The sequence below is a fragment of the Babylonia areolata genome, chromosome 5 (assembly GCF_041734735.1).
Source record: "Babylonia areolata isolate BAREFJ2019XMU chromosome 5, ASM4173473v1, whole genome shotgun sequence".
Classification (NCBI taxonomy): domain Eukaryota; kingdom Metazoa; phylum Mollusca; class Gastropoda; order Neogastropoda; family Buccinidae; genus Babylonia; species Babylonia areolata.
Window position 1 is genome coordinate 33127887 of NC_134880.1, and position 203414 is coordinate 33331300.

General features: G+C 41.3%; 3 protein-coding genes across 3 annotated transcripts; 2 read left to right on the forward strand and 1 right to left on the reverse strand.

Moving 5' to 3' along the window:
• Window positions 1-35649: 35649 nt before the first annotated feature.
• LOC143282034 (tyrosine-protein phosphatase non-receptor type 2-like) lies at window positions 35650-129557 on the forward strand. The gene is made up of 8 exons (XM_076587458.1): window positions 35650-35696; window positions 56915-56996; window positions 62627-62703; window positions 77204-77341; window positions 87975-88112; window positions 104819-104964; window positions 106371-106530; window positions 128389-129557. Exons 4-8 carry the CDS (start codon window positions 77279-77281, stop codon window positions 128473-128475), a joined length of 594 nt encoding a protein of 197 aa, XP_076443573.1. The 5' UTR covers window positions 35650-35696; window positions 56915-56996; window positions 62627-62703; window positions 77204-77278; the 3' UTR covers window positions 128476-129557.
• Window positions 129558-131664: 2107 nt separating this feature from the next.
• On the forward strand, window positions 131665-140215 carry LOC143282251 (uncharacterized). The gene is made up of 3 exons (XM_076587850.1): window positions 131665-131701; window positions 134331-134999; window positions 140211-140215. The coding sequence occupies exons 1-3, from the start codon at window positions 131665-131667 to the stop codon at window positions 140213-140215; spliced, it is 711 nt and encodes a 236-aa protein (XP_076443965.1).
• Window positions 140216-160833: 20618 nt separating this feature from the next.
• Window positions 160834-193576, reverse strand: LOC143282450 (uncharacterized). The gene is made up of 2 exons (XM_076588092.1): window positions 193447-193576; window positions 160834-161769 (listed from the first exon to the last, which is right to left on the reverse strand). Exon 2 carries the CDS (start codon window positions 161761-161763, stop codon window positions 161158-161160), a length of 606 nt encoding a protein of 201 aa, XP_076444207.1. The 5' UTR covers window positions 161764-161769; window positions 193447-193576; the 3' UTR covers window positions 160834-161157.
• Between the last annotated feature and the right edge of the window lie 9838 nt (window positions 193577-203414).

Genomic DNA, 203414 nt, shown 5'->3' on the forward strand with positions numbered 1-203414 from the left:
CAGTTATGCCCTCTGGCCATGGGGCCGAGAACAGGTGGATTTCAATAGGTGTTTGAAAAGTTCAGGTTATTTCTTTCCTTCACCTTTTCAGGTCTTGTAGTCGCATTCACGCTGATTTTATCGTCAGATTGTCCATCACGATCTTTCCGCTTCTATTATAACTTACCGTTTGGTCCTTCATGCATATGCAGTGGGTTTTGTGGGTATCTTATGTTCTGAATAGGCTTTAACCTTTTCTAACTTGTTTCTGGTGTGCATTGAAGGCAAGTTAAGAGGTATCACATGGGTCGGCATGTGTGTCATTCGATGTTTACGAGGATCAGTTTTCATAGCTTCATTTTTGAATTATTTTCTAACTTTAGCGTGGCTGCTTTTTGCGAAGTGTGTTGTTAGCCCATAGTCCATAAAAGTGAAAAAAATCACAATGAAAGTTTATGATTTAACTGGAGAGGTCACTGTTCTTTGGTGCATTACCTTTAAGACTTAAAAGACCATTTTTGCATTTCAGACAGTTGCTTTCAGTTGTGTTTTTTGAGGGTCAGCCATTGTCGAAATGTATTCTAGTTCGAGTTGATGTCAGTTGTTTGATCTGAATTCCGTCGATGAGACAGCTGGTTGTGATTTGCACGTGTTTTTGTTGTTGAGAGTGCACAACAAGTTTGTGGCTTTCGCTAGGTGTTGGATAGATCTGTATCCTTGCACCATGGGATGTTCCATTCAGTTGTTTTGATCCGGCTGAGTTCTTTCTTGTGAACTTCTTTCCAAGTGTTAAGGGACTAGGCATCGTTTTCAAGAGTAAAGACACGCCAGCTATTCCGCCCGTTGCTTTGGGATGCAAGCCCCGTTGCTAACTGAATTGTCATCTCTCGGAATTGTCGCTGGACGACAGTTTGGCGGAGCTCAGTTTAACCGTTGAATAATTGTCGCCGGGGTTTTGACAATTGGCGGAGCACAGTTAAACTGTGAATTGTCGGCCGTAGCTTATAGTCGGTCTTATGTGCCTCTTTATGTCTTTGTTCCCCAAATTTTCTTTTCGCCAGGCCTAATTCGCCCCAGGTGATGTTCCCTAGATTATGTTCCACCAATTGTACGTTTTTGGCTCTTTGTTACAGGTTCTAGATACCACGGTGTTATGTTACCCAGGTCTGGATCCACTGTGGATGCTATATCTGATAAAATGATAGTTCATTGTTCACCAGTTTTTGAACCTCACCACTTCTATCCACTACTGAACTGCTGCACCGATATTCACAACACCACTGACCACTGCTGACTACTTACCACTTCTGACCACTACTGACGTTGCACAACCAACCTCTCTGGCACTGACCACTGCTCTGACTACGATTACTACTGACCATATTGAACACTGACACGCGATGCTATATGTCCACTGGTCATTGCTGTCATTGTGATCATGACCTATTGACCCACTGATCTCTGCTGAGCACTGACCTGCCTCACTGATGGACGCTGTCCATCTATGACCATTTCTGACCACTGAACCAATACTGACCCCGACTACAAACTGACCCACAGACCATCACTGACACTACAGACCATGACACTGCTTACCTCTGACGCCTACTGACCATAACTTTTCTTATTGAACGCTACTTGATTGATTGCTTGATTGATATGGATACTTATTATAGCGGGCCATCCTCGGTCGGAGACCAAGTCTGAGCGCTTTACAATCACGGGTTCATTTGCATAGAGGATGCCAACCTGGGTAGAGCCAACTGACGGCTGCCACTAGGGTCATCATTCGTTTCTGTGTCATTCAAATCAGATAGCAGGCACGCACACAGCAACACTAAGACATGTAACATTTCACGTGTATGACCTTTTTTTTTTTATTTACCCGCCATGTAGGTATGGGCGGGCCCCATACTACGTTTTCGGGGTTGTGGATGATGGGTATGTTTTGTTTCCATTAACCACCGAACGTCTGACATGGATTATAGGATCTTTAACGTGAAGTATTTGATTGGGGTGTACATACACAACAAAGGGGTTTAGGAACAAGCAGTCTGCACTTATGTTGACCTGGAAGATCGGAAAAATCTCACTTTACCCCCAGGCGCCGTCACCGAGATTCGAAACCGGGACCCTTAGATTGAAGTCAAGCTTTAACCATTCGGCTATGCTTACTGCTGATCTCTACTGACCATGACCATTAGTGGACTTGTGCATATCTACTGCCACGGCCACTGACCACTATGACCACCAGTGATTCTTTCTATTACTGACCGTTGCTGACCACTATGACTACTGGTCATGCTTGACAGTCACTAACATTGTTACCACTGCTGACAGACCATGCTGACGCTTACCACTACTGGACCACACAAACTACTACTGACCACTAGTACTGCTGAACATTTGGCCACTGACCAACTTGGTGATCACTGATCCAAGACTTCCACTGACCACTGCTGGCTGCCACAGACCACTGCTGACCACATTGACCATGGTGACTGGGGGAATATTGGGAATTAGAGAAAAACATATACCTGGGGATAGTCTCGAATAACTGACATAGACTGCTCCCCAGCTTAGCCACGCAAATACACTGAATACCCCGCCACCAACTCCCGAAAGAAAACAAACGTTGGACTGCTAATGATTTTCAATACATTAATTTTTTATGGCGCGATAATATCCTGCACCAGTACTGCTCAAAGCGCCTTACATTATCTAGTTGACCAATAAACCATGCCTTAACAAAACACAGAAACATATATGACAATGGAAACATCCAGTGTGTTTCTATGAATGAAAAAGCACACTTATGAGATGAATCAAATTTATATAAAGCTTGAAGTAAATAAGGCTTAGATTAAAACAAAATGCATTTAATAGAACACACACACACACTCACACACACACACAAACGCTCACGCACACACACAACACTGATGTCCCTCCCTCTGAGACGCCACACACATACACACACATCACCACTCAAAACTGACGCACACACGAACAGAAACACACACACACTACCACACACACACACACACACACACACACACACACACACACACTCACAACACACACACACACATGACATTTACTATAATGACACCAAAACAGAATTCATAAGCATTAAAATTAATTATTTCCAACATAGAATTGTGTTCGGACGTACTGACATGCCTAATACTTAACACGCTTTCGGAGCACTGTACCCTCACAAAACATGGACGCACGCACGCACGCAGCACGCACGCACAACACACACTACACACACACCACACACATCAACACACACACGCCCATTAAAAAATAACCACAAATAGAAAAAGTAAACATCGCATCTAAGGACCAAACCTATAAAATACACATTGCACTAAAAAGGATAAAAAAAATACTGTACCAAAGATTTCTTGGTAACAAACAATCTTTGGTTTGCCGTTCTGCCCAGAATAAAAAATGCTTACGAATAGGTAAGTTTTCAGATCTGGTTAAAAGGAATTAGATCAGAGGCATTTCAAGAGATGAAGGTTAGAGAATTCCACGTATTAGTTATCATATATCATCCAATCATCATCTTGCAAACAAGCCTAGTCGTTTACAAATAGATACATATGTAAATATTCAAAAGGAAAAAATTGAACAAAAACGATACCAAACATCATTAAGAATATATTCATCCCCCCCCCCAACCTCACACCCATCCACAATACACACAAGCACATGCGGCCCACGCACACACAATTGCACACGATCGTAATTAATACACAACAAAAATACTACCAACAAATTCTGAAATATCAATGCTCACCAGTCACCAAATAGTCATTTTAGTTCATACTGGAAAGGGATGAGCTGTTGAGAATCAGTCAGGAGGGTGGGTCTTGAAAAGGATTCGGAAAGATTGCAGCGAAGATGAGCGACGGAGAGGCTGATGAAGTTGATTAATAGAAAGGGGGCTTGGAATGAAAAATCTGCGTTGGCCATACGCTTTTGGTTCGAGCAGGAGGGGGATCCTAAACATACGGGGGTCAGGAGATGAGAGCGGGTTTGTTGGTGAGGGTATGTAAGGATGAATGAGATCAGAAAGGTACTGTGGACCAAAAGCCTCAATGGACTTGAAACAAAGTGAGGACGACTTTTGTAAATAATTCTTTCTGTAATGGGAACCAGTGTTGTAAAAGCATGAAGGAGAGGAGAGACGTGAATCAAGTTTACAGGGAACGAAAGACATTGGGAACCTGACTCGGAAAGTCCATTTTCAGCACATTTCAGATTAGTACTTGGGACTTTAAGAGCTTTCAGAACTGATTCTTTAATGTTCTGTGCGGTTTCTTAAGTTTCCAGACAGAGGGGAGATACAATGGAAGAGACTTGTCTAATGGTGGTGGCGTGTTGTTGTGTCCATCGAGATCGATGATGACCATCGTTGTCATTCCAGCTGGGGGATGGGGGGAGGGTGGTGGTGGGGGGGAGGCTAGGATGTCCATGAATCTATTGGTGAATGCGCAGATGGCTGATTAGTCCAATCTGCCACGAAATGTTTCGCTGGACAATTGGGAGCAGAAAAGACAGGCATACCCTTTTATAGGGAAACTGGTAGTGAAGGGTAACGACGATGACAAATCAGGGTTTACTAGTAAACGCTGAAATGCTGCAAGTCCACTGAAATGTCGCCAACGATGATATGTCGCTGCCAGCGAGAATTCTGCGGTAAAATGAGCTCGCCAAATTGGTCGCAGCGCAATTCAACGGAGGCGTCAATTTGCGTTTAAACCCTTACGTGTAGACGTTGTAGAATGCCCATAGAAATTTATAAGTGTAGACATTGGAATCTCTGGACGTTGGGGCGACAGTTCTTCCCTGAAGTGTGCGTCTATCCAATTTGTAAAACTTACTCATAATTTTTAACAGCAAACTCCAGGGAGGTGTGCAAGTTTGGTAATGTCACTAACATTAGTTTGTCTTACTGAATGTGAACTTTTTCATGCTTGTATCTTTTTAAACTAACACTATCAAAAAAAAAGTTGTATTTTAGTATAACCCCGAAAAGGAGTATGGCTGCCACATGCGGGATAAAAAACGTATACACGTAAAAGCCCATTCAAGTACATACGATGAATTGTCGGATTTTGCGCTCACGAACGAAGAAGAAAGTAAATCTATTATTCTCATGATTGGTATATTCTATTGTTGCGACAGATTAATTGCATTATACACAAACTTGGCATTGTGTTTTAAACATATCGGGAATTTTTTTGTGATGTGAGTATCTATTGACTTATTGTGTTGGTTCTAATTTGTTAAATTGCAAGTAGCCTTCGAAACGATGTGTAGAATCGAAAAATTGTTCGGTTTGATTTGGTTATTTCATGTAAGTCGGTTTGGCATTATAATAATTCTGGAATTAACACTTTCATTGATGCATTAAATTGATTTTTTAAACGTTCTTCGTTCAAGAGTATCCCACAATCAAATCAGCTGTCTTAGTGAGTGTGCATATCAGTATCAAAGTCATCTCTCATAAACCCAGAAGTTTGGACAGATGCAATTATAAGAGATATTCAAAGGTGTAGTGCGAAAAATAAGAAAGAATATTCAAAGTTTTGGCTGCAGAAAACTAAGTCCAATTTAAATAATTATTTAAAAGTGCAGTGAAATAAAACAATTTGATAGCAAATAAACAAAATTGAATATGCAGTAATATTTTGATACTCTATATTATTCACATGGTCAAGAACATAATGATCTTTTCCGGGATCTCTTGCAGGTTTCTTTTTCGGCGGCCATAGCCAATGTAATCATTAAGAGATACCAATACTGATTTTTTTATTTTTTTCAGATAAAAAAAAAGAGGATATGGACATGCCACCATAAACCGACATGACAAGGCAACCAAGGTGTAGCCTTCAGTGCTTCAATAAGTAGTCGGCAAGTTTTGAAGAGTAAACTTTGTCTTGATGCATTACAAACTAAATCTGAAAGTAAATGGAAATATAAAAAATCTATTATTAAATATAAATATAAAAAAATATTATATCTTTATGATATTTTGGTTGAAAACAATCATGTTGAAGGTCACTAAAAGCAGGGCAATATAACAGAAATGAATTCATTTTGCATGCCCAGGTTGCACAATCGACAGGTGGTGTACAGATTCTCTCCTATATCTGAACCTGTAAAAAGCTATATATTGAAATAGCAAATCTTAATTTTGTTAGTGCACCTCTTTAACATCTGTTCATTGCCATATTTATATATGGTTCAGTCCCCTGCGATGTTTTTAAAGAGTATAAACTAGGCAAATATTCTACTAGTTTCCATATGATCATGCACTGTTTGCCGCCTACAGTCAGCTCGTGGAGTCTCCCGTGGACCGACGGGTGAGAAGGCAGCATGGCTTATCTGTCGGTGTGTATCCTCACATGCGAGATGAGGCGGATTCTGGGATGCGCAGCATTTCCGAATGAGTTGGCACGGAGAAACGTCTCCAGAAGTTGTGCCCTGCTTCCTTCGCTCACTGCTTTCCTTAATTTGGGCTGGTTCTTGTTTTTTTCAAACGTCTTTATTGCCACGAGAGCCAGACCCTCAGCGAGAGCGGTCAAGGGCATCAGTTTCAGGAAGCAGATGTCTATGTACAGGCCTTGAGGGGTGGTTTGTCTTCAAGGTGTCCTTGAAGCGCTTATAAGGGTCTTCCAAGTTCGCGGTTGGCCTTTCCTTCAGTGGCCATACAATACTCTTTGTTTTCCCGGGATCCTGCTGTCTGTCATGCGGAATGCGTGTCCTGTCCAGTGTAGTGGCACTGGATCAGCAGGCTTTGAGTGTGAGCAGGCCGCTCCTTCTAGGACTGGAGGTTGGGACCCTGTCATGCACTTTATGCGAGGATCTTTCGTAGGATCTCTGGTGAAACTCCCTCAAGTGAGTTGGAATGTGACGGCGATACGTAGTCCATGTTTCAAGCAGGACAAAAAGGTGTCAGACAACAGCTCTGTAGGTTTTGATTTTGGTGCTGTGCCGATGCCTTAGTTGTTTCCACAGCCTGTTGTTTAGTCTGCCAAAGCGGAGCTGGCCTTCGCGATCCGCGTCACTTCTTTTTTACATAAGGGTCCGTTGCTGCTAGGGTGCTTGCCCGGTTAGGAAAAACTTGTCGACTGACTTGATCTCTGTGTCATCGATTTGATTGCAGGTGGGGGGAGAAGGCATGGCTGCTGTGATCTAGAGGTCGGGGGGATGGGACTCGGTCTTGCGGGGTTGATGGTGAGTCAATGCGCCTGCAGGAGGTTGGAACTTGTTCATAAGGAATGTATGTCTCATGGGTGTACTGTGTGCAGTCAGCGACATTCATCAGCGAAGGAGGAACTATCTCAAAGTTCCAAACACCTGGACCTAGGTGGGAAAACTGAATGTAGGATGCCGGTACAGTCTTGGAAGCGTCAATCAGCATGCAGAGATGAGATTGGAGAACAGTGTGGGTGCCAGGACGCAGCCCTGCTTCCTCCTTTTTCCACCAGGGAAAACGGATCCGACTGTCTGTATTTTCTTTATCCTGCTGCATGCCAGTGGAATGAGCTAATCAGCTGGATTAGGCTTTGGGCAGCCGAAAACTCTTAGGAGGATCTTCACAGACCACAAGCGGTTCACCATGTCGAAGCCTTAGTCAGGTCTACAAAGACATGTGGAGTCTTTGTTATGCTCACGGCATTTCTTGCTTCTGGCATATGGAAACACCATTGTCACATGTTTCCTGCTGGGCGGAAGCTGCACTGTGCTTAGGGTGACAGTGTTGGAGACATGGTCACCAGTCTGATCAGTATGATGCAGGCGAAAGATCTTGCCGGCGATCGCAGAGGAGAGAGATTCCAGGTGGTTATCGCAGGATGTTTGTCTCCTTCATTTGTAAATGTAGATATTGAAGCATCCTTGGAAATCCTGGGGTCCTACACTCTTCCCAGATAGGATGGAACAGGGTGGTCGTTATATGTCAAGCACCTCGCGTCCATACTTGTAGATGGGGCTGGATTTCCACTGCTCTGGTTGCTTTTCAGATGTTGTCGGTTCAGGGCCTACCGGGTCTCAGGTCTTGGTAGGAGGGGCAGCTAGCGAGTCATTGACTGGTAGCTGTTGAGAGGCCTGCAATTTCCTCGTCAGATACAGTCGATTCCCTGTTTGAGAAAGTGTGTTGAAGTGCTCTGCAGTGGGCAAGGATGTCTTTTCTGTTCAGGAGTGTGGTCTGGGTCAAGGTCGTACAGGGTGTTGATTCCTGAGACCTCTCGGCCATTAACGTTGGAGACCATCATGGAAGGTTCTTTCATGTCGTTGGCATCAGCGCGGACTGAAGCTCTCAGACTTTCTCTCCACAGGTTGTTCTTCATCTCACGCAGCCTTTCTGTACGTGTTGCTGGTTTGACGTACTGGTTCTTTTTCCTCTGGCAGTCTTTATCGGAAATGTGATCCAGATGTCATTTATGCAGTGTGTTCAGGAGCTTGGAGATCTCAGGAGTCGTTCTCATCAACCAGTCTTTGTGGCTTCTCTGTTACCAAAGCCGAGTGTGTCAGCTGCTGCCTAAAGGTGCCTCCATACCTCTTCTACATCAGTTGATGCCAGGAATTTCTTGGAGAGCGTGCTTGGATTTGCTGCTGCAGCACGTCCGTGGTGATAGGGAGGCGGTGGATGTACAGCTTCCTAGGGGATTTCTGCCTGGCTGGTTGGAGCTTGCGTGCAAGTCTGATGTTCATCTTGCTGCATACCAGGCGATGGTCCGACCAACAGACTGCCTGCTCTCATGACAGCGTGAAATGGAAACATCACCTCTGTCCCTCTGCCGGACAATCACATTGTCCAGCATGTGCCACTGCTTGGAGCGGGGGTGCATCCATGTGTTCTTGTACTTGTCCGCTTGTTGGAAGAGGGTGTTGTTGATGGTCATTACCGTGCTGCGCGCAGAGTGAGAGGCAAAAGCAGTCCGTTGGAGTTGCGCTTGCCAGTGCCGTGCTGTCCTAGGACTTTTGGCCACGAAGAGAAGTTCACGCCGACGCGGGCATTGAAATCCCCAAGGATGATCAGCCTGTCCTTTCTGTCTACCGCTGAAATGGTGCGGCTGAGCTCCTCGTAGAAAGCTTCTTTGATGTCATCAGGGTTGGTCATCGTCGGGGCATAGCAGCTAATGACTGAGGAGAAGTGATCCTCGGACAGCTTCAGATGCATGATCATCAGCTAGTGGAAGGCTGTCAAGCTGTCGTGCAACTTTGGTGTGTACGGCAAAGACCACGCCTAAGGTTCTTGGGGTGCATCTGGATTCCCAGTGCAGTAGAAGGTGTAGCACTCTCCAACTTCCTCCAGCTTGGTTTCATCGGCAAGCCTGGTTTCGCTCAGGACTGCTATGTCCACCTGATAGCGATCAAGCATTCTAGCAATGAGCGCTGTGCGTCTTTCTGGTCTGTCATCTCGGTCTAAGAGGGTGTGAACATTTCAGGCACCCAGAGTCGGTGACTCCTTGTTCTTTTCTTCTGTTGTTTTCGACCGCTAGTGTTGGATGTCCAAGTAGGTGCAGTTTCCTACTTGGTACTAGGTGAGGCAGGCTTTGTTTAGGGATCCTTTTATTTCCCGTTCCCCATGTGGGGAGAGCAGTGCTGTCCCTAAAAAGGGCTGCTCTGACGCTGTGGGAGGATACGGGCGCCGCACCTGCCCCAGTCTACGGCGGACGACCATCACTCTACAGCCGTCTGCATGCAAAGTCGTGACTAGGAACTGTTAGCAGCATCCTCTGCCTGTCCCTGTTACCACTTCTCCATCGCCGCAGGGCTTGGGAAAGCTGGGTGTTGAAGGGCTAACTCGTCGTTCCGACCTTAGCCTGATTGCCTGACCAGCACAGGTGACTTTTTTTTTTTTTTTAGTGAGGAGGAGTTGTGCAGTCCCTTCCCCACTCTCTCGCATACCGACGCTCACAGTCCCATAGGTGCAGATACTGCCACGTGTAGGACGGCCTCGGCAGGTGCAGGTTTTGTCTTCGGAGCTCCGTCTCCAAGGAGGACTTACAGCCAAGGTTAAGAGCCCCCCCTGCCCTTTGGTCACCCTCTTCCGCCTTCACAGCCGTTGGGAAAGATTTCCTCCTCCGCCTGGTCCGTCGTTGGGAGACTTCACATGCAGCAGTTAGTACTGGGTTACATGGTACCAGTAGCAAGGGCTATGCCCCTGACCTGAACATACAATCAACTATTCGTTGTCTAAAACACTTTTTAAAAATGTAATATCTAATCATCCAGGATAAATGTAAAACCATATGAATTTAAGTACCGACGAACACACATTAATAATAATGATAATAATAATACATAGTTTTTCTATGGCGCGATATCCAGCACCAATGCTGCTCAAAGCGCCTTTATAAACATGCCTGAAAAAAAACAAACCCATATCAACTGCTATCTGACAATGGAAAACATCCAGAATTAAAAAGCACACTTAAGAGATGAATCAGATTATAAAAGCTATGAAGTAAATAAGGCTTAGATTAAAAACAAAATGCATTTCATAGAACACACACACACACACACGCACACGCACACACACACACACACACACACACATATATATATATATATAGATAGATAGATAGATAGATAGATAGATACTTAAGAGATGAATCAGATTATAAAAGCTATGAAGTAAATAAGGCTTAGATTAAAAACAAAATGCATTTCATGGAACACACACACACGCACACACACACACACATATATATATATATATAGAGAGATATATAGATATATAGATAGATAGATGTCCCTCCCTTACAGACACACAAGATAGATAGATAGATAGATAAATAGATAGATGTCCCTCCCTTACAGACACACACACACACAAACACACACACAGACACACACACGCTGACACTAAATATCAACTGCACTAAAAACAAAATTGCATAACCATTAAGATATTTCTTATTTTCTAACATACAATTCTGTTCGGACACACTAACATGCCTACACACTTACACGTACAGAGCCCTGTACCCTCACAAACACATACACGCACGCACGCACGCACGCACGCACGCACGCACACACACACACACACACACACACACACACACACACACACACATCAAAAGTAACCAGATAGAAAAAAATGCCATCATATCTGAGACCAAAACTACATAAAATACACAATGCATTAAAACAGGATTACAAAAATACTAATACAAAGATACTTGTTAACAGGCATACCTTGGTTTAACCGTTTCGCCCAGAACAAAAATGCTTACGGAAAAGGTAAGTCTTCAAATCTGACTTAAAGTAATGTAGATCAGAGGCATTTCTAAGGGATGAAGGTAGAGAGTTCCACACTTGGGGAACCTGAGCTCTGAAAGACCTATTTCCAGTGCATTTGAGATTAGTTCTTGGAACTTCAAGCAGCTTTTCAGAACTGGATTTTAACGTTCTGTGCGGTTCATATGTTTCCAATACAGAGGAGAGATACAATGGAAGAGACTTGTCAAAATGTTTGAAGGCGAGTGTTGCTAACTTATAGTGAATGCGGGACTCAGTCGGAAGCTAGTGTAACCGATTCAGCAGAGGTGTAACATGATCAGATTTCTTTTTGGCGAGAACCAGTCGTGCAGCATTGTTCTGAATTTTCTGTAATCTGTTGATGGAGGAGGATGATAAACTTGCAAGAGTGGAATTGCAGTAATCCAGTCTGGGAAGGACAAAAGAGGAAACCAACTGAGCCATATTTTTCTTTGTTATGTAGGGTCTGACTGAGGCTAGCCTTCGGAGATGAAAATTACATGAGCGACACAAGAATGAAATTTGGTCGTTCATAGTCAAGGTTTGATCGAGATATACACCCAGGTATTTGGCTGATGTTTGAAATGCTACTGAAGCAGGGCCAAACGTAGTTAACTGGGTCCTTTTCTGCTGCCTTAAGACGAGTTAGGTCTCCAACGGCTAAGAGTTCAGTTTTGTCTTCATTGAGCTTTAGCTTGTTTTTGTCTCTCCATGTTTTTACATCAGCTACACAAGCTTCCAGTTCAGTAATGACTGTTTTAAAATCAGATGGTGGAGCGGCTTTTTGTAATTCTGTGTCATCTGCATATTTATGGTAACCAAATGAGTGCCTTTTGAAGATGTCAGACAAAGGCTGAGTGTACAAAGTGAACAAGACTGATCCCTGAGGGACACCAAACAGAAGAGGAATGACTTTAGAGGTGCTATGTTTTACTTTAACCTTGAGTTGACGATTTCAAAGATATGAAGAAAACCATTTTGAAGCAGTAGATTTAATGCCAAAGGTAGTGCTAAGACGATTGATAAGAATTTGGTGGTCAACTGTATCAAATGCCGCTGACAGATCTAAAAATGACACTACAGATGTAAGTCTTTTGTCTGTGTTTGAGAGGAGTCTATCTGTTACCGAAAGAAGGGCTGTTTCTGTGCTATGGCTTTTTTCCAGTAAGCTGACTGACAAGTTTCAAGCAAGCCGTTTTCATCAAGATATTCATGGAGCTGATGTGACACATTTTCAATGATTTTAGAAATGAAAGAAAGATTAGAAACAGGTCTATAGTTCTTTAGCTGATTTGTGTCCAAATTGTGCTCTTTTTTTTTTCAAAAGAGGGGTGACAATGGCCAATTTAAGGCAATAATCAACAATTCCTGACTCTAGAGAATGATTAATAATTCTGGTGATCAAAGGGAGAAGGTCATCAAGACATAATTTCAAAAGGTTAGTGGGCAATGGATCAAGGTCACAGTTCTTACTTGGAGATTTAAGAATAAAATTTCTTACAGCTTTTTCAGAGACATGTCTAAAACATGTCATTAAATTTCTTTTAAAATCATTAAATCGGTCCTCTGGTGGGCTAGCATCCAGTTCTTGTCGAATGTTTACAATGTTGTCATTAAAACAGTTACTAAAAGCATCAGGGAGACCCTGAGGAGGAATGGTTTTTGGCAGCAACAGTTCTCTACTTTTGCCAGTGAGCTGGTTTGATACAGCATAGAGCTGTTTGGACGTGGAACACTGACTGATGGAGGCGCTGAAATGTTGACGCTTTGCAGCTGTCTGCATGTCATTCAGTTTTTTACGCTCCTTGACATAAATCTGTCTGGAGACAGTCAGTTTGTTGGAGCGCCAGACGTGCTCGGCCTGTCGTTCTCGACGCTTGGCGGTCCTCAGTTCCTCAGTCATCCAGGGAGCAGAGGGACGGTCAGTAACAAGGCGAGTGGAGAGAGGGGCATGCCTGACCAGTATCTGATGGAGGCCAGTGTTGTATATTGCCAATGTCTTGCCATTATTAGCTATGGAATACAACATCCAATAAGCTTTGAACAGTAGCATTTTTTTTCGTCCATTCTTGTAAGTTTCAACGATTATTTCATACATTTAATGTACGAGCTTAGATAAACTGGATATCTCCCTAGCTCACCATACACAAGATCATTTGGCGTTCGGATGTCCACATTCAGAAACCGTTTCCAAACAAGTGTACTTTTTCTATTTCCACACTATTTTCCTATGCCCATACTTCTCACCATACTTCAGTATTGGCTGAACTTCAGAATCGAATAATCGAAGAAAAACACTAAACGAGCGACACTCTAGCTAAAACAAATTCGTTTTATTAGCTGTATCTTGACATGTGAAGCTGAAACTAGATTTTGTTGAAAAATGTATTAAAAAAATTAAATACATTTACGTTAGAGTGATTATTTCGTTTCTATGTGGCAATCTTTCATTTCTTGCCAAATACCCTCACTTACGGAACACAGCAATATTTGTTTGGTTCATATTTACTTTCAACTGTGAATTACTTGCTGCAGTATAGAACCTGTTGTTGTAGATAAAATCATATCAGCGAAAAGTAGAAGAAATCGAAAGTAATACCGGCCATGTTATCATTCTACATTATTTCCAAAGCAAGTTCGTCAACAAAGAGTGAAAACAAGACTGGTCTACAAACATCTCCTTGTTAAACCCGTTGATACAATTAACACAGTCATGTTGCACCAGGTCTCTCTCTTACTTTCATTGCATTGTATAGGCTTTTGACACAACGATGCAACTTACTACTGATCCCATTCTTCAAAAGAATAGACCATAAACATTTTCTAGAAATATAATCAAAAGCTATTCAAAGTCCGCAAAGCAACATACTTGTATGCTTTTTATTCTTTGCAAACTGTTTCTGTACTGCAGCCATTACAGTAATATTCAATTGTTGAATAGCCCTTTTTATATCCTGCTTGATGTTCTCCAATTATGTTATTCTGGATTTCCCATTCTTGTGGTGGTGTGTCCATCGAGATCGATGATGACCATCGTTGTCATCCAGATGGGGGATGGGGGATGGGGGGAGGGTGGTGGTGGGGTGGGGGGAAGGATGCTCATGAATCTATCTGTGAGTGCGCAGATGGCTGAATAGTCCAATCTGCGCACGAAATGTTCGCTGACAGTTGGGGCAGACAAAGACAGGCATATCATTGTCAGGGAGCTTGTTTGCCCGTGACTTTCTGGCCTGCCTCTTCTGAACAGCTGCAGCAGTCCTGTTGGCCTCGCACAACCTGGCGCCTTTGTGCACAGCAGCGCGCCATTTGTCACGGTCCACTGCAGATTCCTCCCAGGAGTCAGGGTTGATATCAAACGCTTTCAGAGAGACTTTCAGAGTATCTCTGAAGCGCTTCTTCTGACCTCCGTGTGATCTCTTCCCTTGTTGCAGCTCGCCATAGAAGAGCCTTTTGGGCAGCCGATGGTCTGGCATACGCGCCACGTGTCCAGCCCAGCGAAGCTGGGACTGCATCAGGATGGTGAAGATGCTGGGAAGGGTGGCTTTTGCGAGCACCTCTGTGTCTGGGGTCTTGTCTTGCCACTTGATGTTCAGTAGCTTCCTGAGGCATGTTGTGTGGAAGTGGTTCAGCTTCTTGGCATGTCGTTGGTACACTGTCCAAGTTTCGCAGGCGTACAGTAGTGTGGGGAGAACTACTGCTCTGTAGACCTTTAGCTTGGTCTCAAGACTAATGCCTCTTCTGTTCCAGACATTTGCATTGAGTCTACCAAAAGTTGCGCTTGCTCTTGCAATCCTGACGTTCACTTCATCGTCGATGGTCGCATTTCGTGACAGTGTGCTGCCAAGGTATGTGAACCGCTCCACCGCACCGAGTCTCTGACCGTTGACTGTGATGTTGGGCTCAACGTAGGGTTTCCCTGGGGCTGGCTGATGGAGAACTTCAGTTTTCCTCGTGCTGATGGTAAGGCCGAAGTTCCTGCTGGCAGTGGCAAACTTGTCGACGCTGAGTTGCATGTCAGCTTCAGATCCAGCGTTGAGGGCACAATCATCAGCAAACAAAAAGTCTCTGATGATGTCTGTCATGACCTTCGTTTTTGCTTGAAGCCTTCTGAGGTTAAACAGCTTGCCATCTGTTCGGTACTTTAGGCCGATTCCAACATCGCCATCTCTGAAGGCATCAGTAAGCATTGCAGAGAACATGAGGCTGAACAGCGTTGGAGCCAGGACGCAGCCTTGCTTGACACCATTTGTGACAGCAAAAGGAGCAGATGTTTCACCATTTTCCTGGACTCGAGCCTGCATGCCTTCATGGAATTGGCTGACCAAGGAAATAAATTTCCGAGGGCATCCGTACTTGGCCATGATCTTCCACAGTCCCTCTCTACTCACGGTGTCGAAGGCCTTAGTGAGGTCGACATAGGTGGAGAACAGATCAGCATTTTGCTCCTGACATTTCTCTTGCAGCTGCCTTGCAGCAAACACCATGTCAGTGGTTCCGCGCTCTTTCCGGAATCCACATTGGCTCTCAGGCAAATGACCTTGGTCAAGGTGTGCTGTGAGGCGGTTAAGTAGGATCCTGGCAAGTATCTTGCCTGCGATGGAGAGCAAGGAAATGCCCCGATGGTTATCACAGGCTTGCCGGTTCCCCTTTCGCTTGTACAAGTGAATGATACATGCATCTTTGAAATCCTGGGGGATCGTCTCTTCTTTCCACATGAGTGAGTACAGCTGATGAAGCTTCTCAGTCAGCACAGTGCCTCCATCCTTGTAGACCTCTGCTGGTATGGAGTCTGAGCCAGGTGCTTTGCCACTGGATAACAGACGGATTGCTTTCTGGGTCTCAAGAAGTGTTGGCGGATCGTCCAGTGCTTCGTTGATGGGGACTTGTGGGAGACGGTCTATGGCTTCATCATTTATGGAGGAAGGGCGATTTAAGACACTGTTGAAGTGCTCAGCCCATCGTTCGAGAATGTTCTCCTTCTCGGTGATCAAGGTATTCCCATCTGCACTGAGGAGGGGGGATGATCCTGAGGATGTGGGGCCGTAGACTTCTTTTAAGGCATCATAGAACCTCTTCATATCGTGCCTGTCAGCATATCCCTGGATCTCATCAGCTTTGTCACTCAGCCACTTATCCTGCATCTGGCGTAACTTTTGCTGAACAGTCCTGCGGATGGCATCATACGCATCCTTTTTTGATGTGGACTTTGGGTTGCTCAGGTGGGCTTGATGCAGACGGCGTTTCTCATCCAGAAGCTGCTTGATTTCATCACAGTTTTCATCAAACCAGTCTTTGTGCTTTCTGGTCATGGGTCCCAGGGTCTCTGAAGCTGTACTATAGATCAGCTCACGCAGGGTCCTCCAGTCAGACTCCACATTCTGGTTGTCCAGAGAGGCGGATTCCAGACGATCTTCCAGCAGCTCCACAAAGGACTGTTTGATGGTGATGCTTTTCAGCTTAGCGATGTTGAGCCGTTTTGGAGCCTTCTGGCCTTGGGGGCGTCTCTTGGGTTGGATTCGAATATTCAACTTCGAGACTACAAGACGATGGTCTGTCCAACACTCGGCGCCGCACATGGTCTTTGTTACACGTACATCTTGCCTATCCCTTTTCCTGACGATGACATAATCGATGAGATGCCAATGCTTTGAGCGAGGGTGCATCCATGACGTCCTGTTACGGGTGGGGAGGCAGAAAACTGTGTTGGTTATCAGCAGTTCGTGCTCTGCACAGGTCTGAAGCAAAAGCAATCCATTTGGGTTGCAGTGGCCCACACCGTGCTTTCCAATCACTCCATCCCAGGAGATGTAGTCAGAGCCAACTCTAGCATTGAAGTCCCCAAGAATGATGAGCTTGTCTGCTTTAGGGATGGCAGCAATGACAGAGTGAAGGTCCTCGTAGAACTTCGCCTTCACTTCATCCGGGTTGGTCATGGTTGGGGCGTAGGCACTGACAATGGTGAGGTGCTTCTGGCCAGATGCCAGTGGGAGTTTCATGGTCATAAGCCTATCGTTGACTCCCTTTGGGATTCCAGCTAGCTTGCTGACAAGTGCTGTTTTTACTGCAAAACCAACGCCAGCCTCACGTCGCTCTTCGCTTCCTCGTCCACTCCAGAAGAAGGTGTAACCAGATCCCCGTTCACAGAGCTCGCCTTCGCCTGCAAGCCGAGTCTCACTCAAGGCTGCGATGTCGATGTTGTATCTGGCGAGTTCGGATGCAACTAGTGCTGTTCTCCTTTGGGGTCTGTCCGCATTATCTCTGTCCAGGAGAGTCCTTATGTTCCAAGCACCAATGGTGAGAGGAACGATCCTTGTTTTTTTCTTTTCTTTCTCTTTGTTTCGACCGCTGATGTAGGGTCCCCGCCAGCCGCGGTATGCTGGCCAGGGTGATATGGAGCAGGCAATTTTTAGGGCACCTTTTCTAGCCCCTTCCTCATGCCAGGGAGGTGAGCAGTGCATTCCTAAAGAGGGCTGCTCAGACGCTCAGACGGCTGCCGAGCTCCATCGCTGCTCCTGTCGACGAAGAACGACCCTATGGCCTGAGCCGCCTGCGTGCAGGTCTGCGGCTGCGACTGCCAGTGTACCCACACCTGTCGTTTCGTCGCTCGCCTGTCGCCACAGGACTTGGGGGTGATGAAATGAAGGATGAAAGGTCATTTTGGATGACTGATGACTTGCGCGATGAGTTTGTTTAAAGTGAAGAGGAGTTGCGCAACGTCAACCTCACTCTCTCGTCCGGGTCCACCAATTTCCAGTGGCAAGACTAAGTCGAGACGACTGGAGGATGAGCACGGATGCAGTGGATGACCAAGATATCCTTTCGGTGTCTCATCTTGCTCTCTGCACTCCACAGTGCGTTGCTGTAATCGCCTTCCTCTCCGTTGAACCGATAGGTTTCTTCCGCAGAAGACCTTCTTTCAGGTCAGGTCATTAGATCTGCTACTGGTAACCTGTAATCCAGTACAACCTGTTCAGGGTCGGGTTGCCGACGACTAAACCGGCACTTCCACCGCTCCCTTCTGGGACTGGTGAGGCGGGTGGCTAGACACCCTTATGGAGATCCATAAAAGGGCGTCGGCTCGGGAGAGCCACCGACGGCCATCTAGCTCCACTGTGCTGTGTGCATGCCACACGCAGTTGGCCTCCGGGGTGTGTCTACCCATGTATGCGAAGTCTGGATCCCATTCTTGTAGCCTATTATTGATAACAGAACTATATACTCTACTACCTATATCGCACGATGAAATACCTCTGTAATCATTCACAATGTTAAAATCACATTTCATAAGTAATGGCAAGATTATGGATTCTATCCTATTGCTTGGATAAACCCCAGTATCAAACAAAAAATAGAAAGCTTACTAAAAGTTAACAATACCCCATCCATTTTTGAAAAACTCATCAATCATCTCATCTGGACTTGCAGGCTTAACATTTTTTAAATTTTCTAATAGCAAGAACTACTTCTTGAGACATGGGTCTGTCCAGTACAATATTTTCTGTCATTTTCCACATTCATATTTTCAGTAACGACCTCTTCCTCCTCTTCCTCATTGTTTCCTTTTTTGAAACTTTATGCATTGTGTCCCATAATTCCTTCTGATTTTTAACAGAATTGAAAAGTTCTGTTCCTATTGGGTTATTACATTCTTTCTTTTTCTCTTGTTTAGTGTCCCATAATTAGAAGAGTTCAAAATGAAGCTATGAGGCTGATCCTTGGAACAACAAAAGACACGCCTACAGAGACCATACCTGATTAACCTTCCTTCAATGCAGGCCAGAAACAGGTTAGAACAGGTGAAGGCCTACTAAATAGCATTAGAAAACACTCAAAACCCATTGCATGATGCAATTAAGGAACCAAAAAGCAGCCATCTAGGACGTGGAAGATCATGGATGGGGCAAGCAGAAGACACAATCTAGCGTGTATGCCAGCTACAAGACCTGAAAGAAACAAAAGAATGGGAGGAAAACCCCGAAAACCTCAATCATCTATTCAACACAGCTATTTCACCCACACTAGGAAGACAGTGTCGGGAATGGCCAGAGGGCAAGACTGATGCAGAAGTGAAGCTACTGATAGAAGAAAACAGCAAAGGAGAGGACATCATCATATACAAAGATGGCTCAGTCACCTAAGACCAGTCTGGTTGGGGATTAACTGCCAAGCGAAACGGGAAAAACTAACATGCCATGATTATAACGGACTAAATGAACCTCATATAAAAAATTGAAAGTGGAATGGGAAGCCCAGAGTGGCATGAGGTAATGCGCAACTTTCAGATTCAAAAACTTACATGGTCATACTGCCCGGGACATGCAGATGTTAAGGGAAACGCGCGAGCTGACAGGCTTGCTGGTTACACAACAACAACGAACGGTCTACATCTTGGAAAATCGGAAATTCTCAGAAGTAAAAGATTAACAAAAAACCGTGCAAGGCCATCACAACATCGATCGCCTCACAGAAGAAAGGTAGAGAGAGGGAGCGGCCGTCGATCTAACATAAAGGTAGAGCACGATCCTTTGCAAATCAAACGAATATTGGCATCATTTCCAAACCAACATTGCGCGGGGAAAAAACAACAAAAAAAACAACAAAAAAACAAAACGGAACAGAGTTTCTGTGGGCTTTTCCAAATACAGTTGACTGAGCAACACGTTAGACGCCACACAGAGATATTTTCCCACCCCTCTAGCGGAAAGTCAGTGGCAGCATGTGTGTGTGTGTGTGTGTGTGTGTGCCGTGGAACTTGCAAGACGTTGGAATGTGTGTGGAGGGAGAGAGAGTGCAGGGTAATGTGCGGGATGGTGTGTGTGTGTGTGTGTGTGTGTGTGTGTGTGTGTGTGTGTGTTTGTCTAGAAAATTATATTCATCTTCTAATACACCACATGTTTTGCATTTTCTTGCATGCTTTTCTGTGCCTGTGTATCTGCTTTCTATTTGGAGATTATGTGCGCTTATGCGAAGTCTGCACATGGCGGTTCTGTGTTCAGTTTTTCTTGAATTGATCAAATATGGTTCAAGTCTGTATTCTTTAGAAACATTATTGTGGAGTGTTAAAGTAGATTCTTTTTTTCTTTTTTTTTTTTTTTTCTTTTTTGCTTTCTTCAGAAATTTATGTACCGACACTCAAATTTCTTTTATTAAGAGTGCAAACTTCAATCTTGACATTAAGTGTACCCTGGTTCAGCCATATCTTTAGAGTTTCGCTTTTCAATCATATTACCATAACAATGTTTTATATACGAACTCTCACGTGACTCTGTGTGTGTGTGTGTGTGTGTGTGTGTGTGTGTGTGTTTTATCTTCAGTTTAACGTCTATTCACTATAAGTGTTTTTAGACGGAAAGGAGTAAAGAAGTGAATAAAGGAAAGGGAATGCATGTGAATATTAGTGTAAAAAAGTATTCATGTTATATATCAGAGGAAAAGTATATTATAAGAAAAAGATCTAAAGAGATTGTGGTGTGTATTGAATGAGGTGTCATGGGAAGGAGAATATCTATATGCATATCAACAAGTATTAACCTACAACAATGTAAATATAAATAACAACATTAATCATAACACATCAAAGGAGGATACCAACTGGACTGGAGTTTAAAATTTCCGAAAACATTCTAAGCAATGAATAATCATTCAAAATCTTTTCAGTGGCTAATGAAATATTGGAAGAAAAGTCATCAACTACATCTTTAGGAATTAAATGTCTTATGCTCGGACAATGAATGAGTAGATGACTTACACTTATTTGCTTACCGCATATACATTTTATATTTTTAGAAAATTTTGTACGAAAGGCATTTAAACGAATTCTATACATTGGACTTGTAATTTGTCTTGAATGTGCTGCTGGTGTCAAATTTAGAAAATGTTTAGGATTAGCTGCATTCTTTGTGTTTACACAACATTGGTAATATTGATTATTTGAATCTAAAAGTAATTTCTTAAATCGATTTCTAGATACATTTTCTATACAACTGGTGGTGGTGTGGTGGTGGTGTGTCCATCGAGATCGATGATGACCATCGTTGTCATCCAGATGGGGGATGGGGGATGGGGGGAGGGTGGTGGTGGGGTGGGGGGGAAGGATGCTCATGAATCTATCTGTGTGCGCAGATGGCTGAATAGTCCAATCTGCGCACGAAATGTTCGCTGACAGTTGGGGCAGGCAAAGACAGGCATATCATTGTCAGGGAGCTTGTTTGCCCGTGACTTTCTGGCCTGCCTCTTCTGAACAGCTGCAGCAGTCCTGTTGGCCTCGCACAACTTGGCGCCTTTGTGCACAGCAGCGCGCCATTTGTTACGGTCCACTGCAGATTCCTCCCAGGAGTCAGGGTTGATATCAAACGCTTTCAGAGAGACTTTCAGAGTATCTCTGAAGCGCTTCTTCTGACCTCCGTGTGATCTCTTCCATTGTTGCAGCTCGCCATAGAAGAGCCTTTTGGGCAGCCGATGGTCTGGCATGCGCGCCACGTGTCCAGCCCAGCGAAGCTGGGACTGCATCAGGATGGTGAAGATGCTGGGAAGGGTGGCTTTTGCGAGCACCTCTGTGTCTGGGGTCCTGTCTTGCCACTTGATGTTCAGTAGCTTCCTGAGGCATGTTGTTTGGAAGTGGTTCAGCTTCTTGGCATGTCGTTGGTACACTGTCCAAGTTTCGCAGCCGTACAGTAGTGTGGGGAGAACTGGTGGTGTGTCCATCGAGATCGATGATGACCATCGTTGTCATCCAGATGGGGGATGGGGGATGGGGGGAGGGTGGTGGTGGGGTGGGGGGAAGGATGCTCATGAATCTATCTGTGAGTGCGCAGATGGCTGAATAGTCCAATCTGCGCACGAAATGTTCGCTGACAGTTGGGGCAGACAAAGACAGGCATGTCATTGTCAGGGAGCTTGTTTGCCCGTGACTTTCTGGCCTGCCTCTTCTCAACAGCTGTAGCAGTCCTGTTGGCCTCGCACAACCTGGCGCCTTTGTGCACAGCAGCGCGCCATTTGTCACGGTCCACTGCAGATTCCTCCCAGGAGTCAGGGTTGATATCAAACGCTTTCAGAGAGACTTTCAGAGTATCTCTGAAGCGCTTCTTCTGACCTCCGTGTGATCTCTTCCCTTGTTGCAGCTCGCCATAGAAGAGCCTTTTGGGCAGCCGATGGTCTGGCATGCGCGCCACGTGTCCAGCCCAGCGAAGCTGGGACTGCATCAGGATGGTGAAGATGCTGGGAAGGGTGGCTTTTGCGAGCACCTCTGTGTCTGGGGTCTTGTCTTGCCACTTGATGTTCAGTAGCTTCCTTAGGCATGTTGTGTGGAAGTGGTTCAGCTTCTTGGCATGTCGTTGGTACACTGTCCAAGTTTCGCAGGCGTACAGTAGTGTGGGGAGAACTACTGCTCTGTAGACCTTTAGCTTGGTCTCAAGACTAATGCCTCTTCTGTTCCAGACATTTGCATTGAGTCTACCAAAAGTTGCGCTTGCTCTTGCAATCCTGACGTTCACTTCATCGTCGATGGTCGCATTTCGTGACAGTGTGCTGCCAAGGTATGTGAACCGCTCCACCGCACTGAGTCTCTGACCGTTGACTGTGATGTTGGGCTCAACGTAGGGTTTCCCTGGGGCTGGCTGATGGAGAACTTCAGTTTTCCTCGTGCTGATGGTAAGGCCGAAGTTCCTGCTGGCAGTGGCAAACTTGTCGACGCTGAGTTGCATGTCAGCTTCAGATCCAGCGTTGAGGGCACAATCATCAGCAAACAAAAAGTCTCTGATGATGTCTGTCATGACCTTCGTTTTTGCTTGAAGCCTTCTGAGGTTAAACAGCTTGCCATCTGTTCGGTACTTTAGGCCGATTCCAACATCGCCATCTCTGAAGGCATCAGTAAGCATTGCAGAGAACATGAGGCTGAACAGCGTTGGAGCCAGGATGCAGCCTTGCTTGACACCATTTGTGACAGCAAAAGGAGCAGATGTTTCACCACTGTCCTGGACTCGAGCCTGCATGCCTTCATGGAATTGGCTGACCAAGGAAATAAATTTCCGAGGGCATCCGTACTTGGCCATGATCTTCCACAGTCCCTCTCTACTCACGGTGTCGAAGGCCTTAGTGAGGTCGACATAGGTGGAGAACAGATCAGCATTTTGCTCCTGACATTTCTCTTGCAGCTGCCTTGCAGCAAACACCATGTCAGTGGTTCCGCGCTCTTTCCGGAATCCACATTGGCTCTCAGGCAAATGACCTTGGTCAAGGTGTGCTGTGAGGCGGTTAAGTAGGATCCTGGCAAGTATCTTGCCTGCGATGGAGAGCAAGGAAATGCCCCGATGGTTATCACAGGCTTGCCGGTTCCCCTTTCGCTTGTACAAGTGAATGATAGATGCATCTTTGAAATCCTGGGGGATCGTCTCTTCTTTCCACATGAGTGAGTACAGCTGATGAAGCTTCTCAGTCAGCACAGTGCCTCCATCCTTGTAGACCTCTGCTGGTATGGAGTCTGAGCCAGGTGCTTTGCCACTGGATAGCAGACGGATTGCTTTCTGGGTCTCAAGAAGTGTTGGCGGATCGTCCAGTGCTACGTTGGTGGGGACTTGTGGGAGACGGTCTATGGCTTCATCATTTATGGAGGAAGGGCGATTTAAGACACTGTTGAAGTGCTCAGCCCACCGTTCGAGAATGTTCTCCTTCTCGGTGATCAAGGTATTCCCATCTGCACTGAGGAGGGGGGATGATCCTGAGGATGTGGGGCCGTAGACTTCTTTTAAGGCATCATAGAACCTCTTCATATCGTGCCTGTCAGCATATCCCTGGATCTCATCAGCTTTGTCACTCAGCCACTTATCCTGCATCTGGCGTAACTTTTGCTGTACAGTCCTGCGGATGGCATTGTATGCATCCTTTTTTGATGTGGACTTTGGGTTGCTCAGGTGGGCTTGATGCAGACGGCGTTTCTCATCCAGAAGCTGCTTGATTTCATCACAGTTTTCATCAAACCAGTCTTTGTGCTTTCTGGTCATGGGTCCAAGGGTCTCTGAAGCTGTACTATAGATCAGCTCACGCAGGGTCCTCCAGTCAGACTCCACATTCTGGTTGTCCAGAGAGGCGGATTCCAGACGATCTTCCAGCAGCTCCACAAAGGACTGTTTGATGGTGTTGCTTTTCAGCTTAGCGATGTTGAGCCGTTTTGGAGCCTTCTGGCCTTGGGGGCGTCTCTTGGGTTGGATTCGAATATTCAGCTTCGAGACTACAAGGCGATGGTCTGTCCAACACTCGGCGCCGCACATGGTCTTTGTTACACGTACGTCTTGCCTATCCCTTTTCCTGACGATGACATAATCGATGAGATGCCAATGCTTTGAGCGAGGGTGCATCCATGACGTCCTGTTACGGGTAGGGAGGCAGAAAACTGTGTTGGTTATCAGCAGTTCGTGCTCTGCACAGGTCTGAAGCAAAAGCAATCCATTTGGGTTGCAGTGGCCCACACCGTGCTTTCCAATCACTCCATCCCAGGAGATGTAGTCAGAGCCAACTCTAGCATTGAAGTCCCCAAGAATGATGAGCTTGTCTGCTTTAGGGATGGCAGCAATGACAGAGTGAAGGTCCTCGTAGAACTTCGCCTTCACTTCATCCGGGTTGGTCATGGTTGGGGCGTAGGCACTGACAATGGTGAGGTGCTTCTGGCCAGATGCCAGTGGGAGTTTCATGGTCATAAGCCTATCGTTGACTCCCTTTGGGATTCCAGCTAGCTTGCTGACAAGTGCTGTTTTTACTGCAAAACCAACGCCAGCCTCACGTCGCTCTTTGCTTCCTCGTCCACTCCAGAAGAAGGTGTAACCAGATCCCCGTTCACAGAGCTCGCCTTCGCCTGCAAGCCGAGTCTCACTCAAGGCTGCGATGTCGATGTTGTATCTGGCGAGTTCGGATGCAACTAGTGCTGTTCTCCTTTGGGGTCTGTCTGCGTTATCTCTGTCCAGGAGAGTCCTTATGTTCCAAGCACCAATGGTGAGAGGAACGATCCTTGTTTTTTTCTTTTCTTTCTCTTTGTTTCGACCGCTGATGTAGGGTCCCCGCCAGCCGCGGTATGCTGGCCAGGGTGATATGGAGCAGGCAATTTTTAGGGCACCTTTTCTAGCCCCTTCCTCATGCCAGGGAGGTGAGCAGTGCATTCCTAAAGAGGGCTGCTCAGACGCTCAGACGGCTGCCGAGCTCCATCGCTGCTCCTGTCGACGAAGAACGACCCTATGGCCTGAGCCGCCTGCGTGCAGGTCTGCGGCTGCGACTGCCAGTGTACCCACACCTGTCGTTTCGTCGCTCGCCTGTCGCCACAGGACTTGGGGGTGATGAAATGATGAAGGATGAAAGGTCATTTTGGATGACTGATGACTTGCGCGATGAGTTTGTTTAAAGTGAAGAGGAGTTGCGCAACGTCGACCTCACTCTCTCGTCCGGGTCCACCAATTTCCAGTGGCAAGACTAAGTCGAGACGACTGGAGGATGAGCACGGATGCAGTGGATGACCAAGATATCCTTTCGGTGTCTCATCTTGCTCTCTGCACTCCACAGTGCGTTGCTGTAACCGCCTTCCTCTCCGTTGAACCGGTAGGTTTCTTCCGCAGATTCTGCCGGATCCAGACTTCGCATACATGGGTAGACACACCCCGGGGGCCAACTGCGTGTGGCATGTACACAGCACAGTGGAGCTAGATGGCCGTCGGTGGCTCTCCTGAGCCGACGCCCTTTTATGGATCTCCATAAGGGTGTCTAGCCACCCGCCTCACCAGTCCCAGAAGGGAGCGGTGGAAGGGAGCGGTGGAAGTGCCGGTTTAGTCGTCGGCAACCCGACCCTGAACAGGTTGTACTGGATTACAGGTTACCAGTAGCAGATCTAATGACCTGACCTGACTGCTCTGTAGACCTTTAGCTTGGTCTCAAGACTAATGCCTCTTCTGTTCCAGACATTTGCATTGAGTCTACCAAAAGTTGCACTTGCTCTTGCAATCCTGACATTCACTTCATCGTCGATGGTCGCATTTCGTGACAGTGTGCTGCCAAGGTATGTGAACCGCTCCACCGCACTGTGTCTCTGACCGTTGACTGTGATGTTGGGCTCAACGTAGGGTTTCCCTGGGGCTGGCTGATGGAGAACTTCAGTTTTCCTCGTGCTGATGGTAAGGCCGAAGTTCCTGCTGGCAGTGGCAAACTTGTCGACGCTGAGTTGCATGTCAGCTTCAGATCCAGCGTTGAGGGCACAGTCATCAGCAAACAAAAAGTCTCTGATGATGTCTGTCATGACCTTCGTTTTTGCTTGAAGCCTTCTGAGGTTAAACAGCTTCCCATCTGTTCGGTACTTTAGGCTGATTCCAACATCGCCATCTCTGAAGGCATCAGTAAGCATTGCAGAGAACATGAGGCTGAACAGCGTTGGAGCCAGGACGCAGCCTTGCTTGACACCATTTGTGACAGCAAAAGGAGCAGATGTTTCGCCATTGTCCTGGACTCGAGCCTGCATGCCTTCATGGAATTGGCTGACCAAGGAAATAAATTTCCTAGGGCATCCGTACTTGGCCATGATCTTCCACAGTCCCTCTCTACTCACGGTGTCGAAGGCCTTAGTGAGGTCGACATAGGTGGAGAACAGATCAGCATTTTGCTCCTGACATTTCTCTTGCAGCTGCCTTGCAGCAAACACCATGTCGGTGGTTCCGCGCTCTTTCCGGAATCCACACTGGCTCTCAGGCAAATGACCTTGGTCAAGGTGTGCTGTGAGGCGGTTTAGTAGGATCCTGGCAAGTATCTTGCCTGCGATGGAGAGCAAGGAAATGCCCCGATGGTTATCACAGGCTTGCCGGTTTCCCTTTCGCTTGTACAAGTGAATGATAGATGCATCTTTGAAATCCTGGGGGATCGTCTCTTCTTTCCACATGAGTGAGTACAGCTGATGAAGCTTCTCAGTCAGCACAGTGCCTCCATCCTTGTAGACCTCTGCTGGTATGGAGTCTGAGCCAGGTGCTTTGCCACTGGATAGCAGACGGATTGCTTTCTGGGTCTCAAGAAGTGTTGGTGGATCGTCCAGTGCTTCGTTGGTGGGGACTTGTGGGAGACGGTCTATGGGTTCATCATTTATGGAGGAAGGGCGATTTAAGACACTGTTGAAGTGCTCAGCCCATCGTTCGAGAATGTTCTCCTTCTCTGTGATCAAGGTATTCCCATCTGCACTGAGGAGGGGGGATGATCCTGAGGATGTGGGGCCGTAGACTTCTTTTAAGGCATCATAGACCCTCTTCATATCGTGCCTGTCAGCATATCCCTGGATCTCATCAGCTTTGTCACTCAGCCACTTATCCTGCATCTGGCGTAACTTTTGCTGAACAGTCCTGCGGATGGCATTGTACGCATCCTTTTTTGATGTGGACTTTGGGTTGCTCAGGTGGGCTTGATGCAGACGGCGTTTCTCATCCAGAAGCTGCTTGATTTCATCACAGTTTTCATCAAAGCAATCTTTGTGCTTTCTGGTCATGGGTCCCAGGGTCTCTGAAGCTGTACTATAGATCAGCTCACGCAGGGTCAGACTCCACATTATGGTTGTCCAGAGAGGCGGATTCCAGACGATCTTCCAGCAGCTCCACAAAGGACTGTTTGATGGTGATGTTTTTCAGCTTAGCGATGTTGAGCCGTTTTGGAGCCTTCTGGCCTTGGGGGCGTCTCTTGGGCTGGATTCGAATATTCAGCTTCGAGACTACAAGGCGATGGTCTGTCCAACACTCGGCGCCGCACATGGTCTTTGTTACACGTACATCTTGCCTATCCCTTTTCCTGACGATGACATAATCGATGAGATGTCAATGCTTTGAGCGAGGGTGCATCCATGACGTCCTGTTACGGGTAGGGAGGCAGAAAACTGTGTTGGTTATCAGCAGTTCGTGCTCTGCACAGGTCTGAAGCAAAAGCAATCCATTTGGGTTGCAGTGGCCCACACCGTGCTTTCCAATCACTCCATCCCAGGAGATGTAGTCAGAGCCAACTCTAGCATTGAAGTCCCCAAGAATGATGAGCTTGTCTGCTTTAGGGATGGCAGCAATGACAGAGTGAAGGTCCTCGTAGAACTTCGCCTTCACTTCATCCAGGTTGGTCATGGTTGGGGCGTAGGCACTGACAATGGTGAGGTGCTTCTGGCCAGATGCCAGTGGGAGTTTCATGGTCATAAGCCTATCGTTGACTCCCTTTGGGATTCCAGCTAGCTTGCTGACAAGTGCTGTTTTTACTGCAAAACCAACACCAGCCTCACGTCGCTCTTCGCTTCCTCGTCCACTCCAGAAGAAGGTGTAACCAGATCCCCGTTCACAGAGCTCGCCTTCGCCTGCAAGCCGAGTCTCACTCAAGGCTGCGATGTCGATATTGTATCTGGCGAGTTCGGATGCAACTAGTGCTGTTCTCCTTTGGGGTCTGTCCGCGTTATCTCTGTCCAGGAGAGTCCTTATGTTCCAAGCACCAATGGTGAGAGGAACGATCCTTGTTTTTTTCTTTTCTTTCTCTTTGTTTCGACCGCTGATGTAGGGTCCCCGCCAGCCGCGGTATGCTGGCCAGGGTGATATGGAGCAGGCAATTTTTAGGGCACCTTTTCTAGCCCCTTCCTCATGCCAGGGAGGTGAGCAGTGCATTCCTAAAGAGGGCTGCTCAGACGCTCAGACGGCTGCCGAGCTCCATCGCTGCTCCTGTCGACGAAGAACGACCCTATGGCCTGAGCCGCCTGTGTGCAGGTCTGCGGCTGCGACTGCCAGTGTACCCACACCTGTCGTTTCGTCGCTCGCCTGTCGCCACAGGACTTGGGGGTGATGAAATGATGAAGGATGAAAGGTCATTTAGGATGACTGATGACTTGCGCGATGAGTTTGTTTAAAGTGAAGAGGAGTTGCGCAACGTCGACCTCACTCTCTCGTCCGGGTCCACCAATTTCCAGTGGCAAGACTAAGTCGAGACGACTGGAGGATGAGCACGGATGCAGTGGATGACCAAGATATCCTTTCGGTGTCTCATCTTGCTCTCTGCACTCCACAGTGCGTTGCTGTAACCGCCTTCCTCTCCGTTGAACCGATAGGTTTCTTCCGCAGATTCTGCCGGATCCAGACTTCGCATACATGGGTAGACACACCCCGGGGGCAAACTGCGTGTGGCATGCACACAGCACGGTGGAGCTAGATGGCCGTCGGTGGCTCTCCTGAGCCGACGCCCTTTTATGGATCTCCATAAGGGTGTCTAGCCACCCGCCTCACCAGTCCCAGAAGGGAGTGGTGGGAGTGCCGGTTTAGTCGTCGGCAACCCGACCCTGAACAGGTTGTACTGGATTACAGGTTACCAGTAGCAGATCTAATGACCTGACCTAATGTAAACTAATGTATTCATGTAGATCTAACTGGATGTCAAGTTGTATTGTGCCTTCGAAATTACGTGCTGCTCTTCTAGCTGCTTGGTCTACCCACTCATTTGAAGATATTCCACAGTGTGAAGGTACCCAACAGAAAGTTATTTTAATGCCCTGTTTTGTCAGTTGGTGAATAATATGTTTTATTTCCATTGTCATCTCAGTTCGCTTCTTTGAATTTGGAGATTCTATAGCTTGTAATACTGACTTCGAGTCTACACATAATAGAATTTCACTGACAGTTTTCGGAATGTCTGAAATATAATTTAAGGCCAAAAGTATGGCTATAAGTTCAGCTGTGAAAATGGAATATTGTCTACCAATATAGTATAATTTTTCTATTCTAAATGAAGGAATTACAAAAGCCGCTCCTGAATTACCATCTTCTAGAACAGATCCGTCTGTGTATATTTTTAGATAATTACAATATTGATTTTCTGTATGGGAGATTGCTTCAGGTTTTAACAAAAATGGTGACTGGTTCTTGGATAAATCTGTATAATCCATGTCAAAGGTAGCTTTACACTGCTCCCATTCAGGGACTGGTGAAAAAGTAGGTATCTTTGCAATTTGCTTGTCTTTTGATTCCGTAGCACTAATGATATCTGATGCAAATGTATTAATGGATGTCACAGACTGTATCGTCTTAGCTCTTTTAGCAAAATCTTTTGTGAACTTAAATTGGCTTCTTCTTTTGAAAAGGTTTCATATGCGAAAGATTTGATAACGAATTTCGCGGCTGAAGCTTTCCTTTGTTCATCAAGAGATAAAACACCTGCTTCTCTGTAGGTCCCTAAATTTGATGTAAGAATGGGCACACCTAGAGCAAGGTTATAAGCCTTACAATCGATGCTTTGCAGCTTCTTTAACAAATGCAGTGGAGCACTGAAAAATACCTTTTGAGCGTATGTCAAGCCTGAACGTACGAGAGAGGTTGCGAGAGATATCAACGCTTTGTATCTTGCCCCCAGTGCTGTTTACAAATTATTTTAAGGAAATTTAGACCTTTTCTTGCTTTGTTTAGTATATAGTCAATATGATAATTCCACGAAAGCTTTGAAGAAAGATAGACTCCCAAAAATTTAACATATTGTGTATATCTGATGATAGAACCATTTATTGTAAACACGGGGAGTTTTTCTGGGTCTGATCCTGTATTAGCTCACTCAGTACGGCCAGTCCTCTCTTCTCCTCTACACAGACCCCTCGGATGTCCAGTGGTCTGAATGACCCAACCTTCAGCTTCCGTCGTCAGAATTGTGGTATCTTTGTCAACATTCACGTCTTCAGTATAAGAGCCTTCCGCTTGCAATATTTTGATGATGGTAATTGGGGTGAAACGCTGTTAACGTCGTCTCTTTCGCCGTTCGTATGGAAAGAGTTAAATAGCATCATATTTGTTTTTTTCTAAGGCCAATGATAGGCCATTTTCTGTCATAAAGTTGCTGATTTTATCAAGTTCCCGCTGGTATATTTTCTTTATATAATTCAACGTCCTAGTAGGCGTTTTATTTTTCATTGTCACCTTCATCCATAAACAAATGTCATCAGCAAATTGAACCAAGACTGTATCTTTAGTTAGCTTGTTAGGTAGATCTGCTAATAATATATTGAATAAAATCGGCGAAATTACTGATCCTTGTGGTAACCCCATATGTAATTGTCTGGGGTTTGAGTAGGTATTTCCTATTCTTACTTGTATAAATCTATCTGATAAGAAACTTCTAATATAATCATACATGTTGCCTGTGATACCGATATTTTTCAGTTTATATAAAAGTCGAGCGTTCCACACTTGGTCGTATGCTTTTTTCACATAAAAAAAAGTCGCTAGTACGTTTTTTCGCCTTGCAAACTGTTGCTTTACCTGTGTAGTCAGTTTGACTAGATGTTCTGTGGAGAATCTACCTTTTCTAAAGCCAGCTTGGTCTATAGGAATTACACTATGCCTCTCACAATAATGAACAAGTCTTTTTAGAACAATTTTTTCCATTAGTTTGCATACATGCGATGTTAAGGCAATTGGTCGATAACTGTTTTTATCTGTTCTGCGTTTGCCCTGTTTGTGTATTGGGACAACAATTGATTGTTTCCATACAAGAGGAATGTCACCATCAGACTAACATTTCTTTAAAATTAAGTGTAAGAAATCAGTCAAATTTCCAGGCAAATGTCTCAACATTTCGTTTGAAATTGCGTCTAAATCAACTGCTGTTTCTTTGCTGCCGAGATTTGAAAGATGTGGCGTGACCGAACATGTTGGTAGACACTACAACAACACACAAACACAAGAATGGTTGCTTTTGTGATCCAGTGTATTCAACAAGTGACCTGTGTTCTTGAGCGCCAGCGGAAGAGTGCGAGCCGAGGCTGTGCGCATGCGCGATACATCAAAATATCGAACCGGAGCGACTATCCGCCCGGCACAAGAGACATTCCTTTATTTCAACTGGTGTTATTTCACTATTTATATATAGGTAATTTACGCTCTCTGAATCTTGGTATATTTCATTTTTCTCTTGGCTTTCTCTGAACTTTCTATTTTCTTCTGACAAACCAGTGTTTCTACTATGATTACCAAACATGTCAGCAAAAACCTCTGCCTTTTCAATATTTGAAGGTAGATCTGTATGGTCCAGTTTAATTGGGCATTGTGCTAATTATATTCCATTTTTCATTGTTTTTAGTTTTTCCCATACCTTTTGCATATCTTTGTGATTGAAAACTTCATTTGTGCAGAAAGACGACCAGTACCGCCTTTTCGGTTGTGCGTTAACACTATTTGCTTTATTTTTAGCCTTTTTCATCTCTAAATGATTTGGGAGGGATTGTACTTTTCAGTATATTTTGAATTTTGACTTCTTTTCTTTCTTTGCTGCTTCACAAGCCTCATTCCACCAGATATTACCAGAGTGCTCATGATCTTTAACAGATTTGTACTTGGGTATAGATTCATTTGCAGCGGTGATGACTACATTTGTAAATGTTGACGTCTGTATCGTTTATGTTGCTAATTTGAAACGATGAAAGTAAACTTGTGAATGTATCCCAGTTCGCATGTCGGTAATTATATTTTGGGATCTTATCCTCGGTTGGATCTATTGACTGAGGCATTTTAGATTCAAGTCTTATTATAATAGGCAAATGATCACTATTAAGAGTGTCATCCAGTGTATTCCAGTCACATATTGGTGCCAGATCTGGTGAGATTAAAGTGAGATCTATGGCAGTTGCTCTATGACTTGGATTGTCTGGTATCCGTGTTATTCTGCCATCGTTAAGTAGGTATAAAGTGTGTGTGTGTGTGTGTGTGTGTGTGTGTTTGTCGGGGCTCATGTGATTTTATGTGTAGTGTTGGGCCTGTGCACGCGTGTCTGTGTTTTCATGTCTGTGAAACTGTATATTTGCTGCATACCAGTTATGTGTGTGTGTGTGTGTGTGTGTGTGTGTGTGTGTGTGCGCGCGCGCGTGAGTGCATCCGTGTCTGTATGTTTATTTACATTTATTTGCTCTATTAGTTTATTATTTTTATTATCAGTATTGTCTTTTTATTTTAGCTATTTCTTTTATTTTTTCTCTTACCGCATTTATTTTATTTTACTATTTACCTGCTTTGAAAAAAAAAATGTTATCCGTTTGTTTATTCATTTATTTATGTATTTATTCATGGTTTATTTATTTGTTTGTTTGCTTATTTATTCATCTATTTATCCATTAATTTAATGATGTATCCATTATGCACTTTTTTCCATCTTATCCCCCCTCAAGGCCCGACAAAGCGCGTTGGGCTACGCTGCTGGTCAGGCATCTGCTTAGCTATAGCAGATGTTGTGAAGCATATGTGAATTCGTCCGAACGCAGTGACACCTCCATGAGTAACTGAACTGAACTGATCTCTTGTTTATAATTTTATACAAACGTCTAGAAATGCAATGTAAAACGCGATCATCTTTTTCAGTGTTTCCCTACATACCCCCAATAATCTACGTACCCGGCGTCTCTCATTTTACACTCGTGATCAAACCAGTTATTAATTACAACTTTTTCATTAATTCGGCTTGTTCTCTAACAGTCTGATTAAACATGTCTCAAGCTTCTTTTACGTCAGCGTGAATAAGATTTTCTGCAGCATGAAACTTCTCTTGTGCTTCATCTGGTTTCATAGAAAAGGTTAAACGTTGAGAATAAACAGATTTCCAGTAATATTGAATTATAGACTGATTCATATCATACTTAGAATTATCATCACATTGCCTTGGAGACTGATTTTTAACATACAAAATGCAAGAGGTAAGTAATCAGATTGAAATATTTCTGTTACTCGTAGTGTTACCTTCTGAAATAAGGATTCAAAAAGATTTACAGATGCTATGAAGTAATCATTGACACTGGTTCCTGAATCAGAAATGTACGTGAAACGACCTGCAAGGTCACCATTACATACACCGTTGAGAATGCTCAGTCCAAATACTGTCCGCATACTAAGCGATTTTTTTTTCATTCGATCTTGTACTTTATCTTCGAATTGTTTGTCCATTACACTACTGGCATTTTTGTGACAGGTGTCTCATTCACTTTCATGTATTATTTCAGGGGATAAATCAGAAGTTCTAGAATTAATATCTCAACACAATAATAAATCGACATCATCTAAAGATAACAACTCCTACAAAATACTCTCTTCCAACATATCAGTTCCATTTTCGAAAGCACACATACTACAATACGGTGCATTTCAGGAGGCACACATGCATATACAAGTAGAACATTTTGTTATAAAAAAATACCATAGATGTTACACAATAATCGCTCTCACAATAAATATATTGGACATAAGGAAACGAAGACAAGACACATTATACCGTCTGAGCATCTCCCTTGTTGTATCATTTTAACTGCAGATTTAACTTATACTATATGGTCTGTTGAAATACAAGACTCAGACTTTTCACCAAAACGTTTCTACAAGTCAAACAAAATCAGACCATGAAACATATTGACACAGCTTGGATCATCCAGTTTTGGAAAACAATTCAGAAATATACTAATAAAGAAATGAAATATATTTACAGAAGGCTTCAAGTTTCCCAACTTTTGATTGATGAAAGTATCCCGTCCAGTCTCATTCACCCACTCGCAATCACCTTCTTCCCTACATTCATTAAACTATTTTTGCTATCCAGTTGTAAAGAATCAATTTCATTTTTATTGTCATGAACTCCATCCACCCTCAATGTCTTGTTACCATCAACATTTTCACAATCAATAACATCACCAGTCACACAATCACCATTATTGTTTTATTTGCTCAGGTTCTAACATCACCACCGATACCATTCATGGGTTTGAATATGTTCCGTGTGGACGACATACATTGACGTCATGCTCTGATTCGACATTGCACATGACTCTGTGAGTGGCACAGTTCACAGCGCCACTGAATTTTTCGCCACGTAAGCCTTCAACACGGCACTCACACGGTGACTGGTTAAATGTGCTACCCATTGAATTATCAATTTGGTAGTTATTCAAAGTACAGGGCGGGCAGGACCTCTGTGAGTGTTGGACAAGTCTGTCGCAGCAATCCAGACCATACTTTCTCCGTCCATCACCAAATGATCATAAACCATTGAATCTCTTGTTTTCATTTCTGTCAGTTTTAAATGGGGTTACAGTTTCTTCCCTATTTCCCTCATCCGTAAGGAAAAACCTTCCCCCAAAAGAATCTTTCTTCCTTTCAACTTGGTTTTCAAGCAGGATTCTGTCTTTATCTTTGAAGAACGTACAAGGTGCAACTATGAGGGAGTTTGGTTTTGAGTTAACCCTGTGCACACGATCAAACAGTACATCATCTCTAATTTCTAATGTGTCACAGAGAGAGAGAGAGAGAGAGAGAGAGAGTTCAGTTTTGCCTAAGAGTGATGTTAACTTTTTGTTGCAGAGAGAGCACAGTCATCTTCTTAACTTCACAGGCTTGTCCAGCTTTGCTTTAAACTTGGAAGGCATCTATGAAGAGTTCCAGGTAAGAATAAGTTATAATGTTGTAGTCTTTTTGTTGGTATTGTTGTGCTGGTGGTAATGTCTTCCCTTTTCTTTTCTTTATTGAGGATGGTTGCGATATTGCAGTTTTTTTAATCCTCTGTATTGTTGCATTTGTTTATTGTGCATCTCTGTGTTGTGCATCATGAAAAGTGTGTGTGTGTGTGTGTGTGTGTGTGTGTGTGTACGGTGTTGTGCAGATATACTGTCCTGTGTTCGGTGTATTGTGCTGTGGTGCACTTTGCTGTACATTGCTGTAATGTAGTAGACTGTAGACTGAACTGTACTATGATATGCTGTATTGTGTATTGTGTGTTGTGGTTTACTGTATAGTGCCGCGTAGAGCTTTGCTGTTATTGGCTTCATTTGTTTGGTGATGTATAGTGTGACACAGTAATGTGTGTTGTTATGTGGTTTGTGTTGTGATTCGTGTCAGGTCAGGGGCATAGCCCTTGCTACTGGTACCATGTAACCCAGTACTACCTGCCGCATGTGAAGTCTCCCAACGACGGACCAGGCGGAGGAGGAAACTTTTCCCAACGGCTGTGAAGGCGGAAGAGGATGACCAAAGGGCAGGGGGAGCTCTTATCCTTGGCTGGAAGTCCTCCTAGGAGACGGAGCTCCGAAGAAAAAAACCTGCACCTGCCGAGGCCGTTCTACACGTGACAGTATCTGCACATGTGGGACTGTGAGCGTCGGTAGGCGAGAGAGTGGGGAAGGGACTGCACAACTCCTCATCACTAAAAAAACGTCACCTGTGCTGGTCAGGCAACCAGGCTAATGCCGGAACGACAAGCTAGCCCTACAACACGCAGTCTTCCCAAGCCCTGCGGCGATGGAGAAGTGGTAACGGGGACAGGCAGAGGATGCTGCTGGCAGTTCCTAGTCACGACTCTGTATGCAGGCGGCTGTGGGGTGATGGCATTGCTCTCCCCACATGGGGAAGGGGAGATAAAAGGATCTCTAAAAAAAAAAAAAGCCTGCCTCGCCTAGTATCTAGCAGGAAACCGCACCTACTCGGACATCCAACACTAGCGGTCGAAAACAACAGAAGAAAAGAACCAGGAGTCATGCCCTGACTCTGGGTGCCTGGAATGTTCGCACCTTTTAAGACAGAGACGACAGACCAGAAAGGCGCACAGCGCTCATTGCTAGAATGCTTGATTGCTACCAGGTGGACATAGCAGCTCTGAGTGAAACCAGGTTTGCCGGTGAAACCCAGCTGGAGGAAGTTGGAGGGGGCTACACATTCTATTGCATTGGGAAGCCAGATGGCACTCCAAGAACCTCAGGTGTGGGCTTTACCATATGAACCAAACTTGTGTGACAGCTTGACAGCCTTCCATGTAGGATAAACGATAGGTTGATGACCCTGCGTCTGAAGCTGTCCAAGGATTGCTTTTCCACAGTCATCAGCAGCTATACCCGACGATGACCTACCCTGATGACATCAAAGAAGCCGCACCATTTCAGCGGTAGACAGAAAGGACAGGCTGATCATCCTTGGAGATGTCAATGCCCGCGTCGGCGTGCAGCATGGACTGACCATCACCAACACCCTCTTCCAACAAGCAGATAAGTACAAGAACACATGGATGCACCCCCGCTCCAAGCAATGGCACATGCTGGACTATGTGATTGTCCGACAAAGGGACAGAGGTGATGTTTCCATTACACACTGCATGAGAGGAGCAGTCTGTTGGTCGGACAATCGCCTGGTGCTCAGTAAAATGAACATCAGACTTGCACACAACCTCCAACCAGCCAGGCAGAAACCCCCTAGGAAGCTGAACATCCACTGCCTCCCTATCACCAAGGACGTGCTGCAGCAGCAAATCCAAGCAGCTCTCCAAGACATTCCTGCATCTACTGATGTAGAAGAGGTATGGAGCACTTTTGGAGATGCTGTGTACACAGCAGCAGCTGACACACTCGGCTTTGTACAGAGGAGCCACAACAACTGGTTTGACGAGAACGACTCTGGAATCTCCAAGCTCCTGAACTCACTGCATATACGGCATCAGGATCACATTTTCGATAAAGACTGCCAGAGGAAGGAGAACCTAGTGGGAGAGAAAGTCTGAAGAGCTTCAATCCGCTGCTGATGCTCACGACATGAAGACTTTCCATGATGGTCTCCAAGCTGTGTATGGGCCGAGAGTCACAGGATCAACCCCTGTACGAAACTTGGACCAGACCACCCTCCTGACAGACAAGAAAGACATCCTTGCCTGCTGGGCAGAGCACCAACACCATCCTCAACAGGGACTCGTCTGTATCTGACGAGGCAATTGCTGCCCTCCCACAGCTACCAGTCAGTGACTCGCTAGCTGCCCCTCCGACCAAGGCCGAGACCCGGAAGGCCCTGAAGCTGACAACGTCAGGAAAAGCACCAGGAGCAGGTGGAATCCAGGCCAACATCTACTAGTATGGAGGCAAGGTGCTGACAGACAAGCTGACCGCCCTGTTCCAGTCTATCTGGAAGAGAGGGGAGGTCCCCCAGGATTTCAAGGATGCTTCAATTGTCCACATTTACAAACGGAAGGGAGACAAAACATCCTGCGATAACCACAGTGGAATCTCTCTCCTTTGCATAGCGGGCAAGATCTTCGCCCGCATCATACTGAACAGACTGGTTGACCATGTCTCCAACACAGTCATCCCTGAAGCACAGTGCAGCTTCTGCTCAGGCAGGGGGACACGTGACATGGTGTTTGCCGTACGCCAGATGCAAGAGAAGTGCCGTGAGCAGAACAAGGAGCTCCACATGGCCTTTGTAGACCTGACTAAGGCCTTCGACACGGTGAGCCGCCATGGTCTGTGGAAGATCCTCCTAAAGTTCGGCTGCCCAGAGAGCCTAATCCAGCTGATTGCGTCATCCCACGATGGCATGCAGGCGAGAGAACAGGAAAATACTGACATGTCGGATCTGTTCCCTGTGGTAAATGGAGTGAAGCAGGGCTGCGACCTGGCACCCACACTGTTCTCCATTCTCTTCTCTGCCATGCTGATTGACGCCTTCCAAGACTGTGACCGGGGCATCTACATTCAGTTTCGCACAGATGGCAAATTTTTCAATTGCGTCGACTCCAGGCCAGGTCCACAGTGTTTGAGGCACTGTTGAGAGAGTTCCTCTTCACTGATGACTGTGCGCTTGCTGCACACACCCATGAGGACATGTAGTTCATTATGGACAGGTTCTCAACCTCCTGCAGGTGCTTTGGACTCACTATCAGCCTCAGCAAGACCGAGTCCATGTACCAACCAGCTAGGTCACAGAACGCCAGTGCCTCCCCACACCTACAATCACACATTCAACCACTTGAGGAGTTTCACCAGAGATGCCTTCGAAAGATCCTCGGCATAAAGTGGCAAGACAGGGTCTCCAACCTCCAGGTCCTAGAGAGGAGCGGCCTGCCCGGCATCAATAGCCTGCTGATCCAGTGCCAGCTACGGTGGACAGGACACGTCGTCCTCATGACAGACAGCAGGATCCCGAAGATCCTTTTGTGTGGCCAGCTGAAAGAAGGTCACCGCGAACTTGGAAGACCCTGCAAGCGCTTCAAGGACACCTTGAAGACAAACCTCAAAGCCTGTGACATAGAAATCGCTTCGTGGGAAACTGATGCCTTTGACCGCTCTCGCTGGAGAATGTTGTGCTCTAGTGGCATAAAGACGTTTGAAAACAAGAGAACGCTGGTCATTAAGGAGAAGCGTGAGCGAAGGAAGCAGGGCTCAACTTCTGGAGACGTCTTCCCTTGCAACACCTGTGGGAAGTGCTGCGCAACCAGAATCGGCCTCGTCTCCCATATGAGGACACACACTGACAGATAAGCCCGCCTGCCTACTCATTCGTCGGACCGACGGGAGACTCCATCATGTTGTGATTCGTTGTGCTATGGAGTGCTGTGCTTGATACTGTATTTCATTTTGCTTTTTTATTGTTTTGTCACAGTAAGTTTGTGTGGGTTTCGGGCTGTGGAATTGGGGAGACCGCGTCGCCACAGAACAGAGCCACTCTTAATTTTCATGTCTGCAAGTTGAATACTTACTGTACTATCTTACTTTCTTTCGTTTGTCTAACTGATTCTGCCGTCCGGGAAGGTTTGATAAAGTTGGCGATCTTCGGCAAGACGGCAGCCCCGGATTAGCGTCATGCTGTGGGTATGGAACCCATCAAAGACAACAATTCCTCTGATGTACATCCGAATGAAAAGTTTTATGTAGATGAACCAGTTCATCAAATGTGGATCCTCGAGGAGATTAAATGATGCAATAAAGAACCACAATTTATGACATGGAATACATTTTGTGGAAACACAAAATCAGACTGCTTACTTGTAGTCTAGATGTGGTGTGCAATGCCGCTTTGTTTGCTGCGCAGCGCTGCTTTGTTTGCTTTCCTTGTCTTCAAAATTGCATACTGGGATATTACTAAACTCAAAGCTGAAAAATGATGCCATCTTAATTAATCTGGACTAGCCTCCAATCTCTGAAACAAGAGGGCTGGATCAATAGGAACTGCATCATGATACAGTTTGACAGCATGCTCAATGGCCATCGGTACAGCCTGATCTTTCTTTTTCTAAAGCAGTTTTTCCAAAGCATTATTGCCAGTCATGTCAGTTGTATTGTACATTGCTGAACTGATTTCAAAACACGCTGATATGCCCAGGAGCCACACATTGACATTTAGACTTTCCACGCGGACCTATTCAATAATCAGATCATGTGAAAGGCCTCAACAAAAACGGACACTTCTGATGACATGCTGTCAAACGCGTTAAGATGAACCATTTTTTACTCTTCAGTTTGCTTTCAATGCCTTTTGGATTGGTGTATTGACCACAACATACTCGATGAACCAAATCACCTTCCTCTGCGCTGCGTGAATATCATTTTTCATCTGTTGACTAATACGATTTATACTGCCACTCCTCTTTTCTCCGAGAGTCACCATATCCGTCTTTAGAATCCGGAAATCCTTGTAAACAGATGATGCACATTTCATCGGATGCACCTGTCACTGATAAAAGGTATTAGTTTGCAATAACTGCCATATTTTAGTTTGTTTTTGTATGAAATTCTTGTTAATAGGTGATGCAGATTCATTCGGACACACATGCCAATGAAAAAGGGTATCAGTTTGCCACTAATACCACTTTTTTCATGTTTTGCATATGCAGGATTTCAATCCTTGGAGCTACCCAAATATACGCATATAAATTCTCAACAAATTTGTCTACCTAATCTCGGGGGCGGATTTTTTGCGTGTACAACCGTTTATTTCCTTTATTGAAAATCCCACCTTAATCGCTGTTTTTTCTGGGTCTTCGAGAAGATTCCAAGACAATGTTGTAAAAAAAATAAAATAAATTTTTTTAAAAAAAAGTATGTCTGATGGATAACTGGGACAGCGATAAGAAAAGAAGCTTGAGAAAACGAAAGTACAGGAGGAAAAAGGACATACTTCTTAGGTTCCCCCCCCCCCCCCCCCCCCAAAAAAAAAGAAAAAGATCTTTTGACATTGATACCTCAATCCATACATATTATATTCTCTCGCAGGCTCTGTCTGTCTGCCTGCCTCTCTTTCACACACACACACACACACACACACACACACACACACACACACACACACAAATAAATATGTGTGTGTGTGTGTGTGTGTGTGTGTGTGTGTGTGTGTAGAGGAACGCAGAAAATCATTGCTCTCAAGCACACATTGTGACAGAACTGGGTTGCCATAGAAATTCAACTCTGCCGCGCGCTCAAACTGAGTGACAAGTAGGGCAAGTCACGCTGCAGACACTGTGCGTGCAGAAAACTTTGTCATCCGTTCGGCACTGTTGTTTTCGACAAACTGTATCTCCATGAATGTCACAAATACATGTTTTATCTTTACAGTAGCCATTCTATCACATAATGTGATATTATATGATATAGTATAATATTATATATTTCATCGTATTATGATATACGATACTATATCATATCATTCTATATCATTTCATACTATACTATATTAAACTCTGTTGCAGCTTATCACAATTCGAAAACTTTCCTGTAGAACTCCGCAAGATGTGACCAGCCTTTCATTTGGTGACAGCCACTGATCTGTTCTAGACCAGTGGTTACATGCCTCTCGTCCGCCGTTCACGGCCACAGCTCGCTGGCGGTAATATCTGGCATGGTCGTTCCATCGTGTCAAAAGTAGCGCGCGAAAATACCCGCATCATATTTCGGAGGACTGTATAAAATCAAATTATGCATGCAGAAAACTATGTGATCGCGCACGCAAAACAACAACACCACCCCAAAACACACAAACAAACAAACTTAGAAAGGAAATACTTTACACACATGCCGATTTTTTCACTAATAATTTCTGTTAGGGTATACTGGACTATATTTCCTTCATACTTTGGGCAGTCGATTGTTCTGTGTGGGCTTCTACAATGGAAACATCCTGAAGTGTTTTGTCTCAGGAATCTTGGTAGTCTTGTGAATAGCTTATTGAAAGTTTGTTCTTGTCTTAAATATGTATGCTTCCGGACCCTGATTTCATAAATGGTTGTGCCGTCGCGGTGGTTCTAGATCTTGTGAACGTGGTCTGTTCTGTCTGGTGTCTCTGACTGCTTTCTGCCTGACGTGCTCCTCAAACAGGTCTGCTGTTCTAATTGCTTCTTGTCTATTTTGTTAGTTTGGTTCACGTATTAACCTGGCTTCGTCCACTGACTGCGCTTCTATGAAACGAATGTTTGAATTATTAGTAAATTATTGAGAGGGCTCAAAACTTGTCATCCCATTGCTGTTTAGTTGTTGAATTGTTAGTGAAGGACAGAGGGCCTACAGGCGGTGCAGCACCGGCTGGGAGTGCGCGCAGTTTGACCGTTGTAGTTATGTAACGCTTGGCGGACCCCTCACGACAGAGGTGTGTGTGGGCAGTATTTGAAATTGTGTATGGGGCCGAAACTGCCAGGTGTTAAAACCACTGTGGCCAGTATGTATGTGAAAGACAGCCTACAAGCGTCAAAGCAAAGATAAGTGATTTTTCTGTGAAGTTGATTAATAATTTGTTATCGCGTTATTGTTTAATGTTTGAATTATTAGTAAATTATTGAGAGGGCTCAAAACTTGTCATCCCATTGCTGTTTAGTTGTTGAATTGTTAGTGAAGGACAGACTGAATTGAATTATTAGTAAATTATTGAGAAGGACCTGTATTTTTCTGCAAAATAAAATCTGCTACTCAAAAACACCGAGATGCACCTTTCCACTGGCTAAGAGGAGACAACCTGACAAAATCCCCAATCCCACGGCTTTCATACAGTACCAATGGGATGAATGGCTGTTGGGTTTAAACAGTCACTAACTGTATGCAGTCTGGCCTTAGGGCGACACCAGGCTGACGGACTCCACACAGATGGACATCCATTGCCCTTCCCTGATAAGAGGCTCTGTCAGGGCGACCGAATTTTTTCCCTCACCACATAGAACACCCTTCTATGGATACCAACAAAACCCTGTCTCACGTGCTCATCGGGGATCAGCTGCATAGCACGAGACATAAATTCAGATCCCCAAAACCCCAAAACAGGCGTGGCAAAAGAGGTGGGAAAAGATTGTGCTTAGGTAGCAGAATGACAAAAGCAGAGCGGCTGTCAAAGAAATTCTTTAGAATCGGCAGTTGGAATTGTTCCAGCGCGAGAATGAGAATTTCAACAATTGAGAAATTGGCATATGATTTTGACATTTTATGTCTCCAAGGGACCAGGACAAATGCAGACAGACCAATACATTTTGAAAATTTCACAGTCTTTCAAAGGAATGAAGGAAGAGGAGTAGCAATCATACTGAACAAAAACCTAAAAAACAAAGTTTCCACAATAAATCTAGAGAAATGGTGTAGCAACTCATGTGAACTAGTGGGGGTGCGTCTTGAAAAACCTGACGGAATTCACAAAAGCATCATGCTCATCAATGCCTATGTTCACCCAGGAACCTGCACAAAAAAAGAGGATTGGGCATTTTTAGAGGAAATAGAGAACGAACTTGGAGACTCAGTCATTATCTGTGGAGACCTCAATGCAAGATCGAAGCTATGGGACCAGCGGAACACCAACCCACAAGGACTCGCACTTGAAGGAATGATAGGGGAAATTCTTCTTAGCCCATTAACAACCACATCCCCAACTGGACTTGGAACAAGACGAGGGGACAGTGACAGTGTGATTGACATCGCTCTAACATCTCCAAAATTCAGAGCAGAAATGAATGCAGAGACGCTTCCACACCAACGCAGTGACCACCTCCCGGTAGTTTTCAGTCTACAGAAACTGTCAGATAAACCCTGTATGAAACCGCGTGATCCATTTCAGTATGAAACCAAAGAGACAACCGTCATCGAAAAATTAAGACGCAGAAGAAACAAAAGAACGGCACCCAACAGGATGCAAACTATCCAGCCCCCATGGTGGAATACCGACACAGAGAGAGCCTGGATAGAAAAACATGCGGCTGTCAAACTTTGGCAAAAAGAAAGAACAAAACCATCTCCGGACAAAGATATTGAAACAAAAATGAAAGAAAATAAACAGTTTGAAACCATTGCTCAAGAGGCCAAAAATGACAAGTGGAAACAGTTTTGCGAGGCACTCAGTTATGACTCAACATTGACAGAGTTCTGGCAATTTTATCGTCGCATGGAAGGGAAAACGTGCACAACAACAACCCCAGACATGGTAGACACTGACGGAACCAAGCTTAAGACAAACGAAGAAAAAGGATCCGCCCTGCTCAAACGTTTCATACAACAGAGCGATCAAAGAAACTTAGATGAGAAAAAGAAATATGTTGAGGAGTTAAACCAAACCCTTATGCAGACTGGACCTGATGATGACTTGACAATAGATGATCTAAACGAAGCAATAGCTAAATGCAAGAAAGAATCAGCTCCTGGCCCAGACAAAGTTCGCTACTCAGACATCAAGGAACTATCGGAAGAAGACAGAAGCAACCTTTTCAATCTATATCAAAACAGTTTCCACAATGGACATGTGCCGGAGGACTGGACACACAGCTTCTTAAAACCCACACCAAAACCAGGAAAGGACCATCATCAGGTAAGCGGCTACCGGATCCTAACCATGCAAAACATTGCCGGAAAGCTCATGGAACGCATGATAGCCAGGAAACTTGCAAGGGATCTTGAACACAGGCACATTCTCCCTTCAAATCAAGGTGGTTACAGAACAGGCAAGTCCACATGGGAAAACGCAGCTGCTTTTGCATATGAGGTGTATGAAGGATTTCAAAGAAAAGAAGAAACACTAGCAGTAGTCGATCTTGAAGATGCCTACAATAAGGTCCAGTTTGCGCACCTCATGGAGCTGCTACTAAGGTATGGAGTAAGTTTGACACTGACAAGATGGATAGCAGCAGCACTTCAGGAAAGAACCGTCGTCCTACGCCTCGGACATTGGATGTCTGCACCTTCTAAACTATCCATGGGACTGCCACAAGGGTCTCCGCTTTCTCCTGTCCTCTACAATGTCTACACGAAGGGTCTTGCGGACTTAAACAACAATGGAATAGCTCGGGTGCTTACTCTTGCGGATGATGGCCTGGTCTTCAAAACTTCTAAAGCCGTCCAGAAACAACTAAACAATATTGCTCAATGATGCAAAGACACAGGATCTTCCATCAATCCAGCGAAAGCCCAAACATTGCTGTGCACCCTCAACAACAGAACCGCGAGCAAATCACCACCTTCTGTGTCACTCGATGGGATTCAGATTGAGAAAACTGAATGCCTACGCTACCTAGGAATACACTTCAACAGGATGCTGACCTTCAGAAAACATACGGAAAATACTGTTCTCAAATGCAAAAAGGGCCTTTCAGTCTTAAAAGCAATGGCAACCAAAGGTATTGAACAACGCCACCTCTTCCTGCTATACCAATCACTCGTCCTCAGTGTGATCGACTACGGACTTGGGCTAACAACACCGTCTCAAAGCAACCTCCTAAAATTAGAAAGAGTCCAAAATGAAGCTATGAGGCTGATCCTTGGAACAACAAAAGACACGCCCACAGAAACCATGCGATACCTGCTTGACCTTCCTTCAGTGCAGGCCAGAAACAAGCTGGAACAGGTCAAGACCTACTTCAAAGCATTAGAAAACCCTCAAAACCCACTGCATGACGCAGTCAAAGAACCAAAAGGCAGCCGCCTAGGATGAGGAAGATCATGGATGGGGCAAGCAGAAGACACAATCCAGCTAGTATGCCGACTACAAGACCTGAAAGAAACAAAAGAATGGGAGAAAAAAACCCAAAACCTCAACCATCTATTCAACACAGCCATTTCACCCACTTTAGGAAGACATTGTCGGGAATGGCCAGAGGGCAAAACTGATGCGGAAGTGAAACTACTCATAAAAGAAAACAGTAAAGAAGAGGACATCATCATATACACAGATGGCTCAGTCACCAAAGACCAATCCGGTTGGGGATTCACTGCGAAACAAAATGGAAAAACAGTTAGGGAAGAGAATGCTGCCTGCAAAGTCACAACCTCCAGCCTAACGATGGAAGTTGAAGCTGTGACACATGCCCTCCAGTGGCTATCGTCCATCCATACGCCCGGAAACCAACATGCCATGATTCTAACCGACTCAATGAACCTCATACAGAAAATTGAAAACGGAATGGGAAGCCCAGAGTGGCATAAGGCAATGCGCAACTTTCAGATTAAAAAACTCACATGGTCATACTGCCCGGGACATGCAGGTGTTAAGGGAAATGAGCGAGCTGACAGACTTGCTGGTAACGCAACACCAACGAGCGGCCTACATCTAGGAAAATCGGAAATCCTCAGAAAAGTCAAAGAATATCAAAAAGAACAGGTACAAGGCCATCACACCATCGATCGCCTCAAAGAAATAAAAGCAGAGAGAGGGAGTGGCCGTAAGTCTAACATGAAAGGTAGAGCACGATGCTTTGCTAATCAAACAAATATCGGTATCATTTCCAAACCAGCATTGCGCAAATTTCTTCAAAACGGAACAGAGTCTCTGTGGGCTTTTCCAAATACAATAGACTGAGCAACACACTAGACGCCACTTTCTTGGCATCAGAGATCTTTTCCCATCCCTCTTGCGGCCAATCAGTGGCAGCCTCTGTGCGTGTGTGTATGTGTGTGTTTGTGTGCATGTGTGGGTCTGTATTTTTGAGTGCGTTTGTGCATGCGCGAGAGTGTAAGTGTACACAAGTGTCAGTAGAGTTCTGTGCACGTGCGTGTGTGTGTGTGTGTGTGTGTGTGTGTGTGTGAGGGGGAGGTGGGGGTGCGGAGGGAGGTGGGGTAGAGGATGAGGTATGTGAGTGTATGCATGCCTACACTGTGGGAGCAACAGGATATTGGAACGTATATATATATATATATCTTTGTACATATGTGTGTGGAAATATTGGCATATGTGTGTGCGCTTGTACAAGTAAGTGTTCATCTCTGTGTGTGTGTGTGTGTGTGTGTGTGTGTGTCGTGGAAGCTGTGATATGTAGACTAGAAATGAGTGTGTGGAGGAGGGGGATAGAGGAGGTGCAGGGTAATGTGTGTGGTGTGTGTGTGTGTGTTGGAGCTCATGTACGTTTATATGTATTTGACTGTGCTTTCATATCTGTGAAAGTGCATGTTCGGTGCATATCTGTTATGCATGTGTGGGTGTATATGTGAATGTGTGGCTTCATGTTTTACATCTATTTGCTTTTATTTATTTATTTATTTATTTATTTATTTTTTTTTTTACATGATAGTTATTATTTATTATTTATTTATTTATTTGTGTAAGCTTATCTATCATTTATTCACCTTCCCCCCCCCCCCCCCCTCAAGGCCTGACTAAGCCCGTTGGGTTACGCTGCTGGTCAGGCATCTGCTTGGCAGATGTGGTGTAGCGTATATGGATTTGTCCGAACGCAGTGACGCCTCCTTGAGCTACTGAAACTGAAACTGAAACTATGAAACGTTCCATCCCTGGCATGTCTGATAAGTCTGTTTCCCTTTCACTTGACAGTTCGATCCAGAGGACCAGAATTCTTTTACTGCTTGTGAAGACATTGAGTTCGTACGGGTGCAAAAATGACGTTGCTTACAGATCGGTGAATGAACGCGTCTCTGGCTTTTTCCTTTCAGCAGTGGTGTACATTTTTGAAAAAAAAAAGATGACTTCCCGAGCTTTCTCACACACCACGCAATTGCGAGAAGACGTGGGAGGGGAACGACTACGCTTTTTCGCAGTCCCACGTTTTCTCTTAAAGTGAGAGAAATCGTGGGATTGCGAGAAATCGTGGGCAAACAGTTCGTGTCTAGGTCGCATAGCCTTCACATTCTTGAAGAACTCCTACGGTTTTACTATCAAAGTTGATGTTTGTACAGAATTTTGCCAGGGCAACCTATTGCTGCTGTGGTTATTCCATTTACGCTAAATAGGGTACATGCTGCACAGGGAACCTCGATTTATCATCACATCCAAATTAATATTGAAGAAAGAGAGTTCGAAACAGACATTGAAGCGACTGCTGTGTTCCGAGAAAAAGCCAGAGCTGTTAGGCTGAAGGCAATGAAGACTCTTTCAAAGAACAACTCAAGATCTAGGTCCAATTAAACGGACAGTGTGAGGCAAATTTACCGAAGTTAGAATTGCCTTCTCCAGGTAGTGATATTAGAGGATGGACGTCGTTCTGGGAACAGTTTGAAGCCGCAGTAGACCGGAGTAAGTTGCCAGACATTACTAAGTTTTCCTACTTGCGCTCTCTTCTTTAGGGTGAAGCAAAGTCGGCCATTTTTGGACTCTCGCTGAATGCTGCTGATTATAAAAGTGCTTGTGAGCTCATGAAGCAAAGCTACGGTCACCTCGAACGAATCATTTTCTCCCACATTCAAGAATTATCTCTGGAGGTGCCACAGAAACCAACGGTCGAAGAACTATGGAAAACGTACAACTGTCTTCATGCATACATTGATTGATATGGATACTTATATAGCGCCAGTCCTTTGTCGGAGTCGAAGCTCTAAGCACAAACACGGGGCCATTTGCACAACAGGCTGCCTACCTGGGTAGAGCCGACTGACTGCTGCCACTGGGCTCATCATTCGTTTCCTGTGTCATTCAGTCAGATTTCAGGCACGCACCCATACACACTCAGACAGACATGCAACATTTTATGACCGTTTTGTCTATTTACCCCGCCATGTAGGCAGCCATACTCCATAGTCTTGAACACTAGATATTTCGGGCGAGCAGTACGGTTTTATCCTCACCCCTCTCATCTTGTCGGGCCTACCCTTGGAGCTTCGCCTTGAATGGGTAAGAGACGGCGAGTCGCATGAGCGAGATTTGCCATTCCTCATGGACTTCCCGAAGAGGGAGATAGAAAGAAGGGAACGCTCGCAGACTTTCGTCAATGATGAGTCCCTGAACTCTGGCAGGTCAACACCCACCACTTTGACTCTGCATACGGCTTCAGACCGGCTGGCCTGTGGGCTGTGCGGATGGCAAGGACATTCCATGGCCCGCTGCTGCGTTCTTACACGGGCCCCAATTTGTGACCGCAAACAAAAACTCAAGAGCACAGTACAGAATCATTCCTACAAAAAATGTCAGGCAAAGTGTGCTAAGTGTAAAGGCAAGCACCATGCATTGCTGTGTGCTCCAAAAGAAACAAACAACACAGACACATCAGAACCCTGCCGTGTTAAACGCAGGTATGTCTAGTGTCAAATTCAATGTGTCAAGTGTCAATACAGTCAGTGAAGGTCAAACCCATGCGGACAATGCACGTGTCTGCCAAAGGTAAATGTGGGGTCACTCGGGCTGTCGTTTTCTTTGACACCAGTTCTGATAAATCTTATATTTCCAAAGATATGGTGGACAAAACAGAGGCGGTGTGGGTGGAGTCACAAAGTCTTACCTATGCAGCCTTTGGTACTGATCGGGAAAGCAGTGTGAAAGAAAGAAATACTTATAACGTTCAGCTGCAAGGCAATGGATATGATGTGATGTTGAAGCTGACTGAAATTCCCACTATTTGTGTTCCTGTGTATCAGCTCTCTGTTCCCAGGATGTTTGGTGCATATCTGTTATGCATATGTGGGTGTATGTGTGAATGTGTGTCTCCATGTTTTACATTTATTTGCTTATTTATCATCATTGTTGTCTTATTTATTTATTTATTTATTTATTATTATTATTACTACTACTACTACTACTTTTTTATATTATAATTATTATTTATTTATTTATTTATGTACGCTTATAATTGACTTCATCAAGTTTTTGCGCCTTATACATATTATTAGTAGTGGTAGTAGTTATTTTTTTGTATGTACTTATCTATTATTTATTCACACACCCCCACCCCCCTTTTTTTTTCTCAAGGCCTGACTAAGCGCAATGGGTTACGCTGCAGGTCAGGCATCTGCTTGGCAGATGTGGTGTAGCGTATATGGATTTTTCCGAACGCAGTGACGCCTCCTTGAGCTATTGAAACTGAAACTGAAACTGTTCCCAGGAGAGTGTTGTCCTCCTTTGGCGGTGATCTAGGATTTGTTTCAATTCCAGAAGGCCAGAAGGTGAAAGTCAACATTATTGTGGGTCTTAATGCATACAGAAGTTGATGACAAGTGAGATGAAATTTCTGTCACAGAGTTTGGTTGCTCAAAAGTCTGTGTTTGGCTGGATTCTGTAGGGATGCTTGCCGGTTGCAAGTAAAGTGCTAAACCAAGTAAGCGTCACTCATCAGCTGTTCTGCACTGAAGTTTTGGAGGCAAGTCTGAAAAAAAAGGAATTTGGAGTCTGTGGGTATTTGTGAGAAACAGCCTCCGGTGGCCAGTCCTGCGCTGGTGGAGTTCATCTTTGGTCATGTCTTGTGCAAAGGTAGCTCTTCTGAAAAGAATCACTTTGCCTCGTCTGGAGCTTCTGGGTACTGTACTCTGTGCAAGACTGCTGGTTTACGTCAGACAAGCGCTGACATTGACTGATGACGTTGGGTGTCATTCTTGGACGGATTCTGCTGTTGCTCTTGCATGGATTCAGAGAGATCCATACAAGTGAAAGGCCTTTGTTGGCAACAGAGTTGCCGAAATTCAGGATCTTGTCAGTCCGACCCAGTGGCATTTTTGTCCTGGAAAGGAAAATCGAGCGGATTTGGTCACGCATGGCGTTGCAGCTGAGGAGCTGTTGAAGTCCATGCTGTGGCTTCATGGCCCGACGTTCCTATGGTGACTTTTGTGGTGAGTTTTGTTCGGAACAGAGCAAATGAAAGGACACTCCACACATGCTGATAACCCTGGCGGAGGAAGAGGCTGAGACTCGAACGTCTGTAGTAATGTCTGCAGGAACTGTCTCACGTACAGTCATTGGCATTGAAAGGTATAGCAGTTTGAGAAAAACCATGAGAGCAATGGGCTATGTCATGCGATTTATTAATAATCAAAGAGTTTCAAGCGATCAAAGGAGGCAAGGTGATCTGTCTTACAAAGAGCTTTCTGAGGCTGAAGTTCAGTTGTTGGAGCAAGCGAAACGGAGAGTCGGTTTTCCGCAGTTCTTACATCTTCAAACTTTCCCCATTTCTGGGACAGGATGGTCTGCTCCTTATTCAGGGAAGGTTTCTTTTTGCGGGTTTGTCAAATGAAGCTCAGTATTTTATCATAGTGCCTTAAGGTCATATGGGTTTGCTGTCTGCTCGGAACATGCAAGCCTGAAGCAAGCTGGTGTGAATAGCATGTTGGTACAGCTCAGGAATCAGTATTGGATTGTGGGTGCTCGACGCATCTCCAAAAGAGTAAAGAATGTCTTGTCAGCTTTTAGACGCTTCTCCTGGTACCCTTGCCTGAGCTGAGAGTAGACAGGCTCTGTCCTTCTCTGTGACAGGGTTAGATCATGCAGGATCATTGTACTGCTGTGATTTTCCGGGAAGGAAATTCTATGTTCTCTTGTTGACTTGTGCAGTTACCAGAGCGGTACATTTGGAACTGGTGGATTCCATGGTTTGTGAAGTGACTGATGGCGTTGTGTTGTTTCTTCACACATAGAGGTAGGCCTATGTCATCTGTGTTGATGTCGGACTATGCAAATGGATTAAAGCAGCAAGAGCTCAAATGATAACCAGTCTGGGTTGGTTATCATTTGAGCTCTTGCTGCTTTAAACCATTTGCCCCAGATTGGAGACAGCCCCTCGCGCTCCATGGTGGGGATGCTGGTGGGAGAGGTTGATTGCCTCGATGAAATCGGCACTGAAAAGGTCCCTGGGTAGGAGGTCTCTATCCAGGCAAGAGCTGGAAACCTATCTGCATGAGATTGAGGCTTGTATCAGTTCCAGACCTCTGACTTTTGTGGGGGATAAGCTAGATTAAGGGACCCCCTTGACCCTTTCTCATTTAATAATAGTAATAATAATAATTCATAACTTTTGTGTGGCGCGATATCTAGTACTAATGCTGTTCAAAGCGCCTTACATCATCGAGCCAGATACAAACATAACATAAACATTACAACAGCTCAATCCAATGCGTTCACAGAATGAATAAAAAAGCATGATCCACCAAACAATAAAAATATCAAGTAAATAATGCTTAGATTAAAAAGAAATACATTCCTTAAAAACACTCATTTTTTAGACACACGCATACATGAGCGCGCACACTCACACTCGCACACACACGCACACACACACACACACACACACACACACATGCACGCGCGCCCAGACTCATTAAATATATCAACAGCACTAAAACAGGATTACGTGAGTATAAATATCTCTAGCAAAAAACACCATGTGGCGAACAGACTTTGGACTATCCATCGTGCTGAGTACAAAAATGTTTGCGGAAAAGGTGCGTTTTCAGATCTGACTCGAAGGTCTGGAGATCAGGAACATTTCTGAGGGACGATGGCAAAGAATTCAAAATTTGGGGTACTTGAGCCTTAAAAGACCTTTCCCCTGCACATTTTAAGTTAGTTCTTGGGACTTTAAGTAACAGTTCAGAATTGGATCTTAGCGTACGTTTCCAGCACAGAGGAGAGATATGGGGGAAGAGGTACATCAAAATGTCGGAAGGCAAGTGCCGCTAGTTTATAGTGAATGTGGGACTCTATAGGAAGCCAGTGTAATTGATGCAAAAGAGGTGTGACATGATCAGATTTCTTTTTTGCCAGGACACGTCGTGCAGCATTGTTCTGTACTTTCTGTAGTCTAATAAGAGAGGAAGATGGTAAACCTGCTAAGGTAGAATTGCAGTAATCTAGTCTGGACAGGACAAAAGAGGAAACCAACTGAGCCATATTTTTCTCCGTTAAGTATGGTCTGACTGAGGCTAGTCTGCGAAGATGAAAATTACATGAGCGACACAGGGATGAAATGTGGTCAGCCATGGTCATGGTCATTCCTTGTCAGGCCGATCTCCATACTCTGGCAGTTAACACAGAGGGTTTGTCTGTCAGTTCACAGGATCTTGTGGAGAGGCAAGAGTTGAGACATCAGCTGTTTAATCAGTTTTGGTTCTGTTGTGTGAATGAGTACATCCGCAATCTCCATTCTTGTAAGGATGGACCAGTCAAAAGCAGTGTCACAGTGGGATCTGTGGTTCTGGTTAGAGGTGAGGAAAAGAGTAGACTGGGGATGGTGCAGGCAGTACATACAGGAAGGAATGGTTTGGTAAAGGCAGTTGATGTGAAAACTGCGAAGGGTGTTCTCATCATCCCAGTGCAGAAAAATCATAATCTTGAGTTAACTGAGCCCATGATTGAACCCTCACTAACCCCTTCTCCAATATCAGAAAAAGAAAGTCCAAAGAAGTTCTTAGATGATACTAAGTTTGGCACAGCCAGGGCAGATTCACTCACAAACACCACAGACACTGACACAAACACACACAGTAGTGATGCTGGTGAAAGCTCAACCAGGCGAAAAGACATCGTTCGGAGCAATTAGTATGTATCGCACCATGGACATTCAGTGAAAGGCCTGTGAAATTAGACTTGTGAACATGAGCAATCAATTGCAATTTAAGTGTTTTTGTGTTCAGAGACTGTGAAAGTGTGCTATAGTATTAATATACAGATACTCAAACTAAAAGTAGAAAGAAAGACATTCACAACTTCACGCAAAATATGCACAAAAAGAATAGATGTGAACCTTCTGGGTAATTTCAATCAGGCTTTACGAGACATACTTGATTGCCATGCACCTATGCGTACTAGATACGTAACTGACCGTCCCTCAGCCCCTTGGATAACAGGAGATATCGAAGCTGCCAAACGGAAGGTGAGGCAGTCAGAAAGAAGGTGGCGATCCACTCACCTCACTGTTCACTTCCAAATGTTCACCAAGCAACGCTTCCTTCTTAAATCACTCCAAGACAATGCCAAAAGTGAGCATTTTTGTGTTCGCTTTTCTGAATGTAAATCCACAAATATTCTCTTTCAAGTCACTGATCAACTTTTTGGTACTTGTAAACATCCTGTTCTCCCTTCAACAATCTCTCCTTCTGATCTTCTTGATAAATTCTGCGAATTCTTTGATCAGAAAATTGTTGCCATTCGCAACTCCTTATGTTCACTCCGATACTTTCAGTGGCATCCCATCGACTGCATATGAATGTTTCTCTGAGAACACAATCTATATTTTACTTATTCAGATCCCCATCAGACGTTATAGTCAGGATCCTCTGCCTGCAGATCTGTTTAAACTGTACTCAAATGGGCTTCTTTCAGTTGTCACAAAGATTGTCTCTCTGTCAACAGGCTCCTTTCCTGAAGATTTCAAACACGCCCTAGCTACACCTTTACTCAAGAAACCTCGTCTTGACAAAGAAAACATGAAAAACTACAGACCTATTTCAAATTTACCGTTTCTATCAAAATTACTCTAAAGAGTAGTTTTACGTCAACTCCTTGATCGTTTGTCCTCCATTGACCTTCTTGAGGTGTTCCAATCTCTTTTAGACAGAACCACAGTACCGAGACAGCCCTCTTACACATGTTTAACACATAATTGTCCTGTGCAGACAAGAAAGAAGTCTCAATTCTGTGTCTGCTCGATCTCTCGGCAGCTTTCTACACGGTAGATCACGATATTTTTCTCGACCGTCTTCATCACACTTTTGGAATCTCTGGTACAGCCTTCACTTGGTTCAAATCTTATCCTTGCAATCGCACTCACAGAGTGTTCATCTCAAGTTCTCATTCTGAATGCAGACCTCTTCCTGTTCGATACGGTGTTCCCCAAGGATTTGTTCTTGGTCCAGTGCTATTTAGTCTGTACACTCAGCTCCTGTCCGACATCATCATTGAACATCGATGTGATTTTCACAAGTTTGCAGATGACACTCAACTCTCTAAAGCTTCTTCCCCAAGTTCTTTTGCTACCCTTCGCAAAAAAATAGAAATGTGCATTGTTGCAGTGAAGGAATGGATGCTGACCAACAAGCTCAGACTCAATAATGTCAAGACAGAAGCCATGCTGGTAGGCTCTAGGTCTGTGCTTAGTCATGTCTCGGACCATTCCTTGGCTGTCTGCAATGCTTTTGTCAACTTTCGAACTTCTGTCAGAACCCTGGGTGCATACTTTGATTCAGCTCTGTCCATGCATGACCATGTCAGTAATTTATGCAAAACTGCAAACTTCCAACCGAGAAAAATCCGTACTATTTGACCATATCTGACTGTTGAAGCAACCTGTCAATTTGTCTGTTCCTTGATTCTCAGTCTCATTGAATACTGCAGTTCACTACTCGCTGGTTTGCCCTCTGATATGTTATCACGCCTTCAGATGATCTTGAACAAATGCTACCAGAGTCGTTCTTAAAAAGTCAACAAAAACAACAAAAAAAGATCATGTTACTCCTCTTTTCGTTGGTTGCCCATCCAGTACTGAATTCAGTACAAAATTGGCATATTGGCTTATCGCCACTTCGAAGGTTCCCTCCCATCTTACTTATCTTCTGTACTTCATATTTACACTCCATCCCGTTCTCTGAGGTCTTCTGGAGAAAAGCTCCTTCGAGTCCACAAAATCTCTTCAAAGACATTTGGTTAAAGGGCTTTTCAGCATCAAGCACCTTCTGTTTGGAATTATCTTCCCCTCGATCTCTGGCACTCACCAACTCTGTACTCTTTCAAAAATAAACTGAAAACCCACTTGTTCAAAATGGCCTTTGGATGTGACGAAATATAGTCGGTCTCCTCCCACCCTCTGCACTCCCATTGTGTCCCCACGCCATTGTACTATTCCTGTGGTGTGTGCGCTTGTGGTTTGGTCCTTGAGCGCGTGCGCGCGCGCATGCGTGCGTGCGCGCGCGCGCGCGCGTGTGTGTGCTCTTGCGTGCATGCGTACGTGCGTGCGTGTGTGTGTGTGTGTGTGTGTGTGTGTGTGTGTGTGTGTGTGTGTGTGTGTGTGTTGTGCCTTTTTCCTGCGATTATTTATATATCTGCATTTTGTTATATTGGTGATCTTGTTTTCCACTTCTATGTCTTCATGTGCTCTTGTGTTGTACAAGGCATTAATATATATGTACTGTTTCATGCGAGGCGCTTTGAGCCTATCTTTGGGGAGTTTGCGCCATATAAGTACAATTTATTATCATTATTATTATTAACATTACTATTCTTTATTTCTGGCTACAAAGGCATCATTTGAAGAAATTCAGTTCATAATTAAAGGTTTGTGCTATGTTATGACATTGAATTGGTTTCATTTAGTCCCTATCACAGAATACCTATTATCTTTCAATGAGGCTAATACGACAGATTTACAGTATTCATCCATTTGATGATTAATTAATTTGCATGTTTTTCATTAGGATTCTTAGTAGTTAGATATATGGATATAGTAGTTAGATACATGGGTGAGAGACCCCAACGTGGGGAGAATGTTCTAGATGGCCGATATTGGCCTACGTATTTGGTTGTTTTCGTTTAAAAGATGTTTTTGTTTGTTTGGGGTTTTTTTTCGGGTCAGAAGGGTTGTGTGTTGCCTGGATGGAAATGACATCACACTTTTGTCCGTTGAAAATGATATCAGTAAAAAGAAAATGAACTGTCAACTTAACCTGATTCGTGTGCTTTTTATTTGGTTGAATGTCGCACAGAGAGAGAGAGAGAGAGAGAGTTTGTACACTGTTTATACCATGTTTCAGCTGATTCCAAACAAGACCCCTCGTCTGTCAGTTGTACCTGCTGGAGCAGAGGATAAGAACAGATTTGCCAACATCCTGCCCAGTGAGCAAGAACCCCCCCCCCCCCCCAGCCCCCACCCACCCCCAACAGACCTCCAACGGGACGCGAAATAGAAGCTGCTTTTGACGTCATAAAAAGTGGGAAGGCAGAGGGAATGGATGACATCTGTTCGGCCTACACTTACTGTTATACTGTGAACTGTTTGATGAACCCAGTTATACTGTAAACTGCTTTATGAACTTTTCGATACAAGAATTGTGCCAGATGTCTGGATGACGGGTCTCATAAAGGTGAAAGGAGACACATATGACTGATAATTACAGAGGTACTCTTGTTCTGTATTGGGAAGCTATAGACTTCTGTACTGAATGATACAATGTAAACTTTCTCGAAACAAATGAAATAACTGTGGAAAATCAAACCAGTTTCAGGAAGCATCACTTTACAAATGATAATTCTTTATTTTGAAATTTCTTTCGCAGTCAGAACAAAAGATTGATTTGTGCTTCCGTTGATGAGAGGAAAAAAGCTTTCGACTCCATCGGGCATAGTGTTTGTACTTAAACTTCCCAAGAAAAACGTGAATGGAAAAGTATGTGCTCGAGTGATATGTTTGTTCGGCCATGTCATATTCTCTCTCAGGTATTATCCTCAATATTTTTGAATGACCTGGAACAGTGTCTTGCACATAAAAATTGTAAGCCCTTGGATATTCAGCTTGTACATGACGAAGACATGTTAAATAGTTGCGTTATATATATTATATTATATGCAGATAGTACAGTTATTTTTTCAGCCATGAATAGAATTGCAGAAAGCTGTTAGCAGTTTGCATGCGTATTGTTGTAAATGGAAACGTGCAGTAAACCCGACGAAAACAAAAAAATATGACATTTCCTCAAAGCAGATCAAAACATATTTTCAAATATGGAGGAGAAGCTCCTAGAATTGTTAATAGTTTTAAGTATTTGTGAATTTATTTTGCTAAAACGGTAGCTTTGAAAAGAAGCAAGAAAACTGCCTGTGGTAAAGCCATCAAAGACATGTATGGCTTAAATCGAATATCAAGGAAAAAAAGATTTACTATTGATGTAACATTAAATTTATTTGATAAAATTATTTTTACTGTGTGGATGTGGAATTTTGGGGTACGAAAACTCTACTCCACTTGATACATTTCAACTGAACTTTTGAAAGTACAAGTTAAAGCCTAATGCTTTGAATTGCTTAGTTTATAACGAAATAGGAATATTTCAACAATTTTAGTTTGTTCGAATGGTTCAGTTTTGAATGCCGTCCCCAATCAGAAAATTGTCATTCTTGGTTTAACAAACCTTGACAAGTTTACGTGATCCGATCAGTTTGGCTTAAATAGATTCAAGAAATTCGTGCACGCGGTGGATTTTACTCTGTGAGAGGGAATTTTCTTCAATTATTAACACGACATATAACCTTATTCGAGGTGACTTAGTAAATTAATTTGTTATCAGATCAGCTGGAAGAACTAACTCTTTGCCTCTAACAGATGCATAGTTGTTGCTTTTTGGTGCTGGTTTTTAGATCAAAGCTGAGTTTACAACATAGAAATATATGTCTTGTTTACCTGATGTTCACGCACTTCCAAAAGTCCTTTGCAATCTGCCGATTGAAATTATACGTCATCATGAGATATACCCCATCACGTGATGAAAGAGTATGCCGTAAATGTGTTTCGTCAGTGATCAGAGATTTGTAAAGATGGCAAATATCTGTCGGAAAGTTTATCACTTAAACGTTGAAATAATAAGCCCGGCTTCATAACTATTCTACTTTCGGAGAATGTAGCCTTATAAGAGGTGGTTTTTATCATTCATTTAGTCGCGATATTCACTGCCAATTTTATAGATTATTTTGATATGCGTGAACATGTATGTGCAATTTGAGAACTTTTCGTTGTATTCGATACATGAGTGATGTTAACACAGTTGAATTATTATTTGCTTTTCATGTTCATTGTGTTCTTTTGTATATGTTTATATTCCTCCATGCACCAAAAGGGTGAAAGGAAAGCTTGACCCTTGAACCTTGCACTTTGGAATCAACATGTCTTTAAACACATTTAGTGTAGGTGACAGGGATTCTGGTCCGTTAATTACAAACGAACTCAAAAGGACATAAGGCCCACACCTGTGTTTGAGACATAGATACTGACTGGACGTAGGCCTGTTCATCGTATTCAGAACAAAGGATCACGTATATAAAAGAAATATGCTGCATGTGAAAAACGTTAGAGGTAAAAATTAGAAAAGAAAACGATGATAATAGAGGTAGATAGAACTGACTTGGAAGATAGTAAAACAGAGTTAATTTCATTATATGAAAAGAAGATGGAGGGGTCTTGTTCCGTTCACGAACAGGGTAGTTTTACAGAAGGGGAAAAGATTGCAAACTATTTTTGCTCTTAGAAAAAAGAAATTACGTCAGTAAGCAGATTATGAAAATTGTCAAAAAGGTACAATAGTTACAGACGAAGAAGAGAAAGAAAGTAAACAGTTTTTACAAGACGCTGTAATCAGAAAAAAGTGAAGGATATTGATGTTAGAGATTCAGTTGATCAGTTACCAGCCTTGTCTGAACAGTAGGTTATTCATCACTAGAAGAAGCAAACTGGGCATTTAGAAAACACAAGAAATAAGAAAAGTCCTGGAAGTGACGGTTTTACATGGGAATTCTTTGCATTCTTTTGGCGTAACCATGGAGTTTTTGTAATTAGATCGCCGGATAAAAGATTTCAGAAGAAAGAATTGTCGTTTACTCAGAAAGAAGGGATGATTATTTGTATTCCTAAGGGAGGCAAACCGCGTGAATTTGTGAAATATTGAAGACCAATTTCCCTGTTAAACAATGTCTATAATATAGGCTCACCATGCATTGCTAACAGACTCCGGGTATGTTACCATCATTCATTGATGAGGATCAGACATGATTGATCAGAAACAGGTTCATAGTGGACAACATATATTTAATATACAACTTAATAGATCATCCGGAAACTTAAAAACAAAACAAAAAACATGGCTTGTTGATTCCTTTAGATTTCGAAAAAGGCATTTGATTCACTTAGTTGGTCATTCATGCTGAAATTGCTTAAGGCTTTGAATTTGTCCCTTATATATATATATATATGTGTGTGTGTGTGTGTGTGTGTGTGTGTGTGTGTGTGTGTGTGTGTGTAGTAGGCCTCCTTCGGTCATGGCTGACCATGGATAAAGTATATCCTACGTAATGTCTAATTGGGCTGTCTGCTTGGACCAAGCAGCGTCACCAGTGACTGTACAGACCGATGTGAGAGAGACAGTCTCTGTCGCAGCGGTCACATGTTTAAGGCGATGCTGGTCTGTCGGCTGCCGTCCCTTTTCTACGAGCTCGCTTTTCTGCTGCAGCAGCTGACAGTTCATCCTCACCAATCCGTAGCTGATTCTTGATATATATATATATATATATATATATATATATATATATATATATATATATATATATATATATATATATATGTGTGTGTGTGTGTGTGTGTGTGTAAGTGAATCAAGACCTTGCATAACAATATCAAGGCTACAGTTACTGTAAACAGAAATACCATGGGAATGTAGACAGAGAGATCCAGTTTCACTTAGCTCGTGTTGAAATATTAGCCTTTGTGATTAATCAGAATAAAATGATAAAAACAAGTATAAATATTGGAGGGTCAGAGAACAAAATCTCCCAGTCAGTGCAATACAATCCAAGAAGGTAACAGAGAATCCTCTGAAAAAGCAGCAAGAATTGTTGGAGTTACTGGAATTGTTTTTGATTTAAAATTAAATGCAGAAAAAGGCAATGCATTTTGATTTGAATGTAGAAAGAAAGTAAGATAATTTATGTATCCCACTTGCGCATGGAATGGAACCACAAACGATTTAGAATGTTGTGTATTTTGTTCACAGTTAATTTAGAGGAATGTGTTAGAATTCAATTTTGAGAAAAAACAATAAAGAAATATAAATGCCATGTGGTTAAAGAGGCAGCTGACGCCCATATGACGTGTTCCGATTCTAAAGTAATTGATTTTGTCAAAACCGTTTTCTTGTGGATGCTGCTGCCTAAGCCTCCTGAAGAACACGTGAATGTCATACAGTAATGAATTTTTCAGTTCGTTTGGAATAAAAAAAATGATCGAATAAGCAGAAAAAATATCATATAAAAATCAAGGTGGCACATGTATTCCTTATGTTCGTAAGTGTGTGAATGCAATAAAAATACATGGATTAAAGAACTACACGTGAAAGTGCTTAAATGGACTGATAAGTGTTAAAAGTAAGTCTTCATTTGGAGAAAGTTGGTACAAGTATGTTTGTTGTTGTTGTTGCTGTTGTTGTTTAAAAAAAAAAAAAATTATACTAGAAATGAAAATAAGTTTTGTTCTGATGTGCTCAAGCCATACGAGAAACTAGGGAAGCAGATTCCGGCTCTGAACCTCTGTTTTGCAACCTAAATACATGTATTTTAATCGCTAAAAATCCACCATTTTTAGAGTATTTACTGCGAAAGGTGTATATCACAATTTGTCATTTGTTGGATGAAAACGAGTGCTTTTTAAGGTGTTTTTTGAAAAGATGTGACATTCACGTAAACTTAACGCTGTTAGAAAGTATATCCACAGGGGCGGAATACAGGTGAATAACGGTAATTGTAGCATACATGAGACAGATAAAACATTTATAATATTGTGTTCGATCCCAAGAGGTGCAAGAAAGTTTTATGATTACCTAATCAGAAATATATTTGGCCAAATCATTGCCAAAATTGGGATAGAAGACTTGCAAGAAATTAACAATGGAGTGTTGTTCTTAGAAACATTCACAAGATTAAAAGAGGTTAAACTCGTGTGCCTTTCCATTTGGATAGTTCATATGATTTTAAAGACAAGTGCAATGTTAATGAAAAGCAAGATGGATCCGATAGGTGTTGTTTTTGTAAGGTACAAAAAGAAAACATTCAACTCATATTTTTGAATTGCCATTTGTTCAGTCTTTTGGATTGATTTTCAGAATGCTCTCACTCAAAAGTGGATGTTGGCTTGTGCATTCCACTTCAGTGAACATCTTGTTTTATTTGGCTGTGATGGGAATATTAAAACTGATGATATCATTGATATGATTATTAGACTGCAAAATATATATTTTGCAGAACATACGTAAAACGGTAAAAAGCATTGCAAGTAGCACTTTGAAACAAAAATATGAAATAGAAATTAAGTATATTGCCAGTTTCCATATGTAACATGACAAATTTGTTCAGTCCTGACACACCAATATTTATCTAGAAAGCGTTGTCGTTCTCATACCAGCATTTATTGTTACACTGATGCAGCTGTTTTCCGAATATTATACCTAATGCTGATGTGCTATGACACACATAGTGTATTTTCTCTGTTGTAACTTTTTATTTATATATATATCTCTCTCTCCACTACCAACTAAAAAATAAATGAAATGATGTGTGTTGAGAAGTTAGAAACCGTGTTATGATGGTTGTACACATTTTGTGAATGTAAAATGTTGAAGAAAAAGGACCACGTATATACCCCACTTGGTGTATCAATGCTGAGGATGTGAGCACACCCCATACTGTTTTAATGACAGATGAACTGACAGTTCCAGGTTCAAGGGTTCGTTTGGACAGCCGTGGTGGGGATGATGTATCTTCCTTCATCAACGCCAGTTATGTGTCTGTGAGTCATGTTTTCTTTCTTGACTTGCGTAAGCGTTTATTTCTTCCGAACAATAAATGATAGAAAATCAAGACAGAAAGCAAGTAAATGAATGATTATGTTGTAAAACTTTGCATTTTAAACAGGAAACATCGATACAATCAGCAGGTATACTGCATGGACAGTCCATCAGATCACAGACAACACGATAAAGAGATTTGACTCAGCTACATGTGTAATATTCTGTTTTAGATCATATGCTGATGGGTAACAGAAGTGACAACAATGGGATAAAACAACAAAGTCTGACCTTCATTGTCGGTCACCGTGCTCACGGACCCCATTCTTGTTTAACTCATTGATACAGATATGAAAACCTATGATGGCAGACACAGTCGTTTTATTATCACAATAATGAACAAGAATATTAAGTACGGTGGTTCTTAAAAGATCAAACGGTAATAGAATCACTGACAGCAGAAGCAATAATAATTAGATATGGTGGTGGTGTGTCCATCGAGATCGATGATGACCATCGTTGTCATCCAGATGGGGGATGGGGGATGGGGGGAGGGTGGTGGTGGGGTGGGGGGAAGGATGCTCATGAATCTATCTGTGAGTACGCAGATGGCTGAATAGTCCAATCTGCGCACGAAATGTCCGCTGACAGTTGGGGCAGACAAAGACAGGCATATCATTGTCAGGAAGCTTGTTTGCCCGTGACTTTCTGGCCTGCCTCTTCTGAACAGCTGCAGCAGTCTTGTTGGCCTCGCACAACCTGGCGCCTTTGTGCACAGCAGCGCGCCATTTGTCACGGTCCACTGCAGATTCCTCCCAGGAGTCAGGGTTGATATCAAACGCTTTCAGAGAGACTTTCAGAGTATCTCTGAAGCGCTTCTTCTGACCTCCGTGTGATCTCTTCCCTTGTTGCAGCTCGCCATAGAAGAGCCTTTTGGGCAGCCGATGGTCTGGCATGCGCGCCACGTGTCCAGCCCAGCGAAGCTGGGACTGCATCAGGATGGTGAAGATGCTGGGAAGGGTGGCTTTTGCGAGCATCTCTGTGTCAGGGGTCTTGTCTTGCCACTTGATGTTCAGCAGCTTCCTGAGGCATGTAGTGTGGAAGTGGTTCAGCTTCTTGGCATGTCGTTGGTACACTGTCCAAGTTTCGCAGGCGTACAGTAGTGTGGGGAGAACTACTGCTCTGTAGACCGTTAGCTTGGTCTCAAGACTAATGCCTCTTCTGTTCCAGACATTTGCATTGAGTCTACCAAAAGCTGCGCTTGCTCTTGCAATCCTGACGTTCACTTCATCGTCGATTGTCACATTTCGTGACAGTGTGCTGCCAAGGTATGTGAACCGCTCCACCGCACTGAGTCTCTTACCGTTGACTGTGATGTTGGGCTCAACGTAGGGTTTCCCTGGGGCTGGCTGATGGAGAACTTCAGTTTTCCTCGTGCTGATGGTAAGGCCGAAGTTCCTGCTGGCAGTGGCAAACTTGTCGACGCTGAGTTGCATGTCAGCTTCAGATCCAGCGTTGAGGGCACAATCATCAGCAAACAAAAAGTCTCTGATGATGTCTGTCATGACCTTCGTTTTTGCTTGAAGCCTTCTGAGGTTAAACAGCTTGCCATCTGTTCGGTACTTTAGGCCGATTCCAACATCGCCATCTCTGAAGGCATCAGTAAGCATTGCAGAGAACATGAGGCTGAACAGTGTTGGAGCCAGGACGCAGCCTTGCTTGACACCATTTGTGACAGCAAAAGGAGCAGATGTTTCACCATTGTCCTGGACTCGAGCCTGCATGCCTTCATGGAATTGGCTGACCAAGGAAATAAATTTCCGAGGGCATCCGTACTTGGCCATGATCTTCCACAGTCCCTCTCTACTCACGGTGTCGAAGGCCTTAGTGAGGTCGATATAGGTGGAGAACAGATCAGCATTTTGCTCCTGACATTTCTCTTGCAGCTGCCTTGCAGCAAACACCATGTCAGTGGTTCCGCGCTCTTTCCGGAATCCACATTGGCTCTCAGGCAAATGACCTTGGTCAAGGTGTGCTGTGAGGTGGTTAAGTAGGATCCTGGCAAGTATCTTGCCTGCGATGGAGAGCAAGGAAATGCCCCGATGGTTATCACAGGCTTGCCGGTTCCCCTTTCGCTTGTACAAGTGAATGATAGATGCATCTTTGAAATCCTGGGGGATCGTCTCTTCTTTCCACATGAGTGAGTACAGCTGATGAAGCTTCTCAGTCAGCACAGTGCCTCCATCCTTGTAGACCTCTGCTGGTATGGAGTCTGAGCCAGGTGCTTTGCCACTGGATAGCAGACGGATTGCTTTCTGGGTCTCAAGAAGTGTTGGCGGATCGTCCAGTGCTTCGTTGGTGGGGACTTGTGGGAGACGGTCTATGGCTTCATCATTTATGGAGGAAGGGCGATTTAAGACACTGTTGAAGTGCTCAGCCCATCGTTCGAGAATGTTCTCCTTCTCGGTGATCAAGGTATTCCCATCTGCACTGAGGAGGGGGGATGATCCTGAGGATGTGGGGCCGTAGACTTCTTTTAAGGCATCATAGAACCTCTTCATATCGTGCCTGTCAGCATATCCCTGGATCTCATCAGCTTTGTCACTCAGCCACTTATCCTGCATCTGGTGTAACTTTTGCTGAACAGTCCTGCGGATGTCATTGTATGCATCCTTTTTTGATGTGGACTTTGGGTTGCTCAGGTGGGCTTGATGCAGACGGCGTTTCTCATCCAGAAGCTGCTTGATTTCATCACAGTTTTCATCAAAGCAGTCTTTGTGCTTTCTGGTCATGGGTCCCAGGGTCTCTGAAGCTGTACTATAGATCAGCTCACGCAGGGTCCTCCAGTCAGACTCCACATTCTGGTTGTCCAGAGAGGCGGATTCCAGACGATCTTCCAGCAGCTCCACAAAGGACTGTTTGATGGTGATGCTTTTCAGCTTAGCGATGTTGAGCCGTTTTGGAGCCTTCTGGCCTTGGGGGCGTCTCTTGGGTTGGATTCGAATATTCAGCTTCGAGACTACAAGGCGATGGTCTGTCCAACACTCGGCGCCGCACATGGTCTTTGTTACACGTACATCTTGCCTATCCCTTTTCCTGACGATGACATAATCGATGAGATGCCAATGCTTTGAGCGAGGGTGCATCCATGACGTCCTGTTACGGGTAGGGAGGCAGAAAACTGTGTTGGTTATCAGCAGTTCGTGCTCTGCACAGGTCTGAAGCAAAAGCAATCCATTTGGGTTGCAGTGGCCCACACCGTGCTTTCCAATCACTCCATCCCAGGAGATGTAGTCAGAGCCAACTCTAGCATTGAAGTCCCCAAGAATGATGAGCTTGTCTGCTTTAGGGATGGCAGCAATGACAGAGTGAAGGTCCTCGTAGAACTTCGCCTTCACTTCATCCGGGTTGGTCATGGTTGGGGCGTAGGCACTGACAATGGTGAGGTGCTTCTGGCCAGATGCCAGTGGGAGTTTCATGGTCATAAGCCTATCGTTGACTCCCTTTGGGATTCCAGCTAGCTTGCTGACAAGTGCTGTTTTTACTGCAAAACCAACGCCAGCCTCACGTCGCTCTTCGCTTCCTCGTCCACTCCAGAAGAAGGTGTAACCAGATCCCCGTTCACAGAGCTCGCCTTCGCCTGCAAGCCGAGTCTCACTCAAGGCTGCGATGTCGATGTTGTATCTGGCGAGTTCGGATGCAACTAGTGCTGTTCTCCTTTGGGGTCTGTCCGCGTTATCTCTGTCCAGGAGAGTCCTTATGTTCCAAGCACCAATGGTGAGAGGAACGATCCTTGTTTTTTTCTTTTCTTTCTCTTTGTTTCGACCGCTGATGTAGGGTCCCCGCCAGCCGCGGTATGCTGGCCAGGGTGATATGGAGCAGGCAATTCTTAGGGCACCTTTTCTAGCCCCTTCCTCATGCCAGGGAGGTGAGCAGTGCATTCCTAAAGAGGGCTGCTCAGACGCTCAGACGGCTGCCGAGCTCCATCGCTGCTCCTGTCGACGAAGAACGACCCTATGGCCTGAGCCGCCTGCGTGCAGGTCTGCGGCTGCGACTGCCAGTGTACCCACACCTGTCGTTTCGTCGCTCGCCTGTCGCCACAGGACTTGGGGGTGATGAAATGATGAAGGATGAAAGGTCATTTTGGATGACTGATGACTTGCGCGATGAGTTTGTTTAAAGTGAAGAGGAGTTGCGCAACGTCATCCTCACTCTCTCGTCCGGGTCCACCAATTTCCAGTGGCAAGACTAAGTCGAGACGACTGGAGGATGAGCACGGATGCAGTGGATGACCAAGATATCCTTTCGGTGTCTCATCTTGCTCTCTGCACTCCACAGTGCGTTGCTGTAACCGCCTTCCTCTCCGTTGAACCGATAGGTTTCTTCCGCAGATTCTGCCGGATCCAGACTTCGCATACATGGGTAGACACACCCCGGGGGCCAACTGCGTGTGGCATGCACACAGCACAGTGGAGCTAGATGGCCATCGGTGGCTCTCCTGAGCCGACGCCCTTTTAATTAGATATAATAACGGTAGCAAACCACCGCCTGCTCCTCACATGGAGAAGCAGAGGTAATAGAATCACTGACAGCAGAAGCAATAATAATTAGATATAATAACGGTAGCAAACCACCGCCTGCTCCTCACATGGAGAAGCAGAGTAGCTGTTGGCATTCGGTTACAGAATACAAAAAAGAAGTATAGGCTTAGTTGTTTTTATGTTCGCGTGTATTTCACAGAACCTGAGTCTTAGTAATAACCATACGCTTCTGTTGTTCGTGTATGTTTGTATACATACATCTGTGTGTGTGTGTGTGTGTGTGTGTGTGTGTGTGTGTGTGTGTGTGTGTGATACTTATCAATACAGTCTTGTTATCTTGAAATACTTTTCCTGTGATCACCGAAATTGGTTTGAAAGTAGACAGAATCAGTTCATTCCACAGATTTTAGTTTTTAATGACAGTGCACTTTTTGGAAAATCAAGGCAACAAGACCTGTAAAGAAACAAAATACATGTTTCCATTTTATTTTCTAACAAAACTTATGACATTAACCATACACATTGACACAATAATAGACTGCAGTCATTTTGTCATTGGCTCTGTATAATTAGCCTGTATTTCGGTTGTCCGCGTGCCTGCGTGTGTGTGTGGGGGGGGGGGGGGGGGGGGGGGAGGGGGGGGGGGGGGGTAAACTTCTACAAATTCATTTTCTCTAAACACACTTTGTCTGTCGATGCCAAATTTGGTTTAAAATGAATATTAAAGAAAATTAAAACAGAAAACCACAGTTCATTCCATACATTATACTGACAGTGTAATTCTAGGAAGAATTGTAATTTCTCTCTCCGTCTTTCTCTCATACACATCTAATTTAGTAAATGCATACCAATTTGAATCTATTTTGTGATCAAAACATGTGTACACAAACTACATAATATTACAAACTGTATTACAGTAATGTCACTATACTGGAACAAATCCCACTTCTCTCCCACCCCACACTAGCACGTACTAAACCAAAGTATCTGCACGATACTGAACATTTTCAAGGCAATTAATATTACTGCCAATGGTTCAAACCCCTGGACTGGATCAATCAAGCCAAGGTCTGTTTCCCAGCAGTCTAAAATCATTTATGTAGACTGCTATCAGTCATACTATACCATTGTCACAGAGCCTAAAACACACACACACACACATCATCACAACAAACAACATTCATTTATCATATATCTATTATCCTAATGAATAAAGAATTTTCTCTTGTTATCTCTATCTCTCTCTCTGCCGTACACATCTAATTTAGTAAATACATTCCACATTTGAATCTATTTTGTGCTCAAAACATGTGCACACAAACAACATAATTATTATAACAAATTGTATTACTGTATTGTCACTATAGACTCCCTGTTTGTGTGTGTGTGTGTGTGTGTGTGAGCGACTTTGAAGAAATTCGATATCAAAGTTCAAATTCACAAGACTTGTCATAGTATTCAGATCTATATTAAATTGTATGATATGAATAATATTGATTCAACCCACACATGTTCTGATCTTGATTATAAAGATGATATCAAGTTGACAGGATCTGTTGTTCTGGGTGGCTGTGTTTCAAAGGCGTGTGACACTGTTGTCTAGCCTGGTGTACAGGGGGTAGTCTGCCGCTGATGCAGAAGCTGAGCCAGCGGGGAGTTGTCAGACTGGTCAGTTTTGAGGGTGGATGGCTGACTGACTTCATCAGTGGTTGCTGTCAATGTTGTTCTTTTTCTTCTTCTTCATCTTTCCCTTCTCTACCGCCTTCATGTGTTGTCGAACACAGTGTGTAACAAGCATCGTCTGCTACAAGCATGTCTTACATCAGTCTCGGGTTAATGACGCCCAATTTTACCATCTAATTTTATAGTTTTAAAGTTGATATGAAAACTGAGTATTTTTTAAACTAATAACATGTAGAATCAAGTACGAGTACTTCTAAACGTCATATGAAGTGAAAGGGACTTAATTTTGAGAAAAGTGAAGACTGGATATTTTCACGTTTCATCAAGGGTATTAACTCTCGTGGTTTATTGTTTTTAACTGACAAAGAATAGTGGTGATTCCAATTGATTTTGTTGATATTTTTATGGCAGTTTGGGGCATAATCCAGTAAGTGATCAGGCGTTCACAAATCTTTCTCTGAATAAACATTTAACGGTCTCCTTCTTCAACGTTCCATCACATGTTATCATGTATTGTCGATTGAATATTGGATTGAACAGGCAGGTCAACTACTTGAAACAAAATGTCGCCCTTCGCAGTGCAAGGAATATGAGCACGCGCTTTGAATATGTATAAATATGTGTACGCAATTTATTGATTTTTGCCCATGACCTTCAGGGCTCAGTCAATAGATCTATAAAGTCCACTCAAAGTATTGATTTTAGTATTTTCCAAAAAGACCACTTGGGCGAATGACCACTTGGGCGAATGAACATAGTGAAAGCCCTGTACACTGAGAGTAAAACACACAAGCTTTTTATGTACTGAGTATAATTTCAAAATGTAATGTTTAAGATGAGAAAGATCAGTTTAAAGCAAATTAACCCCCCTAGCATTAATTCCCTTTTTTACTATCTGCAGCAAAGACATGCACCAGAAATATAAGTCCATGCTTAGCAAAAGAAGTTCCTGTTTGAACAAAAAATAAAAATGACTGCTCTTGTTGTTTTGTCAGAATATGAGATCAAAGTTTAGAGAATAAAAGATACATAAATATAACAGTAAATTCAGTTTGCGTATAATTTGGCTTCTTTTAAAAACAATTTTTGTGCCCATCCCAGAGGCGCAATATTGTTTTAAACAAGATAAGATAAGATAAGAATAACTTTATTATCTCCAACTGGAGAAATTTGGTCAGGTGCATTATCACAACATAGACAAGTAAACAACATGGTGACCATAGCTGTAAAAGCCAACAACAGCCCCTACAAATATTACGAAGATAGAAATGTAAAAAATATCACATACATCGTTTCATACATACATCCACACACTGCAGGTAATAACTAGTATTCTTAATGTAAAAACAGAAAGAATTAAGAAACATTATTTGAATATAATTATAAACATAGCTTACTATACTACACATTGGATATAATAGACAGATAAGATAAGAATAAAGATGAATTGCGGAAAACCACAACCAGATAATCAGCACACACCCGCACCGCACGCCCCCCCACCCCCACCCACCCCTCCCCCCACCACTCAGCCCACACACGCGGATAACTTGATTAAACAAGAGTAATAAACGTATGTTCTCAAATAAAAGCATTTCACATATTCGCTTTTAAAAACATTGCAATTAATTATTACATCGCAATTATTAAACAGAAATATATTTAGAATATGGACGTTAGCATTAGACATATTCATTGTACATTCATCCTGCATATTGCACATTATTCTTCCTACATATTGCACATTCATTATAACCAATTGTCACGTTTTAAGCTCAGTAAACACACACACACACACACACACACACACACACACACCACAACTAGAACAAGGTACAGCCTATCATGCACGGACTTTCACACGTCTCACATGAGAGTGCGCGCGCGCACACACACACACACACACACACACACACAGTTCTCAAGAATTTAAAAGGTGGATTGAACGTGGAATAAAAGTCTTCAGAGCTCTGGATTTCAACTTTAAAGTTCTGTAGCGTCGTCCTGATGGCAACAGCTCGTAATACTTTGCTAAAATATGGGTGTCGTCAGTTGCTATCTGCCTGCTTTTTTTAACCACTCGACTTTCATACAGCTCTTGCATACTAGCTTGTTTCACTCCCACAATTTTACTGGATACACTCATGACATCGTTCAAAACACGCTTACTCCTCACTCCCAAACTTCCATACCAGCACATAAATGAAACTGTAAGCACGGACTCGATACAACATCGATAATAACTTTGAAGAATATTTGAATTTATACCAACATTTCTAAGCTTCTGTAAACAAAAAATTCTAGATTGACATTTCTTATGAATGGAATCAACATTTCTGTCAAAAGTCAGCTTATTGTCTAAGATGGTCCCTAAATATTTATATTCATTGACCCTCTCCACTGTTTGACCATCAATAACAAGGTCAGCTACAGGCAAGGGGTCTTTCCGAAAATCTATTAACATTTCTTTTGTTTTCAATACGTTGAGATTCAGATAGTTTTTCTCACACCAGGAACAGAACTTTTTAATTTCACTGAAATAAATAGCATCAGAGTTGGACAGATCTTCAATTGCTGAGTCATCGGAATATTTTATGACAGGAGTTTCCTCCGTGCCTCTGCAGTCATTTGTGTACAGTGTAAAAAGAACAGGGGACAGCACTGTACCTTGGGGTGCACCAGTAGAAGTAGATTTTAGAGAAGAGTGGGCAGAATGAAAGCGGACGGACTGAGTTCTATTGAGAAGAAAACTTACTATCCAAAGAGTAAGCTTCGGATCAACATCCATGCCTAGCAGTTTGAGGGCAAGGAGATGAGGTTGTATTGTGTTAAAAGCAGAAGAGAAGTCAACAAAAAGGATACGAACGAAAGATCCCGTGTTATTCAAATGAAGGAAAGCATTATGAAGGAGAGTTAGGATAGTATCGTCAGTACTTCTGTGTGCGTTATAAGCAAACTGACGAGAGTCAAGCTGCTGTTCAGTGAAAGAAAGAAGATGTCGGAGAATAATTTTTTCAAAGCATTTCATCACTACTGAAGTCAGGGCAACAGGACGGTAATCATTTAGTGCGGCTGGGTTCTTTTTCTTGGGGATAGGACAGATAGTAGATTTTTTCCAGATGCTGGGGACAGAGCAGTCCTTCAGAGACCAGTTGAAAATTTTACAGAACACGTCACACAACTGGGAAGCACATGTTTTCAGTAATTTTCCGCAGATATTGTCGGGGCCAATTGCCTTCGTGACATTCAGATGACCGGAAAGAACTGAATTTTTCCTATTTTCATGCCAAATTTGGTGTCAACTGACAAAGTATTTGCAGAGAAAATGGCAATGTTAAAGTTAACCACACACACACACACACACACACAACCGAACACCGGGTTAAAACATAGACTCACGTTGTTTACACAAGTGAGTCAAAAATGCAGGCTTATATAGCGCAGTACCCCCATCTCAGTTGGGGCTCACCACGCTTTACAATATAACATACATAGTAAAAATAAGCACCAAGGAACCAGGAATCACAAAAAACACACCAAAATCATCACAAATGCATACAAATCACCAGCAAGCATATGCAGATGTAAAAGTTTCAGTGAGAAAAGTACAGTTTGAAAAATATGCTTTGAGTGCTTACTTGAATGTGGGTGTTGGGGGGTACGGACGGTACAAAAGAACTAACTAAATGATTATTTACTGTATTAAAAGGATAGATACGAATTCCCGCACACAGGCCAGGAACATATAGAGGCCAGTCACAAATGGGTTTTCTATTGTTTTATTTACAATAGTTCTTAAATGAGAAGAAGAGCTAAGAAGACGATATAAGAAGAAAACATAAAAAGAGAAGAAGACATAAAAAGAGAAGACCTAAGAGGAGAAGACAGTGCCTGGAATGACATAAACAAATGTCATTAGCACAACATGTTGGCACAAGTGAATAATAAAGCACATGTATACATATTACATGGAAAGACTACCACTTGGAAATGGATATGTTTGAAAACCAAACACTGACATCAAATGACATTTCTAATACATTTAAAATAGTGCAGTTAAAGTAATTGAAGTTAAACTGAAGTTAAACTGATTTACTAGAGGTACACTGACAGTATAGATTAGGTAAAGCTTATACTGTATACAAGTGACTCAAATGAATCAGTTTATCATGTAGCACTATACTGGAGTAAGCTGTATAAGAGAGAGCATGATAACTAAATTACAATTAACAGACTGATACATATCAGGTGGCTTCAACCAATAACTGATATTAATCCAACAGAATGCTACACACATCTTAGAGTACTGAGCACACTATAGCAGTACAACTGATATCAGCATGTAAAATAATACATGACTAATAAACACGATAATAGAATCAGTGGCTCTGATATTATACTGGCAAACTGATAGACCAGGTAGTAAGTGAAGAACCATCATGACTTAACCATTAAGTAGTGAATGAACTTACACCAACACAAGTTATCCGTTGCATCAAAGCCAAAAATGACCTTAGCTAAGCTTGTACTCAACATATAAATCGCCTCTGCTGAAGCGGGATAGTAACCTAACCTTCATCAGTGACAGTAGATGAGAAAGAATGCATCATCCACTAGAACATTCTGGAACAAACTATCTGTAAGCTTAACCCAGACGTCATTGACTGACGTTAAGAAGAATTAATGGAATACTGCTATGAACATATGACGACATGGCAATTATTTAGATCAATCATAGCTGAGCTGTGACTACATGTCAACGCAATAACTGAACAAAGAATTAACTGAACATACTCATATGAACACAAGTACTGTGTCGAAAAATACAATTAACAAATCATCACATTCTACACACTAGTACTTACAGCAATACGTAGCGAGATGTCAGCGTAGCGAGATGTCAGCCGTTGTGAGAACACACACTCACACTGCCCGCGACACAGCAAGAGAGAGAGAGAGAGAAAGCAGCTCTGGTCAGATGACTGACCAGGTATGAAATGACCACTCATCACTCACTGTGCCAATTTATACAGGTTAAGTGAACTACAAAGACAGTCACGTGTGCTGCGAACAGATCGACGCTAATCTGGCCAAATCTGACAACTAGGTGTTCAGTGACAGATTTCTAAATGATTCCTGAACCGATTTACGTCGGATAAGTTGCAAAAGAAAGAGCTCAACGACTACTTTATAATGAGTATAAAATGAAGTGTTGATTATTTACTATGAATTTATAATCTTAATTTAAGTCACCTGAATAGGGTCAGTTTTAACGAGCTCATCACGGAAAATTACAAACTGAGTTAAATCAGTTTAACGTAGGCAAACATAAATGGAATAGACTTAAAGATGGAATCACGACGATTCTGCCAGTATATAATACTTGTAGTTTACTGATCCGACAAAAGATATATTAATTAAATACAGTGGTGCAGAAACACAGATTCCAGCTCAGCCAATAGCGTACCACGATGCTACACTGGTCGAGCCGTGAGTAGGTTGTCTGGCGAGGAGGACAAAATGATGTAAGCAGCTTTGCATTCAAACTGGGAGTGACGTCACACATATTCTGCACGTGGGTTAGTTGCGAAAACTGTCATCTGCTAATACAGTTTGTGCGTGAGGCGAGCTAATACAGCTTGTGCGTGAGGCAAATTTTGGAGCAAGCATAGCGCTTGGTCATATCAAAATCGGAAAAAAAACATGTTTTCAAAAAGCCAGGAATGCAAATGCTAAGTACAGTAATAGGCCCTGTCATGACGAAGTGTTCGAAATTGCCTACAACCATGCCTTGTTTAGCTCGTTTTGTGCCCCTTTGTTTCTCTCTGATACTTCCCCACCACCCTTTCCTTTGGATTTCTTCATGTGCGATGTGATTTCTCTCTCTCTCTCTCTGTGTGGTGTGTGTGTGTGTGTGTGTGTGTGTGTGTGTGTCTCGTTGTTGTTGTTCAAATGTGTGTGTCTTTTTTTTTTGCATAACCATATGTGTGGCATCCTCGTCATTGTTTTTCACCAGAGTCCTAATCCTTAAAAAAGAGGAAAAAAGCAGCTTATTTCTTGTTGCCTGTTTTACCAGCTCTTGGCCCTTGCTATCCTCATTATTCATCGCCCTTTTGTAATTTTCTTTGCCTGGTTTAATCTAGTTTTTTTTTCTCCCAACCACCTTTCCCTTTCTCCACTTTTTTTTTTTTACCCTTTCATCCCTATTCTCCTTTTTGTTTTTTAAATCGTCATTGCCTTTCTTTTTCGTTATCTTGTATTTCTTCTTTCTACGTTTACAAGGATTTTGGCCACCTGTTTCTTCGCGCCTTTGCAGCTGACCATGGGAGCGAGATTACAGACCACAATACAGTTAACTGATCAGGGGAAAATATGTGAAGCTTTAAGTCATCTAGTGATCTTTTCCATGGCAACTGTGACGTGTCCGTTCCACATAAAGGGATCAGCTGTAGAATACTGCGTTCTGATACTCTGTAATAGTAGTAATGATTGTGGTGGTGACATTAATGGTTATATCGATATTTTGCTTTTGTCACCAGTCATTAGCCGTGACAACAACAATCTTGTTATCAGAAAAAGAAGTTACAGGCAGATTTGGGGGAGCATGGTATTTTAACTGACAATAATGATTGTAGCTTTCTGAGACATCGGGGTAGAATGTTTGGGGAGAGATGGAACATATCTTCCTTTCTTATCCGTTTCAGTTATCATATATTTTACTCTCTCTCTCTCTCTCTCTCTCTCTCTCTCTCTCTCTCTCTCTCTCTGTGTGTGTGTGTGTGTGTGTGCAATACTCCCTGTACACAAACAAACGGGGCATAGCAGCTGATGACTGTGGAGAAGCGATCCTCAGACAGCTTCAGACGCAGGGTCATCAGCATATCGTTTATCCCACGTGGAAGGCTGTCAAGCTGTCGTGCAAGTTTGTTCGTATGGCAAAGCCCACGCCTGAGGTTCTTGGGGTGCTATCTGGCTTCCCAATGCAGTAGGTGTAGCCCCCTCCAACTTCCTCCAGCTGGGTTTCACCGGCAAACCTGGTTTCGCTCAGGGATGCTATGTCCACCTGGTAGCGATCAAGCATTCTAGCAATGAGCGCTGTGCGCCTTTCTGGTCTGTCGTCTCTGTCTTAAAGGGTGCGAACATTCCAGGCACCCAGAGTCAGGGCATGACTCCTGGTTCTTTTCTTCTGTTGTTTTCGACCGCTAGTGTTGGATGTCCAAGTAGGTGCGGTTTCCTACTTGGTACTAGGCGAGGCAGGCTTTGTTTAGGGATCCTTTTATCTCCCCTTCCCCATGTGGGGAGAGCAATGCCATCACCCCACAGCCGCCTGCATACAGTCGTGACTAAGAACTGCCAGCAGCATCCTCTGCCTGTCCCCGTTACCACTTCTCCATCGCCGCAGGGCTTGGAAAGCTGGGTGTTGAAGGGCTAGCTCGTCGTTCCGACATTAGCCTGGTTGCCTGACCTGCACAGGTGACTTTTTTTTTTTTTTTTTTTTTAGTGAAGAGGAGTTGGCAGGCAGGCTCATCTGTCGGTGTGTGTCCTCATATGGGAGAAGAGGCCGATTCTGGATGCGCAGCACTTCCCACAGGTGTTGCAAGGGAAAACGTCTCCAGAAGTTGATCCCTGCTTCCTTCGCTCACGCTTCTCCTTAATGACCATCCGACATTAGCCTGATTGCCTGACCAGCACAGGTGACATTTTTTAGTGAGGAGGAGTTGTGCAGTCCCTTCCCCACTCTCTCACCTACCGACGCTCACAATCCCACAGGTGCAGATACGGCAGGTGCAGGTTTTTTCTTCGGAGTTCCGTCTCCTAGGAGGACTTCCAGCCAAGGCTAAGAGCTCCCCCTGCCCTTTGGTCATCCTCTTCCGCCTTCGCAAATGTTGGGAAATGTTTCCTCCTCCGCCTGGTCCGTTGTTTTGTACTCCACAACTAATCTATGTTTCTCCGTGTGTACCCACACAACTAATGTATGTCTCTCTGCACTCCACAATTAACGTATGTCTCTCTGTACTCCACAATTAAAGTCTGTTTTTTCAATACGCCACAGCTAATTTATCTCTGTGTATTCCCCACAACTAGTGTATATGTGTACCCCACAACTACTGTGGTGTTACAGCGGTACTGAGTAGAGTCCCATACAGTGGTGTTACATGGGTACAGAGTAGAGTTCCTTATATACAGTGGTGTTACACGGGTACAAAGTAGAGTTCCACAGATACAGTGGTGTTACACGGATACAGAGGAGAGCCCCACATATATATTGGTGTTACAGGGGTACAGAAGAGAGCCTCATACCTACATCGCCACCCAGGCTCCACTGGACAGTACTGTGGAGGACCTTTGGAGCATGGTGTGGCAACATCAGTCCTCCACTATCGTCATGCTCATCAACCCTGTGGAGGATGGCCACGTGAGTTTGTTGACCGAACTACATCCCTTTAGGATGAAGATCTCGATAGATAAAAATGTACAGCTAGCTTGTTGAAGAAAAATTCTGCCTTTATCATAAAGATATTTGATTCATACTCTCTCTATCTCTTTAGATTATGTGGTCTGATATAAAGTGACACGATACCATTTTTTGAGCTACTGTAAAATATTAGATTTTCTACCTCAAAATGCCAATTAATGCAGACAGTTCTGACCGGCATGTTGACGAACAACGGAAATAGTGGAAAATCGAGAACACTTTGTTTGCTAAATCTCTTCATGTAGTCGTGAAACTAAGCATACTTGAAATGTAAATCCCGAAGTACTCGTATTTTTAAAAATGTTTACAACTGGCTGTATATGTCCATTGTATGTCCAGTGTTCTCCCGAGCAAGAACAACAGTAGAAAGGCATTCCAAGTCGTGAAAGATATGTCAAAGTAAATGCAGTCCAGAGTCACCACGATACACGACAAAGAAGAACAAGTATACCTACCTCACAGAAGAAAAATACATTGTGAATATATGGACAGTTTATTCTCAAACGAAGAGTCAACAATGATAACTTTCGAATACTACGCGAAGAAGTGGAGGAAGCCATAAGATTACTGAAGAATGGAAAAGAAACAAGCATCGACAACACACCAACTGAAGTGATAAAACACATAGGAGAGGCAGTGACATGTGTCCTTGTCAGAATCTGCAACAAAATACTGTAGACTGGAGAAAGGCCAACAACATGGACAAAGTTTCTAATTATCCTGTTCCCAAGAAAGGCTACGTACAACTACACCAGAATTACAGAACTGTCAACATGATCAGCCATGCAAGTAAAGTGATGCTCAAAGTAATCCTGAACAGACTTATAACACAGGTAGAGGAAGCCATTGTACAAGAACAAGCTGGGTTCCGCAGTGGAAAGAAGCACCACAGAACCGTGTCTTCATCGACGTTGAGAAGACATTTGATCAAGTGTGGAATGTTGCACTGTGGGCAACAACCAAGAGGTTCAACATGGGCCAGAAGCTGATCAACACTGTTCAACAGCTGTAAGCAAAATCTAATAGTGCATTTCTCCTTAGAGAAACTGTCGGTGACTGATTCCATACGTCAGTTGGCTCTGTCAAGGCTGTCTTCTATCTCCTGCACTCTTCAGCATCTTCCTCCAATGTATATAGACTGATGCCCTGGAAGAACAATATAGCTCTATCAACATTGGAGGACGTACCATCAGAGGACATACCATCACAAGTCTCCGATTTCGCTGATGGTATTGATGGGCTGGGAGGCAGTGAGGATATTGTGAACTGCTTGGTCGAAACATCAACCAAGTACGGAGATCAGCGCCGAGCAAACGAAACTCTGACGAACAGCAAGGACCCAATTATTACTAAGACCGAGCGGACAACAGCTTGAGACAGTGAAGCAGTTTGATAAGTACCCTGGCGCTATCATCAGTGAAGAAGGGTCCAAGATCGAAGTACTGACAAACGTTGTGCAGAATGCAACAGCACTAGCAAGACTGAAGCCCTTGTGCATGCACTGGTTCTCTCTATTTCCTTGTAAGTATGCGAGCTGGACGCTTACAGTTGAGCTCCAGAAAAAGGATTCAAGCAGTTGAAATGAAATACTTCTGGAGACTCCTTGGCATCTTTTACAAGGACCACATAACAAATATTTCATCTCGTTGGTCGGTATGAATACCTACTGACGACAGTCGAAAAAGGAAAATTAGATGATATGGTCACCGGACAAGATCTGATGGGGCTCTCCAAGACCGGGAACAGTGCGGGGGAAAAGGAGAGGAGAAAGACTGTGAAAGAAAAGGGCAAAGTCACTTACATCATTCAGGGAACAGTGCAGAGGAAAATAAAACTAGGCAGGCAGCGAAAGAAGTGGGCAGACAACATCACTTTGTGGATAGAAAGGAGCTTTGCCGAAATTCACGCCCTATCTCATAAACGCCACAAATGGAGAATTCCACGGCCCGACGACCAAACCATGTTTTGGGACCAGTGACAATCTGCCCATTTCTATGTGTTGATGTCTGCCAGTTTCTTTGTCACTGTCTCTATATCTTTCTTTGACACAGTATGAAGTAACCTCCGTCAAAGTCCTGACATTTTCTCTCTCTCTCTCTCTCTCTCTCTCTGACGTGAAGGCCGTGACCCTGTAGTCAGTGACAGTGTAAATCAGTCCTCAGGTGAGCTGACTTCACTGGCATGGAACGTGGAAGGTCTTGCCTCCAAACTAAATGATCCTTCTTTCCTGTCCTATGTTTCGGATTATGACTTTATTTGTTTCACTGAAACGTTTATGCATAGCTTTTGTTCAACAGCATTCCCTTCGCACACCCCTCATATTGCACCAGCTCAAAAATTTTCAAAGCAGGGAAGAAACAGTGGAGGAGTGGTTGTTCTCGTTAGGAATGAATTGATGAAATTTGTTAGAAAAGTGTCAACACAATATAACAATATAATAATTCTACAGTTAGCCATCGAACTGTTTGGAACTGATACAGATGTTTTCATGATTTGCGTATACCTGAACCCCACTGACAGCCCATTTTATACTAACAGTGAATTCGCGGATGGTATTTCTATGCTGGAGCGTACCTTACTAGATATTTTAGAATGTAATATTGATGCACAGTTCATCATATGTGGAGACTTAAATGCCAGAATTGCAAACAAAATTCCTTGGCATTTTGACGTTGATCTCTTCCGCTCTGTACAGGGTGGATGCGATAATGATAATGTAAATGATAATCACCTTTGGACGGAATCAAATAACAGCTTTCGTAGGTTTTCTCATGATCATTATCTCAATAGCAACGGAAAAAATCTGCTATGATTGTGTGCAGGTTTCGACCTACACATTTTAAATGGTACGACTGAAGGTGACAAAGACGGTTGCTATACTTTCTTGTCTTCTACTGGCAACAGCGTTATAGATTACTTTTTGTTTTCACATTCAGTCTGTACATTACCTCGTGAGATGTATGTTGGGGAACGTATTGAGTCCAAGCATATGCCGATAATCTGTCATGTTTTTTGTACAGAAAATTTTGAACATGGGGAAGAAACCTTTTCTTGTTTCGACAAACGTATATGGTCAGAAGACAAAGAGTACGTCTTGTTATATAATCTTGAACGGCCTGAGAATGTACAAAAATTAGTTGAAGCAGATCGTCTGCTACACCAAGATATAAATGAAGCCGTCAATATTTTTACAGACATGTTAACTTCTGCCGCCTCGTGCTTTAAAAAAGCAGTGCGAGGAAATATGAGAAAGGGGAGTGCGTGGTTTGACGCAGAGTGTAAACAAATGAGGAGGACCACTCGGTCCGCTCTCCGAACTTGTCGGCGTACCCAGTCTTCACCCGACAGAAGGTCGTATTGTGACACACACAAAAATTATAAAAAGTTGTTGGTCGATAAAGAAAAGGAATTCAAAAGAAAAGCCAGAGACGAACTTACAAACAATGTTAATGATTCTGGGAAATTTTGGCGCTGTGTTAAGAAATTTTCACATAAAACGACACAAATGGGGAAAATTGCACTGGAAATCTGGGTTCAACATTTTAAAGATGTTTTTGGTAGTGGAGAAGGTGGGCGGGAAGATGAGGAGTCTGAAATCAATGCTTTTCCGGCTGATGCTACTGATTGTGACGATGATGTTACACGGTTAAACGCCGAGATAACTGCAGAGGAGGTAACTGAGGCCATTCACCACCTTAGGAATAATAAAGCAGCAGGTATTGATGGTATTATCCCCGAAATCTTTAAGACCGCAATCACACGTGGCAGAGTAACAGATTTTCTCGTCCATTTATTTAATAGTATCTTTTCATCTGGACATTATCCAGAAGCTTGGAGAGAAGCCCTGATCCACCCAATACACAAGAAAGGAAATATACACGATCCTGATAACTACAGAGGTATTTCCTTATTAAATATTTGTAGCAAAATTTTTAGTTACATCTTAAATAAACGATTGTCAGCTTTTGTAGAAGAGAAAAATATTCTTGGTGAGATACAAGCAGGCTTTCGAAAGGATCACTCTACAATTGACCACATTTTCACGCTTTTTGCTATGATTCAAAAACATTTATTGAAAAACAAAAAAATATATGTTGCGTTCATTGATTTTAAGAAAGCCTTTGATCTTATTTCTCATTGCAAATTGTGGCCCAGTTTACACAAATTAGGAGTAAAAGGGAATATACTGAACACACTAAAGAGTATGTACACAACTGTTAAGGCCCGCATTCGTATTGGAAGTCAGATTTCAGAAGCTTTTCATTGCCTTAAGGGTTTAAAACAAGGTGAAATAACAAGTCCCATTTTGTTCTCCTTATTCATTAACGAACTGGCTCAGGACATCATTAAGAATGGAAAACATGGTATACAACTTTCCCCCGATGTGCTTGAACTTTTTATTTTACTGTTTGCAGATGATATTATTTTACTATCAGACACGGTTACAGGCTTACAAAACCAGTTAAATGTACTTGCATGCAAATCAGATGAGCTAGGACTTCATGTAAATCTTCACAAATCTAACATTGTTATTTTCAGAAAGGGGGGTTACGTGGCAAAGAAAGAAATGTGGTTCTATAAAGGGCAGGTAATGTCAGTGGTAAATTCCTATAACTATCTAGGTATGATTTTTTCAACAAAATTAGCATTTAGTAAAGCCGTCAGTGGCTTAACTTGTAAAGCGAGAAAAGGGGTCATTGATATTTTTAGAACCCTTTGGAGATTAGGAGATTGTTCAGCAACCATTTTTGTAAAACTTTTTGACACACAAATTAAGCCAATGTTATTATATGGTGCAGAAATATGGGGTTTAACACAACAGAAAGCGGTGGAAAATGTTCACACCTTTGCATTGAAGAAATTGCTAAATGTCAGCCCCCGAACCCCAAACGACATGGTGTACGGCGAAACTGGACGTTGCCCTTTATATGTTTTTACCTATGTCGCTTGCATCAAATACTGGTTACGTTTAACAACACTAGATGATTCCAGACTTCCACGTAAAGCATAAAACATGCTCCTATCATTTCATAATGATGGTAAGATTTGGTGGGTAACACAGGTTTATAAAACTTTATACGAGATAGGTTTTGGCTTTGTATGGGAAAATCAGGGGGTGGCAAATCAAAATATATTCCTGGGATCTTTCAAACAGAGACTGATAGATTGTTACTACCAAAAGTGGACTGAACATACCAGCACCAGCACTAGATTTAGTGTTTACCAAACGTTCAAAACATCAGTATCCTTGGAAGCTTACTTCACTACAGTTACGAACAAACATATCCGTGACATCCTGATAAGATTTAGATAAGGTATATCCGAACTACAGACACACAAAAAACGTTACACTGCTGTATCAGAGAAAGATCTCACATGTTCATTCTGCCGCAATGCTATAGAAACGGAACTGCATTTTCTTTTCCACTGCACAGAACTGAATGACTTACGACAGAAGTATATTCCCCCAAAATACACGCTTTATCCGTCGATGACTAGGTTTCAGCATTTGATGCAAGACAAGCATTGCCTTCATGACCTTGGAAGATACATTTACTATGCAAACCGACGTCGTTAATGCTTTTTTATTTTTTTTTATTTTTTTATGTTCATAGTCTACTATAACAAAGGTTCACTCTGTCATTGTCCGCACGATCTGTTGTAACGGGTCATATGGCCTATACAATAAAATTCTTGCGTTCTTGCGTTCTCTCTCTCTCTCTCTCTCTCTCTCTCTGTTGTATAGATGAATTGTAAACCCAATATGAATTCCTTTGTTAGATCACTAGCGACTGAGGAATCTGAGATGTGTTCGATCACAGACAGACAGATGTGCAGAAAGTAAAAAATATGGTGAGGGTAACAAAGTACAAAGAGTCTAGAGCATCAACTGCTTGTGGCAACAAAGAAAGCTGGGTTGTGCTGTGAGCAGGTCAAGGAGCAGGTCAGTTTTGCACATTGCTTATGTTGATGTCAGCCACCACCACTCCTCTGGTATTTTTTGTTTTTGTTTTTCACTTTCTAAAGCCATACGTTTAGTTGTGGTAGGTCCACTCCTTTGCGTGTTGTGTGTGTGTGTGAAGGGGGTGGGTGGGGGGGTGGGGGGGGTGGGGGTGGGGGCGGCTGCTCTGTATGTATGCAAAGCGTCAGCATTTCAGCGCCTCCATCAGTCAGTGTTTCACGTCCAAACAGCTCTATGCTGTATCAATCCAGCTCACTGGCAAAAGCAGAGAACTCTTGCTGCCAAAAACCATTCCTCCTCAGGATCTCCCTGATGCTTTTAGTAATTATTTTAATGACAAAATTGGAAACATCCGACAAGAACTGGATGCTAGCCCACCAAAGGACCAATTTAATGATTTTAAAGGAAATTTAATGACATGTTTTAGACCTGTCTCTGAAAAAGTTGTAAGATATTTTGTTCTTAAATCTCCAAGTAAGAACTGTGACCTTGATCCATTGCCCACTAACCTTTTGAAATTATGTCTTGATGACCTTCTCCCTTTGATCACCAGAATTATTAATCATTCTCTAGAGTCAGGCATTGTTAATGATTGTCTTAGATTGGCCATTGTCACCCCTCTTTTGAAAAAAGCACAATTTGGACACAAGTCAGCTAAGGAACTATAGACCTATCTCTAATCTTTCTTTCATTTCTAAAATCATTGAAAATGTTGTGTCAAATCAGCTCCAGGAACATCTTGATGAAAACGGCCTGCTTGAAACTTGTCAGTCAGCTTATCGGAAAAGCCATAGCACAGAAACAGCCCTTCTTTCCGTCACAGATAGTCTCCTTTCAAACACAGACAAAAGACTTACATCTGTAGTGGCATTTTTAGATCTGTCAGCGGCATTTGATACAGCTGACCACCAAATTCTTATCAATCGTCTTAGCACTACCTTTGGCATTAAATCTACTGCTTTAAAATGGTTTTCTTCATATCTTTGAAATCGTCAACTCAAGGTTAAAGAAAAACATAGCACCTCTAAAGTCATTCCTCTTCTGTTTGGTGTCCCTCAGGGATCAGTCTTAGGGCTTATCTTGTTCACTTTGTACACTCAACCTTTGTCTGACATCTTCAAAAGGCACCCATTTGGTTACCATAAATATGCAGATGACACGGAATTACAAAAAGCCGCTCCACTATCTGATTTTAAACAGTCATTACTGAATTGGAAGCTTGTGTAGCTGATGTAAAAACATGGATGGACAAAAATAAAGCTCAATGAAGACAAAACTGAACTTTTAGCCATTGGAGACCTAACTCGTCTTAAGGCAGCATAAAAGGACCCAGTTACGTTTGGCCCTGCTTAAACAGCATTGCAAACATCTGGGTGTATATTTCGATCAAACCTTGACTATGACGATCAAATTTAATTCTTGTGTCCCTCATGCAGTTTTCATCTCAGAAGGCTAGCCTCAGCCAGACCCTACATAACAGAAAAATATGGCTCAGTTGGTTTCCTCTTTTGTCCTGTCCAAGCTGGATTACTGCAATTCCACTCTTGCAGGTTTACCATCTTTCTCCATCAACAGATTACAGAAAATTCAGAAGAATGCTGTACGACTGGTTCTCGCCAAAAAGAAATCTGATCATGTTACACCTCTGCTGAATCGGTTACACTGGCTTCCGATTGAGTCCCGCATTCACTATAAGTTAGCAACACTCGCCTTCAAACATTTTGACAAGTCTCTTCCATTGTATCTCTCCTCTGTATTGGAAACATATGAACCGCACAGAACATTAAGATCCAGTTATGAAAAGTTGCATAAAATTCCAAGGACTTATCTGAAATGTGCTGGAAATAGGTCTTTCAGAGCTCAGATTCCCCATGAGTGGAACTCTCTACCTTCATCCCTTAAAAATGCCTCTTATCTACATTCCTTTAAGTCAGATCTGAAATCTTACCTTTTCTGTAAGCATTTTGTTCTGGGCGGAACGGTTAAACCAAGGTATGCCTGTTAAGAAATATCTTTGTACTAGTATTTTTGTAGTCCTGTTTTAATGCATTGTGTATTCTATGTAGTTTTGGTCGTAGATGTGATGGCATTTTTTCTATCTGGTTATTTTTAATGGGCATGTGTGTGTGTGTGTGTGTGTGTGGGGGGGGGGGGGTGCGTGCATGTGTGCGTGCGTGCATGTGTTTGTGAGGGTGCAGTGCTCTGGTACGCGTGTGTAAATGTGTAGGCATGTTAGTATGTCCGAACAGAATTCTATGTTAGAAAATAAGAAATAGCTTAATGCTTATGAAATTTTGTTTTTAGTGCAGTTGATATTTAATGTCAGCGTGTGTGTGTCTGTGTGAGTGTGTGTGTGTCTGTAAGGGAGGGACATCTATCTATCTATCTATCTATCTATATATATATATATATATATATATATACATATATATATATATGTGTGTGTGTGTGTGTGTGTGTGTGTGTGCGTGCGTGTGTATGTGTGTGTGTGTGTGTTCTATGAAATGCATTTTGTTTTAATCTAAGCCTTATTTACTTCATAGCTTTTATAATCTGATTCAACTCTTAAGTGTGCTTTTTCATTCATATGAACACTGGATGTTTTCCATTGTCAGATAGCGGTTGATGTGTTTTTTAAGGCATGTTTATAGTCAACTGGATGATGTAAGGCGCTTTGAGCAGCATTGGTGCTGGATATCGCGCCATAGAAAAACTATGTATTATTATTATTATTATTATTATGTATGTTGTGTGTGTGTGTGTGTGTGTGTGTGTGTGTGTGTGTTTGTGTGTCCATGGTACATATTTATGAAATCATTTCATCTCGAAACACTTTTTCTGTGATCACCAAAATTGGCTTGAAAAGAGAAAAAAATCAGTTCATTCCACACATTTAATTTTTACTGGAAGGTGAAGGAAACAAGACATGTAAAGAAGCGAAATATATGTTTCCACAGTCATTTTACTGGTAGATTTTAATTTTAGTTTTTGTTCACAAAACTTATCACATTTACCGTACACATTGACACAATAATCAACTGCAGTCATTTTAATATTGACTCTGTAATTACCCTGTTTTAAATTGTATGCGCGCGCGTGTGTGTGTGTGTTTCTGTGGAAAATTTCTACAAATTCATTTTCTCTGAATATACATTGTCTGTCGATGCGAAATTTGGTTTGAAATAAACAGTTAAGAAAACTAAAACAGAAAACAAAAGTTCTTTTTATACATTATAGCGACAACGCATTTCTGGGAAGGGCGTAAATGTACATATGTATGTTAAAATGTATGTATGCAGTGTGTGTGTGTGTGTGTGTGTGTGTGTGTGTGTGTGTGTGTGTGTGTGTTTTGCTAGTCACATTTTGGTGTGTGTACGTAATATTGATGTAATGTGTTACGCGAAAAAATGTGTTTTGTAAAGCACCTAGTGTAGATTTCTGGATAGCGTGCTATATATAGTGTGCTAGTGGAGTGATGGCTTAGAGGTAACGCGTCCGCTTAGGAAGCGAGAGAATCTGAGCGCGCTGGTTCGAATCGTCGCTCAGCCACCGAATTTTTCTCCCCCTCCACTAGACCTTGAGTGGTGGTCTGGACGCTAGTCATTCTGATGAGACGATAAACCGAGGTCCCGTGTGCAGCATGCACTTAACGCACGAAAAGAACCAACGGCAACAAAAGGGTTGTTCCTGGCAAAATTCTGTAAAAAAATCCACTTCAATAGGAAAAACAAACAAAACTGCACGCAGGAAAAAAATACAAAAAATGGGTGGCGCTGTAGTGTAGCGACGCGCTCTCCCTGGGGAGAGCAGCCCGAATTTCACACAGAGAAGTATGTTGTGATAAAAAGAAATACAAATATACGTATCCATTATTATTATTATTATTATTATTATTATTATTATTATTATCTTTTTACACCCCATTGCTTTGCCACCAGCTCCCCCCTTCCACGTTAGTCTTTCTCTCATTACCTCGTTCTTTTCTTCTAAACCTGGACAGGTCCCACCATTCTGTCATATTTCTCCACTTCTCAACTTCACTTCCTGACGTATATATCCCCTCCCTCCCCACTCTCAGTCTTTCCTTCCCACACACCACTTTCCTCGTTACATCTCCACATTACACGTTACGTGGTAACGGCGTTGCCCATGTTATCCTCATGAAGCAGTTTGCGCGTGTCTGAGGTTTTGATCAGCGACGATGTTTATCATCCTAATTACCGCTTTTTTTTCTTTTACTTTTTAGCTACTTCGGTCCGTTGTTGATTAAAGGGAAGATTCGTTTCTTCTGCTTCTGTCCGACGCGAAGATCGTGCAGTCACATGGCGGTGCTTGTAGAGGTGGTCTTGGTTGTTTTGTCTCAGCACTTCGTCGGTTTTTCATTCTTTCATATTAATGTCTTTTCTCATCTGCGTTTTTGAATGGACTGCAGAATCATTTCGTATTTTCTGATAATAAACGAATAAATGACATACACGTGACAGAGATGAACTATGACATAGATGTGACAGTGATGAACCATGGCATACACGTACAATGTAGACGGCGAGTTCTCAGACATTTACATTACCAACATTTTTTTTTTACCATTGACAATGTTGATTTTTCCAGAAGAAGTGCGCCACATACTTCCCAGACTCCGCTGGGCCGGAAAGCGCTGTGAGCTGTGGAAAGTTCATCGTCAGCATGACCAGACGTGATGTCCACCAGGAGTACATTACCTCATGGCTACAGGTCCAGAAAATTACAGTGAGTACTTGGTTCCCTTGTTCTGTTTCACATACTACACATCCTCATTCACACACGCGCGCTCGTACAGGAGAATGCGAATGCGAATACTTTATTCTTTATTAGACCATAGCCCTCAAGCACATCATAGCTATACCAAAATATCATTTATACATATCAACGGTCATGTCAAGCAAAACTGATCATCAAGACAACATATTATCTCTAAATCTAAATGCATAATGCACAAAAAAAAGGGGGGGGGGGAGGTGGGGGGCAGGGTGTTGGAGGGGGGGGGGGGCAAATTCTGAACACCACTCTCTCTTATGGATGATTCCAACAAACTAAATTCAAAGACACATAGATTTTGGTAATATTTTGAAGGAATAAACTTTTGTCTGATATAACTAGGAGTTGAACAACTCAAGACGAAGTGCAACTGATCTTACAGGGATTATTTATTTAACTGTCAAATATTTCATGTGGATTATTTACATAATTGTCAAATATTTTACTCTCTTAAATCTGTCACTGGTCTGAATATGTTCGTGCCATTTATCCATTTGCAATAGATATAGCCGTGTACGGACGGTACAAAAGACCTAAACTAAATGATGATTGACTGAATTAAAGGATAGACAAGATCCCACGCACAGGCCAGGAACACATAGAGGCCAGTCACAAACGGGTTTTTCTATTGTTTTATTTACAATAGTTGTTAGATGAGAAGAAAACCTAAGAGAAGAGAATAGAAGAGAAGACAACTAGGAGAAGAAGATAAGAAGAGAGATAATGAGAAGAAGACAGTGCCTGAAATGACACAAACAAATGTCAAAAGCACAACATGTCGGCACAAGTGAATAGTAAAGCTCATGTATACATATCACATGGAAAGACTATCACTCGGGTTTGGGATACGCAACGACATAATGCATATGTGTGAAGACCAAACGCTGACATCAAATGACATTTCTAATACATTTAAATAGTGCAGTTAAAGTGATTGAAGCTATGCTGACTTGGTGAAAGTACACTGACAGTATAGATTAGGTAAAGCTTATACCGTGTCAAAGTGACTCAAATGAATCAGTTTATCATGTTGCACTATACTGGAGTAAGCCGTATAGGAGAGAGCATGACAACTAAATTACAATTAACAGACCGATACATACCAGGTGGTTTTAACCAATAACTGATATTAATCCAACACTATCTTGTAATCACAACAGAATACTACACACATCTTAGAGTACTGAGCACACTGTAGCAGTACAACTGATATCAGCATGTAAAATAATACATGAATAATAAACAAGATATTAGAATCAGTGGCTTTGATATTATACTGGCAAACTGATAGACCAGATAGTAAGTGAAGAACCATCATGGCTTAACCATTAAGTGGTGAATGAACTTTATGCACACACTAGAACATTCTGGAACAAACTATCTGTGTCCAGAGACGTCATTGACTGTGACGTTACGAAGACTCAAATGGAATACTGCTACAAGCATATGACGACATGGCAATAATTTAGATCAATCATAGCCGAGCTGTGACTAACATGTCAAAGCAATAACTGAACAAATAATTAACTGAACAAAGCAATAACTGAACATACTCATATGAACACAAGTAATGTGTCAAACAATACAATTTACAAGTCAAAACATTCTACACAGTAATACTTACAGTGATACGTAGCTAGGTGTCAGCCGTTGTGGGGACACACACGACACAACACACACTGCCCGCGATGCAGCAAGAGAGAGAGAGAGAGAGAGAGAGAGCAGGCTCTGGTCAGATGACTGACCAGGTATGAAATGACCACTTATCACTCACTGTGCCAATTTATGCAAGTTAAGCGGACCGCAAAGGCCGTCACGTGCGCTGCAAGCCAGATCGTCACTAATCTGGAGAAATCTGACAACAAATGTGCTTCTTACAAGGTGTTCAGTGACAGATTTCTAGATGATTTCTGAACCGATTTACGTCGGATAAGCTGCAAACGAAAGAGCTCGACACCTACTTTATAATGAGTATAAAATGAAGTGTTGATTATTTAAGATGAATTTATAATCTTAATTTAAGTCACCTGAACAGGGTCAGTTTTAACGAGCTCGTCGCTGAAAATTACAAACTGCGTTAAATCAGTTTAACGTAGGCAAACATAAATGGAATAGACTTAAAGATGGAATTGCGACGATTCTGCCAGCATATAATACTTGTAGTTTACTGATCTGATAAAAGAGAAATTAATTAATTATGGTGGAACAGAAACACAAGTTTCCATTCAGCCTACTACTACCTTTTTCTATATTATAATTATTATTTTATTTATTTATGTAAGCTTATCTATTATTCATTCCCCCCCCCCCCCCCCCCTTTTCTTTTTCTCAAGGCCTGACTAAGCGCGTTGGGTTACACTGCTGGTCAGGCATCTGCTTGGCAGATGTGGTGTAGCATATATGGTTTTGTCCGAACGCAGTGACGCCTCCTTGAGTTACTGAAACTGAAACTGAAGCCATTCAGCCAATGACGTACGGCGATGCGACACTGGGCGAGCCTTGAGTAGGCTGTTTGGCGAGGACAAAATGATGTAAGCGGAGTGACGTCACACATTTTGTGGGCGGGTAAGGAGGGAAAACTGTCGTCTGCTAATACAGCTTGTGTGTGAGGCAAGCTAATACAGCTTGTGCTTGAGGCAAGTATTGGAGCAAGCATAGCGCTTGGTCACATAGATTTCACGCTTACGAAAAAACAGTAATAAATGCATTTACAGAACCAACACCCTGATTTACCCATACATTACCAAATCCATATTCAAACAAACAATTTCACACATCAGAAACCCAATTCTTCTTTCCTCTAGTGTACTATTCTTGTACCATTTTGTAGGCTTCACGAGGGAACTGAAACTCCTTCATTTGTAACAATTCAAACCAATAGGAAATACAACGAACAGCAGAATTTATATATTTTGCGTATCTGTCAGTTTCACAGTATCAGATCATTACATGTACAAATATCAACCCAGATAAATTTCTTTAACGCAAATAAATGTGCAGATTAACAATCCACAATAGCTTTAACCATCATATTTCTGAACCATACTGTACGACAGTCTGCACTCGTGAGTCAAATGTTTTCATTTAATAAAATTAAAGGATATTTTACTAAAGTATGATAGGTTTTTCAGGAAACATGATACAAGCGAGCTAGAGAGAGAGAGAGAGAGAGAGAGAGAGAGAGAGAGAGAGATTCAAATTCAGCTTGTTTAATTGTATTTGGGCCACAGGCCTATATATGACCAATAAATAAGTGAAAGTAGATAATGGCGAGGAGATTGTCAGGGCAACGAATCCAGATGCACACATATGCATACTAAATGTATCAAATGTGAACACTACAGTTAGTACAAGGATAATCGATTACACGTGGCAAACGTTAAACAAATGAGTGGTTCATTTAGAAAGTGATGCATGTCAGTCTTCTTAATATGATAATATGATTTTATTCTCTTGATTGCATGAAAAGCAAACTCGGAGACACGACACTTTTGGCTATTTTTCCAGGACAATAAAGTGGAGACAGATGGTGTACACATAACAGGCAAAAATCGTGTTCAGTATATATAGTACGGACATATGAAAAGGAAACGATGCTCGTCCTCTATGACATTTTTACAAAATGAACAGTGTCTGCTTTAGGATCAGTGGTAAATCTCTGCAGGTTCTTGTTTATTGGGAGAACGCCTAGTTGTGTCAAGGCAACCCTAAAGCAATAGATGTCAATTGTACTGAAAAATAATTCTTTTCCCAAAATGTTCTTGAATGAGCAGTCCTTGCCCTGAGTGATTCAGCCCACTCCTGTCTATACATGTCAAGCAGTTTTTCTTTAAATATGCGTATGAAAATGGGAACTTCCTCGACTCCTTGTTGTAACCATACAAAATAGAACCCACTCACAGAGAAATTTCCGGATTCCTTAGGCCCCATATTCTGTACCGTTTCTAAAGTTAACAACATTTCATATGCTTGCTTAGGTAGTTTGCTTTGAGACATTTTAAGTAGTCTAAACAAATATCTTATGCTTCTTATTGTAGAGATTATCAATAGTGGGTACCTACCTATTTCGCCGTTTATCAGTTTATTTGGATATTTCGTTGGTACTCCCAAATAATGTTTGCAAGCACCAAGATGAATTCTTTCGGTGGTATCAAGTCTGGACAAACCCCGAATTTCTGATGAATACAGAATTGACTGAATTTTTGGCGTAATTTTTTTTTTTTTTTAAAGAATGTTTCTTGGGACATTCCTTTTAAGGTAACGAAAGTTTCGTATAAATCATATACTACCTTCGTCGCTTTGCTAACAAGATCATTAGTTCCCTTCTTTTAACTTAAAAGTAAACTTAAATCCTAGGTAGCGGTTTAACCACCATGCTTCATTTTTTGATAGATAGCCACCCTTTCTAAAGACACTAATCTTGGTTTAGTCCACATTAACTTCTAATTTCAACTTTATGCAGCAGTTCTGAAGGCAGTCCAGTTGATTTGGGGATGGTGCTAGAAGTGTGACGTCATCAGCGAATAACAGTATGAACAACTCCATCAAATCAGGTAGCATTTGAATTCCATGTTTACCAACTTCGGTAATACGTAATGCAAGTTGATTAATAAATAACGAGAATAATGTAGGGTTTAAGACACAACTTTGGCGTATGTCTCTCGGGCATTTAAAAAAATCGGAGAATTCGTTGTTTGTTCTGACACATGATAATGAAGTGTTGTACATAGCATAAATATCACCACAAAAATTTCCTTCAATGCCTTCTTTTTTTAACTTGCCAAGTAATTTCTCCATGATGTACTGAGTCGAATGCCTTTTTGAAATCTACAAAGGCAATGTGAAGTTTGTGACCTTTCCTACTAAGGTATTTTTGTGCAATGGCAGAAAGCGTAAAGTTGTGGTCTACTGTGGAGCAGTTTTCTCTGAAACATGCCTGCCTGTTCTTCGGCAATTTTGCCGTTCTTTTCTAACCATTTATACAATTTATGAATTAGATTGGATGTGTAACACTTGCTAACAACGCTGAGTAAGGATATGCCTCTGTAATCATCGGTATTTCCCGCGTCGCCTTTCTTAAAAAAAAAGAAGAAAAAAGGCATTATGATTGCTTTCACCCTTTCCATTGGATAGTAACCTTTACTGAAAATGGTATTAAATAGTTCCGTTAGAAAGCAAATGACTTCATTCCCTCCAGCTTTCAACATCTCGGCTAAAATACCGTCTGTTCCACATGCCTTTCCAGATTTTAAACCTTTAAGAGCTTTCACCACTTCGTCATCAGTAATGCTTTACTCATGGCTACTTTCTTCTGTTGTGACATTATCATGTACTGCTTCTGTACAGCTCTCAATATCACCACCTAATATGTCTTTAAAGTGTCTGTACCATTCGTTAATGTCAATGTTGTCATTGGAGATAGGCTTGTTCCATCTGTCATGCCTTTCAGTTCCAGGCTTGTTCCATCTGTCATGCCTTTCAGCTCCCTCCAGAACACCGACGAGTTATTTCTATTTGCTTCTAGAAAAGCTGCCTTGTTTCTTTTGAACTCTTTTTTTCTTATTCCTTTTTAAAGTTTCATATTTTTGTTTAGACTTTATATAGTCTGTTCTGTCCGTGCCCTCATGGTACTCTGTCCCGATTTGAAATATATGTACAACTGGGATCAAAATAATATCCAGAAAGCCCATTCAAAATTAAGCATTCAAACATTGCACATAGTTTCAGTACCTGTTCACCAAATATGTTGACGGCCTTGAAATAAGGGCAAATGCCTGACCTGTATATAGACCCAAATGCGCTGATCAGACCTTCATCTGGCCTGGCTTGGATACATAAACAAAAGACAGAGTGAATTAATAAATAAACACACAAATAAATAATGAGAGACAAGTCAGACTGATTTGAATGGAAAAGAAAACAAAAAAGTCAGATGTGGTCAGTACGTCTCTCTGCCTACGTACGGACACAGCCACACACACACAGAGACAGACGCACACACACAGACGCGCGCGCGCGCGCACACACACATATGTATATATATATATATATATATATATATATATATATATATATATATATATATATATATATGAGGGCCTTTCAATAAGTTTTGCAATACAGCAATTCTAGGAAAATTACAAATCTGCTTTCTCCACTTTTTCGAAGAACACTCCCTCAGCTTGTATGCATTTTGTCATCCGCTCAAATCCTGTTGTCATGACGCCGGTCGGCGTGCCCTTGGGTATGTTCGTAATGAGACCCTTGAAGAAGGCTCGAGCATCTTCTGCACACTGAACCTTTTTCCGCTTCAACTGCTGCTCCACCTCGGGGAACAAAAACCAACAACAAGTGGCTAAGTCAGGAGAATACTGGGGATGAGTAACCAGTAGTACACCGTTCCCTTTCAGAAAGTCTCAATTTGCAGCAGCTATGTGAGCTCGGGTATTGTCATGATGCAGTAGTAGCCCTTCTGTTCCACTTCTTGGACGGCGTACACACCATGCTTCAAACACATTTGGGAGGCAGACAGTGATGTACCACCCAGAGTTTACTGTCTTTCTTTCTTGGAACGGTACAGTCGCAACACGGCCTGATTTTGCAAAGAAATATGCAACCAGACTCATGGAACGACGAAAATTGTGGGTGCACTTTCATCTGGAACGCCTCAAACGGCTGATTTTTTTTGTTTCTGAATCGCACTGGTACACCCATGTTTCATCCACCTGTTAGATGACCCAAACACGATCTGATCGTCCACCATCGAATTTTCGCAACATGTATGTACACCATTCAACCCTACTCTGTTTCTCCTCTTGTCAAGTTGGTGATATACCCAACGGGCATATCGCTTCCTTACACTGATATGTTTAAGAAGGATGGTGCTAAATGCTCCCTGGTGAATTCTTCATCTTCTCCTTCATTTCGTCAATGCTGACACGAGAGTCATAATGGATTACAGACTACTGACCTCATCTGGGGCCACTTTCTTGGCCGTTTACCACTGTTACAGGTCGGCCAGGTTTAGGGAGGGACATACAACAGTAAAGCTCTAACCCAATTCCCCCCGATCATGCCCAGCTCTCGGGAACAGAGAGGGTTACCTCAGTTAGCTTCTAAACTGCCAGTCTTGACCCAGCCTCAAACAGGGGTAGCCAATTGACACACACAGGCCAATGTGTGCCGCTTGTCTTAGGAGAGGTCCGAGCCAAAGGGATGTGTTGAGAGCAGCATGCTCTCTCTCAAGCCCCAGGATCTCATTCCCCTCCGTCACAGGTTGCGCCGCACGGTAAGCACGGCGGGCCTGAAGAAGGCCGCAGAGAAAAAAAAATGTGGAAAAGACAGAAAAGAAGGCAGTAAAAAGAAGAGAGAATAGCAAAATGGGACAGTGGGTCACTTTTTAGTTTGGGTCTCACTCACGGCCTGTTCGGCATGGGAAGCCCTATCAGGAGCATCAGCTCAAAAACCTCCACGTGTTAGCCTGAACAGCTACAATGACTATATAGGCTGTCAAATAAGACCGGGGACTAGAGTAGTAAACCCTTTAGAAGCACTGATGCCCCCCACAGACATAGTTTGCTCGATCACTTGCTACTGAGCCTCCCGACCACAACAAAGTAGTGACCTCGGGTGGGGATAACAAAAGACGTGTTGGGAAGGGCAGTAGTTTGTGAGTGTGTGTGTGTGTGTGTGTATATATATATATATATATATATATTAAATTCAGGCCCAGATGTCTTTGTTTTTTTCATAACGTGATGTAGAACACACCAAAAAACAGTCTTGGTTAATCTTTTAACCTTTAAAACTGTAGTAGTGTTTGGGGTTGGGTGGTGGTATGAAAAGCTCCCATTTATGTCCATGTTGGTTCAGTGTACCTCCAAAAGGAAAGTTTCGTTTACACAACAAGCGACGGGCGCAATAGCAGAGTGGTTAAAGCGTTGGACTGTCAATCTGAGGGTCTTGGGTTCAAATCATGGTGACGGCGCCCTGGTGGATAAAGGTTGGAGATTTTTACGATCTCCCAGGTCAACATATGTGCAGACCTGCTAGTGCCTGAACCCCCTTCGTGTGTACATGCAAGCAGAAGATCAAATACGCACGTTAAAGATCCTGTAATCCATGTCAGCGTTCGGTGGGTTATGGAAACAAGAACATACCCAGCATGCACACCCCCAAAAACGGAGTATAGCTGAATACATGGTGAGGTAAAAACGGTTATACACGTAAAAAGCCCACTCGTGTGCATACGAGTGAACGCAGAAGAAGAAGAAGAGTTTACACAAGCAACAGCCATTTCGCATTTATGAAGTGATCATCAGACTTGCTACCTGTTCTTGTCTGCCAACCACAGAGAAATCACTATTCAAGCAAGGAGAATTTTCCAATTGCTCGGCAGCGACTATTTTTCCATAAAGAAAATGTCTCTCAATAACCAACTTGAGCAGAACACGGAAAGTATAAACCAGGCATATAAATATAACAAACGTTCTAAAATTGTCTTAAAACCTGCTCATAGAAACGACAAGATACGGTCTAAGGGTGCCAGTTACAAGGGATAAAAAATCCACAGGGGACTAAAATAAACAAGAGAGGCAAGGCCTTCAAGACTCACTTGTGGCAAATTAAGTCCCCTAGCATTAATTTTTACCCTCTGCACCAAAACGTTTGCAAAATAAATAAAACTTCCATGCTTAGCAAAAGAAGTTCCTGTTTGAACAAAAAATGATAATAATGACTGCTCTTGTTGTTGGGTCAGAATATCAGATCAAAGTGCCAAGTTTAGAGAATACAAAAAATATAAATATAACAGTAAATGCAGTTTGCATATAATTAGGCTTCATTTTTTTTTTTTTTTTTTTTTTTTTTTTTTTTGTGCTCATCCCAGAGGTGCAATATTGTTTTAAACAAGGTGACTGGAAAGAACTGAATTTTTCCTATTTTTATGCCTAATTTGGTGTCAACTGACAAAGTATTTGCAGAGAAAATGTCAATGTTAAAGTTTACCACGGACAGTGGGAGAAAATGGTGGGAAACAATGGGAAAATAGGACACAGGTATCTTGTGGTCAGTTAATCCAGTCTTCTGTCCTAGATGCTGTTTGCATAGAAGACAAAATAAATCCGAGGCCTAAACGGCCAAAGTTAGAACATTGCAAAACTGATTTATCATATATTATCCTCATGAATAAAGAATTTTATCTTGTAATCTTTCTGTCTCTTTCTCATACACATCTAATTCAGTAAATACATTCCACATTTGAAACTATTTTGTGCCCAATTATTGTTACAGAACCTCTCTCTCACACACACACACACACACACAGAGAGAGAGAATGAATGAATGAATGAATGGTTTATTCATATAGGCCATTGCCCCTCATGAAAGGGTGTCAGACAAAAACATATGTGAGAAGAAAAAATAAAATAAAATAAGCAAGACAAATATCATACGTTGTCATGCAGTATACACTTAACTAAGTAGTACACAGCAGATAAATAACAACACGCCTATTTAACTGAACTCAATAAAGTAATCGTGTCATCAGAAGTGGCACAAGCTTAATAAATGAATTTTACGACGTAAGAGTGGATCGAAGCTTAAACGCTTTGTACAGATAAATTGAGAAATTTCTGATAGTTTGTTCGTGTGTAGATGCCATAAGTAGCGATAATCTAAACTGACTAGGGAACTTAAAAAATTTCAACGGTATGTATTGCATTCTTAAGTCATACATAACAGGACAGGATAGAACAAAGTGCACTTCATTTTCCTTCCCCTTCTTACACAGTGGACATAATAAATCAGACTCATCATGTACTTTATAACGGTGACTATGTTCTGCAATTTCCGAAATACCAAGTCTAAATCTAGTCATTATATACTTTAAATGTTTATCTATATTCATCAATAAATAGGTTTTGACATCGGGTATAGTACAAAAGGTTTTATAGGCATTAAATCTTTCACTGTTGTTAACATGGAAATCCCATTCTTGCCATCTACAAGCAATAAGTCTTTCTTTAAAAGTCCGAAGAAACTCATCAATCCCCTCTACACCTTGATTAAGCCATACATACCCAAATCCAAACATAAACAGTTTACAGCGTATACTTGTAGCCCAGTTTCTTTTGCCACGCGCATCAAAATCAAATAACATTTTATAGGCTTTGTGAGGCAGTCTAGATTCATGCATTCTCAGTAACTTTAACCAATACTTAATGCATTTTATAACTGAATTTATATAGATAGGATATCTGTTTGTTTCCCCGTATATCAAATCATTGGGAGTTCGCTCTTCTACGCCTAAGAACTTCTTAAGTGCAAATAAATGTATCTTTTCACACTGAAATGCAGCTTTATCGAGTCCCCATAATTCGGCACCATATTGGACTATTGGTTGAATCTGTGAGTCAAACAGCTTTAAATATATGTTTAAAGAATTACATTTCAGTTTCGATAATTTCTGTAAAATATACAATAAAGCGTTTTTTCCCCTACTGTTAAGATCGCTACAGGCTGCCCCAAAACTCAACTTTGTGGAAAAGTAAATTCCTAAGTATTTATATGCATTAATAACTGGCATTACAACGCCATTATAAAACCATCTTTCCCTGGCAGCTAAATACCCTCCTTTCCTGAATACAACGATATTGCTTTTATTCATGTTTACTTTTAAACGTAGAGCTGAAGCCGCATGATATAAATTGTTAAGCTGTGTTTGTAAACCTATCACAGTTTCGGATAATAAAGCAACATCATCAGCTAATAACAGTATAAATAATTCAAAATAATTAGGCATAAATGTTGCTCCATGTCTACCTTCTCTGATTACTTCTAATGCTATCTCATTAATAAATAAGGAAAACAGAACAGGACTGCAAACATCACCTTGCTTTACACCACGGGTACAATTAATGTAATCTGTTAATCTGGCACCACATCTAATTCTGGCTTTAACATTAGTATACATACTATAGATACAACGAAAAATCTTACCCTTAATACCGCTTTTCAAAAGAATAGGCCATAATAAATTTCTCTCTATGGAATCAAAAGCTTTTTCAAAATCAATAAAGGCCACATACAATTTACGATTAAAAGAAAATTGTTTTTGTATCAGTGCCAATAACGTGAACATGTGATCAACAGTTGAATAACCTCTTTTAAATCCTGCTTGATGTTCACCTGTCAAATTATGTTCATTTATCAGTTCTTGGAGTCTATTATTTATAACTGCACTATAAAACTTGCTACTTACATCACATAATGTTATACCTCTATAATTACCTGGATTATTTATATCACCTTTTTTAAACAAAGGGAGTACAATAGAGTCTGTCCAATTTTCCGGAAAAGTACCTTCATCAAATAAGACATTAAAAAGCTTTACGAAAAAGTCAGCCACTCTATCCCCAGCATATTTTAACATTTCCCCAATTACCCCATCTGGTCCAGCAGCTTTACTATTTTTTAAATTTCTAATAACAAGTAATACCTCTTCTTTTGATATTGGCCGGTTCATGTAATCAATGTCCCCTTCATTATCATCATTGTGGTTTTCATCAATACCATCTTCAGTTATAAAAGATACATCTGCAGATGTCTCTAATTCAAGTAAACTTTTAAAATGCATAAACCAGTCGTCGACTGTTAAATTATTCCTAACCTGTTTCTTTTTAAATGAAATTTTATGTACAGCATCCCAAAATTCTCTTTGATTATTTACCGCACTGATAAGCTTATCCAGTAACAAATCATTGTATTCCTTTTCTTTTCTTTTTATCAAATTTTTATACTCTCTTCTTGCCACGCAATAGGCATCACTATCATCTTTATCTTTAGTCCGATTAAATATCCTTAGCAATTTTTTCGCTTTTAACTTGCTAGTTTTACATTCATTGTCGTACCAGTCGCTGTGTTTATCATGCATTGCCAGATTATTTTTTCTTTTCATACATTCCGCGTGCACTTTAAGACAGTCATTAAGCATGTTCAAAGCAGCATCACAATCAAAGTCAATCAATTCAATTGCACGATCAAGTAACAGTAGTGTTTCATCAGAGTTCATTGCCTGTGTAAAAGTATATTGTAAATCAGTGTTCCATACAAATTTTTCTATAATATGTTTTTCATCTGGTATGTGCACATGTGTTTCATTTCTTGTGTCTGCAAAACTTAAATACAATTCAATGGGTTGATGATCCGACTCAATTCTTTCTGATACTATCAATTTACAAGAGGAAAAAACACTGATAAACAAATCCATAGATAACAAAAAATAATCATTAACACTGCTACCTGTGTCTGATATATATGTATACTTACCCTCAGTGTCCCCATTACATATACCATTCATTATACACAAACCAAGTGCAGTACACATACTTAGCAGATATTTGCCATAGTTATTAACAACACAGTCAGCTGATTTTCTACGGCTGCTAATGAATGCATGACTATTTTTAAATTGATTACAATGGACATCAATGCCATTTAAAAAATCCTGAGAAAGGTTGGAAATTCTACTGTTTAAATCGCCAGACAAAATAACATGTGCATCATTAAACTCAAGCATACAGTCAAAAAGACAGTCTTCAAGTGCGCTTATACCATTTTCAATATCGAAGTAAGTATAATACGGTGAGCCCTCAGGTGGAACATAAGAACACACATATATGACATCTTCCGGTAAACCAAACAATTTTTTATCAATTAGAAACACTAGACTATTAGGAGATTTCATCTTAATTTCTTTAACGTAAGGAATAAATCTGTTTCTGATAAGACATAGTATACCACCTGAGCGCCTTCCCTGTTTGGTAAATTTAACAGCTGGTTTACCAAAGACAGTATAATCGTCAAATGCAATACATCGAAAGTCTTCTATAAAGGTTTCAACCATGCATATGAAATCAAATTCTAACACAAATGATAGAAAATCTTTGTCACTTATTTTGGAGAAAAGTCCATTTACATTCCAGTGCAGGAACGAAAAACAAAGTCCGTGCTCTCTAGAGCCGCCACAGTCATCAACACGTAGCTCTCTGTCACTCACACACTCTCTTCCTTTTCGCCTCGCTTGTGCACTTTTTTCAACTCGTTCATTCATCATGCCACAAATCACACTGTTCTCACTCTCCTTGTTAACAGTTTCGTTTTGAAATGACCCCTCAGCAAGACTAACAACGTCAACTTCTCTCAGTGGTGGACATTTTTGTACTTGGGAAATATGATCAACATCACTTTCTGCATAACCATTACATATAGTTCTCATCACATCTCCACCGGAAACATCATTATAAACAACATCATTACAAACAACAACAGGCTCACCAATCGTAACGTTCAGATTGTCAGAATTAAACACATTTCTTTCATCATGATTCACATCGGTCACCCACCCCTGAGCCCTCGTGGATTCAATGTTTACATTGTCAACCGGTTCATAACTCACTGTGCTCTTGTCACTGACCTCGTTCCTGTCCACTGGTTTTGCACAGCTATCTCGTGCACGGTTTTCAGTTGTCACCGGTGTCGAATTGGGCCGGCCACCCCCCTAGTCAGTCCCCCTAAGAGAATCTCCTTCACCAAGATAAAACCTTTTCCCATCAATAAGGAGATGATCGAAGATCATAGTCGCTCGCTTCCCCTCACTCCTGGCCTTCTTCAGGTGTGGCGACAGCTTCTTCCTCACCTCCCTGACTCGCAGCGAAAAGTCCTCTCCAATGAAGATGTCGCTGCCCTTCAGTTTGGACTTGGCCTTGAGGATTGACTGCTTGTCCTTAAAAAAGGTGCAGCATGCGATGATCGGAGAGTTGGGCCGGGAGTTCAAGCGGTGTACTCTGTCCAACTGAATGTCACCAGACAGCTCCAGCGTGTCCACCAAAAGATCGTTGATTCTTCCCTCGCAGTCAGCCTGCGTTTCGTTTTCATTCCTTTTAAGACCATAGAAGATAACATTGTTACGTTTAGAGCGCCCTTCAAGGTCGTCCGTCTTACTTTCCATTTCCTGCATCCTCTTCTTCAGGTCTTCGTTTTCTCGGCGGAGATCAGTAACTTCTTCCTTCAGGGACTGAACCTCTTCCTGCAGGGCGGTTTGAATATCCCGAATGTCCTTGATGTCTTCTTGCATGGCATCAAATTTCTCATGTAGTGACTGGAGTACGGACATCAGGTCAGTCCGAGATGGTTCATCAGCAGGCTGAGAAGTCGTGGGGGAAGAAGTGGTCTTCTCTGTGCTGGCTCTGCGACCTCCACCCGTCAGACAGGTCTGTCGCAAGCTGTCCTTTCGTGGTCCCGGGTTCTGTTCCACATCACCGCACTGTAGCAATAAACTGCCCCAGAACAAGTACGTGAGGAGACAACCTACCACGACACCGCCTGTCACCGTCTTCACGTTCAATGTCTTCTGTCGCAAGGCGATACATTTCTTTGCTCTCTTGAACATAAACGCCATGAAAACTGGGTGGAAACAACCACACCTGACTCGGAAATCCAGCCGAGAGGAAGGCATAGTACTTACGGAGGTACATGCAAGGTTTTAAAACCAGACACTCCTGAAGTCTCCAGCAATCAATGAATTTAGCAGAGCTAAATAACTCACGCGTGTCACCATTGACTGCAGCTCAGACACCCCTCCACAGAGAGAGAGAGAGAGAGAGAGAGAGAGAGAGAGAGAGAGATACACACATGTGAGCAGAACAAACAATTTCATTTAATAATTATTTATGTATCCTCATATATAAAGATTTTTTTCTTGTTATCCTCTCTCTCTCTCTCTCTCACACACAGAGACACGCACATGTAAACACAACAAACAACTCTTTCATTTAATAAATATCTATGTATCCTCCTTATCGTGTGTGTGTGTGTGTGTGTGTGTGTGTGTGTGTGTGTGTGTGTGTGTGTGTTTGAAGAAATTCAATATCAAAGTTCAAATTCACAAGACATTTCATAGTATTCAGATCTATATTAGATTTTATGATATGAATAACATTGATTCAACCCCCACATGTTCTGATCTTGATTATAAAGATGATATCAAGTCGACAGGATCTGTTGTTCTGGATGGCTGCGTTTCAAAGGCGTGTGACATTGTGTTGTCTAGCCTGGTGTCGTTTTCATAGTGCAGGCCTGGGGTAGTCTGCTGCTGATACAGAAACTGAGCCAGTGGGGAGTTGTCAGACTGGCCAGTTTTGAGGGTGGATGGCTGACTGACTTCATCAGTGGTTGCTGTCAAGTACGAGTACTTCTAAACGTCGTATGAAGTAAAAAGGAGAAAAGTCGACTGGAATTTTTTTACGTTTCATCAGTCAAGGGTATTAACTCTCATTGTTTAATATTTTAAACTGTGAATTCCGATTGATCTTGTTGATATTTTTATGGCAGTTTGGGGCATAATCCAGTAAGTGATGAGGCGTTTACAAATCTTTCTCAGAATAAATATTAATGGTCTCCTTCTCCAACTTTCCATCACATGTTATCATGTATTGTCGATTGAATATTGGATTGAACAGGCAGGTCAACAACTTGAAACAAAATGTCGCTCTTGGAGGTTGCGAGCACGCGCTTTGGATATGTATGAATATGTGTACACAATTGATTTTTGCTCATGACCTTCAAGGCTCAGTCAATAAATCTGTAAAGTCCATTCGTAGTATTGATTTTAGTATTTTCCGAAAAAGACCACTTGGGTGAATGAACACAGGGAAAGCCCTGTACACTTCGAGTAAAACACACAAGCTTTTCACGTATTGAGTATAATTTCAAAATGTAATGTTTAAGATGAAAAAGATCAGTTTAAAGTAAATTACCCCCCCCCCCTCCACCCCCTAGCATTAGTTTTTTTACAGATTAATTTCCCTTTTTCTACTATCTGCACCAAAGACATGCAAAATAAATATAACTTCCATGCTTAGCAAAAGAAGTTCCTGTTTGAACAAAAAATGATAAAAATGACTGCTCTTGTTGTTGTGTCAGAATATCAGATCAAAGCGCCAAGTTCAGAGAATAATAAATAAATAAATAAATAAATATAACAGTAAATTCAGTGTGCATATAATTTTTGACTTCTTAAAAAATATAAAAAATAAAAAAATTGTGCCCATCCCAGAGGTGCAATATTGTTTTAAACAAGATGACTGGAAACAACTGAATTTTTCCTATTTTTATTCCAATTTGGTGTCAACTGACAAACTATTTGCAGAGAAAATGGCAATGTTAAAGTTCACCACGGCCACACACACAGACAACCAAATACCGGGTTAAAACATAGCCTCACTTTGTTTACACAAGTGAGTCAAAAATGACTGGGTCCCAATGATGGCAACACACCCTGAACAACCGGTAGTTTACACATGTGGATTTTTCTTACCATCTGCCGAACCCGTTCAAAGGGCAACACGACACCTGGCATAGGTCGCTAACATTCGAACCGGTTGAAAATATTTGCGCTTCCGCCCACATGATTATATACACAGCGGCCAACAAAAATATCTACACAGGGAAAGAAAACGCTTCTTAGGTGTATTAAAAAAACACACCAAACAAACAAGAATGAATGTTTTCCGCGACAGATATTTATATATATATATCCCCTACCCTTTCCAAGCTGGTTTATATGACTGTCAGATGTGTGTGTGTGTATTTGACGTCAGACAGGAGAGTGTCGGAGTGTACGTCACTTCTGGCTGACGTGTTGGCCTGTGCTGGGAAAGCTGGAGCCCATTTCTCTCGTTCGTTTCGTGCTGGACACACGGCCTCTGTATGAGGACAGCGGGGCGCCGCTCATCGTGCACTGCAGGTATGTTGTTCGTTTGTTCATTCAGTTGTTTTCTTTCGATCCCTGCACGTGCATCGCGTCGGTTGAGTATGCAGGGCTTTGGTTCAATTATGTGCAGAAGCTTCAATCATGAACACGACCCTTCCGTTTAGAAAATATACCAAGCTTTAAGGTGTATGTTGGTATGACTCTAAAAGCCTTTCATGTGTGTATGGCACATTGGATTAGTGACGTACACGTAAGTATCACAGTGACACATATTTTCAGTTATGTGCTGACATGACTTGTTATAATAGTTATGTGTACATAGACCCATTTCGTCAGTTGTATATTTAGATGATCCATTGTTTCAGCACTATATACATACAACCCATTAGTTCATTAGTGTATATTCATTCATTATGTTATATTGCAACCCATTAGTTCTGTTATTTATGATTACGAACCATTAGCTCAGGAAGGTATGTATGCGACCAACAAGATTGAAAAAAACAAAAAAAACAAACAAAACAAAACAAACAAACAAACAAACAACAACAACAACCCCCCCCCCCCCAAACAAACAAACAAACAAACAAAAGAAAACAACATGAGACAAGAAATCTACATGAGGTCAGGACAGTTCAACAATGACTTGCTCTTTGAAGGAACACAGCCCAAGCCAGTGCTGCTTTGTGTTCCCGTCAGCACAGGCACATGCATGGCACAAGAAAATGGAGCAAAAAGGAAGTTCCAGCCTGTTCATATACTGTTCACTTGGCAGTGTACATGCAGCAACAACAGAAGAAGAAATTTCCAAATACAGACTAGCATCAATTTCATCACTGACAATATCTTTTGGTCTTAAAAAAATGTCACCCACAGACGTTTCGTGAACATGGAAAGATATATCTATATCACTATTACTCAGGACCGATTAGTTCATCAGTGTATTATAGATAGAACACATTAATTAGGTCACAGAAAGGTTAAAACGTTTATCTGCAGTACAGTGTTCGTGGAGGTCTGGGTTCGATTCCCGCTCTCGCACTTCCTTCCAAGTTTGAATGGAAAATCAAACTGAGCGTCTAGTCATTCGGATGAGATGATAAACCAAGGTTCCTTGTGCAGCACTGAAATAGAACCCATGGCAACACAAGTGTTGTTTTCTGGTAAAATTCTTCAGAAGAAATCAACTCTGATACACAAATACCTATGCACACACTCAAGGCCTAAGTGCGTTGGGTTATGCTGCTGGTCAGGCGTCTGTCTAGATTTGGTGAAGCGCATGTGGATTCGTCCGAATGCAATGACGACTCCTTGAGAAGCAGAAATTGAAATTCAATCATGCGTGAACATTGCGACGATGACAACGACGATGACAATAGCATACTCACAATAATAATAATGCTGACAACAATGACAACCTGCCCCTGTCCCCTGTGCAGTAATGGCACATCCCGCACCGGCACGTTCCTGGCCCTGGACCTGTGCATGCGCCAGTACGAGGAGTGTCGGACGGTAGACGTGATGCGCTGTGTCCACGCCATGCGACAGGAGCGGGCAGGCTGCGTGCAGACCAGCCAGCAGTACGCTCTGCTGTATCAGGTTAGCTGGTGGTCGCACAGTCACACTCACACATAGTCGCATTAAAGACAATACCAGTATGTTGTTTCACATGAGCAACAAGCACTGATCCCTTCGTTGTCACGATACATCCCTGCACACACACACGTACACACACACACACACACACACACACACACACACACACACACACACATCATGGGTGCACAGACACATACACACACATATGCACATACATACATATATGCTCATTGTATAACGTGATGTGTGGACGGAAAATGCGTATTGTGTTATGTAGTCAACGTATGCATAATTCAGAGGGGAAAATGTCATCATCTCGATCGTCTTTAAGAGAGAGAGAGAGAGAGAGAGAGAGAGAGAGACTGCAAGAGCAAATTACAAAAGACTTTTTGTTTTTGTTGTGAAAATGGGTCCACCTCATTTATTTTCAGTCAGAACACATGAACTGACCCTCGAGTATCAACCACAATCTGGCGACAACAGCACTGACTTTTTCACTTCTATTTCCGCTGTGAAACAACGCCACGTCTAATTCTTTCATACACACTTTACGAGAAAGTGTTGGATTGCGAGAAAACGTGGTCGTTTACACACCCTCATGACTAATCTGAAATGCGCTGGAAATAGGTCTTTCAGAGCTCAGGTTCCCCAAGTGTTGAACTCTCTACCTTCATCTCTTAGAAATGCCTCTGATCTACATTCCTTTAAGTCAGATCAGAAAACTTACCTTTTCCGTAAGCATTTATGTTCTAGGCAGAACGGATAAAGCAAGGTATGCCTGTTAACAAGTATTTTTGTACTAGTATCTTTGTAGTCCTGTTTTAATGCATTGTGTATTTTATGTAGTTTTGGTCTTAGATGTGATGGCATTTTTTCTATCTGGTTATTTTTAGTGTGTGTGTGTGTGTGCGCGTGTGTGCGTGCGTGCGTACGTGCGTGCATGTTTTTGTGAGGGTACAGCGCTCTGGTACGCATCCGAACATAATTCTATGTTGGAAAATAAGAAATATCTTAATGCTTATGCAATTTTGTTTTTAGTGCAGTTGATATTTAATGTCAGCGTCTGTGTGTCTGTATGTGTGTGTGTGTCTGTAAGGGAAGGACAGCTATATATATATATATATATATATATATATATATATATATATATATATATGTGTGTGTGTGTGTGCACGTGTGTGTGTGTGTGTGTGGGTATGTGGCTCTAGCCAGTGACTGGCCAGGTGGAGAGTGAACACCCACTCCATCAATTTGTGCAAGTTTAGCGAACTGCACTGACTGATGCCCGTGTGTGCTGCAAAGCAGATCGGCTCAAATCCGCCTAAATTTGATGAGCATTGTGTTTATTACAAGGTGTTCAGTGATAGATTTCTAAATGATTCCTGAACTGATTTACGTCAGGTAGGTCACAAAAGAAAGAGCTCAATACCTACTTTCTAATGAGTATAAAATGAAGTGTTGATTATTTACGATGAATTTATAAGCTTAATTCAAGTCACCTGAAGAGGGTCAGTTTTAGCAAGCTTGTCACTAAAAATTACAAACTGGGTGAAATCAGTTTAATGTAGGCAGACACAAATGGAAAAGATTTAAAGATGAAATTGTGACGATTCTGCCAGTATTTAATACTTGCAGTTTACTGATCTGGCAAAAGAGATATTTGATTAAATACAGGTTGTCAGAAGCACAAGTTTCAGCTCACCCTTGTACTGTGAGTTGAACTACATCTCATGTAAGATATATATATATGAAGCACCTACTTCATATACCTTTTTTTTCTTCTTTTTTTTTTGTTTTTTTGCTGCAACTTGCAATATTTGCGAAAACTCTGATATGACTGTATTTATAGTAGACTTTTTTTTTTCTTTTTTTTCCATTTCTGGTAACGTGAGGATCATTCATAGTTTTATTTTGGAGTTTCCATCACAAGAAAAAATAATATCCTTAAAGGGACTGTAAGCATGATTATCCACCTTCTTCTGTTGGAACATATGTTCTATTTCGTAATTTATTGTATGCTTCTCTGTGGATAAGGTGATTGATCTTCAATGACTGGGGGCAGTAATCGGAACAGGAATAAGACCTGTACCTTGGTTTCAATAACATGTATTAAAATATTTTGAGAACATATGAAGTAACCAACCACCTACTTCCCTGTAGTGTAAATCCCCGAGAAGTCTGCATATGTTGGTATCTCTACAATCAGAACTAAGTTTTTCTCACATTTTTGGACCGTGCAATCATCGAGCATCTGTATGTTACAGGGTAAAACAAATAATCACCAGGCAGTGAATACATAATTATCAACCTCATCCCTTTGGATGTAGTCAGATATTGTACCACACCTGACATTAAAATCTCCACATAAAAGTGCATTTACTTGAACATAAAAGCACAAAAAGCATCAGGAGGCATATCAATTTTCATTGAAAATGATGTGAGAAAACTAGTAAAAAAGTTACCACAAAGACTTCCGGTTTGGCCTCCGATGTCGGCAGGCCACAGTCTTCTGTGCTCTTTTCTTTTTTTTTCTTTTTTTTTGCAAAAAGATAGTGGCTTCAATATGTCGAAAGATTTAGCTCCAGGTTTGTAAGTGAGAAAAGCGAGGTGGTATACTTTGTATTTGTACTGTGCTCCTTTCGCCAACACCCGTGTGCGGAACGAGAGAAAAAGACCATGAGAAAGCAGTTTCCAGTGTTGGAGCCACCATGGCGGCGGCCACGCCAGCCCCGCCGGCCGTGGAACCAGTATACGTAACTGCCAGGGCACTCCTTACATATGAGACGCTGTCTACAGTATATGACATTTGTGTTGCCGTGGAGGCTGCGTACGGTCGAGGAACAATTCGGGGGGCGCAGCGGATTCGCGGTCTGTGGCGGATATATCCGCGTAATGAAGAAGTAAGAGACCAGTTGTTACTGGAAGGGTTCCTGTTCAGGGGAGCACGAGTGTTTCTTCTGGACAAGGAACAAAGACAAAAGCCAAAGAAGTGCAATAAATGCCTGCAGGAGGGACATGTGGCAGCTAGCTGTGAAGGGGAAGTGGTCTGCAAAGGTTGCCTGCAGCAGGGGCATAAAAAATGGACTGCCCCTCTTCGGTGCCCCTCAGTGCCGAGGAAGAAAAAGTAAGGGAAGAAACACCAGCAGCATGCGAGCCACAGGGCAGCAGTCAACCAGCACTGACACTGCCAGGCGAGCAAGCGCCAGTGTGCGGCAGAGGTGATGCGAGCAACACGCAGGGCCAGAAAGCAGCCAGTCCTGTGAAGCCAGCGCACACACACACACCGCAACAACGAGCCTTGCTGGAAGAAAGGAAAAAAAGGAGGGGAGTGAATCTCCCACAACGCCAGTGCCGGACAGCAAACGGCCGACTGTAGTGGCCCCAGACAAAGCAAGAGGAGAGGAAGAGACAGCAGACAGCATGGAGGAAGGGGCCGACACCTAGCACGTGTTCTCTCCCCACCGGTCTGACATCTCCCTCACAACCTTAGGCTTCGTTTTATGGACTTATGATTTATGATTAATGATTTTGGTTATCTGCTACAGAAATTTGAAGAAATTTTATCCCCATACCAGTTATGAACCACGATATATGTATTAGTACTTTAAATGTGCGAGGTCTGAGAAATAAGCTAAAAAGAAAAGTTGTATTTGACTTCCTCAGAAAACAAAAGTTAGACATAGAATGTTTGCAGGAGACATACGTTACAGATGATGTGATGCACGAAATCGATAGACAATGGTCGGGAAGCATATTCTATAGTGTAGGAACTAACAGAAGCAATGGACTCATTATCCTCATTTCCAAACTTAAGCAGATGCAGGCAGAATTAATTCATGCAGCAGAGAGAATACTACTAATTAGAGTCATGCATGACAACAAAATAACCATCATCGCTAATTGCTATGCACCAAACTCGACCCATAGATAAATTAGAATTCATAAACCAACTGGCCAGCCTCAGTACTGCTAAAGCAAGACTGCGACCATTTGTGGGTACTGGGTGATTTCAGCACAACAATAAGCCATCAAGATAACATCGCGGGCAAACCACCCTCACCACGAGAAAATGAAGCTCTCATGGAAATATTATCTTCTCTAGACCTGGAAGACACATGGAGATCTATCCACCCAGACGTCAAAGAATCAGTATACTTGGTCAAGATCCACTCCATTCACAGCAAGGAGAATTGATTATATTTTCTGTGACACTATCTCCCAAGCACTCGTGCAGAAAACAGACATTGAGTTATTTCCCCGCTCAGATTCGCATTCTCGATAAAAAAAAACACATGATAATGAAAGCGCAACAACTAAAAACAACTAAAAACAACAACAACAACAACAACAACAACAACAAAAACACAAAAAAAACCAAACAAAAACAACAACAAAACTACAGGAACTAACAGAAGCAAGAGTTGCTCAGATTCGTTCAAGAGTCAAGTGGATAGAGGACGGGGAAAAAACTCAAAATACTTTCTCCGCCTTGAAAGGGCCCAAGGAGCCGCGAACGTAATATCATCTCTACGCATAAACCAAAACACGACAGACAATCCACAGACAATATTGAACCAGATCGAGAAATTTTATACAGAGCTATACAAGAAAGACTTATCCGTAGATAAAGGTAGAAACATAAGAGGCCATTTCCCGAGCAACGAAGATTATCCAGTACTTACAGAAGAAGAAAAAGACCTCTGTGACAAAGAAATAACTCTGGACGAGCTAACAGTAGCACTCACTTAAACAAAGACTCTGCGCCTGGTAGTGACGGCCTCACATGAGCATTTTATAAAACGTTCTGGAAAAAAAAAAACAACTAAAAACGCCATTCCTTCTCTGTATTACAGAAACCATCAAGGAAGGAGAATTACCTTTCTCAATGAAGAAAGGAATTGTTACATTAATCCATAAAGGCAAGGACCTGGACAGAAATAACCAAACAAATTTTAGACCTATTACTCTCACAAATACAGACTATAAGATAGTCACGAAAGCGCTTGCCACGAGACTCCAAAATGTCATCAGAACAGTTGTAAATGAAGACCAAGTAGGTTTTATAAAGGGAAGGAATATAGCAGTTCACTTGAGTTTCTTTGATGACCTAACTAAGCACCTCAATACAACGAATTAAACAGGTGCTCTAGTTGCTCTAGATTTCTCTAAAGCCTTTGACACAATATCAAAAGATTGTATCATCGAAGCACTAGATATTATCAACTTTGGCCCAATATTTAAGAATGTTGTTTCTACTGTAATGAAAAACACACAAAGTTGTGTTCACAATGGTAGATGGCTATCAGATTGGTTTCCAACAGAACGAGGAATCAGACAGGGATGCCCACTAAGTCCCCTTCTTTTCGTACTAGCAGTAGAAATACTGGCGATTAGAATTAGAAACGATAAAGAGATTCGAAGAATTGAATTGACGCCATTAGGAGGTATGTACAACGAAAGCAACACCTCTAAAATAAAACAGTTTGCAGATGATACAACATTAACTCTAAAAAATGAACAAGACATTCGGATAGCTACAGACATTGTATTACAGCTTGAAGAATACTCAGGTCTGAAATTAAATAAAAGTAAATAGGGCATGTGGCTGGGGTCAAGAAAGCATGAAACAGTCGACATAAATAGCATTCCCATGAGACCTGACAGGCTGAAAATTCTGGGGATATATTTCTCAGCAGACAAAGAAATTTCGGAACTGGAAATCTAAAATCGAAAAAAAATAACTATGGTGATTAAACGATGGGAACGAAGAAACCCATCACTATACGGTAAGGTTATTTTGGCAAAGACGTTTTTGTTGTCACAGTTCTCACACGTCCTGCAGGTATCGGCTTTACCAGTCAAAGTCCTCAGCACCATTAACACACTTATGTACAGGTTACTGTGGGAAAAAAATTAATGATAAAAAGCTTTTGAAAAAATAAAAAGAGGCGTCCTCAGCCTTGACAAAGAAGATGGTGGCTTGAATATGATCAACATCGAACACCAGCAGCAAATGTTCCTGGTCAAATGGGCAGCTAGACTCCTCAGAGAGACAAAAGCGCATTGGAGCATTCTTGCAAGACAAAATATCTCACCTTTGAAGGACAGGTATTGCAGTTTTAGCTGTAATATTTTACCTAAAGACATTAAAAAGCTGGAAAATGTTAAGTCATTCTTCTGGAGAGAGGTAATAAAAGCAGTAGCTGTTCTTAACAAAGACAGACCGATAGAAAATATAAAAACGGAACCGCTATGGAACAACAAAAATGTAAAATACAAAGGTAATGTGTTACACTTTCCCAAATGGAGCAAAAAAGGTATTCTTCTCGTGCAGGACCTTTGGCAGCATGGAAATGTAATGACATACGAAGAAGTAGAACGCAAACTGGGCACTGACCGGGGCCTTCTTTTCGAATACAATACCATCATAAACGCAATACCACAACAATGGAAACAGCATTTATCCAACGATGCCCACAAAGAGGATACCCCCAAAGACATTGGAACAACAGAGGGATACCTCACTACGTTATCTAACAAATAAATCCGGAAACATTTTGCCCTCAAACAAAACCATGAAATATGTGCAACACAGTTTTGGAAGCGCAAACTAGACATCAATATCAAAGACTATTTCAACCTAGCTTATGAATGCACAAATGAATCCCGTCTGAGAATACCCCACTTCAGATTTATCCATAACATTTACCCAACGAATATTCTGCTTGCAAAAATGGGGGTGTCAAACACAAACACGTGCAACTGGTGTCAAGAAACTGATTACATTGAACACGCCTTTTACTCTTGCCCCAAACTATCCGACTTTTGGAAACATGTGAAACAGTTAATTCTCTCCCGTTACAATACGCGGATCCCTGTGAATGAAAAAGTAGCGTTGTTTGGTACAACGAAAATGGATATCCCAGATCATGAAAAAAAACCCCAAAAAAACAACAACAAAAACCAACAAACAAACACACACAAAAACAAAACAACACCCCCCCCCCCCCAAAACACGACTCTGTTGATAGAAAAACTGTCCATTTCTAAATTCAGATATGGTAAGTGTAAGAATCTGTAGACGGGCGCAATAGCCGAGTGGTTAAAGCTTGGACTGTCAATCTGAGGGTCCCGGGTTCGAATCACGGTGACGCCGCCTGGTGGGTAAAGGGTGGAGATTTTTACGATCTCCCAGGTCAACATATGTGCAGACCTGCTAGTGCCTGAACCCCCTTCGTGTGTATATGCAAGCAGAAGATCAAATACGCACGTTAAAGATCCTGTAATCCATGTCAGCGTTCGGTGGGTTATGGAAACAAGAACATACTCAGCATGCACACCCCCGAAAACGGAGTATGGCTGCCTACATGGCGGGGTAAAAACGGTTATACACGTAGAAGCCCACTCGCGTGCATACGAGTGAACGCAGAAGAAGAATCTGTATGCTATCTTTGAAACCGAGCTCAAATTACGTAAGATGTGACCTATGTCTACCAAGATACCCGAGCACTTATACGGATCACACACACACACACAAATCAAGTGGTCAATTTAAATGTGTGCATTTAAAGAAGTTTCGTAAAGCTAATGCCTCCAGAGAGAGAGAGAGAATGAGATCGTGTCTCCCTCGCCTCTTTCAGACATTGTGCATGAAACTGCCATGTATATGATTTATATGTTGCATGGCCTTGAAAATGTGACAGTGAATGGTAAAAAGACAGATTACAGGGGGAAGAAAGAGAACAAGAACAAGAACAAAACTTTCATCTCCAGGCCTCCGGCCCTTAGAAAGAGGTCAAAAGTACACAATATGGTGATCACTCAGCCACAACAAAATGTAAAATACGTACTAACTTAACCTGTAGAACAAAAGTGCTTCTCGTGCATGGTAAATTAATTCTAACTTTCATCATTGTTGTCACAGAATTCCTGTCGTATCTTCAGGGCATTAAATATATAAATGCATAGTTTACGAATACTGTAAACAGAACCATTCTTCATCAAGTGAACATACGATTGACCTTCAGAGTTCAGATGTTTTTGCCGAAGGTTATTGAAAAGGACACAATTGTTTACAAAATGGTTTTCATCTTCGATTACATTACAACGTTTACATGCGTAATTTGAATTACATTTGAATGTTCTTCTAAAAAAATGATCCATTTATTGGGAGCAAACCAAGCCGTAATTTTACTAAACAGTCTCTAAAACATTTTTTATCCACATATTCAAAATATTGCTCACACTGAAAACCAGTTTTAAACAGTCTGTAGTTATGATATATATCTTTAGACATTACTGACTCGTCCCACTCCTGCATAAATATATCTTTCATTCTTTGCTTAAATAATGACAAAAATGTTTGCTCACAACCAACGCCTTGTTGCAACCAGACATATCCAAACCCAAGTCTAAATAAAGTATTTTTTTTACTAAAGACACCCAGCATTTTTTTCCCCTTTCATCTAAGTTAAACAACATCAAATATGCCTGTCTGGGTAATCGGTGCACATTCATATTCAGCAACCTTAACCAGTACTTGATACACCTTGTTGCACTATTTATACTGTGGATAACGTCCTAATTCGCCGTATGCAAACTTGTTTGGTACTCTAAGTGTTATGTTCAAAAAACGTTTACATGCAAAGGAATGAACTTTCTCAATATTATCAAGTCTGTTAAGACCCCACATCTCACAAGCGTACAAAAGAATGGGTTGTACCTGAGCATCGAATATTTTGAAAAAACATCCTTTGGAAATATCATTCAGCTTCGTTATATATTTTATACAGTCAATGCATGCATGTTTGCCTTTTGCTGCTAAAATCCCTACTCCTTTGTTTATACTCATTTTTGTTGTAAAAACAAACCCTAGATAATTATATTCATTCACTACTTCTAGAGCATTTCCATCGAGATTCCACTTTTCATATCTTACCAAAAAGCCACCTTTTCGAAAAACCATCATTTAGTCTTGTCAGTATTTACATTCAAGAAGAGTGTTTTACATGCATCAGTCAGAATATTAACTTGATTTTGCAGACCAATCGCAGTGTTAGATAGCAGTACAATATCATCCGCGAACAGAAGAATGAACAACTCTAATAAATTAGGCAAAAACTGAATTCCATGAATACCACTGATTTCAACTGCTGAAGCAATTTCGTTAACAAATAACGAAAACAATATAGGGCTTAACATACAACCTTGCCTTAAGCCAACGGGACAATCAAAAAAACTCAGTTAACTTATCTTCAATACGTACACAAGACGTAACACATTTATACATAGCAATGATAGCATTAATAAATTTCCCCTTTATACCTTTCTGAATCAAAATATCAAACAAAGGCTGACGTTGCACAGTCAAATGCTTTTCTCAGATCGACAAAACAGGCGTAAAGCTTGCCTCCCTTCTTTGATAAAGATTTCTCAATAACCGCGTTCAGAGTAAAAATATGATCTGTTGTGGCATAACCACGCCTGAATCCAGCCTGTGACTCTGTTAGCATATCATTTTCTTCAGCCCATTTGACAAGTCTTCCGTTTAGCACTGATGTATAACATTTGCTAATAAGACTGAGCAAAGACACGCCCCTATAGTTGTCTGTTGAACTACTATCTCCCTTTTTAAAAATTGGAACAATTATTGCCTTCGCCCATTCATCTGGATAAGTGCCCTTATCAAACAGAATGTTAAACAGTTTTGTTAAAAAATGTACAGCAATATTATCAGCTGATTTTACCATTTCTGTCAAAATACTGTCTACACCACAAGCCTTGCCTTTTTTTAATTTCCGAATAGCATCTGCAACTTCTTGTTCTGAAATATCATGACTTAGTTCATCAGATATATTTGATTCCTCTGGTTGCACTTCACTAATGACTCTGTTATCAGTAGTGATAACCTCGTTCTGAGTAAATAAATTCCGAAAGTGTTCAAACCATTCATTTTCTTTAATGTCTTTACATACTCCTATTTTCCTTCTTCCAGAAACTTGCTTTGCTTCTTTCCAAAACTGTTTGCTGTCTTTGCTCAGTGATGCTAGACGTCTGGCTTTATCACGTCTATAGCTGACTTTCTTTACCTTACATAAATCCTTATATTCCTTCCGAGCTTTCACATAGGGTAATCGGTGCTTATCATCCTTGGTTTGTCTTAACATTGTTAACAATTATCTGGCTTTGTGTTTTGCATCTTTACATTCAGCATCAAACCATGGGGCATCTCGCTGATCACTCCCAACACACACACGCTTCCTCATACATTCACTCGCTCTCAGCAGTACATTACTGAATAGTTCCAAAGCCTCATTTACACTGTAATCCAAAGGAGAAAACGCATGTACACACATAGTCTGTAAATCGTCTGAATAAAGATTTTCTCTGAAACTGTTCTCCTTTGTTTGATCCCAAGCTAATCTATCAATCCATTTAATATCATTTACTTTCTCAGTACAAGCAGTGTCTTCACTTTTAGCAATTGTAAACGATACAGGGAAATGCGGTGAGTCAATAAATGAAACAACCTTCAATGAGCGTACAAAATTCATAACACGAGAGAGAGAGAGAGAGAAGGAAAAAAAAAGAAAGAGAAAGAAAAGACAACAGAAAGGAGAAAAATGATGATGGAAGGAACAAAAAGAAACAACAACCAAAATGGAAAAAAACAAGAGAGAGAGAACAACAACAACAACAACAACAAAGCGAGAAAGAGCCTTCCATTGATGCTGAGACTATCCTGCTCATTTGCAGAAATTTTACGCATCCACTGATTTCTCAACAACAACAAAAACAAGTTACCACAAAATATTGCTTTGTAAAATATACATGGTGAAAATACATTGGCTGTCTCTTTATACCACCATCGCACTCATCATTTGGTAGAAATAAATTGCGAATAGTTTATGGGGCAGAATAAAATCTGACCTCGTAAAAGAGACATTGATTCTCTGAAACCTTTAAGATTCCACGAAATTATGTTTATAATATCTCGTTTCATTTCTGTGGTCACAATCGTCGTTGATTCGTCTGAAGCTGTTTAACTGGTTTGTTGTTTCATTATACATATTATTATATTTCTGGATCTTGGTAACGTTTGCTGTAACTGTCCTAATTCCCGAAGATATCATCACCATGGTGTCCGTGTCACCACGTATGTGTGTGTGCGCGCGCGCAGCGTTTTTCATTCCATTGGATATTACTTTTATTTAACACACTTCTTGCATTTGCTTTGGGGGTGGTTTCCACTCCGTTCTCCGAGATAGAGAGAGAGAGAGAGAGGGGTTTGATAAATAGGTCACAGGCCTGTGTCACCGACGGTGCTTACAAATTCATAGTCACAACAGAGGAATAATTTCCTGCATGGATGCTTAAGTTATGTTAAAAAAATTGCTATATATATAAAAACTTGTAACATACATATCCATGCACGTATACATGTGCGTTCATAGTATGTTGTTTGTCCTTTGCATTCGAAGATGACCATGGCTTCAAGAATCAGATGGAAGGTCTGTGGCTGTGGGTCCAGAGGTGACTGAAGAGGCTAATCCGGGCCCTGAAATCTCGCCCACATCTGGGACACAAGTGAGTGGGTGCTGTCGTGGCAGTGGATATTGCTCGGGCTGTGCTCACAGCACGCTTTCGTTGCGCCTCGGTGGTGTGCTTGGCTTCAGCTGCACGGGCTTCTGTGGTGATCTTGCTGCGCCAAGCTGGACTGTCCAGAGAAAGCTTCTCCCACGTGTTGATGTCGATGCCCAGGTCTTTGAAGGACGCTTGTAGGCAGTCTGTAGCGTTTCTTCTGCCCTCCCACTGAGCGTTTGCCCTGACAGAGTTCTCCGTGCAGCAGCTGCTTCGGTAGTCGACTGTCTGGCATTCTGACCATATGTCCATCCCACCTGGCTTTGGCTTTCTGCGGGAGGGTGTAGATGCTGCAGAAACCAGCTCGTTCCAGGACTTCCGTGTTGGGGACTTTGTCCTGCCACCTGATGTGGAGGAGTTTGCGGAGACAGCTCAGGTGGAAGCGATTGAGCTGTTTGGCGTGTCTGCTGTAGAGAGTCCAGGTCTCGCTGGCGTAAAGGAGGGTGATAAGGACCACTGCACAGTACAGCTTCATCTTGGTGGTAGCGCTGAGTCGTCACTGCTCCCAGACCTTCTCACGGATCCTCCCAAAGGCGGCGCTGGCTTTGGCGATCCTGTTTGACGATCAACGTCTATGTTTACTGTGCGAGAGATCGTGCTGCCCAGGTAGGTTGAATTGTTGACTGCCTGGAGGTTCTGCGCCTTCACTGCGATGCGTGGCTCCTGGTATGGCTTTCCTGTGGCAGGCTAGTTCATAACGTCGGTCTTTTTGGTGCTGATGGCGAGACCGAAGTTGTTGCAGGCTTGTGAGAAGCAGTCCATTTCACATTGCATCTTCTGCTCTGTGCTGGCGTTGAGTGTGCAGTCATCAGCAAACAAGAAGTCTTTGATGACCGTCTCTTTCGTGGCGTGGCGAGAACGCTCCTCTCATACACCCTCACATTACTGCTCCTCTCTCTCTACCCCTCTCTCCATTTCACGTTTACCGTTATGGTATAAAATGCACTATTATGTTTTTGTCTCAGCACTCACACACTTGTCACCACCATCAACATAACTCCTCACACATTCGTCATTTGTAATGCGTTTTTTGTGTAAAAAAAAAAAAAAAAAAAAAAAATTACAACAATTATGAAATATATTTCTAATAATAATGATAAAAAATTAATAATGTAATAATAATGATATTGATAACTGGACATTTATCAGCAGTTTCCTTATTGCCCAAAGTACTTTACAATCCACACACACACGCTTACACAATTATGCGCAATAAACATATATATATATATATATATATATATATATATATATATATCCGCGCACAAACTCGTACATACAATAGATACACAGTCATGGAGAGTTTGAATAAGACGTTCATAATTTGGAGGGGAATCAGATTGCTTAATTTGAGTATCATCAGCATACAGCTCACGACGGATGGAATAAGTGTCGATGAAAGGTGTGAGTGGAGTGGTGTAGATTATGAAAAGCACTGGGCCGAGCACAGAGCCTTGGGGAACGCCGAAATTAAAGAGTGGATTTAGAAGATCTATTTCCGTTTACAGTGACTTGCTTTCTGTCAGAGATAAGATCGAAACCAGATGAGGGCAGTGCTTGTAATTCCAAAAGTTTGATTCAAATGTGAAAGAAGAATATCGTGATCTATCGTATTGAAGGCTGCAGAAAGGTCCTAAAGTAGAAGGACAGAAATTTTGTCTTGTTCTAGAGAATGTAACAGATCATTTACAATGACTAGAAGAACGGTCTCTGTGCAGTACCCAGGCCTGTAAGCAGATTGGTGATCACTGAGTAGTGAGTGACAGGTCAAATGAAGAAAAGTTTATGGAGCACGAGTTGTTCATGAAGTTTGGAGAGGTGTGGCAAGTTAGAGATGGGTCTGTACTTTTTCAAGTCTTTGGGGTCCAGATTTGTTTTTCTTCAGTTGAGGTTTCAGTATGGCTGTTTTGAATTCAGTAGGAAAGACACCGGAAATTAGAGATTCAGTCATGATATGAGTAAGGGCAGACACAACAAGTTCCAAGTGTTGGAACAGAAATTTGGTGGGCATTGGATCTAGTTCACATGTTTTTGGAGCAGTCTGCAAAATAGTTGTTCTCACAAAGTCTTCAGTAACAGGATCAAACTCAAAGAGAGGGGTACTAGAGAAAGGTGGAGACACGTTGTGTGACCGTGAGGCTGAGTGGAAACTGTTTCTAATGGTCAAAATTTTGTTGAGAAGTCTGCAAACATGTTCTGAAGGACCTTTATATCCAAGACCGACGGTAGCGAAACTGGTTTGAACACAACAAATCTAAACGTACCGGAGAGAACATAACATCAGCTGTAAAACATATACCTTTATGGTCAAGAACACGTGGTTTTTCACTCACAGCACACACGTCATTATCAACACAATTTTCTTCATCGGGTAATCCGGAAAGTGTCCATCATGCCGTGGAGTTTCATTCGGCCTGTTGTGATTCACGTGCTCCTTGAAAGTTTTAACACACAGAGTACTGTCACTGGCCTGGTCACCACGATCCCCACCCTCCCTGTTTGCGCAAAGTTCACTGTCATCTGACACAGGTGCCATTGTTGGCCTGTTGTTAATCACTGCTCGGTCCCCAGATTCACACACATAGTCTGTACCTGATGCTAAACTTAAATTTGCCCCCGTTTTAGATATGCCTTGCATCAAAACTAGCATTTTCACAAAAAAGGTCTGCATCATTGTAGGACAAAATATTGAATGATTCATTGGGCCAGCCGAAGTCCTATGTGGCTTCTTTCAGTTTGTCTTGCGTCTAGACAGTACTTTTCCCACTCGATCACTGATCGTACTCCATGGTAACTTTCTTTCACTGATTTCTGGCTGCCTTAGGATGAGGGGTCAATTTCCTCCTGATTTCTCTGAATTTTGCAAAGACTTCACCGATGAATATGCTACTTCCCTTTATCTTACTTTTTTCTTTCAAAATCTTCTCCTTATCGTTATAGAAACTACAGCAAGCAACGACGGGGAACTTGGGATTGGCACTCACACGGTGTACTCTGTCAAATTGTGCTGTGTCTGACATATCTGATTTATCTACAAACATTGACCAATTCCTCACAGTCTTACCACGTTTCGTCTTTGTCTCTCGGTATCCCGTGGATAGTAAGTTCCTGCACTTTCAACGACCTTCCGAAAATCAACTTTTTATCTCCAGACTATCGACTTTCTGTTGTCAAAGCACAGCTTTCTCCTCCCAGAACACCATTTTCTTCCCTCAAACTCTTAACATTATTTGCTATGTCGTGCACCTCTTGTTTAAGGTCAGAATACGACTCCTTCAAATCTGTTATGTCGTTTTTCAGATGATCAAATCTTGCATTATAGCCTAGCAACATTGCCATAACATCTGTAATAGTGGGTTCATCAGTCAGCTTTTCACTTGTCATTTGGTCAGTATTGGTTCGTCTTTGTCCGCCACTCATCGTGTCGTGTCTGTTTGAGAGAGAGAGAGAAGGGGAGAGGGTGGGGGAGGGGGGGGGGGCGAGGGGGACGAAACGAAACGAATTCTACTTCAAGAGGGGTAGTGCAATAAGTATAACTACTTTTTCTTCGCATCCAGCTGTCTGGGAAGAAAATAAAAGGAGAGTCATACATTGGTAATATTTCAGAAACAGGAAGAGGAGAAAGAGAGAGAGAGAGAGAGATGGGATAAGAGAGCTTCCCTGTTAATACTGAATTATCATCATTACATTTTTGGACACATGGCGTCAAATTGGAACGATTCCTCAGAAAGTAATGAAAGTTCTCTTTAAATTCTTGAAAATTCAGTTCACTTTTTAAATTTCGGGAATATGATTCCATCACCAACCCCCTGAATTACATAAAGTAATGAATGGTTGTGAAGAGGAGATTGATTTCATGCGAGTGTCAATGATCAATGAAAGTGAACATATTTACTAAAGAAGATGGAGCAGTACCATGGAATATTTCATGCATGAAGATGTCTCTATCATAGAAGTCTAGCCTTGATAGGGAGGTTGTCTGCTTGTTTACGTCAGAATATGTCAGAGAGGTTGATTTGTTAATAGTTAATCTAACAGCTTTTTGTGGTTGTTTATGAATGGTTTAGGTAGATTATGATTTGTTAATAATCTAACAGCTTTTATGGTTGTTTATGAATGGTTTAGGTAGATTATGGTTGGCCGAATCACAAAGTGCATAGTCTAAAAGATATTGAATAAACAAATGAAAAAAGTTTCATTGCTTGTAAGTTTATGTTTCTTAACTGGTATAATTTGCAGCAATATTTTAGGACATAATTTGTAGGTGTTTAGACGAAGATTATTATCGATAATAATCTTGTTAATCTTAAGCTTTTATGACACTCAATCAGTCCCTTTCCTTAGCTGAAATTGATGTATTGGTGACTCAAACACGCGAGTGCATTGCTGAACTAAAGGACCGGATGACTCTCAATAAGCTGCAACTAAACGACGATAAGACTGAATTTATGATAGTCTGTCCAAAAAAAGTTTTGTCAACACCCTTCCTTTCCTGACTCTTTTCTGATCAGTAGCACACCTGTTTTACTTTCTCCTTCTGTTTGCAGTCTAGGTGTAACCCTAGACCAGTCACTTTCCTTCCAACAGCGCATTTCGAATATCTGTAAAGTTCCCAATCTGGAACTGCGTAGAATCAGCTCTATCCACCACTGTCTCTCAACTGATGCAACCAAGACACTTGTATGCACTTTGGTTCTCTCAAGATTGGATTACTGCAATTCTATTTTGGCCAGACTAACCAAATATTTTGGCCAGACTAACCAAATATCTGTTAGACTTCAACGAATTCAGAATAATGCTGCCAGACTCACTTGCGGAGCTTCTAAATTTGACCGTGTTTCTCCTCTCCAGTCTCTCCACTGGTTGCCCGTTTCTGATCGAATAGACTATAAGCTATCCACTCTGACCATTTCTGCTGTCAGCGGATCTGGCCCAAAGTATCTTTCTGAACTCCTCCATATCTATACCCTGTCTCGCCAGCTCCGTTCTTCCTCTGATACTCGACTTCTCAGGATACGTCACGTCAGAAGTAAGACCTATGGACACAGATCGTTTTCTTTTCAATCGCCAAAGACGTGGAACAAGCTCCCTGATCACCTCCTTCATTCGGACTCCCTTGCATCTTTCAGATCTGGTCTCAAAACTCACCTCTTCCCTAAGCAGTATGTGGCAGGTCCACTTCCTTTGCATGAGCTGTGCTGGACTATAATGCGTATACATATGTATTTGTGCATAAATATATGCATATGTATAAATGTGTATGAATGTGTGTGTGTGTATGTGTGTGTGTGTGTGTGTGTGTGTGTGTGTGTGTTTGTCACATTTTGGTGTTTGTATGTAACATTGATGTAATGTGTTATGTAAAAAAACGTTTTTGTAAACCACCTAGAGCAGATTTCTGGATAGATATCCATTATTATTAATATTATTGTGATTATTATTGACTACTTCATTTATTTTTTCGTCAGCGTATATATGGTGTTGAATTCTGGGAAAGGTTTTGTCGTTTTTGTTCTGTGGTTATCATTATGAAATTGATTTTAAGGGGCGGGAGAGTCATGTGATTCAAACGTGTCCATTAGACAAGGATGCTGATATTTTCTTGCGTGGTATGATGGACCCTCTAAGAACCAACCTTACTTATATATAAAGAAGTATCATCAGCAAACATGCCACATTGTATCTTTTAGAGATAATGGTAGATCGTTATTTCTTGTAGAAATATTTCTTGTAGAGAAAATTTGATATATACGGGATAAAAGATACAGAGTTACTGTTTGTTGGCTGTTGGAAACGATTAAATCAATTAAAGTTTTTAAGGAGATGATTTGTAAATTGCTAATTTTTTTAATGAGCAGTTCATGGTTTAATACATAATACAAGCGAGCTCGTGAGAGAGAGAGAGAGAGAGAGAGAGAGAGAGAGAGAGCAATTTAAATTATATCAATTTATTTTTATCATCATTATTATCATTGTTGTTGTTAATGTTGTTATGTGCTTCTTATTCTTCTTATTGTTGCTGTTGTTAGATATATTGTTACCACTCCTGCTGTTGGTACTGTTACTATTACTACCATTTGAAGCAGTAACAGAAGCAATTGTAGTAGTTGTAGTATGTTGGTGAATGCAATACAGCATTTGAAAATCAGCCCAGGAGCGTAGCAGGAAATGGTAATGAAAAAGTAACAGATACCAGTAAAAGGGCATAGAGCACGCACGCACACACACACACACACACACACACACACACACACACACACACACACACACACACACACGCTAGCATATGCGAAGGGGTTACAGCTTTATTAATGCACAGGAATGTGTCTTTTGGCTCGAATACAAAAAGCATTAAACACACCAAGCACAATCACTTTTTGAACATGAACATTAATGAAAATATGCAACATAATAGCTAAAGTAATAAAAGTGGTGTTGACTAGGTAAGAAAAAACACATATTGACACTTGCTAAACACGTTTGCGCAATCACTCAAAAACATTTATGAAGATAATTATGCGTAACAACAACTTTATGAATAGGCTATAGACCTTATGAGAAATATGTCATATAACACATTGATTAAATATTAGATAACGAATAAATAGATAAATGACGGGCGCAATAGCTGAATGGTTAAAGCGTTGGACTTTTCAAACTGAGAGTCCCCGAGTTCGAGTCTCGGTGACGGCGCCTGGTGGGAAAAGGGTGGAGATTTTTCCGATCTCCCTGGTCAGCATACGTTCAGACTTGCTAGTGCCTGAACCCCCTTCGTGTGTATACGCACGCAGAAGATCAAATACGCATGTTAAAGATCCTGTATTCCATGTCAGCCTTCGGTGGGTTATGGAAAGAAGAACATACCCAGCATGCACACCCCCGAAAACGGAGTATGGTTGCTTACATGGCGGGGTAAATAAACAAACGGTCATACACGTAAAATGCTACACGTCTGTCTGAGTGTGTATGTGTGCGTGCCTGAAATCTGATAGAATGAAACAGGAAACGAATGGTGAGCACCCAATGGCAGCCGTCAGTCGGCTCTACACAGGTAGGAATCCTGTTGTGCAAATGATCCCGAGTTTGTAAAGTGCTTAGAGCTTGGTCTCAAACCGAGGACAGGCGTTATATAAGTATCAATATGTCAGATGTCATAGTGGAACTGGCACTTTAGTTGACTGATACGACAGACATAATGTAAGTGACACTTTAGTTGACTGATACGACAGACATAATGTAAGTGACACTTTAGTTGATTGATTCAACAGACATATGGATGTGACACTAGCTGACTGATCCGTCAGACATAATGTAAGTGACACTTTAGTTGACTGATACGACAGACATATGGAAGTGACGCTTTAGTTGACAGATGCAACAGACATAATGGAAGTGACACTTTAGTTGATTAATACGACAGACAAAATGGAAGTGATACTTTAGTTGACTGATACAACAGACATAATGGAAATGACAGTTTAGTTGACTGATACGACAGAAATATAGAAGTGACACATTAGTTGATTGATACGACAATCGTAATGGAAGTGACAATTTAGTTGATTATCGAAGGAGGTGATATTTTAGTTGACTTTCAATCAGTCAGTCAGTCAATCGAACTATCAATCAGTGAAATACACACAGTAAGGCAAATTCATGCAAATGACCCCGTGTTTGTAAAGCGCTTAGAGCTTGGTCTCCGACCGAGGATAGGCGCTATATAAGTATCCGTATCAATCAATCAGTCAATAAATAACTCTACTTACATACACATCTGAAGTCAACGCACCTGCCCCGCGACACTCTCCTCCACATTCATACACATCAGGACACACTGGTAACAACAGTGCATAAGCCATTATCACATTTCATTGTGAAAGTGTGAGTATACAAGAATGAATAAGAACTAAATTAAACAGTGAAATAAATTTTGAACAAAAAAAAAATGGCAATGGCGAATGAAAAGATAAGATTTAACTTTGTCAGTAAATTTACTGAAATTTGTCTAAAGAATCAGAAATATGCAACACGATAACTAATGTTGATTAGATAAGAAAACAACTACGAAAAAACTCGTCATTGATACTGAAATGTAAGACAAGCTATGCAAGTGTACATCGCAATCACTCAAAACATTTATAAAAGTAATTATGCATTACATTCGCTATAATTATGAATACGATTAATGCAGACCACATTCATAAGAAAACATGTTCTATGACACATGAAATAATGAATAAATAAGTAAATAAATAAATAAATAAATGAATAAATAAATAACTCGCCCACTCACATACACACTCAGTCAACGCGCCTACCCCGGCCTCAACACAACCCTCCAAACACATGCACATTTGGACACACCGGTAACAACAGTGCACCAGCCACTGTCTCATCAATACATGCATTAGTATTAGAGAGTAAATGATATCTTTAAAGAAATGAAATAAAATAAACTGTAGAATAATGAAATTTGAATACAACACCATAATAAAATAGTGAATAAATAAAAAGGAGATCAATCCTTTTACACTTAGTTTAAAATGAAAATTGCACTTAATAAGATAAAATGCAACTTTGTTGTGTATAAATTAAGTAAAAGATATCTTTTGTCTCGAGTCACGAGTACATGTAACATTAAACATGGTTTTAAAGCACAGTCACTTTTAGAACATGAACATTCATTAAAATCAACCTGAATAAAATCTACCTGAATATCTAGTCATCAGCCCGATCCACATGTAATATGCAGCTTCTGTTCAATTGTACGTGTGTGTGTGTGTGTGTGTGTGTGTGTGTGTGTGTGTGTGCAGTGCGTACATGCGTGAGTATGCACAAGTTTTTATATTTATATGCACTTGTATGTGTCTTATTTCTACTGTATCTGTGTTTGTGTATGATTTTCGATTTATGTTCGTATCTTGTTATGTCCTATACCCCCCCACCCCACCCCCACCCCAATATTCCTTGTGACCCCGGTACACTTGGTAATAAAGACATATTCTATATTCTATTCTATATTCAATACAGTAACTTAAGTAATCAAATTAATGTTAACCAGGTAAGAAAAAACATGTCATTGGACTTACATACAAAATAAGCTAAGCACATGGACAGCGCAATCACTCAAATACATTCAAGAAGATAATAGAAGATAATTGTTGATTTAAGTAGCTTTATGAATACAAGTGGTGTAGACCACATAAAAAACCATTTTCTATAGCATATTAAATAGATGAATAAGCATATTTGATTTTTAAGAATAGGATAGATCAGTGAATAGATAACTCACATAAACACGGATGAATGAATAATTGAAATGAGAAAACATGATGGGTAAAAATATGAACAACTCAATATACACACCTAGTCAATGCACATACCCTTAAATACTCCCCGCCACATACATGCACATCAGGACACACTGGTAACAACAGTGCACCAGACTCTGTCATAAATATTATGAAGTTGTGATTTAAAAAATAGATAAAGAATAAAATATGATAAAGGTTATAGTAATAAATTTTGAATACAGTACCATAATAAAGTTATGAATTCGTAAAAAGGGAAATCCTTTTACACTGAATCTAAAATGGAAATGGCACTTGATAAGATAGATAAATACAACTTTAATGTTTGTAAATTCACTGAAATTTGTCTTTTGACTCGAGTACATGTAAGACTAAACACAAAGCATTGTCACTTTAAGTAATATTTTTAAAATACCCAACACAATAAGTTAAGTGATAAAATTAATGTTGACCAGGTAAGAAAAACCATGTCACTGGCACAGAAATATAAGATAAACTCAATATGTGCACAATAAAATCGCTCAAAAACATTTATAATGATAATTTAATGTATACATTGCAATTGTTTTAGGAATGAAATTAATGTAGACCACATAAGAAACATGTTCTATGGCAGATTAAATAATTAGATAGTAAAATAGAATAGATTTTAAAAAATGAATTATGTTGTTACTTGTCTCTCTGAATGTTCGGGTTATTGTCCTCCTGGACAATGCATGAACACATTATCCCCGTCTGCGTAGACTTCTCCAGCCTGTCCCCATCTGTTTTGTTCCAATCAGTTACAAATATTTCACCACGGTAAAGGATGCTGTCTCTGCTTTTTCACACCCCACGCCTCCCCCAACCCCCTTTCTTTGTGATTTATTTCGTGCGGACAATAACGACGTGCACGTGGTTCTTTCAGGCGCTGAGCGATTACGCCGCCATCCTGAGCAGCCCCGGAGTCAGTTCAGCGTCGTCCGCTACCACACTGCACCCCATGTTATTATAGTTACTGTCGCCAAGGGAGGACTCCTGTACAGCATGAACTGTGGACCGCCACACACCTCGCTGATTTGGTCTGTGTGTCGAGGTGTTGGTCACTGTTGGAGAGCTATCGCATCCTCTTCTGCCGTCTTGAATTACTGATTAAGGGAAAAGGTGTCAGGAATGTGGAGGGCAGAGGGAGAGAGAGACAGAGAGCAATGACTTAATGTTTTATTCAGCTAGTATGGAGGGGATGGGGGCAGAATAGATAAACGATAATTCAAACTGACAGGTAAATGCCAGAGGAAAACATTTGACACACTTTACTGTAGACGAACCTCAGTGTGAAAACGAAGCAAACCCGCAATCCCTATCAACCCGAAATGGAACCGAAACAAATTCAGCAGTAGCAAAAGACACCGTCATAAACTCAGGTTGTTTATACTGGTAACACAGAGCGAAAAAGGAAACTTCCATTTCAGTATTTAAAATGGCTTGTGAAGTGTATTATTTTGCGACAGACACATGGAAGTGACATTAATAGATGACTACTGTGACAAACGTATGGAAGTGACATTTTAGATGACTACTATGACAGACATATGGAGTGGCTTAAGATGGCTGCTATGACAGACATGATGGAAGTGACACTTTAGTTGACTGATACGACAAACATAATGGAAGTGACATTTTAGTTGACTATCAGTCAATCATTCAGTCATTCGAACTATCAATCAGTGAAATACATACAGTACTTTAATGAATCAGGCAGAATTCATGCCTTATCGAACAGGATAAAGCTGAATGCTTTTGTAACTAAGTTAAGCACTGATGTCAAATGCATATGTGGAGAAACTGATCTTAGCAAACACTTACTATTTGAATATCAGTGTCTAAAATGTTTTTTTTTTTTTTTTTTTAATCAAACTTCACCGAAGTTCTTGTGAATGTTTTTTTTTTGTTTTTGTTTTTTTTCCCCAATTTCAAGATGCTATTTGTTATTGGAGAAAGTTTGCTGCGTAGTCCAATAGGACATTTGTTTTAGTTGTTATAGTTGTTTGATGTTAGTGTTTCCTTCCATTTTATTTCCAGGGTTGTCTCACTATCCCCCCCCCCCCACACACACACACACACATACACACATTCTCGCATGCGTACACAGTAACCCCCCCCCCCCCCCCGCCCCCTCCACCCACTCGATTTTTTTTTCCTACCCTCGTCTAATATCACATACAGTGAAAAGACGTTATCGAAAGAACGAACGAACACACACACACACACACACACACACACACACACACACACACACACACACACACACACACACACACACACACACACACACACTTCTTCCCCCCTCCCCCTCCCATAAAGCCCCCCACCCACCCCTCATCCCTTCTTTCTCTCGTATGATATCACTTAAAGTGGGAAGAAGTTAAACTGAAGACTGCTACTACTACTTTAGTTGACTGATACGACCGACGCATGGAAGTGACACTTTAGTTGACTCTTACGACAGACATAAGGTAAGTGACACTTTAATCGACTGATATAGCAGACATAATAGAAGTGATGCATTAGTTGACTGATACAGCAGACATAATGGAAGTGACACTTTAGTTGACTGATACGACGGACATAATGGAAGTGACTGATCCGTCAGACATAATGGAAGTGACACTTTCATTGACTGATACAGAAGACATAATGTAAATGACACTTTAGTTGACTGATACAGCAGACAAAATGGAAGTGACACTTTAGTTGACTGACGGACATAATGGAAGTGATACTTTAGTTGACTGACGGACATAATGGAAGTGATACTTTAGTTGACTGATACAGCAGACAAAATGGAAATGACACTTTAGTTGACTGACGGACATAATGGAAGTGATACTTTAGTTGACTGGTACGACAGACATAATGGAAGTGACATTTTAAATGACTGATACAGCAGACAAAATGGAAGTGACATTTTAAATGACTGATAGGTGCCGCTGCCCAGTGACGCCATGCATGGTCTGTGTAGTGTGTGGGAGGTGGGGAGGGGTCCCAAAATATGAACTTGAAACAGAATAGAGAGTTGGAGAGACAGAGAGAAATCTCTTTCACACAGAGAAATCTGTTGTGACAAAAAGAAATACAAATACGAATGCAAATTGTCAGACCACAGATCCATGAAAATGGAGTTCACAAAGACAAAAGGTGTTAACACAAGGAAGTGAATACAGAGACGACCCCTGGACTACATGGACAACGATAACGATTCCAGGGCATTTGCTTATAATGAAAACGCCTTGAACATAAACATGCACATACTGGCACTAAATCTCTCACTCGCACAAGGTAACAACATGAACATCTTAACAGCACTTGGATATTTGTGAAAATTAACAGGAAAAAATTGAGAACGTAAAGAACAGTACTTTGGACAGATCACAAGAAAATGCATTTCAGTTTACGGAGTATCATCCAAAAAGGGCAATTCCAGCTTGCTAATCGTAACTGAAATGCAAAAAGTGTGAGCGCAAGTTGCACATTCTAGGTCTAAACCGCGAAAAAAACACGGTGGATACTCACACATTTAACATTGTTCAAATAAGGTTTTAGTGAAAGGGACTGATATGGTTATTGTTTCAAAATGCTTTTTTGTAATGTCGCGAAAGTGCGTGATCAACAAAAATGGTTAGTTGTAAACGACTGTTTACCCACCTAATCACATTCTTGAAAATCATAATTATCATTATCATTATGAGCATTTACGCCTAATCTTGAAAACAAGCTCTAGGCGTATACAAATAGAACACATGCGTAAATATCAGAAAGGAAAAATTGAACACAAGATATCAAACATGAAAGATTATTCATCCCCCCCACACACACACACACAACACACACGAGCACGCACGCACACAAGTCATAGCACACAATCATACAGTAAAATAGTACACGATCAAAAATACAACCATCAAAATCCTGAAACTATCAAAACTCACATACTCACTAATAGTCATTTTAGTTCATACTGGAAAGGGATTAGCTGTTGAGAATTATTCAGGAGGGGAAAAGGTTGGCCTTTAGACTGGATTTGAAAGATTGCAGCGAAGATAAGTGACGGAGAGGCTGAGGAAGTTGATTCCTAAGAATGGGAACTTGGTATGAAAAACTGTGTTGGCCATACGTTTTGGTTCGAGGAGGGGGGGTCCTAAGCATGCGGGTGTCAGAAGAAGAGCGGAGTTGGCATGAGGGTATGTAAGGACGAATGAGATTAGAAAGATACTGCGGACCAATAGCCTCGATGGACTTGAAACAAAGAGAGCCGACTTTGTAAATAATTCCTTCTTGCACTAAGAGCCAGTGCATAATGAATGCTCGACAGACGGTGCATCACTGAGTCATCATGCCTACGTTGTTGTTTTTTCACTCGCTTCTGACATGTATACATTGTACAATGCTGTATCTCTTGTATATTACTTTTTTCTGCTTTTCTTTTCTTCCTCAAGATATATGTCTTATGTATGTCTAAACCGAACAGTCGGTGTAGCCATTCTAAACTGTCGTAAATAAGCACACTACCAAATGTTATTCATATGTCTATAAGTTACATGAAATATTCTACATTTTCATGTGCCCCCACGGGGTTTCCTGAAATAAACACGTCTTGTGCTATTTGACTAAGGTTATGTTTTTAGAGCTTCATGTATATTACTCCTCCTTTTACTATCAAGAACAGACCTTCTAAAATGAACTGAGCACTACAGACTCAATTACTAATCCACACCCTACGATTTTCAAGTACTGTGTCACCGAAATTTGCAGCAACGTTTCATTTGGAAAACAAAGCATCGTCATAAATGATTCAGTTGTCCATACACCCCACTCACATCAGCAGGTGTTTTTTTTGTGTTTTTGTTTACAATACCTGCTACATAGTAGCAGCAGTTTTCTGCCCTTGATTACCTGTCCATAATTACTGGTCTCAAGTAACGTCAGTTGTGGCTCGAAGAATTCAGACAACATTGTTATAAAGGTTGGTAAAAAAACAACAACAACAACAACAACAAAAACACCCCCCCCCCCTTCCAAAAAAACCCCCCAAAAAACAACAACACAAAAACATCCCTTCTTACACAGGTGCGAAAGGGTGTGGCCTACATAAATATCGACAGTATATAATTAACTGCAAAATTTGACTCAATCATACCTCTCGAATTATAGAACCGATTGCTGAGTTGTTATGTGCACGTCTTCCCTTTCTCGCCATCAAGAACCTCTTTCTTCTACTTTGGATACTGATTGCAGAGTCGGCCTTTTATTAGGGGGGGGGGGGGGGGGGGGGGGGGGATGGCTGGCTTCAAGATATTCACTTGCGTCCTCGATAGTTCCTTTGCACTTTGGTAAGACTTTGAGAAACTGTCCCAGAAGAAGTCTTGACAGTTTCAATCACTGACGTGTGGTCTGATGGTAAGGTTGTTGTGTTTGCCGGCTACGGCACAGATGCTCAATTATACGATGCTTCCAACTGTTCCACTGATGAGTTTTCCATGAGTACCAAGGAAAAGCAAGTTAAGTGAAACACACGAAGACGCATAGCATTCTTCTGGGACTATTCGTTTTGCCAAATAGTCATCAGTATTTTCTTTGCAACTGCAAGGTCAAACATGACTCTTCTTCTTCGTTCGTGGGCTGCAACCCCCACGTTCACTCGTATGCACACGAGTGGGCTTTTACGTGTATGACCGTTTTTACCCCGCCATGCAGGCAGCCATACTCCGCTTTCGGGGGTGTGCATGCTGGGTATGTTCTTGTTTCCATAACCCACCGAACGCTGACATGGATTACAGTATCTTTAACGTGCGCATTTGATCTTCTGCTTGCATATACACACGAAGGGGGTTCAGGCACTAGCAGGTCTGCACATGTGTTGACCTGGGAGATTGTAAAAATCTCCACCCTTTACCCACCAGGCGCCGTCACTGTGATTCGAACCCGGGACCCTCAAACTGAAAGTCCAACGCTTTAACCACTCGGCTATTGCGCCCGTCGGTCAAACATGAAGCTCCTGACCCAGGTGTCTTTAACGCCCAGTGGCATCTGCATACTGTGTTGCACAGTTACACTATGACACTGACAGTATTAAGCACAGGTTGTATACGGTCAGCTGTTGATCACTCCAGCACATTGGCCAGATTCGTTCCAGTATGTGACACCCAACATGTCCACCCTGAAATGCGTTGCTTACAGGAAACTGTATCTGGTCAAAATCTACATGAAGTGGGACACTTCTCCTTGGTATATTTTCTTGATATAGTTTAAAGCCCTTTTGGGTGTATTCTGTTTCATAGTTACATTCATCCACATGCATATATCGTCTGCGTATTGCACTAGGATCACATCTTTTGATAAGTGTTTGCGTAAGTCAATCAACAAGATATCACATAGAACAGGAGCAATACCAGAACCTTGGGGTAATCCCATGTGAATAGTTTTAGGATTTGAGTACGTATTCCCGACCCGAACCTGTGTACTTTTACTCAAGAAATCTTTGATATAATCATAGAGATGTCCTGAAAGGCCAACAGATTTCAGTTTAAAGAGTGACTTTGTATGACAAACTTAATCATAGGCTTTCTTTACATTAAAAAAAAAAAAAGTTGCAAGAACGTTTTTCCTTCTAGCGAATTGTCGTTTTACACGTGTTGTAAGTTTTACCAAATTATCAATTGCAGATGCTACCTCCCTGTAACTGGGTTAATCTTATTTTTATGACAATAGTACATCAGACTTCTCAAAATTGTTCTTTCCATTATGTGGTGTTAGTGCAATTAGCCTGTAGCTGTTGTTTCCTGGTATCGTAATAGACTGTTTCCATTCCAGGAGCTGATATCGGCAGCGATCATGATCTTGTCTTGGCAACCTTCAAGCTCAAGCTGAAGTGCAAGCGTTGTCCAAGGAATCCCCGTATCCGCTTTGACCTAGAAAAGCTGAAGGACCCCGAAATCGCGGATGTGTTCCAGGCTCAAGTAGGCAGGAAGTTCGCAGCCCTCAACTTAATGGACATCGACGTAGACACCCTTTCTAACAACATCAAAGAGGTGCTAACTACAACAGCTGAACAAGTTGTGGGAAAAAAGCGGAAAAGGATCCAACCATGGGTGACAAATGAGGTCCTAGATCTGTGCGACAAGCGGCGAGAACTGAGGAAAAAGAAACACCCTAGTAATGAAGCCAGGACGAAACACCAACAGGTGAACAGAGAAGTCAGGACGAAGATGAAGGCAGCCAAAGAAAACTGGATAGAGGAGCAGTGCGAAGAAGTTGAGAAAGGCATGGAAGCAGGGAACAGCAAAAGGGCCTATAGCACCCTCAAGACCCTCACCAAGACTAGCCAGCCAAGATCAGCTGTCATCGAAGATAAGGATGGCAAGCTACTGACAGATAGCGAAGAAGTCCTGAAGAGGTGGACAGAATACTGTGACGGCCTCTACAACTACCAGCTCAATCCAGACTCATCTATATTGCAGGACAACCCACGATCCACAGACTGTGAGGAAAATCTCCAAGTATTGAAGGAGGAGGTTGAGGCTGCAATACAGAGTCTGAAGCCAGAGAAATCCCCAGGAGTGGACAACGTCCCATCTGAGCTTTTGAAGTACGGAGGAAAGGAGACCACAGAAGCACTAACAATGCTATGTCAGAAGATCTGGACAGAAAAGAAGTGGCCAACAGAATGGACCCAATCGCTGGTGATTCCTCTACCCAAGAAGGGCAACCTCAAGCAGTGTCAAAATTACAGGACTATAAGTCTAATTAGCCACCCAAGCAAAGTCATGCTCCGCATAATCCTCAACCGATTGAAATCCAAGGCTGAGGAGCTGCTATCAGAAGAACAAGCAGGCTTTAGAAAAGGGAGGAGCACTGTCGAACAAATATTCAACTGTCGAGTCCTCATTGAAAAACATCTACAACACCAAAAGGACATCTTTCACAACTTCATCGACTTCAAGAAGGCATTCGATCGGGTGTGGCACAGCGGCCTCTGGCAAGTACTGAGAGGCTTCAACATTGATGAAGGGCTCATTCAAGTCATCCAGGCCCTCTACGAACATTCCAGCAGCGCAGTGCTCCTCAACAACCAACAAGGACAGTTCTTTCGGACCACAGTCGGAGTCAGGCAAGGATGCCTATTATCCCCAATACTTTTCAACATCTTTCTGGAGAGAATTATGCAGGAGGCCCTTGAAGACCACCACACCTCCATCACCATTGGCGGTAGGCCAGTCTGCAATCTGCGATTCGCAGACGACATCGACCTCATGGGGGGCACTAACATCGAGCTCCAGGATCTAACAAACAGACTTACTACAAGAGCAAATGCTTACGGCATGGAGGTCAGCACAGAGAAGTCAAAGGTCATGGTCAACAGCACAACGAACATCAGTGCCAACATAACCATGAATGGTGAGCCCTTAGAAGAAGTGACAAGCTTCAAGTACCTGGGAGCAACCCTGTCCAAAGTCGGCACCTGCACAGCAGAAATCCGAAATAAGATTAATTCTGCAACGGCAGCGATGGCCAGACTGAACAGGGTATGGAAGAGTAACATCAGATTCCACACAAAATTCCTGCTCTACAAGTCACTGGTGGTCTCCATCCTCTTATATGGATGTGAGACATGGACACTGATGGCAGAAACAGAAAGAAGAATCCAAGCATTCGAAACCAAGTGCTTGAGGAGACTACTACACATCTCCTACAAGGAGCACAAGACCAATGACTATGTGCGGAACCTGGTCAGTAACCTTGTTGGGCCCCAAGAACCACTGCTGGCGACTGTCAAACGACGGAAGATGGCATGGTTTGGTCACGTCATACGACATAACACCCTCTCCAAAACCATCCTGCAAGGGACTGTAGAGGGAGGGCGCAGACGGGGGCGGCAGAAAAAAAGCTGGTCTGACAACGTCAAAGAATGGACCAAAATGACGATGCCAGATTTCCTCACGACAGCTGCCAACAGAACGGCGTGGCGAGCTATGACATCTTCCTCATGTCCCCCCAACGACCCCAGCGGTCAAGGGAATGAGTGAGTGAGTGATTGTGTTGGCATTAAACCATAAATCCAGCACTTTTGAAAAAGCTCAAACAATAAAACAAACTTTTCTGGTAAATGTCTCAACATCTCATTTGAGACTGTGTCAAGTCCTACAGTTTTCTTTCTAGGGATGGATACTAATGCTTCTTTAACCTTGTTGAGTGTGAGTGGAGCATTGATGTATTGACTTTTATCAGGACTTGGATCTGTATAATCACTTCCGTTCTTTTCTTCGGTTCTGTGTTTTCTTTTTTAAGACCTTCCAATGGCACAGACTCCAAGAACATTTCCACAAATGTCTTTGCCTTCTCTACATTTAACGGGAAACCTTTGTCTTCTATCTTAATAGGACAAGATGGCAAATCTATACCTTCTTTCACTTCATTAAATTTTTCCATACCTTTTTAGTATCTTTATGATCAGAAATCTCCCCATTACAGAAGGAAGACCAATATTGTCTTTTTGCCTGTGCAATGACCATGTTGCTATGATGGTTTGCCTTTTTCTTTTCAATAAGATTCTCTGGTGACTTCATGTTCAGATAAGTTATGAATTTTTATTTTTTTAAATTTTTATTTTTATTATCTACTGCTGTTTCACAGGCTGGTGTCTACCAAATATTTCCCGAATGCTTGCTTGATTTAAGTGAATTGTATTTTGGAATTGCTATGTCGGCAGCTTGTAAAATGGTGTCAGTAAAGAAGGAATATAATGTATCTATATCCGCGGTGAAATCTGTTATAGCTAGCAAGCATACCTTCGAATTTCTCCGAGTTAGCATCTTTATAGTTATAAGTTGGGACTTTGTCTTTTTGAAATTCTGAAGGTCATTGAGTTTCATTAAAAGTCATGATGATTGGTAAGGGATCACTTCCCAATGTATCTTTATATGTAGTCCATTTATTCTGGATACAACGTAGGGGATATGAAGGACAGATCTATGTCAGTGAGTGACAATATCAGGGATTCTGGTAACGCTGCCATCATTTAAAACGCTCTCAACATTTTCTACAAAGCGGTTACAAGTAACTGATACACAATCTTTGTCGCAAAAAGGTGAATGGGCGTTAAAATATCCCCCAATCAACCATTTTTCATATCATGTAACCATTCCGTATTTACTTCGTTAGGACCTCCAGGTAATACACATAGACGATACGTAGAGTAAGATGATCACTGAACTTAACACGTGCCGCGCATGAATGAAAATCTGGAGTGGTGTTAGGTGCTGGTGGAGAGCATACACTGTACTCTATTCCTTCTTGAATATATAGTGCGGCACTGATGTTTGTGGCAGTATCTGGTGCACAAGTGGATAATAATAGCCTGGCAGCTTGGATAATTAAGTGATTGTAATATAAGGGTTTGGTAGTTATTATTTGCCAAATGTTAGATGAGATGTGGTAAATTTGTCGAGATAGATCTAGCATTCCATTGCATAACCTGAATTGCATGTTTGCGAATGGGGGCATTATGGAGGAGGGTGTATGTATGGAGGGTATAAGGAAAAAGAAAGAAAGAAAAAGGAAATTCTAAATAAAAGAAAAAAATGCAATTAAAAAAAATAAAATAACAATAATACAATTTGTGATTGAGTCAACTACTTATACGACTGATCACAGTTGCAAATCGAAAATTAAACAGAAATTTTAGTCATTTTTACATCAATCTTCGTAACTGCACTTAGCGCTCAAGTTCAGCTGCTGCTTACCATGTTGATGATATGTTCCAACTGTTAGACATGCAAAGGCCAAAGCGCTGACACATCTAGCTTTTCCTTTTAGATGGCGGATTGCAGTGCCCAGAACGATGTGCTTTGGCATTTTCACTTTCCATCTGTGAAAGCATAACACGTGTTTTGCTAGGTGGGAAAAGTGATCACGTATTTCTTTTCAGAAGCAGTTTTATTTCCAGTCAGATCATGATCTGGCACAGCAAATTCAAGACACTAGAAACATAAGTTCTGGGATTATATCCGCGTTGAACGCTTGTGGGGAAACATTCAAACGACTTTAAACATGATTATTTTGATGGTAATTTAGCCATGCCATTCAGTCTGTCTGTGATTTCATTTAACAGTGACAAGCATATTAAATCTAGTAGAGTTCTTCAACTTCTTGACTATACTTTCCTCATTGCGTAAGTTAAACCAAGTGCTCCCAAACTTCTTCTTCTTTTGCGTTCCCCGTGATCATGGTCTCAGACTTGCAGTCCTATGCTGGAAATGAAGGTGGTGGTCTTGATGAGGTTTTCTTTGGTGCCCCAGAGCTTTTCTGCCAGTGTGGCTCCATAGGGCCACTGCTGCGTCCGTGCATCTTGATACAGGGGGCAGGACTGCAGGATGTGCTCCGGAGTTTGTGGGCCTGTCTTACACGGGCAGTCAGGAGTGTGTGACAGCTTCATTCGGTACATGTGGTCTCGCAGGCGGCAGTGCCCCGTGCGTAGTCGGAATATGATGGTCTGCTGGAATCGCTGCAGGTGAGGCATCTGGTCATCAGGTGGATGGCTGTGTTGTTGTTGGAATGTGTGTTTGAATTTTCGTTTGACCAGAGTTTTTGCCTCCCTGTATGAGACTGGCTGGTTTGTCTGCTCCAGTCTGCTGCCAGACTTGGCCAGTCTGTCCGCCTCATCGTTTCCTGCCAGACCACAGTGGGCAGGGATCCACTGGACAGCGATGTGTGTGTAGCGAGAGATCGCCAAGCAGGCGCTGTGTGTCTCTTTCCAACTGCTCACTGGGTGACTGCAATTAATGGATGGCTGATCTGCAGTCTGTCAGAAAGACGGCGTGTTCAGGCGGGTGTTGGTCTGCTTTGATCAGTCTGGCAGCTTCTCTCAGAGCAAACAAAAATAGTTTTAGAACTTGGGTATAAAACTGAAAATATATTTCTATGAACATTACATGTAATAGGATTCTGGCTGACTTGTTTTTATTACGAACAATCTAAAAAGAAATGTACAACATGCTTAAAAGATGCCAGTCAATTCGTCTGTACATCTTTCCAATTTTAACAGAGGTTCTCCATTAGTTCTTCTTCTTTTCGCTATTCCTTATTTGACACAATGTACAGTTGGATTCAAAAATGAACTGGACTCCGAATTTTTTTTAAAATTTTTTTTTGTACAATGTGTTTCTCACTTTTACGAAACAGTATGATGATTGTGTTGGTCTTCCTCTGTTATTTTTTTATTTATTTAATCCACAGCCCATTGTCGTGCAGAATGCACAACGCACTAGATAAGAACGCCTTTAAAACTAAAAGATGCCCCATAGAAATCGCACCAGTAATCTTCGAGTCACACTCGTACAGCGTAATACGATTGTAGCCAATTGAAACGATAGAAATTAGAACGACAGGCCTTCATTTCAGCCGCTATTGCCTTGGCAGCTGCCACGGACTTACTATTTGCCGTTCCGGAGACTATTCATGTGCAATGTATCAGAACTGTCCTTCCCGTCCATCATTTGCACCCTGGAAAATAAGTGACAATTACGTTAAAATGATACCTTCTGCGACGCGAAAGACCTTTGATTTGAATCCTGTGTGATCTTGGATGATGGTTTTGATGTTGGTCTTTCAATGAGAGGCAAAGCTGAAGATATCAGTCTAGCATACACTTGGAGTGTAAAAGGATACCCTCACCAATACAGCTTTTGTCCGCAGGCTGAGTTCCGAAAGAAGATCCAGTGCAATACTCCAAAATCCTTGAAAAAATGTGCTCTTCATCAAACAGGGAAAAGACATGGTAAATGAAAATTGAAGCCTTCATGGACTTTTTTTTTAATGATCAATTTTGATTACATATATATAATTTATATTTAACATAAGTATTAAGATGAATATATACATAAATTAAATACATAAATAGGATAAGAAAGAGTACATAATAAATCAAACATAAAAAGGTGAATAAACACATGACGACATACATAATAGTGAGAATAGGTACAGTAATTCCAGTATATAGGTCATTTGAATATATCCTCAAAAAACACCACCAACACCACACACAAAAACAATAACAACCTCCCGTCCCCCCCCCCCCCCCCCCCCCCCTAAAAAAACAAAAAACCCAAAAAAACAACAACAACCAACCAAACAAACAGTCCATTCACCCCTAAGTAAACCATTTCCATATAACATTGCACAATGCTTCCTTTCTTCACCCAACAACAAAACATTTGAAAAATGCACTGTTAATTCACACAAAAGCATCATGGAGATTTACATATGTGAGTATCTTAACTGTTAATAAACATGTCTCATATATTGTTCCCAAACAAAGGTAAATATGGTAGACATTTTGTCTTGAAACTGTGTATTTTACATGTGCATTATATTCTTCTATTTTGTATCTTGAGGTAATATAATTTTGAAATAAGTGAATATATGGTAGGCATTTATCTGATTTACATTTATATATATACATCTTCCCCAGGAGGATTATCAAATCAAGAACTTGGTCTGTAACTATATCCATATGGAAACCAAAAAGTATCGTTAAACTTTAAATTTGCACACATTGTACATTTTGTTTTCAGTAAATCTTCTAAATTTACCCAATTTTTTTTTTTTTTAGAGTGATCGCATCACCAGAAAATATGCCCAATACTGTCTTCAGCTTCTAAGCAAAAGTCACAATTATTACTATTAACTATTCCCATTTCTTTTGAAATTATATTTGTTCCAATGATTCTGTGTATTAAGCGAAGTTGTAGCCATTTCAATTTTCTTTCTCATATTTCATGAATTTTGATAAAAACCTTTTCCCAACATATATTTGTTCCCAGTTTCTCAGACCATTTGTTAAAAGCATTTGGAAGTGTATTATCAGATGTCAAAACATCGTAGTATGCCCGTGATCCCTTAAATACTGAGTAGATTACTTTTAATCCCCATGGTATATCCTGTGTACTTTGGTTTGTGGATTAACTCCCCGGGAGGGGGTCTGTTCTGGGGCGGGTCCAGTTTGTAAAAGAGTAAAATTCAGCTCCAAACCCATCTGTGCCAGGACTCCTTCCATTTTTCATATTCTTTAATGCTAAGTTCGCTTCTTCTAAATTTATTTCTCCTAATGAAACATGTTCATCGTTTGATAGTTCTGACAAATTCACTAACTAAATCTCTTATTTCACAAGTATCAAATTTTTTTTTGTGTGTGTATGAATTGTTTTATATTTTCTAGTTCGTCTGTTAATGTTCCATTATGGTCTGACAATCTAGTCATGCTCTTATTCACATAAGGTCTTTTTTCTAGGTTACAAAAGTAATTTGTGACTTTTTCTCCTTCGGCTATCCATTTTGCTCTCGATCTTAATCTTGACACCTTGTATTTTCTTTTCCCAACTAACTTTTCATTTTTCTCTTTTAACGTTTTCATATCCTCATCTGTTTTCTTTTCTTTTTTCTTTTTTTTTCTAATAAATATATTCCTTTTATCAGTTCTTCCTCTTTTTCTGTTGCATCCTTTTTCTTCATTGTAGCATAAGCTGTTTTAGATTGTATTTTCATGAGAAGAAAGTATATAAATACTTTATCTGAAATTTGAAAATCATACTGTTCTATTGCATATTCACAGATAGTTTTGTCTATTAATATGTTAACTTCATCTGCAAATTGCTTATCTCTAAGTAAAGTACAGTTAAATTTCCAAAATGTGCCATGTTTTGTAGTTTTACCAAACTTTGATTTCAAAGTAATTATTGAGTGATCTGTTCGATACCCTGGTATAATATCTGTATCATCAAAATTCCACGTAAGATTTTCTGACACAAGAAAAAAAAAAATCTAATCTACTTTGTTTTAAAGGTGAACTTCTTCGCCATATAAAACGTTTAACGAGGGGATTATTTTCACGCCATACGTCTGTCAAACTGAATTCTGTCATCATGTTTTCAACAATTTCCTTTGCATTTGGATTATTAATGTTACGAAAGTTATCATAATCTAAGTATGAGTCAAGAACGAGATTCCAGTCACCTGCTAATAAGAGAGCATGATTATCATACTTCTTTGTTCTTTCATTCAAAGTTTAGTAAAATTCGGTATTATCTTTGTTTGGACCATACACATTTATCAACAGGATGTCTTTTTCCACAGCTCTTAAAGATATGATAATAAACTTTCCATTTGTATCCCTTTCTACCTTATGTATTTTACATTCAAAATTATTGTTAAACAATATTGCCACTCCCCTTGCATTAGACTTATATGAGGCGAAAAAACACCCAGAACCCCATTCTGACGTGACATATGTTTAAAGTTTGGCAGTAAAATGTGTCTTGTAGAAAATAAATATTATATGATTTTTAACGGAGAAAATGAAACACGTCTCTTCTTTTCTTGAGGTCTCCTAATCCCTGACAGTTCAGGGACGATATTGTCAAACTAGTCATGTTAAACTGTTATGGAAAGTATAACATGTTTACATGCATACCTTCATGGACATTTATCTGCAGCTGCATCTGGCCACCAGAACTCGAAAACATTTTGTGTGAGACCAACAACAAAAAAGTGAGATAGCACGAGATAGGTAGTGTTTCCAGGCTAATTAAAAGTAATTATCTATTTGTTTTTTCTGATTATTGTGTGAAAATGCATATGACGTGTTTGTTTTTCTGATCATTGTGTGAAGATGGATATGACGTGTGTGAAAATGGATATGACGTGTTTGTTTTTTCTGATCATTGTGTGAAAATGGATATGACGTGTGTGAAAATGGATATGACGTATTTGTTTTTCTGATCATTGTGTGAAAATGGATATGACGTGTGAAAATGGAGATGACGTGTGTGAAAATGGATATGACGTGTGTGAAGATGGACATGACGTGCGTGGAAGATGTCAGCAGTCATGTCAGAATGGAAGGGAATGAAGAGATGGGAGACAAGTTAATTCTGGACATTATTTCAGGTGGTCATAATTAAACCACCCACTGGCTCCTCGGGAGTAATTTTTGGATACCATGTGGGGGTGGGGGTTGTATGTCTGACAGACTTCACCGGAGTGCAGGGTGAAAGCCCGAGGGAAGGAATGAACTGAAAATGGAAGAAAGAGCATTAATCAGATCACGTTCTGTTGCACAGGCCTTGGGCAGTGATGTTTTTATGCTTCCGAAATTCTAATCTTGAAAAATAAAGACGACATTCTTTTCTACTTTGTCTCTCTCTCTTTCTCTCTCTGTCTCGGTCACAGAAAAATCACTTATCTTTGTTCTGAAGCTTGTAGACTGTCTGTTACACTGACCAGTGTGATTTTAACACCTGGTAAACGTCTGACTCACTCCAATACACAGTTTACAACAATTATTAGTAAATTATTGAGAGGGCTCAATGATAGATTGTCCGTCAAATGCACAGAAAAATCGCTTATCTTTGTTGTGGACAGAGTGATTTTTCTGTGTAATTGACTGATAATTTGACATCGCGTTATTGTTTAATTATTGAATTATTAGTGAATTACAGAGAGGGCCCAGAATCAGTATAGCACCGGGCGAAACCACGCCAAGATGACCATTGAACTTACGCAAGGCTTAGCGGACCCATCACGCCGGAGTGAGGGCTGTGTAGACAGTATTTGTAATTGTGTAGCTGAAACTGTGTATTGGAGTGAGTCAGACGTTTACCAGGTGTTAAAATCTGTAGGACCTGTAAAAGGACCTGTAGTTTTCTGCAAAATACAATCTGCTACGCAACAATACCCAGATGCACCCTTCCACCGGCTAAGAGGAGACAACCTGACAAAAATCCCCAATCCCACGGCTCTCATACAGTACCAATGGGATGAATGGCTGTTGGGTTAAACAGTCACTAACTGTATGCAATCTGGCCTTTGGGCGACACCAGGCTGAGGACTCCACACAGATGGACATCCATTGCCCTTCCCTGATAAGAGGCTCTGTCAGGGCGACCGAATTTTTTCCCTCACCACATAGAACACCCTTCTATGGATACTAACAAAACCCTGTCTCGCATGCACCTCGGGGATCAGCTGCATAGCACGAGACATAAATTCAGATCCCCAAACCCCCAAAACAGGCGTGGCAAAAGAGGTGGGAAAAGATTGTGCTTAGGTAGCAGAAAGACAAAAGCAGAGCGGATGTCAAAGAAATTCTTTAGAATCGGCAGTTGGAATTGTTCCAGCGCGAGAATGAGAATCTCAACAATGGAGAAATTGGCATATGATTTTGACATTTTATGTCTCCAAGAGACCAGGACAAGTGCAGACAAATACATTTTGAGAATTTCACAGTCTCAAAGGAATGAAGGAAGAGGAGTAGCAATCATACTGAACAAAAACCTACAAAACAAAGTTTCCACAGTAAATCTAGAGAAATGGTGTAGCAACACATGTTAACTAGTGGGTGTGCGTCGTGAAAAACCTGACGGAATTCACAAAAGCATCATGCTCATCAATGCCTATGTTCACCCAGGAACGTGCACAACAAAAGAGGATTGGGCCTTTTTGGAGGAAATAGAGAACGAACTTGGAGACTCAGTCATTATCTGTGGAGACCTTAATGTAAGATCGAAGTTATGGGACCAGTGGAACACCAACCCACAAAGACTCCCACTTGAAGCAATGATAGGGGAAATTCTTCTTAGCCCATTAACAACCACATCCCCAACTCGCCTTGGAACAAGACAAGGGAACAGTGACAGTGTGATCGACATCGCTCTAACATCTCCAAAATCCAGAGCAGAAATGAATGCATAGACGCTTCCACACCAAGGCAGTGACCACCTCCCGGTAGTTTTCATCTACAGAAACTGTCAGATAAACCCTGTATGAAACCGCGTGATCCATTTCAGTATGAAACCAAAGAGACAACCGTCATCGAAAAATTAAGACGCAGAAGAAACAAAAGAACGGCACCCAACAGGATGCAAACTATACAGCCCCCATGGTGGAATACTGACACAGAGAGAGCCTGGATAGAAAAACATGCGTCTGTCAAACCTCAATCATCTATTCAACACAGCCATTGCACCCACTCTAGGAAGACATTGTCGGGAATGGTCAGAGGGCAAAACTGATGCGGAAGTGAAGCTACTCATAGAAGAAAACAGTAAAGAAGAGGACATCATCATATACACAGATGGCTCAGTCACCAAAGACCAATCCGGTTGGGGATTCACTGCAAAACAAAATGGAAAAAAAAAATTAGGGAAGAGAATGCTGCCTACAAAGTCACAACCTCCAGCCTAACGATGGAAGTTGAAGTTGAAGCTGTGACACATGCCCTCCAGTGGCTATCGTCCATCCATATGCCCGGAAACCAACATGCCATGATTCTAACTGACTCATTGAACCTCATACAGAAAATTGAAAACGGAATGGGAAGCCCAGAGTGGCATAAGGCAATGCGCAACCTTCAGATTAAAAAACTCACATGGGCATACTGCCCGGGACATGCAGGTGTTAAGGGAAATGAGCGAGCTGACAGACTTGCTGGTAACGCAACACCAACGAGTGGCCAACATCTAGGAAAATCGGAAATCCTCAGAAAAGTCAAAGAATATCAAAAAGAACAGGTACAAGGCCATCACACCATTGATCGCCTCAAAGAAATAAAAGCAGAGAGAGGGAGCGGCCGTAAGTCTAACATGAAAGGTAGAGCACGATGCTTTGCAAATAAAACAAATATCGGCATCATTTCCAAACCAACATCGCGCAAATTTCTTCAAAACGGAACAGAGTCTCTGTGGGCCTTTCCAAATACAATAGACTGAGCAACACACTAGACGCCACGTTCTTGGCATCAGAGATCTTTTCCCATCCCTCTTGCGGCCAATCAGTGGCAGCCTCTGTGCGTGTGTGTGTTTATGTGTATGTGTGGGTCTGTGTTTTTGAGTGCGTTTGTGCATGTTCGATGGTGTGAGTGTAGACAAGCGTCAGGAGAGTTCTGTGCACGTGCATATGTGTGTGTGTGTGAGGGGGAGGTGAGGGTGCAGGGGGGAGGTGGGGTAGAGGATGAGGTATGTGAGTGTATGCATGCCTACACTGTGGGAGCAACAGGATATTGGAACATGCGGGTGTGTATATATATATCTTTGTATATATGTGTTTGGGGGTGGGGGATATGGGCGTATGTGTGTGTGCTTGTACAAGTAAGTGTTCATTTGTGTGTGTGTGTGTTCCGTGGAAGCTGCGATACGTAGCCTAGAAATGAGTGTGTGGAGGAGGGGGGTAGAGGAGGTGCAGGGTCATGTGTGTGGCGTGTGTTTGTGTGTGTTGGGGCTCATGTACGTTTATGTGTATTTGACTGTGCTTTCATATCTGTGAAACTGCATGTTTGGTGCATATCTGTTATGCATGTGTGGGTGTATGTGTGAATGTGTGTCTTAATGTTTTACATTTATTTGCTTATTTATCATCATTGTTGTCTTATTTATTTATTTATTATTATTATTACTACTACTACTACTACCTTTTTTATATTATAATTATTATTTATTTATTTATGTACGCTTATGTATTATTTATTCACCCTTTTTTTTTCTTTTTTTTTAATTTTCTCAAGGCCTGACTAAGCGCGTTGGTTTACGCTGCTGGTCAGGCATCTGCTTGACAAATGTGGTGTAGCGTATGTGGATTTGTCCGAACGCAGTGACGCCTCCTTGAGCTACTGAAACTGAAACTGTCTCGGTCTCTCTCTCTCTCTCTCTCTCTCCTCTCTCTGTGCGCTCGCGCCCATATATGTGTGAATGTATATTCGCGAGCGTGCACGAGCGCGTATTGCGCGCATATGCGTTCTTTGAAACTAAGGGAGGAAAATCAGAGAATGTTTTTATTTTTTTTCAAAAACCTTCACTTCTCAATACAATACACAAACCACATACTTTTTTTTCTATACATGGGGACAGAGCTTTGCATTTTGGCACCAGCACGTGTCCAACATAAAAACAAACAAAATATATGAAAAATGAAAGAGATAAATTGGATGGCACCAAACAGAAATAGCTATATACAAATATACAGATTATTGAATTCACATGCACTTCTACTGCAGTCAACTAAACCGCACTGCACATCTTCCAATGCCACACACATACAACACACGCGCACTCTCTCTCTCTCTCTCTCTCTCTCTCTCTCTCTCACACACACACACACACACACACACACACACACACACACACAGAGTATGCAACTACTAAGAAACATAGTTCATTAAAAATTCACAAATTACATATCATCAAGCTAACAATATCAAATCACAAAGCAGCTCTTCCATAGATCACCAGATAAAGATACATGATATTATTGATAAACAAACAAACAAACAAAAAACCAGCAACCTTGATTCATTCATACTAAATCAAAGACCTCCAACGCCCCTTCCAGCCACCCCTCCCCCCCCCCACCCACCCCTAGAAAAATACCCACAGGCCAAAGCTTATTCAAACCCCACCTTACTTCCTTCCCTTGCACACAAATACAGTCTGTAAATACAAAGGTAATCCATAATTCACATTTTCAATAATACAAATTACCTGGTTTAACAATGTCCAAACTTTCAAGGCACCACCTGAATTCTGTAACATAACTAGCAGCCAGTCATAGTGGCACCACAAATTTCAGAATTATCAAATACATCTCAGTAATGGATGCGGTAGTTAAAAATAAATGAATGTAAATAAATGAGTATATAGATATAGAAGTTAAATCAACAATAAACAAAAGTAAAAGAGCACACACACACACACACACTATGTCGGTCAGTGGAAAGAATGGGGGTCGGTACCCATCACTTGTTCAGCCACTTGAGCAGAGCGTCCTACGCGTGATTGCTTGTCTTTCTGCGGTCGGGATGAACGAGTTGTAGCACCTTTGGTCCTGGTCCTCACTCTCTGACCTTGCCGAGGCCTTGCGCCCCAGCTCCTCAGAGATTAAATGCAACTCTTCATCACGGATCTCCCGCAAGCGCTTTACAGCCTTGGCCTCGAACAGCGACTGGAGATCAGCATCTGGGGCACCAATCACCCTGCCGGCTGTCCTGGGAATCCTCGTCAGCCTGATGCTCCTTCATCTCACCAAAGAAGTACAGGCTATTGAAAGTCAGGATGGATTCCATCGTGGTCCTGTAGAAGACCTCCAGGAGCTCAGGACACACGTGGAATGCCTTCATCTTCATCATAAACAAGAGACCCTGGTTCCTTCGCTTCAGGAAGGCATTGGCCTGCTCCGTCCAGTCCAGCCTGTCATCCAGGATAGCACCCAGGTACGTAAGGGGGTTGGGGTGATTCTGGTATTATGCCCGTTTACCTTCCTCCACCCCCCTCCCTCCCTCCCCCGCCAAGTTCATCATCATCACTGTAGAAGCCCCCCACCCCCACCCCACTAAGTTCATATGAGAGGGGAGGGTAGTGATTCAACCACTTTGCCCGTTTTGACACCTCCATTTTTTTTCTCTATAACTTGGGTCAGAGAAGAGGAGTGAGGTACCTCTGGCTGTATGCCTATATAAACTCTCCTCCCAATATCAAGTTCGTTTTAGGTGTGAGTGTGTGGGGATATTTTACTCTTATGCCCGTTTACCCCCACCCCTACCCCCGAAGTTCACATAGGGGTTGGGAGCGTGTAATCAGAGAATTCCCCCTCCCCCCCCCGCCCCCCATACCTCCCTCAAGTTCACATGAGGAGGGGGTGGGGGGTAATTCAGACACTCTTTCCCTTTTCACACACACATCCACCAATTTTTTCAACGACGTGTACCTCTGGCCTTATGCCTTATATTAACTCTCCTCCCAATATCAAGTTCGTATAAAGGTTGGGGGAGGGGGGGGGGGGGTAGGATTCTGGCCCTGAGCCTGTTTAGACCCCCTTCCACCTCCACCATTCTCGTAATACTGATCAGAGAAGAGGAAGGAAGAAATTTTGGCCTCATACTCATATACACTCTACCCCCAATGTTAAGTTCATACAGGAGAGGGGGAGTGGTTCTGGCCTCATGCCCATTGAGGAACCCCCACCCCGACAGACGAGACAGACTTCTTCTTCTTCTGCGTTCTCTCGTATGCACACGAGTGGGCTTTTACGTGTATGACCGTTTTTACCCCGCCATGTATGCAGCCATACTCCGTTTTCGGGGTGTGCATGCTGGGTATGTTCTTGTTTCCACAACCCACCGAACGCTGACATGGATTACAGGATCTTTAACGTGCGTATTTGATCTTTTGCTTGCATATACACACGAAGGGGGTTCAGGCACTAGCAGGTCTGCACGTATGTTGACCTGGGAGATCGTAAAAATCTCTACCCTTTACTCACCAGGCGCCGTCACCGTGATTCGAACCCGGGACCCTCAGATTGACAGTCCAACGCTTTAACCACTCGTGATTCTGATCTTATGCCCGTTTAGACCCCACCCCCCACCCCTACGAGTTTATATAAGTTGTGTTGGGGTTGATTCTGGCCTTTGCTCGCTTAGAACACCCCCACCCCCTACATTTTTTATTCTCTATTACTAGGATCAAGAAGAGGAGGGAAGTAACTGACCTTATAACCATGTACACTCTCTTCCCAATGTTAAGTTAACATGAGGGTGTGTGTGTGGAGGGCGTGATTCTGGCCTTATGCCCGTTTTGACCCCCCACCCTATCCCCCATTCTATTACTAAGATCAGAGAAGAGAGGGGAAGAAATTCTGGCTTCATACTCATACACAATCTCCTCCCAGTGTTAAGTTTACTTAAAGGGGTGGGGAATAAGTTCTTGCCCAAAGCCCTTATAGACCCTCATCCCATTCTACTGATGATATGATCAGATAATAGGAATGAAGTGATTTTGGCCTTATATCTACATAACCTCTAAAAATCAACATAGTCACCTGAACAGATTGAAATAAACCGAAATTTGGTGCGTTTTAAACACGGTAAATTATACTGTCATTAAAGTAGAAACAGTGTTTAAAAACAATTTATTTTCCAACATCGTAGCATTGGATTAAATTCGGGAGGGGGTTGGGGGGGTATACCAGCTGGCAAGCTTGTTTTCAATTAATGGCAGTTTAGATATCACACACAGACACACACACAGGCACAGACTCACACACAGACACACACACACTTGCGCGCGTGCGCGTGCACGCACGCAAGCATTGACACTTGCCCACTTCCACAATCACCATCGTCGCAACTCATCCCCGCCTGTTTTCTTGTTGCAAAACGAAGATTTTTCACAGTGAAACGACAGAAGTTTGTGAATATCACGAATCTGCTGCTCTTTAAGCAGTCAGTGAGTAAAGCTCTGGTTATGTTGGGAATTGCTGAAAACGGAATGCTTGAACATAGCAGACAGCCTGCCGTGTCTACAAAGTCTGCTTTTGGTTGTGTATACTGTGTTCAGGCCTATCCTGTGATCATGCTTTCTGGATCATCAGCCATGGAGTATGCGACTGCGAATGACAACGCGACAAAGCGCGTGCAGGCCGAGTGGAGGAAATTAATGTCGGACCCTGTCGAGGGCTTTCCGTTGTTAAAAATGGATGAGCAGAACATGTTCATCTGGTATTTCGCCATGTTTGGACCACCTGGGACGATTTACGAGGGCGCTTATTTCAAGGTACTCATGTTTTTCACTTCATTCCTTCATTTTGTGTCTTTCTCAAACGAATTCTGTGCATTTTACACACTCAGTAAAATGTTTAATTGTGTGCAAAGAGGACAGATTCCCCCTCCCTCACCCACCCCCGTTTTTCCTCGATCATTTGATATGATAAACAAGTACAGCTCGACAAGTAGTGTCGTATTCTAGTGTCCTGAATTCTGGGATCTGTTCAAACGAAAACTTTCGTGTGTTCTTCAATGGAGGCATATGAGAAATGACGTGTTGCGTGTAATGAAGAATTATGCATAATACGACGCGAAATGACATATAACATGAACCAGAACCGAAACTTGTCGCCTCAAGCCGCCATGTTTTTTGTTTACCCATTTACCTGAAAAAAACAAACAAACAACCCAAACAAACAAACTGAAAAACAACGAAGGGAAGGGAGGCTGTCTTGGGAAGAGGTGGGTTTTAAGGCCAGACTTGAAAGAGCTGAGTGCGGAGACCTGACGAAGCGAAGGGGGGGAGCTCATTCCAAATGCAAGGTCCAGAGACAAAGAGCGGTAGGCTTTCATTGTATTCATGTTATTTTCGGGCCGCTATAAAGATAAATTCCATATGTCAAGGAGTTAAGACATTCCTCGATACATTCACAACAGAAGACAGACTTCCAACTCCCGTGTGAACAGGAATGACAAACTGGGAAAAGATATGGAAAAAAAGTATTCGGCAAAATACAAAAAATACATGTTAATCTGAATTGGCTTTAATTACGTATTATACATAGAATTCTCGGAACAAATATTGTTCCAAAAGAAATGGGAATCACGATGATAATCACTGATTTCTTAATGGAAGACAAAGACAGTATTGAACATTATATTCTAGGGGTGCAGCAACTCTTAACGTTTCTGGAAAGAAACATCGAAGAATTACTGATAGCAATAAATGTGTTTAAACACGAAAATAAACGAACATGTTGTATTATTTGGAATTGAAAATGCACATACAGACCATGTATTTGACTTATTAATGCTCCTTGGAAAAATGTATATTTATAAATGTAAAATTGGAAATAGCACACCGGATTTGACTGCATTTGAATGGTATCTTTCTTTGCGTTATACTCAAATGTGTTCAAATCCATAACGGTATAATGTGTTTCAGTCTGCCTATCGTGCTGACCACAGTGCCGAAACCACTCTCCTCCACATCCTGAATAACCTGCTGCTAGCGTCCGACTCAGGACAGAGCTCCCTTCTCACTCTTCCCGACTTGTCAGCCGCATTTGACACGATAGACCATTCAATCCTTCTTTCCTGTCTTCATTTTACACTTGGTATCAACGGCACTGTTCTAAACTGGTTCAAATCTCATCTCACTGATCGATTCCAGTCTGTCATTGTTGATAATTTCCAATCTGAACCCGTTAAAATCGAACATGGAGTCCCACAGGGATCTGTTTTAGGCCCAGTGCTCTTCACACTGCACATTGCTCCTCTCGCTGAAATTATCAACCGCCATAATGTCAATCATCGTTCTTCTGCTGATGACACTCGACTCCAGAAGACTGATACCCCCAATAAACTGTCGTCGCTCTTGCAAGAAACATCCAACTGTTTCTTGGACATTCAAAACTGGATGACTCTAAGTAAGTTACAATTGAACGCGGACAAAACTGAAGCAATGATCATGGGAACAAAACAAAAACTGTCTTCCATCACAACTGACACAATCAAACTTGGCAGCACTTCCATCCCTCTTTCCAGTTCAGTCAGGAACCTCGGCGTTGTCCTTGACAACACACTGTCCATGCAAAAGATTATTAGTCAGACATGTCAATCCTGCTACTGTCAATTGCGGCGCATCAGTTCCATCCAGAAATATCTGTCCATTGGTGCAACATCTAGACTTGTCGTTTCTCTCATTTTCTCTCGCCTTGACTACTGTAATTCTCTGTTGTCTGGTTTGCCCTTCCTATGTCTGCGGCTGCCTTCACCTCTACACTCCATCTCGCTCACTACGATCGGCGTCGGATCCACTCTGTTTACGCATACCCAGATTCAAACACTCAACTGTTGGCCGCCGTTCTTTCTCTGTCTCTGGACTTTGCAATTGGAATGAACTTCCTCTTTCGCTTCGTCAAGTCTCCACACTCAGCTCTTTCAATTCTGGCCTTTAAAATCACCTCTTCCCAAAATAGCCTCCCTTCCCTGCCTCTTCCTTGTCTTCAGTTTCTCCAGTTTTAGAGTTATGCATGCGTGTAAATGACTGGTGCGAAAGCGCTTTGATTTGTCTCTACACAAGATTCAGCGCAATATAAATACCATTATTATTCTTTATTATTATTATTTCATGGTGTGGATGTATCATGGTGTCGAGGTGCTTGGTGTCAAAGTGTGGAGGTGTGTTCACACATTAGAAACACAGCTGTTTTTGTTGTTATGGAGAGAGAGAGAGAGAGAGAGAGAGAGAGAGAGAGAGAGAGAGAGAGAGAGAGAGATTTCATTAAAAAAAACAACGAATGGTTTGTTCTTACCATAGGTGGAGCAGTCAACTCTGGTTGACAGAACTGTTCTGCTCAGCCTACTGTCCATGCTGGTTGAGCCAAATATCAACTCCCCGGCCAATGTTGACGAATCTAAGCAGTACCGAGAGTGGAGAAACAACACCGATGGAGCTTATTTATCTTGTGTAAAGTACGTGATTATGCATAATGGGGTATGTGCGCTCTCTCTCTCTCTCTCTCTCTCTCTCTCTCTCTCTCTCACACACACACATTCGCACCAATGTATGAAATACTTTTTTTTTTTTTTTTTTGCTGATGTTTGAAGTGAGTGAGTGAGTAAGTGAATGAGCGAGAAAGAGTGTGCGTGTGCGTGTGTGTTCTGTGGATATGATTCATAATGCAAACTTACAGGATTCTGGCTGGGTTTTTATCAGCAAGATGTCATGATGTGGAGGTGCTAGGTGTCATTGTGTGGATGTGTCATGGTGTGGAGGTACACTGTGTCAAGATGTGGAGGTGTCATAGTGTGGAGGTACACTGTCTCAAGATGTGGAGGTATACTGTGTCAAGATGTGGAAGTACAATGTGTCAAGATGTGGAAGTCATAGTGTGGAGGTACAATGTGTCAAGATGTGGAGGTACAATGTGTCAAGATGTGGAGGTATCATAGTGTGGAGGTACAATGTGTCAAGATGTGGAGGTACAATGTGTCAAGATGTGGAGGTATCATAGTGTGGAGGTACAATGTGTCAAGATGTGGAGGTGTTATAATGTGGAGGTACAATGTGTCAAGATGTGGAGGTGTCATTGTGTGGAGGTACAATGTGTCATAGTGTGGAGGTACAATGTGTCAAGATGTGGAGGTACTAGGTGTCATGGTGTGCATGTGTCAGTGTGGCGGTGACGTGTGTGTGTGTGTGTGTGTGTGTGTGTGTGTGTGTGTGTGTGTGTGTGTGTGTGTGTATAATAGTCTGACCAACTGAACGATGTGTCCAGCAGGGTTAGGTTTGTGTATCACCCAAGATGAAGTGTGAAATGTCAAAGCCTGTGCTGAAGCTGTAAATCCATATTTTTCATTTTCTAAAGGCTTTGTTTCTTTACTTTAAATGTGTACATTGAATACTGTGGAGTACGGAAACATGGAACAAACGATTCGACGATAAACAAATTGTGGTCATAATCACGATGTTTCAGCATTAAGGGCCAGTGCGGTGATTTTATCGTTTTAACGGACTGGTTTTCGTTATTCACAAATGCTATTTGTTCCGATTGGTGCATCGCACAAAACTGACTCAATGTACTCAACTTGAGATGACCGGAAAGTTTGTTTTAGTTCCATGTGAAAAATCAGTTCCATATTAAAAAAAAAAAAAAAAAAGAAAAGAAAAGAAGAAGAAAAAGCGTATTTTTGTTGCAAAGGAAATATAGCATATCAACTCATAAACTCAAAACTGGCAAGTGGATCCAATTCTGATATGAATGCTTAATTTACTCTGTTGCAATCCAGAGATTGTATGCCCATGCATCAGTATTTTCATCCTACGGCCCGTGTCTGTTTAAGCTTCCATTTATGCCCTTCACTTTTATGTCGCAGTTACACATGTCCGTTTGTAAGCAATACAGGCACCGACATAGACACGTTAGACTGCATTCAGACACACACACACATAGATACAGGCCATCAACTACGCAATAAATTATACGTTCCTGTGGAAGAAAGTGATACATATGCTAACAATCCCTTTAAGGATGTTGCTTTTTCAATTAGGATAATCCTAGTATCACCGGAAATGACCTCCCAGGCCCCCAATAAATTTTCTTAAAGAAAGCTATTGATAATGTTTTAAATACAATTTTCCTAACAGTCCAGATTCTACAATTGATAGCCACAGAAGTGTTTACGCAAAATGTTGCAAAACGCAACAAAACAAATCTTACACGCAGAGTTTGAAAGCCTCAGAAGAATGTGTTTCATTATGTAGAGAAATAAAATCAGTAATAAATGTTTAAACAGATTACCGTTTAACAAAAGTCTATGTAAGAAACTTAAAAATAAAATAATTAAGAGAAAAGGGGAATATTTGAACCAAACAAGCTGACTGGCTAAACAAAGATCTAGAATATGATATAAAAAAAACCATGGAACCAATTGAAATAACTAAAAAGAATGGAAATGCATCAAAACACACAATCTGTGTCAGTTAAAAGATGGATAATCCACTTTCATGAACTTATTTGGAAGAACACGGAAGTAGAGAGGGAATACCAAAATACAGTCGAGAAAGAAACGAAACACGGTTTTAACCAACTTGAATAATGATATATATGAAACAGAAATAATAAAAGCTTGCAAAAAATTGAAGCGAGAAATCACCGGGTATAGACAGGATCAGAAATGAGATAACTAAGATTTACTTCCCACAATTAAAGCCATATTCAATCATATTTTGAAATGTAGATGTCACCCGGATTTATGGAAAAATGATGTATCTATCCAATTTCATAGAGAGGGCGATATATGAAACCTATACAGATACGGAGGAATAACTATCAGTATCTCTTTTAGTAATGTACTTTGTCTAATCCTTAACAACAGACTGAAAAAGTATTTAGTTTACACTGAATAAATATTTTGTTTACTTGCAAAAGAACAAATCGGTTTAAGAATAAGTTTGAGAATTATGGACCATATTTTGTGTCATGACAAAAATCGGAAAAACAAAAATAAATAAAACCCCGATTATATGCATGTTTCATCGATTTCTAAAAAACACTTTCGGTAACATTTCGCATGTAGGTATGTTCACAAAACTACAAACTCAGCTAAACGAGGTAGGTGCTTCACTTTGATGAAAAAAACAACAAACCATATATACAAACACTGAAGTCTGCGCTCATAAACAAAATGGATTTCCCCCTTCATTACCTGTCCGAAGAGGAATACTACAGAGAAATACACTAAGACCCACATTATTCAGTATGTTCATAAATGATATTATTGATTGGTTCCCAGATACCGATTCACCAACAGTAAGTTTGTCTAAAAATAAAGCATTTCTTGTCTTTTATATGCTACTGACTTTCAATTACTTAAAAAAAAAAAAAAAACCCAACTAAACATGGCTTACAGCTAAAACTAAACCAATTAAACTTGTAAATAGTAGGTATTCAAATCGGCACAGACAAAAGAAAAGTAGTCAAAGTGATATTTCCAAAATCAGAAATCAGCTCAAGTACATTTTAAATGTAGACCAGAAGTCACAGAAAGAAGTGAACACTGTCAATACCTAGAATAAAATTCCATTACTCAGGAAATTTCGGAAAGGCTACAGAACACCTGGCAAAACAAGGGAGTAAAGCATCTCATAGTCTAAAAAGAATTTTCAAGAATGAATACAAACCTACATATGATTTCGAAATTATTTATTCACAGCACTGTGAAGATGCGTACTGTGGAACATGGCTTCAATTAGACGGGAAGATCGTCACTCCACAACAACCTGATGATAAAGAAAGGCAACAAAAAATGAGACTAAAATCAAAACAAAATAAAAAAATAAATAAACAAAAACGAAAACAAAGCACACATAGCAGTGCACGTGCAAGTTTAATTGTCATATACCAAGTATAATTAGAACATAAACTGAAAGTTGAATTTTTGAATGAACATGAAAAGCATTTGGTGTTTACTTTAATCCTGCTTTCTCTCCTTTGGTGCATGGGCAGATAACTGAAACGTTTCTCTCAGATTTTTTTAGAACATGCAGACATCCTTCAGAAAACGTAAACTTAATTATTGTGTCCGTTTGAGACAGTTTCAACGCTTGATTAGCCAGCAACCGGTTACAATTGCGCCGTTCTTTGAACACTGTTTTTAAAGCATGCCGACGTGCCTAACTTGTAGTCCGATGTGTACATTTTACCTATTAATTATCAACTTGTGATCAATTGTGCGTGTTTTAGAATCTGACATCTATTGATTATAGGTGAACTTTTCGAAGGTTGATATTCTAATAAACATTTCGAGCATTTGTTTAGATTCATCTTGGTTTATTTCTTACAGTGCCTCATTGAAACTTTTCTTTCTCCCTTTCTGTCTTCCGTTGTGTCATTTTGTGTGTGTATGCGTAGGAACTCGGTGTGTCTGTGTGTGTCTGCGCGCGCGCGAAACTGCATGCATCCTCACTATAAGTTTTTGTAAAAAAAAAAAAAAGACGGTAGGATTTCTGAAACAGTGCAAACTACACCCAGTGAACCAGAATTTTTATCACTTATCGCAAGTGTCCCAGACACTGCTGCACCAAGACTTGTTCTGTCGCAGCCTGAAGTTGGAACCATCGGGACATCATTCGTCCACCCGTCTGAAGGGGGACCTCGCACGACAGCTGGGTCACTATGGGGGATGAGAGAGAGAGAGAGAGAGAGAGAGGAGAGAGAGAGAGAGAGAGAGAGAGAGGAGAGAGCGGAGGTGACAGATTTAAAGCATCTGAGACAGACATACAGATTGTCAGACAGATATAGAAAGTGACAGAGTTAAGGCAGCACACATTTATTCTCAGTCGGGTGTGATTAGAAAGGAAACGGGCATAGTGCTGGTGATCCAGACGGGCAGACTGTCTGTGGTGAGAACCCTAACTGCCGCCAACCTCACGGCCTGGTGAAGCGACCTGTCTGCTGCATAGGTGCTGTCCCTCCTGCACTTCTTTGCAGGCGAGACTGGGATTTTGATCGTGACACACATTTTGTACACCCTCCCTTTTTTTTAAAAAAAAAGAAAGATGAAATATAACTGAACTATTACCTAGAGCGCTTCATTTCAATACGACGACGACAACAATAACAACTATGACATAGCAACGATGATAATGATAATAGTAATAACGATAATGGCAGTAGTAGTAGCAGCAGCAGTCGAGATAGTAGTTTAGTAACAATAACTTCACTCAAAAATAATGTTGAAAATTTTGTTAGGATCGTGATGGTCATGATAATGATGTCAGCATCATTATCACAGGATGAAAAACAAAGTAACAATCTGCCAAAATGTTGATCAATATAACAAAGGGGTTGCGACAAAACCGTACATAAAACAGAAGCGTGCCCTTTACATTATTCCCAAGAACTCGTCTTCGGCGACAATCTGTCCCAACACTTGATCCCCGAGCGTGAACCTTTTACGGAATGTCAAATTCTTCCGAGAGAAGTAGGGAAATTATTTCATTTCCCACAGGGTAATTTATTTGTATTCAATTGGTTGTGTTTAAAATGACTGTTGTCAATTCGTATGTGCGAGCACACACGCACGCACGCACGCACGCACGCACGCACACACACACATAAGGGCGCACGCAAGCGAGCAAGAAGCAAAACCCAGAGCGAGAGAGAGAGAGAGAGAGAGAGAGACGGAGACAGCCAGCTAGCAAGAGAACACTGAACACTGAAATGTTTAGTGTCGTTAGCTGTAAAACTCTAGTGACATAGTAGGTACAAATCAGAACAAAAATGGTGCAAAGCACATAAAATGGAACAGAAAGGAAAAACATAATTGAAGCAAAAGAAACTATTAAGGGATAAGCGACACTTTGTTACTTCGTCATTAGCTTTGTAAACCCAGTGGCATGGGAGTACTGTGCCTTTTTTCCCAGCCGTTCGTCTCCAAGGTTCGGGCAGTACACAGGAAACAAAGTACATAATTATAATCCATATAATGATTATTTAAGCATGTGACATCAACACACATAATTATCAATACGGAGCTAGCGAGAGAGAGAGAGAGAGAGAGAGAGGGGGGGGGGGGGCAGGGGGGGGGGGGGAGAGTTCGATTTCGAATTCGATTGTTTTATTGTGGGTATATGATAAGCTACGAAGTGAAGAAAAGAACAAGAAGAAATGGAGAATGAGGGAAAGGAGGGGGACAAGAATACAAGAATAAGAGAAAAAGAAAGGAAGAATGAAAAAAAGAAAGAAAAAGAAGAACACCATCAGCATGAATAGATGATTTCGGAGAGAGAGGAGCGGAGGAGACAGGGAGATAGGAGGCGGCGAATGAGGAAAAGGGATCAAGTGGGAAGAAAACATCGTGAATTTAAAATGCGCTGTGAAAAGGTCTTTTAGAGCTCGTCCCGGAATTCTTAAGGATCGTTACTCAGAAATGATCCTGATCTTCAGTCCTTTTTGTCAGAACTGAAAACGCACCTTTTCCGCTAACATTTCTGTACTCAGCACAATGGACAGTCAAAAGCCTGTTCGCCTAATGGAAATCTATGCTAGAGATATTCTAATGCTAATGGAATCCTGTTTTAGTGCAGTTGATATATATGTACACACACACACACACACACACATATATATATATATATATATATAATATATATATATATATATATATATTGGTCTTTTTCTTTGTTTTATGGCTGTTAATTCTCAACTGTGAACGCTACACCAAAAGAAGACATGAACACAGAACTATTAACAAGATAGATATCAACGACAAAAATCCACTGAAAATCGCTAATAACTAGAAACTAATGAAAAAGACTACTGCAAAGCAACGAACTATTCTCTATCCCAACCCCTACCCGGGTCTCCTTCCCTCCAACCCCATGCACATAGTGAGACCATCAGATTTTAACATTCAGACGTAAATATGATTATAATCAAAGATATTGAAATTTAAGATGATAGATGACTTTTTTTGGTTTCCAATGACATTGGTCAACGTGAAAAAAAAATGAACAAAGCATCTAACGAGATAATTAAAACGTTCTCTGCATTGAAGTTTTTATTTCCTGAAATAGGAACGTTTTGTGAGCTGATTTAAAGGAACAAATACTGCTTTTATTGTTGATAATCGTAGGTTAAAAATCCCAAAGTGTTCCCTCCTGAGTAAACAAGGCTAGTTTTAAAGTCAATTCTTGATTTTCGGATGACTGTATCATCTGTGTACATTGGCTGGTTTTGTTGAAATCTTACAGTTAGTGTTAGAGGTCCTTATACGAAACATCATCACTGTTTTTTTTATACTGTAATTTGTACGTTAGTGGAAGAATGTCCATGGTTAAATAGTCTCCAGGTGTTAAACTAGTAGATTTTGACAGTACATTCTTAAGAGCTCGTTTATGGAATCTAGATGATTTCAATGTACTGGCACTGTACGTGTCATAAAGACTTGAGGCATAACAAAGAAACAAAAACCAACAAAAAACACACACACACACACAAAAAAAAAAAAAATAAAAAAAAAAAAAAAACGTGCGTGGCGTAATAGTGAAACTTCGAAGTTTGTGCAAAATAAACCGCCCCACAGTGTGTGTGTGTGTGTGTGTGTGTGTGTGTGTGTGTGTTTTCTCACGAGCTTTACACGCACAACAGACCGATCCTGGGGTCGGTTGCATGAACGAACTTAGCAGCGTTAAGTTTTCTCATCGCTGAGAATTTTTTTTTCTTCCGAAACTCCACGGTAAATTCCATATACTTTGGAACACCTTAACTATCAAACTTCGCGCTACAAAGACCGCCTCATGCAACCCCTCCCAGTTTATCCGTTCCACTAATATCGTCCAAACCCATCGTAGTAGAGTTCTTTGTAGGACCGTCCTTGTGGCAAGTGGCGGTGCTGTGACTGTAGACAGCAGGCCGTGGAGTGCAGTTGTCCACTGCTAACCTCAGCGGACTGTCGCTTCGTCAGACTGCCATTGTCACGTGGTGAAGTGCTGCTATCTCGTGTTTCCACCGTTCCCGCTTTGAAGGATGCGTTTCCATTTTTAGCCATGGAATAAGCTTTTCCGGTGTCTCCAATCTGGGGCAAACTTTCAGATTTGAATGGTGAGCTTTCTTCAGCCTCATCTAAAGCGTTCTCATTTTCCTCTGTCTTTACAATATCGTCCATTACGCCCGCTGTGTCGGGTTTGAGCGGTTCTGTTCTCACTTGGGAGTCATCTTCAAGTGATTCTATCCTGATTTTCGCTCGTTTACTTCTGATGGTGGTGGTGGTGGTACTTATAGTGACCACCTTGTCATGGCCAAGTCGTGATGTGGTGGTGACGCAACGTGTGGTGACGCGTGTGGTGTCTGAAAACGTTTTGGTCATGAGTGACGTGCTGTGTGGGGGGAGGACAGTCAGGATGTCCTCATTCCGCTTCACCACTGACGTCATGGCTGCCTGCACACCCAATGAAATCAACTGCAACACACTGACTTCATTATATTTGCTACAAAAAGAAAAAAAAGGAAGAGAACGAACAATAATTCTGTTTGAAAACATTTGGCGGCTTTTTTTTAAATGTGTTTTTAACTTCCATTTTTATGACGTAGACAATTGACACAAATACGTGTAAAAGACAGGGGGGAAATGACGAAACGGATGAAAAACACAGTTTCAGTTTCAGTAGCTCAAGGAGGCGTCACTGCGTTCGGACAAATCCATATACGCTACACCACATCTGCCAAGCAGATGCCTGACCAGCAGCGTAACCCAAGGCCTTGAGGAAAGAAAAAAAACACAAAAAAACACAATGAAAGCAAACTATGACACATGTCAAGTATTCCAGGCAATACAAATGTAAGTGTATATATAGATATGTCATGTTTATACGTCATCAAATATGAGATAGGATATCCATGCCACTCAAAATGTCTCATTTGTATATATCTTAATATGTGTACTAATGCTAGAAATAGGGGGGAAAAGAAGAAAAAACAAACAAACAACAACAACAACAAAAAAACACACACAAAAAAACAAACAAAACAAAACAAAAACAAACAAACAACAACAAAAAACATCGTGTCACAACACACACACACACACACACACACACACACACACACACACACACACACACAGAGAGAGAGAGAGAGAGAGAGAGAGAAAAGACAGTCAAGTGAAAACAAAAATGCCAACGACAGGTGGTTATTTCACCCGTACAGACAACCGTCAAAATATTCAACACATTTCCTGATCGGGTTTATATACATTTTTACTTTAATTGTGGTAGTTATGGGTAGATTCTTGAATTATTGTCATTTAGGGTAACCATTTTATTTTTAAGTCATTTAATGTCCATGCCATTCTTGCGTTATGTTCTTCAATTTTGTATCGCGAAAATAGGTAGCTTTTAAAAGAAGGCATGTTCGGTGTGCTCTTTTCCATCTTGCACCTGTAAATATACATTTTACCAATGAGTATTGAAAAGTCAAACACGGACTCTGTGCGCATATTTTCGGTTATACCAAACAATATTATATTTTCTGTTATTCTTATGTTTGTATATACTGTACTTTTTTTTCTTTTAACCGCTTTTCGAAGTTTTGCCAAAAATTGTTTTGTGCTATTACATCTCCAGAAAATGTGTTCAGTATCATCCTTTGCTTCCATACAGAAGTCACAGTGATTGTCATTTACTAGTCCCATTTCTTTCAGGATAACTTTCGTTCCAAGAATTATGTGTACTATACGTAATTGTAACCATTTCAGCTTCATGTCATCTATTTTCTGTATTTTATCAAACACTTTTTTCCACGAAATATCTACTCCTAGTTTTTTGACCACTTTAGACAGCCGTTGGGAAGCTTATTGTCAGCTCCGTAGTATGGCCTTGTTCCTTTAGGTACAGAGTATATAATTTTTTAACGCTGAGGGAATATCGTGCGTTGTGTTTTCTTATATGTTTAATTCTGTTTCCTGTATATACTTCTTAATGGCTAGTAAACATCCATTGAAACTTTAAAAAATGTGCATTAATTCCATATTTTCTGTAAAATTCATTTTCCCCAAGAAAATTCCCATCATTGTTTACAAAGTGTGCAATGCAATATATTCCCTTGTTCATCCAATTTCTATACTTAATAGTGTTGTTTTCTATTCTAATGTTTTCATTATAAAATATTGGTTCCGAAAACAACTCAGTTATTGATGTCGGTTTTACACGTTTACAAAAGTGGTTGTATGCCATGAATACATGTCTCCAGAAAGGATTATTATCAACTTTATTCAAAGTCTAGCTAGAGTCTAAATTTTTCGAATTCAGCAAAAAAAAAAAAAAAAAAAAAAAAAAAAAAAAAAAAGGATATAATTCTATAGTGATATTCTTCCATTCATGTTTTGTTTTTGTAAATTTTCTAATCCATGCAAGTTTAACTGCTTCTATATATGTTCTAATATCTGGAATATTCAAACCCCCATTTCTAATATTTTCGTTGCTGTCTTTCTACCGATTTTATCTCGTTTACCATTCCATATAAATTTAAAACACATTATCTGAAGATTGTTCATAAAATCGTCTGGTGGGTTTGGCAGTAGAATCCAAAGATGTATCAATTTAGACAGGATTAGTGATTTTAATACTGCAACTCTACCAAGAGGAGTTATACTTTTCTTCATCCAAATATTGAAAAGCACATTTATTTCTGTTATTTTTTCTGCACAATTGACTTTTTCACAATCTTTAATGTTATTTGTGAACCATACTCATAATATCTGAAAATTTTCTGGATTCCATTTTATGTTTAAATGCTGCATATATCTTATTTTAGAATTCGTTTTACATCCTAGCCATACTGCTTGTGATTTGCCTGCATTTATGAATAACCCTGAAACTTTTCCAAATTTATCAACCAGATTACATTAAATAACATTCTACCTCCGTTGTTCATTAACTGTGCATCATCTGCGAACCGAGAAATGTATGCTCGTTATTGTTTATTATTATGCCTTTTATATCATTATCTTCTCTAATCATGATTGCTAATATTTTGACACATAAAATGAATAAGTAAGGAGAAAGTGGGTTTCCCTGTCTACATCCTCTTTCTAATGAAAACCAGTCGGATATTTGTCCATTGACTACCGCTGCTAACTTTATATTTTCATAAAATGTTTTTATCCACTTTTGTATGTTTTGCCCAAACCCGTATGCTTTTGAAACCTTGAACAAAAATTGCCAATCTAAAGAGTTGAACGCTTTTTCAAAATCTAAGCAGAGTAAGAGACCTGGTTGATGTTTCGTGTCTAGATAGCAGATCAGATCATATATTAATCTTATGTTATCGCCAATGTACCTGCTTGCTATGAATCCCGTCTGATCCTCACTAATTAATTTTGGAAGAATCTGTTTAACCCTATTTGCTGTGCATGCTGCTCCTATCTTATATAAAACATTTAATGAGGTAGGTCTCCAACTAGTTATGTGCTCTTTTGATTTATCAGGCTTCGGGATGCAGGTAATAAGACCTTCCTTCTGAGTGGCTCAGAGTTCTCCTTCTCTTAATGAGTGATTCAAAGCTCTTACAACAAAAGGACCTATTTTTTTTCCAAACACATTTGTAGAACTCAGCTCCAAATCCATCTGTTCCAGAGCTTTTTCCATTTTTCATATTTTTTTTTTATGCCAGGCCTGCTTCCTCTAATGTTATTTCTCCCTCTAATGAGTTGCTCTCTTCTTGAGATAAAGTGGGACATTCCTTTACCAGCTCATGAATTTCACATTCTTCTAATGCTCTCTTTGTGTATAGCCTTTTATAGAATGCATATTCTTCCTGTTTTATCTTCTGTGAATCCTCTGTCATTATTCCATTTTGATCTACCAATCTATTTATACGTTTAACAAAATGCCGTTTCTCTAAGTTACAAAAATAACTTATCTTTTCACCTTCTGCTATCCATGTGGCTCTGGATCTTAACATAACTCCTTTAATTTTGTGCTCCCTTATTGAGACTAATTCCTGGTTACCATCTTTTAATGTCTCTTTATCTTCTTCTGTTTTATCCTCTTTCTTTTCTAGTTGCTCGATTTTTGCATTCAATCTCTCTTCTTTTTCCTTTGATTTCTTTTTCTTCACAGTAGCGTACGCTATTGGTTGTTGTTTGTTTGTTTGTTTGTTTTGTTTTTTAATCTTATTTTTATAAGTAAAAAATCTTTGAATGACTTATCTGAAACGCTAATGTCTATTTCCAACAATGGTAATTTATTCACTAGTGAAAGCTGCATCATAATGTTCAGTGGAGTACTCAGATATTACATCATCTGTGATCTTATCTATCTCATCCACATACCGTTTATCCCTTGATAACGTAGTGTTAAATTTCCAAAATGTGTTGCGTTTTATAACTTTGCCAAATTTGAATTTCAGAGTTATCATTGAATGATCCGATCTGTATCCTGGAATAATATCTGTGTTTTTGTAATTTAACATAAGACTTACAGATAACAGAAAAAAAATCCAACCTACTCTGCTTTAAAGGTGTAGTTCTTCTCCATGTATATCGTTTAATTAATGGGTTGTTTTCTCTCCAAACATCTGCTAAGTTAAGTTCGTGCATCATATTTTCTACAGCCTCTCTAGCTCGTGGGTTATTTACGTTGTTGTAATTGTGGTAGTCTAAATATGGATCCAGAATTAAATTCCAGTCACCTACTACTATAATTTCATGGTTTTGATAGTTTGTTATATAATGCTGCAAGTTATTATAAAAGTCTGAGTTATCTGCGTTTGGACCATAAATACTAACTAGCAAAAAAATCTTTGTCCATACATTTCAAAGATATGATAATGTAATTACCATTGGTGTCTCTTTCTACGTTGTTATTTCAAACTCAAAATTGTTGTTAAATAAGATTGCCACTCCTCTTGCGTTAGACCTGTAGGACGCAAAGAAACATGTGTATCCCCATTTCGCGGTCACACATGTTTCACGTTTGGGGGTAAAGTGGGTATCCTGTAAACAATAGATACAAAAGCACTTTTTTCTTAAATAATGAAACACATCTCTTCTTTTTTTCATGTCTCCAAGTCCCTGACAATTCAGGGATGCTATCGTTATATCTGACATATTTAAGTATGTGAGCTAATTTCTTTGATACATCATACAGCTGCTGAATTTGAAACATTCCGACATTATAATACATGACCCTACAACACAGTTTATGAAATTTACCATAAAAAGCCACATTAGAACAGATGGAAGAATAAAAAGACTGTCTGCACAAGGTGAAATTGACACAAGACAAAAAGGTAAATGTTAGGACGATAACAACACTTAACATATTTATCAAAACATCACGCCAAAAACGCAACATAAAAATAAATTTTTAGGTTTCAAAAACTATCGTTCGCGAGCAAAAGGTATTAAAGACTGTGCATTGCGTAAATCATAGTTCATCATAAGTTAAATCCCGCTAACTATTAACACCGAATCACTGATATATAAAGTACCGGAAATATTAATGTTGGTAAACAGCAACAAAATGAAGATGATCAAGATTTGTTTTCAAAGCATACTCCACGGGTACCATGAATGCTTAATTACCAAACAACCCCCCCCCCCCCCCCCGCCCCCCCAAAAAAAAATCACATCACATAATAACACCTTTCAGTCAATCTCGTTGTACAGTTGAGAGTCTGATTCTCCAGAGTGCACAACTTTCCGGCAACAGTGGACACAAAATGCTCTCGCGAAAGAGCGTTCACACAGCAAAAGGGAGAAAGGGGAAGTGTGTCACATTGTGTCATGAACGAACACGGTTCATGGAGACATGCATGAATGGCATGTCGAGTTTAGAACTGTACTGTACACGTGCCTTCTGAGTGCTCGGTGTGTGCGGCACGGGAGTCAAAACACACACACACACACACACACACACACACACACCGCCACAAGCATTGGTAATAATCTTACATGATTCCCAAGTCAAGATCCGCGCCAAACACTGAAAAGTAAAGACACTGTACATAAATACCAGTTAATGGCCCACACATATATCATAATCGTCACACCAATCTTAATATACGAAGCTGTCAACCAAGGTCATCTCTTTCCCAGTGTCGGGTGAAAAAAAAGTATATATTACTCTCCAAATGCCAGAGTTACTACAAACCTTTTGTAAGTATAATCAGTCTATGTACACAAGGCGCAAAGCGGGACGGGAATTTGCCGACGACCATTCCATCTAAACCACACACACACACACACACACACACACACACACAGAGCGTTACACAGAACTGTAAACAGAATCCCTCATTATACAGTGCGTAAAGCGAGACATGTCTCTGACGTTGACCATTCCAGATTGTAAACACAATCAATCAGTACACAACGCGCAGGGCGGGATATGTTTCTGACAATGACCACTCCATGTGTTCCAACACACACACACACACACACACACACACACACACACACACACACACATGTAAGCACAATTAGTATACAGCGCGCGCAGCGAGACATGTCCGATGTTGACCATTCCATAAAGTTCACAAAAAGAATTCAATGTAAACACAATCAATCAGTGCACAGCAAGCAAAGCCGGATATGTTTCAATATCCATCAGTATTTAGCGCGCAAAGCGGGATATGTCTCTGCCGTTGACCATGCCATGTAGTCCATACACACACACACACACACACACACACACACACACACACACACACAGACGAGCACAAATTTCCAAAAGGAAAGGACACCCACCCCAATCCTCCACACACATGGGTTGCTTGGAAACTTATCACACTAAAACATCTCCACTGTACTGATCTCGGAGCTCATATGTGGAAGACAAATGTACTCTTGGAGGGGGAGGAGTTAGTTAAACATAAATTTGCACAAACCATAATAAACAAGAGAGGCAAGGCCTTTAAGACTCACTTATGATACACTTTAAAAAAAATTCTAATCGTTAAAATGTGTTCTGTATTTGTTATTATAAAGCTTCAGATTAAAAAAATAAGTCCTAACCAGATTCGAACCCCGCGTGTTCGGGTGAGAAAAAAAAAATCTTACCCATTACACTATCGTGGCTCCTCAACTGACGTTCTAAAATTTAATATTTGAACATACTTTTTTAAAGGGCGATAAATCAATTGCGGTATTCGCAGTGAGAACGCTGTTTAAATCATATTATTCTGGTGTATCTTCGACATTAAAAAAATCTTTAAGGGCAATAAAAAATTCTTTTAAAGTCCGCGGTAAAGGAGACGTGGCTATCGCCGCAATCACACTGCAACATTTAGCCGTTTTCTCTAGATCTAGATAGATGTACAAGTTTAGTTACACTCCCCGGGAATGTAGTACGACAGGGTCGATTCAGTTTCTCTTTTATGTTCATTCTAGTTTTATAGTTTTAAAGTTGATATGAAAATTGAGTATTTTGTTAAACTAATAACATGTAGAGCCAAGTAAAAGTACTTCTAAACGTCGTATGAAGTGAAAAGGACTTCATTTGGAGAAAAGTCAAGACTGGAAATTGTTTCGTTTCATCAGTTCAAAGGTATTAACTCGCATGGTTTACAATTTTTAACTGTGAATTCCGACTGATTCTGTGGATATTTTTATGGCAGTTTGGGGCATAATCCAGTAATCAATCAATCAAATCAAAAACACTTTATTAATCCACATGGAAATTAAGTTGTGCAATCACAGGCTCATTGTAAACACTGGCATAAAATCATGCGCAACATAAGAAGAGATTAAAACTAGTCAAATAAGAATTCCCAATAGCTGACGATATACTAACCCCCCCACCCCCCACCCCCCCACACACATACTCATGTTAAGACAATAGGGTATTGCACAACAATATTAACAAATGAAAACATCCAACAAAAAAAGGGTATAAGATTACTAAAAATGACATGCGCGCACGCACGCACACACACCCACACACACATACACACACATGCACACACACACACACACACACACACACACACACACACATACACACACACGTTAAGACCATAAGGTATTGTACAACAATACATAAATAAAAACATCAAGGGAATAAATCGTATATATAAGTAAAATGCACACACACACACACACACACACACACACACACACACTCACTCACACACACACAAACAACGTATGCATGCACATAACATATGTCACGCCAATAAGATTAGAACATTAACATTAAGATACAAGAAATCCAAGTAAAATAAGAAAATATTTTAAAATCACTTCCGATCACACACACACAAAAATGCTTGCTTGCCCGTGCTCACCCGCTCAGTCCCACATGCACGCATAATGTCTGCTCCCATACACTCGTCTGCTGGTGAAGTTCAGGTGTTGCTGTGGCGAGGGGGCTTGGGGGGTGGGGGGGTTCACTTAGTGTATTGGATGTTTTGATTGTGTGCGCGAATGGCTGTAGGAATAAATGAATTAATGTATCGAGATGTTCTTGCGCGTGGAGCTCTAAACCTACCACTTATGTCTGACCTTCTGCTATTAATGTCATCATGTAGTGGGTGTCTTACGTCGGTCAAAATTGTTATTAGTCTGTCAGTCAGTTTTCTATTGTGCATGTCGCTAAAGGTGTCTTGTCTTATACCCACCACCCCACCCGCTTTCCTAATGACTTTTTCCAACCTGTCTTTGTCATGTTTGGTCAGGTTTCCCCCCCAGCACACGGCTCCGTATGTTAAAACACTACAGACAACAGATGTGTAAAACATTTGGAGCATCTGCTTGCATACATTAAAAGATTTCATTTTTCTAAGACAGTACATGCGACTGTTGCTCTTTTTAATGAGTGCAGTTGAGTTTTCATTCCAAGACAGCTTATTGTCGATTATCACACCGAGATATTTGTATGAGTCTACTTGTTCGACCACTTCATTTTTTGTGATGATTTTACTTAAAGTTGATTTCTTTTTTCTGAAGTCGATTACAAGCTCTTTGGTTTTGCCAACATTCAGCTCAAGGAAATGTTCTTCACACCAGTTCACAAACCTGTCAATTTCTCTTCGGTAGTCAGTGTCATCGTCATCAGTAATAAGTCCTGTCAGTGCGGAGTCATCTGCAAACTTAACGAGGGGACACGAATTGGTCAGGCTTCTGCATTCAGCCGTATACAAGGTAAAAAGAAAAGGCGAGAGGACTGTACCTTGTGGTGCACCTGTGTTTGTGAAAGAGACAGTAGACATAAAATCATTTAATTTTACAAACTGAGGCCTTTTAGTAAGATAGTCTAAAACCCATAAAATCGTCGGAAAAGCGAGTCCCATGTGCATCACCTTTTTTGCTAAGAGGTGAGGTTGAATTGTATTAAAAGCACTAGAAAAATCAAAGAACATCAAGCGGACACAGGTATTTGATTTGTCTAGGTGTTCATAGATTTTGTTCAAGACAAACAGTATTGCATCATCCGTACATCTGTTTCTCCTGTATGCAAATTGCAAGGGATCTAAAAATGGTTTGACAGACTCCTGCAAATAGACAAGTATCACTCTCTCAAAAACTTTCATCACAGCAGATGTCAGTGTTACAGGACGGAGGTCATTCATACATGAAACATGTGTTTTCTTAGGTACAGGTATAATGCAGGAAGTTTTCCAGATAGATGGTATTTTGCATTCACTAAGAGACTGATTAAAAATAATTGTTAAAATCTGGTAGAGCTGAGCTGCACAGTATTTCAGTGTATTTGATCGGATCATATCAGGACCAGGTGCTTTGTTTGGTTTCACTCGTTTTAATTGTGAAAGCACTTCCTCTTCAGACACAACAATGCATTCGTCCTTCTTAACATTTAAAATATCACTTAAATCTTGTCTTTCTGCGCTAAAATCGTGACAATCAAAACGAGCAAAAAAGTCATTCAGTTTGTTTGCTTCTTCTTCTGATGATGATAAAACCGTTTCTTTCCCCCCCTTTCTACCTTTGTATCCACTCATTAGTTTCATCCCTTCCCACACCCCTTTCATGTTGTTGCTGAGTAATTTGTTTTCTATTTTCCGCTGATAGTTTTCTCTGCCCTCTTGCAAGTCTTTCTTAACCTGTCTTTGTGCTTCCCTAATCTCTTCTTTTACCCCGCCCTTAAAAGCATTTTTCTTAGCATTAAGAGTACCTTTGATCCGTTTCGAAATCCAGGGTTTGTTATTGGCAAAAATTTTAACATCTCTAGCTGGAACAACACAATCTTCACAAAACTTAATGTAATCTGTAACTGTATCTGCTAATTCACATACATTGTCCGTGGCCTCAACAAACACATTCCAGTCTGTGCACTCAAAACAGCCTCTTAAGGTGTCAATGGAGTCAGCTGACCAGTCACGCACTGACACTTTCACAGGCGGCTGACGTTTCACTAAAGGTCTGTAACGTGGCAACAGATAGGTTAGGCTGTGGTCAGAACGTCCAAGGGGTGGCAGCTGTACAGAAGAATAAGAATCCGGTACATTAGAATAAAACAAATCAATTGTCTTGTTCTCGCGGGTTGGGACAGTAACATGCTGGTAAAAATTTGGAAGTGTCTTTTTAAGAGAACAGTGATTAAAATCCCCGGTTAAAAGTTTCAAAGAGTCAGGTGCCTTTGCCTCAAGATCGTGCATGTGGCTGGCAATTGCGTTCTCGGCTTCACTCGCACTGGCTTTGGGGTGAATATACACAACTGTCAGTTGCACGTGCGAAAATTCCCGTGGCAAGTAGTATGGCCTGATTCCAAGTGATGAGGCGTTCACAAATCTTTCTTTGAATAAATATTTAACGGTCTCCTTCTCCAACTTTCCATCACATGTTATCGTGTATTGTCCATTGAATGTAGGATTGAACGGGCAGGTCAACAACTTGAAACCAAATGGCGTCGTTCGCGTTCGCGAAGAATATGAGCACGCGGTTTGAATGTGTATAAATATGTGTAGCAATTGATTTTTGCCCATGACCTTCAGGGCTCAGCCAATAGATCTATAAAGTCCACTGGTCGTATTGATTTTAGTATTTTCCGAAAAAGACCACTTGGGCGAATGAACATAGTGAAAGCCCTGTACACTGAGAGTAAAACAGACAAGCTTTTTATGTATTGAGTATAATTTCAAAATGTAATGTTTAAGATGAGAAAGATCAGTTTAAAGCAAATTTAGTCCCCTAGCATTAATTACAGATTAATTTCCCTTTTTTACTATCTGCCCAAAATAAATAAAACTTCCATGCTTAGCAAAAGAAGTTCCTGTTTGAACAAAAAATGATAATAATGACTGCTCTTGTTGTTGTGTCGAATATCAGATCAAAGTGCCAAGTTTAGAGAATTAAAAAAATAATAATAATAAATAAATAAATAAATAAATAAATATATATATATATATATATATATATATATATATATATATAACAGTAAATGCAGTTTGCATATAATTTGGCTTCTTTTTTATTTTTTTGTGCCCATCCCAGAGGTGCAATATTGTTTTAAACAAGATGATTGGAAAGAACTGAATTTTTCCTATTTTTATGCCTAATTTGGTGTCAACTGACTAAGGTATTTGCAGAGAAAATGTCAATGTTAAAGTTTACCACGGACACACACACACACACACACACACACAGACAACCGAACACTGGGTTAAAACATAGACTCACTTTGTTTACACAAGTGAGTCAAAAAGGAAGTCTTTTTTATGGTGCATTCACACAAACCATTTCATTCAGAAAGTTCGGAGAATGTGCTCACAGTCCTTATAAAGAAAACACATAGTATGATTTGTTGGGGTGAAGAAAGAAAGCAATACAACCCATGAACATTGACACGAATCCCCTCCGCACTTGGCCGTCATCTTATTCGTTTTTTCATCTTATTTTCCGTCTTTTTCTCTCTCTCCCCCCCCCCCCCCCCCCCCCCCCCCAAGAAGGTTGGGCTCCAGCGGTTTCTGCGCGAAAATGCGATCGATGTATGTTGCATCCAAGAGACTCACCTCAAGAACACTCACCGCTTTTTCATAAGAGGTTACGAGTTGTTCAGACAAGACCAAGAGAACAGACCAGAGGGAGGCCTCATCACCCTGGTAAAAAACAACATCCCAGCGGCAGAGACCCAGAGTTCTGGTCAAGCTGATCTCAACACAGAATTTCTGGGAGTCAAGTTGGTGTTGCCATGCACGTCAGTGACAGTCCTCAATGTCTATTCACCTACAAACCAAATACAGCTTGACTCTATCCTCGTTGACTCCCACAGCTGGATCATCACAGGAGACTTTAACAGCCACTGACCCAGCTGGGGCTACCAAGATCTCAACAAGAAGGGAGAAGATGTGGAAAACTGGGCAATCAGTAACCAGCTGATCATCATCAACAGTCCAGGAGATCCACCTACGTGCTACTCACGAGCATGGAGGACCGCAAGCACTCCTGACCTGGCCTTCGTGACAGACGACATCCATAGCATTGCCCAAAGGGAGGTGTCGCCCCAGCTTGGAGGCAGCGACCACAGGCCAGTGATCATTACAGTACAGAGACATTTTGAAACCCATCCCACCAGGCTCCCAGCAAGCTGGAATTACAAGAAGGCAAACTGGGACCTGTTCAAGCACGAGGCAGACAACAGGACTTCTGCGCTGACACTGTTGCACCACGACATCAACGAAAACGCCAAGATTGTTAACAAGGCTACTTAGACGCGGCGCAGGCAGCTATCCCACGAGGCAAACGCAGGAACTACCGTCACTACTGGACACCTGAGCTCGACACCCTGCACAAGACCCTCAGTGAAGCCAGGGACACAATGGAGAGCTTCCCCACTGATGAGAATGTAGAGGCACACAACAGAGCGAAAGCTGCGTTCATAAAGGAAAAGCTGCAAGCAACACGCAAGAGTTGACAAGACAAGACATCCTCCCTGAACATGGAGGCAGACATGCAGGGGCTCTGGAAGCTGACAAAGAAACTGAACGATGACAACCCCAGCAGAGGCAAGGCCGTCATCGAGCAGGACAACCAGCTGAAAACATAAAAGGCCGCAGCCAATACCTTTGCGGAGCTGTACCGAGAGTACGATCCACATGCCGAGACAGCGCATCAAGCAGGTACGAGAGGAAACCACGAAAATTATGACATCAGACCCACATGGCATAGATGACAGCTGTACGAGCGAACATTTAACAATGATGGAGCTGAAACAAGGCATTCACAAGCTGAAGCCCAAGAAAGCTCCGGGGCCTGATGGTGTCACTGGCGACATGCTGAAGCACCTGGGACCAGCATCCAGAACAGTGTTGCTTCAGATCTTCAATCACAGCTGGACAGCAGGAGTTGTGCCTTCCATCTGGAAAGAGGCAGAGATCATCCTGATCCCAAAGAAGGGAAAGAACAAGAAGGACCCCCACAGCTACAGACCAATCAGCCTTCTGAGCTGTATCGGCAAGCTGCTGGAAAGGATGGTCAACCGCCACCTCACCTTCCTCCTGGAAACACAGAACATCCTTTCATCCTTTCACCTACCCAGACCGACTACAGAAAATTCCGCAACACAGAAGACCAACTAGCCCTCCTTGTCCAGGACACCGAAAACTCTTTTCGGGAGAAGAAGACACTGGCCGTGTTTTTGACCTGTCGAGAGCGTTTGACAAAGTGTGGAAGGAGGGCCTCATCCTGAAACTTCTCCGAGCTGGCGTACGTAGCAAGATATACATATGGATCCACCACTACCTCTTCGGCAGGACCGCAAGGGTCAAACTAGACGGCTTCCACAGCAGAAAGGTCAAGCTGCGTGAGGGTGTCCCCCAGGGAGGAGTGCTTTCCCCAACATTGTTTCTGTTGTATATCACCAACATCGGAGACAACATCACGAAGCACGTCTCCAACAGTCTGCACGCAGACGACCTGGCAGTATGGACATCCGCTGAATACACCAGCACGGCCTCCTACCGGCTTCAGGAAGTCGTCAGCAATATCGCTGCATGGACAGACGACTGGGGTCTGAGCTCAACACCACAAAAACCAACGAAACACTCTTCTCTCTCTCCACCGCCAACGAGCAAGTCAAGCTGAAGCTCCAGGGACAAGTCTTGCCCCAGACGGATACACCAACATTCCTTGGCGTCAAGTTGGACACCCGCCTGACATGTGGTCCCAGATTGAAGAGATGGAGAAGAGAGGCATCCGCAAGCTAGCCCTGCTGAAGAAGCTGGCTGGGACGACTTGGGGAGCAGACAGCAGGCTTCTCGCCAGGGTCTACATGGGAGCGGTCAGACCCACCATGGAGTACGCCTCAACCTCGTGGGGCACAGCCTCCAAGACCAACAAGAGCCGGCTCGACAAAGTCCAAAATATGGGACTACGCCTCATACTTGGAGCCATGAGGTCCACGCCGATCCATGACATGGAGAAAACTGCTAACGTCGAGCCCCTGGAGGGAAGACGCGACCTGAAAGTCCTGATGCAAGGAGAGAAGCTCAGAAGACTGCCCCCACACCACCTACACCACAGACTGGAGCAACCCACCAAGGACCGTCTCAAACGTCAGAGCCTCAGCCACCAGTATATAGCACTCAGAGCACAACACAGAGATGTTCTGGCGGAAAAAGGGGAGTCTTGCACTGACCTTGCCTTGCCTGACTGGAGGCTCGACCAAGAGATAGAGGCCACCATCTGCCTCAGAGTTCCTGGCATCACCACCAAAGACCAGCAACCAGCTACTCTCAAGATCCTGACTCTGGCCATGATAGAGGAGTCCTACCCAGCCAGCTCCTGGACGCATGTATACACGGACAGATCAGCGGAGGAAGCCACACACAACGGAGGCAGTGGTGTCTACGTCAGATTTCCCGATGGAGAGCACATCAGCATCGCACTCCCTGGAGGAAAGCTCTCTTCCAATTTCATAGCTGAAGTCCTGGCCATTAAAACGGCAGCAGAATTCCTCTCCTCCTGTGGAAGGCCCCTTGGCAGCATCTCCATCTTCACTGACTCCATGTCCACACTCAAGGCCCTTGACTCCTCTGATCCTGGTCCACTGATTCAGTCCCTTAAGGCCTTCCTCGCAACCCTTACCCAAACAGCCCCAACAACCCTCCAGTGGGTGCCTGCCCATGTAGGCCTCCCAGGCAACGAGCGTGCAGACCACCTTGCTAAGGAAGGAAGCCAGCTCATACAGCCAACCATTCCTGCCACGTATGAGGAAGCAAAAACTCTCCTCCGCAGCAGATTCCGAAGAGGCTGGGTCACCCTGAACGGAGGCTACCAGGCCCACCAGGATCCCATCAGGACACTGGAGAGGAGACACCAGACAACCATCTACCGCCTTCGCACAGGACACTGCGGCCTCCGAGCACACCTGAAGAGGATTGGAGTGGCAGCCACATCCCTTTGTGATTGCGGTCAGGCTGACCAGACCCCACCCCATATTCTCCAAGACTGCCCCCTGTATGAGAAGATGCGGCAGCAGTCCTGGCCTGGGGGTGCGGACCTCAACACCAAGCTCTGGGGGATGGTAGCCGATCTTCATCGGACGTCCGAGTTTGTGGCATCCCTCGGACTTCGACCCTGACTGCGTAGCTGTCGAACGCGAAAGAAAGAAAATGTCGGTCACAACTTACCGGTGCCTGGCCTGCCGGAACGATGGGCGATCTCGATGTCGTCAGACTTGATTGGCACGCCGACCTGCTTGGTGAAGATTTCCGTGCACTTTTGTACACAGTCTCCACCTTTCCCTGCTGTTCCTCCTTCACACCGTACACCTGGAGGTTCCAGAGTCGTCCATGCTCCTCATGGTCATTCTCCGCAAACTTAAGTGATTTCGTCTCTTTGTGCTGTTGGCCTCGTTGGTTTTTCAGGTCCACATTCTCTTTCTTCAGAGTTTTGATTTCACAGTTCAATTTGTATTTTTCTGTTTGAAGTTCAAACACATCACTCTCTAGTTTACCTATTTTTTCCTTTAAATTTTCGTTCAGTTTGTGCAGTTCAGCTCTGATTTGTTTAACGTCTACCTGAGTAGTCGCTAAAATTTCAGTTTTTTCTTTTGTTTTTGTTTGTTTGTTTGTTTGTTTATCTCCTCCAGTTTCTCTTCAACAGCCATTGCATCAATCAATATGTTTCTGTTTTTTCTTTTCTTGTTTGGGTTTTGAGGTTTCGGGACTGACACAAGTATCACCTGTTGAAGAACTTGGTTGTTTTCTTTTAGCACTTTGTTTCGCAAAATAATTCAAGACTGAGCTAGTTACTCATACTGCACAGTAAAGAAAACTACAAATACTTGCGCCACAACATGTTACATCTATTTAATTTGCGATTCTATTGTCACAGGCACAGTAAACAACAACGTTACCCTTTTGCTCGCCTACCTGCAGGCTTCAGCAGTGAAAATGGTCCATCACTGTAAATCACTGTTAACAGATTATCACTGAAGTTGCACTTCGTTCTTGGTCAGCTTTCCTAAGTGGAAAGTTCTTGATATAAAACGGATCTCACCAAATGAACGCTGATACTTTCAGATAGAATGAACCAGCCGGGGAATAAGATGTCAATGTGTGTGTGTGTGTGTGTGTGTGTGAGAGAGAGAGAGAGAGAGAGAGAGAGAGAGAGAGAGGGGGGGAAGAAAAGACGAAGTGACAACTATCCTGCTAGATTCCCCAGGTGAAAAAAGGGAAGAAGTTCGAACAGAACGTGCTGGTGCGGAGAGCGGCCAAAACACGTCCGTTCGGTCCGGTGAGCGATAGTTTTCTCCTCACTTTTGGCGGCTTTGGGCAGCGGTGGAATGGACATCCTCAAGAAAGCAATGATTTTATTATCCTTGTACAGTAATAGTCAGGTTACTGTAACATTTAGTTGTTAATGGTTGTTTTTGTTGTTTTTTTGTTTGTTTGGGGGTTTTTTTAGTGTAAAATTATTGCTTAAAATTGAGAAGAAAAGCACGAATATCTGCTGAATTATTTATTTCAGTTCTTTTGGACACGTCTGTATTACCTGATACATAGGCGTAAAAGAGGTCTTTGGTATATCTACGAAAGAGAGAGAACGAAAGAAAAAGATGGGAAGGGGTGGGAATCTACGATAGATATAAGAGAGAGAGAAAGAGAGAGAGGGAGGGAGAGACAGAGACAGAGGGAGAATCAAACTCAAAACGCGTTTTACCAAAGGATTAAGATTTTAAGCATGGCCTATTCTTCCAATCTGTCTTTGCTAATGTGTATTCATTACAAATTCATGAAGAAAAGGGGGGGGGGGGGAAGGAAGAACATACATGATGAAACACACACACACACACACACACACAAATCAATAGATGGATCGGAACATAAGAGAGAGAGATAGAGAGAGAGAGAGAGAGAGAGAGAGAGTTCTTCCGATCTGTCCTTGAGAGAGAGAGGGGAAAGAGACGATGAGAGAGAGAATAAATGAATGAATTAATGAATGAATAATTTATTGTGTAAGGTTACAAGCCCATTCACAAAAGAAACAAAGGGGTTAGGGACATTGTTCAAACTATAAAACACAGAAATATATTCTTTACATAGCAGTATAACATTGTGAATGGATTCATATTCGCACTAATTCTAATAGTGGAGAGTTCTTCTCAAAATGAATATTACAAACATTAGAATATATGAACTGCACAAACACTGATACTGAACAACAAACAATTTGCAACTGATGTCGAATAAAGCCTGTGACGTAACGTGGGTTAACGAGAAAAATGTCCATTCAGCCCAGACACAGATCTGAGCAGTTTCAATCTGGCTGCTACATCCTTTTCAAAACGATCAAAGAGTTCGTTTATTTTCTGTGATGATATTTGGAAACACAGTTCTAAACTGTCCATGTATTTTACATCTGAATCATCAAAATGTTGTTGTTGTTGTTTTTTGCAAAGTACGAGTATCGCCGAAGTCAGAGTCAATGCAGAAGTTCCGATTATCTTCAGGATCTATCGTGTTTACTGTTAGTGAACGAGTTTCATTTTTCAGACCGTCAGACACGTTGTCTGCAATATAAACAGAAACAGTTTTCTTCTTTTTCACCATGCTGTACTGGTTTACTACCTGTATCACTGTCATTGACGTCACCTTCGTTGCTCACTGTCAATGAAAAAAGGGCTGCTTCGTTCTCTGTGTCCGGCTGACGACAGTCGTTTTCAGCGGTGGCTGTTTCATGCACAGAGTGTGACGTTCACTGCCTGGAGACGTGGCGCAGACTGGACACGCCCGCGTCATAAGTTAAACTTGGTGAAGTCACACTTTCAATTGCCATTTGTTCGTTTGCTTGTCTGTGCGCCTCCGCTCTTTTTTCCTGTCTCGGTCGATGTGCGAGGGACATTAACTCTCTCCATACGAACGGCGAAAGAGACGACGTTAACAGCGTTTCACCCCAGTTACCATCATCAAAATATTGCAAGCGGAAGGCTCTTATACTGAAGAGGTGAATGTTGACAAATAATACCACAATTCTGACGACGGAAGCTAAAGGTTGGGTCATTCAGACACCCACTGGACATCCGAGGGGTCTGTGTAGAGGAGAAGAGAGGACTGGCCGTACTGAGTGTGTTAACGGCGATACACAGCACAGTAGTTTTCAGTGTCAGTGAAAGCGCAGGCAGGCTTAAACTGAATCAGTAGTCAGTCGAAGAACAACTCCAGTATGTTTGCCCATTCTCTCGATTTTACACGAAGACAAAGAATGTACTTCTAGTAAGTTGTTTTGCACACACTCTGCTGAATGTGGTAGTCATTACACGGGCACTATGACTAAAGGTTGTCTAAAATTTCACTTACTTTAGATCAAAAGGAACTTAGCTTGGTTCATTCTTCTGTGTGCTTGAAAATGCATTCGGTGTATTTCATTTCATAAAAAAAATTATTGCGTGCAGGTTCTATGTGATTATATATATATATATATATATTTTTTTTTTTTTTTTTTTTTCAAAATTTTGTTAGGCAGGAAGGACGCAAAGAAATGAACCGAAAAATTACCCGTCACGTACAAGACGTGTAGTCTCTATCCTAGCCGTCGTGGTGTGCAGCTGGTGAAAGACATAAGCTTTGTATCATTCAATGTTTGTGGGTTGCGAAGTAGGTTAAAACATAGTGAGTTTGTTACACACATTAGTCAGTTTGATGTTATCTTATTCACAGAAACAAAAACAGACAAGCAAGATCACTCATTCCTTGAAAATGTTTTCTATGAACTTGGGTATACAATACATGTTTTCAGTCGAAAATGTTCATCGTACCAACGTTCAGGTGGTGTTGCTTTTGCATACAAAAAGAAATATTGTAATTATATAACCACTCTACCAAACAAAGACAGCAACTCAACATGGTTCATGATAAAATCATCTTTAACGGGATATGATAAAGATGTGTGTGTGTTAGAGTGGTTTACATGCCTCCTGAAGGATCAGTGTATAGTAGTGTTGATATGTTTGATGATGTTGAAAACATGCTCTTTGATATACAAAGTAAATATGATTGTTATATTCTGTTAGCAGGTGACTTTAATGCTTTTACAAAAAAAATTGAAAGATTTTATTGATCAACATCAGAGTGACAGTAAAGGTCCATTCCATGATTTGATCAATGTTTTAGATGAGCAGTTATATCCAGTTAAGTGTAGACATAATCAAGATAATCGTCGACCAAACAACTATGGGAATAGACTGATTGACTTGTGTAAATCGTCTTCATTGTATATTAATGGAAGAGCAGGGTGAGTTGACGGAATCTGAATGTTCACTAGTAATGGCTGTACTGTGGTTGACTACATGATTGGATCCCCCTTTTTGTTCACAAAAATAACAGATTTTACTATTTCCCCTTTTAATGCTTTATTATCTGATGTACACAGCCCGTTGATCTTGTCTCTGGCTACTGAGTGTCACATATTGAACCATAAAAATCATACTGATACGGCTGTCATACCGTGTCATAAAAAATGCGCCACATCAAATTTAACAGGTCAGAATGAAATAATACGAAAATGGGAACACGAAAAGGCTGCTTCTTTTCAAGAAAATTTGTCTAACGCTGAGCTTATACACTTAAATGACGCAATCGATGCTGACGATATTGACCTCATAAATGATAAACTCGCAAACATTCTGATTCAGACGGCAAAAGATACTCTCGGGACATATCAAATTCGTACTTCTAAGACAAAACACAGAGATAGTCGCAGCTGTTTGATTGCACATGCAAACGAAGCCGATCAGAATATTTTAAAGCTAAACACAGATTACTTGTACTGTTCTATATTATAATTATTATTTATTTATTTATGTAAGCTTATCTATTATCTATTCCCCCGTTTTTGTTTTGTTTTTTTGGTTGTTTTTTTTGTTGTTGTTGTTTTTTGTTTGTTTTTTTCTCAAGGCCTGACTGAGCGCGTTGGGTTACGCTGGTGGTCAGGCATCTGCTTGGCAGATGTGGTGTAGCGTATATGGTTTTGTCCGAACGCAGTGACGCCTCCTTGAGCTACTGAAACTGAAACTGAAACTGATCTAGTAAAAATAAAGACATGGTCGAAAGAGTCAGCAAAAGTTACAAGTCCTTTTAAAGAAAGCAGAAAAGACGTGGATTAAAAAAAAAAAGGCACAGAGAACTACGAAGTTTACACAAAAGCAATTCAAGAGAACTATGGAATAGAATTAAAAAGAAAAAGAAAACATCATGTCCCATAAACTTAGAACACATGTTTCATCATTTCAGCAACCTTAACGTTAATGATAATGAACATATTGACAGTACAACGGCAATGCACATTATCAATTTAGAGGATAATGATGATATTTTAAATGCATGTATTACTGAAGATGAAATTACTTCAGCCATCAAAAGACTGAAGAAAGGCAAACGTGCCGGTGAAGACATGATTCGTAATGAATATATCATCAACAGCGTTCCTTTGCTGACAGAAACATACTGTAAATTATTTAACAAGATACTGGACGAAGGTGTTGTACCAGAAAAATGGGTATCCGGCTTGATATCGCCATTGTATAAAGGCAAAGGTGATACACTTGACTGTGATAATTATAGGGGAATAACTTTGCTCAGCTGTGTTGGAAAACTATTCACTACAGTGTTAAATGCTAGACTGACTGATTATATCAATATAAACAATATACTTTCAGGAGCCCAAGCAGGATTTAGACAGTCCCATTCTACATTAGATCAAAAAATTAATGTTTGTTTTGAAATCACTTATTGATATTTTCTCCATGAAAAAGAAGAAACTTTACTGTGCTTTTGTTGATTTTAAAAGAGCCTTTGATTCAGTTTGGAGAAGTGGGTTATGGCAAAAACTTGTTCATGAAGGCGTGAATGGTAAAATTTTGCGTGTCATAATGAAAATGTATGATAGAATTAAGTCATGTGTGTTTTTAAATGGTGAAAAATTTGATTTCTTTAGCATTTGTAAGGGTGTACGACAAGGAGAAAATCTCTCGCCTTTGCTTTTTTCTCTGTATCTCAATGATTTAGAGTTGCATTTGACTGAGCATAAGAGTCCATCTGTTGATCTTTTATTGAATGTTAACATTTCAGAGTTAGATATATGCGATTATTTGTACTGTTGTATGCAGATGACACAATTTTACTTTCAGAGACGAAAGAAGGATTACAGCAGTCCCTCAATGTTTTTCACAAATATTGTTTAGAATGGAAACTAGTGGTCAATGTAAAGAAAACTAAAGTGATGATATTTAATTCTACAAACAAGCTAAAGCCTGTTTTTAAGTTTGGTGATGCATGTTTGGATGTTGTCGATTCTTTTAAATATCTTGTCAGCGAATTTGGTAGAAACGGAACTTTTTATAAAGCTAAAAAAATGATTTATGAACAGGGCCAAAAAGCTGTTTTCGTTACTTCAGTCGGCCAGAAATCAAGATTTACCTTTACATATCATTCTGGACATGTAGCAGTCTATGATTGTTCCTATTTTGTTGTATGGTGCAGAAATATGGGGTTATGAAAATGTAGACATACTTGAAAAATTAGAATTGAAATTTTTGAAACGCTTGTTCAAACTGAACAGAAATACTATGACCCAAGTTGTTTATGGAGAAACTGGTATTTATCCAATTAGTGTGTTAGTGAAAATGAGGTTAGTTCGATTTTGGACTAGCTTAGTGATATCAAACACAGAAAAATATTCTGGGAAAATATATTTGATATTACTTGACTTATATCGAAATGGTATTTATTCTTCAAAATGGATGAGTTGTATCAGACAAATTTTAATAGAAGCAGGGTATGACTGTGTTTGGGATGGACAATTCTTCTTGGAGAGGAAATCTTTCTGCAAGAATATCAACATTGCTTTGAGAGATAGTTTTCAAAATCTATGGAGACATGCTCCAGAGGCGAGTAGTAATTTTTTTTTTTTTTTTTAAATCGAAATTTTAAAAGTTGATTTGGTAGAGAAAAATATATAAGTCAAATGCCTGATAATTATGTTATCAGCTTCTTCAGATTTCGAAGTAGTAATCATAAGCTGGAAATAGAAACAGGGAGACACAAAGGTACACCACGAGAGTTACGGCTTTGTAAGGTTTGTAACATGTCTGTGATTGGTGATGAGTTTCATTTTATAATGGAATGTCCCAATTATGATCAGCTACGAAATAATTATGTTCCTAAAAAAAATATTTGTCTCCAAAATCGGTTTTTAATGTTTGTAATATGCTCAAAGGAGGCAAAAAAGTCATTTTAGCTGTAAGTAAGATGATTAGATTTGCAAATGTTGCCTAGTTATACTTTTGGAGTTAAAAGACATTTGTGTTTTCTCAACTGTTATGTGACATTGTTCTGTATTTGGAAATGTTTGTTCTGGGCACGAAAAGATTATTTTGCAGTAATCCTCCATACTCCAATAGGAGTGAAAGGATAATTAAAACTCTAAACTTGAAACTTGGAAGACGTGCAACGTGTGACGTAGTGCGCATATTATATGACGCTACCCATTGCCTGTCCTGTATGCGCCGTGAAAAAAGACGATCTATCTGGAGCTCAGTAATATTTCTAAGTGTGACGATCTTACATAATGTGATAGGCCTCAGATTTTCATTGTAGAATGGAATGCGTGAACAACAAAAAGGTGTATCCCCCCCCCCCCATCCCCTCCAAAAGCTTTAAAACAACCCAGCCCTCTTTCCCATCAAACGTTTGATAACGGGGGAAATATCTATGTAATTTAGCAACATATTCAAATGTATACTGCAAATCACTGCAACACCGATCGTTATTCTATATAGGTATTCACATATTCATAGATCATTCTGTCCTGATTGCGCTGAAAAGGAAATTCACATATTCATAGATCATTCTGTCCTGATTGCGCTGAAAAGGAACACCACTTTTCACAGACATCCCCAACACATGAAAAGGAAGTTCAATTCTCAAGTCGAAAATGCAGTCAATCTGAGTAGAGATGGATAGATTTTTAACATCTTCAAGCATCTTATATCAACACCCACAGAGAGAAACGAGAGAGAGAGAGAAAGAGAGATGCACCGAAGAGTCAAAACCTATTTCTAATGAAGTGTATACAACAACTACCACTACTACTACTTCTGATGTCATTACTATCACTACTACTACTACTACTACCACTACTACTACCACTACTGAAGACGATGAAAGGAACACACACACACACACACACACACACACACGCGCGCGCGCGCGCGCGCGCTCGCACTCAAAGAAAGAGGCGGTGAGAGAAAAGGGGCTTCAAGGTATCAGAAGGATTTATTCTCTCACCATGGCTAATCACTGTAGCCGACTAAGGTTTAGGTAGAAAGCAAAAGGTGAGTACACTCTATCGTGCCGGCACATCCTTGTTTCTACATCTTCACCCTTGATCTCTGATTTTGAATTGCAAATCTTCATGCTTTACATTCTCACAGTGTGTGTTCTTATTTTCTCAACTACATATTGAGCCGGCCATTTTCGGATGAAGATCGTGGGACTTTGGATCACCTCACCGGCAGTTTCCAATCTATTTCCAACAGACATGGGTTCTTGTACATTATTTCTCCAAGCCAATTTCCCACGGGTTTATTTTCACTCAACAGCAATTTTTCCACGGCTCAACAATACACAAATCTGTTTCCACAACCCAGCACATACAATATTGCCATGACTGAATGTGCTGTATAAAATGACGTCGGTATCATAATGTGTGCGTGTGTATGCGCGCGCGCGCATGTGTGTGTGTGTGTGTGTGTGTGTGCGTGCGCGCGCGCGCGCGCACGTGTGTGTGTGTTTGTTTGTATGCGCGTCCATGTGTGCGTGTGTTCCCACGGTTCTACATTCTCACAGACCATGTTCTCTCTCTCTCTCTCTCTCTCTCTCTCTGTTGGGGGGTTGGTGAGAAAGCGCGAGAGCGTGTGAGCAAGAGGGCATGCATTTTCATCTGTGTATCTGTGCCTTTGTTCGTTCTCTAGTTTAACGTCTTTCCACTGTAAGTGTTTCTGTGTGCTTGTGTGTGTGTTTGTGTGAGTGTGTAGGTTGGAGAGATTGTTGACGGAGGTTGGCGATAAGCTTGAAACGTCAACCGCATGTAGTTCAGTTCTTGCCAGCTTTAAATCACGTGAATATCTGATTCCACCTACAAAGTGTGTGTGTGTGTGTGTGTGTGTGTGTGTAACCATAACCTACAGTAAACGACTAGACAGCAGAAAAGCCATGTTGTCGGTCACAATGTCTGTTTTTAATAAACAACTAAACAAGCTTTCACGGCTACTCATTGGGGCATTTCAATGAATAAGTAAGTAAATGAATTGGGGGAGCGAGCAGACACCATTCCTTGAACTGTTGGAAAGTATATATATATATATATATATATATATATATATATATATATATATATATATATATATATATATATATATATGTAAAAGTGAGTTGGATGTTTGTCACTGCGGTAATCCTCGCCTGGATGTTTGGCCTATAATAATACACAGAATAACTTGTTCAAGTTGACAGTCATACTTTTATGTTATTGGTTTGGCAATACACTTAATCAATGTAATGTATTATTGTTACCACCACCCTCATACCCCATTCTGCCTCTCTCTCTCCTCCAACCCCGATCTCTCTCCCTCCCTCTTCCTCTTTCATTCAGTGGTATTCCTGTTCTGGTATAATCACTATTTGAAGAAATATCATTCACCCTTTCGCTTTTAAACTTTTATTTGTTTATTTATTTAAAAAAAAAAAAAATTACTGTTTCTGTTATCAGTATTATTGTTGTATTTGCTGGCTGTGTCGTGATGTTGCATAGTTGTTTGTGCAATTCTATTAGCTAATGAATTTTTCCTTAGGTTAGTATTACAGTGCTCTTTACAAATTTCCATCATTGAATTTCTTGTACTATCATAATCTGACATTCTAAAAATATTATTCACATTGACTTCATTATAGCAATTTAACATGTTGTACGTTTCTATTAAATCTTAGTTCACGGTAGTGTGGAACTCGTGTTGTGTGCGGATCACGTAGTTCACTGTGCTGTGGAACCAGTCCTGTGTGTTGGGATATTTATTGTTTTTATAATTGTTGCTGAACGCGCCGGCGACTTTCTTACGACCATGTTTGCGGATCGCATAGTTCACTGTAGTGTGGGACTAGTGTTGTGTGCTGATCACGCACTCACTCGAATCACTGTGAACTGAACCGGTGTTGTGTGCGGATCACATAGATTATTATACTGTGGAACCGGTGTTGTGTGTGGATGACGTCGTTCACTGAAATGTGGAACCAGTGTTGTGTGGATCACGTGGTTCACTGAACTGCGGAATAATGTTGTGTGTGGATCACGTGGTTCACTGAACTGCGGAATAATGTTGTGTGTAGATCACGTGGTTCACTGAACTGCGGAAACAGTGTTGTGTGTGGATCACGTGGTTCACTGTACTGCGGAATCAGTGTTGCGTTTGGATTTTATTAATTCACTTATTTTGTTATACTGCATTTGGATATATGTTTCTTTTGAATGTTTAATTGATCTAAAAGTGAAATTTTATAACTTGCACGGTTGTCAAGACTGATTTGTGCGGAAGAGGAGTGAAAGATCGACTTCATTCTTAAAACTCCCTAAATGCAGACATTAGCATAAACGGGTCTGTGTTATCTGGCGAGCCTGCGTGAAAACAGAAGAATAAAAAAAGCACAGGTTTATGCTTTGCCTTGTTTATTAATCCATTTTGTATGTGAATCTTAATTTGATGTTTCATTTTGTCATATTTGATTGTTTACCTTGAACTTTGTTTTTGAGCTGGTTCAATCAAATTAATTTTGTCTGTCAAAAATGAATCCTTTTCCAGAGTATAAAGAAGAAGCTTCTAGTCTCAGAATAAAGGCTGAAGAGGTAGCGAAATACTGTCAAGAGAGAGCTAGGGAAGACAGACAGGCTAAACGTGAAATGGAGAAAGATATTGAAGCTGCAAAGCATGCATGAAATTGAAATTTGCCCAAGAAGACACAGGAAACAACACCGCAATTGATTGTGCCAAAAGAACTTAGATCTGCTGTTTTGGTTGCTGCCAATGATAATAATTTTTCAGGACACATGGCTGCTGGTAGTACACTCGAGAGAATCTTCCCATTTTTCTATCGGCCAGGAATGAGAAGGCATGTGACTGCCTATTGTAGACCATGCGATACAAGTGAGCACTGTGTTCCAAAAGGACGTCTCTCTGGTTGGTCTGGTGAGTTACTACAGACGATATGTGCAACATTTTTCACAACTGACTCACCTTTGGCTTAATTCACGACGACAAAAAACAACAACAACAACAACAACAACAAAAAAAAACAACAACCCAAAAAACAAACAAAACAAACAAACAAACAAACAAAAAACAACAACAACAAAAACAGTTGCATCGTGAGATGGTCGTTTGCTCTCCAGGAATTTCAGTTCCACATTGTCCCCATCCCTGGTCCATAAAATCTCGAGGCCGTTTTCTAAATATACTGTTTTGAAAAAAAAGTGCTTACATTAAAACAGATTCATTTCTCTTGTTGGAAAAAGCCCATTTTCTTTTTTTTTTTCTTGAGGAGGAGGTAGATGTCACAAACGTGTGTGACGAATGATTCATTAGTCTTGTTTTTGTACCGATATTGAAGGGTATTTGTATTTCGAGCGTGTGAAAAGATATGTGTGAAATGGTTGTTGTTGTTGTTTGTATACTTTTGTTTTCTTTCACTGTCTATGGCGTAGATATAATTATGACGCAATGCCTTAACGTCATCTTAAAGATAATATTTTGTGATACTGGTTGTGATTGTTGCTGAACGGCCGGCGACTTTTTTTACGATCCTATGTGCGGATCGAATACTTCACGGAACTCGTGTTGTGTGCGAATGAAGTAGTTCATTGTGCTGTGGAACCAGTGTTGTGTCCTGGGATATTTATTGTTTTTATAATTGTTGCTGAACAACACCAACCTTAGAAAAAATTCATTGGCTAACCGAATTGCACAAATATGGAATGCACTACCGAATTTAAACTTGCACTAACACGTTCAAAAATCTCCTTGACACCAGCACCATCTTAAAAGAAAAAAAAAAAGATTATGAAGAATGAAAACGATGTTTCTTGCAGAAGTGTATATGCGTGCCACGCCCAACTTCAACGAACAAAAGAAGAAAATAAATAAACATAATAAAATGACAGAAGTGAAGATGAAGATTCGATGGAGACATAAACATGGCCGAGAGGTCTAGGCAGATGACTTGCCAGTCCCTATGCTAGTACTAAACCTGAACGGCCGAAGACTTTCTTAGACCGTGTGTGCAGATCGCATAGTTCACTGTACTGTGGAACTATTGGTGTGCGCGGATCACGAACTTAACTGTGCTGTGGAACCAGTGTAGTGTGCGAATCACATAGTTCATTATACCGTGGAAGCAGTGATGATAGTGATTTTTTTTTTTTAACTTGGACAGTTGTCAAGACTGATTTGTGCTGAAGAGGAGTGAAAGATTGGCTTCATAACCATCATCATCATTATTAACATTATCAGCATCATCATTATTATTAGTGTTGTTGCAAGTGTTGTTATTGTTGCCTTTACCAAGTTTATGATTTTTTTGTGAGGAATATGTGGGTGTGTGTCTGTGTCTTTGTGAAGGAGGATTCATGTCAAGTATAACACATGTTTTAATTATTATATTTAACACCTGAAAAGAATCATGTTTTTTGGATAATGAGCTGCAACAAGTTTTTATATGAAATCAATTAAGAGAGCTTGGTATTTATTTCATTGTATTCATCTATTCTTTTACTATAAAATGTTGGTTGCTGTGATTTGTGTTGTGATGGTGTACAGTTTTCATTACTGTATTCTTATCATTGATATTTTGTTATTGTCTTTCTCTCTGCGAGTATTAGACGATAGAGATAAATGCACTAGCTTTGTGGTGATCTTCCTGTTTTGCTTTATAGCAATTTTATGTCGCGCGTGTGTGTCAAGTCAAGTCAAGTCAAGATTTTATTTCATGATGGAAAATTGAATAAGCAACAATTGCTTTTTTACATCAAGCCATCAATGAAAATAATAATAATTAAAGAGAAGGGGAAAAAATGAAAAAAATGAGAAAAAAAAAAGAAGAAAAAATTTAGGGGAGAGAGAGAGAGAGAGAGAGAGAGAGAGAGAGAGAGAGAGAGAGAAACAAGCAGAAGAAGAGCAACAACAACAACAAAATGCATATATATATATATATATATATATATATATATATATATATATATATATACAAGAATACTGTGATAAAGAAATACAAAATTGAATTTCCATTTCACACACACGCACGCACACACACACACACACACACACACACACACACACACACGCACGCACACGGACACACACACACACACCACTGAATACAAATTCTCGGACACAATTACACCATGCCCATCCCACCCACATGCACATGTTCCCCCAATTAGTGCAAAATCCTTGCCAACACAAGCATATACAAAACATTTCACAATTAATAGGAATATTAGACTAACAGGTCAAAATTTGTATTATTGTTAATTATTTTCAATGAGGTGATTCTTCAGATTTTTCTTAAACACGTTTTTATTTACGATACTTTTCAGAGTGAGTGGGAGATTATTCCATAATTTTCCACCAGAATACAGAAAGCTGGATTTGTAAAGGTTGTTTCTTGGTCTGGGTATGCAGAGCATGTGGTTGTGTCTGTGTTCATTAGTTTTAAATGTGTCTGCAATCTTTTTTGGAGCATTTCCATACATAACATTATGCATGCAAACAGCTTTGTTGAAGTACAGCCTGTTGTGAAAGGATAATATATTAAGTTGTTTATAGTCCATTGGGGTCAGAGAGTTCGGTTTCAACAATACTATTTTCAGTGCTCTTTTATACATACGGTGAATAAACTTCAAGTTTGTGAGGCTATAGCTGTCCCATAAAGCTGATGCATAATCGATTACTGGCAGAATATGTGCACAGAAAAAGAGCTTTCGTGAATGAACATTAAGGATCTTTTTTATTTTTGTTAGTTGAAGTATTCTATTTGAGAGACGTTTACTTAAGCACTTCGTATGATCAGTCCAAGATAGATCTTTATCAATAATGACACCCAGAATTTTATGTGAATCTACCTCTTCAATTTTATTGACGCCTAGGAATAGTGGTTTGAAGTTATGTTTCATTTTTTGTCTTTTTTGTCGTGCACATACATACATGCACTTCGTTTTCTGAGCATTCAAGGACATGTGATTCAAGTGTGTCCAGTCATTAAGTTTCTGAATATCATCTTGGAGTTCATTAGTTAGTTTACTGGCGTCTGAATTGCTTGAATGTAAGGATGTGTCATCTGCAAACATTTCACATTTAGATTTCATATAACAAGGCAAGTCATTAACATAAGTGGAGAATAAAATTGGTCCTAAGATGGATCCCTGTGGTACTCCATGATTAATAGATGTAAAATTTGAGGTTTGATTATTTATTGCTATTAACTGCTTCCTATCAGAAAGAAAAGATTGTATAAGGTGAATATAGTCTGGTGGTAATTTATAAGCTTCTAATTTACGTAGTAACAAGGAGTGATTGATTACATCAAAAGCTTTTTCAAAATCTATGAAAAGGAGACCTGTGAATTTATTTTCATTTATGTTATGTAGAAGACTGTCAGTGAGTTGTATGAGGGCTGTATGACAAGAATGATTTTTACGGAAACCAGACTGGTCTTCATGGATTAAGTCGTTGTCAAAGAGATAAGAATATAAACATTTTTGCAAATGTTTTTCAATGGGTTTAGACAGAGCAGACAAGACAGAAATTGGCCTATAGTTAGATGGATCAGAAGAATCACCTGATTTGTACAGTGGAATGACTCTAGCCTGCTTGAATTTAGAAGGAAAACATTTCTTATCTATACACAAATCATAAAGATATGTCAGAGTATCTACAATAACAGGGGAAGAAAGCTTTAATATCTGTCCATCTAACCCGTCCAAATCTCGTGTGCCAGATTGTTTTAGTTGTGATAGGCTTTGACATACATCAAAAACAGTCATTGGTTGAAGACTAAATGGAACATGAATTTTCTTTGAGTCAATATACTGTTTTAGAATACAGAGGTCATTTTCGCTGGTCCTGTCGCTTGGTATAATTTTTTCAGCAATGGTTGCAAAATGATTATTTAACTGACCTGCTGTTACATCAGTGATGTTTTGTTGTCTTTTCCCCACATGTTTATTATTCAACTTGTTGATGGCTTTCCAAATTAGACGAGAATCTTTTGTATTTACTAACGTGTACGTGTACACGTGTACGTGCTTGTGTGTGTGTGTGTGTGTGTGTGTGTGTGTGTGTGTGTGTGTGTGTGTGTGTGAGGTTTGGGGAGAAGGGGATGGGGGTGGGGGGCATGCCAGAGCCGCTACTGTTTTTTGCGATTTTTGGATGTGGTGTGGCTGATGATTGAATGTTATTTTAATACTTCTTGCGCACATTTGAAGCCAGTGAAGTCTTAAGTTTTGAAATGTGATTCTACGTCTTGTCAAACCCTTGGGAAAAAAATGGCTATGGGCTGGATTGTGTAAACTGAACGAGAAGGTGAAAAACATCCCAGTTATTCGGTCACATATACACCTTTTTTTCTATTCTCATATCTTTCTTTTTCGCAGTTGAGTCACTGCGACCAGTGGTTTCATCGCGTTCCATTGTTGCTTGACGCAACTTCTGTTTTTAGCTTGGCATGGCATCAGAACATCCTGTCATTAAGTTGCCCGTTCTCCCCCCTCCCCTCCACCCGGTCACTGCTTCTCCCAGAAACTTAAAGACAGTGACGTGAGTAGCGTGCTCTGTGTGTGTGTGTGTCTCTCTCTTCTCCATCCTTGAATAAAAACGTTTTGAAATCAGAGTACCGACTCATCTCTCTCTCTCTTGAATAACACCAAATTCCTGCACATTCATTAAAACTACATCCTCTCCTGGATTTTTCTGTCCATTCCTTTGTGTGAGCATGTAATAAAGTGAAACAGTTCATAAACGTACAAAGCTACAAAGCTGTTTTGAAATGGTGTTAGTTGTTCTGCGCAATGATGGGCAGCATTCAGCATTTGCTTTATCTCTGCCTGTGTCTCCGTTCGTGCGTTTGTATGTCCGTTGTTTCCGGTGCCTTAACGGCAGATGTAGAGGGGATGTGTCGCTGACTAAGGCATCACAGCTAATGACTGAAGCATCACAGTGATTGCCTGAGGCATCACAGCTAGTGACTGAGGCATCACAGAGATTGACTGACGCATCATATGATAATGAAGTTACATAGCAATACATGGTTTTGTTTCCTGAGTTGCATGTGATGCATGGAGCACATGTTTTGTTATCATACCTTTTTAAGGGCTTCACAAGAGACTTCTTCACCGGCGAAACAACAACAAATAACAAAAACATATATTTGCAGTACATGTTTTTTATGATTCTGTGTTACAACCTGCTATTCTTTATTATAACACACTTTCTGAATAAAAACATGTTAAAAAGATTGAGTATCCGATTGAAACAGATAAAAACATGAATAAATAGATAAATGAATAAACAGATTTTAAAACAACAGAAGTACAAAAACAAAACAAAAAACCCACTTATTCTTGGACGACAGGTGTTGAGAAGGTGAACACTTGTCACAAAATGAACCAGTCGTATTATACCAGTACGTACAATAACAGCAAGCTAGCTGTATACATCCAAGTACTGAAGTGAAGCAGACTGTTGAGCGAGGAGGAAAACTGTCAGCCAACGGTGCGAGTTTCGGGTCACAAGACGGGACAAACACACACACTCACTGGTATGACATTACACATAGCATTCCACAGCGGTAATTGTAACCGTTGACACACATTTTTGTTTCCTTCTCTGAGATATTTTACGACCCCTGCCCCCAACCCCCACCCCCACACTCCCTCCCGTCTCTCTCTCCCTCTTAGTGTTCTCCTAACAGGGCAAGGAAGACAGGTTTCTCCTTACATAACAAGGCAAACAGTTTTCTCCTGAAAAGGTAATGTAGTTTTATCCTAACATGACATGGCAGACTGTTTACTTAACAAGGCATGACAGTTTTTTTCGTATTTTTCGGGGCAATTATTTTTTGTCGTGACAAATGGAAGCAAATTTCTATCAAAGCAGCACAGATGTTTTTCCCGTCCCAACTCGTACTCTTCCCCGCCGTAACTCTCATCTTCACTGCACCCTCCACCACGGACACAGTTTTGGAGAGAAAATGCCTTTGCCCGTTGACGTCAGCTTCTGAGGACAGTCACCATCTTAAGAAAATAGCTTTGATCAGCTTGGTAGAGCTGATGGCTACTTGATTCCGCCTATCTCTCCTTGATTAGTCTCCTTTCCTTCACTCCCTCTCTTACTTTCCTTCAGGATTTCAGTGGATTGAAGTACCCTGTCAACCCCAATCTCTCGCTTTCAAACCAGTAAACATAGTCTTTGAACAGTGTGTGTTACACGAATCCAGCTTAATGCCCCTGCTCTAAACCTGGGGTCTGAGAAGCCATTCTGTTCAATTCACGACAAAATGAGAAAAGGACCATCTTCCTTTAGACTGGTTTTTTACTACCATTCCCTTGTTCATCCCCTTCCCAACATCCCTCCTCTCTGCCAAAAGAAAAGAAGAAAAACAAACAAACAAAAAAACCGAAGAATGAAACAAACAAAAAACCCAGTCCAAAAAGAAACACACACACACACACACACACACACACACACACACACACACACACACACACACACAAGCACACACACACACACACACACACACAGACTGACACTGACACTGATTTTATTGCCATTGGCAAAGATACCCTTTTGCCAGGAGGGTTACAAAACATAGTGCCTATAAGCATTGACCAAAATTGTTTGGCTGAAATAGAAGCACGTGTCCAAAAGCAAACAATCAATAATGAACCAAAATATGCTCATCCACACTCGCACACGCTGACGCACAACCACTCATACATTCACACACATCCACACCAACATACATTTATCATCACGAATTCCCCCACACACACGCGTTCCCTCCCCCCCCCCCCCCCCCCCCCCCCCCCCCCCCCCACACACACACACACACGTCCCCCGAAAATTGCTAGCTTCTGAAACGAATTTTGCGAAAGAAATAATTGCTTCATCACGTTCATTTGAGAGTATTGCTATAAGATCTCCTCTTTGTGCAGCTGGTTCACTGACTAATCTGTATCCTCTGCGAATATCTGCATACGCTGGGCAGTCAAAAACAAAATGCATTTCGTCCTCAATACTGTTTGTCCCTGCACACATTGAACATCTGTAATCGTTGGTTGCTTCAAACCATTTTCTATTAGCATTTAATTAAGCCAAGGGTTCTAGTTCGGAATCTAGCGAGGTTGTATCTGTGCCATTTATGCGTAACAATTAACAGATATTTATCTACCTCAAATGCACTTTTAAATGATAGGAACCAGACGTATTTATCATTTCCATCCATGCCAGTATGCCAGTTTTGTCTTTAACAGCATATTAAAAGTTCTTTAAATTCAGAAATAAATTGTACTTCATTGCCTACTTCTTGACTGAGCCAAACTATGCCGTAACCATTTTCCGTCAGGACTTTCTTCACCAGAAAGACCCAGTTATATCTGCCTGTTTCATGCTGCAGTACTAATATTTCATATGCCTGTCTAGCTAATCTAGTCATGGGTAAATTATTAAGTCTTAACCAGTATTTAACGGATTTAAGGTAAGTTCTTATGTATAAAGGATAACGACCTGTTTCTCCGTAAGTCATTTTATTAGAAGCTTGTAATGGAACGTTCATTATACGCTTCATTGCATAAGTATGAACTTTTTCCATGACAGTATTGTCTAACAGACACCAAATTTCCGCTGCATAGGTTAACATGGGTTCGATTTGAGTATCAAACAGTTTCCAGAACAGTGTTACGTCAACAGATTTAAATTTTTTCATTGTTCTCAAAATTTCGATAACTCCCTTTTTCCCTTTTCTGCACATTTCTGACCAACATTTGTTTAAACTTAATTTTGTTGAAAAATACACCCCAAGGTATTTATAACTATTTGTTACTTTTACTACTGTTACCATAAAACCATTTCTCATTTCGTGGTAAGTGCCCTCCCTTCGAAAAACCATGGCATTCGTTTTGCTCAAATTGACTGTCAGCTGTAACCTGTCAACTTCCTGTTTTAGTATATTCAGTTAATTCTGTAGACCAATAGGTGTGTCTCCAAGTAGAATGACATCATCAGCAAACAACACAAAAAAACAGTTCACCAAAACCTGGTAACATCTGAATGCCATGTTTACCTTTCTTTGATATCTCTATAGCAAGCTCGTTGATAAAGAATGAAAACAATTGAGGGCTCAGCAAACACCCTTGTTTGACACCACGTGGGCAGCTGAAATAATCTGAATAAATACACTTGTCACGCACACATGCAAGCACAGCGTCATACATACTCCGATCAGCCATATAGAATTTTCCTTTCACACCATTATTTCTCAAGACATGCCATAAAATATTCCTGTTCACAGAATCGAAGGCTTTCTTGAAATCAACGAAAGCTACATACAGTTTCTTATTATTCCACAAAAACTTTTGTGCTAAGGCATATAGTGTAAATATGTGATCTAATGTACTATATCTAGATCTGAAACCAGCCTGTTCTTCTACAATCTTTATCTGCATTCTTTGCCCATGCTGTTAATCTTTTATTGAAATTGTGCGTGTAAATTTTATCCTTAACACTTGTCAGTGCTACTCCTCGATAGTTATCTGGATTATTATTATCACCTTTCTTATGAAGAGGAACTATTATGGATTTAGACCACGCGTCTGGAAAAATTCATTTGTCAAACAGCAGATTAAACAATGTTACCAAACAGTCAATTACTATTGAATTGGCACATTTGAACAATTCGCTCACTGCCCAGTCTGGACCAGCACTTTCCCCACTTTTTAAATGCTTAATGCTGCTTATCACCTCATCTCTTGTTATGTGATCGTTAAATAATGGTTCTGTTTCTTGTTCATGATAATCTATTTCTGGTTCTTCATCTTGATCATTGTTATCAACTGCATTAAAAACACTGGAGAAATGCTCATACCATTGTTGAGATGTTATTTCATTATTTTTTTTTTGTTGCTTTTCTATTGATAAACCTGAGTGTAGACCAAAATAGTTTCAGTACATTAACTGAAGCTTTTAGTTCATCTAATATCTTTTGATCGAAATCCCCCCCCCCCCTTTTATACTCTTTTCATTACAGTATATTCTTTTATTTCTTTAGTATATGTTGCTTTATGTATATCTTTTAACTTGGATGATTTGGCACTTGGTATCGCTTCAAGCATCGCTTGACAACTCTTTTCTTTTTCTCACACTCCCTGTCAAACCATCCATTCACTTCTTTCTTCCTCTTCCCCACAGTTCTCAACATACAGGCTGCAGCACTACATAATGCATTTGTAAACATTTCCACACAAGTACTGACATTAATATCTAAGAAGTGTGAAGCTTTATCTATACATTGTTTAAACTCATTAGAGTCCAGCTCATTTTTGTAAAATCTGTGCATTTTCTTCAGACCATACTATTCGTTCTTCCCCTTGAATCGGCAAAGATTCTTTTTCTTCACATTACACATCATCCATTTCATCACCACAGGTAAGTGCCATGAGAACAATTCATCACCAATTTTCATTCTGCAATTTTGAAATAATCCTTGTGTAATAATAAAGTAATCTACAACGCTGCTTCCATTTGGTGACACAAACGTGAACTCCCCTCTGGAACTGTCCATATATGTACCATTCAAAATGTTATGGTCAAATAAAAAACATAAATCCAACAAAGACTTGCCAAAATTATTCACCACTGAGTCTTTTGAACAGCGCACTGGATTATCTTTTTCTATAATATCATCAACAGCAGCAATACCATTAGCATCAACATTATTATCACTGTCATCATTATAATCATTATCATCATCACAATCACCATCATTACAATCATCATCATCATCATTATCAACCACACCATCATCCTCATGATCTACAGGAGAGAAGCAAGTCCTTGTTTCAGGTTTGGGTTGCTGATGACCTGTTCATGCATTTGGGTCACCACAAATTAAAACATCAACATCATTCTTATCAAATATTTCTAACAAAGTATCTTCTAGAATCAAAAATCCATCTTTTATAGTTGAATGGTTATAAACAGGTCCTCCTTGCGGTACTACATATCACGCCACCAAAAGTATATCTTTCTTAACATTGAATAATCTTTTGTCAACATTTAATACAACCACATTGTCACACTGTACATTAATCTGTCTTACAAAGTTACCAAAATCCTTTTTCACCATAAACAAAAACCCACCAGAATTCCGACCCTGATTAGACAGCTTCTTTGCTGGGGCATGAATTTTTATGAAATCATGAAACACACCAGTGAAATCAAACTTACTATCAACAAATGTTTCTGTGAGACAAACAAAATCAAAGCCACTAACATAATCAATGAAAGCAACATCTTAAGTTTTGCATACAGGTTTTCAATATTATAATTCAAGAATGTAAGCTGTGTTGTCAGATGGTCTGGCCTGTCCTATTTGGAATTATTATTTGATCTTAAGGACCTGTCACTACCACTTCTCGTTGAGAAAGAAGGCATCCCCGACTGTCTGACTGACCCGCTGGCACGGCCTGTACGTTCAGAGATCATTTGACCCTGACCCTGCGTGCCGCGCGGCCCACTCTTGCCTGTCACGCCTGCGCCTGTCGCCCCGCTCGCCACACCGCGCTGACAGCGAGGCTGGGAATCCCCTCCTCTGACGTCACAGTGCGCATCCGGGGAAGTCCTGCGACTGCCAGGTGAAAGGTTGCGACTGCTGCTGCTGCTCTGCACTCCCACCACTGGAGTCCCGCCTCTGTCTCTGCCAGGTGACAGGTGACGACTGCTGCCGCTGCTCTGCACTCCAACCACGGGCGTCCCGCCTCTGTCTCTGCCAGGTGACAGGTGACGACTGCTGCCGCTGCTCTGCACTCCAACCACGGGCGTCCCGCCTCTGTCTCTGCCAGGTGACAGGTGACGACTGCTGCCGCTGCTCTGCCCAGACGTCATGGGAGTCCCGTTACCAGTTGGGGGAAGGTCACGCTGACGTCACAGTGACGTAGCAGTGAATCCCTGCTGTCACTGCAACATGCCAGCTGCCGATCGTCTGACTTTCTGTTCGAACCAGCACTTCGAATCCTCGAATAATTGTCTTTTTCCGTCCTCACTTCTACCCCTGACGATGCCGCTTCCGCGTATGTCCTCGGGTCTGGTCTTTGAGGTACAACTGTTAACTTGCCCCTCACAAAGTACGCAGCTTTTCCCGCTGAAACTATCGCTGCCTGTCGTTTTGTCAAATCGTTTGCCAATCTCACTTTTCTTGCAGTCTATATCGAAAATCTCGGTTGCGTATTCATATGATTCATTTTGTCTTGCCAGTGACTGAATTTGACGATCATCGTTGTGGGTTCGCCTGAACTTGTTTGGCCAACCTTGTGAGCTCGGTCAGTGTCCTATTTCGTCCATGTTTTGCGTCCTCCAACACTGTTTAGAACATCAACAACACTTCTGGCACACATGTCATAGTCCTCTTTTTTAGCGAGGTGGGGGATACCAAAGAAGCGAAGATTATCGCGCCTTGAAAATCCTTCAAGTCTATCTACCTCTTGAGTCATCTTCTCTATTTGGTTTTCTAGTCTGTCCACAGTCAATGACACCTGCTTCGTCTCCTCTCTCCCTTCAGCTGACATGTCATACAGTTGACCCACATCTGCGGACATCGTCTCGACAACACTGGACAGTCTGGTCTGCTTTGACTCCAAGTTGGAACATCGTTCGCTGATTGTCTCACACTGCTCCCATATGTCTTACAGCTTTTTCAGAGACAGGTCTAAAACATGTCATTAAATTTCTTTTAAAATCATTAAGTCGGTCCTCTGGTGGGCTGACATCCAGTTCCTGTCGGATGTTTACAATTTTGTCATTAAAACAATTACTAAAAGCATCAGGCAGATCCTGAGGAGGAATGGTTTTTGGCAGCAACAGTTCTCTACTTTTGCCAGTGAGCTGGTTTGATACAGCATAGAGCTGTTTGGACGTGGAACACTGACTGATGGAGGCGCTGAAATGTTGACGCTTTGCAGCTGTCTGCACGTCATTCAGTTTTTTTATGCTCCTTGACATAAATCTGTCTGGAGACAATCAGTTTGTTGGAGCGCCAGACGTGCTCGGCCTGTCGTTCTCGACGCTTGGCGGTCTTCAGTTCATCAGTTATCCAGGGAGCAGAGGGACGGTCAGTAACAAGGCGAGTGGAGAGAGAGGCATGCTTGTCCAGTATCTGACGGAGGCCGGTGTTGTATGTTGTCAGAGGAGATGAGCTTGAGTCAATCCCATCCAAGGATTTGATGTCAGCCTGGAATACCTCAAGGTTAATCATCTTTGTGTTACGTGATGTAACAAAACGTTTTGGTCGCTTCAGTCTTTTAAAAGGGATGTCATAAAGAATTGCCATGTGATCAGCAAGAGCCAAGTCCATAACCTTAAACTGGGGTGTGTGATTGTTCTCTCGAACCACAAGCCAGTCGAGAGTGTGACCATGTTTGTGGGTTGGTTCACATATTAGCTGTTTTAACCCTTGGTCGTGAAGTAGAGTACGCAACCGTAGTATATCTGAACTGCTGGTCTGTTCATAATGAAGTTTAAAATCGCCAGTTAAAAGTAAGTCTCCTACTTCTAGGTTGTATTTATCCAGGAGATTAGAAAACTCAGTAATAAAAGCCTGGGTGTTACATTTATCGTGTCGACTAGGTGGGGGTCTATAAACGCAAATAATATGAACTATTGCACTCAACCCTTAATGCTACACCCTCAAATGATGTATAATCGAGGGGTTTGAATGTACAGATATCCTGAATATGGCTTCTCATAATGGTTGCAATACTGCCTCCCTTCATAACTTGTCTAGGGAATGATTTCAGTTTGTACCCTTGCGGCGTAAGCTGCGCTATATATAATTCGTCTCAATGCTCATACAACCAGGTCTCAGTCAGTATGGCAATGTCAAAACATGGTCAACAATCACATCGTGAAAAATAAAAGCGGCCTTCTATCTGCATGACTGAACGTTCACACGTCAGTTTTAGATATGACGGGTGAGAGAATAAATCAGTTGACTGTAGATTCTTCACGGGGATTATATGAATAAGATTAAAAGAGTTTACTCTCACCTTATGAATCATATTGGTTCGGGATTTGAAATATTGGTTCTACCTTGAACGACACGTATTTTCCTTTTTCGTACTCCCCCCCCGACAAGGGGGAGGTTGTAGCCAATGTTCAAGTCTTTGAGACGTCGTATCACATCCTGAGATAAAAGAGTGTGTATGCACTGTCCCAGTGTAAGCAAATAGTGCCGAGTGTACTTGCATGGCGAGGTGCGTGCAGTGTTGATGTTTTGCACTGAACACTGAGCGTGTTGGCCATACTCCAGCAATGACGGACGGCGATAGGAAACTGAAGCCCAGAGCAAAAATGTCCAAACGAACAGTTTAAAAGCACATGGAACAGGATACAACCACCACATTAAAGGTGTATCCATCACCAAGTAGTCTGTTCAATGGAGTTGTCATCGACATTCAAAGTGAGGACAAGATGATTGTTTTATGCATTTGTCTTGGTGCGAGAATCATACTGTTTGTTTTGGGGGGATAAAGCACCATAGAGTTGGATTTGCACCATTTAGAAACATCATTTATGCCTGTCTGAAGGGAATATTGAACTGAAGCAACGCTGACAGCATTGGAATGAAGGGAAGTGTCATCTGCAAAACGATCACATGAGACTCTTGGGTTTGATATAGCCAAAAGGAAGGTCACTGATAAATATGCAGAACATAAGCGGTCCAAGAACGGATCCTTGAGGAACTCCGCTTTGAATTGCTTCAGTGGAAGAATTTTTACCGCTGGTAAACACATATTGTGTTCTGTCTGTAATGAATGATTCGAAAAAGGACAGCGTGGTAGGGTCTCTGAGATACAATGATAGTTTTCAGTAATATCTTGTGGTCAACAAGATCAAAAGCTTTCTTTAAATCAAGAAAAACAGCACCTACGATTTCACTGCGGTTGATGCCAGACAACTATGAATCACACACACGGACTAATCCCGTTTGACATGAATGACGATGTCGGAAGCCCTACTGCAAAGGATGGAAGAGTTTGTGATTTTCAAGATACTGCATAAGATGTTTGTGAACATGTCCTTCGAGTGATTTCGATAAAACTGACAGAAGTGAAATGGATCTAACGTTTTTTTAAACCTGACGTGTCTTGTAATGGGATAACCTTTGCTGTCTTAGGAGCCTCTTCGATGCACACGTTGTATATGAATGTAAGGGGAACAACAATGTAAGGAAGTGAGAGTTTCAATAGAGAGGCACTAATCCCAGAGATAGATAGATAGAGAGAGAGAGAGAGAGAGAGAGAGAGAGAGAGAGAGAGAGATGTACGCTTGCGCGTGTGGGTTGGGGATGTGGATGGATACAAAGGAGGGTGGGGGATACCTCATCACAAGAGGCTGGATGCGAGTGCAAAAGGAACACTCAAAGCACAAGTTCCCGACAACCAGGTTTCTTTGACAGCCTGTTGGGTCCACAAACTCAACTGACAACCGTGCCCCAGCAGTAGGTCAACGGCCTCTTGTGTTCTTGCGTTCGCCGAGGGAAAGGTAAAGGCAAATAGGGAAAAGGGGGAGCCTTATGTCCGGTGTAACGTACTGGGTTTCACCTCCCTCATTTGCATCCTCTGGTTTGGCTTTTTGTGGGGTTTTATTTGGTTTCCATACATTTATGTCAGTTATCTTTAGAATTTGTATATTTCATTGTAAAGCGTGAGCCATCTCAGATAGGGGTACTGCACTGTAAAAGTCTTCATTTATTCTTGTTATCATCCCTGATTTACCCCCGGGGGTAATTCTGGATCAAACTCACTCCTCTATACTAAAAGTCACACCCTCTATACTGAAACCACTATAAAAGAATGATTTCACGCAAAGAACAAAAATTTCAAATGTAGCATTAAAGAAAAAAGGTCTTCTAACCGCAGAAAGTATCTAGAAAATATTTGCAAATTCAATTAAATTACTGACAGCTTAACCCTTTCACTGCCAATCTCGCATTTATGCAGCAGCTAGTTAGATGACGCATGTCACTGAAGTGTGACCAGGTCATTGGTCTGTTATCCATGAACCTACTGCTCTTTATGTTTGGTGGTAGGAGAGGCCATATTTACTACAGATCACAGGGGGTAATCCCCAGGTATTCTTAGACACCATATTTTCTGTGTTTATAGCACAAGGGAATTTGCACTCTAAATTAACTGGCGGTGAAAGGGTTAAATGACTTTTTTGGCCTCATTGGAGCATGTTACAGAAATTATAAACCGATATAGGAAAGAAACGATTTTTGAGGTCATATACCTTTTTTTGCAATTGAGTT

Bases quoted from the DNA above. Each gene is read 5' to 3' on its own strand.
- LOC143282034 (XM_076587458.1), top strand. From the start codon at position 77,279: ATGGTGTGGCAACATCAGTCCTCCACTATCGTCATGCTCATCAACCCT. The intron at 88,113-104,818 runs GTGAGTACTTGG...ATTTGACGTCAG, and splicing joins TACAGGTCCAGAAAATTACA to ACAGGAGAGTGTCGGAGTGT. The intron at 104,965-106,370 runs GTATGTTGTTCG...TCCCCTGTGCAG, and splicing joins CCGCTCATCGTGCACTGCAG to TAATGGCACATCCCGCACCG.
- LOC143282251 (XM_076587850.1), top strand. From the start codon at position 131,665: ATGCGGGTGTCAGAAGAAGAGCGGAGTTGGCATGAGG. The intron at 131,702-134,330 runs GTATGTAAGGAC...TTTCCATTCCAG, and splicing joins AGAGCGGAGTTGGCATGAGG to GAGCTGATATCGGCAGCGAT.
- LOC143282450 (XM_076588092.1), bottom strand. From the start codon at position 161,763: ATGACGTCAGTGGTGAAGCGGAATGAGGACATCCTGACTGTCCTCCCC.